This window comes from Patella vulgata, chromosome 9, assembly GCF_932274485.2.
Source record: "Patella vulgata chromosome 9, xgPatVulg1.2, whole genome shotgun sequence".
Lineage (NCBI taxonomy): Eukaryota > Metazoa > Mollusca > Gastropoda > Patellidae > Patella > Patella vulgata.
The window spans coordinates 33,994,153-34,235,121 of NC_065887.2; the positions used below are offsets into that span (position 1 = coordinate 33,994,153).

Genomic DNA, 240,969 nt, shown 5'->3' on the forward strand with positions numbered 1-240,969 from the left:
TTAACAAACAAAATTATTATGTCATTTATCAATAATTACAGTTTAAACAGAACGAATGGAAGGGGTTGCATTCGAAAGGTTGTTATACTGGATATAAATTGTTATACACAAGTTTGTACGAAACAACACGAGTTTCAGAAATTTCAACACAAGTTTCAGAAATTCAACACAAGTTTCAGAAATTTCAACACAAGTTTCAGAAATTTCAACACAAACAAGTTTCAGAAATTTCAACACAAATAATGTGTAGATTTTCACATAAGTTTTGTGTTGTTTCAACATTTAACACAAGTTTTGTGTTGTTTCAACATTTAACACAAGTTTTGTGTTGTTTCAACATTTAACACAAGTTTTGTGTTGTTTCAACATTTAACACAAGATTGTGTTGTTAAATAGAGACACCTAACTTGTGTTGAAAATAACACAAGTTTGTGTTGTTTCAACACAAGTTTTTTTTCAGTGTGTATACATTGGCGTGCACGTAAAAGATCTGTTGGAATTCGACATAAAAGTAGGCCGTAGTGCCGCTGTCTGGGCAATATTTTCCTCATAGCACACTGTATGGCGTAAGTCCGTCTTCAATATCCCATTTCATTTCATTCATTCCGATAAAAATATCGAGTGGTTAATGTGATAGCCTTGTAAAAAAAAAAGCCCTTTATAGGCGATTTTCATTTTTTGATACCTAATGGGTGTACTTTCCCTAGATAATGTTCAATACCCGTGTACTGTACTTTATTTATACCCTGCTGGCAACTCACCGGGGATGTGGGGTCCCCCGGTTTCCCCCCCACTGCTAAACACCCCTACTCGCAAGCGAATTATGGAAATAAAATTGAACCATATGTTAGTCCCGAAATGACCTGGTTTGTGTCGTGTGGACGTTAAACCCCATAAATAAATAAAAACAAATGCCAGTTGTCGAATATTTCGATTTTAAAGTCCCTAACTCAATATCAATGAAAACACAAAATATTTGTCAACATTGATGTTGTTATCTTACCGGAAAAAGATGGGCTTCTGATATCCAATATTTAAGATACAATAAATATTTTACCATTGGTACACGAACCGTGAACCATAATGCGTTTTAGTGCCATAGCGTTTACACTAAGAACATTTAACCGTGCAGAGACCACCTCACTTCAGTGGGCCAAATTTACACGGCACGCTTACGTTTGACCCGTTTACACTACAAAAAAGTAACCGTTCCGTGTCTGGCACGCTTAAATTTTGTAATGTTAGCCTAAGCGAGGTTTATTCCACGAGTCCTGTCAAGCGGTGGTGCCTTACTCTATCTGCTTCGTTCGTTCCTGAAGTTAAAATCTACTTTCACCGATAGGCAATTTCTTAACTGGAGAGCATGCGCAATGGTAAGTCTTATCTTGTTAAAATATGCCCCAGATATAGTTTGTTTATTGGATTTTTGTTCTGTGCGTGGACCATTCTGCAGGGGCGTGCTGGCCCCGAAGGGCCCGGGAGGACGGGCCCGGCCCGGCGACCAGCGCGCCGAATGCACTTCTGGGAGAAATCTAGGTATCATATTTTCCAAATTTATGCTGCTATTTTGACTATAAGACATACTACTGTACTACACAAGACACTCGTGACAGGTCTGCTTAATATAATGCTAATACAATGTATTTCTATCCAAATAATAAATTGCATCATATACATATCGAGGCATGAATACATGTATCAAAGACCATTTCACCTTAAGGTGACAGACATTTGCACGTCAGCATAATATATTTTACTAATCGTTGTGTATGTATGATTTTTCGCGTGCGCACTCTCAATTTTTTGAGGGGATTCCGCGTGAAAATTAGAGCTCTCAGGGGGGCCCACTTATACGGGTGGACTTATTGTTTAATGGGGGCCTGGGAGGACACCGTCCTCCTAAACTCCCTGCCAGCACGCCCCTGCTCTATCAGTGATAAAGCCTCTGCAAATTATGACAGACATGTCAGAAATAATATACAAAGTATGTAGGCCTAGCCTACTGTTATGAGTACAGGTATGTATGTGGCCTAGTATTTTTTAATAGGCTTATTATTTTAGTCTATTATTACCGTAGTAGGGGAGAGCGGGGCTGTTAAGAAGTGCTGTTAAGAAGTTAATAAATTGAAACCATTTTTGTGTAGATCATTGTAAAACCAAAAATTTTTTTGACCCAATGTGCCCCGTATGTGGGGTACACTGGGTCACACTATGGAACACAGTTGGTCATCAAGTATGTTTCTTTCAAAAAAATGTATAGTAAACACACCGAAACTCATAAGAACTGTAAAAAGTGAACTTTTAGTTCAAAATATGAATTTGTTGTAAGACTTGAACACAGATATACTGCTGAAATTTTTTTAAAAAAAGGTTAACATTAAATAAAAAATTCTTTAACTGGAGAAAAAAAATCTTTTATGTGAAAAACTCCTATGACTTGTAAGTCAGTAAGGATTTGTAACCTAGGACCAATATTTCCCTAAAACAGCTCAAATATCCAGATTCTGTCTAAAATGGACAGATGAGATATAGCTAAACTCGAAATGCTTATTCTCAGTGTGCCCCTCTGAAATGTGCCCACTGTGCCCCGTCATCAACCATGTCAGAAAATCGAAAATGGCAGGAAGACATGTGATAGTATTATGAAACAAAATATTTCTAATGAGAGTCAAATACTATCTCCTTCACTTGGGATTTCAAGTTTGTGGACTCTAACAAAATCTGGAGTAGCCAGGCAGTTTAACCAGTCCGCCAAAAATTCACTTTTGCGTCAGAAAAACATTTAATGGCCGATAAATATTAATCAGCTTACATGAATTTATTGAATTTAGGAGGACAAACGGGGGCCGTATAGGGGAATTCCCAAGTGATGTCACAATTGAATTTTCCCAAAACAGTCACACATATATATAGAGATGTGTCATGTAGGCTTCCTGAATTGCATGAAATGGGCGTGATACAATAAAATGATACAAAATCTCAACTTTGTTACAGTACTGAATGTCATTGTCAAATTGCAACAAAACGTTTTATGGTTGTTTCCTGTAGTATATGGTCTAGACCTGAAATTGAGCTACCGCAAAGGGTCTAAATATGACGTCAAACAAAATGGCCGCCATTTGACTAAATCCCTTTTTTTTCTGTTCATATTCTATGAATGCTGTTGTTGTGTAAAACAATGCTATTATAATACCAATATCTTAGTAATTCGTCACTCTAAGTGATGTGCAGCGTTTTCATGTAACGTCATGTCGTCATAAGGGGACGTCATGACGAAAACTGTTCCTTTGTCATTTGAGGTTGTAGATAGATGGATTGCTGCAATAGAAATGCCGACGACGATTTATGGTCGGTCTAGACCTATATTGTCACCAGAAAAAAGTCCAAGCCCGAAATCCTTGCTAAAATGGGTCAAATTGGCCAAAATTCAAAATGGCTGGTAAATTCAAATTTTCACCCAATTATCATAATGTGATCGAGTTTGGTATCAAAATATGTGTTTTCGGGGTAACTGAATCCATTCTCATACATACTTTTGTGATAAGTGTTACCGCTGAGTCAATATTGGGAGTCATTCAAGATGGCGAACAGTTTTGGCGGAAAAGTTCGAATTTTACATAAGGATCAGGTTTGGTGGCAAAATATACGTTTTCGAGGTAGCTGAATCCATTTTTTGTAGCCTACATATTTTAGTGATTAAGTGATTCCATGTGTCAATATAGGAGAAATTCCAATTAGGGATTTAGATTACAGATTAGGGAATGAAGGTTAATGATACTCCTACCTTAAAGCTAATACAATGACATTCATCGAGTATCAAATAAATTTCATTTGGAGTGTCGCCCAGTTCACTGCGGTAGCGGCGTATGGGTATGTCGACTGGGGACACACCTAGGTCACTGCGGAAGCTGATCATGCCTATTGAAGCACGTTGCTAATTTAATTCACAAACTGATTCAAACGTTGAGACACGGTGGATACAGTAGAGACTTTTGGCAAGCGGATTTTTCCCATCCGTATCCCGTATCGTATACGTGATACGTTGCGTCAATGTAGTTTTAGAGTTTTGGCAGATTTTAGCAATTTTTGGTTTCACTAATGTATCATTTCAGAAAGTTTAGTCCATAGATCAACCAGTATGCAGACAGGCGGGAAAAATATGAAAATTCCGAGAAAAACCCATCAAAAATAATGATTCAATTGCAGTCGTTATCACTGTTAAAATCACATCAAATATACACCTTCGTGTTCCAGGATACACATAGATTCATAAAAACGCTATGATGCAACATTTCAGCATCTAAAGGTAGCAAAAAAGACGACAGTGTTATACGGACCATTTCCGTATGAAAGCCGTTCCATACGTGCTGCCGTATCCGTGTGCCGTATCACGTATGAGAAATACACAGACATTGATGACGTCACACGCAAAATCCATACGGATACGCGATACGGACCAGGAAATTACGCTTGCCAAAAGTCTCTATTATCGCCTGTTTGTCACATTATGCAGTGAACCATTTTGATAATGATCTGCCAAACATTATTTCGGAAATAACGGGTATTGGGAGCGTCATTAAGGCGGCTAAGCTGATTTCAAGTTCTGTGAAAAATACTATGTAAAATGTCGCAACCTTCACTATTGCACAATGTTGTAACGCTATTGAAGTAGAGGAGCCTGTATCAAGGTCTAGACGGTCGAGGTGCCAAAATTAATTTTTGCGCACCTTTGTCTTTTACATGGTCTGTAAGAAAGACTAGCAGACGTCCATTACAACAGATATAACCGGTGACCGCTGCTACAACGCCTACTTTTTGGACATGTCAAGACCTGACATTTGACGACTGGACATTAATCTAGTGTCATCTGGTGTCTCTAAATAGATGACACTCATTAATTACTTGCACACCTAACATATTTATAAAGCATCTAGCATTGAAATTGTTCACCCCTCTGTGTAACCTAAGAAAAAAATCTCATTGCAGAGGCGTGCTCTCATAAATGCAAAAACAAAAGAAACTGGAAATGGTTGATAACCTTCGAATCCGATGAGATTTCCTACCAAGGTATAGTGGAGAGCGGAGGTGGCTATATGATCCCCCACCCCACCCCACCCCACCCCCACCCTTCCGAAAATGTGCCCTCGAATTCGACAAAGTTACCTTAAAAACTCAAGGAAAAGCCCACTCTAAATAAAACATTGTGGCCCCTTTGTCTGCTGCCGTTCCCATGTTCCAAGCACATAGCCTACAGATATACTAAAAACCAACCATACTCTATGTACGTACAGAATATGTCCGTTTTTCATGATTTCCACGGATGACTTCCAGAATAGATTTCACAGCCGGAATAATATTTCCATAATATTCAGAATCAATTAATTGGTCGTAGTTTTATTGATTTATCTAAATGAATACAGGGAAATTGCAACACGGGCGACAGGAAAGTGTTTTCCGGTTAGCACACTCAAGACCAATACGCTAACCGTCACCGTGAACTCTAATGTGTAACTAGTAACTTGATCGTCTTCTCGTTCTTGGGGTTGTCAGTCTACTTTCAATTCTACCCTCTACCCCTCCCCTCATTAGGGAACAGAATCTAATGAAACTTGGCAGGTACCCTTTGTAAGGAATGCCATTCCCTGTTGATACTTGTTTTTCTTTACTCATAGGTCGTTTAGTTCTTGATTGCAGCTAACTATGTTCACGTTCATATCTTTAGGACTTAATCATAATCCCGTAACCAAGTGTCAATGTATGATATGTCATGGCTCACATAGACACCAAATCGATTCTACCATGTGCCACAGAACTCAAATTTTCCCGATCCTGCCCCCTCTCCTAAAGTGCCCTAACTTTGGTCTGCCAACCCCCATCCTTGGTTCATTGTTGATTTTGTTTTCGTTTATAATAAATATAATCTAGATTTGGCCTAGAGCCAGCTCAAGTCGATAAAACTAAAGTTAAAAGTACGGTCTCTAGCCTACCCTACCTACAGCCCTGTTGAGGTTGAAGTTGAACATTATACCTGATCCCTGTAATATTATCATACCTATGGAAAGTTATTCCTTTTTTTAATTTATAAGATGTCACGATTAACACAGTTTATGGAAGAGCAAGACCTGACCATTTTAACGTATTATTTTTTAGCAGAAGACACAGCAACAAACTGCAGCCATATTGGTTTCTTCCCTGAACAGACGTCACAGCTTCTGTACCACGCAATTCTGGCGAATAGGAGGTCAATCTCTATCTGACGTCAATGCCCACATAGATCAGCAGTGAATATTCGCTAGGCCACTACAATTTTAGCAGTGAATATTCGCAAGGCCTCTACAATCACTGATAAGGATGATATCGATGCTACTTAATGAGTCACAGATATTAACCTTTTCCTCCGATAAATAGAGAATCTCCTACCAGTCTTTTTTGATTTAAAAAAATATCAACGAGTGTTGATATTTTTTGATATCAAAAAAGACGAGTAGGAGATTTTATTTATCACCCAATCCCTTCTTACATGCACAAATAGATAAATATAATTCTTTGCTGTAGATTTCACTTTTACTGAACATTACGGCGTAGTGATACATCATTTTTTGACAGCAATTCAACCATTGCAAAGTCCTTTATATTGACCCAGTGTTCCCATCAAGGTCAATTGAATAATAATAATTCATTTTTAATTAAAAAAAAGTTACTTTTAATAATAAATGAACTGTTCTTTGAAAATAAAAAAAAGTAGTTCCTTTTCAACTGACCAATCAAATTCATGTAAAGCGATATCTCCTAAGGAGATATCGCAGTAGATAATGAAATATATTACACAAGGGATATCTACTGTAGAATGTATTATTGGGTGATAAATTAAATTCTAAAACATTTTTTTTTTATGTATAAGACAAATAAATAAAGACGTTTGGCGTATTTGTAGGTAAAAATTAGTTTTCTATTAAGTGTAAATGGGTATTAAAATGAGTAAAAGACTCCATTCTGCCCGAACTAGTAAGGTCTCATGTAAACAATGCACGCGCCATTGAGCCAATGATTGACGCTGCGTGATGAGACGTCACGTGTTGAAGGTAGTCATCTTTTACAGACATATTAGAAGAATTTCGTAATCGTCTGTGAAACGCATTGGTCGATGCCCTTTATCTATCTATATACGGCTTTGGTCGGCTGCATAGAGTTATAAATAGATCAATGACATTAACTTCCCGGCAAATGGTCGATTCAGATGCATTTGAAATGTCCCCTATACACATATAAAATGTGCCACGAGCTAAAAAACGCAATCACATGCAAACAGACGGACTAATTGTGAGAGCGCCTGATCTTAAAATAGTTTGTGTTTGTGTTGTTTACTAATTGGCAAATAAATAAAATGGTTTCAGGGTAGAAGCGAAATTTTCTATAAATAGCATTCTTCTCGAGAATATGTTTTTAAAGGATTTTCTGTTTTTTAAAATTGACAATATTTAAGAACAAAGTTGTGCTTAAGTATTTTCTTGGAACACATAAGAGCGTGCTTGTGCTTACCCTGAAGTCTACTTACTATCTAAGCACAGGAATGTTCTTAAGAATTTTCTGGGAACACAAAATAAGTAAGTTTATTTAAATGCAAAGTCTACTTAAAATCTAGAGCGTGCTTAAGAATTTTCTAGGGATCGGGGCCAGGCGTACGCCATAAACTTTTACATTCTTGGTGGATGGAGTTGTCATGCTATCGCATTTAGTTTTGGCTCTTAAGAAGCCGCTTAAAGACACATTGGGTGTAAGATGCAAATTATCAATATTTCGTTTTATTGTTTCATTTAAAATGTCCAGTCTTAAATTTAGATGTAATCTTTAGTTCTACTCTTTAAGTAAATTGCTATGCTAATTTGAGTCTGGTTGACCGTGTCTTGAGAGGTCGCCATTGACGAAGCATGGCTGCTGCCATGAAGCTGTGCTATTATTACGGTTATTTTCATTGTGGGATGACATAAAATACGGTGAGCACACAAATTATTATATAACTGTTGAGTATAGTAATCAGGGAAAGTATTTATATTACTGTTTTTAGTTGTCACATTCATAATTACTGGTTTTGCAAGAGTTTAGAATTGTCACATTATAGCGTCTATTCGGCATGGTTGCTGGGTAAAGGCCCTATCATAAACTATGATGTTTGTTTATAATGGTGGCACTTGTTTAAGCCAAAACTTATTTTTGTGGTTATTTCACAATTCTTATGTACTTGGTATATTGTGTAGATAAATATGTATGTATGGTTGTACATTTTATCATGGAAATTTTAAGGTCACATAAGACAGTTAGGTTTATATTTGTACTGTGCTTATAAAGGCTGTCTCTGTATTTTCAGCCAATCACCACCACCACTACTGTCACCACTATCGCGATCACCACCATCATCGCAGTTGTAACAACCTTATTACTTTATGATGATAGAAATAAAATGGTGCATTGCCGTTCATTGTTAAACCTTTTGCTGTATTTATCGGGGCACAGGTGTAGCATGTAAGGCGCCGAGTGACATGATGGTAATGCTGCCAATAGCTTAGCTCCTTTAAGAACGGCTTCTGATCAGACCCTTTCCTTTTTGTTTATTAAATCAGCGATCATGCAACACCGGTACATTTTATCACAGCTTAAATTGTACACTAAGGTATTTAAACATAACGTAAACTATTTAAGCTTATCATATTGAATACCAACACCACTATATTTTGTTATCACAATTAAACTATCACAATAACCAACCTATTAAACAATCGTGTAAGCTAGAGGACAGTCTTTTTACGATCGATTTGCTCATGCTAAAGGACATCTTTGTTACGATTGATCCGGAACAAAGATTTGAAGAATTAGGAGGCGACACAAAAAATGGGAACACGAGTTATCCTTGCTATTGAAGTACAGATCGATAACAGATACACATTCTATTTCAACTTACTGATTATTCCATTGATGTTTTATTGTTGTTATAGGAAGCCCTGCATATAAACTCAAGTCATACTATTATTATTTTTGATGCATATTAATATTTCTACCTCCGCCACATAGATTACAAATCGCAATTTGGCATGTGTCCTAAAACGGAAACCAGGAGATCTTTATTTATTAAATACTGCAGTTCATTGAAAAATTGATCTCTTTAGATATTTGTGTATACTTCTGGTCAGATTTGCGCACAATAGGAATTTCGCTTGTATATGGGAACTACAAACCAGACAATCTGTTTTTATATACAAAAGTACAGTAAGAGTATAGACGTATCCTACCTTGTAAGTTGTACATAACACTTGTTACTACTTAGTTCTTTAATATAGATCTTTAACTTATCAAACTAAATCACAGTCACCAGCCAGCCGTGAACATAAATATTACCACCAGATCTAAATAATGTAATTGGTTTACACACATTTAAATGATATAAATATTCATGATCTTCAAATAGGAAGTTAAATTCGTGTACATTTAAAACAAAGTTACTTCTGCAGCAACCCCAAGGTGATCTTAACGAATAAGGTTCGAAACTTGTAGAAAGAGGAATGCAAATGATAATGTTTTTATTATTAATATTTAGTTGTATTTTGTCATTTGTCGCAGGTAAGATTTTTTTTAAAATAAATCTCTAACACTATGTCAACGCCAGAATGTCGATCTAAAACATAGGCCTACCGATTTAAAATATATAATTCTAATTTGTTTTCAGTTAATGCAACACTTTGTATTGTAAAGTTAAAGATTTAGGAAATATTAATTTTTCATTTTTTTAAAAACGTGTTCATTTTGATCTTAGATATTACAATTTTATTTTGACAAATAGTGTAATTATAGTTGATAACTATAATAGTCGTAATTTGGGTTACTGAAAAAAAAAAACATAACAGTATTGATGTCAAATGTTTATATATTTATGTCCCAAAGATCAGGGTTCCTTACGATATTGGCGCGTTTTAGACCGTAACTTTATGGATTATGACCCCCCTGGTTGTACGAAATGTCACGTTTTTAGATGGGTCCTTAAGAGATCACACTTTTTATCAAATTTTGAAAACTGTTCAAATATATCATCGTTACATCATATTTATGGTTGAGTCACTCCCCTTTACGTTAATATAGTATAATAAAAGCATCTAGAGGTCACAATTGTATACGATTATGATGAAAGTTTAAACGAGTACCACTAGTTCGTGGATGAGTTCAATTTTCGTGTGGATCTATCCCTGCCTTTTACACAAAATGTTAAATATGAATGAAGTTTGTGGACCTTTCACGATGAAACTTAAACTATGTATCAAGGATCAAAAGTTCTTGGATGAGTTCTTACATTCTAGAGCTATAGCCCCTACTTTTGACGCAAAATTTGAAATATGCATTGACTTTGTAGGGCCTCCAAAGGGACTACCATTGTTGTCCCATTCTAACGAAACTTACTGTCTGAGTCTTGGTAAATTTTAAACAGATTTCTTCGATTATGAACAAACTACTTAACTTTGGTTATTATAAACTTACCTGTGTGTTTGTAATCAACTCCCGTTCGATAAAATCCATTGCACAACTAATTATCACAACGATGAAAACAAGTTCTCTCTTGAAAAATTGAAATATCACAAACTTTTCCCAGAGAAAAATACCAATATGGAAGATGGTTACGTCACTCTGCGGAGGATATCATTTCGTATTAGGGGTGACAGCATAGGAAATTCAAGTACAATTACGACAAGAATCCATGACCACTCGGACCAAAGACCACCCGGTTCAAGACCAGTCGGACCAACTGATAGACCACTCAGCCCAAACAAATAGACTACTCGGACCATACAAAAAGACTATTCGGACCCAACAGAAAGACGACTCGGACCAATAATATAGTGTTGTTTTAATAAATTGATAATTGCGTTTGTTTTAATATGATTACTCGAACCAATAATAAAGTGTTATTTTAATAAAGTGATAATTGTGTTTATTTTAATATGACTACTCGAACCAATAATAAAGTGTTATTTGAATAAATTGCTAATTGTGTGTGTTTTAATATGACTACTCGAACTAATAATAACGTGTTGTTTGAATAAATTGATAATTGTATCCCAAATCGCAAAATATCGATAACCACACTTGTAGTCACGTTTAAAAAGGTGCATATTATAAACGTCCGGTCTTCGTATTATTATGGGCTGTTTATATTAACACATCAAGGGCGGATAACTTGAAAACGTGTCTCTCCCCCCCCCCCCCATATATTAACCCAGTGGTTAGTGGGGTAGAACGGAATGAAACCACTGGGGATACCGCGAATGTGGAAAAAGTAAAATTAGGCCATCAGATAAGAACAGTATACCCGTATATGTAGAAACTGTCAAAAGTCTGGACATACCGAGTCTCATTGCAAGAGTAAATAAGAAAAATTAGATCGATATTTTTTTTTGTCACCATTATTAATTAATTTTAAAACTAATCGTTGATTTATTTTCCGTACACAAAATTGAACTAAACAACTCTAAATATAAGAATTCCGTATAAGAATTATTTGCTTCTTTGTATTGTGATTTAATAATAAAAAAATAGCATATTGTCTAGCCTTATAATATAATTTAATTGGTCCGACTGGTCTTGTTTTGGTCCGACTGGTCTTAGCCCGAGTAGTCTTTGGTCCGAGTGGTCTGGATACCTACGACAATTGGCATTGAGTTTGAGCGTTCGCACACATAACTACCCGCATTCCTGTATTTTAGTTACCGTTTTTTACATTCTAGTAAAATCTCTGCAAATTTTATAGCTTTACTTTTTGAAATATTTTGTTCTAATTATTTGATTAGCAATTCGGATGGGATAATTTACTTTTGAACACGCATGCCGCACAAACACAACTATACATTCGTTTTACGGGCTTTATCACACTTCGGTCAAAACTGTCGAATCGAGAATTAATGTTCCGCTTCTTACGGGGTCATACGGGCTTAGTAGCATTATATACCCACCCGGGCACCCAATAGGCACGTTGAGGGCTGTCGCAACACGCTTAAAGATGTTACTGAAGCGGTTATTATTCGATCGAAAGAATGCGTATAAAATTAAAAATACACTCAGAGAATTCGGAGGTAAGCTTCATGATCCTTGTTAAATTATTTATAACAGAAAGAAGATAGGATATTTATAGTTTATATATGACTTTATTTTTACGAGTATCCGTGCAATCAGTGATAATTTAATTGTGAAGAAAATTTGATAGACTGGCGATCAATGGTTTCCATATAAATCTCCTATGTAATTGCCTTCAATTGATATTTTTCGTCGCCCAAACCCATATACGATCAAAATGATCGTGCCTTCAAACTATCTTACAATGTTAACCAACCCCCGCAACAGGTATATTGGATTCGACCAATACGTCACGAAGACATTGTTGACATCGACTCTGTCGAAATTACAAGTAAATTTTCAAATTTTTCAAGAGAGAACTTGTTTTCATCGTTGTGATAATTAGTTGTGCAATGGATTTTATCGAACGGGAGTTGATTACAAACACACAGGTAAGTTTATAATAACCAAAGTTAAGTAGTTTGTTCATAATCGAAGAAATCTGTTTAAAATTTACGATGGTTCACACAGTAACAAATATGTTAAAGATCAAATCAAAAGATCTTCAATGGGAGGATGAGCTCTGTTGATTTTACCTCTTCCCCACCCATTTCTTGCAAAATGTGGACGTATCTTTCATGGTAACCGCTTGCTTTACTTAGTGTTAACTGATAACAGTGAATTATTTGATGGATAAGGGACACAAGGAAAGAGTATAAATAAAACTGCATCCGGTCGTTTTTCTAATTACCTAATCTGTCATAGATACAACGGACGGGAGAGGGACTTGAAATAAAGATCGACACTGCTCATTTATCTAATCGCGACCCTTGCAGGGTTTTCTTCTGAAAGTCTACGTTCTAGAAGTCACGATGTCTATGTTAAAATTGGGCCTCTTTTTTTATCGAATAGTTACTTGGGTGCAATAACCTGGACAAACTAGACAAACCACCCCTCCCTCCCCTACTCCACCGGGCCTGAAAAGTTAACACATATCTGTAGATTCTATTACTGCAAATTACTAAAAACTACACTGGATTATATACAATGACCACACAATATATCAAATTGAAGATGATTCAACTATAAAAATACAGTCAAACTAAATAAACTGTTTCAATGGCATTTAGTAATTGAACTAGAGTATACAGGTCACAATTCTATGGAATACAATTACTGCTTTTTACTGAGCGACGTTTCGACTAGGCTTCTCTAGTCATTATCAAGCTATGATAAAAAATGAAAATATGACAGGACAATATATACATGTACACCACAATGCTAAGTTAATGATGACAAACCAGGGATGTAACTTAATTACGTGTACCTAATGGTAATCTGATTTAATTGTACGCTAATAAGTAATAATACCAATTAACCTAAAAAATTGACTAATTGATTAATGGATAAGTTGTTGTGGAGTATACACAATGATTAGTGGGTTTTAATAATACAAACGTTGCAAGAAAATGAAAATTGATGAAATGTTATCAACGACCCCTTTCACTGAAATAAATACAAATGGTAAAAGGATAGATTGTTGTGGAGTATTTACAACGATTTGATGAGGTTTTGATAATGACAACATCCCACGAAGATGAGATTTGATTTGTGTTACGACCAAAATAATTGATATGTGGATGTTGATGCGAGTGATTACACTGATATACGAAAAACCCTTAGAACAATGACTGCACAAATGATCAATAGTCCCCTGAAGGCTGACAATTTAAAATATTGAGTGGTACTTCACTGGATGTTATGGTGATGTAGAAAAGCAGGGTTAGAAATATTGAGTGCATTAAATTACAATAACCGCAGGCCTGAAAAGCAGAAATGCCTGAAAAGCAAAAATAGTTGGGAATTATTAGTTGTCATTTTTGCATATTATGATGGTTATTACAAACTTAAAGTTGTTACTGGAATATTGATAAGTATTAAATATGATAAAAAAGAAAAAAGTAGAATTATGCTTAGCCTTGATTATGTGATAAGAATATCATACGCCCTGGGAAGGAACAATCCTTGATCTCTGTTCATCGTTGGTTTGTGTCGTCGTATATGAATGGCTTGCGGTTATTGTAATTTAATGCACTCAATATTTCTAACCCTGCTTTTCTACATCACCATAACATCCAGTGAAGTACCACTCAATATTTTAAATTGTCAGCCTTCAGGGGACTATTGATCATTTGTGCAGTCATTGTTCTAAGGGTTTTTCGTATATCAGTGTAATCACTCGCATCAACATCCACATATCAATTATTTTGGTCGTAACACAAATCAAATCTCATCTTCGTGGGATGTTGTCATTATCAAAACCTCATCAAATCGTTGTAAATACTCCACAACAATCTATCCTTTTACCATTTGTATTTATTTCAGTGAAAGGGGTCGTTGATAACATTTCATCAATTTTCATTTTCTTGCAACGTTTGTATTATTAAAACCCACTAATCATTGTGTATACTCCACAACAACTTATCCATTAATCAATTAGTCAATTTTTTAGGTTAATTGGTATTATTACTTATTAGCGTACAATTAAATCAGATTACCATTAGGTACACGTAATTAAGTTACATCCCTGGTTTGTCATCATTAACTTAGCATTGTGGTGTACATGTATATATTGTCCTGTCATATTTTCATTTTTTATCATAGCTTGATAATGACTAGAGAAGCCTAGTCGAAACGTCGCTCAGTAAAAAGCAGTAATTGTATTCCATAGAATTGTGACCTGTATAAACTAAATAAACACTAAACTTATAAAGTACATTGAATGACCATGGTGATGACGTAACAAAAACTAAGAAATCTTCAGGTCAAATTTGAAATAAATTGCTAGTGCGCTAGCGGAGAGTACTGGAACTTACTGGATACCTTTAAGAAGAGTGTGTGTATAGAACAGAACAGTTTAAAGATGCAGTCACGTGTAACATATTATCTAAGATTTAATTAGAATTGCGACCATATTAAAATAAATAAAACCACTCTAATGTGCTGCTGTGATCTCAAAAAAGTAGACTGATGGATTACAGGTGATGACTATACACAACGACTATACACAGAATAAAATACCAAATACACAAATTTAAATTTCATTACATTACAGAAAACACCCAGTCCCACTATACCTATAAATGTATGCTACCGTTGACGAAAGCTGACTGACTTTTTGTGTCTAACCATGCATACTACGCGTATGGATTACGTATTTGCTTAAGGACTTGGAGTAAAACGGCAAAAAAAGTTATAGGAAAACTGTTTTCGGATAGACTAACGTATTTACGGGCGTGCAGATAAAGTTGCTGAACTTGTCCCTTGCATTGACAATCTTACCCGGCTACTGCATCTATTTCCTCAATTCTATCTTGTTTCATCTTCTACGCCAGCATGTATAGTGTTGGCTGCTTGCTCTACTCGGCGAGGTCTCCTGCATTAGCCCAAAAAGTTTTGCTGTTGAATCTTCTGAATTCGTTCTTACGCAGTGACATCTTTGAAATATATGTGATTGTGTGTACCACATTGCCATTGTATCAGCACTGCTTTGTTCTACTATTGTTGTTGTACTTTCGTTAATAGTACCGTTCCCATAATTATCTTCCAGTTACATCTCTATCAGCGCAGAACCATTTTTTACCTAAACCCTATTCGTCGATTTATTTTTATTAGCCTTTCCACCCCTCACTCGATCCCGATCCTGTGGCAAGATTTGCAGTTGAATCACCTCAATTCGTATTTCTCTAATTGTAATTTATCCTATTGTCGGTACATAAGCGTCCCTACCACCATTTTACTATTGTTTTATTTATACCATTAATCCACAAATCCGTATTCTATTCTCCACATAGAAGACATACTTTGTTTCAGGAGCACCACGTCTAGCAGCAGTACCACCTATTCTAGTTGAAGGTAACCCTGGGGTTATATCTTGTACTGATACTGAAGATACTGTTGTTTCTCTATCTAAAGATAGATTATCAATACCCGATTGTACCACCAACTCTAAATGTGAATACTACGCGTTGACGGAACAAACTCCACAAAAAATATTAGTTAATATAAGAAATGTTTCAAGAATAAGAGATGGTGGGACGTGGAAATGTGCTGGAACCAGATTTAATATTTCTTCCTATGTTAGAAGTAAGATTTAAAAGACACATAATGTCATGGTCTATGATCTATTGGGGATTTTATGTAATTGTTTTATATTAGATTAGGCAATAATTATTTTCATTATATTATACTTTTACTTCTGGGGGAGGGGGGATTAACACATGCGCGTAAGATTATAAGGTCTAACTGTACGTGGCAATTAGGTTGTCCGTTCCACCTGGACGCACAGGTATATTATATAATTGTACCATATTATGTTAATCCAGAAATGACGTTATAACGCAACCCATTTCTCTCTCTTTACACTGGGGCCAACAGCAATGGGAAACCACCTCCTTTTTCTAGGGTAAGAATATATCTACACAATTGTGAACACAATCTTTATAAACATGATATAAATCTTATCATTTAGGTTTATGACATGTGCCATTTAAAACCAGTCAGTCATGTCGATAGCATTTAATTGAATATGTAGCCTATAGAATAAATTGAGCACATATGTATTAAATTTAAATATGCCCAGATAACACCTCTCTATAGATGAATATCAGTACCTACACATCACTGCGTCTCCTATTAATTTCGGATAACTGACAAAATGACATACTTTTGTATATTACTGTATTGCAAAAAAACTTTACTCAGATTTATGTCACAGTATTAGACAACCCTGTCAAACGGATAATAAGCAAGCCTTTTTATCACTGGCAATATTAATATGCATACTAATGTGCACGTTTAAATGGTAACATTACCAAATTTAGACGAGCTCGACTATATATGTATAGAGGAAATCTTAGACCTTTCTGCATTTTAGTAACTAACTTTTCAGTATTTATATCTGGAACACATTGCCATTGTGTTAGGTCATAGTTAATTGTCATTGTGTTAGGTCATAGTTAATGTTCACGATTGGGAAATGGAACACGTTGGCAAAGTAAAAACATCACTCCCCAATGTCAATTTTCAGTACTAATTCCTCCGTATATGTCACCGAAACACGTATTTTGTTTTTTACTATTACAGTTGTTGCCAAAAGAGAATTTCTTCTTGGTGCCGAGGGACCACAGACTGCGATATTCGGATTAGATGTCATAACAAGAGAAATAAAAAAAATACCCATAACGCTAAATGCTAACCCGGTAGCCCTGTCCTTTGACCCAACAACAGACAAGGTCTACTGGAGTGATAACATCAACCATTTGATAAGAACGGCAGACTTAAATGGGAGCATGGCAGAAACTGTAACAGGATCAACTGGAAGTACGAATCTAATAAATTAATACTATCCTATCCTGTTTTGATCCATGTAAAATTGATGATTTGTTTAAATCTGATTTCATATTTTAAGTCGCCTCATAACAGCTTCTCGACAAAATTTACTACCTTTATTTTTTCTATTTTAGCTTCAGGTCTATGGAACTGACTTAACGCAAAATTATCATTGTTCTTTTAACTTAGGCTGAGGCAAGAATAAACTGTCGATCGTCAATAGAATTTGTTCAATCTAAATACGTTTCTCGTTCGATATAATGTTGTTAAAATTGACTCTACAGTACCGACTCCGAGAAGACTGTGTTTGATTCATCTAATACGGTTGCTCATGTAACTAATAACGAGATGCTTTTGCAGCGATAATAATGGCTCCAAGAAAATAGAGAAGAAAATAGGTCCTCAAGTTTACTGCTTAACTCAAATCATGCTGGTTCCTGATTTTGAGTTTTAATTAACTTAACTCAATTTATTTTTGTATTACCTTAGAGAATTATTCAAACTGTCCTTTTAATCAGCCATGAATCTCACTTAAAGGTGCATTGTCTTTTTTGTGTGTTGACTTAAAGGACAATATTGGTGTCAGTCTTTATCACGTATGTGATAGAACTGGTTAACACGTTCCAAATATAAGTTTATCACAGAGACCATTGCTACGATAGAGGCGTTATGATGAATTAAAAAAAAAACGGAAGTGACGAACTCAAAAGGAAAACACGAGTTATCCTTCTATAAACCTGACTGGAGTGACGAGTGATAACAGATACACGAGCGAATTTCTGCTCACTAATATTATTAATTCCTTCGAAGACCAAAAGTTGTTATGTAACGCTGTGAGGGGATATCTGATAATTCAAAAAAGTTATCGAATGTCACTAGATAAGGAAAAATGAGAAAAATAGAAATAGTCCGTGCATCCCCTTGTTTTTATTCATTCTATACTTAATAAAATCATGGTAATGCACGGACCTTTTCAATTTTTCTAGTTTTCTCTTATCTAGTGACAGTCAATTACTTTTAAATTATCAGATATCCTCCCACAGTCTCATATAACAACGTTATGACTGACACCAATATTGTCCTTTAAGCTCTATAGACAACTGTCTAATTCGCGGGATCTATGGGCACCAATAGCTTAGCGCAGATAAGTATTGCTTTGTAACGAACTCATGATTCTTCACTTACAACATGCTGTTACTCGTTTAAATATATGGAATTATTTTTAAAAGTTTTCAAAAACGAAATATCTAATTCCGTAACTCGTTTTAAAGAGTTAACCCGATAAATAAACTTTTTTATTTACAAGTAATTCGGTATTTTAGTTACAGTAACAGCAACAGCAGCTTGAGAAATAAGCTGTTTAACCTTTATGCCCATTATAAACTGACAATTACCGATATACTTCTGTAGTCTGAAAGGTGTATAATATTCTCATAATAGACAGATAACAAAGAAAATATGATTTTATTTCAGCTTCTACTATAGATGGTATGGCTGTAGATTATATAAATAGATTATTATACTATACAGATACAGGACCAGATACTATCAATGTTTTATCTTTAGATAATTACGATTATAGATTAACATTGATTGACACAGGATTAGATGAGCCTAGAGCCATTGCTCTTCTTCCTAATGATGGGTAAGAAAAAAAACTCTGATAGCTAGAAAATCTATTTATAACGTCATTTATGAACTGGTGGTTTTACATGGATAGAACCGAGTCTGTTTGCTGGTGACGCTACAGTAGGACCAATATCCTTCTTACATTTACATGTATTAACTCTTTCGACAGCAAGTTACTTCCTAAAGCGCTTAAACCCCATTAAAAGACTGTCGTATAATTACATTCATGATGTGACTGGATAGTCGAATGCTATTAAAACTTTATTGTTTTGTTGAAGCAAATAATCCTATATGAATCCTTTCAGAATATATTAATAACAATTTGATGACCCTTCTGATTTGAGTTTTATAATGGTCTTGTTGCTTACTTGTTTTCGGATGGTGACGTAAATATATTTCAGGATGGTGTATGTATTACACAAAAAACTGTTGCGCTCCTTGAAGCAGATGTTGGGGCTCTTTCTAACATTTAATAAGAGTTCAGGGGTAAAGGGAGGTAATCAGGCTTTACCTGTATCCTAGAGACCGGGATAGTAATTGTGTCGCGCTTTGAGCATAAACTTAGTTTGTGGATATACCGCATTATAAATATGCACATTATTATTATAACTATTATGGTCAGAGTTCATGGCTCTTTGAAGTTAATTCTTCTTCTCGCAATCGTCAAAACACAACACCATTGTGTAACATTATTGATTATTTGTCTCGGTTTATTATGGGCACCCCTGATGAATATCAGAGTTCGTTGGTCTCACATTCAGATTATACCGTGACTCCCATCATATATCTCCACTATTTACCTATACACCGCTCATACACCAAGCGGTTCCATACACTAATCTGAATGTTTGAACAGTCCGACCTTTGTAAATGTAATATGTTTAAAACATAACTAGAACCATTTTTTTAAAAATAATCTAGAATGATGTTTTGGACTGACTGGGGTGTCGATTCTAAAATAGAAATGGCTGACATGGATGGCTCGAACAGACATTTGTTTCTCTCGCTTCCAAATGGAACCTGGCCGAATGGTCTAGCTATAGACACAAAAGGTACTAGTCCGAATTATATTTATTGTATATGTTTTGGAATAAATCACCCATGATAACCAAACGGTCACAGAGATGACTCTCTGGTATTTCTACGCCTATATTTAATTAAGTCCAAGTCTACAGGGATTGTTCAGTGACCCACAAGGAAGAGTAGTACTATAGAAATAAACACGAGCAAGCTTTCAAATTTCTACTGCATTTTGTACAGTTATCTTTCCGGGGACATTCTGACATTTTAAGTTTGGGAACGCGATACAGGAAAAAGTTTTCAATAGAATTTGTACAACTTGGTAAGATTGTTCATTTAGGACTATGGAAGGACCTTTCACGATCAAATTCATGGAATCTGATGAACGCGGTATCATTCTCAACGGATTGTTTCAAAACTCGGTCTGATTGTTCCGAGTAGACATAATGAATTTAAATTCATTTTACTTTAAAATCTTGTGGCAGAACTCATAGTGAATGCTTAAAATGTAATCTTGATTATAAAGCTAGCACGGGTGACTTTATGGCTTCTAGAGATATTAGGGGCATTGCAATACGTGTAAACGAGAAACAGAACTGGAAAGAAAAACCTAAACGAAACAATACTTATCTCCCCCCGAAGCCTCTCTGTAACCCGTAAATAAAAGATTAGCCCGTTTATAAGTTAGTATCATTATCATTTTCAACATGTGTTATTACATTATACATTAATATTTTCAGCTAAAACGGTTTATTGGGCAGATGCAAAACTACACAGAATTGAATCTATAACAATGGATAAAAGTTCTAGAACTGTTATTTATCAATCACTAAGGGCTCACTATTTTAGTATTGTTCTGATGGGAAATCGCCTTTATTACAATGATTGGACTAAACAGTAGGTATTCGTGTATTTAAACATTTAACAGACAGAGAATGCTGGAGGGTAATACTATCAGATATTTGAAACTATAATTGATTTCAACTTCGTCGGTCAAATGGAAATAACAATATGTACCTTAGTACCTTAGAAACGACAATTTCTAGGTAGTCAATACTTTAAGTATGTAAATCAAATACAATTTTGATAAAGGAGGGGAATTCAATATATACTGATCATAGTGGCGGAGATATTAAGAAATAGAGAACAAGCCAAGCTTATATTGTTAGAAGAAATAATGTTTAAGAGATCCATAAATCTACATTATCGGAGATTAGATAAAGAGCTGACAGTTCTCGCTATAATAGTAAAAAACTAGATACTGTAAAGGGAACTTGCTGAAAATTTCAGTCAAATTGATCCACTATCGGGAGGATAAAAAACATAGTCTCGATTATCCATTTCATGATTAAATTATGAATGGAAGTCGAACAGCAAATCGGAACCTAATCCAATAAACATCGCAGGCTAACGATGCCATCGAGAGTTGATTATGTTCTGGATAAGTTAATTAATGTCTAAATATAATATTTTAGATAACATTTCAGGCCTAAAGAAAGACTTGCAATAGACAGATTTAGCTCTTGCATAATGTTTCACAGAGGTATTGTGAAAACCTTCTTATACCTCTGTATAGGATAACTGACCATTATAAGTTTAGATATGTGTTCTACATGTGACGTCACAACACGGTGCGTCCATCATTGGCTCTATGACTCGTGCATTGTTTACTTGAGACGTTGTTGCGTTAACTGTTCCGGGCGGGATGGTGCCTTTTACTGATTTTACCAACCCATTTACACTAAATAGGAAATATTTTCTTATCTTGGTTTACTCCCACAGCAAAAGACCGCTACGCGCAACTATGTTGCAACTATGCGAATTATTGAAATAAAATTGAACCATGTTAGTCCCGAAATGACCTAGTTTATGTAAGGTTTATGTTAAACCCTATTTTTTCTTTCTCTATCTTAATATACTTCAAATATCTTTATTTATATTTTTAATACTTCAAACAAATGTTTTAGAATTTAATTTGCAGATGAAAAAAAGTTAATATCTCGAGCTTATTAAGCCGCACCAATGTCATTCCACTCAATGATTGTAGTGGTCTACATTCACTGCTGATCAGTGCTAAAACATGGCTAGAGACAACAACAGGTGTATATTATTTTAGAAATGAGTCCGATACCAGTACATTTGATACTTGGATTGGTTAAAACTTATTTTTCGGTCAGAGGAGGACAAAAAAAGCAGAATAGTATAATTTGAAGTTGTCACTCTGTTGACGCTATAATAAATTTCATTTAGATTTTTCCTGATTAAAACGTAACATGCAAGCAATCGACACCTACCTATACATTTCATTTGACCACTCTTGGCTACAAAATTACACGTGAATAGTTTATTTTCCTATTTGCGTTGATTCTCCAAATGAGTAAATACCAAAGTATTCAAATCCAAATGCCTTTCTTCCTTTCCGAATACCTGACTAATAAATGAATCACATTTATACTTTCCACAGGTACATTAGTCGTATGACGAAAGCAGGTGAGCTTCTGGAACAGTTCGGACCATCTGTTTTGCAGAGATCGTATGGAATGTACGCCTACAATTACAGCGAGATAACACAAGGTATAACCACCATGTCTTCAATGAAAAATAACAATGCAAATATTTGGGCAATTAGTTGTGGGGCTCATATAAACCAGTTGAGTTCGTCGGCAATGCGTTGGGTATGTGCCGTATTAATCCATAACAGGGCCCCTTTTAACACTGCCAGTCAGCCTTTAAGATAATACGACACTGCGTTGAGTTCAAAAACCACGATTCTTCAATCCTGTGAAGAACTGGTCAACCTGAAAGTATGTTTCTAGCGGTAGTCCAGATTGAATATCATCCGCCACTCCATGTTATTGCTTTCTTCCAGCGCAAACGATCACCAAATTAATGACAAAAGGAATTTAGTTCGCTCATAGTGTGGCATGGTATTATCTTTTATCAAGTAGCTACGGCTTCTGAAATATAAGTCCAAAGTACGGACTTTGTTTTAACATTTAGGTTCCAGTGTGTGTGAAATTTCTGATTGCCAACAACTGTGTTTACCAAAACAGCTGGGACAACATACTTGTGGATGTAAAAATGGTTATAGTTTAAGCAGTGACAAAATCAGCTGTCAGATAGGTAATATACTTTTTACTATATATATATATGAACTAGATTATAAATTATAGGCCTAACGTTATCTTTGAGATGTGGCCTTCAAAGGACTCTTATTTCGACAAGCACGCACATATGTTTTTGTGCCTATAGGTGATTAGGTGATTACAGTAGATCAAATCATATTTCCACGAGAAAAGATAACTGGTAACGATTTTGAAATTTTAATGAGCATGAAAAAGTGATGCGTTAAACGCCTTTAACCCCCTAACTGTGGACCAAGTTTCATGGCCATGCAGGAGCAGAGTTAAGAATACGATCATCGAGTCTGTAGAAAACCCCAAGGACATCTAGTCACAAGATATTTGGGGCATTTCGTATACAATTTTTGCAACGACGTCTTCATGTCGGGACAGAACAGTAGGACGTTGAACCCCATTTCATTTGGTCTTTGTAGTGTCTCCATTCAGTCGCGCGAAAACAAGAAAATTTGATCATAATGGTCAATGAAATACGAAAAATCCCAGAACGAAATAAGACAACCAAAATACTATATTCTAAATATGATCAAGAATATCCCGAGTAGCGTCGCCTGTCCAACCTCGTGGGTTTTCTCCGGGTCCTCCGGTTTCCTCCCACTGCTAAAGACCCCTACGCGCAAGCGAATTATTGAAATAAAATTAAACCATAAGTTAGTCCCGAAATGACCTAGTTTGTGTCGAGTGGACGTTAAACCCCATTTCTCTCTCTCTCTCTCTCTCTCTCTCTCTCTCTCTCTCTCCCTCTATCAAAAGTATGTAAAAGACTTGGACCTGTTATAAGATCGCGAGAGAAAATAGTCAAGGATGTAAATTTTATTATATATAACATATTTCAGATAATAGTAAAATAATAATCAAACCTCTGACAGTTCCACATAATGTGACAGAAGGGAGACAACTTGAGATACAATGTGAATTTAATACAACCTCATCAACACCATCAAGTGGTTATACCTGGCGGAAGAACGGAATTAGGATTCCAGGTCAAAGTTCATCAATTTACAGACTCCAGAGAGTCCAGAGATCAGATGATGGAAATTATACCTGTGCCGTGGATATTGACGGCAGTACAATGACTGCTACAATAATTCTTAATGTCTTATGTAGGTTTCATTATTATAATTCAGTTAAACCAAAACTTAAGCCCCATATCCAGATTCACCGAGTTCAAGATATCACCGAATCAACAAGTTCTTACAATTTAGACAATAGAGTCTACGGGGTTTATTCAAAACATAGGCAGACTTGATTTCTGAATGAACATTGTAGACTCCGTTCTTCGGCTGGCTCAGTAAGTAATTCTCACTATACAGGAGATGTAACCGTGTTGGTCGTGAAAGTTCGCCTGGTCCCCGGGATTCTTTAGTTCCAGAGTCGTTTCCCCTTATCAGTGGTGCGTGACAGAGGGCTTAGGAAGAAACAGCGCCCATCTGTTGGTTATTCTGCACGTAAGTGAACAATTGACACTTGGTAGCCTATTGCATGGCGTATTCCCAGTTTTAATTATCCCAGTTGTTACAGAAAAGTAGGACATTAAACTCAATTTCATTCTCTCAAGTGTCCCATCCCTACGACTAGACGCTATGCTAGACTGAAAATCCTAAAGATCGTTCTCGGCTAACACGGACATCGAACTTGGTATCTTCTGGTTAGTGAGAACGAATCATTAAGGAATCAATAGTTATGAGGTCGATTTTATATCTAACTCTATAACGAACTCCAATGTTTGTGATCTAGTTAGACATGAAACAAGGATGTGAAATCAACCTTGCCATTAATTGACGATGGAGGTGATATAGTTGTAACCTTTTTATAACTATGGATATCATCTAAGTTTAACATTTTTTGTCTTTAATCGTTGTTTACAAAATTCAAGATTTCGAAAATGTATATTCTCATCTTCCTAGATCCACCGAATGTAACCGTACCACTGGAAATGAAAGTTATCGAGAGTACCACATTGTCTATAACTTGTACAGCAGTAGCTAATCCGAGTATTCTTAGCTTTAAATGGACTGGTCCCAATGGCCAAGATCTAACTAAATATGATTTCCAAGCAACAACACATACCACTTTAACGATGCCATATATAGACAGAACTAAATCTGGTGAATATTCGTGTACTGCTTCTAACACCATGATAGAATCGCCAGCTCCTACTCACCCAATAACTGCCAGATTATCAAAGATAACAATTGTTCACATTTTATGTAAGTGCGTCCTTAAAATTTCTAACACTATTCCTAATATTAAGTTTCGAGCAACGGGTCTTCGTTTAGTGATTCATCAAGTTGCAAAGATTTAAGACAAGTAGGTCGTAGATATAATGTAGATACAAAGTGTGTTGGTAGATATACTCCTTGCAGTGTTACTTTGATTAGAGTTAATCCCATTTAACACTGCTGTAAAGGAAGCAAATTTCTGTTCCAAATTATGACTGGTCAATAGTCCGATTAACAACCAATAGCTAACTGCGTAACAATATGATTACGCTTTAAACAGAGATCCAAATTGGACAAATATGTTTACATGACGATTTTATTATGCCCAATTAACCAGTGCGTAGCAGAATATTGCAGAAAAATTAATTGCGTGACAAACGAGGCTATCAACACAGATACAATGTAAACAATACTGTTTGGAGACGAACAATACTATCACCGTCTTTAATACCTTAAATCACTGTCCAAAGTTTTAGGGATTAAACGAAGGGCTGTCATGTTGCTGTACTTGGGATAGATTTGATTGAACAGGAAGAACAGACACACTCCCTCAAAAGCTCAAGTATAGGAAGCCAATCCAGCAATGGCCAAAGAGGGATTTCTCGGGCCATTGCTTCAGGAATATGGATTATCGCTGGGTTACGTTTTCGTATATCGGGATATTTGCATGTTATTTTAGTAACAGTGTTATATTGTCCTCGATATTTGATAGATAAATCATTGACAGACGGACTTTACCACAGGGTTAGTTGTCGGGAACATATTTCCCGTCCCGTGTAGGTACCATGGTAATGATGTATTAACATTAGTTTTGCTACTTATTTTTTCAAATTTCCAGATGGACCAAGTACTGAAACCTCACAAGAAACAATTAATGTTACCATGCAATCTGACCTAAAGTTAACATGTTCTGTCGACTCGAATCCAGAACCTTCAAATTACCAATGGTATAACCCCGATGGAAGTTACGCAGCTGTCACGAGATATCTGGATTTATCAAATATCAGTAAAAACCAAGGTGGTGACTATAAGTGTGAAACTATGACAAAGCTTGTACCAACAAATGGAGACCCAATTACAAAAATGCATAGTAAAATCTTTCATGTTAATGTTTTATGTAAGTTATAAGAAAATATTAGAATTCAACATTTACCATTAATATATTATTTGTATTTATTATTATATTAATAATTGTATAATGCAGTATTTAATTTGGGGACAAAAAGATGTGCTACAAATGTTGATATTACAGATAATCAGGTTGTCCATTGTATATAGCACATAATGCAAAATGGGTCCAGTTATCTCTAACATTTCTTTATAACTGTAATTTATCTTTTAGTGTGATGATTTTTCATTGGGATTGATGGTACAAGATCTTTATATTAATTATGGAATCGCATTATGTATGCTAAGATGCACATTGTGTAACTTATAAACTTGCTATGAACCCATTATTTGCAAATTTGTACAAATATATTGTAATAGTAATTTTACTATCAGTCTTTTATTGTTTTCACTGATATTTTTAGAGTAGAATATGTTTTGGTCGGTCAAATGTTATGCTGCAATTGTTGATAACTCAGACAGTCAGGCTGTTCACTGCTTGTAACCCACACTGTAACAAAAATTTCCGTGAAAAAACGTAAAAAATTCCGGAAAAAAAAATTAGGCCACACAAAATAAATGTCTTGTTTCTCGGGCAACTGACAGCTGAAACTGTAGGGAGGGAGGGCGGTTTCTTTTTTTTTTTTACTCATTGATGGTGCAAAATAAAATTTGGCTATTGCTGAAAATTGTTGGGGCGGGAGGGCGGTCTTTCTTTTTTTTTTTTTTTTAAATGAGAAAGTCATTACTTGTTTACGTTTTTGCTTTCCGTTATATTCAACTTTATTGTACATACTTAAAACATAAACCCAAAATCAAGTCTACTAAAACACTGAGACTGAACACTGACTGAAAGGAAAATAATTTTCCATATTTAATTCACATAATTGAAATTGGTTTAAAATAAAATTCCATACGACTATGTAATAGCCCTCCATAAAGACAACAATATTTTTAAAAACTAAGCCTCTTTCACCAGGTGTATCAAAAATAATAATCATGGTAAACAGTATTTAAAACTAAATCTAGTATCGCCGGTTTATTTATAATTATTTACCGAATTCCAACCAATGCATGTCACACCGTGTCATCGGTATTGGAGATTGCCGGAAATACTGTTTCTTGGGATATTCGGTGTGTTTCTCAGGATATTCGGTGTTCTATCCGGTGTTTATATTGAATGACTATTTAAATCTAACTAACAACTGGTCAGTAAAACCATCAAATCGGTAATCCAATTATTATTTTCCGGATTATCGAAACTACCGTAAATGTGCTAATAATGACCCAGATTCTAAGGTATGCATTATGACGACTATCGTCATCGTATCGTATTCTTAGCTATAATTAATTAACCTGTTCTACGGTTCATTATTTTATCAATAGGATTTTCCAAACAAGGACCGACTGAAATATTGTCGCCAATGACTTTTAACACGAATCAAATTCTAGTTTATCAGGGGAGGTAATTAATATCACGTGATACAAAATGGAGGTTCTTTCGATATCAATAAAAAAGGCAAATCTACCAAACTTCGCCATTGTTCGGATAAAAAAGACAGCATGTTCATCTGAATCAGTTTTAATACATTTAAATAGATATACATGTATGGCGGATGTAGGTACATGCGGGATATTTTTTTTACGACTTGCTTGTCGATGTGCGGGCGGGCGTTACATATTTATTTTTTTTCATCAAGACTAATAAATAGACTGCACGCGCAACCAATTTTGCGTGCGGGCGGTGCCCGAGAAACAAGTTATTTTATTTGTGTTGCCTTACCAGGAAAATTTTATCCGTATTTGTTTTTCCTGTAATTTACAGAAATTCCTTCAATTAACATAAATTCCATTTTCAAATACAGAAAAAAAAAATCCTGGTAAATTTTGTTTCCTGACCATGAAGGTGATAAAAATTTCATTGAATTAACCATTGACTTTATACGCGTGCGTGAAGTAGCTTTATTTAACGTCCGCTTCCACCGAAGTGATATCGCAAATAATTTTTAAACGTAACCTCTTTTCGCTATTATAAGAATCGAGAGCAAGGTATCACAAACCGCTACTCGTCAGTGGTTGGAGGCTTTCAGATGTAAGTTTGCGGTATTATCAATTCGCAGGTATGCAGACTCTGCCATAGAGACAACCCGACTTAACTGGCCATGGCCAACCGGTTGTACTATCCGGACTTTAGCGTGCTTGATTACCAGATATTACAACCTTAACACCCGCAGCCTTAAAACATACTTTTACATATTTATGAAAATACTTACAATCTGATTACCGTATGATGAATAACAATACACTTTATAGATCTTATAAATAATGGAAATTAGATATACATGTCAATTAACATACCAAACGTTACAAAATATGATTCTTCATATTATGGTTAATAAATTGAAATGAATACTATAACATGATGATTATTAGGAATGATTATATATGTATACGATTACTTATCGTTGCACCGTTTATCCCGTAAAACAACAGAATTAAGTCCATTACAGAACGGAATAAAACATTTTATCCCTAAATTTCACGTAACTTCCTTGTCATTCCACCGTTTATTCCGTAAAATAACAGAATTAAGTCCGTTATAGATGGGAATAAAACATTTTATCCCTAAATTTCACGGAAATTTCCTGTTTAATACTGAATATTCCACAGAAATACATAAAACACGTAATTTGAAGAAATAATTCAGACAATTTACACAATTTCTCCAAAAAATCCATCGATTAACAGAAAAAAGGTGTTAAATTACGGAATTCGGCCACATAAAAAATGGATATTTTTTACAGTGGGAAGAAAACAGGTATTCAAATTAATACAAAAGAATTAAAATGGGTCCGAGAAGTGAGCCCTGTGGTACACATTTATGGGATCAGACAAGGCACCACTAAAACATGATGGGAGCCCGTTGTTGGCATAGTGGAGGATGAAACGGTTTGAGATTAATTTTATTGTCACGATTATGCCGTTCCTCTATTCTAGTAGCCCAATTCTGTTGTCCTTTTTAGCTTCTTTAGGGCATGGTGAACAAGGAGTACGTGGCCAACCCAAGATTAATACGACCAACATGAAAACCGTTGGATTAGGTGTTGGAATATCAGCTGCCATCATTGTGATTATCGTGGTTGTAGTAATTGCAGCAGTATGTTACAGAAAACGTCATGTTAGAGGTAAATTGTTACAACACGACATTCTTTCATTAAACATACATTATGCAAGAGCTAACTCTGCCTATTGCAGGTCTTTCTTTAGGCCTGAAATGTTATCTAAATTATTAATTAGACATTAATTAACTTAACCAGACTATAATCAACTCTCGGTGCCAGCCTGTGATATTTAGCGGATTGGGATACATATTTTGAAAAATAATTAATGGTAAAAATGGATAATCGAGAATTTGTATTTTATCGTACCGACTTTAGTAATGATGATCGAGGCTAGCCTAAAATTCAAAAGCCAACATCTCGGTTCAGCGTGTAGCAATTCGACTGAAATTTTCAGCATATTCTATTTACGTTATCATTTCTTTTTAACTATAATAGCGATAACTGTAAACTCTTGATCTAATCTCTCATAATGTCCCTTTAATTTAACTTACCTGGAAAAAAAACAACCATGTATCCAATACAATAGTAAGATTTAAACCGCGGGGGTTTGGAGTGGGTGGGTGGGTGGGTGGGATGTAAAACATGTATCCTATGTTATAGCTTTAGATGTTTTTATAGGGAAAGAGAAAGATTATTTATGTACATAAAGATATGGCGATAAAAGTTATAAGTATATTTCCTGTATTTCTAAACAATCTGTTGAATTTCGTTAACAGGTCAGAATCGAGAATTAAACCGGTAAGTAATACTACATTATCTTTATAGTATTAATAGAGGGGCCGTGAAGACAAAATTAGACTAACCCAAAATGCCCTTTACTTGAACAGAAAATGTTGCATCATTCCGTCTTATTAGCACATATTTGTTGGTCAGCTTTTCGAAGAAGGCAGAAATTTGTTAAAGAACTGATACTTTATGTCCTGTTATAGCTCCAGTCCTGTTGGTAACTTTCTGTTCTGTTCTAGCATCTGTCCAACTGGTGGTTTCCTCCCTGTTCTTAGCCCTGTGTTGATGATTATTCTGGTTCTGTTTATAATCCCTTTCTCTCTGGTCATTCCTTCTCCTGGATGATTCCTGTTCTTATCCCGCGTCCTGTTGGCTATGGCTTCTACTCTGACGATTAATGTTCAACTGTTTGTTTCTATACGTGAGACACTTGTTATTGGTCCTGCCTTTCACAAAAACAAACATACGTACCGCCTCATCGTCCCTTGAGCTTCCGGCTAATTAAAATATTTGTAAGATTCGCAATAAATGTGTCTAATGTGTGGCTTTCATCGTGATCAATAAACTCACTTCTCACGTGTCTTGTTTATTTTCACATTATTTCGTTACTTTTCCTACCGCAAAAAAACATGTTTTGTGTATTTTGACAAAATTTTCGAGAAATGGACGAATTTTAAGAATAGTTATACATTTAACCAATTCAATGTTTGTTTGTGTTTTACAGATTTCATAACGCTTCAGGTATGTAATTTTAAGAGGATATGTATCCTGTGTATAATAAACCTATGATTGTTGTCCCATATAATATTGTCTTAGTGTAGATTTACGTACATGCACTATCTGTGTTATTTTGGTAAATTTACTTGACACTTTCGGACCATTGGATATCGTGGTCGTCAGTTTGACTGAGTTATTGAACCTTGTTACCTTTTTTTGCAAAATAATATATTAATAATTCAATCAAATAATACTAAGAATTCAATCAAATAATACTAAGAATTCAATCAAATAATACTAAGAATTCAATCAAATAATACTAAGAATTACCAAACAGTAATACTAAGAATCACAAAAAAATAATAGTAATAATTACAAAAAAAATATAATACTAAAGAATTACAAAAGAATAATAGTAATAATTGCAAAAAAAAATATTTCAGAATCGAAAATCTGAATAGTCTTCAGGGTGTAATATATTTCAATTCAATGTGGTTTAATTTATTTACAAATTTGGAGTAATTGAAATTGAAATAACTCTCTGATTGAGTACATGAAGGGTTTAAGGCCAATTGGCTTCTTTTCATATTCAGGTACCTTTAATATTTATGGGAAAAAGTGACCATGGTATGTTTGCATGTAACGTGGTATGCTAACATACTATACGACACACTATACTCAAGTAAATTTAATAATGTTATGTAAAAAATGAAATAAAAGTAAATAAATAATATCAAACCAGAGATTTATACTGATAATAGACAACCATGTTGTTGAAATGCACTCTAGCAGAGTATTTTCTACAATCATTGCAAAACCAGTAAAGCATTATGATAAACCAACACTCTGTTATTTTAAAGTAGGTAGGTTCTATATGAAAACTACGAATGCAATTGAAAAATAACTAATCGGGGTTTATTATGAAATTACGGAATTGAATGGTTTTATGACAGCCCATAGGCCACATAATTTAGATATTCCTTTTCAGATGCTAGGCCTTTTGCTGGTATGGAAGTCAGTACAATAGCAGGACAGTCGAGTGAAAGTCCCTATGCCGTCCTGTACGACAACAGACAGGATGGGAATACTGCTCGTGAAATCAGTGTTATAGAAACTCCAACAAGTGGTTCAGAGGAAGAACATCCTTATGACACCGTAACATGTAAGTAGGGATTTTATATATCTGGTATATTTAATGCATTAGAGGAATTTTGTGGCAGTTAAAGATAAATCGACTTTTCATTCCTATAGAAAATCATATGATGTTTACTATAAACTGGTGGCTTATATATCCCACACATATATTTTTATACCCAGTGAAACCGGGTGTGTATGGTGGCTGATTGGTATCATGTCGTGATGTCGTGGCAACCCGACATCACGACATTTTAACCCGACACCACGACAACTCGATGTCGTGATGTCGGGTTGTCGTGATGTTGGGTTGTCGTGGTGTCAGGTTATCGACCATATTCCTCAGAATACTATGATTATATACACTGATCCTGGTGTTGGTCAAGAAAGTTCCCTGGGATTTTGAGGGTGGTTTCTCCCTGCCGGTAGTGCAGGACAAGGGGTCAGGCAAAATGCAGTGTCTAGTTGTGTACATGAGACGAAAAACAAGCTCCTGTGTAGACATTGGCGTGTACATAAAAGAATCCTTGACAGTTGAATTTCGATGAAGAAATGCCACGGTCCATTGAAAATTTCCGTCATAACACTCTGCATATATTATAGCGTATGCCCATCTTCAATAGCCCGATTGGTGCAGAAAAGTAGGAAAATTGAATGTACACGGAACCTCGATTTTTTGTCCCATCCAAAAGACTATACGTTATCACCTGCCAGGAACTCCGCCTTGTATCACTGTAGCAGAACGAAATGTAATAAAATGGAGTATTACGTCCTACTGTTCTGCTCCGACTGGGATAATGAAGACGGGCTTACACCATTCAGTGTGTTATGAGGGACATTTTGCCAGGACAGCGGCGCTACGGCCTACTCTTATATCGAATTCTAATTGCCAAGGGATCTTTTACGCGCACGCCAATGTATACACGGGACCTCGGTCCTGGTCAGGGCCTCCTTCCTGCACCCATGAAAAGGGGACGCCACGCCGGAAAATATTGATGAACTTTCTCGGTCAACACTGTACATGTGGCTCCTGGAGCAAAACAGTCGGACATTAAACCCCATTTCATTTCATTTTCCTACTTTTCCGAACCAATGGGACTATTGAAGATAGGCATACGCTATCCAAAGTGGGCGACACCACGACATTACGACATGATACCAATCAGCCACCATAGGTGTGGGAATTTAAGTACTATAAAAGAATATATTCAATATTTCGACAATTCTATCGTATACACTATCAAGTGGGTAGATATTGCCTTGCTCTTTGACGAAAACTTTAAGAGATATTTCTACCGTACCGTACTATCTTCAATTCGAAAACTAAAATTAAAATATTGGTACTGAAGTAAATTACAAATATGAATGCTCTGTTCCAGGGATGGAACCTAGGGTGAGTGGGCAAGTCGATTTGATGAGTTAAATCTAAGGGTAAGTTACCTCGTAGTCATATGCACCAATTATATATTACCCTCGTATACTGCAATCCTGATAAGGTCATTGACAGGACCGTAGATAGCTGGGGGTGGGGGAGGGGTGCCGAACCGCGCCTATTCCATTGGACGCACTACGAAATGAACGACCAACGTGCCCTTATCAGTATGGGCGCCCCATAAAGCCAAGTGCCATTGGTTGGTCTGCCCCCCTCGCTAACTATGGGCCTGATTGGATGGGTTGGGTATTATTGGTTGTTAGGATTTAGCTTTACCAGTTACTGAATCTGATAACCGGACCCGAGTTTTTTAAGCTGGTATAAGATGCGCACAATTCAATTCTATGTAATCCAATAACTGTATATTATTGAGCTATGTTTCGACCAGGGTTCTCTGATTTGACATAAGAAATGATCGGACATTATATTCAGGTTAACAAGAAGTTAGTTAATTATGACCAATCAAACAAATGACATCAATTACCTCAAAAGTGATCGAATTTAAAAAAACTGTTAGGAAGATGATATTTGATGAGCAGGCCTCTGATACCACGACATCTCTGTATTGTATTAAGAATATAAGATTACTACTTGTATATTTAACCTCATTTTTGCACTTTTGATCGATGAGTGTCAAATATATAGAATGCAAATATTCTGTTGAATACAATTATTGATTATCACCGATCAATTAATTTAGTTACCCTTCCAAGTAATTACTAATAAATAGTAATTGTATTCCATAGAATTATATCCAGTGTAATTCCAGTTTAATTACGAAATGTCATTAAAACTGTCTATCGTAAGTTTCCCGCATTAACTAACTCGAAACAATAGTAAATTAATCGGTTTGAACAAGTTTAAGACAAAATGATCAATATAAGTGGTGGGGCGGGTTGGATTCGGTCGGCAAACAAATTTTATTAAAGACGTGTATCAGCTTGACGCCCATGTCATAACGTATTCAATGTGTCAGCCCCAGAAAAGATAACATAAGATAAGATTTTATTGTATCATTGCATCCACCCAGGGCAGCATGCACAGTTTAAACAAAAGTTGATCATACAGAACATGAAAGTATTAGTGTCTGTGGCCACTCCCCACACAGTCTACATTTCAGTTTTATCGGGGTGCTTGAACTATCGATTACTAGAACCGGTTCAGATGACATGGGTCCCTTACGTTATCTCTTCTGTACACTCAACAATGTGTGATTCCTAACTAAACAGTGACGCAATAGCTGTCTATAATTGAAAAAACAAAAGAGAACAAATATAAGTTGTATGTAATTACGCGCAGTGTAATTATTTTATTTAATACATTTTTTTCAGATTTTTTAAGATATATCTCCCCGTAATACTTGAAGACAAGAAGATTAACAACTACGACCATTAATATAACCACCATTTAAACAGACTGCTCTTCTACAAAATATATACATGTACACTGCTCATTCATAGTTTGAAGCGATCAGAATTTTTATTACAAAACTATAAATATAATTCTTTCAGTTGACGCGAGATTTTCGTTTGTCTGGATTATTATTTCAAATGCGAAATATACATGTATTTAACTGGTTCTGCTTAAGTCGATCTAATGACGAATCCGCATTAATTCCTGTTTGTAAATATATTCCTAAAAGCATATTTTCCGAACTACGTATACGTCATGTTCAATTATGCGCATTTTAATGATCATCGTTTGGGGATTGTGGGTGGGGGGAATCTTTTGCTTGTCGTAAGGATTAGATTGGTATTTTAGATCTAAATGTTACAGGATTGGATAAGATTTTAGCCCGACAAAGATACCACTATTGGTTACGTGTCATTATTTATTACGACAAGGATCAGAAATACTTCATCAAAAGTTAATTTTCACAAACATTAACACTTTATGTTACAGCCTAATAATCTTTTACCAGTAAATATATCTTTATAATAAGTTTTGTGTTTAGCCAGTTTATAAATTGCTTGTAAAACGTAGTTTTCATACTTTTCTAAGCCATGGCGCCTAGTCAAAAACTATACCTTCGCACACATTATTTAGTAATTCAGCCTGAGATGGACATTATTACCCAGACAATTATTATGTCCCACTCCACTTCCTAGGTAACACACCCATAAGCATGTGGTGTAAGACTATATTCCGACCACTTCCTATAGAAAATATCCTATTCCATGTGGAGTTATAGTGGAAGGTGATCGTTTATCAAAATTAGAAATCTTTTCGGGACGCTTCAATTGTGATTTGAAATTTTCAGACAAAGTAATTCTGCCCTTTCTCCACATTTTGACCTCTGTTTTGCAGACTTAAACTTTGTAATAGCAGGCACTATTACTTTAACGCTAATAAAAACTGCCAGAACTTACAGTCAGAGTTGCGAGTTTCATTGCTACATTTATTTTTACATCTGTGGTTTTAAATATATTAACAGTTTTATAATGTATTTACAATTGGCAGTTGTGTTGTGGTAAATACAATGTTTGGTGATAAGGACATACACTCTACAAAAAAAACCCTCTAGAACAAACTGTCGGTAAATGCTGAAAATCGACAGGAATCATCCTCTTCATGTCTGCAATCATCAGATCAAACAATTATTAAAATCTGTGTTAGAACAAAGATAAAGATAAAATAGATTTAATGGTTTAGTTTATCTAACTGAGACTAACACTTCACCGTTGCACAAAGAAAAAAAAGCAATTGAAAGTCGGCTTGGGGAGGAGCGGTGTTAATATTTTACAGCTTATATAATGTTTAGATTATATGCGGGGTAGTAGTAGTGGCAATTCTTCTGTGATATTACTTTCGAGGAAGAAGACGTTAAAGAACTATAAAGTAGTAATTATACTCTTCTTTGATATCATAAAAAACAAAATGTTGGACTAGTATTTATTGTAACCATGCCTGTGCCTATTTAGGGGTTGTGTTTATTTAAAAGTACGTTCGGTTTATTTATTGTCGTTTTTATTTGAAGCTAGAAGCGAACACAATAGAAAATTTTAACAATATAACTGTTATACGTATAATACAGATAATCCAGTCTCTTGCCACGTACTTGTATTGCGTATTATTTTCATGGGTAAGAAAAGAAACTCAAGCATATGAATGTTAATTTCAAGTTTATTCTGTGAACTGAAAAGCTCATTAGTAAATGAACAAGTTTTAACCTTTAAGGTGACTTTTGATTATTGACATTTTCAAATTCTTCCCAATCAGAGGCCGAACAAGTACAGGTTTGAGTTAAAATATGTATTTCTAAAAATATTTTAAATATTTTTTTATTATTGATTTTTTTTCTAAACAATATTTATTCACAGACACTGGATTGGAGATAAGGAAAAAGTTCAGATTTAAGTAACATAACCAGGAAAACATAGGTGTCCTTTTGTTATCGAGCGGTACTAGGAAGATCTATCGCAGTGGGCTAATTAAATAGTGTTAAAATACACGTTGAGAGGTGTATGTGACATATTTACAACAGACGTAATGATATCGCTTTTTTTTTTAAGAATTGGCCAAGAAAAAAAAATCACGTAGGCTAAATAAATATGCATGGACAGCAAGTGACTGACTGTTTTAACCTATATTACAATACGCCTATACAGAGCATACATTCTAACAACAGTTTGCAAAGCCAAATTTATTTGTGGAAACAACAGCTAATTCATGGGGTTTCTTATATCGATAAAAATGCTCATAGCATACTTATTATCTGTTTGACAGGCGTGCGTAATACTGTGACATACGTCTGAGTAAAAGTTGGTTTTTACATTAAGTTAATTTTCCAGTATCTAAAGTAGGAATATGCAATATGACAACATACAAAGGTGTGTCATTTTGTCAATTCTCTTAAATTTATAGATGGCGAAGCAGTGATGTGTAGGCATTGATATTCTTTAAAGGTGGATCGATTTAGATAATAAAGCCATGGGTTAGGTTATAGGTTTCTATGATCTACTTTGAAGATACGCCCACATCTTGCAAGAGATGGACAGAGAACAAGCTAAAGAAATAATAAGAGACCATGATCCAGGATGTTACCGAAAGGAACCAGATCTTTGGGATATAAACATGCTTTGGTATTACAGTCTATAACACTATTTGAGTAAATGGGAGCGGCCATTTTGACGGGAATTTTCACTACGCTTTTCAAAAAATTCACATTCAACCGTTCTTATGGTGTAACGATGATATAGATGAACGGTTTTTAACATGGGGCAAAATTGTGACCCTAGGAGGGTCAGCAAGCAAAAATTCCGATTTTTTGTACAATCTGGGACCATAATCCAGGAAGTTGGGGTCCGATATGCACAAATGTTTAAAGAAAACACGATCTGTGTCCTATAGACATCAGTTTTAAGTTTCATCAAAATCGGATAGAGCCAAGCTAAGACCGTGATTTTTCTTACAATCAGGGGCCATAATCCACGAAGTTACAGTCCGATACATACCAATATCAAAGTTTCGTCAATTTCGGGAAAAAATTGTGCTCTGTAGAGTGTCCACAAACAAAATGTGGACGGACGGACGGACCAAATGTAGCAATATAGTCGTGGCGACATTGTTTTTAAATTTATAGACAAAGAATAGAGAAATAAAATGACTTTATATTTCATTAATTAATATATTTGGCAAATTAATAGTTTCACAGATATTCACATATATACTATTCAAAAAAAGTAGGGGATATTTGATTTTGGGGGCATAATACTAAAATATGCAAATGACTACGAAAAAAGTCACTAAAGAACCTAACAGAAGAAACATTTCCAGTTACATGTGACGCCCAAACGCACCAATAGCTACCGCATGGAATGCAGGTGATGCTTGGGATCATCATGGGGGTCCAACCCAAGATTTGCACGACTCTGACTTTGAATGTTACAGTCATTGTGGCATTGAATTCCAGGGTGGAAACATCAGTTTAATTGTTTTAGTGACCAGAAAACAAATTTTGATATGCGTCGGCTTACCCAAAATGAAAGGTTACGTGCCCTTGGCATGCTACAGATCGGCACAACACAGGCGGTTGTGGCGCGGACGATGAATGTTTCTCAGTCTGTCATAAGCAGACTATGGTCCAGATACCGTGATACACAATCTGTACAGGACAGACCACGCTCAGGTCGACCAAGGGCGACAACTCAAGCCCAGGATCGATTTATCCGTACCTTGGCCTTGAGAAATCGTGTCATCACAGCAAATCAGATCAGCGCTCGTCTTCAAACAGACACTGGTGTGAGAGTGAGTGGCCAGACGATTCGGAATCGACTGCATAGGGGTCACCTTCGCGCCCGACGTCCTCGCGTGATCCCTTGTTTGAGAGATCATCACATTCAGGCAAGACGTCGTTGGTGTAGGGATCGTCAACACTGGGATAATCGACGCTGGAGCAATGTGATGTTTTCAGATGAGTCAAGGTTCACTGTTGATTTTTTGGACAGACGTAGGAGGGTGTGGCGTCGTCGAAACGAGCGCTTCCAAGACGTTAACGTCATCAGACATGATCGATTTGGGGGTGGTTCTGTTATGGTGTGGGGAGGCATCACTGTTGCTGGAAGAACGGCTTTACATGTTGTTGCAGGGCGTGTTACAGGCCAGTACTACCGGGACAACATCTTGGCAGTCCATGTTGTGCCGTTCGCACGACGTCATGGCCGCAGTTTCATCTTCCAGGGTGACAACGCAAGATATCACAGGGCCAGGATCGTTACAGGTTACCTCCAACAACAGAACATCACCACATTACCTTGGCCAGCACTGAGTCCCGACCTCTCCCCCATCGAGCATGTCTGGGACATGCTTGGACAGAGGTTACGTCAACGTCAACAACGTCCTGCCAATGTCCAAGAACTTGCTGCTGCGTTGCAACAGGAATGGGACAATCTGGACCAAAATGACCTTAGACGTCTCATTCGGAGTATGCCACGTCGGATCAATGCTTGTTTGGCAAACAGAGGAGGATTTACCCGTTACTGACTTGGTTGTGATGCTGTGGTAACTTTGCTGTTTGACCCCGGGTATCATTTTACCCTTATAATGGTCAGTCTGTGCCTTACTTAGTCTAACGATCATTTGGAATAAATCGATGAATGTGAACTTAATTTCATTTTGTCATTTGTTTCTTCGTCAGTTTCATTAGGTGACTTTAATAACACTTAAAAATCAAATATCCCCTACTTTTTTTGAATAGTATATATTATATATGGTGTGTACTAAATCAACTTAGGGTATAAATGACATATTGTTATATAAAAAAGAGTTATTAAGCTAAAACATGTGTCTATAAAATACCACAGAGAGCACGTGTGCAAGGAAAGTACTATTGCGTCATTGGGATTAATTTAACCAATCATTTTGTTGATTACACAAGTTCAGGGCCATGAACACGCTTTGTTATGCGTGATATACGTGAGTGCTATATAAGATATCTATTTGAAACTTTCAAGCAGACTTCCATTAGATTCCAGAGAGGTTCAATCTGAGTTCCTAGACAGCCGCTTGGCTGGCTAGGGTGGAGAATGACTAGTTAATATTGTAATATGTACTGTGCATTGTACCATTTGTAAGCAGCTATATGATATATAAAATGTAAAAAATAACTGTTGCATTGTTATAACAAACGTCTTAAGAAACCAGTAAGAAGCAACACACAGCGTGAAGCAGAAGTAAAGACAGCTAGAGGCAAATTCTAGACGATCACAAGGCTACATAAATATGTAGTAAGAAAAGATGCATGGGTCGTATGTAAGATGTGGCGACCGGTCTGCCATTACCCCGCTCTCCATGTGCTACACAGGGAGACGACAATATACGTTCGGATGAAAATGTGGGATTATAAAAGTAAATATTTAAAAGAAAAACCTTCGCTATAATATCAAACGACGCCACCATGTCATGTCAACACAGAATATCGAGTCATGTCACATCTTGTCACGTTAGTTCACGCCAACAGTTAAGATCCGCCATGCAGTATCGAGTATTGGTAGTCTAGTAAAGTGGCAAACACTTGCTATTTTGAACTCTTCATAAAACTGGAAAATAACTTCAAGATCGAATCTTTTGATATTCGTTGTTAGCGGAGGTCAGGGTCATTATGAAGTCACCAGCTAGTAGGTTAGTTAGATCTTCAGAAGTTAAAAGTTTCAAACTGAAACCGGAATTAAACAAAACAGAAAACCGGCTCCCTGATCATTGTTGCCATTTTGTCTAGTTTTAAAACAAAAACCCGACGAAGATTCGTTGAAATAACCGAGATATGAGTTATCTGAAATAAGTGTTTGTCCTATCCGTAAAACACTTTCGGTTTGTGAAAACTGACCTATTTATATATCTAATAAAAAATTCCGCGGATGCCAACAAACTCTGTGATGGCAGAATATTTGCAGGGTTTACAAATTTAGTTTTAATAAATAAATAAATAAAAACTTGCTTGAAAACGAAACAGCTAATAATAATGATAATAATAAGGAATTTGTTTGTGCATGGATGGAATCCGACAAGAAGTCTTTTGTACAACAAATAAAGATACAATGATATTAACCCTCAATATCGTACTTTGATATGATACAATATGAACATATTCTTTCTAGTTTATATACACTTAGACCGGAGGCTCAGTGCGGGGGGTTGGGCGCATCAAATGGACACAAAACCAGATCCAACTTTGCTAGAGTAAAATTTTGCGTAGAATACGATGTCGAGTGGTAATCAGTCCGCTGTTGGGGCGTTTTCGAGATATTCGAGGTCAAAGGTCAAATGAGGTCATTTGCACAGAAAGTGAATGTGCAGCCATTCTTGTGTCATGAAAAGATGCTGAAAATAGTCGAAAGTAATCCCTCTTTCATTAAAAATGTAAACTTGCTAAATTCACCTTTGTTCTTAGTGATCCCGGAGGTCAAAATGTCAAATTTTCCGTTTTCGCACTAGGAAGATTTAAAGCAATAAAATGTCAGCGTAAAATATAAAAACTAAATCAAAACCTGTTCTAATTAATAGAAGGAACATTTAAAACTTATCTTAAGGTGGTCTTAGCACCGTACATTTACTTTGGAACGTCAAAAAAGATCTTGAATAACAGAACCAAAACATTTAGAAACCTGTTTCAAAAATACGTAAAAACTGTCAAATCAAAATCACCTCGATTTAGTTTTTAACTAAATACAGACAGTAAATACTGACAGTGTATTCTAATTCTAATACCTTTCACTAGTAAATACAGACTGTGTAGCTAATTCTAATACCCTTTCCTGCTAAAAAAAACAACCTCTCGAAAGAAAACACTTTGAGAATCACGTTGTATTATATATAATATGTATATTATTCATAATCAAACGGTAATAATTTAATATATTTCGTATCTTTTGAAATCAATAAGGATATTTGTTTGGACATGGGTGGGTTCTGACAATCTCTTTTGTACAAATGCAAATAAAATGATATTAATCCTTAATATTGTCCTTGTCACAATATAAGCATACTTTGATATGATACAATATAAACATATTCTTTCTAGTTTATGTACACTAGTTTATGAAGGACGCGGCGTGTTCTAGAAAGTTGTAGTTGTCATTCGCTTTATGTATATTACTCAATAACCGAATAATAATATGCATTATATACTATTCAAAAAAAGTAGGGGATATTTGATTTTTAAGTGTTATTAAAGTCACCTAATGAAACTGACGAAGAAACAAATGACAAAATGAAATGAAGTTCACATTCATCGATTTATTCCAAATGATCGTTAGACTAAGTAAGGCACAGACTGACCATTATAAGGGTAAAATGATACCCGGGGTCAAACAGCAAAGTTACCACAGCATCACAACCAAGTCAGTAACGGGTAAATCCTCCTCTGTTTGCCAAACAAGCATTGATCCGACGTGGCATACTCTTAATGAGACGTCTAAGGTCATTTTGGTCCAGATTGTCCCATTCCTGTTGCAACGCAGCAGCAAGTTCTTGGACATTGGCAGGACGTTGTTGACGTTGACGTAACCTCTGTCCAAGCATGTCCCAGACATGCTCGATGGGGGAGAGGTCGGGACTCAGTGCTGGCCAAGGTAATGTGGTGATGGTCTGTTGTTGGAGGTAACCTGTAACGATCCTGGCCCTGTGACATCTGGCGTTGTCATCCTGGAAGATGAAACGGCGGCCATGACGTCGTGCGAACGGCACAACATGGACTGCCAAGATGTTGTCCCGGTAGTAATGGCCTGTAACACGCCCTGCAACAACATGTAAAGCCGTTCTTCCAGCAACAGTGATGCCGCCCCACACCATAACAGAACCACCCCCAAATCGATCATGTCTGATGACGTTAACGTCTTGGAAGCGCTCGTTTCGACGATGCCACACCCTCCTACGTCTGTCCAAAAAATCAACAGTGAACCTTGACTCATCTGAAAACATCACATTGCTCCAGCGTCGATTATCCCAGTGTTGACGATCCCTACACCAACGACGTCTTGCCTGAATGTGATGATCTCTCAAACAAGGGATCACGCGAGGACGTTGGGCGCGAAGGTGACCCCTATGCAGTCGATTCCAAATCGTCTGGCCACTCACTCTCACACCAGTGTCTGTTTGAAGACGAGCGCTGATCTGATTTGCTGTGATGACACGATTTCTCAAGGCCAGGGTACGGATAAATCGATCCTGGGCTTGAGTTGTCGCCCTTGGTCGACCTGAGCGTGGTCTGTCCTGTACAGATTGTGTATCACGGTATCTGGACCATAGCCTGCTTATGACAGACTGAGAAACATTCATCGTCCGCGCCACAACCGCCTGTGTTGTGCCGATCTGTAGCATGCCAAGGGCACGTAACCTTTCATTTTGGGTAAGCCGACGCATATCAAAATTTGTTTTCTGGTCACTAAAACAATTAAACTGATGTTTCCACCCTGGAATTCAATGCCACAATGACTGTAACATTCACAGTCAGAGTCGTGCAAATCTTGGGTTGGACCCCCATGATGATCCCAAGCATCACCTGCATTCCATGCGGTAGCTATTGGTGCGTTTGGGCGTCACATGTAACTGGAAATGTTTCTTCTGTTAGGTTCTATAGTGACTTTTTTCGTAGTCGTTTGCATATTTTAGTATTATGCCCCCAAAATCAAATATCCCCTACTTTTTTTGAATAGTATATATATATAATGTGTGTGTTATATTCGATGTACTATGCGTCACTGAATAGTATTATTATTATTATCATTATTATTACACTAGTATCTCTTCCCGCCATTATCAAAAAGTCACCCATTCGCGGAGCCATACCCGGTGAATGGAAGGTCAGCTGAGAAAAATAAAAACCCTACAAAAACAATAACAACGAAAAGCCACGGTAACTGTCAGAACTTTTAATCCAGATTATTATGGATAATTTTTAGTTATTTATATTTCACGAATCATATTTTTAAGAAATAGAGAGTGGTGCATTTTTTTCTGGATATTCACGTCAAGGTGATATAAGACGTGCCTTGGTACAGCGTTTGTGATTAAAACATCCAGATGTGGCAGATGTAAAATCTCGCTCTTTTCACGGGGATCACGTGGCTAAGTGGGTAAGACGCTAGCTCGCTAGCCTGGAGGTCGGGTGTTCGATCCCTGCACACTGTATGGCGTATGCCCGACATTATTAGCCCAGTTTAGGAGCAGAACAGTAGGACGTTAAACCCCATTTCATTTCATTTCATTTCAGTTTCCGTATTTATAGGGTAGTTTTATTTTCTATGGGCTGCGCACAAGACAAAATGTATTGGTATCCCTAAACAACAGGCTGTCAGTTTAGCTGTCTACTACTTTGAGTGATCTGAGCGCTCCATATGTTTTGATGTAGTGGCTAAGTTCGTTCGTAGGGTTTTAAGTCCGCAGACAAGATTTTCTTAAGAAACTTTAGAAAAGCTAAAAAGTAGGCCTACATTAATTAGGCCTGCAGCCAAAATTTCTAGCGTGAAGTTCCGCTACAAGGTCCTCCCTAATAAACAAACTATACATTTTTGGAAAGCTTATAACACCAGGAACACAAATCCAGAGAGTCAGATGAAAATTGTGATAATTGTCAAGTAAATATTTATACTAACAGTTGTAAAGTTGACATAAAATTATATATTGGTGAAAACACCCGATGCCTTCATCCTATGCAAAGAATATGCTATTGGTTCAATTTTGATTTAAAGCAAAATGCCGAAAACATAATGGACAGGGGAACATACAGAATTTCGGAAATCCATTTATGGTAAAAGGAGTTATCTCCCTTTATGGAAAATAGCAATAATTATTGATAACTATTTTATTTAAAGAATTTATTTGATAAACTGAATAGGATTTAACTACAGACATGGGCCTATATAAGTTCAACTTTTTTTCAGATATAATTTGAGGCTAAAGGTCTTACAAATATTTAACCTGAAATATAGCATTACAGATATTTAGTTTTCTCACTAAAATAGATATGGCCCAAACTAAATAATACTGTAATGGGAGTGACAATATTGTAATGAAGAGAAAAAAAAATCAAATGGAGTTTAATGTCTTACCGTTCTGCACGAACCCATATAATGAATATGAGCATACGTCATACATTATAGTTGGGTGGGGGAGGGGGCATTGTACGTGTACAGCTAGTATGCAAGTGTCATCATCAGTGTGCAAGGGAGCCGCGGTGACTCAGTAAAGGGCTGGCTCACTTACCGGGCGGCCCAGGGCTTAATCCTAGGCCGGCTCACTAATCAGAAGGTCCGAGATTTGATCCCCGTGTTGACCTAGACAGTTGTTTCCCCTTTTCAGTGGTGCAGAAAGTTGGGGGTGGGGGTGGGTAGCGTTTAGTTATTCGGATGGAATATAAAACCGAGGTCCCGTGAACACGTTAGCGTGCACGTAAAAGAACTTTAAATTCGAAATAAAGAGTAAACCGTAACGTCGCTGTTTGGACCAAATTCACCCTGTAGCATAATGTATGCCGGGCGTACATGTATGTTCATCTTCATTATCTCTTTGATACTGAACAGTTAGGTATTAAACTCCATGTAGCTCCTTTACCTGTTGTTCAATCCGATTCAGTTTGTTGAAACAAATATTGTTTAAACTATTGTTTTCCCTCCCATCCGAACGACTGTGCATTGTCCTTCCAGCCCATTCCCATCCCGTACCACTGACAGGGGGAAACGGCACCGGCGTTATCTTGTACGACGTACATGTACATATCTAATCTGTCTAAGTGTATTGTGAAAATGAAACAAAATGACTGTTAAAGAAACAGAATTTGATGTTTGTACATGTAGTGACAGTGATGATGATAACGATTAACTTTGATGATATTTAAAGTGAATAGTAACTGCGTAAATTTGATTTTCAATAATTGTTTTACTTCAATAAATAATTAGTTTTTGTCTTATATATATACGTGTGTTAGCAAATCGCACAATTATAGATACGGTTTCAGTTTAAATGTTTGTAATTTGGCCTTAAATATCTGAACTAGAGGTTTACAGCTACATGGAGTAAAAATAATGTAGGGTCTAATAGAAAGGGTATGTAAGTGTAAGTGTATGTTTTAGTGGAAAAAATCACGTGGTTTCAATGCGACAGTGGTCTCCATTACTTCATAGACATTGCTCAACCAATGTCAACCGCTCACCAACCGTTGCAATCCCCTGGGACCCCATTAACGATATAAATATTGGGCTTGCGTGCTCACACATGGTCTTGTTCGTCATACAGCAACAGCAGTCAACAGGCACCTGAAGTACTGTTATCGATTGCAGAAATTGACGGAAAGGGAGATAACTCTCTATTACCGTTAATGGATTTTCAAAATTCTGTATGTTCCCTTGTCCATTACGTTTTCTGCATTTTGGTTTAGGGTGAAGGCATTGGGTGTTTTCGCCAATATTTAATTTTATGTCAACTTCACAATTGTTAGTATAAATATAGCATTTGCTTGACAATTATCACAATTTTCATCTGGCCCTAAATCGAGTTAGTGCAAACATTTTGCTTGGAACTCTCTGGATTTGGGTTCCTGGCCTGGTGTTATAAGCTTTCCAAAAATGTATAGTTTGTTTATTAGGGAGGACCTTGTAACGGAATTGTTTTTCTAAGCAAGCTAGAAATTTTGGCCGCAGGCCTAAATGACTGAGACTGTGACAACCTTGATATAATTATATGTCCAGTAAACGATTAAACAGCGTAAAGAATTCGTCAGAGGTTTAGCCAAGAATTTACATAGGGTTAAATTTATGGTAGATGAAAAGCTGATAATGGATTCTCCCTCCTAAATCAGATCACGTGGTAAAAACACGGCAGATCACAAATAGATTAGACTAGTTTTCTACCGATTAAATTGTTTTGAGAGGGATTGGAAGCAAAGTTTTGATAGATATGATAAATAAGTTAGTTTGAATATGGTTTTAGTGTAAAAATATCATCAAATCACACAGTTTGTATGCGGTATCTTTAACATTTGGTGTTGAATCATCTCAATTCGACTATCTGTAATTGAACTTCAGCATAAGCCTTTATCCTATTGCCGGTACATAAGCGTCCCCATTATCATTTTGCCGTTGTTTCATTTACACCATAAATCCACATATCCGTATTCTATTCTCCACACAGAAGATATACTTTTGTTTCAGGAGCACCACGTCTAGCAGCAGTACCATCTATTCTAGTTGAAGGTAACTCTGGGGTTATATCTTGTACTGATACTGAAGATATTGTTGTTTCTCTATCTAAAGATGGATTATCAATACCTGATTGTACCAACAACTCTAAATGTGCATACTACACCTTGAAGGAGCAAACCCCAAACAAAATATCAGTTAATATAAGAAATGTGTCCAGAATAAGAGATACTGGGCTATGGACATGTTCTGGGACCAGTCTAAATATCTCGCTGAAAGTTAGAGGTAAGAATACAAATAAAACACACTTAGAAAGTCTATGATCTATTGGCAATTTTATGCAATATTTTAACTCAGGCGGATTAACCAAGCAGTCGTGTCGATGATGTATACATGTTCTGATGTAGCGCGACAGGGAGTTTGATATATGTTAAACATATATTATCTAATGCTAAATCTGCCTATTGCAGGTCGTTCTTTAGGCCTGAAATATTATCTAAAGTATAAATTAGACATTAATTAACTTATCCAGACCATAATCAACTCTCGAAGTCATCGCTAGTCTGGGATGTTTATTGGATTAGGTTCCGATTTGCTGTTCGATTTCCATTCATGATTTAATCATGAAATGGATAATCGAGACTATGTTTTTATCGTACCGAGGCTAGGTCAAAAATTCAATCGCTTAAATTTCAGTTCAGAGTGGATCAATTTGAATGAAATTTTCAGCAAATTCCCTTTACATTATCCAGTTTTTAACTATTATAGTGAGACTGCCAGGTCTTTATCTAATCTCCCATTATGTATCTTTAAGAGATTCACTTACAATTTATTTATTGAACGTAAATGTGATTAAAAATCAGGTGCACTTGCAGAACTGTGTAAAGAATATGAATGTCAACATATATATATAATAATCTTTCAATGATTACATGAACTTGTATGTAGAATGTATTCACAAAAATAGCCATGAACTTGTATGTAGAATGTATTCACAAAAATAGCCAGGCAAAGCGTCGAATACCCCTACACCGCAGATTTTAGCCTCAATAACGTTCACAAGCTATTGGGAAAAGGGCCACAACTCCAGAGAAGACGTCCTCTGAATGCTGAATATCGTAAGGTTCCGTTCTCTCATGCTCACATCAAATTTGAAAAAGATATGTAGTTTCTATCACATTCACAAGCTATTGGGAAAGGGGGTATAACTCTGTGAAAGAAGGGCGCTGGACGTTGAATATCGATATCGTTCGTTCTCTCATGACCAAAACCCTGGCCTCTATTGTGCTAACAAACATTACAAGCAGAGACAGCGTGAACAGGTTTATCAAGTTTCCTGCACGTTTAAAAAAAACTCTGATGACAACTCTGACATTACAAGCCTTGTGGACAGGTTTCAGCAAAGAAATTTGACGAAACAAAATAAGGATCCTCATTTTGTCCTCTACTGGTTTAAGAATTGGAAATTCAGTTTGCTGCCCCGAAGAAACTTTTCAAGGCTACATAAAGGTAATAACAAATGTAGCTATAAGAGATATTTGAAAAGCTTTTTAAGGTATCTGTTTCTGCTAAAAGTCCATGTTCGGATATCTGACATTGAAGAATACAGCAGAAGAATATACGAGTGTTATTTCATTTAATAGCCGCTTAATAAACATCCTATAGTTATATGATTTTAATTTTCCTGGTCTTTACAAATGAAATGAAATGAAATGGGGTTTAACTTAACGTCCTACTGTTCTGCTCCGAACTGGGCTAATGAAGACGGATGGTGTTTAGAAACATCATGTATGCAAAGGGTCAAATATGTGACTTATTTCACCTCCAGATCGGCATCATTTGGAATATTTTAATATCAAACTAGGAATACGGCAGTGCACTTTGATATTATAACATTAGACAATTATTTTTCTAAACAATATTTTTTCACAGAAACTGGATTGGAGAACAGGCAGAAGCCTATAGACCCCCTCTCCATAAGCATCTCGTTTTCTGTAATTGTTCAATATTTGTTATCATTGTTGGTCACGGTTAATGTTTATGATAGGGCAATGGAACTAGTTGGAAAGTTTACTACAGTCTGTAGGAACACCTTTAAAGCTGTGTGTCGACCCTTAATAGTTTCTTAATAAAGTGAATACACACATACAAAGAGTATTTCGGACCACATTGTATTTCCGACCACAGTAACAATATACACTGTATTTCACGCCCCTCTTGTTAGATAAACTTCACCACCCAAATCGTCCGGGTCAAATTTCAGTTGTTTCAGCAAATATTGGGAGAGGTTTTTCCTGATCTCATACGTGGGTAACGTATTATATTTCTTTTGTAACAATTGTTGCCAAAACGGAATTCATTCTTGGTGTCGAGGGACCATAGATTGGTATGTTCGGCGTAGATGTCACTACGAAAAATTAAATATGAATTAAGTTTAAGTTAAAAAACCCAAAAGTATTTCCGACCACATTGTAAGACAAATTCTACTGTTTAGCCCAAGAGTGTAGACAAATTGTGTCGTAATTTGTTTGCAAATGTCACTCCCCAAATGTCAAATGTTTAGTACTAACTCCTCTGTATATGTCACTGGAACACGTATTTTGTTTTTTTTACTATTACAGTTGTTGCTAAAAGAGAATTTCTTCTTGGTGCCGAGGGACCACAGACTGCGATATTCGGATTAGATGTCATAACAAGAGAAATAAAAAAAATACCCATAACGCTAAATGCTAGCCCGGTAGCCCTGTCCTTTGACCCAACAACAGACAAGGTCTACTGGAGTGATAACGTCAACCATTTGATAAGAACGGCAGACTTAAAGGGAAACATGGCAGAAACAGTGACAGGATCAACCGGAAGTACGAATCTAATAAATTAATACTATCCTGTTTTGATCCATGTAAAATTGCTGATTTCATATTTTAAGTCGCCAGATAGCAGCTTCTCGGCTAAATTTACTACCTTTGTTTTGTATTTTAGCTTCAGCTATAGGGAACCGTTAAATGCGAGGAGTTTGTTGACTTAACGCAGAGACATATTATCAGTGTTCTTTTAACTTAGGCTGTAACAAGAATAAGCTGTCGATCAACAATAGCATTTGTTCAATCTAAATACGTTTCTCTTTCGATATAATGTTGTTAAAATTGACTCTACAGTACCGACTCCGAGAAGACTATGTTTGATTCACCTGATACGGTTGCTCATGTAACTAATAACGAGATGCTTTCGCAGCAATTATAATGACTCCAAGTAATTTAATTATATTTTCAATATACTCATTTTGCACAATTACCTATTTTTGAAATAATATGACAAGAACGGCCAACTATTTATCTAGCAAATTTTCGTTATTTCTAGAACAAGTACATCATTTATACTACTGTTATGAATTGTATTCACGTAATAGACAGATAACAAAGAAAATATGATTTTATTTCAGCTTCTATTGTAGATGGTATGGCTGTAGATTATATAAATAGATTATTATACTATACAGATACAGGACCAGATACTATCAATGTTTTATCTTTAGATAATTACGATTATAGATTAACATTGATTGACACAGGATTAGATGAACCTAGAGCCATTGTGATCCTTCCTAATGATGGGTAAGAATAAAACTTCAATAGTACTACGTTGAAAACCAATTTTTGGTACGCAATTTCTGCACAAAATAAGGGGAATATAAACTAACATGTTAAAGGGGCTAAATCTCTAATCTTTGGCACCTAGAAATGGACACAGATGGGTCACAACGCATATAATAATGTAATATGAATGTATATAAACTGATTTACTTTCAATGGTTTTGTTTTTACTGTAATTTCTAATCAATTATGTTCGGCGAAATACCCAGTCTTTGGCATCTGATTATTCCAACCTACACCTGCAGTATTCTCCTGTAGGATATGTTTAAGCCTCATTCATAGAGTCGCTTCTTTACAAATGGCGCTTGAATGGATTCGCGTGCCAGTTTAAAAATATTTCATTTTGTCTTAAATATTGGATATAAGAAGCCCAACTTTTCACGATAAGATAACAACACCAATGTTGATTTAAATTGACCAATAAGTCGTGTTTGCAATAGATTTATTCGAATTCTGACTACTAATGACCAGTTTTGAATATATTGATCTTTAAGTCGTTGTAACAATTCATATGTCAGTTAACTGGATTTCGCGCCTGTTTGCAGTTCCATACATAACCGATTCGGCAAGAGTATTTTTGATAGTCATTAACCATTCATTAATATGATTTACATACCTTTTTAACAGAGACTTATATAACAGAAAAGAAGATATTTGTCGGTTTCACTGCTTATCATTTTAATCAAGAAGTTAACCATTCTGTGCTTAATATAATACTTAAAGAAAGGGTATATGCCAGTTTAACATATATAAAAGAGCACGGTAAATATTGTAGTTAGTATGGAAATTCCTACAGAACGTTTCCCACTATAGGTACTTAATCGACAATTATTACTAACGTTCTGAACTGTTACGTGTTGAAAACATAGATGCATGAAGCTTGTTAAAATATTAATTCAGTTTGCGTATGGCTTCTTAAGCCTACTTCCGACTCAAAGAAAAAATCTCACCTACCTACCCTAAATTAACCGTAAACACGGGTATATTTATTTAATCTGTTTAAAATATTACTATTAAAAATGACAATTTTGTACTAAATCGTCTTTTTTTATTATCTAGAATGATGTTTTGGACTGACTGGGGTGTCAAGTCTAAAATAGAAATGGCTGACATGGATGGTTCGAACAGACATTTGTTTCTCTCGCTTCCAAATGGAACCTGGCCGAATGGTCTAGCTATAGACACAAAAGGTACTAGTCCGAATTATATTTGTTTTATATGTTTTGGAATAAATCACCCATGATAACCCAACGGTCTTAGAGATGACTCTCTGGTATTTCTACGCCTATATTTAATTCAGTCCAAATCTACAGGGATTGTTAGGTGACCCATAAGGAAGAGTTCTATAGAAATAAACACAAGCAAGCTTTCAAATTTCACCTGCATTTTGTACAATTATCTTTCCGGGCATATTTTGACATTTTAGGTTTGGGAACGCGATACAGGAAAAAGTTTTCAATACAATTTGCACAACTTGGTAAAGATTGTTCATTTAGGATTATGGAAGGACCTTTCACGATCAAATTTATGGAATCTGGTGAACGCGGTAAAGGTATCAATCTCAACAGACTGTTTCAAAAACTCGATCGGATTGTTCAGATTAGGCATAATGAATTTAAATTCATTTTACTTTAAAAGCTTGCGACAGAGCTCATAGTGAATACTTAAAATGTAATCTTGATTATAAAGCTAGCACCAGTGACTTTATGGCTTCTAGGAATATTAGGGGCATTGCAAGCTCCTTCTCTGTGAAATACGTGTAAACGAGAAACAGAACTGAAAAGAAAAACCTGAATGAAACAATACTTATCACCCCCTCAAGCCTCTATGTAACCCGTAATGAAAAGCATTCCGACCTGGGTAAAGAGTACCCGTTTATAAGTTAGTATAATTATCATTTTCATCATGTGATATTACATTATACGTTAATATTTTCAGTTAAAACGGTTTATTGGGCAGATGCAAAACTACACAGAATTGAATCTATATCAATGGATAAAAGTTCTAGAGCTGTTATTTATCAATCACTAACGGCTCACTATTTTAGTATTGTTCTGATGGGAAATCACCTTTATTACAATGACTGGACTGAACCGTAGGTATTCGTGTATTTAAACGTAGAAAAGGGCAATCGTTATTTTTTTATATTTAGCAGACAGAGAATACTGGAGGGTAATACTATCTGATATCTGAAACTATAATTGATTTCAAGTTCGTGGAAATAACAATAATATGTATCCTAGTTTCAACATATGTAAACAGAATGAATTAATGTTAATCTGACACTAATTCAACTTTGAGCCTGTTTGAAAGAAACGACAATTTTATATATTATGCTTTACAACTCTCGCCATATTCAGAAAAAGGATCTTATTTGCTAACATGCAATAGTGTTCTTTATTATTTTTAAATAAAAAAAACACTATTACGTATTAGCACGCTTTTAAGTGATCTCGATGGAATCGAACATGTCAACCCATGATTACCATTATTCTGATGACAGTTATCCAGGTTTTCTAAAATTCAGTTTACGTCATTGTAAACAAACTTTTTTTTAAGTATGTAAATCAAATACCATTTTTGATAAAGGGAGAAAGAGAGAGAAATGGGGTTTAACGTGCACTCGACACAATCTAGGTCATTTCGGGAATAACATATGTTTTAATTTTTTATTTCAATAATTCGCTTGCGCGTAGGGGTCTTTAGCAGCGGGAGGGAACCGGAGAACCCAGAGAAAACCCACGAGGTTGGACAGGCAACCCATTCCTTGTCACGTACAACCGGGGAATCGAAACCACGCCAGTTGACTCAATGACAGGCCTTATGATACAGCGCGCACGTGCTAACCATTCGGCCATCCAATCCCCCTTTTGATAATATATATACTGAACATAGTGGCAGAGATATTAAGAAATAGATTAAGAAATAGAGACCAAGCCAAGCTTATATATTGTTAGTAGAAATAATGTTTAACAGATCAATAAAACATGGCAATCTGCTTCACAAAGGTATTGTGGAAGCTTTCTTATACCTATGTATAAGATGACTGACCATTATAAGTTTAAGTATGCGTTCTACAGGTGACGTCACACCACGGGTCTATGACGCGTGCATTGTTTACATAAGACGTTGTTGCGTTAACTGTTCTGGGCAGAATGGTGCCTTTTACTGATTTTACCAACCCATTTACACTAAATGGGAAATATTTTCTTATCTTGGTATACTGCCACTGAAAAAAACGGCTACGCGAAAGCGATTTATTTTTCTAATACTTCAAACAAATGTTTTAGAATTTAATTTGCAAATGAAAAAAAGTTAATATCGCGTGCTCATTAAGCCGCACCAATGTCATCCCTCTCAATGATTGTAGCGGTCTAGATTCACTACAGGTGTATATTTTTTAGAAATGAGAGTCCGATACCAGTACAGATGAAACTTGGATAAGTTAAAACTTATTTTTCGATCAGAAGTGGACATGGACATCTTCGATATACCGAACAAAAAAAGCAGAACAGTATAGTTTGAAGCTGTTACTCTGATGACTCTAATGTACAAATTGTATTTAGATTTTTCCTGATTAAAACGTAACATGCAAGCCAGCGACACTGCGACACCTACCTACACATTTCATTTTACCGCTCTTGGCTACAAAATTACACGCGAATAGTTTATTTTCCTATTTGCGTTGATTCTCTAAATGAGTAAATACAAAAGTATTTAAATCCAAATTAAGTTGTGAGCCTTTCGATCGGCGAGAATGCCTTTCTTCCTTTCCGAATACCTGACTAATAAATGAATCACATTTATACTTTCCACAGGTACATTAGTCGTATGACGAAAGCAGGTTCGCTTCTGGAACAGTTCGGGCCATCTGTTTTGCAGAGATCGTATGGAATGTACGCCTACAATTACACCGAGATAACACAAGGTATAACCACCATGTTTTCAATGAAAAATAACTATGCAAATATTTGGGCAATAGTTGGGGGGGGGGGGGCTCATATAACCCAACTGAGTTCGTCGGCACTGCGTTGAGTGTGCCGTATTATTCCACGACAGGGCCCCTTTTAACACTGCCAGCCAGTCTTTAGGATAATACGACACTGCACTAAGTTCAAAACCCACGATTCCTCAATCCTGTGAAGAACTGGTCAACCGGAAAGTATATGTTTCTGGCTGTAGTCCAAACTGACATGTGTAAATGTACATGTGCATGAAGTCAGACCATTTCTGTTTATATTCACTTTTACAAGAGTAAAGGATTTCATTTATACTTGGCACAAAGATGATGGGATATTGGAATTGAATATCATTCGCCACTCCGTGTTATTGACCAAATTAAGGACAACAAGGACTTTAGTTCAAAAGAATTTCATTATCATTATAGTCATAATCGCTCATGGTGTGGCATAGTATTATCATTTATCAAGTAGCTACGGCTTCTGAAATATAGGTCCAAAGTACGGTCTTTGTTTTAACATTTAGGTTCCAGTGTATGTGAAATTTCTGATTGCCAACAACTGTGTTTACCAAAACAGCTAGGACAACATACTTGTGGATGTAAAAATGGTTATAGTTTAAGCAGTGACAAGATCAGCTGTCAGATAGGTAATATACTTTTAACTAAACTGAACTACATTATAAATTATAGGCCTAACATTATCTTTGAGATGTTGGTGTTCAAAGGACTCTTATTTCGACAAACACGAACATACGTGTTTGTGCCTATAGGTGATGAGGTGATTACAGTAGATCAAATCATATTTCCACTAGAAGAGATAACTGGTAACGATTTTGAAATTTTAATGAGATTGAAAAAGTGATGCGTTAAACGCCTTTAACCCCCTAACTGTGGACCAAGTTTCATGGCCATGCAGGAACAGAGTTAAGAATACGATCTTCGAGTCTGTAGAAAACCCCAAGTACATCTAGTCACAAGAGATTTTGGGCATTTCGTATACGACTTTTGTAACGACGTCTTCATGTCGGGACAGAACAGTAGGACGTTGAACCCCATTTCATTTGGTCTTTGTAGTGTCTCCATTCAGTCGCGCGAAAACAAGAAAATTCGATCATAATGGTCAATGAAATACGAAAAATCCCAGAAAGAAATAAGACAACCAAAATATTTTATTCTTAATATGATTAAGAATATCCCGAACAAATATTTCCTCGAGATCCTGTCTCGTTTCGTTATCGTGGACTCATCAAAGATATGTAAAAAAAACTTGGACCAGTTATAAGATTGCGAGAGAAAATAGTCACGCAAGTAAATTTTATTATATGTAACATATTTCAGATAATAGTAAAATAATAATCAAACCTCTGACAGTTCCACATAATGTGACAGAAGGGAGACAACTTGAAATACAATGTGAATTTAACACAACCTCAGTAATACCATCAAGTGGTTATAGCTGGCGGAAGAACGGAATCAGGATTCCAGGTCAAAGTTCATCAATTTACAGACTCCAGAGAGTTCAGAGATCAGATGACGGAAATTATACCTGTGCCGTGGATATTGACGGCAGTACAATTACTGCTACAATAATTCTTAATGTCTTATGTAGGTTCCATTACTATAATTCAGTTAAACCAAAACTTAAAGCCCCATATCCAGATTCATCGAGTTCAAGATATCATCGAATCAACAAGTTCTTGAGTCTACGGGGTTTATTCAAAACATTGGCAGACTTCATTTCTGAATAAACATTGTAGACTAGATTGTCCTGGTTTCGATTCCCCAATACTCCGTTCTTCGGGTGGCTCAGTTAGTAAGACTCACTAAACAGCTGTAACCTTTTTATAACTATGGATATCATCTAAGTTTAACATGTTTTGTCTTTAATCGTTGTTGACAAAATTAAAGATTTCGAAAATGTATATTCTCATCTTCCTAGATCCACCGAATGTAACCGTACCACTGGAAATGAAAGTTATCGAGAGTACCACATTGTCTATAACTTGTACAGCAGTAGCTAATCCGAGTATTTTTAGCTTTAAATGGACTGGTCCCAATGGCCAAGACCTAACTAAATATGATTTTGAAGCAACAACACATACTACTTTAACGATGCCATATATAGGCAGAACTAAATCTGGTGAATATTCGTGTACTGCTTCCAGCACCATGATAGAATCGCCAGCTCCTACTCGCCCAATAACTGCCAGATCATCAAAGATAACAATCGTTCACATTTTATGTAAGTGTGTCCTTAAAATTCCTTATATTACGTATCGAGCAACGAGTCTTCGTTTGGTGATTCATCAAGTTGCAAAGATTTAAGACAAGTAGAACATAGATATAATGTAGATACAAAGTAACATAACATTAATGTTACGTGTTGGTAGATAAAACGTTGATATCGGGTTATCGCATACTCCTCGCAGTGTTTCGTTTGATTAGAGCTAATCCCACTTTAGTATGCCCAGTTAACCAGTGCATAGCAGAATATTGCAGAAAAACTAATTGCGTGACAAACGAGGCTATCAACACAGATACAATGTAAGCAATACTGTTTGGAGACGAACAATACTATCACCGTTTTTAATACCTTAAATCACTGTCCAAGGTTTTAGGGAAGACCCCAGATTAAATGAAGGGCTGCCATGTTGCTGTACTTGGGGTAGATTTAATTGAACGGGAAGAATAGTCGACACACTCCCTCAAGTATCAGAAGCCAATCCAGCATTGGCCAAAGAGTTATCGTGGCGTTACGTTTTCGTATATCGGGGTATTTGTATGTTATTTTAGTAACAGTGTTATATTGTCCTTGATGTTTGATAGATAAATCATTGATAGACGGACTTTTTCTCCTGCTTGGTTCCTATATTAAAACATTGTGTTTAAATCTAGGGTAGCTTCTCAGCAGCTGATCAATGAGATAACAAAAAGTACCTGGCCCATTTCCCGGGGGTCAGTCTATGACTCATTCACTTATCCTCCTTATAAAAAAGAAAGGGGTTTGAGTTTTTTAGACATCATTCAGACATCATAGGGCGGCCATAGAGAGAGTCTCGGCTTAGAGACCGGGATACCGACTTTATGCGTGGTTCTTAGAAGAAGGCACACCCACAGCCTCCTCGGCTTAGCGGCTTGGATAGAGATAACATGCATTGTTCCTAGAGGGACATACATTTAGTCTCCCCGGCTTAGAAACCGAGGAGATCGCCATGTAGACTTAAAAAGAAGAGCAGTACAAAACACAAGCTAAGGTATAGGGAACTTAGGTTTAGCTTATATTTAATGTCATAGCTGTGTGTGTAGGATCCTGTATATAACCTTTGTATTATGGATGTCATAAAAATATATAAACATAGTTATACAATACAAAGTGTTCCAGAGTTAATTGATCATTGAAGTTTTATAAACAAAGTGAAAGTCACTGGCAGTTTTCTAGAAGTTCTTATTAGATAGTGTCGCAATTTGACCGATGAGTGTGAGCGTCATATTTCCACACGGATGTCCGATAAAATGTGTCAATGAATTTTAACAATGAAACCGGAAACATATAGAATGCAATTATTCTATTGAATACAATTATTGATTATCACCGATTAATTAATTTAATTACCCTTCCAAGTAATTACTAATAAACAGTAATTATATTCCATGAAATTATATCCAGTGTATTTCCAGTTTAATTACTAATAAACAGTAATTGTATTTTATAGAATTATATCCAGTGTATTTCCAGTTTAATTACTAAATGTCATTAAAGCTGTCTATCATAAGTTTCCCGCATTAACTTACGTTAATACCTACTCGAATATTTAGTGCACAATAGTAAATTAATCGGGTTGAACACACGTTTAAGACAAAATGTATCAGAATGATCGATATAAGTGGTGGGACGAGTTGAATTCAGTCGCCACACAAGCGTTGTTAAAGGACAATATTGGTGCCAGTCAACAGAACGATCGGAAATGACGAACGAAAAAGGAAAACACGAGTTATCCCTCTATATAACTGATTGAAGTGACGGGTGATAACAGGTACATGGGCGAATTTCTGCCCACTAATAATTCCTTCGAAGACCAAAAGTTGTTATATGAGACTGTAAGAGTATATCTGACAATTCAAAAAAGTAATTGAATGTCATTAGATAAGAGGATACGAATACAATAGAAACAGTCCGTACATTCACGCGTGTTTATTCATTCTATCCTTATAAAAACATGGTAATGCACGGACTTTTTCTATTTTTCTTTCATGTTCTCTTATCTAGTAACAGTCAATTTTTTTTATGAATTGTCAGATATACTTTCACAGTCTAAGAAACCACAACTTTTGGTCTTCGAAGGAATTATTAGTAGGCAGAAATTCGCCCATGTACCTGTTGTCACCCGTCACTTCAATCAGTTATATAGAGGGATAACTCGTGTTTTCCTTTTGCGTTGGTCACTTCCGATTGTTGAAACATTGAATCCACAGCTATCGTAGAAATGATCTCTGTGATAAAATAATATTTGGAATGTGTTTAACCAGTTCTATCACATATGATAATGACTGGCACCAATATTGTCCTTTAATAAGGCGTCAGCTTAACGCCCATGTCATAACGTGTCAACCTCTTGAAAGTGTATATTATATTTAATTTGGGGACAAAAAGATGTGCTACAAATGTTGATATTACAGATAATCAGGTTGTCCATTGTATATAGCACAGAATGCAAAATGGGTCCAGTTATCTCTAACACTTCTTTATAACTGTAATTTATCTTTTAGTGTGGTGATTTTTCATTGGGATTGATGGTACAAGATCTTTATATTAATTATGGAATCGCATTATGTATGCTAAAATGCACATTGTGTAACTTATAAACGTCGTTAAAATACAGAATATTGTGTTCCACACTTGCTATGATCCCATGATTTGCAAATTTGTAAACAATACATTATAATAGTATTTTTGTTATCAGTCTTTTAGGGTTTTCACTGATATTTTTAGATGCACCAAAAGACGAATCCTCACATGAAATTGTAAATGTTACTGTGAACTCAAACGTGATGTTGAATTGTTCAGTCGACTCTAATCCACAGCCATCTAGTTACAAGTGGTATTCTCCTGGTGGAACTGTTAAATTATCTACGAGAGATCTACTGATATCAAACATTCAGAAAACTGAAGGTGGAGACTATAGATGTGAAGCTGTCATAGTATTAGTACCAACGGAGGGTGAACCTATAACAAAAATGTACACACATATCACCACCGTCAATATATTATGTGAGTAAAATCTAGAATTTGTTGTCTTTTGGTCGATATATTATGTGAGTAGAATATGTAGGTCGTAGATATAATGTAGATACAAAGTGTGTTGGTAGATATACTCCTTGCAGTGTTACTTTGATTAGAGTTAATCCCATTTAACACTGCTGTAAAGGAAGCAAATTTCTGTTCCAAATTATGACTGGTCAATAGTCCGATTAACAACCAATAGCTAACTGCGTAACAATATGATTACGCTTTAAACAGAGATCCAAATTGGACAAATATGATTACATGACGATTTTATTATGCCCAATTAACCAGTGCGTAGCAGAATATTGCAGAAAAATTAATTGCGTGACAAACGAGGCTATCAACACAGATACAATGTAAACAATACTGTTTGGAGACGAACAATACTATCACCGTCTTTAATACCTTAAATCACTGTCCAAAGTTTTAGGGATTAAACGAAGGGCTGTCATGTTGCTGTACTTGGGATAGATTTGATTGAACAGGAGGAACAGACACACTCCCTCAAAAGCTCAAGTATAGGAAGCCAATCCAGCAATGGCCAAAGAGGGATTTGTCGGGCCATTGCTTCAGGAATATGGGTTATCGCTGGGTTACGTTTTCGTATATCGGGATATTTGCATGTTATTTTAGTAACAGTGTTATATTGTCCTCGATATTTGATAGATAAATCATTGACAGACGGACTTTACCACAGGGTTAGTTGTCGGGAACATATTTCCCGTCCCGTGTAGGTACCATGGTAATGATGTATTAACATTAGTTTTGCTACTTATTTTTTCAAATTTCCAGATGGACCAAGTACTGAAACCTCACAAGAAACAATTAATGTTACCATGCAATCTGACCTAAAGTTAACATGTTCTGTCGACTCGAATCCAGAACCTTCAAATTACCAATGGTATAACCCCGATGGAAGTTACGCAGCTGTCACGAGATATCTGGATTTATCAAATATCAGTAAAAACCAAGGTGGTGACTATAAGTGTGAAACTATGACAAAGCTTGTACCAACAAATGGAGACCCAATTACAAAAATGCATAGTAAAATCTTTCATGTTAATGTTTTATGTAAGTTATAAGAAAATATTAGAATTCAACATTTACCATTAATATATTATTTGTATTTATTATTGTATTAATAATTGTATAATGCAGTATTTAATTTGGGGACAAAAAGATGTGCTACAAATGTTGATATTACAGATAATCAGGTTGTCCATTGTATATAGCACATAATGCAAAATGGGTCCAGTTATCTCTAACATTTCTTTATAACTGTAATTTATCTTTTAGTGTGATGATTTTTCATTGGGATTGATGGTACAAGATCTTTATATTAATTATGGAATCGCATTATGTATGCTAAGATGCACATTGTGTAACTTATAAACTTGCTATGAACCCATTATTTGCAAATTTGTACAAATATATTGTAATAGTAATTTTACTATCAGTCTTTTATTGTTTTCACTGATATTTTTTAGATGCACCAAAAGATGAATCCTTACATGAAATTGTAAATGTTACTGTGAACTCAAACGTGATGTTGAATTGTTCAGTCGACTCTAATCCACAGCCATCTAGTTACAAGTGGTATTCTCCTGGTGGAACTGTTAAATTATATACGAGAGATCTACTGATATCAAACATTAAGAAAACTGACGGCGGAGACTATAGATGTGAAGCTGTTATAGTATTAGTACCAACGGAGGGTGAACCTATAACAAAAATGTACACACATATCACCACCGTCAATATATTATGTGAGTAGAATATGTTTTGGTCGGTCAAATGTTATGCTGCAATTGTTGATAACTCAGACAATCAGGCTGTTCACTGCTTGTAACCCAGAAAGAAAACAGGTATTCAAATTAATACAAAAGAATTAAAATGGGTCCGAGAAGTGAGCCATGTGGTACACATTTATGGGATCAGACAAGGCACCACTAATACATGATGGGAGCCCGTTGTTGGCATAGTGGAGGATGAAACGGTTTGAGATTAATTTTATTGTCACGATTATGCCGTTCCTCTATTCTAGTAGCCCAATTCTGTTGTCCTTTTTAGCTTCTTTAGGGCATGGTGAACAAGGAGTACGTGGCCAACCCAAGATTAATACGACCAACATGAAAACCGTTGGATTGGGTGTTGGAATATCAGCTGCCATCATTGTGATTATCGTGGTTGTAGTAATTGCAGCAGTATGTTACAGAAAACGTCATGTTAGAGGTAAATTGTTACAACACGACATTTTTTCATTAACTTACCTGGAAAAAAAACAACCATGTATCCAATACAATAGTAAGATTTAAACCGCGGGGGTGGGGAGTGGGTGGGCGGGTGGGATGTAAAACATGTATCCTATGTTATAGCTTTAGGTGTTTTTATAGAGAAAGAAAAAGATTATTTATGTACATAAAGATATGGCGATAAAAGTTATAAGTATATTTCCTGTATTTCTAAACAATCTGTTGAATTTCGTTAACAGGTCAGAATCGAGAATTAAACAGGTAAGTAATACTACATTATCTTTATAGTATTAATAGAGGGGCCGTGAAGACAAAATTAGACTAACCCAAAATGCCCTTTACTTGAACAGAAAATGTTGCATCATTCCGTCTTATTAGCACATATTTGTTGGTCAGCTTTTCGAAGAAGGCAGAAATTTGTTAAAGAACTGATACTTTATGTCCTGTTATAGCTCCAGTCCTGTTGGTAACTTTCTGTTCTGTTCTAGCATCTGTCCAACTGGTGGTTTCCTCCCTGTTCTTAGCCCTGTGTTGATATTTATTCTGGTTCTGTTTATAATCCCTTTCTCTCTGGTCATTCCTTCTCCTGGATGATTCCTGTTTGTATCACACGTCCTGTTGGCTATGGCTTCTACTCTGACGATTAATGTTCAACTGTTTGTTTCTATACGTGAGACACTTGTTATTGGTCCTGCCTTTCACAAAAACAAACATACGTACCGCTCATCGTCCCTTGAGCTTCCGGTTGATTAAAAAAAACAAAACATGTTTTGTGTATTTTGACAAAATTTTAGAGAAATGGGCGAATTTAACCAATATTATGTTTGTGTTTTACAGATTTCATAACGCTCCAGGTATGTAATTTTGAGAGGATACTTATCTAAACGTCGTGCCTGTGTATAATAAACCAATGATTGTTGTCCCATATAATATTGTCTTAGTGTAGATTTCCATACATGTACTATCTGTGTTATTTTGGTAAATTTACTTGACACTTTCGGACCATTGGATATCGTGGTCGTCAGTTTGACTGAGTTATTGAACCTTGTGAACTTATTTTGCAAAAAAATATATTAATAATTCAATCAAATAATACTAAGAATTCAATAAAATAATACTAAGAATTACCAAACAGTAATACTAAGAATCACAAAAGAATAACAGTAATAATTACAAAAAAAAAATATAATACTAAAGAATTACAAAAGAATAATAGTAATAATTGCGAAAAAAATATTTCAGAATCGAAAATCTAAATAGTTTTCACGCTGGAAAATCAAAAACATTTCAATTCAATCAATTCAATGTGGTTTAATTTATTTGCACATTTGGAGTAATTGAAATTGAAATAACTCTCTGATTGAGTACATGAAGGGTTAAAGGCCAATTGCCTTCTTATCGTATACAGGTACCTTTAATATTTATGGGAAAAAGCGACCATGGTATGTTTGCAAGTAACGTGGTATGCTAACATATTATACAACACACTATACTCAAGTAAATTTAATAATGTTATGTGAAAAATGAAATAAATGTAAATAAATAATATCAAACCAGAGATTTATACTGATGATAGACAACCATGGTGTTGAAACTCACTCTAGCAGAGTATTTTCTACAATCTTTCCAAACCCAGTAAAGCAGTATGATAAACCAACACTCTGTTATTTTAAAGTAGGTTCTATATGAAAACTACGAATGCAATTGAAAAGTAACTAATTGGGGTTTATTATGAAAGTACGGAATGGAATGTTTTTATGACAGCCCATAGGCCACATAATTTAGATATTCCTTTTCAGATGCTAGGCCTTTTGCTGGTATAGAAGTCAGTACAATAGCAGGACAGTCGAGTGAAAATCCGTATGCCGTCCTGTACGACAACAGGCAGGATGGGAATACTGCTCGTGAAATCAGTGTTATAGAATCTCCAACCAATGGTTCAGAGGAAGAACATCCTTATGACACCGTAACATGTAAGTAGGGATTTTATATATCTGGTATATTTATTGCATTAGAGGAAATTTGTGGCAGATATGATATTCTGTACAACTTAAGTTAAATCGGCTTTTCATCCTCACAGGGGTCGGGAGTTATTGGTACACTATTAATGTTAATACCAGATGAATTTAAAATTATATGATATGTACTATAAACTCGTGGCTTATATATCCCACACATATATTTTTATACCTATGAAACCAGGTCTGGGAGTTTGAGAACTATAAAAGAATATATTTAATATTTCGACAATTCTGTCGTATACAATATCTAGTGGGTATATAGCAACCCGTGTCTCATTGCCTCGATCGTTCGTGAAACTTTAAGAGATATTTCTACGATAATATCCGAGAAAAACACCAAACAAAACAGTTAAAGCCGACACTTGATTAACAAAATGGCGACTTCCAAGATAAGCTCTCTCAATTAAAGCACAAAGATCATTGCGTTTTTGCGTTATCGTCTTCAACAATTTTACTTTGGACGTGTATTCATTAACATAATGATGATATTCAACATAAAAAAACTATCTTCTATTCGAAGACTAATATTAGACTATTGGTACTGAAGTAAATTACAAATACGTATGTTCTGTTCCAGGCAAAGAACCGAGGGTGAGTGAAATCTAAGGGTAAGTTACCTCGTAGTCATTCATGTGCACCATGGCCCGTAGCTAGCTCAAAATTGTTGGCTGGGGAGAGGGGGGGGGTGTAAAGGCTTCTGGGGGCGACCATGTACCTACACTTGACGGTCCACGGCGATCGGTACCGTGGACACGCCTCCCAGAAAATTTGGGAAAATAGGGTTTGCACCTGAGGAGCTGAACTATGAAAATAGGGTTTGCACCTGAAACTGACGGAAAATTCAATTTTGAGATTGAATTTGCGATATTGGCGTATTATGACTTTCGATATGAACATTATAAAAATTGAAGGTAGGAATACGACTTTAACGTACCTATAATAATTTATGAGAAAAACGAAAAGTTCGGAATCGGGTTCAAGTGCGATTTCTTTCAATTTTGAAGATTATCACATCGTATTAGGCGTCCAATTCATTCATGGGCGCCTAACCAATTTCACTCGGCATTATGGGCGCCGCGACAATTATATTATGGGCGCCCATGATCTCGTCGTGGGCGGTCCACCAATCTCGGGAATATGGGCGCCCCTCCGGGAAGAGGCGCCCCACCAATCATGCCGTTTTGGGCGCCCCATTGATCAAGTCGTGGGCGCCCAACCAATCTTACTCGGCATTATGCATTATGTGCGGTCCGACAATCATATATTGTCATTATAAGGTGCCCCACCAATCATGTCATTATGGGCGCCCCTCCTGGATAAGGCACTCCACAGATCAAGTCGTTATGGGCTTGACATGACATTAATTATCTTGAAGGTGATCGAATTTAATTAATAAAAAAACTGTTAGGAAGGTGATATTTGATGAGCAGGACTTTGATACCACGACATCTCTGTATCCCATTAAGAATATGAGATTACTACCTATAAGTTTATATTTAACCTCAGTTGTGCGCATTTGATCAATTAGTGTAAGCCTCACATTTCCTTACGGATGTCAGATAAAATGTTTTTAACAATGAAACCGGAAACATATAGAATGCAATTATTCTATTGAATACAATTATTGATTATCACCGATTAATTAATTTAGTTTCCCTTCAAAGTAATTACCAATAAACAGTAATTGTATTTTATAGAATTATATCCAGTGTATTTTCATTTTAATTACTCATTGTCATTAAAACATCATAAGCCCCGATGATCAGGTTTGCCGCATCACGGTCAGATTATGCCATTTTGGAGAGTTTAAGACATAATTTATCAAAATGATCGAGATAAGTGGGGGAAGGGGTTCAGTTAAGTCGCCGCACAAGCACCATTAATAGCAAAAGAAGTGCTGGCTTGGCACCCATGTCAAGATGTATATACAGTGTCAGCCCATAAAAGTCTATATTTAATTAGCCTCTACGGTCACTCCCCAGTCTACATTCGAATTTGTCGGGGTACTCGAAGTTTCGATTGCTAGAACCGATTCAGATAACCTGGGTCCCATACACCATAGTTTGTTGTACACTCGCTCATGTTTGATCCCTAAACAGTGAAGCAAGATAAAGTAAGGCAGAATCAGCTGTCTATAATTGAAAATACGACCCCCCCCCCCAAAAAAAAAAAACCCCACAAAAAAACAAAACAAACAAACAAACAAACATAAGGTGTTTGTATCGGTTTTTATTTACTTCACGTTTAGTGTAATTATTTTCATATTTTATATATTTTTTTTCAGAATAAAGAAGATTAACTAGCACCTATCAGCACTATTATATCACAATCATTTTAGTAGATGGCTCTTCTTGAAGATGTATACACTTTACGACATAGAATTTTAACACCGTGTTTAAAAGTTTTTTTTATGTTTTTACCCATTTTAGTTTATAACTCCCTCATATGTAAATAATCTTTATTAAACCACTTGTTATGTATATAATTTATTGGGCGTTAAATTTGTAATACACAACAACAACAGAAGATATCGCCTCATTAAATGATTTGTTTCTGGATATTTTACACCTAGTGGCAATGGACTGAGTAAAATTCGTAGCCCAAAAACCCAGCATATTTTACGTCGTCATACAAATGTACCAGTCTCGGATGTCTGTCGCCTTTTGTTACAAGTAACAGAAATACTTTAATGAAAACCGTCCACAAACATAAATGCTATCTGTTACAACCTAATAATCTTTATCAGTAAATAATAGATTTTGTACAGTCAGTTTATAAATTGCTTGTAAACGTAGTTATTAAAAATCTATACCTTCGTATACTTTTTTTTAGTATACCAGTCCAAGGTCGACATTATTACTAGATGATTATCCAGTCCAACTCCACTTCCTGGGGTAGCACGTCCACAATCATGTCGTAAAGGACTATATTATGCAGATTGTATCATGTGCATCCCAGCCCTGTTCATCGATCAGATTCCATGTGAAGTTAAATGCCGAGGTTTGAAATGTTGGAAACATGGAAATATTCCTAAATGTGTGAACATTATGTTTTATGTTATTTTGTTAGAGTGGAGTGATTAGCAACCTAATATGACATTTTCTTCATTTATCGATGTATATTTTAAAAAATGATTCACACGTATTGCAAATATTTAAGTTTACATGCAATATTATCTAGGGAAAAACACACCTATTGCCCAGACACACTTTAAATCAGATTTGTTTTGCAGAAATTGATGTGAAGCATTGGGGTCATGAGAGAACGAACCTTATCGGTCCGCAACCTTTCGGCCCAGAGCCCCCATCCCCACATAATCTCCACTCCGAAACCCTTGTGAACCCGATAGAAGCCATTGTTTTTAAGACATTTTTCTTTCCAAGCCGGGTGTTAACCATTGGGGTCATATGCGTTTGAGTCCTATTCAAATTCCGCGACATGCATCTTTAATTAAGTGTTACATAAACAGTCATAATGCATATTAGAAATTTGATATTTTAGCGGAAAATGCAAATGGCGTATCGTTACTTTAATGTTATTAATTTAAGCATATTAATATAGCAAAATTATGGATGATTGATATTTTGATAAAGCGGCGGCGTAATACTGGCGTGGTGGTGTGGAACAATAGCTAACACCGGATGAAATATTTATAAAACCATTCGACAAGATTAAACGTTCGCAAACTTTCCTTAAAACTTTCATTAAATTTCATTTTCTTAGATATATCAGGTATCTATTAGTCGTAGAGTTATTGCTCTAGCCACCGATAAATTGTAGTCGCTCTATTGTCATCACCCCTTTCACAGTCTATCGGTCCGTTGGTAATCATTTCAAACAAAGCTCATACTTATTGAGCTTATAAACTACCAATACACCTGAACCGTACAGAAATTCAATTTAGTCGAGCCAGTCTGCCCCGCAATGAAAGTGTACAGTGGGAAATTTCGGGTCTGCCGGGGAGCCGATAAATGAATCTCCGCACATCCGACCGCCATGAGCTGTGCCTAGCCCCGAGTTTCCCCTTTCCGGCTTCGCTGCATCGTGTCCATGGAGTCTTGGATCGTACAAAAATGCGCGGTGACTGGACGAGAGGTCAGACTAAACGGAGTAAGGGAGAAAGACTGTTACTAAGACCAGTAGTGCCTCTATATTGCTCCCTTTCTCCCTCTTCCCCACTTTTGCGTGGCAATTTGTGTTGACTTTTGCGTACCTAGGATCGAAGATTCAAGAAGAGTGTGTGCGAGAGTCAGTTGTATTTTACGTCTGCTTCCAACGAGGTGATATCGCAGACAAGAAGAATGTTTGGAATTCCATTTTCTGCCAGGTTTTGCTGAATACTTATGATTTTGAAGCGTAAGGAATAGGAACTTAACAGACATGAATTAGGGTGGTCACCTATTAAAATGACGCCACTGCCTATCTATTAGTGTGTTGGTTGGGACACGCTGTCTTTCTGTGGTTATAAAGATCAAGATCATCAGAACTGTCATGATTTTAACTCTGAGGTCAATGAGGAAGAGAATTACTAATCTAATTCCATAAATAGATATGGTGGTCGTAAATCGTGGCCTGCCTAAAATATGGTAGGTGATAAAATGGCAAAATAAGGACACAGTGGATGTAAAAAAAATGCATTTTATTCAAGAGGGTAATTCTTTCAATAAAAATCGCCATCTCTGCCACTTGTTCTCTTCACATTTAGTCAGTAAAAGATCAGGGTTCCCCCCAATCTTGGCCCGAAGACATAATCCACTAGCAGGATTCATAAGTGTCAGATTCTGAAAAATACAAATTAATGAGTGTAGCATTAATACAAATATTCATACTACATTCTGCTGCAGCAGGATTCTATTTACGTATAGATTTCGTCAGCCTTCCCAGGTAGAATACAAACCTATAGCAGACATGAGGCTTCCTGATATACAGTTTACCTTTACCCACTCCACCTCATTCTCTTTCAATCCCGTACTAAATCAAGAAATTTAATATAATGGTAATCTCCATATCTTAAAAGGTATCAAATAAATCAAACATTTCTTACATCTTGATACACCCATTCTGGATTTCCTGTACATCTTGCTGATATTCTCACACCTTGTTTATTATCACTACACAGATATACACGCTCTTTTTGTCTTATCTGACCACGTTCTGTTAACTGCCAAAACTACAAGAATACAAAATCGTAATACAAACGTCATATATTCCTATACATGTATTGCTCTGGTAAGGCCCGTTTTCACAGGCTTTTTACGAATTTTCAGACTCCACGAACCACTTAAAATATTATACATTAATCGGTTTACGGTTTGTACCCTTGCAGTTATGTCCAAATTGCATGATGGCGAGACATTCAGAGATACCAAGAAAATGAGATAGATAATGTTTTATTGTATCAATGATTAAGCTCTCCATCAGAAATATTGGTTATCTGAAAGAAAAGGAAAAATCAAGAAAGCCTTATCTTTCTGACTTTCCAATGGCCGTGGTAAGTGTCAGTCACGTGGGACTAAATATATTTTTGCGTCATTCAAGATCCCGTCGCAGCAATGGTAGTAAAGGACAACGTGGTCATTTCTGGGTCACATGGTGAATATCTATTACAATAATTCACTTATAAACCATTCTAACTTAATAGTCCGTTTCGTTTACCTCTTTTCATTTTTATGTAATAGTAAGTAGAACCAGATTGGCTGCGCACAGGAAGAAGGAAATCAAAGAAGTCCACGGGGTTAGGCAGAATACCCAACACTTTAATAATCTGTCTTTACATAACAGATTTTATTTTTGGTGACTTTAGTCTATTCAAACACCGTACTGCACAATTAATTTTCAGTATTTACACGTCAAATCTCATCAAAGGATTGCCAATTTTCTATAAAATTATGTGTTGCGTGTACAATATGCCTATTGTTATTTTCAGGTATCGTAAAGGTATCAGAATCTGGATCCCTTATAGAATGATATAAATTTCAATTATATTTGTAAGATGCTTACAATTATACTCGTTGTTCACTTTTAGACAAATCAGTTATCTATTCGCAAATGTCCAATCTAATTAAAACACAGGTCCTATTTCGTTTCGTTTATTATAGTTCAAAATATCGTTTTATTTGTCTGAGATCGGGGCCCGGTTCCTAGAAAATTCTTAAAGTAAGCACAAAGTCATGCGTCAAAAAAACAATTTTGGTATGCAAATTACGTCATAAATTGGTCGGCTGCTTCCCGGCAAATGGTCGATTTAGATGAATTAGACATGTCCCCTATACACATATAAAATGTGCCACAAGCTAAAAAAAAAGGTTGGTAAGCAAGCCGAATATCTTGCTTGGGACTTGTGTTTGGATTGACAATGTTTAAGAACGAAGTTGTGCTTAAGTTTTTTCTTGGAACACATAATAACGTGCTTGTGCTTACACTGAAGTCAAAATCTAAGCACAAGAACGTTCTTAAGAATTTTCTGGGAACGCAAGATAAGAAAAGTTTACTTAAATGCAATGTCTACTTAAAATCTAAGCAAAAGAACGTGCTTAAGAATTTTCTAGGAATCGGGCACTGGAAGAATTATTATATAACAGGCGTCCTGGATGGCGTGAGGAATTAGCCAATGAAACCATCTGTTACGGAACTGTGGGTAAACCACTAGAAACGTCAACGCTGGTTGATTAATCAATGTCTGACGTCATAAGGTCAAAAGCCGGTCGTAGACCCTAACGCGACCTTCCAGTACAACTGGTCAGATCTTCATCTAGTGTAGGCCATCGAAAGCATAAAAAACGAAACGAAATATAGATCTGTATTTTAATGAGATTGGCAATTGTCGATACCCCTCTAACTTACCTGGTTATTTCCTTGGTGATGACAGGGGTATAAAGCTGCTTGTCTTTTGTCTCCCATAGAATCAACACATCTGGGAATTCCTTCATTCACAAGCTAAATTATAATAATTTAAACTATATAGTATGAACGACCCACTCCTTTTCCCACCACGAAATGTTGGATATAAGTAATGAATTGGCTAGCTCTAATATATTATTTCGCTTAGGACTAGTGCAAATGATAATTTTCGGTTTCCTTTTTGACGTAAACTGTCGATTTTTGAAAACTGTCACCAAGCAAAAAGGTTGTATCCATTCTAATTAAAACCCAACAACTGTCGCTATTATTTTAGCTCAATAACTGTCGCTTTTATTTTAGCTCAGTAACTGTTGATTTTAATACAATGATTTAAAAATTGAAACTCCGCACAGAAGACCTACATATATTTGTTTCAGATTTATTGAATACTATTACATAAGATCTAATACCGATTTTCTATAGAGAAAGATTACGAATATGCTAGAATAAAAGGTAATCTTTTGACCATAATTAACCCTGCGAAACCCTCTTGTCTTATTAAAGAACCAATATTCTAGAATCAAAGGTAATCTATTGACTTTCAGACCATACTTCCACCAAAAATATTAAGATCAGTCAACCCTAACGTAAGTTATGGTCATCTAAAGTTAATATCACTTTCTATAGATTTTTCGCAGCTATTATTTTTGCACTTATACTGGCCAGTTGAAAGATAATCAATGGCGCATTTCTAACCTCTAACTAACTATCTAAACTTACTTTTTTCAAACCTTATGTGGTTGGACTTAAATAAGGAGACGAAATGGGGTTTATCGTTCTATTTTTTTCTGCACCGACTGAGCTAATACGTCATACAGTGTGCTATGGGGACAATTTTGCCCGGACAGCGACACTATTTTAATCAGGAATATGTATGCCCCCTGCCTTTAATGCTTTCAGGGGTCTGCACTATTTAAAGACGGTCGGTTAAGTACCGACTTTTATGTCGGTCCTTGATATGTTATGCGCCATCTATATGCAACTTTCTTGTAGGCTTCATTTGTGCTTGGCTTGGACGAAATCAGACCATTAAAAAATATTTATCAGATTTACCTCCCCTGTTTTTACAGCATCCCTTGGCACATTGAGTTCTGGGTAGACATTTTTAACATACCAATCAAATGATTTACAGTTGAGATCTTTTCGTAGTTTTTTCCTGTCGGAAACATCACCATAATCACCCTGTTGAAAAAAGAGGTCAGTGTGTATTACTAAACCAATATCAATTGTGTCATAAGTTAGATTATTGCTACTGTTATATAAAGCATTTTTATGTTGTACTCAATTCACATCTGACATGTCTAATTTGAGCTCACCGTTCAGATCACATGAATTTCTTGACTAATCAAAATGTACATATTTATTGGTGTATTGTCGTGAATTATTGGAAAATTAGTGGTTTAGTAGTCATACCCCGCTTTCCTTCTATTCAGTCCTAATAATATCTCCGAAGTTATGGAATGACCCTTCAGTCGGCACGATATTCGGGTATAAATTCATAAATGACTGAAATTATCGGAATTTATCGAGGAATACCGATTGAAACAAAATTGCCTTTGCCTAACTTTTCCCGTGACCGATAGAAAAAGAGTAACATTTTACCACGTCATTGTTGATTCTCTCGTAAAAATATTTTTTATACTCGTCCATCCACACTTCAGCTACCCTCACAGAATTCCTTTTGCCGACATTTGTTTTGGTACTGATCCATCGAATCGGATTTCTACTACGAAATACGTGACCCACATTTGAACAAGTGACTACTTCAATTGTTCCGTTACACATCCACACCTGTAAAATTGACACATGAATCAAAATTTAATAATCTTACAGATACTTTTGTTTTGGAGATAAGCTGTGGGAATTCGTAACGACGAATAGGTTGAGTCTATTTTATTAATTGCGATTGGTCGAGGCCGGACATGCGGGTATTAGAACAATTCACAGACAGTGTAATAAGACATGGCTCAACCGCTTTTCGTCAATTATCTAATTAAAATACAGATCAATATTTCCTTTCGTTGTTTATACTTTCGATGGCCTACACTACATGAAGATCTGATAGGTTGTACTGGAAGGTCACGTCAGGGGTCTACGAGCGGCCTTTGACCCTATGACGCCACTCACGCCGGACATTGATTAATCAATCAATGTGGTTTACCCACAGTTCCGTGCGTAAAAAGGCCAAGAACTCGCCGTAACCGACCGTTTCATTGGCTAATCCCTCACATCATCCAGAACACGTCAATGATAACAACTCTTCCAGATCCTAGTGTAGTAAAGACGAGTAAAACGAAATTTTGAATTATAAAAACAAAACGAAATAGGATCTGTGTTTTAATCAGATTGGCATTTCGCTTATTTATAACAAAGGCGCACTTTTAAAAATAGTGTCTTTATTGGTCAAGGCTATTGCATAAATTGTTTTATTTGTTGATTATACATCTTAATAGTCCTCAGTCGATATACATGATATAACCCTCGCGTTGTAAGATACAGTTTTTTTTAACAGTGATCATTATAAACACCGATATAAATTTGTTTGTTCTGTATTACAGGTGTATTTCCTAAATAATTCAATGTGAATTAAACAAACGCGGCTGTATTAAAAACAAGATGTTGAGTTTTGATGCCCATCAAAATTTAACCTATTTAAGATCTTTTGATCCTTAACATATTTGTTTAGTTTCATCTGAATCAGACAACATTGAACTCCTCTAAGAAAATTTGATACAGTTTAAGTTTCATCTAAATCGGACACAAATTGTGACATCTAGAGATTCCACAACCTTGGTAATGCATGTTGTAAAACAATTTGCGTAAAGGAGAGCCGCTTTTTTATCGGGGAGTTTCGGTCCGATTTTTATATTTGAGCGTGAGTTTTTGTACAACCAGGGGCACAATTCAGGAAGTTACGGTCCAATATGCACCAATATCGAAAGGAACCGAGATCGTTTGGTTATATATAAACTTACATTTTAGGTGTCATCAACACCGGGTACCAATTGTGACCTCTAGGGTATTCACAGACTGAAAATCGGGGGCATTAATCCCCCAAATTATGGCCAGATACGTGCCAATGTCGACAGGAACTGAGTTCTATATAAACCTATATTTCAAGTTTCATCAAAATCGAATAAAAATTGTGACCTGTAAAGTGTCCTCAAACAAAATGTGAACCGACAGGGGCGATGACATAATACGTCCACATGAATATGGTTGTCTCCTCTACAGCACAGTTTCTGTTCTTTATTAAAATTATAGGCGAAATCAAACGTCTTCTGTATTGAAAATCTAACCTATGACTTACCTTAAAAGATAGTTCCATATTCTCGCCACCCCAATAATCTAAACCGGGATCATATGCACCAATCTTTCTAAAATATGCCTTATCTATACTAAACAAGCCACCGGGCATAGTTGGGGACCTAAACACAGATGATAGAAGACAAACAGTGTAAAACGATTAATATAATTCCGTACACGGAGATTAATTAAGACTGTAGCTCATACATCTTTCTATTATATTTTATTCAAATAAATATTGTGTTTTTGTCGGTTTTTTTCTATATAAATGATTTGTTTGATTATAAATTTAAAAAACAAATGACCATTTTAAAATTGTTTTAAATAGTATAATTTACAGTTTGTGTACAAATAAATGTATAATTCCTTCATAAATTAAAATAAAACCCCAAACCAGAACGTAAAAGGGAGGACAGATTCGAAAATGATAAATCTAATGCAAATGATTATTAATCTTTGAATAAAACATAGATCTTATTCTATTCCAAAGATTAAATTTTACTGTACATGAGATATCATCTTGGGCATTAAAACGATACTTCGATCTGTATTTTATTAAGCTAAAAGAACGATGAAATAAACACAATGGGTGTAATACAGTACCGACCCCAGGGGTGGGGTGGGGGTGGAGAGAGCGATATTTTGGGATTCATTTGAAAGTGAACGGTATATTTATTTTCTGTGGAATATCAAATATTTGATGTGTGAGAGGATAAGGGATGGGTTTAGGTTGGAAGATAGATCTATATTATTATGTCGGTGTCGAATACCCATAAAATTGTTGATGTTAAATGTTCCCACCGATTTAATTTTGAGAGTGGTTACCCTGAGACTAATGCGCTGAATGAAATCAACTCTTGATTTAATACCACGTGAATAATGAACAATTAAAGCAAACATAATATCAAAAATTGCTAGAACAAAATTATCACTCTAATTCACTGAAATGTTCACATTAAAAATTAATATGTGGTTTTATAATTAACGCAAAATAGAAATAATATTATAGCCTTATAATTTGCAACATGTCAGTGAATTATAGTAGATTCGTTTTGAAACAGCATTATTTTAATTTTTGAACGGTAGTAGCATAACAAAAAAGAATAAATAAATTCGTCAGAACCACAGAATTTAAGAAAATTCAGTGAACAGGTCCATTTAGAATATCTGGGTATTTTATTTAACCATATAATAATAAAGGATTGTCTATACAATAAAACCAATAGGCGAGAAATTCCATGTGAAAAATATACCTTAAAGTACCAAAGCCACCAAACTAGCTACTGTTAAATATGCAAACCTAATGGGATCCGTTTCAGATTTACGGCGCCGTTTCTCTCGTGCTGGAATTGCTGACCAGGAAAATATCAGGTCGTTCAAACTGAACGTACCAATAGAACTCGTAGTACCCGCAACGCAAGCAAATGTGCTTGCTTTAATCATTTCTATAATTGGAAAAACCGCAGTTGTCCTATCCCGCAGAATTCTGTCCATAAGGGGTTCAAGCCAGCCTAAAATATAGATGAAGATATAGAAGTACGCAGTCGTATCCAATGCATAGAGCCGTTGAGACATTACTAGTAAATTCGTGTCCGTATAGAAGTGAACCCGTTGTTTATTTTGGACTGTTCACTGCTTTATATTGAGGTTTCGGTGTCACAATATTTCAACAACCATTCTTTTCAGTCGAGGGAAGGTAAAATAAAGGGTTACTACAATTATATGGATTTAGAATAAAAGCATGCAAGAAAGGATACTAATGAGCAGCATTAGGCATAAAACTGAAGACCCCGGGACCGACAAACTGATCAATAATCAATAGAATATAGATAAAGATTTTCAAGTTTGCATATCAAAAATAACAGCGATGATTTTATATCAATATTATGTGCGGTCCCTTCTTTTTAAATAGGTGTGTCTAAAACTAAAAAAAACCCTTCATTTCTGCATATATTTTCCAAGAACGATCTGGAGCTTAAACGACCAACTTTTCTAATAATATTTCCATTACTGTTTTATTTTCAATTGCAAATTTTGTGGACTAAAAGTCTATTTAATGTTTCATTTTATTTATTTAGCCGTATAGGATGTCCACTGAAAATCCCATGATCTAATTCTAAAAACCATTAATCAGTTTGTTCACATCTAAAAATTAGTACTACTTGATCGGTTCAGCCTTCGATTGTCTCTTGGCTTCTTGTTCTGGGGTTAAACCTTTCCAGTGGAAGATGAGATCATGTATAGTAAAAACGCCTCGGCTAACTTTCTTAGCTACTCTTGCTTTGAAGGTGCCTTCCTCAATGATATTTATTACAGGGAAAGGAACGTTATAGCTATTTTCTGTTATTCGATTTAGAAGTGGTTCTAACCAACCTAAAATATGAATATCTGATATGAGGGTTCAGAAAAGACAACGTAGGCCAATTAGCTGACAAACAATAAATAGAAAAACAGAAACAAAAGGGATATTTACGTAGTAAATCATATTTCTATGGGTTCACAAGTAAAGCAAATATGACGGTTTTATGAAAAAGCAATATCCGGAAGTTACTACAAAAATTTTATTACCCTATTTTACCCACTTAATTTATGCTATTTTTTTAATTTAATTAATTAATTCTGAAAGTAATATGCTCAAACCCTTTTCTGTTAACGCCCGTAACATTTTAAATTCAATTTAAGGCCAATAAAAAAGAACTGGGTCCGTATTCAAAGGTTTTCTTAAAGTTAAGTAAAAATACTCATTTTTTTCCACTTAACCAAGTGTCTTACCTTAAATCGGTATTCAAAGGCTCTATTTTACATATACTTGGCTATGTGAAAAACTTAACTGTACACTTAAAATATGGAATACCAACATTAGCCAAAAAGCATGATTTTCTAACTTATGGAATAACCTCCACTGCCAAATATCACCAATTACTCACGTCGCACGCAAGTTATGTCCCCTTAAGAGCACTGCACTATACTCTATTAAAGGACAATATTGGTACCAGGCATTATCATATATGTAATAGAACTGGTTAAACACGTTCCAAATATTATTTTATCACGGAGATCATTGCTACGATAGATGTGGAATCAATGTTTCAACGAACGCAAAAGGAAAACACGAGTTATCGCCCTATATAACTGATTGAAGTGACGGGTGATAACAGGTACATGGGCGAATTTCTGCCCACTAATAATTCCTTCGAAGACCAAAAGTTGTTGTGTGAGACTGTGAAAGGATATCTGACAATTCATAAAAAAATTGACTGTCACTTAAGGGAAAATTCGATACTGTAACACTGCCTTTGAATACCACTTACCCATAACTTACAGGAAGTTACGTATATTTAAGTGATATCTAGTAGTTAACTGACTATCTTAGACTTAAGATATCCTTTGAATACGGACCCAGACACACATCTATAAACAGAAAGTCAGGATCCAAAACTATTTATTCGTTCTAGATGACAATGCAGATAATGGATTAACCTGATGGGGTCTGTATCGGATTTACGACGTTTTCTTTCCAACCTTGGTTGAATCTTCCAGTAAAAGTTCAAATCTTGCATCGCTAGACCACCGACCATCCGCGACCTTCTAGAACGAATATTGAGTTCGAAGTTTCTTGCAACTATTACTTGTATGACAGGTAAAGGCACAATAAATCGACTCTTTGAAATTTCTGCTAAAAGAGGTTCTAACCAACCTAAACAAAAAAGGTCGTATGTATTACATGGATAACTGTTCATTAATAAGAAGTTTGGGGTTTAGGAATCAAGCATTATTTCGATTCCGTTTCTCGTTTCCATATTTGACATTTGACCATTTTATTTGTATTACAGGGAATGTAAACATAATCATTCATAAACTTTATTTTTAAAATTTGAACATTTTTGTTCGTCTCATTCATCAGCTGATTCCAAAAAAGGTATTTTAAAAGGCAACCAGACCTGCAATCATTAGCAAGGACAGGGGTGAAAACTCCACACCAACTAGGATACAGCTATAATTTATAATTTGGAAAAAAAAAGAACCAGACACCCAGGAACTAAAACAAGACCTTATAGGTTCGGCAGGCGATTTACGACGTTCTTTCTCTCTTTGTGGTATTGTAATCCAATAAAAGATCATTTCGTCAATTAGAAAACCACCGATCATTCGATATCGCTGACTACTCATTGATAAAGCAAAACTATAAGAACAGATGACTTGTATAACAGGTATTGGCACCGTGAATCGATTCTCTGCGATTGCTGCTAAAAGAGGTTCCAACCAACCTGTATTAAGATAAGAGTGTTTTGGTGATGTTTTTACAATTGATACGATTATCGCTCTACATGGATATTTAAGACACTTAAATTTGGCCAGTATTATAATTTGAACGTTAAAGGGCGACGATGAGATAGTTTCATACGGATTGTGTTCAAATATAGAAAAGCTGAATCCTGTTATAGGCATCTTAATCCTCGAGTTTAAAAATAAAAACACAAACAGATAATAGTGATTCTAGCTCAGTGTTTGAACATCCACCTCAGTTGCTGCCCTGCATAGATGCAGTAATAAATTCCGGATTTAATTTTGACTCTTTATTTTATTTTTGTAGGTGGATTCGTTTTGATCGATATTGAGGTCTTCGTTAAGTACAAACCTCATGTACATTCTGATTGACTGGAACGAAATTTATTCCGTCTACGTAATAATACAAGCGATGCAGTTTAGGCAAAAGTGGCTTTTAAGCTAAACAAGCCCCGATAATGGATCATATCTATATGAATTGTATTTGTGTTTGTGTGTGTGTATGTTCGCCCATCTCGCTTCGTCGCAGCGCTCCACACCCCACATTAGTGGTATCAAATTAACCAGCATGGCCCCGTGAATGTTTTAGGTCCTCGAATTTCGGCCTCACTGGACCTGGGCCCAGGGTGAATCACGCTTCGTCGCCGCGCTCCTGCTCCACCTACGCGGTATTATTTAAAACGTACGGATTGATCGGAATTCAACACATTACTGACAATTATATTTATCTTTTGCTATTAAGGGGATATGCCGGATATATATGAATCAATGAAACAGTATAGTTCAGGTTGAAAAACCTGCTCCTGTGCAACTATCTGAAGGTCGGTGATTCCTTTTCGAGGATCCATGAGCGGTTTGCCACAAGTCCCAAAATGTCATGTTGTCTAAGTAGCAATGTCTATACCCCTGCATAATTTAACTTAATGATTGTGACATATTAACATACTCTGGCACATTGTAGTGTTTCACAGTAGCTACGGAAACCAACCTGACAAAACTATAGTAAATGTTGTAAAAGCCGTTCTGCGCAATTAAAAAATGTATGTCATCCCTGCTCCATTCGTCGTTGTTTATAGAAATAGTTCGGGTTTGAAATTTAGAACTATGGTTTACTTGTACGATCCTAACAACTAAACAGAACGGAGTACTACGATAAAGAAGAAGAGGGTGCTATATGAACTAGGTACTGGGCATAGCATCATCGCATTTATCTTGGAATTATGACATCATATCGAAAATCAAAGTAGAAGATGTAACCGGTTGTACTAGAAGGTCGTGTCAGGGGTCGTACGAGCGGCTTTTGACCCTATGACATCAGTGTTGACGCTTCTAGTGGTTTACCCACAGTTCCGTGCATCAAACGCCAAGAAATCTCCGTATCATTGACTAATCCCTCACTTCAACCAGAACTGGGGGGTTGGATGGATGAATGGTTAGCACGTGCTCGCTGTATCATAAAGTCTTTCATTGAGTCAACTTGCGTGGTTTCGATTCCCCGGTTGTACGTGGCAAGGAGTAGGGTCGCCTGTTCAACCTCGTGGGTTTTCTCCGGGTACTCCGGTTTCCTCCCACTGCTAAAGACCCCTACGCGCAAGCGAATTATTGAAATAAAAATTGAACCATGTGTTAATCCCGAAATGACCTGGTTTGTGTCGAGTGGACGTTAAACCCATCTCTCTCTCTCTCTCTCTCTCTCTCTCTCTCTCTCAACCAGAACTCCGGTAATATAACAACTCTTCCAGATCCTAGTAGCCTAGTGTAGCAAAGACAAGTAAAACGAAATTTTGATCTATAAAATGCGAAACAAAATGGGATCTGTGTTATAAACATTTAGAACGGCATTTCAGACAGTGATTTGACGACAACTAAGTAATTCTAAGAGTTCGTATTATCACAGTTTGTTATTAGTCATTGACTCGGTTCACTCAATCGCCACCTGATCAAGAAGAAATTAAAACAAAAAGGAGGATTACCAAATATATACAACAATTTCCTAGTTCAAAAATTATTGTTTGTTTTTATTTATATAAACGAATATTGCTTAAACATACATTATGCAGTAGCTAAATATGCCTATTGCAGGTCTTTCTTTAGGCCTGAAATGTTATCTAAATTATTAATTAGACATTAATTAACTTATCCAGACCATAATCAACTCTCGATGGCATCGCTAGCCTGTGATGTTTATTGGGTTAGGTTCCGATTTGCTGTTCGACTTCCATTCATAATTAAATCGTGAAATGGATAACCGAGACTATGTTTTTTTATCCTACGGACTTTAGTAATGATGGTCGAGGCTAGACCGAAAATTCAATCGCTAAAATCTCGGTTCATGGTGGATCAATTTGACTTAAATTTTCAGCAAAGTCCCTTTACAGTATCTTGTTTTTAACTATTATTGTGAGAACTACCAGCTCTTTATCTAATCTCCCATAATGTTTCTTTAAATAAATAATAATGAAAATACAGACACGGCAACAAATATCTGGTGTTAATATATAGGATGTAAAGGGATATATCCATAGCCACGGGTATTAAATAAAATAGGCTGGGATGGGGTGGTGGTGAAATCCCAGGTAAGATCTTCCACATTAAGTGACTACATAATGAGACCTTATTGGATCGGCGTCTGATCTGCGGCGGTCCAACTCTCGTTGTGGAATAGAAGCCCAGTCAAAATTCAAAGTGTCCATTTGAAAACCGCCGATCATTCTAGATCTTTGTTTCCGCCAGGTCAAAGCAAATGTAAATTCACTAATGACTTGTAGTACCGGTATTGGCACTGTAAATCTATTATAGGCAATTTCTGATAGAAGGGGCTCCAACCAACCTGTATAAAAGTATATTTTAAAGCAAAAGTTGGTAGTTTTATTGCTTTCACCGTGTCATTAAGATCAAAAGTGGTTTTATCTCAATACAGACTACTTCTAATAATTAAACAAGGGGACATAAATACGTCGCCATATGATCGGTAATCATTTTCTTTATTTATATTTCACAAAAATATAACAGATTAAAACGAACAAAAAGACGGTTAATGTCATCTTCAGCTCGATGTAGATACAAATGTTTCAGAGAAAAACAAGACGGCAGCATGAGATCAATATATAGTAATAGGAACTTTAGATGACCATAATTTCCACAAGGATTGATCAATATTGAATAATATAGGCCAGTGTGACATTGCCGCCTATTATTGTGTGTGGTCGGAAAGTTTATATTTGCCTTTTAGTCAGGAATACCTTATGATTTCTAAATTTTGTCCACTAGAAGATGCATTATTCAACAGCTAAATCTGCCTAATGCATCTATTCGTTTGGACCCAAATGTTATATAAATCATTAATTAGACATTTATTTACATGCCAGCCCCATAATCAACTCTCTAGAACCTGGGATGGTTTTAATTTTCAACCGACTTAAATACAATTCCCAGTTAATGAATTAATTTAAAAATGGATAATCGAAACTTAGTTTATTATCATAACAGCGATAGAAGTGACAATCTAGATACACTGTGCTCAGAATGCAGTAATTTGAATGAAACTTTGACCATATTCCTTTTTCATTAACTATTGTTTAATTATTATAGCGAGAACTGTTAGATCTTTATCTACATCTTACACAATACATCTTAGAGAACTGTAGCCGTTTCGACAGATTGCCCTTTTCGTTTATTGTACTCAATTTAAGTAAGCATTACGTTTTATTTCCAAAACAGTTTCACAGTAATAATATCTATTCTTTTGTAATTTTCAAACATCTTTTAAAAGGCGGTAAGAGATATATTTTAGCGGGGAGCTGTGTGAAAGACTCTTAATAACATATGTTGATCCTGTCCCATGAAAATATATGAAGCTCAGTGATAATTATTCCGCCAGTTTACATATTATTCTACTTAGGCTACAAGTTTCGAAACTAGTAGCTGCAGCCTGGGCGAAAGAACACTTCAAATGCTGCGGAATAACCCCGATTGTCGCAATGTGTAGATATGTCGGTTTGTAGTTAAGCCAACTTTTCCGATGCCTTAATGTTCTAAGACCGTATTTTTCTAAATAGGCAAAAATGTTACATTCTATTCTTCTCTCGGCATAAAGTTTTATTTCATTTTAAATCTGTATTTTGTCGTCTTTGTAAAACACATTACGTTTAATTTTATTAATCATAATAACACGTCCTTACCTGGAAAACATTCACAGTGGGCGTCAAGGAATGTTAGAGTCTGTGCTTTAGCGGCTTCAAATCCAATGATTCTAGCACGAGTTAAGCCCTCCCTTTTAGATGCGCGGATTAACCGAACTTTAGGTAACTGAGCTACATACTTTTCTAGTGGTCTTTTCAAATGATCTGAAAAAAATCACTGTCCACGTTATTCTCGATGATATGTCCCCTAAAAGCATAATGATTATCTGTTCGACCCATTATACGTTTTTATTTGAAAGGATTTGTTATTAGAAAAAACATCGTTAAATAAGTTTACAATAAATTAAAGAAGTTGATGGATTTCAGTATCTCTTATCTGAACAATGGATATGTATTATTTCAGATAGATCTGATAATAACAATTATCACTGGTACGTACACAAGGTTCTGAAAAATAGTGAGCAAGGGTATTGACTCTTTCTTGTAGAAAGTAACGGAAATTATTTCACTCATCTGAACAATGCATATCAATTTGACATTTGATCTACAATAATATTATAAATTTCGGTGATAAATCATAAAAATAACCTCACGATGCACGGACGTAGGGGGAGGGAATATACGGCATTTAAGTGTTGACCTATAAAAAATGATTATAACGTATAATTGTTATATTTACCCATATCCGAGAAATCATCAACTAAAATTATTTCTCTTAATAAAGATGGTGGTGATCTATCTATAACACTATGTACTCCGCGAAGCAGAGTGGACCAAGCCTCATTATGAAAGACAATAATAACACTAGTATCTGGCAAGTTTTTGGGATATTGTTTATCTTTACACCTGAAATAAGAAATAATTTATTGATGAACCAACTGACTGGACGGTGTAACCTACAGAAGTGTCTGCTTCAAAATGGAATAAGTCCAGATTACACCCTCTGTGTGAAATGGACAATAGTACTAAAATGTAATCTGTATTCATAATCGCTTTCAATTGGTTCCACTTCAACCTTATAGTTAACTTTAGAAAAGTATAACAAATTTGTTGACTGTCGATTTATCTGTTACCCTTTAGCGTTCGGCGTGAGTCCAAGGTCGAATCTATTTAGCTATAAGCAGATGGGTTACTTTTTCTAGAACATATGATACCACATCCCATTTGAGTATTTTAATCGAGTGACACATATTTATAGTCCTGTTATATTTATAAGATGTGTCTCGTGTTATAGAAAGAATAGGCTTTAATACAAGTTTATACTAGAATTCTAGCGGCGGTGTGAATTGTTTTACTTACTCTTGTATTCTGGTATCATTAAGTGTTCGCCGTAAAGATATTTTATCACTTATAAACTGATTAAATGAGTTGCGTTTCCAACCTTCGTCCCACAAAAGTTTCTCTGTCTCGGTTAAATCATCTCTCTTCATAACAACAGCTTTACCCATTTCTCCTATTAAAAGATGAAAATAAATACCGATCACCTACAGCTTTATTATTGTACAACTATCTGAAACCCCGGGTAGTTTTTCGTAGAAATATAAATTATCAATTTCTATATGTGAATACCTAAAAGTTTCCAATTTCCACGTTCCGTGTGCCTGTACCAACATTATTGTAGATAGTGATCGTCGATGTTATATATTTAATTAAAAATGCAATTCCTTTAATGAGCCCACATTAGCTGTCGGAGAGAGAGAGAGAGAGAGAGAGAGAGAGAGAAATGGGGTTTAACGTCCACTCGACACAAACTAGATCATTTCGGGACTAACATATGGTTTCAATTTATTTCAATAATTCGCTTGCGAGTAGGGGTCTTTAGCAGTGAGAGGAAACCGGAGGACCTGGAGAAAACCCACGAGGTTGGACAGGCGACCCTACTATTACCTGTCTGGTTGTATTATATTTGTTTAGTACCACAGTTCTGTGGGTATATTAACATATCATAATATTGTATGGAATTCATTATATTTGTTTCTCGTTGAAGATAAGTTCTGGATAATCACTAATTAATATGTCATCAGCAAAGTATTCAATATTTAAAATTTATATTAATCATTCAAATGTTTTTGGTGTGACTTACCAGGGCCAGTTAGATCACCGGGGGCTTTTTTCTCGTCCTCTGGAATGAGATCACCCTGTTTAAATACCTCTACTACTTCCTCAACTTTATCATTGGCCCTCACAACCCCACCGCCATCATTGATTAACTTTTCCCGCGCCTTTTCGATGTCATTATTTTCATCGTCCTTTACTCTTTTTAGCAATATGTCAGCCGGTTGAATTAAATCTTTCAAATCAATATTTTTCTTTTCCTCTTTATGTATCTCATGTTCATTTTCATCAATGTCTTTATTTGGATTTTCAACATGTGCCACTAACTGCTCTTGTTCCTTTAATTTTTTAAAGTCTAATTCCTGTAAATCATTATTATTTTTTAAATTTATCAGATTTTTTTCTTTAATCTTTTTCCCGATGTGCAAATTATTCTCTCCGTTTAAGTCATTTTTAAATTTTGGGAAAAGGTCACCTGGGTCTCCGAACATCAAAGCTAGAGCTAAGTATATAAACCATATTAATGGTAATAATAATCCTAATTTAAAAATCAATTTAATAAATCGCAACCTCATAGTGTTTAGAAGAGGTTATCAGAAATATAGTTATTCTCTGAAACAAAATTTCTCTAACAAACACAGCGTAAAGCCATTATTTTGTGGGTTTGTTTAAGCTAATTCACGATGCACAAATACGTCTAAATGTTTTTCAGTTGAAGCTATGTTGATGATTTTCAATTCTTTAATCCTCTTTAGAATATAACAAGATACTGAACACTATTATATTTTTTCGTCTTTTTAGTTATATAAATATATAATATATATATCAAAGAATTTTCACTGTTTGTGTTTTTTTTATAAACGGTTAATCTGCCCTGGTTCTTTGATTCTGAAATAATAACAATAATTTATTTGTAATATACTGTGTCTGCCATCATTTTTTCCATAATCGTAAATAATCTGTGAATTTGTATACGGTAAACAAACCAAAAAACAAAACAACCCCCCCCCCCAAAAAAAACCAAAAAAAAACCCCAAAAAACCCACAAACCGATTTGTTGACTTCCGCGTTGCAGTTCTAATAATACAGTTAACATTTCTAGCTGGTGAACCGAGACAACATTTATACATTCATTGGGTGCTATTTTGTCCAGACAAATATTCGTGGCAGTCGAAGCGGAGATAATTTGGGTGGAGTGCTGGCGAATTCTTACCGATAGAGAGCACAGCACAATAGCTCCATTCAACAATTTAATTGGTAAAAATCAAAAAGGTCCCCTTCCAAAATCGTTGTCGAAAATATATAAATTAAAAACACGTACTATAATAGAACTAAAACACTTTGATTTGGATGAAAATAAAGCGTTGATTTTGGTGGATCTTATATATTACTTGGATTAACTTTAGTTTTCTTCATGTATGGCTTAGTTAAACTATTGACTATTGAGCATTAAATCAATTTTAGCACTGGCGCCATCTGTGAAATGAAATAGATTTCAATATCCCACTGTTCTGTTCCGGCTGGGCTAATGAAGCCTCAAATTAAATAATCAAATGATGATTTTATATATATTACCAAATTAAAAAATTCTAGACTTTTCAATATTATAGTAGTTACTTGATATTTGAATATAAAAAATCACTAATATAGTTTAACCTATATTAATCAGATTTTTAGTCTGTTTCTTGATGAACTATATAAATTCAACCTCTGAAATGAGTATTAATTATATCGACTGATTCATATGAATGGAAATTGCAAAGACCATTTTAACGTCAATTTGACTGATAACGACTAAATTGACACAGCATATTTTTTTTTAATTCTATTGTCCCCATTAACATTATTGACTTGATAACTTCACTAAATATATACCGTTCAATTAGGTATGTAATAGATAATATCATAAAATAAAAGTAAATGTAGATATACGGAGTTTGGCTACATTTCTAGAGGTCTGTCAGGAAGGGTTGGGTCTTTCATTGGGTCTATTTAATAAGTGATGAGGTAGTGGAAATATGAACACAAAAGTTGGTTCCGTTGCAGTGCATTAAAACAGAAAGACCTTTCACCATATGCCACTGGGTTAGCCGATTTTTATTTTATCCGTTGGCTATCAATTGCGATTTGTAGACTTCTACTAAATATACGGATGCCAAGTAATGTAGCAATATTGGTTTCAAACTCGTAAACAAGTTTTACTATATAGGACAAGGTGTAAGTTTACCGAAATAGATAATAGAAACTAAACGGTGGAAGGTAACCGACAGAGATGGAAGTATCTAGCTGTTCAAATTAGGAAATAATCCCAGCTCATTTGCATCTTTATATTAGGAAATTATTACTTTGACTACAGCCAGTATTAATCTGGAAAATAAGAGCATCCATTCACATGATATGGTAACCTGGTCTCTGACTGTATATGTAATTCACGAAATGGCGTGAAATGCGGATTAGTTGGTCACCAGTTAAAAATGGCAAATTAAGGCCAATTTTCTCTCAGCCAATCCTTAATTCGTTGTGGTTTACGTACTAAAGCAGCTAACTGCTTAAAACAGGGAATCGTTCAATTTGGATACAATTAATTAAGTATCATAATTGGCAAACATACTCCGACTACTCTTTTGAAAAAAAACCCCATTAGCCTCTCGAAAATCCAATATGGCCGCCATTTTCAAGATGGTCGACTTTAAGGAAACGAATTATTATATTTTTTGCAATTGCCCTGTTTGATTGATCCTTACCATGTATTCAAGTTTCATATAATTTGGGAAAAACTTGGGAGCTCTAGAGGGTTCACAAACTTTGCTCGAAAGGCACGAGCCATGAATCCGGAATGGAAGGTCTAATGCGCACCACAGACCTCTTTGACCTTAACGTATATGTTAAATTTCATCTAAGTCAGGGTCCACAGACGTTGTACATAATTTGCATTCTGTGTAAAAGCCAGGGCCATAATCTTCCAATATCTTTGGTCGTTAACATATATCGTAAGTTTCATCTGAGAGTTCACAACCATCGTACATATTTCATAATTATACAGACATGTTAGACATAAATGTATATTTAAAGTTTCATCCAAATCGGATAAAACTTGGGACCTCTGGATCGTCCACAAACAAAAAGTGAACGGACGTCCCGACGTTCAGAAGCCGGAAGGACGGAGATGGGCGACAACATTATACGTCCACATGAAATTGTGGATGCATAGAAATCCCCTCAATCGGTCCATGTGGTTACATTCTGTGACAGAAAAGCCGAGAATGGCAGTCATCTCGAAAAAAGGTGGTTATTTTAAAAATTCAAGTGGCTGACGGTCTATTCTTAATAGATGACACTAAACGGAAACCCATGCACATTTTAGTGCCTGTATCTAGATTTGAAAGATTTAGCTGCCCAACTAAAGGTGATGCAATAAAAGGGAGGCAATAACAGTTGGCTCAAGCTTGACTGGCGCCTATTACTCTGATTTTGATTCCAAGTTTTCTGGGATTATTGAAATACATTACTTGGTATTATCTTTAAGTCTTTGAACATCATTTGGTGAATTGTTAGTTCTTTGTAAACTACAATAATGTGAAAGTTTAATCTCTAAAAGGAATATATGTCCAAAATGGTTCTGTTCCGTTCAATATTTATAAAGATATCCTCGGCAAACGATACAACTTGATATGGTCAAAATATTTTGTTGAGTCAAAACGGTCAAATACGTTGTTAACATTTACGTAAATTACAACACAATCTGATTAAAATACAAATCTATATGTCGTTTCGTTTCTTATACTTTCGATGGCCTACACTACATGAAGATCTGACCGGTTGTACTGAAAGGTCGTGTCAGGGGTCTACGAGCGGCTTTTGACCTATGACGTCAGACATTTATCAATCAGCGTTGACCTTTCTAGTGGTTTACCCACAGTACCGTGCATGGCACGCCAAGAAGTCGCCGTAACAGACCGTTTTATTGGCTAATCCCTCAATTCAACCAAAACGTCGGTAATATAACAACTCTTCCAGATCCTAGTGTAGTAAAGACAAGTAAAAGGAAATTTTGAACTATAAAAAAACGAAACAAAAAAGGGTCTGTGTTTTAATGAGATTGATTACAACACTGGATTCTGATCAAAATTTATCCGGTTTAGTTTAAGGCCGTTTGGTCTATAAACCTTATAAACAGGCCCGCGACACTCACAATCTTTGTTGATAAATTCTGATCCCATTGAATCCACCCCGCAAGCTTATTTTCCGTTGATTTCGCTTTCTTAATTAAAAAATCATTGTGGATTATGTTGTGGAAATGTTTCCATAAAATGCAAATAGGCTTAAAGCCATTACAGTCCAAATCTTGTAAGAAGACAAGAAAGAACTCAAGCATTTTTGTCAATAATGGTAACAGCTGACTAGTATAGTTTAACTTGTCTCATTTATAATTGGAACGGGCCGTAATTCTTATATTGCCATCAGCATGCAGTCTTGACTCAATTATAATACCTCGTCATAGTGACGTATATCTTTATTTTAAACACGTGTTAAATATCTCTGTTCCATCGGATGCACCCTTACATATGGATATATAACTGAAGCTACAATAAATCTGACAAACAGCATTTTTTATTTAATTATGCTTATTGTCTTCTTTTAAAAAAAAATATTTTTCACAGTAAACTGTAAATATAATAAGCCAGACTATACAATTTCGATATTACTGAGACAGGGAATTACTAACATCGTATAGAGATTAGTCAAAACATGTTTATCAGGAAATTGTTGAGTAGTTCTAATATAGATTGTAGTATAATTTTAGCCCAGATATAAAATATTGTGAGTAAATATAAAATTGACAATTTTGAAATTGTTTGATTTTCAATGATAGATTGGCATTAAGAGTTTTTAATTTATGCAATATGGAGTCCCTTTATCCGATCAAGACTGTAGATTCACCTACAGCAATGACTATATTCTACATTTAAAAATTAATTCTTGTTTCTTGAAATAAATGCTAGAAAAATGTTTATCCTGAATAATAGGTTTTTTTTAATTATAAGAAGAAGCAGTAATACAAAACATAGTTTATTAATGATAACGCATAATAAAACTCCCTTTTCTCTTGTTGAGAAATACCCTAGAGTTATTTTCATCAGTTAAAATATACCACTAAGTCTTAGTATAAAGGAAGGGACAAATTGATATGTTTATGAAATTATAAAAAAATGCATAGCCTATTTTGTTATCATAAAAAAGTCATCTTACTTACTCCGAGTTATAATAAGGTTTGATACCAAATAACGAACACCGTGGCAAAATCCATTTTGAATTACTTATCCACGTAAATATTAAACTATCCAGGCGAATAAATATAAATAAAAAGAATTGACAAACTTTAGTAGTCTTTCTTATCCAGGGAGGTCTCGTGCATATGAATGTCCAGGAAGGTTCGTGTATAGACAGTAGTTTCTAAGCAATGCCTAGATACAATGTTATTGACTTAAGAATCGTATAACTGCCAATCAATATAAACTATGATACAGTTTTGCGTGCAGGCGTATACATGCGTGGAGAATTCAATTATTCGTTCGTGAACCGGTTCTTTAGAGGTAATTTCTACTGGGGTTATGCTAACGATAGGACTCCTTGCCACATACAAACATGTGAGCCATCTATAAAACAGACCTTACGATCTAGAGCACCCGGACACCTATCTGTATTGGTTGCCATATCTACCAAAATGTGTAATAATTTAACCCATCGGTGTGCTATTTTGTCATGTTATGCAGCTAACTGTTAAGTGGGTTGCAATTTCATAAAAACGCCTTAGACACAAACAGTATTGATTATATTTAAAAGACTTGTTGATGTTGACTGTTCTAGTCACCATCTGCTGTTAATTTGACACTCTTAGCACCAGGTGTTACACGGTTCAAAATAAAATTAAAAACACGGTTACCATTGATTTTGTGTTGGTATTGTGAAATTTATTTGGTTAGTAAGATCACGATAGTTCTTGTGCTTAGACGTTGTATGTGGTAGGCCATCATTTCACTACTTTCAGTAACACTGACAAGGAAAAGGCAAGCTGGAAATCACCGGGGAACTTTCTCTCCAAACACCTAGAACGATCCCGGACCTTCTGGTTAGCGATCCAGTGTCTTACTCACTGAGGCACCGTGGCTCTCGGAATGAAGCCAGGGTACCTGGAGAAAAGACACAATGTTAGATCGGCGACCTTATCATATCTAATGATCGACACCTAGCGCGTTAGAACCCCCCCCCCCCCCACTCTCAAATGTTTTACGATGGTACAAGCCAGATCGTTCACATATATTATAACAGTACAATATATGCAGTATTAAAGAAGTATTATGTAAGATTTAGATAAAGTACTGACCATTCTTGCTATAATTGTTCAAAAACAGATAACGACAATAATTGAATATAATGAAAATTTCAGTCAAATTACTTTATTCTGAGCGAAGTTATGAATGTTTGGTAAAATTTGGTATGAATGTTTTGTCAAATTTGGTATGAAGCATTATGCGAGCTTCCGTTCCGCAGTTATGCCCATCTTTAAGAAAATATTGTGAACGTGACAGCGGCTACATCTTTTAATGGATTTTTTTCTCTAAACTTTGTGGCATCAGTTATGCCTCCTTTTCCGAAAAACAATGTGAACGTGACAGAGGTTACAAAGTTTTCAAATTTTGTGTGAAGCTTTAGGGCTGTGAGAGGATGAATCCTATTGATTATTAAATTTGGTGTGAAGCATTGGGGTCGGGGAGGATGAACATTCTAGAACTTTCTGTTCCAGAGAGATATATATATATATATACTAGAGACAGAGATCATTTTATTTCTTAAAAGCAAAATGTATCCTTGTCATATTTGATCAAGTTTTCCATTCGGATAAGGGAGCCACGGTGGCTCAGTGAATCAGACGTTGGCTCGCTAGCCTGGGGATCCCGTGCTCGATCTCTGCGTTGACCGAGAAAGTTCATCGGGATTTTTCGACGTGGTTCGCGCTTGTCAAATGGGCAGGATGGCAAGGGACAACGTATAGTCGTTCAGATCGGACAAAACGTCGAGGTCCCATGTACACATTCGATTGGACGCAAAAGTTCCATTGGCGGGTGGAATTCGATAAAAGAGTAGGCTGCTGTCTGGTAAAATTCTATGGCGTATAGCCGTCGTCATTAGCCCAGTCGAGTAGGACGTTAAACATTTCATTTCCATTCGGATAAGCTGCTGTTTTAGGCTCTTATCGGGGATCACGGTGGCTAAATGGGTAAGACGCTGACTCGCTAGTCTGGAGGTCAGGTGTTCGATCCCTGCATTGACCGAGAAAGCTCATCGGGATTTTCCGACACGGTTCCCCCTTGTCATTGATGCACGACGGAGGGTCTGACAAGGAGAGCTATCTAGTTGTTCGGATGGGACGAAAAACCTAGATCCCGTGTACACATTGGTGTGCACGTAAAAGATCCCTTGACAGTTGGGATTCGATATAAGAGTAGGCCGTGGTGCCGCTGTCCGGGCAAAATTTCCCTGATAGCATACTGTATGGCGTATGCCCGTCTTCATTAGCCCAGTTCGGAGAAAAGAAAAACAGTAGGGCGTTAAACTCCATTTCATTTCATTTCATTTCATTTCATTACTAAGGCTCTTATTTTCTAGAGGCATAGTTGTTGTGTAGACGTCTTCTTTAAAGAGGGTTGAATTTATTCTAAAGTCTCTATTGACAAAGATTAAATGGAAGCCATAGTGGAATTTGTTTCCGGTTTCCGTACTTAGTTTTATTGCTTTTGGTCCTAATTCATATAAACCGTACAAATTGGGGTAACTGACATTTTCAAAATACGTTTAAGATCAAGCGTAGGAAATACTGAACGGGTTACTTGAACATATCTTTTTTTGTTCTGGATTGTAAAATATTAGCAGACAGGTTGAAATTGTTTGCTACCTGCATACTTTGTTCATTTGTTGCTAACAGCCACGGTAGCCCTGTGACTAAGATCCCGTGTTCGGTCCCTGCGTTGGGATATTCCAGTATGATAGAGAGAGATTTCAAAAATATCGTAAATGAAAATGAAATGGGGCTTAACGTTCTACTTTTATGCAACAGTCGATGTAATTTTTTTTAAGACGGATGTAAATGACTAGACATCTTTGATTCGGTTAAAAAAAACCCAAAAAAACCTGGCCCAATCTTTAATCGACACCAGATCAACAACCTTTAGCCACATCAGATCATTTCATTCTTGCAAAAAATGTACGCGTTACCATGCTCTGGGTTAGATAAGAGAATCTATTTTAAAAATTGAGGGGAGGGCGCGGGTGTAGATAATTTGAATGCAATCTGTAAGGTTGCTATATATATTGGCCCTTCTAGGTCAAAGATTAATCCATGAATATAGTGAATGTTTTTGCACAACTGTGGCATTGCAGAATTTTTCAAATTCCGAAAATCGGTCTCAACAACCCTCTTTGATATATTTCGGTATTCGCCCTTGGTTGTCAGTCACATGTTGTCCATCTGTCTAAGAAACTTCCACCCTCAATCTTTTTTGGTTCCTCTACATATGGACTCCATATTGTATTAACTGTTGACTCTCGGGGCTGATAAAACAGGTTAAAGAGAAATACAATACGCACAATAACATATAAGCTTTTTTCTGGCTTCTTTCATCTTTTCCCGGTAGTTACATAACTCAGCTTTTTCACATTTTACTCGTACCTTATCTTAAAAAATAAAATAATACAGCTTAGCATCTCATTTCACCAATACACACATTTTATTTACTTACCTACATTATTTTTGGACAAACACAATACAACACTTATTATAGTATGAGAGAGAGAGAGAGAGAGAGAGATTTAGAAGGGTCTTTAGCAGAGGGGGGGGGGGGTAACCGGAAAACAAGGAGAAGCGTCGTTAGGTTAGTCAGTGGACCCCACGACATAAGGTGCACACACCAAACCCTTTGGCCATCCAAAGCCCAGATATCGAGCTAGTTCTAAAATTTCAAATTCTACGGATTTCTTACGTGACCCGCAACTATTTTTGTTGTGTCGGAGGAAATGCACAAATTCCCTAAGGCTTCCGTCAGCTCACTTTCCTAAACAAATATTTTTTTTACAAAATCAGAAAAGGGGGTCTTAATATCGACGTTTTTAGATCCGTACCAAAAGAATCTGACATCACAAAAATGGAGTTATCTCCCTTTAGATAAACTCTAATAAAACAATTTCATAACCACAAAGTTTAACTGACTGCCAATCAGGTTACGGATTAATTACAAGGTTTCACAGACGACCTAGCAATTTCTACATATTCAATAAAAATCCTCTTGCCCAAATTAGTAATTGGAGCATAATCAAATAAAACACAATTAATGAAAAGTATATTTGTGTTGATTTGATTGATAACGACTTGTGAAATCTTGTTGAAACGTCGCAGTATAATAAACTGTAGTAATTACTATCCATAAATAGTGTTTTATTTGACCATACTTAGTAGTAATCTGTACATTGGGTGCCTAAACTGGGATCTTCAACTAGTAATCTTATCTAACTAGTAATCAATAGCGTAACGACCACGACCACGACCATCTGGGGTGGTATCTAAAATACATTTGACTTTTTATATCCAAATTATTTTAATAAATATTTGCTTGAAGGTCAGTAATCATTTTCCTTATTTGAATTTAACAAAAATACGGGTTAAACAGTGTCACGTCTTCATTACCTCGGTTGGCGTACAAAAATAATCCCGTCTGCGACATCACTGCCGTGGGAACACAATTTAAATATCAACGAAAAGAAGAAGAAAAGTAGGACGCTAAAAACCATTCCATTTCATATCCGTTTAGTGCTCATGGATAGAAATGAGTTATACACCAGTTTGTCCAAGACGATAAAGATGGCGCTATGAAATCAATGGAATGTAATACGCTATTTATTACACATCGGTCATAGTTGCAATAAGGGGAAATGTGACAGTTACCTCATTACTTGGGGAAATTTATCTAGTGGATAAAATTATCATACATGTTAGTCCAATAATGACCAAATGCGTTGACCGCCAAAAAACTGGGATTCTCTGGAAATCGGGGGAAAGTTGAGGGCTGCATTTGATAACAGTTCAGAACGTATAAAATTGTATTTTTATTCCTTTTTTGTCCCGAGTAGAAAAAGTTAGATATAAGTAGTGATTGCGCACTCTTTCTGGGACACCTGACATCACCTCTCAGTTGAAGAATTCACATCGTTAACACCGTTTTTATAGTTCATCTATATTCTGACTAATATACCATTTGACTGATGAATGGTTACAACGCCCAGGGTCGCACCGAGTTTTCTTGATCGCCTAACACAGCTACTACAAATATTTTTTTTTTTTCAGTGCGCATCATCATCATCTTCAACTTCACCATTTTCATCATCAAAACACTTGATTTGATTAAATTTCAATTTGAAGTCCATGTCGCCAGTGTGTTGTTCTCTTATAATAAAATCAAACGCAATTTGAAAAAAAGAAAACCAGGATGATTTTCAAAGCTGAAATTTATTCACGATCGTCAATTTCCTGCTGTCAAGACCTCGTATTAAGAAAAACCTGCTCTAATCACGTTTATACCAGATCATCAAACTAGTGTGAGAACGGTGATTATATTGATAATTTCCTGCTATTAAATACAAACTCGACCTGTCAGTTGATTCATTGTCAACAGAGAATGGACAGCTACAAAGGGAGTGTGATGATGTTGTTCCAATATCTTGCTTAGGCAAGAATAGAGAGAGAGGGTGTGAGAGAGAGAGGGGGGGGGGCGCGGTCGGATGGGGTAACTTTTCTGCACCAATCGGGATAATGAATACAGGCATATGTCATGCAGTGTGCTAAAGGGGAAATTTTTGCGGCGTTTCATCATCGAATTCCAATTGTCAATCGCTCCTTTATGTGCTGCACGCAAAAGAGAAAGCGAGGTGGTGATCTCTAAACAGAATCCCTACTCATTGCTACATGTGAAGTACACGCCTTGCCGAATGCCCGGCTACCCATACTACTCTTATGACAACGTTTATTTGAGAACAGAACGAATCGTATGTATGTTCGGTGAATACAAAAATACAGTATTATAGTTATGTGAACTCCTCAAATTGGGAATAGGCACAGGTGAGCTAGAAGGACAAGCATAATATCATGTCTCGTACACGACATCCATGTCTACTTATAACTAACTGGGGCAATATGACATTGTAGTTGAACCCGTCTTCATTAGCCCAGTCGGAGACGAAAAGTAGGAAGTTAAACTCGATTTCATTTCTGTAGTTGAACACAAAAATACAAGAAATATGTTAGCTGGGTGATTTTTTTCGAGAACAAAAATATTATATAAAATAAATAATGAGAAATCAAAAGGACTTATATAGTGATATTTTTGTTTTTAATTTTAGGATAGAGAATGCCCGTATATACAATGTTTACATTCTGTATATTTGTCACTTCTTTTTCCGCCGTTAATTTGCAGAGTCTTTTGTACGTTGACACCCCTCAATGTTCCAAAAACCGCCTAACCATTTGATCAAGAAATAACAACCGCTCCGTCAATTAAGCTGGCACACAATAAGCTGGCAGCTAACAGTCGGGTTGCCAGTTAGTGATACCCTGGCAATTTTGCCCAGTGCTTGCCCCATGGTCGTTTTTCGGATAATCCAGTATTTTTCTAGTAAGATTGGGTGTCTATGCTTCCCATATGTACCAAATCTGACATACTTTTATTGGAAATAACCACCCGAGAAATACATTTCTGGGAAAGTATATTTAACAATATCTAAAAATTGTCAAATCTACATTGTTTAAGTTTATATTTCCACTCAAAGTTAATGAATTCTTGAAATATCAGTATTATATAATCTGTTTTATTTATCATTGCAATCCACTTTTGCACGTGACTTCACTTTGTAAACCAAGACATTAAAGAATGGGATGGGGGGGGGGGGCTAAAATTTAAAAAAACAGATATGAAAGTAATATATCTGTAGACCTTTTTAAAGTTTGATTTTGCTGATAATTATGGATTTAGATTTATTTTCGTATTTAGCTCTTTAAGGATATCCCCACTTTAATGTAATCGGCAAAGCAATACAAAAATATTCCTTTAACTTTTTTTTCCTCATATTAGTTTAATAATATCAAGCCCGCTTATCTAAGTCATAAATTCAAATCAAATCATTTCCTCTTTAAATCGTCAGATTTATATTCAATAAAGTATATGGAGGGTGAATTTATTGGGGGTCACGCGAACGGAACCTGTCAATCAAACGATCAAAAGAAGATTGGTTTGTACCTCGTGCCCCGCCCCTTTTATCACATCGTCAAAAGCGGATTAAGAACTAGAGTAGCGGACGACTTATTGAAAATTAATTGACTGAAAATCTTTTTATTCATATCAAGAATCTGTTCTTGTAGGCCTCTTATAGTATCCCGCCCTATTCTCTCGGTTCACGACTGTTAAGCGCATTTAAGTTCAAATATGCCGTCTAAAATTGTGAGAGATTAATAAAATTGATTATTTATCACCAAGGTAACTCAGGGTCTAACAGACGCGAAACTATTTGAATTTTCACTAAACGAATCACTCAATCAGCATGATTTATATAGTTCAGAATCAACTTCAAAATGATTTTTATATTCTTTTAGATTTATTTCAAAAACAATTTTTAATGTTATTTCCAAAATATTTTATGACTTCCGGATGAACGTTGACGGTTATAATAAAAATGCAAACTGAAAGGCATCATTTATAAATATTTTATTCAAATGCACAATATAATGAAGACAGATTGCCTAATCATATACTTTAACATGTTGACTTTATGCATATATTACCATTCGTCAGTTTTCATATGTAAAGAAATAAATACTGAGGATGATATTTTATGAGTAACATTATACTAACAAGAGACTATGCTAACGGTTTATACTCCAATGTATATCGTCAACTATATAATATAGCAATAAGGAACGAATATCATTACATTTTCTTATGCATAAACGAACAAATGAAAACAATTTTGCCATCTTATTACAACAATAACTCGCCATTAACTAAAATCGAAAGGAGTTATCCATTTGTAATATTGAATAAAATATCCCATTTTATAACAAAAAAAATGGTTAAAAGTTAGTTATTTACTGAATTAAATATCAGTTTTTATTCAAAAACTCGTATAAAGCCAGCGTGAATTTATAAATGACATAAACAAAGCCCTTCGCTATTATAAACTGACTCACGGAACTAAAATGACTAACTGTACAATTATGTAAAAAATATAACATGATGATATAATACTTATCCTTATATTATGATAATTATGTTAATTATAACATGTTTAAAATTTACATGCAATTTAAATATGAAATTTATTATCATTTGTTAAAGGATTAATATAAGCTTTAAAGCTTGTTTCCAAATCCATTTAATTTATTATGCACTGCGTGCATATTGTGATTAATTATATGTTAATAAATACTATTTAAATCAAAATATATGTTTATTTCCATTTTAAATATTGTAAAATGACCTCTTGTTACAAAGAAACGTCGACTGTGTCTGAATGTAAACAAAAAAAAACTTTCAATATTTTAATTAATTTTTCTGTCTGCGATATCACCCTAGACGGAAGCAGACGTTAACCCCCATAAAGCAAGCAAACACTCTTAATACCACGGAATATCTTCAAATCAGTCATTACACAAAATGTTTACAATCTGATTAAGGTCCCACTAACACGACAAATTCACCCAATTTGCTTTATTTAAATACAAGTAACCAGAAACTCGTTCATATACTTTCGCTGTTGTATTTACTATTTAAAATATGAATGCATGTGAAATGAACCAAAACCACCGTTTTATTTATCCATTTATAGATTCCGCTTCTTGGTTATTAGATAATATTTGATTAGATATAATATTTTAACTGAATATGGACAATGACACTAATTATATTCCTGATAATATAGTCATTTATCGTATGTAAAATAACAAATTAATACGTCATGTAATTAATGCGGCCTGAATTTTAATTGGTAATGTGATAAAAATAAATTAGATTATTTATATATTGACAATACATAACACATGGACATATAATTTTAGAATTGTTTTTCTTTTCTTTTTTGTCTGGTTAAAATTTGTAATTTGAGCATGGTGATCAATAATTGATTTCAATAACACTATTAATAAAATGTGAAAAGAATATTATTTATGTGTTTTATTGCTCTACCAAAACTATTTTCTGTATTATTTATTTTTTCTTGCAATATTATTTGGTAAAATATCAAAAAATAATATAATGCTGTAATGTCACTAATAATGGTAATTCTATTTAGCTGAAGACAGTGATGTGTTACTCGTTCTAAAACATCTCATGACACTTCGTATGCCCAACAATTGTTGTAGGCCTACGTTTATACTAATGGTAAATACTCTACAAACAGCAAGTAACGTGGTAACGGTAAATATTCCAGACCTACAGGTAAAAATATACTTAGTAGTCCTCCTAAAATATATATTGGTTGAAATCACTAAAATCGATCCATCCTATGGTAAGTCGTGTCATTACGTACTTTCTATTGATATCACAGCGTAATTTGTATATTCTGGGTACGACTGTGGTAGAACTCATTTCTATCTATGAACATCGAGTTCAAAATATTATCTTACCCAGGTTTGGGTTTTTTAAAAATAGTTTGAATTAGTGCCTACTACTTATCAATACTTTCCAACTCTTATTTTTCTAAATACCGACAATGGTCATGTCTTCTGGAGCGTAGCGGCTTAAAAAAATAAAATAATATAAGACCACTTAGCATTCTAAATTTACTATCACCAATAAATATATCTCTTGATAAAGACCAGAAAATCCGTGTCTTAATGTCGCTCAGTAATAAGCAGTGTATGTAATCCATTGAATCATGACCAGTCCTGTGTATAAAAAAATGTAATCATAGACTTATCGAAATTCCTGATATGAAATGAAATGGGGTTTAACGTCCTACTTTTTCCATTGAAAATCCCTGGAAAAGTGTACAACTTCTACATTTACATCAATGGCTGACTTTTTTGTTTTAAACTCTGCATTCAATCCAATTTGATCACATATAGTCAAATAACGCCAGATCATCGAAAATTACTTTTCTTTACCAAACGACCAAGATCACTAATGAAAGTGTCGTTTAGTGCATTTTTCATTTTATATAATTTTCATTTTGGGTAATAAAACATTATTATGAAAACAAAAATCAACAAGCAGTAAAAAATATTACTATTCTGTTTCAATAAAGTTTAAAAGATCATATGTTTGAAGTCTATAAGATCAATATATGATTGATATTTGATCAGTTAAAGTTATTGATATGTTGGTTTAGATCAATGTTATGTGGTGTGTTAATAGGGTGAGTGGGGATTAAAGAAAAGCGATCACATTAATCTCATTCTGTCAGGAGTTATTGATCGGTTTTAATCGCCATATTTTACCTGTTAAGATCTATAAGGTGTGACTAGGTACAAATCTGTTACTTCTTTAATGCCTTAAACCTCCCCACCTTGACACATTCAATTGTACCCTGTCTCTTTAAATTAGATAAATCTGCTCTGATCCGCTCATAACACACGCTTTCCTTCACACCAATACCGCTTTTATTGTCGGTGTTCTTTCATATTTCAACCGTAACGGCTCATGTCGCTATGAAGTCACATGAGCGTGTGTAAATTTAAATGGCGTGTTGGCGGTTCCGGTTAAGTTCATAACTTTTATCCAAGCTTGTAGCGTGAAATCTCCAAGTGTTGCAATGATGTCAAATCAATTTAGAGGTTTAGGTTATGTCGTTCCGCTACATCGAGAGTATTTCAGCTAAAACAAATCTTATAAACCGAGTGAAAGACAAGTTCACTGGTGTTTTTAAATGCTTGATTTCATCCCGCTCAGACCAAGCCGTTTCAACTATTTTTATTTACCATCCTTTGGAAACATAAATATTCATTATTCTTAAAGTAAGTCTTGTATCAAGACAGTTTACTGTGTTCACTTGCTCTTTAAGTAGTTTAAAAAAAATTAACGATATTTCTGTAGGAGTAACCATGCTTACTTTTGGGTAGTAATCGATGACAGGGGGAAATAATGCAGCTGGAATTGTATGGATTAAGACTAATAATTGCGCTTATTTATAGAATTCCCTCTTTCTCCCTTTACGCTCAATTTGAATTGACTTTTAGGTCTAGAATCGAAGAAGAATGATTTAATCGACCTTTTCTGACAGGTTTTGGTGAATAGTCATGATTTTGAGGAGGAAGGAACCCGAAGAAAACAGACACGAATTAAGGACATCATGTAGAAAAGTGACACCAGAGCCTATAGATTCCTTTGAACCAAATATCGCGATGGTCAACCCCCTTCAGTTATCATCAGATGATTGCGACATGTTGGGCTCTTTATGTTAATAAAGATTAAGATCGTCGGAATATTCAAAAAATGATATAGGCCAGGAAATGGCAAAGATGTCACATTATTAGCCTGATACCGTATGTTTCACTTAAAATATATTAGACTTTGCATGTTGGGTATATTGGACATACAGGTCAACCCTTTTTATGAATGTTGACATATTGTGCATTTTCAAATTAAAGATGTTTGACCCCCACGAGGACGTAAGCTGTCCAGATCTCGACTGCTAAATAAAAGTTTATGTGGTTTCTAAATCAAATACTCTTTTTCAAATGATGTTTTGCGCTTTGCTTCCAGAACACGTGCACTCGATAGTAAAATTAAAAAAAAAAAACGTTGATGTCTGAAGTGAACGAATCACAAATATTAATCAGCAATTTATCAAAGCGATTGTCACTATCAAACATGAATTCGCATCATTAACTGTAACACGTTTTGTAACTTTAACTTTTTCACGTCATTCTGGATTTCTTCCCCATTTTTTCAATTTCACCCGAAAATTACCAGAGAACTAAATTAAGTTTGATTGTCAATTTTTTTTGAGAAATGACGTGGGTACTGGAACGTATCTAGGTCGCAGATTAATTCTTTTGAAGAAAGTGGATAAGCTAATTCTCGTGGGAATCAAACACGATTGGGAATATTTTTCTGTAGCGATGATACAGGAGGTTGTCAACATTGCTGCCTTTCTGGCAATGCAAGATTTACATCGTCAAATATGTTTAATTTAATGGTCAGAGAACGTCAAGTTACAATCTGTTGTATACAGTTCCATTTATACCTTTGATATGATAAGTTGTGAAATTTTTAGCTGTTTTAAAATGAACTAGGTGTAGACGTAAGCTATCTGGAAAAGGGTGGTCGTGAATATTATAATAATATAGACAAGCTGTTAATTGACGCGAGTAAAATGATATAGAACCACTGAATATTAAGAAAAAATGGAAATATGCAAATTAATAATAATAATAAAAATAAAATACGACATCAAACCAAAGATTTGAATAAGTGATGAAATGAAGCAACAAGATAAATCATTTCACGAGGCCAAACCGGGTACCAAATCAAACCGCGACACCAGTATTATCATCCAGTTTATTGGTGTCAATTCAGTGAACGTCTGACTATATATTCGTGCAATCCCTATGGGTGACTGCCTAAAATCGTCACCCTTATTGTCAACGAAGGCCTCTGCTATAAGATTTTAAACAAAATAAAAAAAAAAGAACAAAGAAAGCGAGGATGTTTATACCAATATACACGTACTTTTACTTTACGGTATCTACCTGTGCTTACAATATATCTTTCATCTTTTTAACAATGTGTTTATCGGATTACCGACCTTCTTTTACTTTCTTTTGTTAACCTTAAAATCCAATTTATCTGAACTGTTTGTTGTAAATCGTGTGTGTCACCTATCTGCTGGAAGTACAACAAACAAATTCGTTAGGTAACATTCACTGGTATAGAAAAGAATCAAATCGCATTGAGGATGGGAACTTTAGAAATTGGTTAACAGGTGGTGATTTGTCATTCATATTCCTTTGTATTTCAAATATTTCTATTTTGTACCATGACCGTATACGTTTTCTAGAACAAGGCGTATGTCCATCCCAATATATCGATATACAATAAATATAATATTAGTTATGTGAAGTTCCATAATGAATCACTGGAATAGAATTGGGTTTAATGCCTGTCAACACAACACTCCGGTCATCTTGAAACATATGTTTATTGATAGGTGTGCAATGGAAGAAGGTAAGCTTGGGTTAGTAAACATCAGCTGAGTATAAAAAATGTTAAAAGATGCATTATGTAAGAGCTTAATCTGCCCCTTGCAGTTCTTTTTTTTGGCTCTTCAAATGTAATATAAACTATTATGCAGACATTTAGTCACATGACAAGGGTTTAATCAACGCTCTAAATCACTGGATGACCAAAATGAAAAGACGGTCTCCATTTAATGATTTAATTTAAAAATGGCGAAGCAAGGCTAAGTCTCGAATAACAGGTACCGTTGTGAAGATAATAAACAATCTATGCCCTGTGTTGTCAAAACCACGAAGAGTGATAACCTCGCTCAGAATAAAGCAATTTGAATAAAATTTTCAAAATGTTTATTTTGCATTAACTATTTTTGAACTAGTATAGCAAGAACGACTAACTCTTTATCTAAATCTTACATAATGCATCTTTAAACAGAAATTACGCCACCTTCTGTTCATGTTTTAGATAACTGACATTTTCCGCCGTTAATTCCCATAAGAAATAACAAATCAACATTTTATTTTCTTATAATAAATTTACACCATTCCCTCAGAAACAACCACTGTTCCACCGTTCACCTAAATGACATCCAATCCAGTCTGCTATCCCAGTTCATATAATATGTATTATTATTAACACACCATTAGTAACGACGGGTGTCATGTACGAAGCAGGATGCACTTACATTATATCTACCGATAGCACTTCTCATTTGAGGTGTTCACATCGCTAACATACTTTGCTACATTTTTAGTGTACACCACCTAGATAATTATTGATCTCTATTTCGATGTTCCACCCCTCTGTTAAAACACCACCTTGTCCCAGCCTGCTGTATATCGGTTTATATTAGATCGTATTGGACTACATTCACAATAAGCACATCAAAGACTCAAGTTCTTCTTTCAACTTGATTTAAGTCGACCGACATGTTGAAGAAAACTGTTTGAAGTTTCAAGTCTCTAAACGAAGTAAAGTTATATTATAAGCCAGCTTTATTACTGATGTAAATAAACGCTCTCTTTACTTTAACTTCGCTTTATTTAAACACAAAATCTCTAAACGTGTCGGATATCAGAAGCGATTTATAACCCCAGACAGGCGGTTAGGTGAAAAATATCGTTGACGCTTTGTATCTTTTCAATCCTCTCAGGAAAAAATTGGGCGAGGAGCGAAACTCATTCCTATCATATCCTTATTTTTTGTGCAGAGAAAACGTTCTTCAAGTGCGAATGCGGTGTTTCTGTATCGCCGTAGTCGACCGTAGTCCCAACGTGGGCCCATAAGAGCCTTTTCAGGGGCGACGCAACGTGGGGCAGGCAAAAAGGTGTGCCTAGTGTTACGGATTGGACCAAACATCCAAGGTCTGTGCAGATTAATGACATTTATGGGGGGGGGGGGGTGTAACACGAAGGTCTGGCATTGAGTCAAGTAGCGTGGTTTCGATTCCAAGCCTGTACGTGACAAGGAATAGAGTCATCTGTCCAACCTCGTGGGTCTTCTCCGGGTCCTCCCACTGCTAAAGACCCCTACGCGCATGCGAATTGATGAAATAACATTGAACCATGTGTTATTACTGAAATGACCTAGTTTGTGTCGATTGGACGTTAAACCCCATTATCTCTCTCTCTCTCTCGCTCTCTCTAGACATTTGGAATAAGAAGAAGAATAGGGAACACCGTTGTCCGGGTACTTTTCTTCTACTTCGCAATTCACACCTAACCATAGAAATAGAAGAATACCATGCTTGTCTCAAATGACCGAAGCATTGTGATGACATTTTGTCACATTCTAATCTCTTACATGTAAGAAATACATGTAAGAGTCACGGTGGCCCAGTGAGAAAGGTGCAGGCTTACTAACCAGGTCGTCCCGGGTTTCACTTCCGCATATTTATAATACACGTGAATAGCAAATATAAACAAAATTCATTTTAAATTCAAACTCCCTTCTCAGCAGATATTCCCTGAATCCCAAGTACTGTAATTTTATTACTTACATTATGTATTCATTGACCTATAATAACCTCATTAATTAATAATTATGTCCTGCCTCTTTTCAGATTGATATTTCTGCTCTAATATTTATTCGGTACTATTATCAAATACTTTTCATTAATTATGAACTTAATTTACTTAGTAAAATGGGCCAAAATTAAATGACTGTCCGTGTGGAGATCCCAGAAGTGTATTTGCCTCCTTGCTACGCCACTGCTCCGAACCTGGAGTGATTCGACTCCAACATCCACAAAGGCTTATTTACTGGTACTCTTATTAAGGTGCATTAAATGAATACAGCCTCCTATAAAAAACACAAACTAATCAAATTTGTATCTAGATTTTATATTGTTTTAAAATATTTCATTCATAACAAAAAGCAAAAAATAACAATTCAGCACTTTGGAGATATCTATTCACTGAAGATACAATATTGAAATCTTTGTGAAAATTGTCCAGGCAATCAAACTGTCTCTCTTCGATTCGAATCACTGGTTCTATTACAAATTCCTTGTTATTAAACCATTTATCCATTTCAGTATAGTTTTCATGATTGTGTAAATCAGACTATTTAAAACCAGATTAATATTTCAGTATTTTTCAGTTGTTCTTTAAAGAGCGCGTCCAGTAACGAATAGATTGTGATTGGTCGACTGCAAATCAACCTACCAATCAAAACCCGTAATACAGAAAAGGCGTTCGTTATCTGACATCTGAATGGTTTGTCTCTTCATAGTATTATGCTGTATAGTGTATTCACTATTCGAGAAAGGCATAATACATGTACATGAAACGGAAATATCATCGTATTTTAATAACACGTTTTCGCTGTTATTTTCACTTTAAAATTCAGTTCTCTTCCTTGTACAAATTACTTAATACAAGTTCGAAATCAGCGTCATTTTCACGTTTCGAATTCCATTTAATTCTCCTCGTTGTCCAATTTTTCTAAATCAATATCATCTGAAATATCTGATTCGACATCAACATCGACATCTTCGTCGTCAGTCATGTGACCAGAATCGTCGTCACTCGCAGAGGATTTCACACTTGCAGCACGTTTTCCGTCGTGAGTTTTCACATGTTTACTTAAATGATCACTCCTCATGAACCGTTTACCGCATTCTTGACATGCGAATCGTTTTTCTCCTGTATGTGTCCGAAGATGTCTTTGAAGTTCATCAGAACGGGTGAAGCTTTTTCCACAAAATAACCAGTTGCACACAAACGGTCGTTCACCACTGTGCCAGCGAAGATGAGCCTTTAGATGGGACGTTTTCCCATAAACTTTGCCACAGCCGGGAATATGACAAATATGTTGCTTCCGTTTAGACGGATTACCAGAATTTGTTGCGTTCTGGCAATTTGGACAACGACATCTACGACATCGTCTCGTTGGGGCTATCGTAGATTTTAATCCGTGAATAACGCTTGCAAGATGAAGATCACCTGGGGAGTTCTGGTTAAAGACTAAATTTGTTGAAATCGGAAATCTATCTTGGGCCTGGTTTGGTGAATGGACACTCCACCAAGGTATATCTGCTTCCGAAGTGGGCGGGGGTGAAAGTTGCTTGGTCAGTGGCGTCATAGAAATGATACCTGACCCAGGAGATGTGGGTCCAACAGACATGGGGATGGAATTTGGTGGGAAACCTTGTCCTGCTGCGATAATGTTTTGCTGAATCATTCTGTTCTGGTACATCTCGTAATTAAATGCAGGGGATGTTCTTGGGGCAGGGATTCGCAGATTCATGTTATTGCTTGGGAGAGCAATTGGGTGCTGAATTGTTGATTTCTGGTTAACCATCTCATGGTATGGGCTTAAATGATGTTGAGGGTGGCCGTGCCAACTTCCATGCATAGGCAAAAATGGAAGTGGTTTCTGTATTTCTGGACCTTGAATGTTAACTCGTCCACAACCGGACGCCAGCATTGATAATGGAGATCTATGCATCATATCAATAGGCTCCTGAAAAATAAAAAAATGATCATTTGTTAAAAGAATGAAAGAATAATTAAAATTGTATCAAATACTATAAACAAAATATTATAACCCCAGGAAATCAGTGAAATATAGTGCACGGTCTAACCAGATTCCCACACCCCACATGTAATGCTAACTGTGGGCAAAGACGATAGCCAATTTATTTTCAATAGTAGCCGGTGCATAAAACATGACACAACTTTTCATTTGATGATTGCATGAATACGTATTTTCTGTAGTAACTCTTTATTCCAAAAATAAAAACCTGTCGCTTCAACGGAGACCTTGTCGGCGAGATCACTTTGGGGAAAGCGGTCGTTAAATAAAGCTATGTCACACACAAATGGGATTAAGGCTTATATTAATGAACAAATCCGGTTAATTACGTAATAAAAACTTTGAGTTCCTATAAACAGTTGGTTGGAAGTTCCAAAATTCCATACTAATAAATGCCTGAATAAGTGTGTCTTGAATTTGTGATCACGATCATCAATTCACTCATTCAAAATTTAAGTGAGCAATGAGATTATTTAAATGAGTTACATAACCCTATTAAGCAAATCTTGCGATCTTTTCCAGACGACTCATTATTTTGATTTCGTACAATGTACATGTAATTTGTATACAATTACATTTATTGTGGTCGTGGAAGGGGCAACGAGGAGTAGAATTCTACCCATAAAAATAGAGTATTCAATCTAAGAAAGGTGAAATTTAAGAATTGTTTCCCTAGCCGACACCACAGTACTTCAATCCGTATTTTGCTAGAAGTAAAAAGTAAAATAAAAGGAGAAATAGAAACACAATTGAAACAGGGGATCAGCAACACATGAACAACATATTTAAGTAGAAAAAAATTCTTCTTTGAAGATGCCAATTGAAAGAAAAGTTTAAAGACGACTGCATGTGTGAAAATAGTGTAATTATTTCCTTTAGTAAGTTTAGATAGAACTTCACTGACTCTTAGGTCACCTAACATATGATTAAATTCTCAGGTGTCTTACACCTGTGCTGAGAGTATTAACATGTACACCATCTAAACATAGAAACATATTGTTATGTAATATATCCTAACTTCATATAATATATTATGTTTCTCATTTTATTGCCTTGTACATGATTATTTCATATTATAATATAATGTTACATATTTTAAAAACTTTTTGGGGGGATAATATATATACGTTTTTTTCGAATTTGTTAATAGCATTCATTGTAATATGTATTTTTTACGCCTAAATATTAACTATCGAATTTCTAGTTCCATGGCACATCATCGTTTTCCATTTGTTTCATTTGAAATATTATATAACAGGGGTTTAATTTTTTTTAATTTTATGATATACAATAAAAGTATTCTAATGATATTAACTTTCTGATTTTATCAAATATATTTCAGTTTTTATAAAATACACCAGTTTTCATAGCATAATATTTTAACTTATTAAATTTAAGTTATGATATTTTTAATTTAGCATCCATTTTTCAGTGCAAGATAATTTTTTTAGCCTCCATATTTCAACGTAAGATAATGTTTTCTATTAGTATTATTCACACTTTAATAACATTCACTATAGTAGGCAATCACATAATATGACCACATGAACTGTGTTTTAAAACGAAATTCAAATTTATTTTTTTATTTAAAGAAGGATGATACTCCGTGTTTCATCCTAACTAATAAAAACACCGCAAGTCAGATCGTTCACAAGTTTGTCAAAAAAAAAAATGTGTACTATTTTAATGCAAAGACTGCTGTTATTATATGCTTAAGTGATTCTGATTACAATTATTTTATTTTCTTTGTTTTACACACATACAGATAACGGAAAGCTTTAACGGGGCTTTAGATATGGGTATATACACATTCCACAGTAGAATTATATATAATGCTACTTTAAAATTAATTATGTACATTATATTGCAACTATCCACAATCAATTGTGCATATTATGTACAATGCTACTAATTGTACATGTATAAAGTTATTATTTACAATTAATTGTGTATTTTGCTACTGTTCACAATTAATTATGTATAATGCTAATTATGTACATGTCTAATGCAACTCTCCGCAATTAGCAATGTATAATGCAACTATGTCGTATATAAAGATAAGATCTGGTCAATTTTATCATCAAGGACAACAAATATTTCATTAATTCACTGTTTTGTCCACGACGAACATTAATTACTGGATTTGCCAAGTTATGAACGTATTATGTAGTAATTATGGCCTGGGAGTGACCATTATTTCTCAGTTTATTTATTTCATGTTTAGATACACTTGCATATGAAAAATTGTTATAAATTAACCAGATGTTTTGTTTTTGGTCCGATGATGTAATTATATTATGTATACAGGACCTGTACTGCTTGTGTAACATCTTGTCGTATTGAGGCAATGTTAAATATGTGAGTATTATATAATACCATGTATTACATCCTCGTGTTGTGTATAAATTAATGTAATAACGCATTATTGTCCTAACATAATTCGATTCATTATACATTTTATTTAAGAACAATACATGAACATTTTCATAGAATACATTTATGTATTAATATATTACATGTTATTCTAAACAGGATGCATATTTCATTTTAAGAACCATTTAACATAATTGGATACGAGATAGATTTTATAAGAATTATTCAATATACATTGTTCTATCTAATATTATCAGTTATGAAATTAAATTATGCAGCATTTCAAATTAAAAACCTTCCAAGTTTTATTAATCACGTATCAATAAAATTATAGAATAAAAATGAGGAATATTTGCTTTCATATAATTCCACCGTTTATGTTTGTTATCTTTTACTGTTACATACAATTATGGACATATCTTTCGGATGTATATAGACTAGTGCCGAGATATGGTTTTCCTAACAGAATCGTCGAAACCTGTCTGAAGCAATTTTAAGGTGTGGTAGGAGTCGTAACGACTTTTAAGAGTTTTCTATTTTGGGGTTTATGACGTTTGCTTGCCCCCCCCCCTCACTCCCCCCTCACACACACACACACATTGATATAGCAGACAAACAAGAATACTGAATTGACAGTCACTGCATTAAATGCCAGTTATGCCGCGATTACCATTTTGGGGGTCGGTTATCTTACGAAGTATCCTGCATGTTCAGAACAAAATACATTCTGGATTACCACACCGTGGAAGTCAATTACACATCTAGTTCAGTAATTAAACAAATCTCATTGTGAATCGGCAGAATGATCCTTAATACCCTACATGGTTTATGCTGCCGTCTTCCAACCTCCATTATAATAATTAAAAAATAAAATCAACCAACCTGATAAATACTAAATCCATGTGGATATGCAACTGTTGCGGCCATCTTTAAGGATTTCTTAATAGGTATACTTTATAAGCTCATAGTTATGTAATAAGTTCCAATGTCAATACCCTCGGTGCACAATGTTTATAAGCTTGGATCCGTATTACGATTATGTTCTAGTGACAATTGGGTAGAGTATCCACTGTACTATAGGCGAGAGTAGTTACTATTGAGACGTGGTTGGTGTTCTGACTGATTCTCCTCGACGAGCCGAACTGTTATAAACTCTACGCTTCTAAACGTCGTCAACAACTGAAGAAAGAAAATTAAACGCGAGTATACGTTGCCTAAATTCTTAGTGAATAGGCTAAATACCTCTCCAATAAAATCTTGAATAACCCTACGGTGACGTCACGCTAGCACGCCCGTTATCTTCTAAAGTTCGCCGCCCACCAATCAGTTTGTCATTTTTCTCCTTTGATGTTCGCCGCCAGCCAATTATTAGCACAAGTCGGGTGGGTTAAAAGGAAATTAAATCCCCTCTTTCCATATGGTTCGACGCTCTACGATATTGACACTAACAATGGTGGAGATTATTTCTTGTTGTAAGAGAGGCAGTCGAGGGAGGGCAGCTAATCGCTTTTCACACAAACTTCATCAATCCGCATACATAAATAATTGGATTTTAGACATCAAAGGCGCCGACTACCCGGTGAGAGTAGCATGATTGGTGGATGTCGTCATGTGATGTGTGAATGTTGTAAATCAAAGCACTGTTGGTGTGTAAAAAGTTTGTTATTTTCTTCTACTTTCTTCATGCTTAGTTTGAGGTTAGCTCATTTTTATTTGAGAAGGTGATAAAGGCGTAGCGAGGACGACGTGAACTTGACAATGGATGATAGGAGACGAGCCGCGGGGCGAGAGCGGAAAGAAAAAATAAAACGACCTTTGGTAATAAGATTCCAAAACAAAACAATGTCCATTGAGAGATTGGGTCAGGGGTGTGAAATAACCGATAACACGTAGTCTTACATATTGTCACTTTATTCAACTTTCAATAGAACGTTCATTGATAAAATGCCACACATTGCTTGAATTCAAGCAACGCACAAAGAGAATTTCAGCGGTGAAGTCTTTGAAGACTAGTGTATACTTTCAGTTAATAAAATACATTATGGCAGCATATTGTCCTAGTAGCCGAATCTGGAAAGATTCTCGGTGTCAACATTTCCTCTAATCTCTAAAGCATGTCTTGGGAAAAGTTGAATCCACGGGCAAAATTCTCAGTGACATTTGGAATCTTCTAAAAAGGGTATAATGCATTCCTTTTAAATATACCACCATCATTTCGAAGAAAACATACAGTTTAATTCCTAGATTCTTTATTCTGGGGTTGTGACAAAGAGATTAGCAAATGTAGACGTGCTAAAAGACCCCTACGCGCAAGGGAATTATTGAAATTAAATTGAACCATATGTTAGTCCCGAAATGATCTAGTTTGGTTTCGTTTCCCCGGTTGAACGTGGCAACGAGTAAGGTCGCCTGCCCAACCTCGTGGGTTTTCTCCCGGTCCTCCGGTTTCCTCCCACTGCTAAAGACCCCTAGTAAAATATAAACGAAACCAGTTGTGATTTGACCCACAAAAAATGTCCAACAGTTAGTCATACAAATGAATTGAGTCCTCAAATATGTTGAGAAAAGAAACCAATATTTTAAGCGATTTCCAAAGAAGGAGGCACAGTTTTTCCCTTTTTTCAACTTAATTTATAAGTTAGTGCCAATATTTTGTAGTACATATGCAGCCGTATCAACCTCTACATGTGGTCTAGTTGTAACATCAACTGATTGCCTCAACCCTCCCTACATTGATTACTTGTTAACGTTTTGTTTAACACGTGCTAATGCCCCGGAGGTTTCATATACTTACAACAATCATTGAATCAAAGACAAATTCTCTCTCCACTAACAGGTGAATCAACATTTTACTTTGTTTTCTTTCTCCTTTATTTCTACACATCTTAGAAATTCATGGAATATTTGCTGGAATATCAATCTTTGGCTTCAGGCGAGATAATATCCCGTCTCTTGCATGTGTCAGTGCAATTTTCAATTTTTAAAACATGTGGATTACGTCTGCGGTTTAGAAAACCAAACGGCTGTATGTAAGGGAGGGTTTTTATTCACAAAATGCTGGTTCTATTACATGCATGTTAACATTTCAAATGGCCATGTTGTCAAATGAAATTGTCAATTTACGTGTAGTCTTTTTTTTTAGTTCTATTATAGAAATTGAAATTCGTTACATTACTGCTCATATATAAATCCAAATTCATAGCCATCAGTTTTACATCCATATTTCTGGTATAAGACAAGGTGAAGCTCTGTGTCTCGCATTATTATATTTGTGTATACATGGATTTTCAAAGACTAAGTATGCAAATATTCCAATTCCTCTGATGTACATTAAAAGGGAGCCCGTATGCAGCGTATATATATATATATACACACACATAAGAAGTCCAAATTATGCGACCTGAATATTGTAAAGTAACCCAACTTGTTTTAAGGCCTACAGAAAATTTTCTATGTCAAAACTTTCAGGTTAAAATTAAAGGTGAAAGCAGAAGAGTGACTTCTACGTTTTATTTATTCCCATGTTATTCATTGTTCAAAAATTCAAAAACGTACCAATATGACACTTTTTTTTTCGACAAAACTCCATTTTAAATGTTCTCCATACCTTTGTATTGAGATTTACTACAAATTTAAATTATCAAATCTTTTCAAATTGTATCACTCAATCTGGTTGTTAAATGTTTTAACACCCCTACTCTTGTCTTTTATAAGATCTTGTTAAATTCTTGAGTGTAAATGATTTATCACCCATTTCAATCTAATCGCAGCATTCCAAGTTAAATGGTGCCCCACCTTTCATAATAGGGCTTAGTTCGTATCTAATTATCAAATCTTGTTGTCAGTATGTTGTGCTAATTAAGTTGTAGAGAGGTGATATAAGTTACACAACTGTAGTCTACCGTAGCGTTACCTAATATTGTTTACCTGGCGCTCTCTTTGATCTTCAGATATATTACAACATTTTATCGAATGTTACCGATAAAAGGCCCGGATGCTTCTGTTGTTAACTTAGCGTGATGAGATTTACTTGATGTATTTTTACCGCACAGAAAAGTTAAACTAACATAAATAATTTCATCTGATTGCAAACAATTACCGAGAAAACGACGCAAATTAGTTTACGGTGTTTGAAGTTGCTGGCGTGACTGATTAATCCAATTCGCCAACGATCTACCGCAATCTGCTCACCACAGGGTGGTTTATTGCCAAACAAAAGGAAAACACGTTGAACATATTTAGGATAATAAACGCCATAACAAGCTGATTAAATAAGTGAATTTACTTTATTTTTTAAAAAAAATGGCAGTCTGAGGAATTAATTTATTTCAACATTTTAAAACATTGCTACATGTAATCAGCAATGTAAGATAACTGCATGGGGGGGGGGGGGGTACGCCTCCTTGACACAAACTAGGTCATTTCGGGACTAACAAATCGTTCATTGTTATTGCAGTAATTCGCTTGCGCGTAGGTGTCTTCATGCGTAGTTTTGATTCCCAGCTTGTATGTGAAAAGGAGTAGGTTCGCCTGTCCAACCTCGTGGGTTTTATCGGGGTCCTCTGGTTTCGCCCAATGACCCCTGCATGAAAGCGAATTATTGAAACAAAATTGAGCCCTTAGTCCCGAAGTGACCTAGGTTGTGTCGAATCGGCGATTAAACCCCATTTCTCCCTCTCTCTCCCTATCCCCTTTATTTCTCGAACCACAATGCTTGAACAAATAGTACCTTAAACAGTAAAGTCTAAAAAATTGTTAACTGGAACGACAGAACATTGCAAACAGTACGTCATCATCGGCAAGTTAACGCATTGTATTGTATCTTTTTTTGTGTGTTACTGGGTAATTTGGGTTATCTACAAGTATTATAAATAGATTGGAGAGTACAGATCGATGCATATCCCCAGAGCAGATGTAGCATCAAGAAAAAATAAATTATAAAGAACACACATTATGGATAACCATAAATACAATTGATGTATATTATACATTTTATAAATTAGGGTTGATTTCGTCGACTTATCGACTTGTCGCCTTTGACTTATTCACAACCGACAAGGCGACAAGTCGACGAAATACAATTATTTCGACTTGTCGTGCGGCGACTTGTCGCCTCGAAAGTTAATCTGTGCGCATGCAAGTTATCCAATCAGCAAATGCGCATGCTCGAGTTTGACAAGTCGCCGCACGACAAGTCGGCGAAATCAACCCGCCGACACGACAAAATGAAGGCGACGATCGTCGGGTTATTTTGTTGTGTCGGCGGGTTGGTTTCGTCGACTTGTCGCCTTCTTCACAAGGCGACAATTTAGATTCATTTGAATGGCCGCTAACAGCCACCATAATTGCCAGTACAATATTTAAAGGTCACCGGAAAAGGTTCATAAATTTTTTAAATAATGCAAGTAATTATGTCAACATATCCTTTCCATAAGTATAACACGAACCCGAATGTCAATATTACCTGCAACAGGTAAATTTCAACGTTAGCAATTTCCGCCATTCTCCGTGGGTAGTCGTAACTTTCCGTAAATTTGACGTCATTTTAGTCCTTCTGCTCATATTCTAGTCTATATTTCTATGTGCAGAAGGACTAAAATGACGTCACGGATTGCTTATTGACGGAAAGTTCCGACTACCGACGGAGAACGGCGGAAATTACTAATGTTGAAATTTACCTGTTGCAGGTATTATTGACGTTCGGGCTCGGGTTATACTTATGGAAAGGATATGTTGACATAATTACTTGCATTATTTAAAAAAAAAATTGATGCTTTTCCGGTGACCTTTAAGAAGTAAAACCAAAGCAAATTATCGAATTCTTTTTCTTAGAGCTAAAAAACATAGCAAACCGAAGTAAAATCACGAATCATTGCCGCAATTTCAGGAATTCGATATAGTTTGTTTTCATGGGAACAAACCAACAATCGCAGACTATTTTGAAAATAAATTTTACCTAAGTGCAATAATTTACCGTATAATTTACGCACACAGAATTAACCCACCCTGTCTTCATTATTATATATATTGACAAAGAAATTACAGTACGGGGTCAATACTAACTAGAAATATCACCAAATAAGTTTTAAAATGAATACAGATAGGAGGGATTTACTAAATATTTCGAACTAATTTTATGCTCGACTATGTAGTTTTGGTCGTAGGATTTTGTACCGTTACTAAAACTGCCGCAGATTAGAACTATTTCGTTATGGGAACGATTCCAGAAGGGGTATCCAATTGGCAATTATTTAAAGTCGAGTTAACATAGAAATAAAAGACACAACCAATACCCTTGCTTAGATTTTCTTTTCGAATTTGAACAAAACCTTAATGCGCAGCTGTATGTGAACAAGGTACGTATATTATAAACGTGACATTTCAGTTATTTGCAGCTAGATACCACAGTTAACTTGCATCTCTCATTTTACAATGCCTTTCTAGTACGTCTAACTTTTATCATCAAAGTGGTTCTGTAGGATATTTAATTGTCAGTCAGACTAAAATTCTATTTTAATACAAGAGGGTGTCATGTACGTGGCAATGCACCAATTTTCAAAACAGACCTTTCTTTATATTTTTCTTTACTTATTTAAGTGGTCCATTTTCGTAATTTTGTTTAAATTGTCCATATCAGGGTGTCCCACCATAAATAAACATCTCAAATATATCGACAATTATACCACAATATTTATATATATAACAAGCCTTAACTTAGTTACTCACATTTATAGTCACTAAATAAATGGTCATGTTGTATTTTACAAGTTATAACCATTTAAACATCTAGAAGAAAATATACCCAAAAGGAAAACCAAAGGCCAGTACATCCGGGCATTTTTGTGTTCAAAATAAGTTACGTGTCCTTGGTTTGGAGTTTGTCGCGCTAAACCAGTAGTCTCGCAAAAGTTCTCCGCCTGATTGACAGGCCTGGATAATCAAGAATATTTTCTACGAAACATTACAGAAAACTAGACCAAGAAACCTAAATTAGTAACTGGCAAGATAGGCAACTCAACAATTGTTTTGAGAACCTTGTAAAAGTAAAAGGAAAATACTACTAGTATTCTATTCTTGCCTAACCGCGAAGCTTCGTAGATATTAATTGTACTAAACCAGAATATGCCGCTGCTAACGGTATAGTTAATGATAAAGCAAATTAAAACAACAAAACGAACTGTTATTACTGTTATTCAGAATCGTTAACAATAGATTTTTTTGCGGGTTTGGGGGGTTGGATGGCCGAATGGTTAGCACGCGCGCGCTGTATCATACGGTCTGTCATTGAGTCAACTGGCGGGCGGGGTTTCAATTCCCCGTACGTGGCAAGGAGTAGGATCGCCTGTCCAACCTCGTGGTTTTTCTCCGAGTCCTCCGGTTTCCTCCCACTGCTAAAGACCCCTACGCGCAAGTGAATTATTGAAATAAAATTGAACATGTGTTAGTCCCGAAATGACCTAGTTTGTGTCGAGTGGACGTTAAACCCCATCTCTCTCCCTCTCTCTCTCTCACTCTCTCTCTCTCTCTCTCTTTTTTTACGGGTTTAATATTTGATATATGTGTAGAAAATGTGACGTGCGATGGCTTTTTATAACCCTATGAACATACTCCAGATTATGCACGTGGTCCGTGCCTACCCTGTAATCATTTGGGAAATTGTCATTTGAGCGTGAACAATCGCTGTGGAGAGTTCAACTTTTAATACAGTAAAATTTGACTCTGTGGGGCACAATACCAATGGGTACTATTATGAAATATTATACTTCTTTATTATCTAATTAACTGCATCAGTACCTTATGTCATGGTGACAACAGAAGGACGTTTAACATGGCGGTTTTCTCATATTTTCCCTTCAATTTGTCGAAACGCCAAAAGGCAAATTCTATGTTTAGTTGAAACGAGAACTTCAAACGAGGTAAACTCTCCAGCTAAACTCCTCACACATGTGTCGAATGTTATCAAACCGTAGAAAATCTCCACTAAAGATTACCACAAGCTTAAAACCTTTTCTTTTTACACAACTTCAGAGAGAAGCCCTCAAAGTCTCTTCAACTCAAAGGAGTACCAAGGGTTTGAAGTTCGTCTTTTCAGCTGTTTTATGTTCAAATGTTGTTTTCTTCACCAATTTTTTTCAAAAATGTATAACTCTCTTAGCACGAGTCAAGACCGCACAATAAACGTTTTCAACTTAATTATCACTGGAGTTAAAACGATTGTATTTTTTGTAATTTGTCATTTCAATGATATTATTTTCCAGGCAACGTTTTGAGGTTTTTCAATTCATGTCAGTCATTAATTTAATGCTCTATAATAAATTGTTTATTATTAAAGACAATTTGTGTACCGTTATGGTATTTTTATTTTTCGCCACTGCCCCGAAGTTATGTTCTACTTATGGCCGTTGGAATCTACATTTCCACTGAATGTTTACTCTTTAGGTCTTTAAATGGAAAAGAAAAGTTGTTCTTCCTTCGCTTGATAAACAAGAGACGCATTCCTTGACCACCCCCACCCCCGGTTTCATTTCCGCAACCCATTTTGCATTTTTGTCGGGCTAAAATTAAGGCTGGGATTTCAAAGATATTAAAATATTGAACAGAAAGTCGATCGCTACTCTGATTGTGTCAGTAAGCTTTTAAAGGTTATCGCGTTGTCTTTTGTATCCCTATGTCTTCCCAAATATTCCAGACCAACCTGAAGCTTACACCCATTCTTTTACTCACCCCCAGTGGGCAACCAGTCAATAAAATATACAATGTAACTTATACAAGTCTCACAGCCATCCTTGTTGTGTGTCAGCCAATATCTGTTTCTAGTTAAAGGTAACCCGAAGAATGTACAATGGATATTTGGCAATCCCGTATGATTAGTTGTCTTTGAACTAACTAATTCCTTTTAACTTAAAGACTGGAGTTAGAGCCTCCTCACGTCCCTATACATCAAAGACACAACTTTTACAAAGAAACCTAAATTAAGCCCTCAGGGAATATAGGGGAGGCAGGTTATAGAAGTATCATATTCTCGCCTCCAAATCTAAAAAAATGTTATTTATACGATGGTACAAAGAAGAGGGTGCAAGATGCACTCCTTGTGGTACATACTGGCAGCTCAACAAACCTATTAATTGCTTTTAACTCTAATAGAACTTATAGCCCAGAACTCGTTTTACCTCTCTTGAGAGTTAGACTCGACCACTAGCTAATGTGTTGCGCTCATCGACTTAGGGCGGGCAACTTCAAAAGGCTCTAACTAAACAAAGTGTAAGATCCACGCCTTGTCACCGCCTTTTTGATGGTTCACGACGTGAATACCTCAGCGCCAGTTTTATAAACATATCTTACGCTGTGTAGTCGCATTGCCTCGGGCAGATTTTCTCTTAAAGGGGTTCGGCAGCTATCTTAGATTTCATTCATTTCGCTTTACTCTAGGTTCAACCAAAGAGATACTATAGCCACTGCTTCAATATATTAATTAATTTGAATCATACTGAATGAAATAAAACCAATGTTAAGCCAATAATGGTCGCTATTGTTGCAGATGACTGACGTACTCGGAGATTGACATGGCGATGTCATGGGTAGTCGTTCAATTGTATATCAAACCTCTTGGAAAAACGTTTGTTTAAATATTAATTCTGGCGTAACACTTATAATAGTATTAAAATGAAAAGACTTGTAACGCCTTATAATAGTATTAATAATAGTATTAAATTAAACAAATTTAACAACTTGTATCAGCCACCCTTTAACTTTTATTTGAATAAATGACATATTTGTATCTACAATTAAGGTACATGTATTACGAGAATAATTGATTTTACCACGGCTGATATCAAAGCACTGAGTTTCATGGCAAAACAACTTCTAATGATTTTCCAAGACAAAACGAACTTCTACAAACACTGAAATTGATTATTAAATAACTCATCGGTTTTAACTTCTGTCTTAAAAAGCATCCTGGTAAATTATTACACCACGCCTACCATAAACAGTAAACGTTCACTTAATAAGCCTTGGCATATTCACTTGTCATAAGACGATTAAAGTATGGATGACCTATTCACCACCACGCACTAATTCAATATTCTTCGTAGGAACTAGAATTGAAATTTACGCCAAACTGTAAACTTCACGTGTACGATCTAGGAAGATTCAAATGTCCACTTGTCCAGTTCTAACAAAACCCTATGCAGTATCCCTTTGTTCAAATCAGAATGCGTTAGAAATTAAATTTAATCAGATACAGGACAAAAAGTAATTTAATGAATAAAAACGGTAAGTTCTTACTGCTAGTTATCACCATTTAAAGTTTACATTGCTTTCAAATAGTGCATGTTTTGTTTTTACTCTTGAGATATGTGGACATCCTGCCTCGTAGACCTTTAACTAGTTAATATATTAAACGGTGATCCATAGTTGGAATTTAGATCCATATGTTTAGAAGATCACTTACTCATTAACTTTACTCCTTCCTGTATGTCAAAATATCAAATAAATTTATTAGGGTGATCACATTTTACACTGGATTCATGCTTCAACCGCCAAATAGACCCATAATGCTCAACGCTTCAGTTCACTGGAAGTGGGAGATGGAATTCACAGAACAAGAGCGCCCCACCCCACCCACACACTCTCCCGGAGATTAGATATAGATACAAAATGAATACACCAATCTCAAACTTCCAGACCAAACTTCCAGACCAGTCCATTGGCCAGACCTGTCCCAAAGAAGGTCCGATAGTCAAAGACTGTTGGGAAGTATAAGGTTTTATAGTTCGGCTATACTGACTGATAGATTGAAAAAGAAATGTATCGAATGGGTTCGTAAGAATTTCGAAAAGTGTCGTGAACAGAATTTCTTCAAGTATTTTACTGTGTTGCACGTATCTTTGTAGCCTGACAATTTATCGTCGACAAAGCAATATAACTTTCAAAATGCTGTTGCCTCAAACTGGCGATTATTCACAAGTGTGCACTGGGCTTAGGTATCCATGCAGTGTAAGATAAATATGGTTGCATTGTATATTCTAGCTGTGGGTTGTTTTCCTATATTATTATAAAACACATACAACCACTGGATATTATACTTCAAAAAGCTTCATCTTAACCAGTTCAAACAATCTACTCAAAAAGATTATTTTCACAAGAATGTTCAAAACGATTTCTTTATAGATGGCTGTTTAAATTGGTTGGTTTGTTAACATTTAAAACTTTTAGAAGTCTGTTATTTGAAATGACAATCTTCAAACGATCTGAGGTCTTAGATAAAATGTTAAGCCCATAGCCGTGTATTTGTATATACATGTATACTGACACCAAAGTGTAACCACCTATATTTTCTAATAATGCTACATTTACATAGGGTCCTAATGTTTACATACAAAATTAGATTAGATTGTATCTTAATAAATGGACAAGAAAGCATGTTTGCCGTCTGCCATTGGAGCTGTATAGGCAAATAGATCATACCGAGAAATATTTAAATGTGTAAATCATAGTCCAATTTCATTAATATAGATCTGATTAATTCGCATACATTGATTAAACAAGAAATGATGAAATCTAATTCACCAATCCAGGTTAAATACATTATCAATTTATCAAATTAATATAAAGTAAGAATTTATCAAACCCGATTAATATAAATTAACAATTTATCAAACCAGAAATTAACAATTTATCAAACCATTTTATCAAACCCGATTAATATAAATTAACAATTTATCCAATCAGATTTATAGAAATTAATAATTTATTAAACCAGATGAATAGAAATTAATAATTTATTAAACCAGATTAATATAAATTAAAAATTCATCAGACCAGATTAATAGAAATTATTCATTTATTAAACCAGATTAATAGAAATTAACAATTAATCAAACGGGGTTGAATTTAAATGAACAAATTGATTAAATAAGTGTTTTGGGTAAATACCATAAAATTGTTTAAGCATTCACATGTCAATATAATTGTTTTAATTGCATGTGATCTGGCGAGATTGTGTACTAGCCAATGAAAGCCTACAACACAATAAGTTCAGTAAATATTGGACAGTAATAGCGAGGTTCCATAACACTGAATTTAAGTAGACCAAAGTAATTAGTGTATATTTTATAACTATAGCCTCGAGAAGATGGATGAATTATCTGCTATAGTCTGATTTTACGCAAAGACAAGTTGGTTTGTATTTTAGGGTTATTCATATATATTTCCGTTTAGCGTTTGCAAAGATTAGCACATCGAAAATCGATCGGCAATAACTTGTTATGGTCGATTATCTGTCGGGGCCAGGTGTTATGTGAGAGGGACGCATTTGCGTCATGGTTTTAAGCGTTTGCAACCTCTTGAGTTTTAGCCCCCCTCCTCGCAAATGGCAAAAAATCATGCGGTTTCAATGCGGTTTTCAACATTATAATCCATAATCAAAATGCCCAACCAGTGTCAAAGAGAGAGAGAGAGAGAAATGTGGTTTAACGTCCACTCGACACAGACTAGGTCATTTCGGGACTAACACATGGTTTAATTTTATTTCAATAGTTCGCTTGCGCATAGGGATCTTTAGCAGTGGGAGGAAACCGGAGGACCCGGAGAAAACCCACGAGGTTGGACAGGCGACCCTCCTCCTTGTCACGTACAACCGGGGATTCGAAACCACGCCAGTCGACTAAATGACAAACTTAATGACACAGCGCGCGCACGCTAACCATTCAGCCATCCAACCCCCCAACCAGTGTCAAACATATACAGTGGGTCAGATATGCTACAATTCGACCCTAGCATGTTCTATACAGCCCATTATTGTCCGGTGGCACTGGGAGGGACTGCCACCCTCCCGCCACCCCCCTCCCCCGCACACACGTATAAATATTGTTTTTTTGGGGACCCGGATGGGATCTTGTTCCTCATGCAAAATCATGGGTCACCACGCCCCTAGTCGGGGCGTACAGTTGCATGTAATGAAATGTTTTCTGTTGTCCCTAATTGTAAGCCCTTTATGATTTGTGAAGCTCGCGCCTGTTAATCATTTTGACAAATCTTATTTCTAACCATTTGCATCTTTGAAAGAAAAAAAAATACCGGAGATAACTAGTACTGAATATCCACAAGAATTGTAGGCAGAGCCAGCCAGATAGACCGGGAAATCTTGTCGAACTAGGGGCAAATGCCTAGTTGTTAGGTGTCGAGCCCGGGAAATAATATTGTTATAGATCAGAAATTATGTTAGCCATAGAATTTTGGATAATTTTGATGAGGATATTCGTGCATGACAGCATAAAGAATCAAGGGAGGTCACTCTATTTTGTATATGGATACACACCGCCAATCTTGACGTTCATGTAATTATTGTCATTTTGACCGAATCTACATTTTTCTAAAGTTTTTATAGGACTAAATGCCCACTTCCAAAGACGTAGCAGCGCATGGAACTGCAGTAGATGTGCGAGGGCCCAGTGTTCTAGTTAATAAGTCATGTTATCTAGGCAAGATGTAGTTCCCATGTAGAGACTGTGTCTCTAACGCCGAATTTTCACCGGGTACTCCAGTTAACGTTTGATTATAAAGAGAGGGAGAGAGAGCGAGAGAGAGAGAGATGGGGTTTAACGTCCACTCGACACAAACTAGGCCATTTCGGCACTAACACATGATTCAATTTTATTTCAATAATTCGCTTGCGCGTTGGCGTCTTTAGCAGTGGGAGGAAACCGGAGGACCCTGAGAAAACCTACGGGGTTGGACAGGCGACCCTACTCCTTGTCACGTACAACCGGGGAATCGAAACCCCGCCAGTTGACTCGATGGCAGACCGTATGATACAGCGCGCAAGTGCTAACCATTCGACCATCCACTCCCCCCCACCCAATCCTGATTATAAAGAGCCATTGCGTTTAATTATTGAAACAAAGAAAAGGTAGTCCCGAAATGACCCAGTTACCGTTGAATGGATGTTAAAGTGGAAACTGGGGCTGAGAACAGTACCAAGAAATATACCCATGATATTTAGAATTCTACACGTGGATTCCCATCAACATAACACTGGATCTGGCTTTCAAACCTCATCGCAGGATAAATGTAAATAAAAACAAACAAAAAACAATCATTAAATTTATGATAATAAAGTTGATAGTATTGACTATATCTCAGATAATACAAATATTGATTATATAATGTACGTATTAAATATCAATGTATATTTGCTGAAGTAATGTTACTTTATCCACTGCGATGTTATCATAAACTATACTATAAATACAATTTAATTATTGGAATATTTGAACTATTTAAAGAGAATATGGGATGGTTTTACACACACAGAAACAATATATATAGAAAATTCTGGTCAGTCAATACAGTTTGAATTTTAGTAAATTTATTTAAATTAATTAGACGTAATTATGTAATTAAAATCTCCGTTTGAAACCTGCTCAAGACTAAAATGTCGTTGTGAGAAAATTATGCTGTAAAGGAGCTAAATCGCTATTCTTTGGCACCTAGAACTGGACATAAATGGGTCACAAAGCATATAATAATGTAATATGAATGTATATTATTCAAAATAAGTAGGGGATATTTGATTTTGGGGGCATAATACTAAAATATGCAAATGACTACGAAAAAAGTCACTATAGAACCTAACAGAAGAAACATTTCCAGTTACATGTGACGCCCAAACGCACCAATAGCTACCGCATGGAATGCAGGTGATGCTTGGGATCATCATGGGGGTCCAACCCAAGATTTGCACGACTCTGACTTTGAATGTTACAGTCATTGTGGCATTGAATTCCAGGGTGGAAACATCAGTTTAATTGTTTTAGTGACCAGAAAACAAATTTTGATATGCGTCGGCTTACCCAAAATGAAAGGTTACGTGCCCTTGGCATGCTACAGATCGGCACAACACAGGCGGTTGTGGCGCGGACGATGAATGTTTCTCAGTCTGTCATAAGCAGGCTATGGTCCAGATACCGTGATACACAATCTGTACAGGACAGACCACGCTCAGGTCGACCAAGGGCGACAACTCAAGCCCAGGATCGATTTATCCGTACCTTTGCCTTGAGAAATCGTGTCATCACAGCAAATCAGATCAGCGCTCGTCTTCAAACAGACACTGGTGTGAGAGTGAGTGGCCAGACGATTCGGAATCGACTGCATAGGGGTCACCTTCGCGCCCGACGTCCTCGCGTGATCCCTTGTTTGAGAGATCATCACATTCAGGCAAGACGTCGTTGGTGTAGGGATCGTCAACACTGGGATAATCGACGCTGGAGCAATGTGATGTTTTCAGATGAGTCAAGGTTCACTGTTGATTTTTTGGACAGACGTAGGAGGGTGTGGCGTCGTCGAAACGAGCGCTTCCAAGACGTTAACGTCATCAGACATGATCGATTTGGGGGTGGTTCTGTTATGGTGTGGGGAGGCATCACTGTTGCTGGAAGAACGGCTTTACATGTTGTTGCAGGGCGTGTTACAGGCCAGTACTACCGGGACAACATCTTGGCAGTCCATGTTGTGCCGTTCGCACGGCGTCATGGCAGCCGTTTCATCTTCCAGGATGACAACGCAAGATGTCACAGGGCCAGGATCGTTACAGGTTACCTCCAACAACAGAACATCACCACATTACCTTGGCCAGCACTGAGTCCCGACCTCTCCCCCATCGAGCATGTCTGGGACATGCTTGGACAGAGGTTACGTCAACGTCAACAACGTCCTGCCAATGTCCAAGAACTTGCTGCTGCGTTGCAACAGGAATGGGACAATCTGGACCAAAATGACCTTAGACGTCTCATTAGGAGTATGCCACGTCGGATCAATGTTTGTTTGGCAAACAGAGGAGGATTTACCCGTTACTTTCTTGGTTGTGATGCTGTGGTAACTTTGCTGTTTGACCCCGGGTATCATTTTACCCTTATAATGGTCAGTCTGTGGCTTACTTAGTCTAACGATCATTTGGAATAAATCGATGAATGTGAACTTCATTTCATTTTGTCATTTGTTTCTTCGTCAGTTTCATTAGGTGACTTTAATAACACTTAAAAATCAAATATCCCCTACTTTTTTTGAATAGTATATATTAATTGGTGTACATTCAATCGTTTGTGTTTTTACTCTAATTTCTGATCAGTTATTTTCGGCGAAATACGCGAAAAGTTCAAATTGAAAGGCAGTCTTTGGTGTCTGGTTATTCCAGTCTACTCCGGTAGTATTCTCCCATGAATGTATATGAATGTATATAAATTGGTGTACATTCAATCGTTTGTGTTTTTACTCTAATTTCTAATCAGTTATTTTCGGCGAAATACGCGAAAAGTCCAAATTGAATGGCAGTCTTTGGCGTCTGGTTATTCCAGTCTACACCGGTAGTATTCTCCCATGAGGGATGTTCAGTCTCGTTCATCGTTTCGCTGCAGTACAGATGGCGCTCAAAAGTATTTCAAATTTAAAAATTTTCATTTTGTCTTAAATATTTGACATCATAAGGCCATCTTTTCTCGGTAAGATAACAACATCAATGTTGATTTAAATTGATCAATAAGTCCTGGTTGCAATATCGAAGACTGTGGATGATATGGAGTTAATTACAATGACAATTACCAGCTGAGTGATTTCCGAACATAAACGAGAAGAGCTATCAGGTTTTTAAGATAGTTTGTGCAAATCCTGTATGTTGCGCGACACATACACGGAGAATAGTGTCACTACATATCATTGGAATATTACCCGAAAATTAATTTATTATCATATTTTAGTTATATTTCTTTAACATATTAAATTAGATATCAGGAAACGTAAAAAATAAATATTGATGAAACTGAGGTTTACATCTGACAAAACACAATCATGGGTGTATAATAATATACTAGTAACTCACTTTAATCATACATGATGTTAAGTTTAATCTATGCAACCACGGAATAATTTTATACTTAAAGAATAACCTTCTCTTTTTGAATATAATATCGTTTTTCAGGCATCGAAAGGGACATAACAGTAGATAATTCAAAGAATAGCTTTCCCATTTTGAATATGATATACGTTTTCAAGGCATAACACACAGATACGACATACGAGTGCCGGACTTATTGACGGACTAGCGGGCGACAACAATACTATAGCCTTATCATGTCAAATTTCATCATGATAATTGAGTGTCAGTTACAACTAAAATGTATATTATTCGATATGAGAGTATCCCGTAGTGCCGCTGTCATTTCATTTCATTTTATTCACACACGACAAATGTACAATTTAGCAGAGAAAGATAACCCACGAACAATAGCCCACGACCAGTGTATGGGAGGTAACTCTTGTTTGAAAAATGGATGCAGACCCCCATTAATTTCTGTATTGACTTCAATGTTAATTCAGGTCACTTTACCCGGCCCAATTTTCTCCATAAATTTTTGTTGGGCTGAAATTTTTCAATACAGCCAGAGCAACAAATAAATGGCCACGCCGTTGCTTCAAAATTGCATGAGGCTGACCACTGAAGTTTTGAGATACACGCAGGGTCGAGAGAAGGGGTTTCTTATCTAGCCAGTGGCGTATTTGGTAGGCGGGAAGTTGCACATATCTTAAAACCGCGTTTTATATTCTTATTTATGAAACATTAAATTTTTTAGGCTTCACCCCTCAAAATGAACGAAGTACTGTTTTGGCGTGACTTGAAACTCTATTCTCTTCACTTCTAATCAATGATTCTATATCCCCTCCAATTATAGTTCCAGATATTATCAACTGTTGTTGACTTCTGATGAGTTGAAAACAGAACACTTCAGTTTATAGCTGACACGCGGTATGCTATTTCTATATTGGCACCGCAAAGACTACCAGAAACCTGCCATAAACCCTGTTTACTTCTAGCACGCGAGCACGTGACTAGCAGACGATAGAATCTATGAATTGGGAGCAGAAACAACTAACTGTATATAGACGCACTCGTATATATATTTATAGAACTATAATGCTGGCACTAGGACGCCATTGCAGTTTTTCTATTTTCTAGCTAAGTGGTTTCGTTTCGTTTTATGTACATACAAGTTGTCAATACTAAAAACATTTCTACTAGAATATTGAGACATCATCATGGGCAACCAAGAATCTTCCTACACACAGGTGAGTGAGCTATTGTCATAACTTTATAAAATATTATATGAATTATTAAAACCGTTTAACTTGATCGTTGCCAAGGTTATAGAGGTCTAAGGCATTCCAGTATACGATGAAAGACGATGCCATTCTGGGTTTTAACAAAATAAACAAATGTTCTTTAATTGCGCACAGCTTCTGTAGTTTTATTAATTTTCCAAATGTTCCAATAATCTTTATGTTTTTTGAAAGCGTGTTTTAGCCGTGGAACTTTGAATATCGACAATTATTAATACTATTTCTATTTGATAGTGTTTCAATATTTGGCCTTTTACCAACTTTGACACTTGGGTGCTTTTTGTGAATATAAATAAATATGGACGATATGTCGGTTACCCTGTTTAAACTTTATGTACTTTGTTTTTGGAATTGTAACTTAAACAAGTATTAGAGGGTAGATGGAAAAATTCTAGATGGTTCAAATTCTCAAACATGTACCGTTTCAACGGACACTATAAAAGGCAATACAATGTTTATTATTAAAAAGACTGAAGCGTACCTTGGCATAGATGTTAGCGGATTCAAATCAATATATTTAATTTGAAAAGATTGGATGTGCATAAATATAGGGGCACCAAGTCAATAGAATCTAATATACACTTCAAATGGCGAGCGATTTGAATAATTTTTAAACCAGTATGTTTGTGGAAAGAGAACCTCTGATTTTGTCTGTTATAGCGCACCGTGTTTGTCTTTTATTCTGATATTTGTCGCTTTAATATTTGATTAAAATGTGTAATGTGTAAGAACAAGAGTGAACTATTCGTACCTATAACCTGGTAGACTAATCAAGTACGGTTCATTAAGTAGAGGTACTACTTGATTACTTTATCTCGTTAACACATTACCAACAGCTATTTACACAGTAATTTAATCCTTACACTGGACAACAATTTACAATCTAATTGCTAAAGTCCCTTTAAAGAGTGGATTAATATTGTGTTCAAACGATAGATTAAATATCCTTACTTTAAACGTTTACACCGTTATGTTCAGTCCATGACCACCTTTAAGACAAGTTTAGTTGTCAGTCATTATTGAGCGCACGCAACCTATAGGTAAATAAATATTATAAACTGCAATTAAATTTAGAAAATTGATAAAGCTTGTGACGGTAGGGCCTCTGGAAGAAAGTATAGAAATAAAATGGGTTGTAACGTCGTACTTTTCTAAATCAACCGCGGAAATGAAGACGAGCAGATACCTTGGAAAATTTCACAATTATATACACGGGAACTTCGTTTTTTCGTCTCATTCGAACCACTATGCACTTTTCCTCGCCCCCACCCGAGAATATATAGGCCTTTAAGATTCGTCAAGGTACATTCTACTATACATATAGGCTAATAATAAACGTGGTGAGTACAGTGGTTTGGATTGTCATGTATTTCATGTGTTTTCTAGTGTTTTTATCAACATGTGCAAGTTATTTATATATCAGCGCGTGCTATAAACATCACATGAGTAAGAGAACGCGGCAGGAACCTCTACAAATATCTGATCGGCAGGTTTCGCCATTTAATTTAACACAAAAACAAAACCAAGATTCATTAAAATTAAATATGTGAAAGTTTAACAGTCAAACTTTTATCGCTGAATTGTTTATAGAGTTCATATCGGATGAGCCATGCCATGGAGACTAGTATGTAAAATACTACAAGAAAATATTAGTAAGAACATCGCATAGCATTCTGGCATTTTATTCCATTGTTACCGAGCTACCTCACGACCTTTGACCCAGAGACAACGTGTTCTGACCTTCATTGTGCTCATAACTCTGGTATAACGGAAATGACCTACGCGTACAGCATTGTTCTAATGTCTAGATGCGGAAGTTTAAAGAACCGAATTCAAAAGAGCAACGCTCATATCCACCAACTCTGCTTTAAAGGAGGCAAACCAGGACTTATTGGTCAGTTTAAATCAACATTGATGTTGTTATCTTACAGTGACAAGATGGGCTTCTGATATCCAATATTTAAGACAAAATGACAATTTTAAAATTGGCGCACGAATCGCGTGTCAGAATGCTTTCGAGCACCATTTGTAATGAAGCAACTTGATGAACGAGGCTAAACATACTTCAAACAGGAGACATAAGAATACTATCGTTACTTGCGTTACGTAACCTCCACATAAATCAAACATTTTAGGATACGTATCTTTTCATAATGCGCTTTGTGAAACGAGTCACTGATCTGTATTTATTTACAAGCTTATATCTAACTTAATACCAACCCAGTCTTCTATGTTTGTCAATAAATCATGTAACTCAAGTACAAAAGGTTATTCAGTTTCAAATACATTCTTATTGCAACATCTCAAAATATACTGGATACAATCCATATTTAATGAAACCAAAATAATTAACGTCATTGTAGATGTTATTGTTTTTTCTCGTTAGTCCATTTCATTTCCATATTTTGTGATCTGGCAAAGTATTAGTCACTGTACAACAGAAACAATATAACCCTTATTGCATGCCAGCACGTACACTGGCCCAGTTAAAACATATTACCTCTTTCTTAATTTACTAACAATAACCATTAGACCACGCCTATATGGAACTGATGATGTTATACACGCGTAGCTACCCATTTGAAATTTGATTATTCACATGGCAGTGTTACAAACAAACGATGTTGTATGCAAGACGTTAGATGGCATTTAAACGACTGCCCTATGGGTGCAAACAAGCGATAAAAGAAATGGGTGAACAAACGAGAAAAAAAACATTAAAATTTTTTTGTCTTTACATTTCAGTTCTACCTGTCACTAGGACCAACCAGGATGTCTGAAGCCTTGAAGATCCAGACCTCTAAAAATGAACCAGTTGGGAAGGACAATGCCATGATAGCCCTGTTGGTTATTTGGGCGTTGTTAATCATAATCTTTAACATTTTTCTATTAGTTTTAATACCGGCTTATTGGAAGCTTAGATCTTCTGTAAAACATCTTCTAATCTTCAGTGCCGCTATTGCGGATCTGGTCATGGGTATTGTTGTCTGCCCAATGATAGCCGACCTGGCAGTTAACAGGAAGTTCGTCCACGGTTGCAGTGCGCAGATGTCCCTTCAAGCCTTAAGTACGATTATTATACCCTCGGTCACTACCTGGGCAGTTTTTCTTATTAATATAAATTATATTTTAAGAATGACGTCGTATTTTTACTGTGAGCAGACTCAACGTATTGGTATAGCTCTATCGCTAGCTATAGCCCCATGGGTGCTGACCATCATTATCACCATACCGCAACTGGTTGCATCCGTTGATGAAAGGAAATGTTCGCTGTTTTTCACTAGTGAATCGGCTAGAATCGCAATCATCCTCACCAGCTTTGCTCCTCAGTGCATCGGCATCTTCGTCACATTTTTAGCTGCATTTATTATGTATATGATGCGGCGAGATGAGCTGTGTCTGGACATCGCTGGTGAACGTCTGCAAGCCCCTTCTGATATTTGCCTGGTTAGTTTCCTAACCGTACTGATGTACACCTCCCAGGAACTCTTATTACTTAACCGAGGAACTAATCTGTGTTCATCAAGGGTAGAATGCGAGGCTCTTTTTTGGATTAGCATTATCTCAACGTGGCAACACTTAGCTAAATCGTTTGCTGTACCCATGGCATGGACATTTTGTCATCAGCTTAGGGATGGTGTGAAATATTTGTGGGAATTGGCAACATGGAATCAAAAGTTCTAAAATATGGAAACAGTTTTTGATGTATATGACGCGCGAGTGCTTTATCCTGGAACAATAAAAAGATTTAATGGGAATGGAAAATGAAAATATAAACAGCGGACTGTTAATGGTTTTATAAAAGGCTTTGGGTTCAAGAACTCAACAATCATGGTGCAATTAAAACACTTTGAAACAGGACATGAGATCAAGTTGCTTTGATTGACTTAATTTCAACATTCTGGAATTGTATGAAGCTACTTTAGATTAGCGAGTGTATAGTTAGATCGGGTCTTATGGTTAAGTATTATTCATGTTCGAGTTCTGACGGAAGGGTAGTATGTCAAAGTAAGCAAGTCTACCTGTAACACATCAGAGGGTGGATTGACGGAATTGCGATCGAGTAACATATAATTGAGTCTTGTCACAGTTCTGACAATCCCGAAATCAGATGTGGTATGAGTTGAATTGTGACGCAATTAAACGTTACAGATATGGTGATTGGTCAAGATAGTATTATATTCATAATGCTCTAAGACTTGTTTCTGGGAAACGAAAGCAAAAGTAAAAATGGCATTTAGGAAATGAACTGGAAATACGCAGGATGCCATTCTATTGAAACATCTACTATTCATTACTGATCGACTTTTCGACTAGGATTTTCCAGTCATTAACGAACAACGTATGCGATTGTAAAAACGAGGGGGCATTACACTTATGCAAACATAAATAACTACAACTTAGTAACAACATACTATGATGATTAGGGAATTGTAGTCGAAACGTCTTCTGTATTTATAGTATAAACGCTACTTCTACCACTATAGGATAAATTACGAGAGAAATGTCGTAGAATGTCAAATGCTAAATAGAACTAGTATTTCATTTCAGATTGGGTATGATTCACAATTAGAAGATAAAAGTTCCTCTTATTTCACTCTAGATATTTAGATTCTAATGCTTGATTGCCATTGCTATATTCTCCCTGGTCTTGTATATCATGTAGAATGTGCCTGTATATCCTTGACTGGTCGAACAATGGTCAAGTAAATAGTATAATTTTGTTAGAGATTTTATTTGTTGTTTTAATTAATAGTTTAAGAACGATTTAGTTTTATGTATTTTGTCAGTTACCGATATATTCTTCGGATTGTGACATAGACTTATTTTTCAAATTGAATTACAAGATATATATTTTTAAAAAGACTAAGCGCCTCAATCAAATAAATTTTGTGTTGCATTGTAAATATTCCGGTCCTTGTAATTCTGATTTTAAATTTGTTTCAACTTTCAAGCTTAATAACATATTTTGTGGAATATTAAAAAATAGTATAGGTTTCGGGTGTGTATAAGTATTCAGGAGTTATTGCCCCTTAGTCTTAAAACCCGAAATTTTCTGCACACAGGGCTACACTAGAGCACAAGAGTCCTCTGTTTAAATAATTTAGAGATATTCTAATGAAATGGATTACATGATTTTGAGATATTCTAATGAAATGACTTACATGATAATGAGAAATTCTAATGAATGGCTTTCATGATTTTGAGATAGTCTAATGAAATCACTTACATGATTTAGATTATTCTATTGAAATGACTTGTATGATTTAGAAATAGTCTATTAAAATGTCTTAAATGATTTAGAGATAATTATTCTAACGAGATCATTCATTTCTATTGGAGCCATCTTAATCCTACATTTTGAATTTTATTTTCTTTGATTATTTGTTTTTATTTATTCATATCTGTTTATTATTTATGTTAATGTATATATATATATATATTATAATATTTATCTATAGTTTATTACTGGAAACATACATGAGGGGTGTGGAACTCAATTCTCAAGATCCTTAATTTAGTTTTAACAGCGGTTAATCTAAAAGCGTCATCAAAATGGGGAATTTGGAGAACAAAATCAATATTATAATGCTTGAAGATGCTTGAAAAATATGAAATAATGTCTGGCTGGAATATAATATAATTTAATACATATTTTTCAAGCAATTTTATAAGTGTTTTATTCATTGCAATTTTCAATCCCTTCATTTATACTTCCATATTAAAACGATTTATGTGTGTATTTTGTTGGTTATTAATATATTAATTATAATTAGTTATTTATATAGGGTAATATACACAATGTTGTATTAATTGTTATTAATTATGTATAATCATTTAGTTTATATTATAGTGTTATAAATAATGGAAATAAAAATATTCAGTCTATTCTAGATAACGTCAGAGGAAGATATTTCACACACAGTATATTATATCAACAACACCGCAAGCTCTCTTCTGAATCTAAGCATCCACAATCGATCCATCCCCACTATAACTTCTCCCACCCCCACTCCCACTCCCCTTGTAAGCTAAATCTTACATAATATATCTTGTTTAGAGAAGCAGTTTAAACGTCGCAGTAATGAAAGCAAAGTAATTGTTATTCCATATAGTTTTTTTTATAATTATTTAAATCTAACAAAATATAACTTAACCGTGATACTGACAGCAGTTTTAAAACAAGACAGATTGTATGTAAATGTATATCATGGATTAGTTATCTTTTTGGCTCATAAATCGCCCACCTGTTCCCAAACTAATGATTAGGCTTTACAGGCAAGATTTATTGCCACCCCCTGTCTGTCTGCTCAAGATATCACATTTATTTTTAAAATGTATATGTATTGTTTACATTAGAGAATATAAATTATTTCCTGTACCGTAATTAATTTCAGGGTTATTGCCCTTGATTACCTTGAATAATCTTAGAGCAATAACATAGTTGTATTGCTATTTTGAAATGCATTTTTGATTCAAGAAAACACTTTAATTCTGACAGTGTTACATTACGGCCCGGAAACAAATCTACTAGTAGTCGTATGTTTTGTTACTCGTGTTTTATTTCCATTATTACAGTTTAAAAGGCTTTATATTTCATCATATTTTATTGGGTATAGAATAATAAATCTGAGTTGCGCTCCAAATTGCAAAATTGTCTCAGGGGGTTTCACTCCTAAATCTGTAAAGCATACTTCTACTGACAGCTAGAAATAAAATTGAAAAACAATTTTAACATAAATCGGGTTTAAAAACGCAAGGTTTTTAGGGGACTTCCTTTGTCATTTATTCATCATCGTCCCAAGGCCCAGCCATGTTATTGTTGCCAAGGTAGTTGCACAGACGTAAAAATGCAAAGGTAACACAAACTCCCAGATTCAAATTTCCCAGAACAGCTGTGAATATCTATAAATAGAATCAGGACAGTGCACCGTGTTTTTTCCCATTCGCCATGCACGGGGTGGGGGGATGGAAAGGAAGTGATATATAAGGAATTTATTGGTGTACTATGTTTTTTTAGGGGTGAAACTTCATGTATCAGCAAAAAGGTCTTTATTATTTGCTTCCCATCTGTGCCCAGGCGATACGTTTCAAGTCAGTAGCTTGAAGCGTATATATGGTATTAGTGTCAGTGGCCTGTGGCACGAAGTAACAGTATATTGTCGCATACATAATATATTATGTCAACGCTTGGGCGATATAATATATTATGTCAACGCTTGGAACTAGGATGGAGGTGACTAGGCATGAACTTGCAACGATAGATTTAATTGGCGCTTTGATAACCAATGAATGCTTTGGAGACATATTTTGGCGGTATTTTCCATCATGGAATCGGTAAGTTTCGATTGTTTTTTTCTTTTCTGTTTTTTCTCTCTTTTCTGTGTCTGTGAGACATATAGATTTATTTTGCAATAAACGTACACATGAATACAAATACTAGGCTAAACATGAAAATAGAAAATAGCGAAGGAAACCCAAAGACAAAGTGTTTAAAATTTGCAAGTTGGTAACCCTAACCCTAACCCTAACCCTTAAGGGGGTGGACCGGTCCCCATGGTCCAACCCCTGGATCCGCTCTGATGACGCGTACATTCCACTGAGTCTACAGGTCTAATATGCTAACACGCTTGGAGCGTCAACACAATATATTATGTCGCCCAAGCGTTGACATAATATATTATGTATGCGACAATATACTGTTACTTCGTGCCACAAGCCACTGACACTAATACCATATATACGCTTCAAGCTACTGACTTGAAACGTGCAGGGTGCTGTGCCAGCAATCACAATCAAAAAATAACTGTAAAAATGGTGGCCTTTTTAGTATGCTGTTTTGTATCGGTCCATCTTATGTCCACGGACCTTTTGTTTTAAGATTTCAAAAATCTTTCTAATTAAAGCAATATTTGAGTACTGTGAAAACAATTGGGGACGATTAAAGTTGATGAATTAAGATTAAAAACAATGGGGAAATCAATGATGACCTGTGGCCATTATACTGGGAGTGTTACAAGGTTGTTTAACCATTTACATTCACATCTTTTCGATACTTATAAATTGAAATGAGTCCACCCACTTTGTGTCAGTCGTCTGCTACATGTCTACTGTTCGGACGGAAAAAATTGCCGCCCGAAAAAATCCCATCCGATCTACCACAGTACCCCATCACTAGCGGGAGAAATGTAACACCATGAGTCGTCTGTCAGACGTGGAGAGCGGACGCGGGAAAACCGGTCGCCCCATTCGGCGTATGACCCATACATCGTTTCGTACTACATATTCTGGAACAGCCCATGATCGTCTAGTATTGTCTCTGGCTGCATTTCTTTCTTATTTTCTTCTTGTAGGACACCACTTTAAATATTGTGCATTTATTCTGCCATTCAGTTTATGGTTACACACAGTAACAACAATACCACATTTCGTTTCTACATTTTATATTAAGCATTGCTACATAGGTTACCAAGTTACAAACATAATAAAGTCATTCCCTTTAACCCGCCCTCATGCAGACTCGGCGAGTTTGCTGATGAAATTTCCATTCATCTTCTCCCTACGAAAACTACATTTGCTGTCTACCCTAGAACGTTCGTTCGTTCGTTTGTTTCTGGTGTTTTACGTCCACTTCCACCTAAGGTGATATCGTAGACAACCCTAGAACGCACATTCTATTAATTATATATTCTCAGATTCACACCCATTAATTATTCTATTGGCTAATTATGATGTAATTAATCATGTGATTGGTCACTCTTGCCAAATATGAAATGGTAACTTTCCTACCACGTGTATTTCAAACAATAACAATTTATCCTTGAAAAATGCAAACGACCATCATATTTATTAAAGTATAGCTGAGTTAACGTATCTAAACAACAAGCATACATTCCCTATATTTGGTTATGAACTTAGAATCAATAATTTGTAGAGATAATACTATTGTTTCGGCCATCATATTTCTCCATCCTTGTCTATGAATTTGAAACCAATGGAGAAGACAAATAAAACATAAGTATTTATCAATTTATAAATCATGTCCTCTGGTGCACTTATATTCGCCTAATCTAATTTCGCATAAATTACCAAATAGTATTACAGAAAACTATAACGAGTTCTATCACATATGTGATAATGACCGACACCAATATTGTCCTTTAAAAGTGCATTATGTAAGATTTGGAAAAAGAGCTGGACGTTCATGCTATAATAATATATATCGAAAATTTCAGTCAAATTACTTTATTCTGAGCGAAGTTATGAATGTTTGAAGCTTTGTCAAGGAATATCCGATTGGCATGCCAATAAACGAAGTCTCGATTGCCAGTTGCTTTAGTCCACTCAATATCTCTGTCACCCGACGGCTATAGGCTTGTCTTGTCAATAAATTTTTAAATTATAATTTATATAACATTTGAAGCCAGAAATAACATCTGCATTAGGCAGCTTGAGCTTTTACATGATGCATCTTTAAATGGCTTTGAAACAATGTGACATGCCTAGTACAACGCATATTGTTGACAGTTTTCTGTTGATTTAATATTAGTTGTGACAAATCTTGTCAAGCGAATTTCATCATTGACCCGATTTAAATCACTGGTACATTTTTTTTATTCGTTTAAATTAGTAAAGACCTTTTTATGTTGAATCAGTGGTATTTTTAGATTATTAAATATTGCCAAACTTTCTTGTCACTCTGGCTTCCACAATTGTTTTTACTGGACTAGCAGGTTGAAATATCAAGGCGATTGGATCTTTAAATATCAAGGCGACTGGATCTTTAAGATATCAAGGCGGCTGTATCTGTAAAATATCAAGGCGACTGTATCTGTAAAATATCAATGCGGTTGTAACTGGAAATATCAAGGCGGCTCTGAAATATAAAGACGACTGTATCGGTGAAATATCCTATCCAAATATTATACGTTCGTCACTGCGTGAACTCCTCGGATTAGAAGTGGCCATTCTATATGTTGAAACTAGCACCGTGTTTTAACCATCTCGTGTTTCTTTAAACTGTACTTGAATGAAAGATTATATTCACAGTGCTAACAGCGCAAAGTCAGGTGATTCCCAGATGTATGTGAGCTAGCTTTAGGCAGTAAATGATTTCATTCTAGAATTTGTGTGGCTGCAAAGAAATACCGACATTTTGAGGTAAGCTGTACTCTTATATACTATAAGTTTTCATTTTTAGTGTACGTTCTACTACGTTGACCAACGATTCGCAGGGTAAATGGATACTTATATAGGCGCTAACTGGTTATGGTTCGAAACCCCTGTTAAATATTGTTTTGCATTTGAGTATATTAAAAAACAGCTAACACACTCAGGTATTCATAAATATTGAGGAAACTTTCAAAATGTGTTTGTTTCTATTGCCATTTTAATATTTACGTATAATTTATTGACAATGATTACCCGATAAATGGTGTTTATTAAGCGCCCCCTTTTCTGCACAAACCAGTGCCATATTTACTGAGACACTAATGAAGACATATTGAGTAGGAGAATCTATAAAATCTGGAACAAAGAGGAGAATATTTATTTTAAATACTATGCTTTTAATCAGTATAACAGCATGTACTGATTCTTTCTACATTTACGTTTAAAACGAAATTGTTTACGAAAGATTTAGATACAGAGCTGGTCGTTCTTACTATAATAGTTCAAAAGTTATCAATGTTTTTAGTTTTGACAAGATGTTTATAATATTATTCAAGACTAAGCCTACCTTCTCCAATTTTAAATCAAATCATTAAATAACCTGCCCGTTCGGCTAAGATACCGAGAGTTGATTATGGTCTTGTCGTGTTAATAAACGTCTAAATAATAATTTATATAACATTTAAGGTCCAAAGAAAGACCCACAGTAGGCAAATTTAGCTCTTGAATAACGTATCTTTAATATTGAGATATGTTATTAACTATTCCATATACTAACTTACCAAGATAAGCAGTTTAACTTGACTATAGCCAAAGGCATTCCATTTACATACCTATAAATTATGTGTATTTCTATCGTAAAACAGGTTTAATCAGCTGTTTGAACATCCAATTAAAGATAATCTACCATGGATTTATTTCTTGTAATCAAGGTGGAAAAGATACAAATAGCAACGATGTGTTCTTCATAGGAGAGCCCTCAATATGTCGAGTGGGAAGGGGGTTTTAGTGTCGATATATATAGTGTCGATATAAGTCTAAAGAACACCCGATAACATTATTTTGAAGTCCCATCCCGACTTGATATGGCGTATGTGTAAGGTCACAAGGTCTGTCGTATAAATGTTTTCAGTGGGTTCTTCCACTAGTTAATTAAAGATCATATGCGCAAGCGATATATTGACATAGCAATTTTACATTTTGATGTTATTTCCGAATTGAACTATTTTGGGAAAACTCGATCTTTTTCCCATTACACATTTCCTTGCAATTTTATGTATTCTTTGATCTAACAGGGGCTTGGTTCCTGTTACCGCAGCTGACCGTCAGAGACCATTTGAGACTAATTGCTCTTCTCTAATTCATTAACCCGGTTGTAGTAGAAAAGTGAGCCATCAAACCACATTTCATTCCAAGGCTCGTTTTAGTCAATATAGTTCATTTTTTTAATTTTTCATTGTTACTTTTTATGAATAAAAAAGGGCACTTGAATTATTTGGGGTGGCAAGCCTACTGCTCCACCCCTCCCAATGTGGTTACGGTTCCGACCAGATACAGTTTGTTTATTTTCAGCTAACATTCCAAGATGAGTGGAAAGGAACCCCTGACGTTTGGTAGCGGCGGCTGCAACAAAAACATTTACTGATTGGAGGAGTTATTGGTTTCGTTGTATTAGCTATAGTCACTGGATTAGCTGTTGGAATCCCACTTTCTAAACGAAGCATTGACGAAGAAAACATTGCACGTGCTAAAAGAGTCCTTAACGAAGTTCCACTCATTGATGGGTAAGTGTATTTATTTTGGCGATGGATGGGTTTCTCTCATAGATTCAGTATTCGGGGGTTGAAACCATGATATTACAGGCACGAATTCATTATCATACAAATTTTAGAATAAATTAAAAGGGTACATATATTATTATTGGTTCGTGCCTTGGAATTTGTCGTATGAGCTATAATCACAATATATAAAATCTCCATTATTTAATTTCATTTCTATTCAGACATAATGACCTGGCATGGCAGTACCGTGCACAGGCACAGAACCAGGTTCATCAAGTCAATTTAGCCGAGTCGTTGATAGGAGTATGGAATACAACACATACTGATATACCTAGAATAAAACAAGGACATCTAAAGGCACAGGTAATTATATACAATCTACTAGTATGGGTGCGCGTAATCATATAGGGTCCACTATATTATTATGTGTTTTCAAAATGATATTTTATCCGAAACTTTCGGTTCAGTATTACATGCATCTGTTTTCGTATACACCAATCGGATTACTATCCGAAACTAGTAGGGACATGTGTATTCGAAAGATCTGTGAAAAGTTCATGGTTCGAATCCTGGTGTAGCTTGTAGGCGTCTATAATTGCTGGAAGATATTCGGATTATACTTTATGGTTTCAGTTTTGGTCCCTGTTTGTAAAATGTGATTCCCAGTATAAAGATGCTGTTCGCCAGTCTCTTGATCAAATGGATACAATAAAGAAATTTGTAGCACGTTACCCAGACGTCTTCAGATTCGTGACAACTGCGGATGGTAAGTTGATTCCAATTCAAGTAGTAATATAGATATAGAGTTTCGGCTAGGATTTAAGAAGCCTACGCGCCTTCAGTCGGTGGTGGTTGAGGGAGTACACGGTCTAACGCGCGCTTTAGTTCACAAAGGCTGTCATTGAGTCAAGAGGCGGGGGCTTCCATCACTTACTTGCACGTGACAAGGTGTAGGATCGCTTGTCTAACTTCGGGAGTATTCTCTTGGTTCCCCGGTTTTCCCCGAATGCTAAAGACTACACGTAGGCGAATTATCGAAGTAGAATTGTACAGTATGTTAGTCCCGACATGGACATTAAACCGTATCTCTCTCCCTTTCTCTCCTTCAGTCGGGTTGATATATTTCAAATCATCGATTCGGTTTTACCTACCGACACCCATAGCGTTAGGAAAGCTGTTTGAGGATATAGCACGGAGAACGATGCACCGCTCTTATCGAACTTATCGCTTATTCTTCAGTTTGGCGTCATAGCTGAAAGTTGCATATTATGTTCCCCTGGTGTGGACCCTGAATTATTTGCACCCGCCTTCCACCCTTATGTTTATTTTAATGTTTCGAGGCCTTTAATTTAGGAATCAATAAATTGGTGTGGAAGAATTTTGATAGGACTGTAAAGTAAACTAAAAATTAATTAGTCAACATCTAACTGAAAAACAAGGCAAGCAAATAATCAAACAAAATGCTTCCATGTACAACACTACACTTGCCAAATGGAATTCGATAATGATTAGGGCATTAAACCTCAATTCATTTAATTTCCCTAATGGACCATAGCATCATTAGCTCATTAATCACCGCCATGCTTCATATATAAGTTTGAAAGATTGTGTTCATTGGTCGACTTTTGCTCATCCTCAGTATCTCCAGTGGTATCGTTCCGTTCTTCTCTACTAACCTCTTGGTCTATTCAATGGAGGCAGACCACCATTATATTTCACCATCTCGGTACCCAATTGTAGTTCGTCTATTTATAGCAATTCTCTCTCTGTCTCCTTTCTCTCCTTCTGCATGCCCATTTTTGTTGATTTTTTGGTCTAGAATGGACGAAGAGGGTTTGAATTAACATTTTCTGCCAGTTTTTGGTAAATATTTATGATTTTGAGGCGGAAGGATAACGGAGTTGTCAAGTTAGCTACGGTGATATGCACGGCAACTAGTTCCATGTTTTTAGTATGCTTCTTCAAGTTTGTATATCTCAAAATTTTGGTGGTTAACCTCATACAAATTTTATTGCAAAGACATGACCATTTGTTCCTCTGTCTGTAGTGAAAAGCATTCAGCCCAACGAAAATTTTGGGAAAAGTTGGAGGTGGGCAAAGAGGCCAGAATTAACATTGAAGTCAATGGGGGAAATTAATGGTGGTCTGCCTCCCAATGGGTTTGCAGGAATTCAAATTATCTGCCCTTGATCTAGGTTGATTCTAAGAACCAATCAAAAACAATTTTCATACTAGTTTTCACGCTGATCAGCTAAGTTTGCAACACCGATTCGGCTATCTGGACTAAGACTAGTAATTATTTGCGAGTTATAAATAGACAATTTTTCCCTTAATTTTTTTCTCCCCTCTTCCTGCATTTTTTGGTTGACTTTTTGGTCTAGAATTGGAGAAAAGGGATCAAATTTGCAATTTCATAGCAGTTTTGGGTAATACTGATGATATTACAGCGGAGGGATAGGGGGTGTAAAGTGTCTTTCTGCAGAGAAATCATTGTGTCGGAAGTGAGATTTTCACCCCAGTCAACTTCAAATCCGCGTAGCAAAAAATCTAAATGGTCAACCCCCTACAAAATTATAATGAGGAGATTGCCAAATGTTGTCCCCATTGTGCCTATAAATATTGGAACCAACGGAATGTTGAGCAAAAAGCTACAGCCTGTGATGTTACAACCATTAACATTGAAGTCAATGGGCAAATAATTGCTAGTCTTAGTCCATCTTAGTTGCAATAAAATGCGGGTTACTTCCCTTCGCCCACTCGATTGGACACAGCTCACCAAATAGTCCTACGCCGTCACCCACGAAACAAGAGTCAAAGCTATTTTTAGTCTTTCTCTCCCTTCCCCCCCCCCTTTTTGCATGGCGATTTTTGCTGACGTTTTGGCGTAAAATCGAAGAAAAGGGTTTGAAAATACATTTTCTGCCAAGTTTCGGTGAATATTCATCATTTTGAGGCGGAAGGATACAGAGTTGAGAGGTGGGTTAGGTTGAAATGTAGGGCCGAAAATTGCATGTTTATTTGTCTCTACTTCCAGCTTTAGAGGCAGTCTAAGAGACGAGAATTAACATTAAAGTCCATGGGGAAATCATTAGTGATCTGTGGCCCATTGGTCGAGAAAACTAAGGGGGGGGGGGGGGGTACTCGATTGAACGTTCCGGAATTGAATTCACTCAATCTCAAAATTTAGTGACAATCGAGTGCATAGGGGGATTTCGGGCTACAGCGCATGTGTCGACTGAATAAGTAAATCTCAAACAATTATGCAGCCGAAACATATTCGTTGTGTTTAAATACCCCACGGTTCTACTCATACTGCACGCAGCGACCCATCTACGTCATACTTCCCAGAAGGTGACACTGCACTGATTATCCGCCATTTAAAACGCTGATGTGATCACTTTGGGGCGGGACTTATCGACTCGAGACCGCTTTGTTTAGACAACAGAGTAAAAATAACCCACGCACGTGTGTTTTATGTAAACATGGCATGTCGCTGACACTCGCGTAAAAGCGATATATAATATGTGCTATGGGTAATATTGCAATAAATTCTTTACCATTGTAAACTGTCTTTAGAGTTTCAATCTGTTTATCTTTCAAAACAAGGTTAGATACTCCTAAATTTGTTTTCGCAAATAAAACCGCCTCTGTGAATTTATGTTTCATGGGCGCTGCCATATTGAATAATTAGAGGACTATTTTGTGATTCGGCTTTGATTAGTTTGACATTTTTCATACACACAGCGGCTAAATAAACATATTTAATTTCATTCAATATGACAATAGAAGAGAAATAAATACTTAAGTAAATCTCAAACAATTATGCAGCCGAAACATATTCGTTGTGTTTAAATACCCCACGGTTCTACTCATACTGCACGCAGCGACCCATCTACGTCATACTTCCCAGAAGGTGACACTGCACTGATTATCCGCCATTTAAAACGCTGATGTGATCATTTTGGGGCGGGACTTATCGACTCGAGACCGCTTTGTTTAGACAACAGAGTAAAAATAACCCACGCACGTGTCTTTTATGTAAACACGGCATGTCGCTGACACTCGCGTAAAAGCGATATATAATATGTGCTATGGGTAATATTGCAATAAATTCTTTACCATTGTAAACTGTCTTTAGAGTTTCAATCTGTTTATCTTTCAAAACAAGGTTAGATACTCCTAAATTTGTTTTCGCAAATAAAACCGCCTCTGTGAATTTATGTTTCATGGGCGCTGCCATATTGAATAATTAGAGGACTATTTTGTGATTCGGCTTTGATTAGTTTGACATCCTTCAAACACACAGCGGCTAAATAAACATATTTAATTTCATTCAATATGACAATAGAAGAGAAATAAATACTTTTAAAAATTTCTAAAAGCATACTCAGTGTTTTCGACTAAAATCGTCGATGTAGGAATTTAAATGTCGGTTAATTAGCTTAGGGCCTATTCTCAGCCGGAGCTAGCTGTAGATAGGCAGCCTAAGTTTGGGATGGGTTCTACTCACACCACCCCCGTAGTCGGGACTGACAGAACTGTGAAAGGGCTGAATTCCGTGTAAATCGATTGCAATTGTGTCAATGCGGGACGTTCTGGACTGTGAATTGAGCATCCCCTTTCACAAGTATCAAGGGCGTATAATTTGACTAAGTGTCTCCCTTGCGAATGGACCCATAGGCTAGTGGAGTAGAGCGGAACATTGTCTCTTGTTAAAAATTATAGCATAGTATCAAAGTTGTTATACCTGAAAAAAATAAACAGTTCTTTGTTTATCACGCAGGAATAATGGATGAATTTAAGGCTGGAAGGATCGCCAGTTTGGTTGGATTAGAAGGTGGACATTCCATAGATAGTAGTCTTGGTAATCTGCGCATGTTTTATGACCTTGGGGTCAGATACATGACACTTACTCACAACTGCAATACACCATGGTATGTGTTGATTTTTTTTGAAGCCCCAAACTCTCCAGTGTAAATAGGATTATCCCCTTTCAAATACAAGAAATTACAAAAGCTATATTACAAGATATAATATATATATATATTATAGTCTGAGTTCAACGAGCCTATAGCCCTAACTTATGAAAGGCGACAAGTCTTCCCTTATGATGTCCCCAAGACCACTGAATGGTGGCTTTCTAGAAAAGCAGAATGCTGTGTATGGCCTTTTCCTTATGTTGTCGATAAGACTTCCGGGTGGTGTCATGGTAATCAGAACCCGCTTCGCTCTTTTAAATACGAAGAAAACGCAGTACTATTTATTTGACTTCTCATTTGCAAAGGCTGTAATGTAGTGTACTTATATGAAAACCGCGTTTCAGTTTTCAAAGAATTGGTCAGGAGGTGAGGATTCTAGCGCGACAATTATGGGTACATTCGGCGTCACTGACTGCTAAAGACCCCTACGCGCAAGCCAACTATTGAAATAAAAAAATAAACCATATGTTAGTCCCGAAATGACCTAGTTTGTGTCGAGTTGACGTTAAAACCCATTTCCCTCCCTCCCTCCCTCGGCGTCACTGAATCAGTTAATAGGACACCAGATTAGCCCAAACTCTTACTTGCAATCCAGAGAGACATCCATGTGCATGACAACTTGCCCTGATTTTTGCTGACTTTTGCAAACCACAGGTGATATATTAGAATATCAAAAACAAAAGCTGCAAGGTAGGTGGCCCATACTCCTCGCAGTGTTCCGTTTGATTAGAGCTAATCCCACCACCAGAGAGGGATTTCTCGGGCCATTGCTTCAGGAATATGTAGATGACCATGCTTGGGAAATAGTGTTCGCACAGACTGACGACAAGAAAGATTAATCAATTATTATCCTTGTAATCGGGACACGTATTCATTCCAGGCAGAGAATGGCGGTGTAGTAATGGTCAACTTTTCTCCAGTTTACGTTAATTGTGCTCCAAAAAAATTACCACAAGCAACATTAGCTCAAGTTACCGGTAAGTCCTGCAAAGAACACATTCCCTTAGCAATGTCGACGAGCATTATAGTTTCATAAACCATTGCCACGCTTGACAGCAAATGTTAGCGATGGTGTCCATTGAAGAACGCAGTAGACTAGTCGATGCAATTTCGAATTTCTAAGTCCATAAAAACAAACATCGATTAAGGATTCTTGGCAATAAATAGTTCGTTTTAATCCGAGAGGCTTTAACAAATAAGAGGCGACTTTATCTAATGACATACACTGTATGTATGGACCTGGTAGCTACAGACAGGATGATAGCTCTATGTCAACGTGAGAGTCTACTACAGTAAGGGTAGCAACGGTTAATGAGCTGAAAGTACTCGCAACCATTGGTTCAAAAACATGTGAAACGACTCCCTGCACCCTTATTCCTGTGCTCTAATTGATAAGGAACATCACCAAGGCAATCGTCATAAATACAAATTATCCACGTCGTCACCATTATCGTCAACATAATAGTTAAATGCTCAAATGTTTTTATTGATGACCTTTACATGCCAAAAATTTAGTGTGGGTGTATTTTGTCAAGCTTGTGCGCGCAATAAAGACTACTATTCTTAACGGATCTTTTTCAAATTTGGTGTGAAGTACTGAGGTCATTAGAGGACGAACACTTTATGAACGTGGTAGAGGCTATAGTTTTGACTCATGTTTTTTTTTAAATTTCGTATGAAACATCGGGGTGATGAATGGACAAACCCTATCGATACTCAGTATTTCGCGGCATTCTATTCCGAACTTACCAGCTCTTTATCGCAAACCTTTCGAAGGCAACAGAGGCGATTGTTTACAACTGATTATTTTCCAGTTTGGTGTTATGTAGCATTAGGACTAGGGTGGGAAGAACATTATCAATATTAAGCGTTTCGCGACCTCCCCGTCCCAACCCCAAGTTGACAATAGGATAGAGGTCACTTTCTTTTAAAACATACATGCATTTTCTTTTCAAATTTGGCCTGAAGCATTAGGGTCATGAGAGGACGAACCCTATCGATATTCATTGTTCCGCGACCTCCAGGATTATGCCCTTTCCACAAACCTTTTACAGCCACGGTTTAAATGGATTTTTTAAGCTTTTGAGATCAGAATATTTTTTGAAAGCGTAAAGGATCCTTTTCAAACTCTTTCTCGAGGCAGCTTCTAAGTGGGCGGATTTCCACGCTTTGTGTATTTTGCCATCGTTCAATAATGGTGTGTCATTGCCATCACAGTCGTTGATGACAATTTAATATAATTAATCATTTTTTTCAGATCATATTGATTATATAAAAAACCTAACCGGTGTTGATCATGTGGGAATTGGTGCTGATTATGGTCCAAAAAGGTAAAATTTGACCTAGATTTCATTAGAAGGACAGGCTTTTCATGTTCAAGACCCACATGTTAATATCATCGTATTTTTTTGTCCGTTCACACATGCACAATTTACAAATCTGATACTTTTTCATGTTCAAGACCCACACGTGAATATCATCGTATTTTTTTGTCCATTCACACATGCACAATTTACAAATCTGATACTTTTGCAATGTCCATACGTATGATCAGCGGAGCTTCGAGGCGGGGGGGGGGGGGGTCAAAGGTGAAAACAGTGTCATTTTAGCGTGAAGTCTGGAAGATTACCACATAATATTATAAAATCAGAAGCTCTGAGACAATATTTCTGTTCATTTAGATTCATACATGGAATAAGTTAGAGTGGAGTGACAATGCTTTTTTGTCCGATATTATTTCGATAAATTTAGGAGAGAACAAAATATTCTTTACGCGAAGAAGGGAGTAGGGGTCCGGGCTCCCCTTTGGACCCGTGTGTGACTTGATATCTAGCACTGTATCAAAATAAACTACAATATCCCATGTATATTTTGTTATATTTAAACAGCACATCTGTTGGCTTAGAAGATGTATCCAAATATCCCGCACTATTTGCTGAGTTAGCTAGACGAGGATGGACTGATGGCGAACTTAAAAAATTAGCTGGTGAAAATCTTCTCCGAGTTTTTAAGAAAGCAGAAGAGGTAGGATAATATACAGAGGCATGAAGGACTCAGTAAATGGATATAAAATGTAATGTTTAATCCACTGACAACTGGCTTATTTTGTTTGATGTTGGCGTTCAGATCACGTGAAGGTTTTGTTTAATCAAATTCTCTAGTATACGGGACTGCCTATTATGGTGAATTATTATACTAAACAGCAAAAAAATAAAAAACGTTAGTACGATTTCAAAATCAGAGATGCATTTTAATCAAATCATTCTAGAAAACGACTTACTAAATGGATCAAAGCAATTTTTTGTGAACAGTATGTTGACACATTAGTGATTAATTCATCACAATTCCAAGACATTACGAGAAGGTGTAGAGTCTGTACACAGTCTATACATCAGTATCTGGTGTGTCCATCGCAGCGTCTGTACATGGAGTGGACAAGAGATTGATGAACGCCATTGCCACCTGGAACCACACTCTTAGAATAGCCTGGCACAATCCATCGGCTGTGTTTGGTCTCGGTACGACATTATTAATTCTCCTCTTAATTTTATCCCAAAGATGTTCAATCGGGTTTAAGTCCGGACTAATGGCTGAGTAACTCTGACGGTCTGGGTACGGACGTTGTCATGCTGGAAAACGTTTTTTCGATGATGTGCGAAATGTGGTATGACGTGGGGTCTGAGACTTTGATCGATGTAGCGCACTGCTGTGATGCCGCCTCCTCTCTCTGGACCAAGAATTTGGAACACCACTCACTCTCTGGTTCAGGCCGATTCCATCAAAAACCATTATACTTGAGTCTCGTTCCATGACAGATTGGTTCTAATAACGCTGCAGAATAACGTCAACGCCATATTCTAGTCCTGCCATCTGCAGTTGATACACAATACCGACTCTCTTCTGTGAACAGAACAGTACTCCATTTCCTGTTTCGCCAGTTCTGGTGTTGTTGGGAAAACTGTAGACGTTCACGTCGATGACGAGAGGTGAGGATCGGTACACGGTAATGGATGTCTCTGTGTTGAGACGTGGATTCTGCACAACATGGCGGCCTTGTCTCTTTGTGGTAACCCTTGGTCTACTTGTTCGGGGGCGATCATCCGTGGTGTTGGTGACCAGAAAGCGTTGCTGAAGTCTGTAGATGGTTCGAACATTTATCTTCATTAGCCCAGTTCGGAGCAAAACAGTAGGACGTTAAACCCCATTTCATTTCATTTCGAACATTTACCTGGAAGTGACTGGCAACGGCTTGGGCAGTGTGGTTAGCGGCGAGTATTCCAAGCGCGGTGTTCCTCTGAGCTATCGTGAGTCGTGGCATGCTGCTGACGTTGTAATGTGAATGATTCAACAAGGTATGGGGTGCATTTTATACGGCTGGTCCTGGTGAACAGCATGCGCAGCATGAGTTACATGAAAATCATGGAGAACATATTACCACCTCAGAAGTCAGGTTGCGTTTTTGAGAACATTTCCTGGGGTCAGTTCTGTGTTTGGGAAAGAGCCTTATTGCTCAGGTAAAGTTGGAGATGTGGTCACAAATATACAATAACATACCAACCTGACGTTTCTTTTTCTGCTTAGTATATGTAGAAATATATATGTGAATGATTCTAAGTGGAATAAAGTTGTCTCGCATAAATGTTAATCAACAGGCAGGACAACGCGATGATCATCCCACACTTAGGCTGCCTGTCTACAGCTAGCTCCGCTTTTACCGGATTGGCAGACGTTGACATTTTGCTAAAGACATGTGTTTACATAAAACACGTGCTTGATCGGGTTATTTTTACTCTGTTGTGTACACAAAGTTGTAGTCCAGTCGATAAGTCCCGCCCCAAAATGATCACGTGAGCATTTTAAATGGCGGCTAACTAGGGCAGTGATCATAATGACGTATGACGTAGATGGATTGCTGCGTGCAGTTTGCGCGATGATGTCAAGTTAGTTAGCTTAGAGTGAATTCTAAGAATCAGACTGAAAAACATACGAAACGAAATTGTCATCGAACAGTATGTTTTATGTATGTAAAGAGTTTAAAAAGTTTTATCAAAAGGGATTAATATAAATATAAATTTAAACGTTTTTCAGATTCGTGATCAAATGATAAAAGATGGAGTACCACCATATGAAGATCATATCGCTGATGGACAAATAAAAAACACAACATGTCGGAGCGGCCCATTTTAACTAACTGTTTAAATGCCCACTAGCCTTCAGCTTGACGATCGCGAATAAAAGCTGTTGACCAGTAACGTTCTATGATCATGGTTTGGGGTCTTTTTGTTAAGACTTGATTAACGGGATTTAAGTGCCGATAAATGAAGTTTCAGACAAGACATATTAAACCAACGTCATCCATCCAAATAAGCTGTTATGTACGGAAGAATGATTCATTAAAAGGAATAAAAGCATTGCACAGCTTTATAGACTATAGTCTACGCTTCACAAGTATTCTTTGTTTTACAAGCAAAATGTGTTACAATACAACACTGTAGGGTTTGTAAAGTTTAGTTTTGAGAGAATATATAATTCACCTTTTCTAATGCTAATTATACGTTTAGAATTAAATGCTTAATTTTTATTAGTCCCCACCCCCACCCACCACTAATCCGTAAATATACAAATAACTTTAAATATTTGTTTTTATACGCCCACCTTGAAATGTGGTCGTATATTGTCGGCGCCCCGTCCGTCCGTGGGTCCGTCCGGCGTTCACAATCGCTTGTGGACGCTCTAGAAGCTAAAGCTAATATCCGATTGACTTCAATTTTATGCACATTGTTTAAGGTCATTGATTTGATTTTCAGCGATTTCAATAGTAACTGCTGGAGTTATGGCCCTTGATCTCTTTGAAATATCTTGTTGACGCTCTAGTGGCTAAAGTTAATATCCGATTGACTTCAAATTATATACAGCGTTTTAGGTCATGAGACGCAGAAGCCCCGGAGGCTAAAGTTGGTGACAATCCACGAGAACAAAAAGTTGTATAATATTTTAAATATTTAATTCTTATCAAGATCAATTACTCAACTTTAAATTAATTACATTCGCAACATTAAATGTGGTTTCCTAGAAATAGAATCATAGATTTAGACCAAGTTAAGAAACTAAGAGGATTAAATATTTCTTAACACTGACGATAAAGGTTAGCGCTGTTAGGTTTGGGTGTGAGCTCCTGTAATAAATATCAGTCTAAATTATGTTACCTTTTAATTGTTTTGTATTGTCAGTGTATTATTTCATATTTCAGGGGCAAATAGAATTGTCTCAAATATGATTTCATGATTAATATCCATAAGCGTTTTGGATGATGTATAAACGATGTATAATTTTTGAAGTAGAACTTTATATCTCACCCAGCTCTAATGGATTATAGATTACATCTTGAAATTATATTTAATGTTATAATTGTGCAGATATGACACGCACACATGCATGATCCATATAAAGGACATTACATTTACATGAGGTCCGCGATATCACCTCGGTGGAAGTGGACGTAAAATACAACTAACTGACACATGAGGTCCGTATGGTATCCTTAAAGTTCACTTTATTACAGTTAGTACATTAGCTTTATTACATCTAGCAGGTGTATTTTGCATTTCTTATAACCATATTAATATGGATTTTATATTCCTTATCATACATTGAATATTATTATAAAACTCACTCACCCTGTATATACCAGCACCCGCAATAAATGTCAGTTGTTCTTAAAAATGTTCTTTTCCTTTAGTTTTTAGACCCACCAATCCACAACGTATCGTTATATACATACTCTTCAAACAAAGTAGGCTATATTCAGAAACAATACAAAACTGCGGAAATGCACTGCTGTTTTTATTAGAGGTAGCCAGTGTATGTTAATAACAGGCCAATTGCCTACACATGAACATAAACAGTTCATATGGGCGGCTTATCTGACGGCCCCATTTCACTCGCAAAGAGATACACTGTCGAAAGTGAAAATGGACGTTTTTGATTTGTGTCTTAATAATTAATAATTGCTCACCAATCCTCAGATATTCAGCAATTCGTCGTGGCATGCTCCTAATCAACCGTCCAATCACGATTTGGGGCAATCTGACCCACTCCTCTTGCATTGCCACGGCCAATTCTTGCAGTGTTGTCGGTTGACGTTGACGAACACGTCTCCCGATCAAATTAAACGTAGCACACTAAAGCAAAGATACAATAAACAGTAAATCTTCTGCAAGAACCGATAGGAAAGCAAGCATGGATAGGATAAATCAGCAAGCGGCAGTTTTCATCAACCCTTCCTTGAAGTGTCAAATTTGGCAATGAACTCCTCCCCCGTGTATGATGCTATTGCGTGTCGCACATGCAGCTCAGTGGCGATAAGTTCTTCATCTGTGAACATACTCTCAAAGCATGTCAAGTGTCCATGACTATTTATCATATCACAACCTGCATAGGTATTTGCATTTCAATATCCCCTACTTTTTGTGTGAAGAGTATATGAAGAGGACATGAAATAAAGCCGTTCACGTCGACATTATGTGTCTCACGTGCCCATAATTGTGGTCTGTTCATGTTGAGAAACACTCTCAACAAGCAGAAAAACATCAAAGCAGATGAAATAGCTGTCGCTTGAAAGCTGTCAAACAAACCACGTGATCTAAACAATTAGCGATGTGAATTTGGTCACAGCGTACTTACGATTTAAAAAAAAATATCTCGCTTGCAAAAACGTATTTGCTTGTAATACAGAGAGGATTATTTCTAAATATTTATTTAAGAATTATGAAAACCGTGTTGAAAATCGTTGGTCTTCCCCTTTAAGTTTTATTCACATATTCGTATTAAATCCATTATAATATAATTCTAAATAAACTACTTTCCTTAGTTTATGTTATTATTTCGGCAAAGTAATGCACAAGAAAATACATACTAGACGGCGTAGTCTCTCACTTTATTTATCGTGCAACCACGGGTCATTAGCGCTATACGATAAATAACTGCTCACCAGCCACCATTCAAAATGCTGGTGGTGCGGACTATTTGTTCCCTGGCAATCATATTTTATATTCGAAGCATACCATCTACATGCGTTGCTTTATGCAGTTTATATTTGAAATTGTTACACCCCCACCCGCATATTAGATGTTTTAATTTACCCCTCCCTCAATTATGTTTCAAATTCAAGTGAATGAAAGCAAAACTTTGCATTTAAATATTTTGCATGGTAAATGTACTTTGTATAATTATGGTTATGTGATGTTTATTTTGCATAGAACTGTGAACAATGAACGGGAGGGGGCGGGGGCGCAACCATAAACATACTATGCGTCAATTTGTTCACACTACGTCCTGTAAAATATTTTTATAAACAAAATTATCAGATAGAAAGGATGTGCACGAAATAATAAAACCGCTAAAAATAATAAATAGGCTTACTGCTTTATTTTCATTTTATCACAGGCATGCAATGTGTTATTGCTGATCATCAAAGTCTGTGCCGTGATTGGCGCATGCGCTGTGGGTTAGTCATCCTTTCGATAAATCGTAGATAATTATAAATGTCTTTAGCTATCATTACCATTTCACCAATAACCTATTTTGATATAATCAGTAGGTTTTTTTTCACAAAAAGAAGAACAAAATGTCAGTGTCACTTTAAATTATTATATTCCACTTTGACTTGTGGCCTATGTCCGTCTAGTGTTTGAATCGTGAATGAAACACACACATTTTAGCTCATCTGTATACACAGCAAATATTAACATTAGTACTATAGTGTTTCTTGGCTGTGATATCCTATTATAAAATGAACGTGTCTGCACACATATTAACATTACAGCTATTGTAAATAGTTAAAGGGACACAAAAACCTAAAGTAATTTAATCTAATTGTGGTATTTCGAAATGTGGTTTATATACAAGTCAAAGATATAGGTCTGAGTATATTGATATCAGTCTCAGTAACTGCTGACTAGGTCTTAAGGAGAATTGTCTAGCATTGTCTACTAACCAGATGTGTCGAAGTGCATCATACATGAATGTTAAATTATATATACCATTTTATATAGGATTCTGGTCTCTCGTTTGTATCAACACAACAAGTGTAGATAATTTAAGCCTGATTCCAAGAAAGATTTGCACCCAACGGTAGATAACTTAGTGGTAGATAACCTGAAATGATAGTGTTCGTAACCACCGTGTTTCCACATCTTATCTGCTACTGGCTAATAAATACATTAAATAATATCATCTAAAAAAGTTCATAATATATAAGCACTTAAACATTTCTATATGTTGAAATTAGCACCCTGTGTTTAACCGGGTCATGCCCCTTTAAACTGTGCTTTTTACGCAAGATCATATTTAGCTCCTTGATTCTGGGGTTTAAGTGGGTTGGCTTTAGGAGTTACTGCAGAGAAATACCGACATTTTGAGCTAAGCGGAAATGCCATATTATTTTAAATACATGGGGTAAATTCGACTGGTTAGATCGACGTTTCGAACGCCGAAGATACATCAGTGCTTACATGACATTCCTGCCAATAGGAGCTAACTGATTAGGGGTAGGGAAGGCACTGAAAATCGTGTGATTTGTTTTGCGCCATAGGGCTATAGTCAAAGCGGATTTAGTGAGAACATCTACAAAATCTATAATAAAGAAGAGGGCATATTTAAATTACGCAATGGTATTTTAGATATATATCTTTTTATAAGGTTTTACTGTTTTAGTTTAAAAATTCTGTTGATTTTTTTCAACATATTTAAAAATAATATGTTTACAGCTTTCCCAAAACCCTTCAAATTAAGTATTCAATTCAAAAAGAAAGAAAAAAGCTGTCAAAAGGTGTAGGTCGCCAACAGTCGGTTAAAAGAAAATTTACCGCAGATATTTTTCTTTTGGTGGAGGCGTAAAAGATACAACCAGCAACAATAAGTACTCTTCAGTTAGAGAGTTTCGATATATCGAGTTCAGACCCAGATTTCTGATGGAAAGGGATACTTAACCAATGATGATCTTAACACCACGAGAAATCTTAACCACTATATAAAGCTAAGACTGTAAACCTCGTTTTCGTTTCTAACCTAGCTTTATTAAATATTTTTATTTCGGATTTTCTTTTCGTTAAGTGGATTAAAAAGGGCACTTGGGGGTGTGTTTTGGTCAAACACACTACGCCACCTCCCCACAACGTGAATCTAACCCGACCTATTAGTTTACCTTCTGTTTATTTTCAGCTAACATTCCAAGATGAGTGGAAAGGAACCCCTGACGTTTGGTGGCGGCGGCTGTAACAAAAACCGTTTACTGATTGGAGGAGTTATCGGTTTCGTTGTATTCGCCATAATCACTGGATTAGCTGTTGGAATCCCACTTTCTAAACGAAGCACTGATGAAGAAAACCTTGCACGTGCTAAAAAGATCCTTAACGAAGTTCCACTCATTGATGGGTAAGTGTATTTATTTCGGAGATGGGTGGGTTTCGCTCACGGAGTAACCCGAGCCTAGATTCATTATTTCGGGGTTCTAGACATGAATTCATTGAAATGCAAATTTTAGAATATATTAAAAGATCACATAATTTTGAAAGGATTGTGTAACGTGGGGAGCTTTACTTTCTACTTTACTCCACAGGTTGTTTCAGAGTCGAAATCAAAACACATCGGGGTTAGTTTTATTGCCATGATCTAAACATGGCTGTCCAACAGGTCCCCTTCTGCAGATGAAATGTCTATTTGAATTTAAGAACGAGTCTGTATCCATTTTATTGTGACCTCTAAGTGAATGGCGCGAGAGGTCATGCATACAAATACTACGCCGTATCTTTTAACCTCTACGGCTGCATAACTGAATGAGCTGTTTCAAGTCGATCTTTTGGAAGTGAAGACATCTTTTGAACTCGTGTACTACCAATTAACTTCTTGCAAGTTACACACTTAGATATGATTCTGGAAATTACAAATCTTCCACCCACTATCCAATATCCCGGTGACCTTATCAGGTTATGAGTAATGTCACGACTTGGAGTCATAAGCTCTCACTATGAGTTCTGTCATATAACCTTGTTTTGGAATAATAACAGGGTGCTTGCAATCCAAAGGTAGATCTTCTGGGTGTGCCCGCCTACATCCAATTTGTACAAAGGACTAGAAGCCTTTAACGTGACACTATCTATCCTTTCTTATATTTCTATCCTTTACTCCCTCTTTCTTTTGTAGTTTCGTTAAAACCTTGAATTCTTCTGAAAAATATACATTTTGTACTTCCCTTAATATCATTACTTCTGAGGGTTTTAAATCTTCAACTACTGGCGATTAAATACACCATTCGTATACAGACTTTTATTTGCTTTCAAACAATGTTCACTATAACACCTGTGAACGCGTAATTTGTGACATTTCGAAAATTTCGACATCTTTTCAAGTAGTGATTTCTCTGGCATCTCTGTTGTTGTAGATGCAGAGGATGATCTTCTTACTTCATGGTCCCCTTCATCGAGTTCTCTAATTTCATCCTGATGATCAAATCGTAAGTCGGTGGTTCTCCATAAATTTTCAGGGCCATTCCACCACCTTCTACTGTCAACTAATTCCTTCACTTATAGACCACGAGAAGCATCATCGGCCGGGTTATTATTGAACTGTATATAATTCCATTGTTCAGAAGTAGAATAGGCTCTGATGTACACGATTAGCTACATACGTATGGAATCGCTTAACTTCAATTGAAACATACCCCCAAACCACTAGGCTATCTGTCTAAAAGTACTCCTTTAGACTGTCATAATCCAACCCCTTCTTCAACATAGCAGCTACATTAATCGAGACAGCGGTGGCTGTTAACTTAAGGCGAGGTATGGTTACAACTTTTGTAGGGGTAACTTTAGACTGGGATAAAACTAATGATGCGGGGGTCTATCAACCTCAAATAAGTACATTACTGAACGCCAAGTGGATCGAAAACAGAGTTTACTTACGGTTGACAATATATCTTGTTTTGTAAGTGGACATTGCAAACAAGACTTATTGGTCAATTTAAATCAACATTGATGTTGTTATTTTACCGTGAAAAGTTGGGCTTTTGATATCCAATATTTAAGACAAAATGAACAATTTTAAAATTGGCATACAAAAGAGACTAAACATATCTCACGTAGGAGAATACTACCGGTGTAGACTGGAATATCCAGACGCCTTAGACGGCCATTCAATTCAGACTCATCGCGTATTTCGTCGAACATAACTGATTAGATATTACAGTAAAAACAGAAACGATTGAATGTAAATCAGTTTATATACATATCATATTACATTATTCTATGCGATGCGACCCAATTGTGTCCATTTCTAGGTGTTAAAGAATAACGATTTAGCTTCTTTAATTATTATTGTTAGGTCTACTTACTTGGTTCGACTGAAAACAAAAGATTTAACGGAAATACATGTGGTTTTAAGAGTTGCTTTATGTGTCTTAGACGATTTCTTAGATCTGTGCCCGAAAATTCCAATGTATTTCATAATTTATTTGAGCTGCTGTAAAGTTATTTTAGCTACATTCTGAATTGAACTCATGTCATTTCCGGATACGACTGTGTAGGTAGCCTTTTCAACCACCAAGGTGTCGACCCTGTTGGTGAATATATTAACAAAAATGTATAGTTTTCCCTCTTATTTATGACTGCTTCATATGTAGATAATCTAAATTTAAATCAACCTGTGTATTGGGCGTTAAAACTGCAATAAACAACAAAAACAACCACTGTTATGAATTAGACTGGTGTTGATGATAGGTTAGGTTGTACAAGGCTGAATATACTCAACAATAATTGTAAATTAACATTGGTTTTTGTAGTGTAAGAAAGTAAAGGTGGATGCCTGGATAAACATCATTGACCCCTTTTATAAACTTTTTATTGAAAAATAATGGTCACTATAAAAGAGATAATAAATTCTAGTATGGAGTAGAAATGAAGCACCCTTGTAAAACGGTTACTCAAATATTGACAGTTTGGGGGATAACAATGTCCAATTGCCATCTTAAATTGTTTAAAACGTTAGAAGCAAGGTTGAGTAAACTCAACGACCACCATGCTATGTTTTGTTTGACGTCTATTTGAGCAGACATTACACTGGATTTTCAGAAATCAGCATATTGATTGTAGAGTAACAATGGACATAAGTAGTTGTTTGAAACTTCTTGTCTTTAAAGGGACCCATACTCCCCCACCCCTCACACCACCACCACCACCACGCCAAACTGGCAGATATAAAGCATGCAAAATCAAGAAAAGTACTCTCGCCTAAGCAAAATATAAACATTGAACAGGGATAAAATCTTCATTGTTTCATTCTTTCTTTTCAGACATAATGATCTGGCATGGCAGTATCGTGCGCAAGCACAGAATCAGGTTCATCAAGTCAATTTAGCCGAGTCGTTGATAGGAATATGGAATACAACACATACTGATATACCTAGAATAGAACAAGGACAATTAAGGGCACAGGTAATTTCATAATGTGTGTGTACATGTAGGGGCAAACTCCTCGCAGTGTTTCGTTTGATTAGAGCTAATCCCACTTAACACTGCTGCAATGGAAGCAAATTTCTGTTCAAAATTATGACTGGCCAATAGTCCGATTAACAACCAATAGCTAATTGCGTAAAACTATCATTACGCTTTCAACAGAGCTCCAAATCTGACCAAATACGTTTACATAAGGTTACGTCATGACCTACAATTTTATTACGCCCAATTAACCAGTGCATATCAGAATATAGCAGAAGAACTAATTGCGTGACACACGAGGCTAATAAAACTGATACAATGTAAGCAATACTGTTTGGAGACGAACAATACTTTCTCCGTTTTTAATACCTTAAATCATTGTCCAAAGTTTTAGGGAAGACCCCAGATTAAACGAAGGCCTGTCATGTTGCTGTACTTGGGATAGATTTGATTGAACGGGAAGAATAGACACACTCCCTCAGACGCTCAAGTATCAGAAGCCTCTCCAGCAATGGTCATCGAGGGATTTCTCGGGCCATTGCTTCAAGATTATGATGCAGGGGCGGATACAGGAATTTTGAAAATTAATGGGGATATTATTATAAACAGTGTTTTTATTGTAGTGAAGGTATATTTTTAAAAAAGTATTTGCCGATAAAAAAAAATGAGTTAGTCCATTTGTGACGCTGCTCTAGGAATCCTTTTGAAGGGCGTCTTTTTTATAGGTGCATTATGTAAGTGCAAAATCTACCTACTAAAGTTCTATATTTTGACTTCAAATGTTATATAAACTATTATTTAGACATTTCCCAACATGGTAAGCCTATTATCAACTCTCTAGGCCATCGGATGGTTGAGAATTAAAAGGACTGAATCACGATCGCTATTTAATACTTCGATTTAAAATGGTGAATCAAGACTTAGCTATTTCTCTTACTCTTACACAATGCATTTTTAATTGCAATTTTGAAAAGAAGCAACATGGAAATATCCGGTCTGTGGTGTTTCAACAAACAATTGTAGGCGGGCGGACCCTATACGACAATATTGGCACGTAGAAATATAAGATTGCCAGAATAAATATTCTGATTTTTTATGGTTTTAGTTTTGGGCCTTGTATGTACCATGTGATTCCCAGTATATAGACGCTGTTCGCCAGTCTTTTGATCAAATGGACACAATAAAGAAATTTGTAGCACGTTACCCAGACGTCTTTAGATTCGTGACAACTGCGGACGGTAAGTAATTGCTTTCGATACCCAAAGCACGGTTAAAAGATTTATGAACACATAAATCTATGGTGTAAAATATCAACTGGGCCCTGTTTCACAAAAACTTAAACTAAAATCACTAAAATAGATTTTAACTAAAATCAAACTGAAATTTTAAATTTTATGCGTTTCACGAAGATCGATTGTAACTTAAAATGCAATTTTAATAGATTTTAGTTAAAATTGCTTGCGCTCGCGCAGTGCACAATTCCGGCGAGGGCACTTACGGAGTAAGCATACACGCTTCGGAACTGAAAACTGTTGCCAGAGTGAACTAACCGTTACAATACCAATGATGAGAGTTTCATACGTTGTAACAATTCCTACACATGGTCAGACAGTCGTAAAGAGATGAAATAAATAAGTTTATTGCGTGTTATTTGTTTTGAAATGTATCAGTTGGTTGGCCTTGAACTTGCATGTCGCTTTCGTGACCTTGGCATTGGATTTACTCGCAGGCTTCAATGGAAATAATGCGTATCGATAAACTAAATCGCTTGAATTTCGTAGCTTTGTGGTATTTTGGATAAGAGAAACTATTTAGAAATTGTAACAAACATGTGATATTTCTGAATCAAACGATTAATCTAGACTAAAGTATTGTCGAATTTTAAAAGTATTTAATTACTTTTAAACTAATACACGAAATAACCAATGTTCTGATGCCTAGATTTAAAATGTCAGTCCCATGGACCCCTTCAATAGTAATTTGAAAATGCCAAAGTGCCACACTCCTTATTGGATAATGCCTATCTATCTTATTAAATTAAAATGATTTTTTCACACTACAAATACCCTTGGCTCCTATGTAAATCATCATAATCCAAAACCATAAATACTTTGCATATGGCGTATCTAGTATTATAGGACTGACGGGGTTTCGATTCCACGGTTGTACGTGACAGGGAGTAGGGTCGCCCGCCCAACCTCGTGGGTTGCCTCCGGTTCCTACCACTACTAAAGATCCCTACGCGCAAGCGAATTATTCAAATAAATTGAACCATGTGTTAGTCCCGAAATGACCTAGTGTGTGTCTAGTGGACGTTAAAAACTCTCTCCTTCTCCCTCTCCCCTCCCCCTCTCTCCCCCTCTCTCTCTCTCTCCCAAATATTTTTTTATAAACATTAGGAATGAAGTGGGTTTAGATTTTTTTTTAGAGGTTTTTTTTTTGGGGGGGGGGGGGGTCTATTAATTATTTGAAAATAGTATAATTTATACTTGAATCATTTGGTAGTATATAAAATAGTAACAAAGAGTTTTGTTTACTGGGGTTTTGAGTGGTTTTTTGTTCTTGGGGTTTTAATTTGGGGCGTCATCTAATTGCTTATATTGACTTACAATAAAATAAACGGGTGGGCCGCAGCTATATTTCCCATGCAATGAAAGGAAATTGAATGAAAATTATTTTTGTGAATGATAGTATGTTTAAATTATATAACCCGGGCCATTGGCAATATTAACATTATTCCAAATATATCTATATGTCGCAATAGATCTCACAACGTAGCTCTAATTATTGTTTGTTAATGTCGTGATTTTAAGTTAGGAGAGGGTGGCGGCTGTCCTAAGTTACAATAGATTTTAGTTAAAATTGTCCCTAAAATAGTTTTGTGAAACGCCACTATTGTAAGTTAAGATACAATTTTAACTTACAATATTATTTTAGTGGATTTTACCTATTATGCTTAAAATCGTTTTGTGAAACGCATCTATCTTAAGTTAGACGATTTTAAGGAGATTTAAATTTTTGTGAAACAGGGCCCCGTTTAATAACCAGACATTAGGAGAGCATTGGCGCGAAGAAACTAGAAAGTGAACTTAAATACTATAGCGTCACAGATGTCGTTACGTCCTTTTATTGAAGTAGCATAATATTTCCTTTTCTTAAAACTATCCAATATTTTATATACAAATCTTACTTCCTCGAGCCGAGAGAATTTAAAATGGGCATAATTGACCGCTTGTGGACACTCTCTGAAAGTGCTTCTGGGATCCCGTATACACGCTAGGCTAGCGTGCACCTGAAAGAAGCCTTGGTAATCGAATTCGACAAAAGTTAGACAAAAAACGCCGTTGTCATGGCAAAATTTTCATCATATTGAAATTTATCTGTCGATGGCATCATTACATCATTAACCATTTCTATACTTCATACAGAATGAACCATTGTGTTCATTGGTCTACAATTGGGTTTGATATTTGATAAGAAATTATCATTTATCCCCCACATCAAAACCCTCAAAAAGAAATGTCTGAAAGCCCTCAACATATTGAGAGTCTTATCAAACACTGACTGGGGAGCAGACCGTAAGGTCCTGCTCAGATTATATCGAGCATTAATAAGATCTAAACTCGATTATGGGTGTATTGTGTATGGGTCAGCCCGCGAGTCTTATCTCAAAGAGCTTGACACCATTCACAACCAAGGACTTAGAATCAGTCTAGGAGCATTCCGAACATCTCCAGTGCAGAGTTTATACGTCGAGGCGCACGAGCCCTCATTGCACGACAGACGTGATAAACTTGCACTGCAGTATGCTACAAAAATTGCATCTCTGCCTCATCATATTTCATTTAACACCATATTTAGACCCTATTATGAACATCTATATTTACTGAAAACCAATGTTATTCCATCCTTCGGTATTCGCATTCAACCCCTTTTGTCTCAGGCTGGTATCAGTCAAGACAGTATTGCGAATACCCCTTTCTTCGAGACACCACCATGGTCTATATCTCCCCCCAAGATCGATCTCGATCTTACAAAAAACAAAAAGAAAGATACTAGTTCCACAGTGTTTCAATCTCTCTTCAGAGAGAAAAGGTCTAAATATGGTGATTATGCTCCAATTTATACAGATGGTTCCAAAGATGGCGATCGGGTAGCATCGGCTACTGTCACGCCATCTGAGACCATTTCTGTTCGTCTTCCTCCTGCTGCTTCCATATTTACTGCTGAACTCCAGGCCATCTTTCAGGCTTTGGAGTATATCAAATCCTCTTCATCCTTAAAACACATTATATTTACAGATTCTTTGTCCTCTTTACAGGCAATAAACAATAAGCAGCTTGTACACCCTTTAGTAGCAGACATTTATCGTCTGCTACTATCACACGAGTTTAACGGCAAGGACACTGTCCTTTGCTGGCTCCCCAGTCATGTTGATATTAAAGGGAATGATCAAGCAGACTTAGCTGCCAAGTCTGCTTTAGATCTTCCCATATCACAATTTCTTTTACCTTTCACCGATTTTAAATCGTCCATTAAATTATTTGTATATGACCGCTGGCAACGGTCTTGGGATCTTGCAGACACAAACAAACTTCATCACATTAAGCCTCTCTTAGGAGACTGGCCAAGCTCCTATAGAACCAGCAGGAGAGATGAAGTGGTTTTGTGTCGCTCTCGCATTGGTCATACTTTTTTAACACACATTTTCATCTTAAAGCGAGAGCCTCAACCACAATGTGTTCACTGTCATGTTCCTTTGACAGTGAAACACATCTTGATTGAGTGCAATCATCTCAAACATATTAGATCTAAATATTACCGTTGCCAGTCAGTACGTCAGCTATTTGCTCAACCGGAGCTTTATGATGAATTGCTAGCATTTTTAAAAGAGACAAACTTTTATTCAAAATTTTAATTGTATATATTTATCATATATTGTTTTTTAAATATTTATATATGTAAAGGAATTGATATATTTATTTTTAAGTATATTTTCTGTGATATTTGTTTTTATTTACATATATGAATACATTCCTGTGATATTGTTTTAATTTGTCCCGTTAAATTCACCATATGTTTGGCGCAATATAGCCCGGTTGGAGCTGACGTGCCATTAAACAACATTTCATTTCATTTCATTGGTCTACAAGGTTCAACAAGACACTAATAAAAATAGTGAGTTAACAGGATGGTATTGTCTCTTGTTGAAATAACGCCATAGTATCAAACTTGTTATCGTTGAAACCCTAAAACAAAAATGATCGATTTATGTCGTAGAAAATAAACTAAATTTTCCATTTACCACACAGGAATAATGAATGAATTTAACGCTGGAAGATTCGCGAGTTTGGTTGGATTAGAAGGTGGACATTCTATAGATAGCAGTCTTGGTAATCTGCGCATGTTTTATGACCTTGGGGTCAGATACATGGCAATTACTCACAGTTGCAATACACAGGGGCGTAAATGTGGGGTGGGGGTGGGGGGTGGTACCCCCCCCCCCCCCAGGAAAAAAAATAGTCGGTCGCAAAATCAGTGCAGTCGGTCGCAAAATCAGTGCAGTCGGTCGCAAAATAAGAGCAGTCGGTATCAAAATAAGTGCTGACTGCACACGTCACGCTACTCACGCAAAACTTTAGTATAAAATAACCTTGTCAACTTAATGTGTTTCACTTTTATTCTGTTGTGAGTATGTAGGTCTAAGAACAAAATTTCCCCCAGGGAGAAAATAGTCGGTCTCAAAATAAGTGCAGTCACTGCAGTCGGTCTCAAAATTATGCATCGCCGTCTTAATGAATTAATGAGGTAAACAAATAATGCCAGAATAGATCCCAAATACTAGTCGGTCGCAAAATCAGTGCAGTCGGCCCTAAGATATGAGCAGTCGGTATCAAAATAAGTGCTCACTGCACACGTCACTCCACTCACGCAAAACTTTAGTATAAAATAACCTTGTCGACTTATCATGTTTAAAAAAAAGGTTTTTCATCCCATGGCAAAAAAATAGTCGGTCCCCAAAAAAAAGCGCTCACCGCAGTCGGTCTCAGAATAAATGAATTAATGGGTTGTTTTCTGACCATCAGAATTCTGCAAAATCTCTCCCCAAAGTCCAGGGCATTTCAGAGACCAAGTAAGCGCCCCATTGAGGTAAAGTGCCCTCAGGCCCAGTCCTCAAAAATTAAAAGCTCAGTTACATATCGGCGCTCAATTCCATTATGCCATCATTCTTCAACTCCTTCTCTGACTTTTACTATCTCATCACTATCATATTCACAGTTACAGTGAATCGCCCAGTTAGTAGTACCACTAGTGAGTGAGTCGTGGGTCAAAAGACTGTAGAATTGTTAGTTCTACTCTCACAAAACAGGCGACATTGACAGATAGGCCTCAAGATTCTGTCCCATTTCTTATCCTCTCGTTAACGAGAATTTGGATCCATTTGCCATGACATTGACTAAAATTGTCAGGCCCAGTCCCAAAAATTAAAAGCTCGGTTACACATCTCAAATTTTTTCGCGCCATTATAACATCATTCTTCCACTCCTCTGTTGTCTTATACTGTCTCAGCACTATCATATTCACGGTTATACTGAAAATTCAAACACCACTCTTCTTCGATTCAAGACTAAAACGTCAACTAAAATCGTCATGTAGAAAAGAGGGTTACTATTAATAGACGAGTAATTACCATAAGCAAGTGCTATCACAATCTGCTAGTAAACCCACCATTATACATATTTCAAACATAACGTGACGGTCATTTTTGTCTTAACCAATTGTTAGACATACGAATATATTTTTTTATGTTTTAGTTGGAGTCATTGAGAGTATTTATTATAGTAAGCATAATGCTGTTATCTTTTAGACCAGCGATCAGGCGATGTCCGATAATAAAGATATTTGATAGGCAGCCATGGATAATATCGATGATTTAGTTAACACGTTGTATTTCAAATTTGTAAATGGTTATCTTTAATATCTTTTTAGAAAAGAAACATTTTGGATAATCTGCACTTTAATGGGGCGTTAATAATATAAATCGAAAGATAGAATAAAATCCATATAAACCATGGTGGGCGGGGTAAGGGGGGGGGGATCCAATAGACGAGAGATTAATTGATTTTTATACGCACACATTTTAATATGGACGTATATTGCCGTCGCCCCTGTCCGTCCGTCCACAGTTTGTTTGTGGACACTTTACAGGTCACAATAATTCTTATCCGATTTTGACGAAATATAGGTCTATCTCCAAAAGATCTCGGCTCCTTGCGATATTGGCATGTATCGGATTATGGCCGCTGATTGTACGACAAATCGCGTATTTAGCTTGTGGTCCCCCAAGAGGTCACAATTTTTATCCGATTTAAAAAAAAACACGTTCAAATATATCACCGTTTCACCATAATGATGATTGAGTTCGAATTTCGTGAAAATCGGACCGAAACTGCCGGACAAAATGGCCGCTCTATGTATGCAATTAGTGTTAAAGTGTGTAATATCAAGGTTGTGGATCCTCTAGAGGTCACAATTTTGATCCAATTTTGATGAAACTTAAAACATGTGTTTATGTCCCGCAGATCCGGTTCCTGTCGTTATTCGCTCATATCGGAGTGTAAGTGCCTGGATTATGGCCCCTGATTGAAAAAATTGCGATTTTAGCTTGTGGATCCTCTAGAGGTCACAGTTTTTATCCGATTTTAAAAATCGTTTTAATATATCAGTGTGACAATGTAATGACGGTTGAGTTCGAATATCGTGAAGATTAGACCAAAACTGTTCGACAAGATGGCCGCTCCTTGTACGCAAATAGTGTAAAGTATGTAATACCAAAGTTGCGGATCCTCTAGAGATCAGGATTTTATTTGATTTTGATGAAACTTAAAATATATGTTTATATCCTAGAGATTTCGATTCCTTTTGATATTCGCGCATATCGGACAAATAACTTCTTGTTTTCTGTCCATCTCTTGCAAAATGTGATCGTATCTTGCATGGCAATCACTTGTTGAATGAAACAATGAATCAATTCATTGAATACTCATTCCAGGGCTGATAACTGGAAGATGGATAATGCTGATAATACAATTACACCACTTAATGGTCTTACAGATTTTGGCAAGGTAATAATACATTATTTACATAAAGTGATATGAAGTGACCTAGAAAAGTGTAAGCATACCCCACGTTTTGCACTACACCTAACACTACTTAAAGAAGAATAGTCTACATAACGACCATGATTCATAATGCCTCGTCAGTATCTAAACTTTATAACCTATTCAATGAGATAAGATATATATAAAATAGTGTTGACCATCCTGCCAGAGGTTATATAGATATATTATGAAGTCTTGCTATCAATCAATAAAACAGTAGATATCACCTCTTCCTTGTTTGGTGTGCTCGACTGAATTTAAACTCACATAAGTAAGAAGGCGTGTCTTAACATAAATCGGCGACCCCCGGGAAAAACGAATTAAAGCAGCTGATCGTCTTGTGTGTTAATGATTTGAACTAATATTTTATTTTTGTATTTTAGTTAGTTATAAAGGAGATGAATAGATTAGGAATGTTAGTAGATTTATCCCATGTATCTGAGAAGACAATGTTAGATTCTCTAGAAGTATCGACAGCTCCTGTTATATTCAGTCATTCTTCAGTCTGGGCTATATGTAATCATAACCGCAATGTCAGGGACAACGTACTCTTAAAAACAGTAAGTTATTTATTTATTTCTTAGTTGAAACCAAAATCGTTAGCTCTGTGTGCACATATCGGATGTTAGTAAGCATACCCCGTCTCTTGCAAGACACAATACTTAGGATATCAGAAACTAAGAAAATAATTAATCAATTAATATCCTTGTAATCGATACAGTTACTTACAGACACTTACTTCATATTCATTCCAGGAAAGGGGAGCCACGGTGGCTAGGTGGGCAAGGCGCTGGCTCGCTAGCCTGGAGGTCGGGTGTTCGATCCCTGCATTGGCCGAGAAAGTTCATCCCGATTTTCCGACTTGGTTTCCCCTTGTCAGTGATGCAGGACGGACAGCTGTCTAGTCCTTCGGATGAGACGAAAAACCGAGGTCCCGTGTAAGTATTGGAATGCACGTAAAAGATCCCTTGGCAGTTGGAATAGGCGATAGTGCCGCTGCCCGGGCAAAATTTCCCTCATAGCACACTGTATGGAGTATGCCCGTCTTCATTAGCCCAGTATAGGAGCAGAACAGTAGGACGTTAAACCCCATTTCATTTCATTTCATTTCATTCCAGAAAGAAAATGGTGGTGTAGTAATGGTCAACTTCTATCCAGGTTACATTAATTGTGCTCCAAATGAATTACCGCAAGCAACATTAGCTCAAGTTGCCAGTAAGTTTTACAATGAACATATTCACTAAGCAGTGGCGACGAAAATTATCGTTTCAGGAACTATTGCCTCACTTGATAAACCAGTGCACCACTATGTGCCACTATCCTGCACCGCCTGCTTATAAAGATTTAGTGTGTGACTATCTTGCAATTCTTTCTTGAATTTCAATGTGGACTTCTATATTTTGACTGCACTTCACGTTGTGTACTTTTAATATAATGAAACTCTGCAATAGCGCATTTTTTGTAAAACCTTGTGTTTTATAACATTAATACAAGACACTATAAGTAGCACTATAGCATCACCCTACCAAGTTCAACCTTATGTGGGTACAGATCCCAACATTTAAAAAGAACAACGTATTCCTATACTTGAAACACTTATAGTATTACATCAGTACATTCGTCGACACAACTTAGTATTTCTATTAAACCTATCACTGTTATACCCATCGATTACGTTTTTCGGCAAGTTATAGTTCCTTTCGATCCGAGCGGCATTATCATATAAGATGCGACTGCATTAAGTCGTAATAACATACGCTGTGTCCAGGGGACGGCTCCCAGAGAGAGTCTGTTTGTTCCATGTCGACATAGGAATTTACTATAGTATGTGTAGTTGTGGTTAATGACTCAATAATAAAGGCAGCCACTGCCGAGAAAACATTATATCAGTTTCAGAAATGATTTAGAAACGAATGACGCATCGAATTGGAAGCATTAACTGAACTCACTAAACTGACCTATCACTTATTAGTACGTCACATTAATTATCACCATTGTCGACATAATATTTATCACTGTTGTGTCATTGCCATAACTGTCGATGATGACAATTTAATATAATTAATCATTTTTTTCAGATCATATTGATTATATTAAAAACTTAACTGGTGTTGATCATGTGGGAATTGGTGCTGATTATGATGGCGTGCCAAGGTAAAATTAGTCTCAGAAGTTTTATTTTGAGGAGAGAGATAGGACTCGACGCAAACTAGGTCATTTCGGGACTAAGATATGGTTCGATTTTTTTTAATAATTAGCTTGGGCGTAGGGGCCTTCAGCAGTGGAAGGAAGTGGCGGGTCCCCGGAGAAAACCCACAAAGTTGGACAGGCGACCCTACAGCGGGGAATCGACACCACGCCTCTCAATCACAGACCTTTGATTTCAAACCACTACACCATCGAACCCCCCAGTTTTCTTTGGAAGGACGGGCTTTTTATTTTCATGGCCAGCTCTTTAATGTGATTGTAGTCCATTTACATTTGCTCAGTATTACGATCGGAGTTTTTGGCCTGCAAATCTTAGTTTTTATAAATATCCCATGTATATTGATCCCATGTAATATATTGTGTTATATTTGAACAGAGTAACTGTTGGCTTAGAAGATGTATCCACATATCCCGCGCTATTCGCTGAGTTAGCTAGACGAGGCTGGACTGATGCTGAACTTAAAAAATTAGCTGGTGAAAATCTTCTCCCAGTTTTAAAGAACGCAGAAGAGGTGGGATATAGATGAACAAAAACGAGATAAATTTCATTTCGATTTTTTAAAAAAAAAACACCAAATGGACGTAAAATGTAATGTTTGATCGAATGACTAAAGTGGGTGGGGTGCGGTAGTGAATCATCAGTTTGGGCAGGTTGCGACTAAAACGGATACACCTTTCTTTCCGCTTAAACGCAATATTAAATTAGCAATCGCACTGACACCGTGAAAAGCCGGAACGCCCCATCAAAACGTAGCTTGAACCAATCTGACTAATTTCGGAATTATTATTCCGTCTCGTTTTATTATTATTATTTTTACCATTGCTTGATGTCGGCATTCAGATTTCACTCGCAAAGAGATACACTGTCAAAAGTGAAAATGGACGTTTTTGATTTTTGTCTTAATAATGAGTAATTGCTCCACCAATCCTCAGACATTCAGCAATTCGCCGAGACATGCTCTTAATCAACCGTCCAATCACGATTTGGGGCAATATGACCCACTCCTCTTGCAGTGTCACGGCCAATTCTTGCAGTGTTGTCGGTTGACGTTGACAAACACGTCTCCCGATCAAATTACACGCAACACACTAAAGCAAAGATACGCTAAACAGTAAATCTTATGCAAGAACCGATAGGAAAGCAAACACGGATAGGATAAACCAGCAAGCGGCAGTTTTCAGCAACCCTTCCTTGAAGTGTCAAATTTGACAATGAATCCCTCCTGTGTGTATGGCGTTATTGCGTGTCGCACATGCAGCTCAGTGCTTCTGTTGGGGCGATAAGTTCTTCATCTGTGAACATACTCTCAAAGCATGTCAAGTGTCCAGGACTATTTATCATATCACAACCTGCATAGGTATTTGCATTTCAATATCCCCTACTTTTTTGGAAGACTATCTAATATAAACATGGCACCTACATGCAGGTAGATTACATTGTAAGAATCAGAAAATGAAAGAAAGAGTATGGTCATCAAATTTGGATTAGATTGCGTTCGGAGAGTATACCTAAGGTATTATGGATGTAAAATGTAATGTTTAATCAATGCAGAGTAAAATTAATATAAATTTAAACGTTTTTCAGGTTCGTGATCAAATGATGAAAGATGAAGTACCACCATATGAAGACCATATCCCGAATAAACAAATCAAAAACACAACATGTCGTAGCGGCCCCTTTTAATTACCTGTCTATCTTCTAGTTTCATTTTGATTAACTTTTATCAATTCATTTAAACCAACGTAGCCTAAATCAATAACATAAAATCTGTTTTCTATGCACGCGTTTTCAGGGGCATACTGTTCAGAATTCTATTTTATATCCTAAATAAACTATTTTTCTTTCTTTTTAACTTTATTTCTATTTCTTCACAGTATTGCACCCAAATCTTGACAACCACAATTCTAATGCAGGTTCAGGTGGGCGTCTATTTGTTGACCTTCAACTCTGTGTTACATCTAAAGCATGCCGTATTCAACGGTGACTGTTTATTTCATAAAACCCAGTAGATTGACCAGTCTGTTAGCAGTAGGGGGTGGGTGTAGCTCATGGAAAGTAATAACATTATAGGATACTAGCTTATTTTCCAGGCGATCCATGGGTGAAAAATCTCTATTTTATTAACAGCCATAATAATGTAATCAACTTGTCAATATTTTCATTAAATACCGCACTAGATACAAAAGTGATAGGAACACTAAATGTTCTGCAAAAATACTGATGATCATAAAGCTGTTTTAAAATATTTTGGTTTCGTATTGCCAGACTATAAACAACCCTTCTCTTCTATATTAAAGATAAACATATTTCTTTACCTACGATTAAATATTATACTTTTAGTTTTAATGTTGCACTAGATGGCCTAGTTAATTGATCTCGAAGGAACGTATGTTAAGTGAGGAATTAAACCACGTTAGAACATTCGGCCAACCAAGATCCCACTGAAATGTATTTGACTATTCATCAAGCAGTTGCCATACGCCCACCGTTTTGCAAAAGATGGATGGAAAACAGGGAAATCAATAGGAATCATCCTCCATTTTCATCTGTATCGGACAAACATGGAGAGTCCACTAACTTTGTACATATTTACATTTTGGGTAAAAGCAGATCCCACAACTCTAGAAAAGAGGGTCTGATGCACATCAAAATGAAGTTCGTTTGATCCTTAACATTCATGTTCAATTTCATCTGAATCGGACAAAAACTGCGACCTCTGGTAATAGGCCATAATATTTCGAGATACTTTTGTTGTGGACACCGCCACCACCCAAACAAGTGTTCTTATAGAACGTTAAATTAGATTTGTCTAATGTTTTTCGTGTAGATGCAGTTAGGAAGGATACAGAGTTACAGTTGTATATTAAAAAGTATCCAGTAGTTTAAATATAGAACAATTCCTTGTGTTCTAACCGGTCTTGTAGACAATGAATTAAATCGCCTTGGAATTAATGTTGTGATTTAAAAAGTGGCATACTCAAAATAGGAAACATCTATATTTTTACGGTTCCTAAGTCTGATACCCGGGCCCTGTTTCACAAAAACTTAAATGTCCTTAAAAATCGTCTTAAACTAAAATTTCATCCTAACTTAAGATAGATGCGTTTCAAAAAACGATTTGTGAATACGTGTTTAGAGGAGCAAGAGTATGCACTTCCGAATGCCAAGAATATTTTTGCAACCTTAGCTGGAGGAACCCAGCTCTTTATTTGGTGTTCTTAATTCTTAGTTCTTAATTTATTGTCCTTAATTGCTATTTCTTCATTTGTTATCACATTTCGACATTTGTACACTAAGTTAACTAGATGAGGTTGGACTGATGACGAACTTAAAAAAATTAGCCGGTGAAAATCTTCTCCGATTTTTTTTTTAAGAAAACACAATTTGTTTTACAAGCAAAATGTGTTACAATACAACATTGTAGGGTTTGTAAAGTTAAGTATTGAAAGAATATATAAATATATATACAAATAAATTTAAATAATATTTACACTTTTTACTTCGATACGACATAAGTGGGTTTTAAACCACCTATTGTTATTATCGATTAGTAGGTAATAAGACTGATAGAGGTTAACGAAAGGTTAGGTTTTTAGCCAGATTACATAATTAATATAAGGACATTCATTTCATTTCATTACTCCTGTATTGTACTGGTATCAACAATGTAAATTAATGTCATATTATGTATTTATATTATACTTTATAACCTTTGGTTAAGACAAGACAGACAGCTAGCTTATGATTTGATGTATATGACAATAAAGTAAAGTGGTTGATTTTATTTTTAACTAGGCGTATTTTTTTACTTATTGATATTTAGAAACTTTCAAAATGGGATTTATTTGTATACTTTGTTGCCTGTGTACACGAATGCGTGTTCGTAGCAGCGCCGGATTAACCATGGTGGGGGCCTGGACCTTGAGCATGTGCCCCCCCCCCCCCACACACAGACCCCAACCTAATACAAGTGACCAGAACTTAGGTAGTACTATTCCACACAAATGAATGTAACTATAACCTAAAAACAGTCTACCCTAGAATTTCTTAAAAAGGATCAGTGGCCACTGCAGCCCCAGGAAAAGGTTTATAAAGGACGCGCGAAACCATTGACGGAAAATGAACTGAAGGATACAATTCTGACAAAATGAGCAGAAAAAGCTATAAGAAGAAACAAAAAATTCGATTTCTTGATGAGAAAGTCGCTTATTAACCATTTGTTGATGTAAACCGTTGTAAGTTTTGTTACGGTATATAAATATTACGTTCCTATGTTGAGTCATACTTAAGTAAGTATACATGCCTTATCACACCTCCTCGAAAAGCCTTATCATGCACAATAACAAAAGGTTGTATAATTATTCAAACACACAATTCTTATCAAGATCAATTACTCAACTTTAAATTAATTACATTCGCAAACACTGAATGTGGTTTCCTATAATGTATATGTTAGTAAGTCACGTGGTATCCTACATTTGCATTTGAAAGTTGTTGCTGTGCGAAAGATGATATGTAGAAAGCGTGAAGGACAAATGAGATGTGGCAGAGCACAGATGTAAAATGTAATGTGAGAGATGTACAATGTATACACGTCAATAAAAGCATTTTCTTACAAAACATTTGTCATTTGACACTTAATATTTGACGTTTTACATTTAACTCTTGCCTTTGAGGTATTTTGACTATATCATTATCGGTATTAGGACTTTGTGCATTGTACTTTTTACATATTATCAATGAAAACGACATTGTCGCAGAGCATTTAATATTGGCAGCGATACTCTTCCATATTGTATTAACATACTATACATCAATTTGTTCACACGCGAATTCAGATGTGCCATACAACCTGTACCCCCGTCTGGGTCCTGTAAAATATGTTTATTGACATAATTATTAGATAGAAAGGATGTGCACGAAATAATAAACCGCTAAAAATAATAAATAGGCTTACTGCCTTACTTTATTATTATCAACGGCATGCGGACCGAAACTGAAAGTCGTCCAAACAGTAGTTCAAATATAATATTTACAAAGCACTGACAGTCGTCCAAACAGTCGTCCAAATATAACATTTACAAAGCACTGGTAGTCCAAACAGTAGTTCAAATATAATATTTACAAAGCACTGAAAGTCGTCCAAACAGTAGTCCAAATATAACATTTACAAAGCACTGAAAGTCGTCCAAACAGTCGTCCAAATATAATATTTACAAAGCACTGGTAGTCCAAACAGTAGTTCAAATATAATATTTACAAAGCACTGGTATTCCAAACGGTAGTTCAAATATAATATTTACAAAGCACTGGTAGTCCAAACAGTAGTCCAGATGTCACCATTTTTTATCCTATTTTCAAACCCGTTCAAATACATCACCGTTGCATAATAATTATGGTCGAGCCCGAATTTCGTGAAAATCCAAACGACACTGTCAGTCAAATGGCCGCCCCCTTCACCCAAATAGTATAAAAGCATGTCATGACCAGGTTGTGGACCATCTAGAGGTCCCAATTTTTATCTGATCTAGATGAAACTTAAACCGAGTATGACTAGTTCATGGATGAGTTCAATTTTGGTGCGCATTGGTCCCCTGCCTTTTACGCAAAATGTGAAATTAGAATGAAGTTTGTGGACCTTCCAGAGGCGACAACTTTTGTCCGATTCATGAGTAACTCAATATCATCCAAAGTCTTAGACATTGAAAACACGAATTATTTGTCAATTTAAATCAACATTGATGTTGGGCTTCTGATATCAAATATTCAAGACAAAATAAACATTTTACCATTGGTACACGAATCGTGTACCATTATGCGTTTCAGCGCCATTTGTAACAAGGGACTTGAAGAAAGAGGCAAGACATATACAACAAGTCATGCCAAACGGCGACGTCATATACTTATCTGGAGAGCATGCGCAATAAATACTGTCGGTGTAGACTGTAATAACCAGGCGCTAGAGATTGTTATTCGATTGAGACTTCTGGCGTATTTCGCTGAACATAACTGATTTGAAATTAGAGTAAAAACGGAAACGATTGAATGTAAATCAGTTTTTATACATTCATATTACACATTATTATATCCGTTGTGACGCATTTGTGTCAATTTCTAGGTCCCAAATATTAGCGATTTAGCTCCTTTGGACTATCTATGTGTTAAGGATCAAAAGTTCTTGGATGTGCTCGACTTTGGTACGAATCAGACCTTACATTGTAGAGCTATAACCCTTGCTTTTTACACAAAATCAATGTGAAATATGTATGAATTTTGTAGGCCCTCCAGAGGGGATACAATTGTTGTCACATTCTAAGGAAACTTGAATGAGAGGATGAGCCCTATTGATGTTACCTCTTCCCCATAGCAGTGAATTATTTGATGGATAAAGGACACAAGGAAAGAGAGTGAAAAAAACTATACCTCTTCGTTTTTTAATTACCTAATCTGTGATAGATACAATGGGAGTGAGATTGGGTTGAAATAAAGATCGACTGTTCAGTTAACTAATCGCGACCCTCCCAACTAGGGGTCTCTCAACCAAAAGATAAGTATAGAGCATAGCAGGGTTTTCTTCTGAAAGTCTACGTACTATATAGATCGATGTTAAATTCAGGCCTCGTATCTAACCGCATAATTACTTGCGTGCAATAACCTGGAGATAGGAGTACTTGCGGCCAAACTATTGGGTAAAGCCCCCCCTCCCCTGCCCACAAGCGCCTTCCCCACTCCGCCGGGCCTGTAATAACCTATTTTGACTTAATCAGTAGGTTTTTTTTTTCACAAAATGAAGAACACAATTTTAGTGTCACTTTAAATTAATATATTCCACTTTGACTTGTGGTCTATTTCCGTCTGGATGAAACGCACACATTTCAGGTCATCTGTATACATAGCAAATATTAACATTAGTATTATACTGTTTTTAGTAGGTAAAAGAGAGAAGCTGAAGCGAACTTGGCTGTGATATTACAATGAACGTGTTTGCACATATATATATTATCAACATTACAGCTACAGTAAAATAGTTAAAGGGACACGGTGAGGTTTTCACAAAAACTTTAGTGTTCATAATAATTTAAGCTAATTGCGATATTTAGAAATTTTGTTTATATACAATTCAAAGATATACGTCTGAGTATATTTATATAAGCCCTAGTAACCACTGAGATGTCTTAAGGACAACTGTCTCACATGTTAGTGTCTACTAACCAGATGTGTCGAAGTGTATCATATATCAAGGTTATATTATATATATACCATTTTATATAGGATTCTCGTCTCTCGATTGAATCAACACAACAGCGCACGAAGTGTAGATAATTTAAGGTCTGATGCCAAGAAAGATTTGCACTCAGCGGTAGATAACTTAGTGGTAGATAACTTGAAATGATAGTGTTCGTAACCACCGTGTTTCCACATCTTATCAGCTACTGGCTAATTAATACATTAAATAATATTATCTAAAAATATCTATAATAAATAAGCACTTAAACATTTCTATATGTTGAAATTAACACACTGTTTTTAACCGTGTCATGCCACTTTAAAAAGTACTTTCAACGCAAGATCATATTTAGCTCCCTACGTACAGTGCGTCGACAGTTGATTCTGAGAGTTAAGTGGATTGTGTTCATACTAGAAGCTGTGTTACTGCAGAGAAATACCGACATTTTGAGGTAAGCCGTACTAATATATATTTTAAATACATGGGGTAAATTCTACAGGGTAGATCGACGTTTCAAACACAGCGTTTACATCGGTGCTTACATGATATTGCTGCTAATAGGAACTAACTGATTAGGGGTAGGGCGCTGTGACTGAAACGCGCGTATTTACGGTCTACTGGTTAAGATAAGATACAAATATTATTGCATATAAGCGCCCACGGGGAGCTGCATACAGTTGCATAAATGACATTAGTACAGTCTATACATGTAACAAACAAACGAACGTATACATGGAAAAATTTTAAAGTACAAGGCGACGTGTTTGTATTTTTTAAGGCCCTAACACACTATGGTATTTACAAAAATTGAAGAAATTGAGGAAAAGATTTTAATATTTTCATAGTAATTTATTGACGTTGACTGCAGTAAAAGATGAGGTTTGATGTGTGATATGTTTTGCGTCAGGGCTATAGTGAAAACGGATTTAGTTAGAGAATCTACAAAATCTATAATAAAGTAGAGAGCATATTTAAATTACGCAATGCTATTTGAGATATATGTCTTTTTTTAAAGATTTTCTTGTTTTAGTTTAATAATTCTGTTGATCCTTTCCACATTTTCAACTGCAATTCGGGGGTGTATTTACGTTTAAAAATACAACTTTCCCAAAAGTCTTCAAATTAAGTATTTAATTCAAGAAGAAAAGAAAGAAGCTGTCACAAGGTGTAGATCGCGAACATTCAGTTAAAAGAAAAATTTGATCAAGGCGTAAAAGATACAACCAGTTATTCTTCAGTTAGAGAGTATCGACATGTCGAGTTCAGACCCATATGTCTGGTGTAAATGGGTATTTAACCAATGATCCTAACACTACGAGGAGTCTTAATTACTGTAGAAAGCTAACACTGTAAACCCATTTTTCATTTCTAACTTAACTTTAGTAAATATTTTATTTCGGTTTCTTATTTTGTTAAGTGGATGAAAATGGGCACTTGGTATGTGTTTTGGTCAACATACTACGCCATCGCCTTGCAACGTAGATCTGACGCGACCTATTACAGTTTTCCTTCTGTTTATTTTCAGCTAACATTCCAAGATGAGTGGAAAGGAACCCCTGACGTTTGGTGGCGGCGGCGGCTGCAACAAAAACCGTTTACTGATTGGAGGAGTTATTGGTTTCGTTGTATTAGCTATAGTCATTGGATTAGCTGTTGGAATCCCACTTTCTAAACGAAGCACTGACGAGGAAAACCTTGCACGTGCTAAAAGAGTCCTTGACGACGTTCCACTCATTGATGGGTAAGTGTATTTATTTCGGGGCGGGTGGGTTTCGCTCACGGAGTAACCAGAGCCTAGATTCAGTATTTCGGGTATTGAATCCATATAGAATTCTAGACATTCCTTAAAATACAGGTTTTTCGAATAAATTAAAAGGTTACAAGATGGATTCCTTTTAAGGCGTGTTAATAAATTATACATCGTGAACGAGTTTTCACGTCACTAAAACATACAAAATATACTCTTCAAAAAAAGTAGGGGATATTCAAAAACAATACAAAACTGCAGAAATGCACTGCTGTTTTTATTAGAAGTAACCAGTGCATGTTAATAACAGGCCAATTGCCTACACATGAACATAAAAAGTTCATATGGGCGGCTTATCTAACGACCCCATTTCACCCGCAATGAGATACACCGTCAAAAGTGGAAATGGACGTTTTTGATTTTTGTCTTAATAATGAGTAATTGCTCCACCAATCCTCAGACACTCAGCAATTCGCCGTGACATGCTCCTAATCAACCGTCCAATCACGATTTGGGGCAATCTGACCCACTCCTCTTGCAGTGCCACGGTCAATTCTTGCAGTGTTGTCGGTTGACGTTGACGTCGACGAACACGTCTCCCGATCGAATTAAACGTAACACACTAAAGCAAAGATACGCTAAACAGTAAATCTTATGCAATAACCGATAGGAAATCAAACATGGAGAGGATAAACCAGCAAGCGACAGTTTTCATCAACTCTTCCTTGATGTATCAAATTTGACAATGAACCCCTCCCACGTGTATGGCGCTATTGCGTGTCGCATGTGCAGCTCAGTGGTTCTGTTGGGGCGATAAGTTCTTCATCTGTGAACATACTCTCAAAGCATGTCAAGTGTCCATGACTATTTATCATATCACAACCTGCATAATATAGGTATTTGCATTTCAATATACCCTACTTTTTTTGAAGAGTATATATTCCCACAGATCAAGTTTCCTTGTTACCACAAATGGTTGCTGTACTTTCCCAACCGTTGATTTGTAATCATTTTCGTTTTTATTTTTATCGAACTTTAATTTAGTTGTAGTTAATTCCAACATTATAAGTCATTATATATGGATTAAGATTATTGAATTGTGTTGTAATAAATGTAATAAACTGGGACTGGAAAAGCCCGAGGCTCCTTATTGTCAATAAATTAATGTACACAAACTGGCTAACTGTATGGTGTATTTTTATAGGACAATTTTATAATTGTTCAGTTTTGGTTAAAATTAAACTAACAATTGAACAATGTCCGAAATCGTTAAGTGTTCAACTGTTTGAGTTAATATCCTACTTAAACATACATTATGCAAGAGCTAAATCTGCCTATTGCAGGTCTTTCTTTAGGCCTGAAATGTTTTCTAAAGTATTAATTAGACATTAATTAACTGACCCAGGCCTTAATCAACTCTCGATGGCATCAGATTTCTCCGATATTAAATAGATTAGAATGGTTCAGCGATACTTTGATTTAATCAAATTTGGAGGACCGAGACTTAGCTTCGATCAACCAGTACGGTGGTTGAAATTATTGCACACGTCTGTCAAACCTTCAAAGGCTTTGTCAAAGGCTAATATCTTCGCTTGCAATAGAGTAATTTGAATGAAATTTTCAAATTATTCATTTTACATCATCTACTTTCGGACTATTATAACAAGAATGGCTAGTTCTTTATCTAAATCTTACATAATGTATCTTTAACTTAACAACATAATTTATGTAATTATAGTCAACAGACGCTTTTGAAGTGTTCTATATTTAAACATATTATGTTTCAAATCTGTTTTACAGCCCTAATGTGAAAACCGTCTTTTATATCTGTAGAAGATGACTGCATTATAGGTCTACGTATGACCTCACATCACACGGCCTTGATAGCACGTGTTTTGTTTACATCTGGTGAAAGTAGCGACCAACGGAATATACTGTTGATCAATCTGATGTAATATGTTTCATGTATGCAATTTAACATTGTTTATTGTATAATCATTTGAATCCTTAGCTTGTATATGGCCACGGATCACCAATGCTTTTCCCAGTGACTTTAATGTTAATTCTCGTTTCTTAGACCTGGTCTAATTTTTCCCAAAATTTTCGTTGGGTAGAACGCTTTCTGCCACATGGGACAACCTCTTGTTCAAAATTACGTATGAGGTTCATCATGGAAAACTTGAGATACACAAACTGAAGTGGATACCACATAACAGTCAATTTTTCGCCATACATTTCAACCTAATCAACCTCTTAACTCTCCTATCCTTCCGCCTCAAAATCATGAATATTCACTAAAACCTGGCAGAACATGTATATTCAAACCCCTTTCTTCGATTCTACACCAATAAGTCAACAAAGATTGCCATGCAAAAGGGTGAAAAGGGAAAGCGTGAGAAAGACTAAAAATAACTTTCGCCCTTATTCACCTGTGGATAAAATTACACGGTTGAGTCTCCAGACAACACTAGTGTGTTAGCCGAAACAAATTCAAACATGGTCTCAGCTTATCTTGTTTTGATAATTTCTTAGCTTACTTCTATAGAATTGACCTCAACAAATATCAGCTTTTGTGTGTTTTGTATACATACGAGGGTCGCTACTATCGCGCACTTTTATCGCGCACTTTTATCGCGGTGTGTTTTTTTCCCCTATTTTCGAGTCAAACATTAAAGCCTCCATGTTAGCAAAGTTACTTCTCACTGTCATTTTGATCTAACTTTTTGGTCAAACGAAATGTGGTCGAAACATATTATTTCTAAAATTCATTTTAAAAAAGCCTGCAATAGACTCAACGTACTACGCCAATTAAATTCCGAAATAAAAAGAGCTGCATTGTGTAAAATATGTGCGCCATTTATACGTCATATTAGTGAAAATGGAGATACTAATATGCGATAATAATTGTAGTTGTAAAGATTCGGATTACTAGAAGCGGGAAGAATAATAACCTATCTGAGCCGAAATTAGCTTAATATATACATGTATTCACTTTAAGAAAAGTAAACAATTTCTATGGACAACAACAAAAACAAGACATTGTTCACATTATGTTATTATTGTTATTCAGATTATTGTTGTGATATGTATTCATTTGTGGGCTTTATATCACATTATAAAGACTTATGGTTTTACCTACATGCTATCATATCGAGTCGATTTCGGCTTGTATAGCGGGCTGTCGCCTCACATTTTGCCGCAACATTTTTCTACTTTTTGACTTTTCGACTTTCGCGTTCTGAAGGGGCGAAAAGTAGAAATTACGAATGGTAGTTATAGGCTTACATACTGGGGAACCCCGGATTCAACTATTATTGTATATTTTTATAGTGCATAACTTCCACGACTAAGTTATCATTGAACACTCTGCTATAGAGCTAGTATTTGATTTGGTGTTTTATTTCTTACTTGTTTGTATTTTGGTTTACTTAATTATTATTGTTAGGTCTACTTACTTGGGTCGATTGGAAACAGTTTATTTAACGGAAATACGTGTGTGTTAAGTGTGGCTTTAAAAAAAACCCCAAAAGCAACCTGTCCATACTGTTTAAATGGCAGAATTTATTACACAAATATGCACCTTTTTGTATAAAACTGTTAAATATATTACCGATATGCATAAATCTAAATGCTAGAGAACAAATAATAAACATTATATTTACATGGAATACAGGATCAGGACTAGGCGTTGTAATAGATAGTCCCGTAACATACTTACCAAAACATATTTGCACGACCTCACCTTTGTATACCTCAAACAATATGTACCAATGTGTACCTAGACCCGATTAACATGTTTCTAAGGGGGAAAAAAGAAGAAATCTTTTAAATATAACTATACTGGATGTTACTTTACATACAGAAATAATAGGCATATTTTATTCAGGCCAAAATAAAGGTTAAAGATACATTATGGGAGATTAGATAAATAGTTGACTGTTCTCGCTATAATAGTTAAAAAAAAGATTACGTAAATAGAAGATGTTGAAAAGTGCAGTCAAATTGATCCACTATGAACCGAGATATTAGCTTTGAATTTTAAGCCTAGCCTCGTTGATTATACATTACTAAAGTCGGTACGATAACATAATCTCGATAATCCATATTAGGATTTAATCATCAAAGAGCGTTGAGCAGAGGACCAGATTCAAATCCAGTGAAAATCCGACACATAAGATGACATCGAGAGTTGATTATGGTTTGGATAAGTTAGTTAATAGTTTATATTTCAGGCCTAAAGAAAGACCTGCAATAGACTGATTTAGCTCTTGCATAATGTATGTTTAAGCACGGACCGTCTATATGGTCAATGGTTTAAGTAATATAGTTTAAGATCATACACGATTAAAAAAGAACCTTTGTTTAAAAACTTTTTAGTATTTTTCGACTCTACCATTTATAGTCATTCAAAGATTACAATGGCTTTTATCGGGCTCCGACTACCGCCTTTATGTATCTTAGACGATTCCTTCGATCTTTGCCCTTAAATTCTAATGAATTTTAAAATTTATTTGAACTGTTGTAAAAATTTTAGCTTCGTTCGAACTTGGCGCAATTATGTTAACACTGCTAAAGAAAACATGTCACCATCTATTCGGTTTGAATTCAGGTCTCTTCCGGATGCAACTGTGTGGGTAGCTTATTCAAGGGGGTCGATCCTGATTAGAATTTTGTGAAATATAGTTACTAGGGTCACAGACATCCAGAAAATAAAGAGTTTTACCTTTTATGTCTGCTTCATATGTAAATAATCGTAATTAAAATCTACCTGTCCATAATATCATAAATAATGTATAAATAACAAAAACAACCACTGATATTTATTAGACTGGTGTTGAAGATTTTACAAGGTTGAATATACTCAACAAAAAATATAAATTAACATTGGTTTTATAGTGTAAGACATGTGGATGCCTGGATAAACATCATTGATCCCTTTTATAAACTTTTTATTGAAAAATAATAGTCACTATAAAAGAGACAAATTCTAGTATGGAGTGTAGAAATAAAGCACCGTTGTAAAGCAGTTACGCAAATATTGATTTTGGGGAATAAGAATGTCAAATTGCCATCTCATATTTTTCAAAACGTTGGGTTGATATGACTCTAAATCGAGAAGTGGGCTCTCTCTGAAGAAATAACGGTCTTAGTTCAATGTTTTCTCCCAGACTTCGATTAGAGCGCATATATACACTGGAATTTAAGTAGTCATCATATTGGTTGAAGACCAAGTAGTTGTTTCTCTCGAAAGCAAAATATAAACATTGAATAGGCATAAAATCTTCATTGTTTCAGTTTTTCTTTTCAGACATAATGATCTGGCATGGCAGTACCGTAAGCAGGCACAAAATCAGATTTATCAAGTTAATCTAGCCGAGTCGTTGATAGGAGTATGGAATATAACACATACTGATATACCTAGAATAAAACAAGGACAATTAAGGGCACAGGTAATTTCATAATGTGTGTGTACATGTAGGGGCGGACCCAAGTGTCTGTGTGGGGAGGGGGGTGTGCAAACGAGGTTGTTGCCGGGCGAAGCGATGCAAATATGCAAATAAATAAAATTGGACATGGTCCTTAACAATTTCCCAGAATAAATTCGACCAAGTGAACTGAAAGTGCAATTTGTTACATGTTACATTTAAACAGTTTGTAACATTCTTATTTCCGACGGGGGATTGGATGGCCGAATGGTTAACGCCTGTGCTTTGTATCATAAGGTCAGTCACTGTGTCAAATGGCGTGGTTTCGATTCTCTGGTTGTACCTGACAAGGAATAGGGTCTCCTGTCCAGCCTCGTGAGTTTTCTCCAGGTTCCCCCCCCCCTGCTAAAGACCACCACCCCCACACGTGCAAGCGAATTATTGAAATAAAATTAAACCCCATTTGTCTCTATCTCTTATTCCCGACAAAGAGATATAAAAAAAGAAAGAACCCCGAGCGGCCTAGCCAAATAAATTCATTCTAGCTCTTTAAAGCTCGAGATATGCAAATATAATTTTACGTTTTTATGTTGATTGTGCCATTTCAGATTTTATAACATTTTATATGATATAATATATTGACAAATCAGTAGTAAGTTAACTGCATATTTATATGTCCCAACAGGTCAAGCAAACTAGATTGTACGTTTGTGAATCGTACTTAAAATCTCTTAAACCCGAAAAAAAACCCCACTGTTCCGACAAGTGTAGACTAAGTGTAGAATATAATAATACCACTGTAGGTTTATAGAGAATCATATTCCTGAAGCAATGACCCGAGAAATCCCTCTCTGGCCATTGCTGGATTAGCTTCTGATACTTGCGCTTTTGAGGGAGTGTGTCTATTCTTCCCGTTCAATCAAATCTATCCCCAAGCACAGCAACATGACAGCCCTTCGTTTAATCTGGGGTCTTCCCTTAAACTTTGGACTGTGGTTTAAGGTATTAAAAATTATATCCGTGATGATAGCCTCGTTTGTCACACAATTAGTTTTTCTGCAATATTCTGCTATGCACTGGTTAATTGGGCATAATAAAATCGTGAGTCATGGCGTAACGTTATGTAAACATAATTATTTGGTCCAATTTGGAGCTCTGTTTTTAAAAAGCGTAATGATATTGTTACGCAGTTAGCTATTGGTTGTTAATCGGAATATTGACCAGTCATAATTTGGAACAAGAATTTGCTTTCTTGACAGCAGTGAGTAGTGGGGTTAGCTCTAATCAAACGAAACACTGCGAGGAGTATGATAGAGAATTGACAAATAAATTAATGAGTATACTGTATTATCATAAACAGTGTTAATCTCGAGAAACGTTTTTATTGTAGTGAAGACATATTTTTAAAAAAATATTTGCCGATAAAAAAATGAGTTAGTCCGTTTGTGACGTTGCTTTAGGAATCCGTTTGAAGGGCGTCTTATTTAAAGGTGCATTATGTAAGTGTAAAATCTACCTATTACAGGTCTGTATTGTAGCTTCAAATGTTATATAAACTATTATTTAGACAAATTCACATGCTAAGTCTACAAATCAACTCTCTATATCATCGGATGACCGAGATTTAAATGGATTGAAACACGATCGCCATTTAATAATTAATTTAAACTGGTGAATCAAGACTTAGTCTCGATTGTTAAGTACTGTTGCTGCGATCATAAACAATACATGCTACATCTTGTCAAAACATCAAAAACTGGTAACTCCGCTCAGAATAGATTAATTTGAAATTAATTTTTAATATATTCATTTTTCATTATTGAACTATCATAGAAAATATGGCCAGCTCTTTCTCTAAATCTTACATCTTTAATTGCAATTTTCAAAAACATGGAAATCTCCGGCCTGTAGTGTTTCAACAAACAATTGTGGGCTAGCGGAACCTATACGACCATATTGGCACGTAGGAATATAAAATTGCCAGAATTTATATTCTGATTATACGTTATGGTTTCAGTTTTGGGCCTTGTATGTACCATGTGATTCCCAGTATATAGACGCTGTTCGCCAGTCTCTTGATCAAATGGATACAATAAAGAAATTTGTAGCACGTTACCCAGACGTCTTCAGATTCGTGACAACTGCGGATGGTAAGTTATTGCTTCCGATACTCAAAGCACGGGTAAAAGATTCATGAACACACATGGTGGCTGATAGTGGCCATGTAAAATATCAATCGTTTAATAACGGAGCATTAGGAGAGCATTAAGGCGAAGACACTATAAAGGAAACTTACGATACCATAGCGTTGCTGATGTCGTAACGTCGTTTTATTGAAGTAGCATATTTCTGTTTCGTAAAACTATCCATTATTTTATATACAAATGTTACTTCCTTAAGCCGAGAGAATTTAAAACGGGCATAGTCTAACATTGGCCGTTTGTGAACACTCTCTCAAAGTGGTGTTGTGGAGTCCCGTATACACGCTAGGCTAGCGTGCACCTGAAAGAAGCCTTGGCAGTTTGAATTCGATAAAGAGTAGGCTGAAACGCTGTTGTCAGGGAAATAGTTCCATCATAGTAAAATTTATCTATTGTCATTGATAGCATCATTAGACCATTAACCATTGCAAAACTATATACAGAATGAGTGATTGTTTTCATTGGTCTACAAGGTTAAACAAGAGACTAATAAAAATAGTAAGTTAACAGGATGGTATTGTCTCTTGTTGAAATAACGCCATAGTACCAAACTTGTCATCGTTGAAAACCTTAAACAAAAAAATGATCGATTTATGTCTTTGAAAATAAATTAACTTTTTCATTTATCAAACAGGAATAATGAATGAATTCAAATTTAAAAGATTCGCTAGTTTGGTTGGATTAGAAGGTGGACATTCTATAGATAGCAGTCTTGGTAATCTGCGCATGTTTTATGACCTTGGGGTCAGATACATGACAATTACTCACAGTTGCAATACACCATGGTATGTGTTGATTTTTCTGAAGACTCAATCGCTCCAGCCTAATAGTCTCACCGTCTTCGATTACAATGAATATTAGTCGGTTGCGTTGGTGGTAACTTTTTCGTGTATATAGTGCAAGCAATGAACACAATATGACACAATTGTCTGATAACGTTTTTACTCCCGGTACAAGGTAACTCTAGGCTGTGACGTCATTTTCGTACGTGATTTCACTCATTTGTCTTCGTATCCCCGTCCCCTCCCTCCTGAAAATCATATAATATTCACTAAAGCGTGGCGGGGAATGCAAATAGACAACGCTTCTTCGATTCTATACCAAAAAGTGAACAACAAAAATCGCCATGCAGAAGGGGAGGGGGAGGGTACTATCAATAGATGAGCTACCGGGGAGTAATTTCCTTAAGGAAGTGCTGTCTCAATCCTCCAGTAAACCACCATTATGCATATTTCAATCACATTTTTGTCTCAACCAATTGTTAGACATAATAAAAAAATTTGTATGTGGTTTATGCGTAGAGTAGGCCCTATTATTCGTTGACGTCGAACGGGAGGCAGTTGTGTTAGAGTCTATGACTGTGGACGCCGATGTCCGATAAAAAAGATGTTTGATGGGCAGTCATGGATCATATTGATGATTTAAATAACGTAAATGGCTCTCTTTAATTTCTTTTTAAGAAACATTATAGAATATGTTGGATAATCTGTGTTTTAAAGAGGTAAAATTTTCAACGAAAACTTATTGTCAAAATAAACAAATAAAGAAATAATATTAAATGACATCGATATCAAGGAGGTCTGCATTTAAAAGGGGCCTTGGTGCAGTCGATGGAGAGAGGGCGGGGTCCAAAGACGAGAGATTAGTTGATTTTTGAATAAAGAAAGGAATAAATTCATTGAATACTCATTCCAGGGCTGATAACTGGAAGATGGATAATGCTGATAATACAATTACACCACTTAATGGTCTTACAGATTTTGGCAAGGTAATAATAACCTATATAACGATCAAAATTCATATTGATTCATCAGTATCTAAACGTTATAACCCAATAAGATTAGATTGTTCTCAAGTCAAGATAAGATTGTTCTCTAGTCATGATAAGATTGTTCTCAGTCATGAACGTGTTGACCATCATGTCAGAGGTGATATAGATATACGAATTCTTGCTCTCAATCAATAAAACAAAAGTAGATGCCATCTGTTCCTGGATATTGTTTGGTGTGCTAATGATGAATGCAGGGGTACATAAATGAAGGTGTGTCTGAACAAAAAGCCGCAGTCCTATGACAAAACGAGTTAAGCAGCTGAGTGGGGTTTTTTTTTGGTTTTTTTTCAGTTTGTTAATGATTTTAAGTACTATTTTTGTATTTTAGTTAGTTATAAAGGAGATGAATAGATTAGGAATGTTAGTAGATTTATCCCATGTATCTGAGAAGACAATGTTAGATTCTCTAGAAGTATCGACAGCTCCTGTTATATTCAGTCATTCTTCAGCCTGGGCGATATGTAATCATAACCGCAATGTCAGAGACAACGTACTCTTAAAAACAGTAAGTTATTCATTTATTTCTTATTTGTGTATAGATACGAACATAATGAAGTAAATATATAAGACCTTGGTGTGCTATTTATGAGACCTAAACATCACCCTGCATTGGTGACATTCAATAAATCATACATGAAAAGTATGTTATTTATGTATTTCTTAGTTATGTATAGATACTAACATACATCAAGTAAATACATAAGACGTCAGTGGAGTGTCAGTGAGACCTAAACACCATTCCGCATGGATGACTTTCAACAAAACGTACATGAAAAGTATGAACTTACTTACATAGTGTTGATGATACCGAAAAAATCGTTTCATCTCAAATACTTGCCTAAAACGTCGAATACTATAATATACATAAATACTATAAAATATAGCGACACGAGGTCAATATAAACCAAAAATCGTTAGCTCAGTGTGCACATATCAGATGTTAGTAAGCATATCTTGCCTCATGCAAGGCACGATAGTTGTTTTATCAGAAACCAGAGCTTCAAGGTAGATGGTTAAGTCTAATAGTGTTTGCAAGGATTGACGACAAGAAATGATTAATCGATTATAGTATCCTTGTAATCGATACAGTTACGTACAAGACACTTACTTCATATTCATTCCAGAAAGAAAATGGTGGTGTAGTAATGGTCAACTTTTATTCAGATTACGTTAATTGTGCTCCAAATAATTTAACGGAAGCAACATTAGCTCAAGTTGCCGGTAAGTTTTACAATGAACATATTCCCTAAGTAGTGGCGACGAAGAGTATCGTTTCAGGAACTATTGCCACACTTGATAAACCTGTACCAGTGCACCATTATTGGTCCTGCGCATGACACTAAATACAAAATTTATATTTTGACTGCACTATGGATGGACTCATTATTCATTCTTCACGTTGTGTACTTTTAATATAGTGAAACTCTGCAACAGCATATTGTTGTAAAACCTTGTTTATATAATATTAATACAAGAAACTACAAGTAGCACATATATTAAGTTCAACCTTACGTGGGTAATGATCCCAACAACTAAATAGAACGATGTATTCCTAAACTTGAATCCGTTATAGTATTATACCAGTACATTCTTCGATACAACTTAATATGTCTTTTAATCCTATAACTGTTATACCCATCGATTAAGTTTTTCGATAATTTATAGTGTGTTTCGATCCGAGCGGAATTAACAGATAATGGGCGACTGAATTAAGTCCTAATAACATACGCTGTGTACATGATCACGGCTCCTAGAGAGAATCTGATTGTTCTATGTCGACGTGGGAATGTAATATAGTATGTGTGGCTCTGGTAATTGACCCGACAATAATTGGAACCATTGTGGTTATTTTGACCCTTGCCGAGAAACCGCTATATCGGTTTCAGATTAATTTAGAAACGAATGAAGCATCGAATAGGAAGCATCAACCCAAATCACTAAACGTATACTGTTCCACCACTTATCGGCCCGTCGCCCTAATAATCACCATTGTCGTCGACATAATATTTATGTATTTTTCCATCGTACACCTCACTGTTGTGTCATTACTGTCGATGATGACAATTTAATATAATTAATCATTTTTTTCAGATCATATTGATTATATTAAAAACTTAACTGGTGTTGATCATGTGGGAATTGGTGCTGATTATGATGGCGTGGAAAGGTAAAATTAGTCATAGAAATCTTCTTTGGGCAGGTTTTTTATTTTCATGGCCAACGCTTTAATGTGATATTATATTCTAGTCCGTTAACATTTACTCAATTTACCGAGCGGGGGTATTGTTTGGTGTTTTACTTCAGTACAGTGCAAATACAAATATTAGTCTTCATAAATATCCTATACAATATTTTGTTATATTTCAACAGAGTACCTGTTGGTCTAGAAGATGTATCCACATATCCCGCACTGTTCGCTGAATTAGCTAGACGAGGCTGGACTGATGTTGAACTTAAAAAATTAGCTGGTGAAAATCTTCTCCGAGTTTTTAAGAAAGCAGAAGAGGTGAGATATACATGAAAGAAAAAGAGAAAAAAAGTCCTGGCGGTTTCAAGAACTCACTAAATGAATATAAAATGTAAAATCAAATGACTAAAGTGAGAGAGGGTGTGGTATTGACCCGTCAATTTATGGCATGGCGTTTATCGTTCATAAAGTTAATCAGCATTGATGTCGCATTTCTCATGATAGATACATATTACCACAGGAACGAATGAAAAGGAGAAGACATCGACATGTTGCGGTTTAAACAGATACACCTTTTTTTCCGCTTAAATTAGCAATCTCGCCGACATCGTCAAGATAACGGAACGCGCCATTACAACGTCGCTTGAACCAATCTGATCAAAGTCAGAATAAGTATTTAGTCTCTTTTTTATTTTTTTTATTTACTACATTAAATTTGTTTGATGTCGGCGTTCAGATCACGTGAGAGTTTTATCTAATCAACTTCATTGGTATGCATGACTATGTATTGTGGTGAATTATGGGAATGGGTATATGGGACTTATTCTGAGGCTATCACTATTTGGAGTACAGTTATCTAATATAAATGTTACACCTACCTGCAGGTAGGTTACAATGTAAGAATCAGAAAATTAAAGAAAGAATATGGTCATCAAATTTAGATAAGATTGCGTTCGGAGAGTATAACCAATGTTCTATGGATGTACAATGTAATGTTTTATCAATGAAGAGTAAAATTAATATAAATTTAAACGTTTTTTTCAGGTTCGTGATCAAATGATGAAAGATGGAGTACCACCATATGAAGATCATATCGCAGATGGACAACTCAAAAACACAACATGTCGTAGCGGCCCGTTTTAATTAACTGTTTATTTTCTAGTTTCATTTTACATTATATATATATAGTGGACTTTCATCCATTACCTTTTTAGTGGAGAGAATCTTTGGACGAAAGTTTAAACCAACATAGCCTAAATCAATCACGTACGGCCCATTTTCCATGTACGCGTTTTCGCCGGCAAAAATTTCGGCTTGTAATGGGACCGAGTCCATGTAACCGGTGAAAAGGCGTATATGGAAAATGTGCCTTAGACTGGGTCGGTGGATCTTTAGAGGAAAGTCAACCATATGAGCTGTTTTGTGTGGAAGAAGCCATGAGAAAATATTGATTGTGGTATAGTTAATGTTACACGCAAGTTGTGTTACTTTACAACGCTGTAGTTTAGTTCAGATAGAATTTACACGTATTACGTTGTTGCTTTTTCCTTCATTTTAAACAGTATGGCTAAATGTGTAGCTTGTTCAAATCGATTATAGATATTATGTCATTACGCATGTACTTGACGAAGTGCTTGCCAATCTCACATATAAGAAGGGTGATTCTGGACTTACACATCGTATTTCTTTTAATATCGAGGGTTTTTTTTTCAAATGCATAATATGTTCAGAAATGACCAACTAATCTATTATTATATATCCTAAATAAACTATTTTTCTTACTTTTTAACTTTATTTTTATTTCTTCACAATATTACATACTACCCTTCACCCAAATTTTGACAACCACCATTTAAATGCAGCTTCTGGTGGGCGTCTATTTGTTGACTGTAAACTCTGTGTTATATCTAAAGCATGCCATATTCAACGGTGACTGTTTATTTAATAAAACCCAGTAGATTGACCAGTCTGTAAGCAGTAGGGGTGTGGGTGTAGCTCAATTAAAGCAATAACATTATTCGATACTAGCTTATCTTCCAGGCGTTCCACAGGTGAAAAATCTCTAATTTTCTAACAGCCATTATAATGTAATCATCCTAACATGACGGGCCCGTAGCCAGCTCGTAAAATTTGGTGGGGCTATAGAATCTTTTGGAGGGGCTGAGGATGTGAAGCCGGCCACCGCGAAGCGCCGAATTTTGAAAATTTGGTGCTCTCTCCTCGCATCTGAGTGCATTCCTAGGCCTCAAATTGAAGTGCCTCAGGCAGGGTTTTATGGCCGAATTTTCGACGCCTCCCGCCGATATCATCTTGAGAGTAGCAGAGAGTCTCTTTTGATTTATGCGGAGAACTCTAGGCCGGGCAATACGGCTGTAGTATCAAAATTCAAGTGAACTATAGGTATTCTATTATTCTATTCATAGAATTACAGTATAGGCTGCACAATAGGCACCTACATTTTAGTCGAACCGTAGGCAGCCTACATCAGGTGTAGGCAAATGGCTGAATTTTCGACGCCTCCCGCCGATATCATCTTGAGGGTAGTAGAGAGTGTCTTTTGATTTATGCGGAGAACTCTAGGCCGGGCAATACGGCTGTAGTATCAAAATTCAAGTGAACTATAGGCATAGGCGTACGAACTGGGGGGGGGGGGGGGGGCTGGGGGGTGGCCGCCCCCCCCCCCCCCCCATTTTGGGCACCAAATGCTGGGAAAATGTGGCCACACAATTGTACTTTGTAAAAGTTGTATAAAAAAATATTGCGTTCTTGAATGTTTCCAATTTAACAGCGAATTTATTATTATTATGTAACATACTAAAAACCAACCACCACCGCCCCCCCCCCCCCCCAGTCAAAAATTTCCCCGTACGTCTTAAACTATAGGTATTCTATTATTCTATTCATAGAATTACAGTATAGGCTGCACGATAGGCACCTTATGTTAGACACAATAGGCACCTACATTTTAGTCGCCCGAAGGAACCCTACATCGGGTGAAGGCAAATGCAAACATTTGAACCGGCGCCTTGTAGGGGAACAAATAAACCAGGGCCTCTTTTATGGGTTTAAAGGGACATGTCCCAGGAAAATGGCGATAAATTTTGCAGTCTCAAGAGCTCGAGCTAATTTTGAGCTATTTTTTCTTCCTATAGCGTAATGAGGTGGACAACCCCTTCCTTAGTGCTGATCTTGCTGCCGGTGTGGTAGACGTTGTAGTCACGTCATCAGAAGACGATGGTCTCTTTCAAATCACAAATGCATCCATTGTCTTGTCTTCGTCGCTATCGAATTCTCAATCTCAAAACGTTCAAAAATGTTTTGCCAGTTCCGCCAGTGCAAATGGCAACACTGGACACGAGTCGGATGCTAGGCCGGTAGGACTACGCGAGACGAGCCGAGCCTCGAGTACGTGAGTGTGATGAGTACACGTGTTCACTCTGTTCAGTGGCAGTAGACCAAAACGCCTCACAGTAGTTATGTACAACGCACGTATGGTATCAAGACAAAAGGACCAGGAGGTGATGATGACAGGCAGGCCTCGGTGGACCATGCTATGAGCCTACGAGTCGCCTACCAATTTGAACACTCCTAAAAATATCATTATTGTCGGCGAAATATTTGGGGGAAGGGGGCTAATTCGAGTTTTTTGGGGGGCTTAGCCATCCCATAGCCACACCGTGGCTACGGGCCCGATGACCTACCTAATTAATCTCGAAGGAACGTGAGGAATTAAACCACTTTAGTCCAATCGGCCAGCAAGCTAAAACACGACTTTTCGTCCAAACAGGGTCATAATCCATGAAATTACAGTCGGATACATGCCAACATCTAAAGGAAACGAAATCGTTGGGATATAACCATATATTTTAAATTTCGTCGAAATCAGATAAAAACTGACCTGTAGAGTGTTCACAAACAACTGTGAACGGACAGACCGCATAATACGTCCAAATCAACATGTAGGCGTATAAAAACTATTTCTACGTCAAATTTGTACATTGCCCTTTAGAAAACACCAGTAACAATACCTTTTCAGTCTTCGGTTTTATTTAGGTTTATATACATTTATATACATGCACATTATGTTACATCAATACTGAGTTAATAGTGGCAGATACATTAATACAACAAATAAACAGATAAATAAACAGACCTATATAACAATTGTTACTTATACAAATGGAAAAGGCAGTATTCATCTTCACAATATCATGGTTCTTTGTCTTATACTACACATGTATACTCGCATTAGACTATCTAAAAGTTAAAAATTGTGTGTAAAACAAACATACACACACCAGTAGCATACTGTAATATGCACAATCGAAAGGAACCGAGATATGTGGGATATAAACATATATTTTAAGTTTCATCAAGATCTTTGGGATATAACCCCATCTTTCAAGTTTCGTCAAAATCGGATAAAAATTCTGACCTGTAGAATGTCCACAAACAAAATGTGAACAGATGGTCAGGGGCAACGACAATCTACATCCACGTGAAAATGTGAGCGTATAAAAAATATGCTAGCAGTTGCCCTTATATTGGTTGACTGATTCCACCTGTAAAATAGCAACCAATCAACCCATTAGCCTTTGTTTTGATTTTGAAAGACATGGTAATAAGTGCATATGCATACATGTAAGTCACGCCCTAAAAACATGAATATTGGAAAACAAATACAAATTTGAAACCCAGACTAAAAAGGTTCTGCATAACTGCAGTGTTTTGATCGTTGAAATTAACGGGGTTTCTGCTTCATTAACAGTCTACATGCATTAAGATAACGTTTCTTTAAACAATAGAGTTGTCTAATACAATCAACGTTACAGCTGATTTCCTTGAACCTTTGACATTGTGAAGATGGGCAAGATTAGAATCATGACTAAGTTGATCCAGTATTAGGAATCATGGAAAGGTTGATTCAGAGACAGATTTAACTCTTGGTATTTTCCTATTAATTTTATGTTTACAGCTATGAACATGCAATGAATGATTCATTGTTTGTGTTTATGGTGGGGTGGCGGTTGGGGAAGGTAATTTTTCTGAACTTTTAATAATTCATATATAACTGAATTATATAGGTAACATTAAGGATTTGAATTCATGCCTTATTATAATTCTATAAACATTAAATCAAACTGATGTTTTTTTTACTCAATCAAATTGATATATATTTATTTTAATATAGATCAATTTAATTTAGGATAAAATAGAAAGTTACATTTAAAATATGTAAATTCATGTAATCTATTAAATTACATAAATCTGATCAGTGGTATATACAATAATAATTTGTATCTGACCATTGTGATTCATTTTATTCCTTGCAATAATTCTAAAAATAATTATTAATTTACATCCTATATTACATTTTCAAATTACATTACATTATACATTACATAGTAATGACATAGGTATAGAAGTTTGGTTTTATTAATCATAATGAATACCTCGAACAACAATATGAACATAATCAAAGATTTGATAACACATTAGCCTTGATTGATCCAGTCCAAATTGTCACTGCTTTGACTTTAACAAATATTTGTTGCAGTAAACAATATGAGAGCATGGCCAATTGGTTCTTGATTAGAAATTATACAAGTACATGTACATGATATCTACATTGTTACCTAACAATTGAAAAGAAATTGGGTATGATCATCTAGTAATAACACAATTGAAGCTCTATCCTTGCCAAGGGTAGACAACTCAGTAGTGGACTGAGAAGAAGGCAATAATAAACAGTTAACTTGGAAAACCACAAAGTTGGTAGTTTTCGTCCTAAACATGATGAGGCAGTGATAGTGATGTAATATTCAAGCTATATTTGCTTACTGAGCATGAAAAGGTATAAATATATTGTAATGTGATTTCTTTTTCTTTCAGGGCCTGCCCTGAGTTACACACATTGAAAAATACTGCAGCTTAGGCTGAAAAATGATGAATGTTTCTTGTAATCTTATGCAGAAGTGAATATTATTTTAAACAGACAACACAATTATTTCTATGCCAGGATAAACTTTAAAAATATCACAGCCTATCAGATTGGGTTACATTATTTCAGAATAAGGCACAGGTTGTTTTAAATTGTAATACAAGAAATCAATGTTCAGGTTAACACAAGAGTGAAGTTAATATGACTTCATTTAACCTTTTGACGTCTTATTTTACAGTAACTAATATAATTTATTAATTAATATTATGGATGATAGCATGGAGATCTTGTGTCAACAAACATTAATATACATTAACAAACATTTTAATTTACTATTTACAAATGACATATTTTTGCAGAAATCCTGCCACTAAATATATTAACGTTTCAGAAACTGTACTAAAAAATTGTAAATAATGTCAAATTACTGAAGCTTCTTTACTATGGTGTCATAATATCACATATATGTTTAAGAGCTCATAACATTTCACATACTGCACATCAGATGTAGGGTTTTTTTTGTAGAAAACTGAAAGATCTTTCATATGAAAAAGACATGCGATTTCCAGCGTAAATTTTCTTCCAAACATTAACACTTGAGAATGTTTTCGTAAGACATGTAACTTACCGTATCGCTATTCCTACAACCACTATTACAGCCACTTGGTGTCGATAAACATGAGTCATGTCGCTAGCTGGCGATCAAGATGATTTGGTAATGACGCCAAAAATAGTAGGAGATTTGGTACCTAATGGGTTCAAATACAATGTACAACTCTTAGTCCGTTTGACCAGAAATTCAAATAATGAGTTCGAATCTCACCAAAAATGGTTTAAGATTAACAGCTTGTATTTTATAGATGTGTAGCCCAGGATTTATTTAATAATCAAGTAACCATCCATATCACAATAACAAATCATTGTCATGGTTACAGTAACAAACTTTGACTATTTAATTCCTCAAACTATAACAACATCTATATAAACAGAGATATGGTTCCTATCTTTGGTTTTCCATTTTCATATTCAGTTACTTCCTCTTAATCATTTAAGATTTAGCCTTCAGACTGGTAAAATCACAATTCCAGGAACGTGGAATGAGGTAATCCAAGAAATTATCCTGAAAATGGAGAGGAAAACTAAAGTTTAATATTTTAAAACTTAATGGTATAGACCTTGTTCCATCACTAATCAAAGTAATACATCAGAACAACCCAGTTTCAATACTTTATTCTGATCTTCATCAAAGAGGGTTAGCTCCTTTAAATTATACCAAAGTTTATAATATTTACACAGTAAAACAAATAAAATAGAGGCTAGTGATGACAATTGATACAAATCAAATATATGTTAAAATATTACAGGCCTGGCGGAGTGGGGGGGGGCTAGGGGGGGCTTTAGCCCCCCCCAATAATTTGGCCGTACGTACTCTTTTCTCCAGGTTATTGCGGCCCCTGGACCCACGCCTATAAGGACCTAGGATGGAAGCCCCCCTCCCAATCAAGAATTGCTTCCGCCGGCCCTGTATTAACAATATGTAAATATGTGTGCATTACAACAATAGAACATAATGTAATCTTCAACCATTGATCAATCTAATGTTCAAATATCAACAATATGTAAATATATCTTCATTACAACAATAGAACCTAATGGAACCTTCAAACATGTTAGAATTTATTCTTTGATTAACTATCTTAATCTGGCTTATTGTTATTATTAAAGGTACTTACAGTAGAATTAGGACAATTAGCTCTGGCATACCATTCCATACTGTATAAACACATTAATAATCCAGTCCCAATAAACAATGCTACCCACATAAATACATTTAATCCTCTCGCGGTTCCTTTATCAGTTAAAAATATAAAACCAACTGCAAATAAACAAAATAATAATATTGCTGTATATGTATTACTAATTTACGAAAAGACATGTTAATGCAGAAATCAAAACATTAAATTTATGTATATCAGTTTATTGTAAACATTTTGCTACTTTCACAATTTAACTCAATTTTTGGTGGGTATAATTCAACCACTGAGTTAGTTTTTCACAATAATAAGGTAGTATGTGATGGTATATGGTAGAATTTGTCAGTATTGTGGGGTATTGGGTAGATGTGATTGTGTGACATATACATATATTTAAGAGACTTACATGTAAGATATGCATGTAACGTGATATATAAATGTAAAAGTTAGACATATGTATATATATATATACATATATATATATATATATATATATATATATATATATATATATATATATATATATATATATATATGTAATTGTGAGACTAGATGTAATTGTGAGATATGTGTAAGGCCTAGTTGAATTATCCCATCAAGTTTTAAAATTGATTCTCAGAAACTCTGGCGACAGTGACATATATCTTTGGATACAACTGATGATGTGGAACAGACTGACTGATGTGAAGACAATGGACTTCCACATAAAAAGTGGGTATATAAAAAAAATAGATCTATACTTACAGCCAGCTCCAGCAAACATAACAAACAAAACAGGATAGAAGAAACCAAAAGTAGCAATTAGAATATACTCGTGAAATATAGCAGAAAATATGAATACGACTCCCATTGATCCAGCTCGCCCACCAACTAACTGAAAAATGAAAAAAAAAATCATACACTCTTAGTCAAAAAAAAAGAAGAAAATTTTGTGTCATGAAAAACATATATCAAATGTAGACAATTTACTCTCATTCAAAATAGATATTGTGAACTCAAGTTCTATATAATGAACAAATCTGGGAAATCTAAGAGTTATTGTAAAAAAAACTCCTGTGAATCATTTGCCGATCATAGCCGGATCACTGAAATACCCATGCTTTATTTTATAGATGTTTAAAATCATGTAGGTAATAAAAGACTTACATAATATACATCTTTATATACATAGGTATATAACCAATCATGTACAACAACATTCCAGGTTCTATAGTAATTAGCAAACGTAGTAGAATTCCACCAATCCTAGAAAATAACAACAGCACACCAACATATTACAAACTAGTAATTTATAAATCTAAAGATACAAATCAAAATCTGGATTAACAGACCTTTAATTGGTATTTGTCATATATGTTTATCTAAGAAAATGATTGAGATATTTAGCTTTGAAGTTGGTATACACCATTAGATACATTTTAAAAAAAAAAAAAAAACCAAAACACGAAGTGTTTGACTAAGATAGTTGGAGAATAAAAACCCATTTGTTGCAATTTTTGTCATTTAGTCAGAGCTGGTCACATATACCTCTAATTTTCAAATATGACATCTATTAATATATTTATTATCGTATCCACTAAAATTATTAAAATTGTTCAACATATTGGTATTTAAATTTCAAGAGTCATTCACCTTATAAAATAATCTGTCTCCAAAACTTAACATTTCAGCAAAAGCATTCAACCATGAATGTAGAATAGCAAAGAAACCTGAAAAATAAAATACATGTATAACAAATAAAAAAACAACCCCTACGAAATGTTTAATGAGGCATAAAACAGATTGTTGCCCATATCAACAATTTATCTACCAAATAGCAACATTAATGCATATTCCTGAAGCAATGGCCCGAGAAATCCCTCTCTGGCCATTGCTGGATTGACTTATGATACTTGAGCTTTTGAGGGAGTGTGTCTATTCTTCCCGTTTAATCAAATCTATCCCAAGTACAGCAGCATGACAGCCCTTCGTTTAATCTGGGGTCTTCTCTAAAACTTTGGACAGTGGTTTAAGGTATTAAAAACGATGAAAGTACTTTGTTCGACTCCAATCTGTATTGTTTACATTGTAACTGTTGATATTTCTGCAATATTCTTCTATGCACTGGTTAATTGTGCGTAAATATTTTGTGAGTCATAACGTAACGTTATGTAAACAATGTGGAGCTCTGTTTAAACCCGAATGACATTGTTCCACAGTTAGGTATTGGTTGTTAATCGGACTATTGACCAGTCATAATTTGGAACAGAAATTTGCTTTCATTACGGTAGTGCTTGAATGGGATTAGGTCTAATCAAACGAAACACTGCCAGGAGTATGCATTAATGTAACTCCAGAACATCTTATGTATCAACAGACAACACCAATATACCAAATTCAATTGTTTTATTGACCAAAATGTAACATTCACTGTTTTATCTACCAAAATGTAAGCTGAATGTCTTACCTATAAATAGAACTAGTGTTCCAGGTAACATACATCCAAATACTGACAACATAAAACCTTTCAGTGTCACATGTTCTCGGTTAAAATTCTGGAACACTGGTACGCAGAATCGTTCAAAGATATAATAAATGTAGAACATACACGCCAAAACTTGACCAAAATTACTGACAACATATCTCCATGAGATTGATGGTGTCCTGTAATAAATAAAACAATATTTCTTTTTAACATCAATGGATTTCTTATGAAATACGAGTTATATTAGCTGTATTAAAGTAGCAATGATTCTATGTAATAAGATGGAATAATTTGCCTTTAATATCTACTTGGAACTTACTATACATACTAATTTAGAAATTCTAACAGTTTAAGCGCCAGTACTTTTTGGAGTTCTCAAGATAACAACACTTTTAAATAAAGGTTATTTTGGTAGTTGACTAAGTTAGGAAGTCGAGTTTTCAAACATTTTATTTGAGAATTCAGGAGGTTGCAAGATTCAACAAATTGATTGATGGTCATAGTATAGTATTTTATTTTTAGCTCCATGCAGAATACTAGACATGATTTGTTTTTATAAATTTTAATAATAACATTGCTACTTTAAAAACCTAATCTATATGTTGTTCTTTATTTTATAATATTTTACACAGTGATGACAAAATCTCATATTATCATGCCAGTGCAGTACTTTGTGCAATTTGCTATAGGCAGAAAAACAAATAGCCAATGTGGGAAATGTGCACAGCAAAACACAGACAAGAACATAATGATACATTTCATAGTGAATCCAAAGCTGTTACCAATATAAAAGCACCACAGTACAAAATCTGAGGCCTCTATAGTTAATGCCAATGGCAAGCATTTTGTCACAATTTGTAGAAATGAGACCACAACTGGCTCGAGTTTACAGAGGTGACAAATGTTATGCAGATTATAGATTGCACAGCAACAGACATATATAATATGATGTGCAGACACGAAGATAGGCAGGCACCAATGATATGTACATAAAAACATGTAACTGATAATTTGTTGGTTTATGAATATAAGTGTGGGTAACTCTCTTGACATGTTTCCTGGTCACATGACCTAAAGTTGTGTAAAATGTTATGCAACTTGGAAATTTAACTAACATTCAGTCAAATGTCAGGACGAGAATATGTAGCACAAAAATTAGGCATATACAAGTGTTAAAATGTACAATTTTTATGTCATTTTACTGAAGAAATATACTGTTAGGTATCATTTTGATATTCTATTATATCACAATAATGTGAATTTAATTAGAATTGGGATTTTAAAGACGTACTTTTGTAAGAATTAGACAAAGAGCTGACATTTCTTACTATAATAGTTTAAAAATAAATAATTAAAAATGAATATATTGAACATATAAGTCAAACTTCTATTATTCTGCAAAGTTATTACTGTTTGAAGTTTTGATAAGAATAGCGTATTGCTATTTACTGCTACCATTAATATGCTGTTGAGAGTTTATTATTGACTTGTCATGTGAATAAATGTCTAATTAATAGTTTATATAACATTTACAGCCAAAACAAAGGCCTCCAATAGGCAGATTTAGCTCTGACATAATGCATCTTTAATCATATTCAATGAATATTACATTTAATAATATACAGTAATGAGTAGTACCAATTTCATAAATACATTATTGCAAATCTCGTTTAAGAGATACACTTTAATCTTGTAATTCTGAATGTAACAACATCAGATCATGATGAGAATCATGTTTTCACAATTGCGAAAATTATCCACAGATCAATTCTTTCAAACACAAAATCTTTTAAAAATCATAATTCTATGGTGCATAGATAGGGTATGAAATGTGGCCTTAAAAATCTTGGGTCAGTATAAATCCTGCAGGATTGCATGTTGCCGGCTGCTACTGTGAGGAGCCCACATGTTTTTTTTTTCAGTGGTGTCACTGTTAGCCAATGACTACAGTTCTGCAGGACTTTGTGCGTGATGGCCCTATTGGACCAATTTTTACTCCTTGTTATCAAGATCTGTACACGTTTCAGCATGACAATGCTCCACGAATACAGCACATATTTCCATGGACTTTTTGAACCAAAACAATATAGCAGATCCACATGACCAGCTCTCATCTTTTAATAAAGAATGATTTATGAACATAAACATGTATGTTATTTGAATAACATTGTAATATACAAAATGTAATTTGAATAATCTTGTAATATACAAAATGTAATTTGAATAATCTTGTAATATACAAAATGTAATTTGAATAATCTTGTAATATACAAAATGTAATTTGAATAACGTTGTAATATACAAAATGTAATTTGAATAACGTTGTAATATACAAAATGTAATTTGAATAACGTTGTAATATACAAAATGTAATTTGAATAATCTTGTAATATACAATGAACATGAAATTTGAATGATTTTTTCGGGTTTGATATATGTAAATTCAGTTTGAAAAAAAATCAACTGAGCTCACCTTAAATCAATTTTAATACCATTGTATGAATAATGAAAAATATTGGAAGACAAACTCTGCCTTTAGTAATAAAAGAAAATAATAATAAATGTTTTATCTAAATATTTTTCAAATTTTAAAACCCGGTTTGAATCATGTGTGAGATAGGTTCGATTATATTTGATTTGTTTGTGATTTGGCGTGCAATATTTTTAAAACAAAATTTGATTCCTGAAAAATCTTGGATCATGTTTCCACTTTGTTAATCAAGAAATTCAAGATTCTGACAAACAGTTCATGCCAGTGTTAGAAAACTTTCAGAGCTAAAACATCATCATAACATAATGATATTGATTTCCCAAAGATTTGTTGTTTTTTTCAGTAAAAATGACTGTAAAATGACTAACCGTGGGTAGGAATCCTGATAAACCAAAGTTGGTGCAAACAGAAAATATAAATATTTTGAAAAGTCAGGAATAACTGCTCTCTCTTCACCATCTGAAACGAACATAGTAAAATTTGACATTAATAATTACTGTGTGCTATAGCAGTTCAAGCTATGTAAATGAAAGTCTGTCAACATCCTGTCAGTTTGACCTCAAGTCATATCAGAAAGGCAATCAGGGGTAGGTTACTTATTTCTCTGTTGTTGCTTATTTGTCACAAAAAAACACAAATTTTCTCCCGTCATACGGATGTCAGTCAAAATGAAGGTGAAATATTGAAGTTAAGGGCACACAATCTTAAAACACTTCTGTCCAAAAATGATTCAAATCGATCAATACTAGCCTAAGTTACGGCCATTCTATATTCCTTATCTATGACCATTTTACATTGGTTTGTATTGATTTCACTCTGCCATCTTTATATCACTTATCCCAAAAAAGTAATAATAATCGTGCTATTTTTTTCGTACAATCCAGTCGATTTTCATGAAGGATTTTTTTATACTTGGATGTTTTTAATCAGATGATAACAATAGTCCTTACATTAAAATAGTACATTTTTTTTACTTTAAAGATAACAGTATTTGCAAACGCTCTGGCTTGCCGTGCCTTTAATGATAGTTTGTTAACATTATTATTCTAGATTTAAATTTTACGTGACCCAGAGGTTTGATGTCATAACGTCATAAAATCTCATGTGATAATGGTCAATATAGTGTTAAAATAAAATATAATATAGATATACATTTTAAAGTCATCTCATTAAAAAAACAACTGTAGATTATAGACCTTTCATAAAAATATTTTCATAAATATGAATTTTATGCCAGAAATTACTATGGCAAATACTCTAATTTAGATATTTCATGCAAATTGTATGCTGTAAACTAAAAATTAATTGTTGTGAATCCCTTTTAATTATTCAGACTAGAACTACATCAAATAATGTGTTGATTAGGCCTAATTCTATTACAAAACTATCAAAATCTACACCAACGACCTAATCTGAATCAGTGTCATTCAATATGGACGGTAAACTGTCATTAGCTGAACATTTTCATACTGACATATCACCATTTTACTCTAATTTTTCAAGAAACAGTACAAGGGAAGTAACTCTCATTACGCTAGAAACGTTGCATTCAGCTAACCGGATTTGCCAACAGTTATCAACACTGGTACTTATGGCAACATTAAAACATGTTAAAACAAATTAACAATTAATAATATTAATATTTCAATAGACCTATAGAATACAGTAAACTTACCATCATTTTTTTTGTAGTTTATAACACGAGGTATATTAGATCTAATAAAGGCATGAGTCTTCATCAATAAACGAAGCTAAAAATATAAACATAAAATAATATTTCACATTATATTAAACCATTATTTTACTAGAACTTCAAATGCTAGAGGTGGTCTGGTGTTGCACTTCGAGCTCTAGCTTGCAGGTTATTCTGGTTTGCAGTCATGGTTTGAGCGTACGTGACTTGGAGATAGGGGCACCTTCTCAAACTTCTGGGTTTACTCCAGGTACTCAGGATTCCTTCCACAGGAAATACCTCTGTGCATGCGCTAAGATAATAGAAATAAGACAACATGTCTGCGATATCACTCCTGGTGAAAGCAGATGTTAAACAATAATAAAAGAAGCACATCAAAGTGTACAAGTTTTTCATTCCATTAGAACAATGAGACATGGTTACTTGCCTGACTCACAGACTCAACACAATTCTTAGATTGAATTGATATAACATGTACTATAATACACATACCTGTTCACAAGTTATAATAATAGATGAGGCCGGTGCAAATTTATTATCAAATAAATACACCAGAGGTATGACCAAATAACACATCTGATAGATTATATAAATACCAAGCCATATATAATCATATAATCCTAGGAAAAAAAATAAAAATCATTAAAATAAATATTACTATAAACAAACAAGGTGCTTAGTTAAAAATTCGGTCATTTGGACATTTCTAAGTGTATAATTGTCACAGATACAAGATCTAAATTTCTATTTAGAAGCCAAATATTTTGCAGAATAAAAGTAAATATTATAGGCATTCTACCTTACACAATAGAAAGTACCAAAATAAGAATTGTCCAAAATGATTCAAATTGAACAATTTTTAAATTTAAATAAGGAAAATGTTTATTGGCTGCACTGCATTTTTACCAGAAAATGCCATAAATTATAGTGTTTTTTTTTTTTACTGTTTTGACAGAAATATTCGAGAAATTATATTGTACATGTATGCTTTACTATTTTCGGTGTAATAAATTGAGTCAATTGTGCCAAAATTACTTCTGCTTATTTAAAATAAAATTTGAATTATCAAAATCTGTTTTAATCTTATAATTCTAACTTACTGGCCCTGCCTGGTTTTCTATTGTTGGCGTAGAAGTGAAAAACAGGATAGACGATGACCAGAGTACTGGATTTCATACATAACCACAGTGCTATCACTCTTGGAAATTGCCCAAAATTCCACTGAATCAAACCGAAATCTAAAACTGGCCTGAAAATATTTTCAAAGTAAAATAATCATAACAATGAATTGCAATTATATTCTTCTTAAGCTTGGGAAATGAAGAACATATTGGACTATCATACAAAAAATTCTTCATTTCACTTTATTATGGGGTTAGGCTGCACTAGCTATAGCAACCTCACTTTAACCCACATATCCAACAGTAAAATCGATCCCATAAATGATGAACTAAATTCCAAATTGGTTTAACTTAATGACAGAAGAATAAAATTAATTAAAATCACTATTTAAATAATTCACTGTAGAAGTTAATGTGTAATATGTCAAATGTTGTATTATTTATCTTATGTATATTTAAAAAACCCTGAAACAACAGCATTACAAAAAGATATTGAAATGACAGGCTTTTTTATTCATCTTCATAACGTTTTGGGTTAATCATGGACCTTATGTATTATAAGGTCCATGGGTTAATAGACCCTTTAGCAAATGATTTATTTAATGAGTTTTAATGTATCTAAATATAGATATTAATATAAGTACTCAATGACTTTAATACTGATCAATTAAATATAATAATATACATGTACGGTACAAATAAATTATTCTCTTGTAAATATAATTAAATGACAGATGTTCGTCAATCCTTATCATTTATTACGTACCATCCTCCTTTCAAAATCCCTTAAATGTGAACAATTTATATCTAATGATTTATTTAAGTCATGCATGTGTAGTTGCATTGATACATGTACAAAAGAGATTGCAACTGCATAGGATCACTGGGTCCCTCACCTAAACTGATACAAGTATTCTTTCAAATTAAACATTTTATAGAATGACAACAAGCTGATGTCCCACGCCTCCATCCCAAAATGGACACTTATTAATAGCACATTTACCTTTTTATAAAACATTCTGCTTAACGTAATGAAATTACGCATCAAGTTTCATCAATTTGACTAAATGTTATCATGTTTCAAAGCATCAACAAATCATATTGCTAGCCAAAACGCAAACTGGTCCTAATGTTTTGACCAATCAAATTGCACATTTCTGCAGAAAATGAAACAAAGATAAAATGAAATTAATAACTAACCGAGAACTGTTATATTAATCATTAGTGTAATTGGACCTTTAACAATGAGTTGTTAACAGTCCTAGCTGGTGGAGAAGGAAGTGATACTGTGATTAATTTCCTACTACTCCCTCATTAACACCTAAAACAATTACAATGTAACCTTACCCTCCAGTATGAATCCAGTCATGTATAAAAGTATTCAGTGAAAATACAATCAGAATAGCCACAAAAATGTGATATATTGTTCGAATATGATTGACTTCAAATAATTCACTGAAAATAAATTTCAAATTTTTTAATTATACATTCATTGCAGAAGAGATCAAACTGATATCAAATTTGTATAGTACTACAGACACACAAACATCAATAATAGTTTGATATACGGATGATTTCTAGTAATAGAAAGTTGTTTCCATGTTAAACTTAGCACAAAGTCAAATAAATTTCAAACAATCTAAAAGTGAAAATTGTTTAACTCCCTCCTGCTTTTATTTCAAGTATAAATCTATCAACCTGCTGTAATCATAGTTTCTACTTGATAAGGTTTTAAAATCAAGAAATGCTTTGATAGAATTTTGGGACCAAGAGACAAGTTACAATTTAGTAGTCACCCACCTGAGAACAGATCTCCTATTGACAAATACTTTATCTGGTAATGAGCCATCTGAACGCTTTTTACTGAAATTAAATGAACATAAAAACATGTAACCATGTAAAATCAAAATATACAACAAAATTTTTTCAAAAACCACCAAAAACCCTGTGGTTACTAAAACAGTACAATCAATATTGTAAGTTATGCATCAGGCATTATATAAAAGTAAGCATACTCGGTCCTGTGCAATGACCAGTCAATACATAGTATAAAGAAGCCTCACAATAACTGATAAAAAAGAAAACCCAGATGTATATATAGAAAAAGAATATTAATAATAGCAGTACATGTAATAATAAAAATCTATTACTATCTGTTAATCCTTTCACTAATCTGCACTTACACATTTTAAGATCAGAAAACCTAGAAAATGATATTTTAATATTAGCAGCTTTCTTGTATTTCATCACAGATTGGTTTGTTTTAATTACATGGGGATACCATAATCTCTTCAGTGCTTAGGCCATCTAAAGGCCCTGATCAAGCACTGAACTACATGTACGATACATTTTGTCTTATAATGATAAAAGATTTGTATAGCTGGGTTTATTTTGTAGTTCATGAAGAAATAAAATAAAAATTATGTATACTACTATGAAATAACCTAGGAAACAAAGTATAAGCATGAAGACTCAAACAATTGATATTTAGTTTTAACTATCTCAAAAGTTTTCCAATTTCTCAATACCTACATAAAGCTTGAAACTGTACATGTATTTATCAGATTCTCTGCATTGTTTTAGACTGTTTTTTTGTGAGAAACCAGTCAAGCTAAGACATCACTTATAGAAAAAGGCATTATGGCTGAGTAAACTTAATATATTCAAGCAATTTCTGAAAACGGAGCTATGAATATAGTTCTTTAGAAGAGATTATCAAGTACTTTAAAAGCAGTATTGATGATCTTAGTCTAGATTGTTTGGTTATTTTGTCTTGTCTCTGAATAGAAATCTTTGATCTTCTAATTTCTGTTCATCATTCAAATGATGAATATTTTCATTGACCTTCTGTAACGTCAGTTTTAGTAAGGCAGCAAGATGCTTGATCAAATGTTGACTGCATTAGGATCATTAAATGTCTAACTAGAACTAATAATAATGTTATGTGACAGCTGGTAAATTTACAAGGGATCACACTCACGCGCACAAACACCTGTCAGACGTCACTATCAAAAACAAGACAAAATGAAACTACTAAATGAACTGTCTCCCAAAACCTTTAGTATAAACATTTGTGCATGAAATTACAAAACAATTGCAACCACAACCAATTTATGTCTAGGTTTATACAATGGGGCTTGACTATAACATTGATGTCTGGATTCGCTTACACATGTGGCCTGGATTCACTTACACATGTGGCCCTATAGTGAGTCCTCTATATTATACTGAAGGACTTCACTCGAACACTTCCACCTTTAATGAAACATGCCTTATGACTACCCTATATATATATTACATGTATGTAATATAAGTCAATAAGTATTACTTTAAAATTAGCTGAAATGAAATGATTTGTCAAGAATTAACAAGTGCATAAAGAAGTAGTCCCAGACATATTTCCGATAAATAAAATTAGCTCATTCTGTGTTAAAGCTCTTATAATTGTGGAAATTAACATGGTTACCTGATGAAAGTCTCATTTATCAAGTAAAATAATAAAAAACAACCCCTTATACAAATTTCATAACCATGTTAAGCATTTTATACAATCTAATAATCTGAGATTGTTCCTTTAAAACTATACTGAGGTAATTCTTTTATTTTATGCAGAGTTTTCAAGAGGCATTATCACTCATCATGAAAATAAATGTAGTCTCTCCTAATTACTGAAAATACCAGGACAGGATTCATTAAATTCCTTGAAAATCTCTAAACAATTAATTGTAATACTAAACAAACTGACAGTTAAATGTTTTAGGCCTAAACCCATGATAAATTGATAATCATTTGTTTTAATCAACTGGCCACGAAGTGCTAATGCCTCTTTTAAACATGTCCACAGCCACACCTCAAAGACTAAACGAGAATGCACCTTTTTTTGCATGCCTCATAGATTTACGTCAGCCAAGGGAAATGAACACCCTTAAATATACCCAAAAAGTTTTCTTCAACCAAGATTTAAGCAAAGAAGAGTTCAGTCATGATTCAACATTTTAATATTATGCCAGAATATCAAGAAATAAAGGTTTTATCTTATAGATTGTAAAATATGATATCAGGACTTTAGTTTAATTATAATAATTATTGCAATACATGATTATTTTTTTTTTAGTTGTTTACTCCAGTATATCTTGGTCTTTATATACATGTACCTTGTTCAGTAATGTACAGAATGTGATTTGAATAATGATTTTAACAGGCAGTTTGATTTAGTATTTCTTTGTCAAGTTATGTTCTTTATATGTTATATTTCTTTGTAAATTTATTCACTACAGATGGCATGGTTTCTTATAGTTCTTGTTTCATACCAGATTTGAACCTTGCAAACATATACGGATATCAGATTCAGAGTTAGTATACTTCAGTTAGCTCTAACATGTAATATGAATTAGAGTTAGTATATTTCACTTAGCTTTCGACCTCATTCAAATCTGATAAACAGCTCTAACATGTACATGTAATTGAATTTAAATAGCAAAAGCAGTGTATAAAGCAAGATGTAAAGAACATTTAAATAAAATACAATCACTGGTTTACATTATACATAGAAAACTGTGATTGTATTCTAATTCCACATAAATGGTATTTGTTTTCTTAAATACTACTCCAGGATTAACATATGATCAATTTATAAAGACTGAATTAGTGGAAGTTTTGTGTCATAAGCATTCTGGCTTACCAAAAATGTTGAAACATTTATAGGTTCAATATCAACCTATGATTCACTTAATTATGAATCAAAATTTTTGACCTGTGGTTGTAACATTTTAAATGGAAAAAGACATCATACACCCTTTCGTAAAGCCTAAACACAAATCAAAATAGATTCAATGATTCTTCCCTAGAACAAAGGTATATTGAAGCTATCAGTTATTTAATTCCTCATTTAATCAAATATTAAACCCATGGTAAAGGGATGAAACAGGGTGAACTAAACGGAACATAAACAAGTGAAGAGGTGCACCCAAAAAATAATGATTAAAAACCCTTGGGTAGTATAAAATCAACAGTTGGATGGGTGAACATATACCTACGTTAGGTTTTCTGTAATTAAACATTCTGCCCTTAAAAAACATACATAAAAACATTCTAGCCTTAAAAAAATTATACATAAAAATATTCTATCCTTAAAATACACAAATCAAACATTCTAGTCTTCTAATACATCATATAGGCATTCTAGCTCTAAAATACAAAAAACTTGAAAATGTTGGGTTTTTTTTTTTTAGAAAATCAAACAATTCGAACAGATTTCTCTTTTAAAGGAACAACATCATCAAACCGTGTTAGGCATTAGGGTTGGCATACAAACTTATCATTATACATGTACATACAATTGTGTGTATTATCAGTGCTTGAAATAAAAGTACAAATTCATTTATCTACAAGCAACAAAGGTGCTAATTCTTTTTGATTTTGGTCAAATTCCATTGAAATCTACAATTGTATTTCTGATTTTAAACATTTTTATTAAATTAAAACAAAAATGAAATTTACCTTTTATTAGCGCTCTCAAAGGCCTTGTAGTTTTTATCAACTTGAGGTTCTTGTTCGATTCGTTCAACTTCCGTTACAAAGGATTCAAATAATTCATCAAGCTGATGTCCTAGATTACTCATCATATCAGACTTCAGAATCTACAAAATATATTACATATAAATAAAATATTCAAATACATGTATCTGTCTTGCCAAAAAAAAAGATGGAGAGGTGGCGGGGGTGTATGTGCAGATCTGCGTATGTGTATTACATACATACAAGAAACATTGAATATTTTAAGTGTAGGTGTATATTTCGAACTCAATGCTGCTTTCAAAAATCAATTGTACCATATTGTATTTTAGATTTTTTATTTGATGGACTGGGCTTGTAAGAATTTTACAGTGGCTGGTATATATAATTATATATAATTGCTTGCAAATACCTGAGCTTGGTCTCGAATCCGTTGTAAATTGGGAGAGAAAGTTTTCTTGATATCTGGCATATTTCCTCCTGAAATAAGTAAATATTTTATACAAATAGATCATGTGTAAATACATCAACAGTATTGTATCACAGCATAATTCAAAATAAGTCCAATAATATTTGTTACCGGTAACAAAAGAATTATAAAATGTAAAGCCAATTGAATGACAACAAATCAAATATATGGTAGCAGTACCAGTGGAAAGTTGAAAGCCAAGTTAAAGATGACAACAGATGAGCTGTATTATATCTTATACATGCTAACAACAATTTGTTTTATTCTTTAACACACAATTACTTGTTCAATTAAAAGATAACGAAATGTACTTTGATTTATAAAGACAAGTTCTCATCAGCATATAACATAGTTACTAAATAAAGCCATCACCCATCCATTCATTTCTAATACAAAATAGCAGCTATCTTACAATTCATTGGATATGTTTTTCAATCTATTTTTATCTAGTAAATATATCTTTAAAGCTCTTGATCAACATTTGTGGGATTTTAAATACCTTGCAATCTACATGTATAATGCTCAAAGGCATGGTACAATGGTGAGAGAGAGAGAAATGGGGTTTAACGTCTACTTGGCATAAACTAGGTCATTTCGGGCCTAACATATGTTTTCTTTAATTTTTATTTCAATAATTCGGTTGCGCGTAGGGGTCTTTAGCAGTGGAAGAAAACTGGAATGGTACCAGGTGATTTGGTATAATCTGCAGGTAATTTTAACAAGCCAGTACCACATATAAATGTTTGGTTAAATCTTTTGATGGGCCATGTTATAATCTGGTTGAAAACAACATCCCAATTCATAATATATATCAGTCAAGTGTTTACATTGTACAAATCAGATAATATCCTGCTTATCACAACACGTACATGTCTCAGTCTGTGCTATATTGTAGATAATAAATATCACATACATGTATCTAGTACAAATAAAATGACTTATCTTACAACCGTTTATTACTACAAATAGTACACATATGTAGGTTACGTTATAGTTAAAGTTTTTTTTAACTAGATTTAAAAGCACAGTCCATGTCACATATTTCTCATAAGTCAAAAATATGTACTACATGTATTTTATATATTTTAAAGACTGTTATTATTGTGTAATTAAGCAGCAAATCCAAGCATTAAAAAGATTGGTTGCCAGGCTAATAAACATATGCACACAGCTGCTAAATTGTTGCTGTCACATATTTAATCTTTTGGAGGTAATAAGTGCATTACAAGCCAGTAATATCAATTTCATGCAGATCGAATGATAAATTTTGTTGTTAGAGCATTCACATGTTTCTACAAAGTGAAACAAGGGCCATAACTGGACTACATGTAGTAATTAACAGAAACTACTGAATATGTTTCTTTGTCTCATGAGTGTAAATAACATATGTAAATTTCACAAAGATTGGATAATGAATGTCTTTAGTAGTAATTGCAGGGGAACCACACTCTTGTCTCTAGAATTTATAAGTAGTTTTGAGAAATTGTGAATGACAGACAGACCATACAACAATATACGACCACATTTCCATGTGGGCGTATAAAAACCAGACATGAAAACGGGATTAATATTATATGTGTATAGATGAAGGTATGGAATGGAAATCAACATAAACTTTAGACCAAATTATAATGGACCAATATCAATAATCTTTCAACAAAAATGCAAATTTGGATGAGTTAAAAAATAATCTGTACATATTCTGTTTAGGTTATCTGATTATTGAAGATAATATCAACCTACTTATACATGTATAAGGAAAATGAACCTAGGCCATGATGATTCATGCCTCAAGAACATAAACATATTATATAATTTATCAAGATAACCTCTTCCACTATTATAAATAATATTATCTATCTCATTGATAACTGCATTTTATTGTTCCTTCTAATCTAGAATGTAACCTAGGTCAAAATCATTCAATTTACATGTACATGTACTATTTCTCAAATTAAATCAGACACAATAATTCAAACAGGGTCAGAGACAATTCTAAATTCCAATTCCTCATAACTTATGTGTACTGACATACATTTTTTTATTTTTTGCACCACAAGATTAAATGTGCAAAGCATGTGTACAGCGGTTTAAAGTGCTACTTTTCTGCAGCAACTGGACTACCATTTTCTGGTCAAATACAAAAGCCTATTAACTTTTGTTTTTCATGATTTGATCTGAGTCACGAGACACTGTGAGTTTGTGAAACTTTCTTCAAAAAGCCCCCTGCATGTCTCATTTTAACTATTTTTAAGATGCAATTTGAATAAAATTTTAGTATGTTGAATAGGAAATTATGCAATTACCATATTAATTTCAGAGTGAATTTGTGTTTTGCAATGGGTATGATTGTTATGTAGCCATAGTTTCAAGTTTGTGAGTAGTTGTTCAATTTTATTAAGAAACAGGATCACGTCACGAGGATGTACATGCACTCGAATACAATATATTATAGTCATAGGCACAAGAGTATCTTATCATCAATTATTTCCCTCATTCATGCTTGTAAGCATATAAATGGTGTGAACTTTAAACTTTAGTCGATCCTTCATATGAATCACTCACAAGCAGGACACGATTTCAATAGTTCAACGTAAACAGTCTAAAATGAGTTGACCTCTTTTTCATTAATAAAGAGACAACATATTAAATTTGCTGGTACTCTCTTGTCCTGGGTCTAGTCACAGCCGAACTTTAGACAAATATTCATTCGACGATACTTCGTTTTTCTTAGATATAAATATCAATAAAAACTCACCATTACTTAAATTACCATTGCTAAACCGATGCCTCGGTTGATTTTCGTTAACTTCTTCAGCCATTTTGTCTGCAATTTATCACGTGATTAAAACCATTCGTAACTTTATTTAAGAGAGTAGTTCATTCGGTTCTATTTTGGACAAGCAGGACTACACTGACACGTTTATCAAGGGGAGTAGCTCTGATTTAACGACAACCAATTTCGCATTGTTGGCGTGCGTCTACACATTTCCAAGAAAAGCAGAACAATTTTAGCATAAATTGGAGATTTATTGGACGTAAAAAGGACAAAAAAAAAAAAAAAAAAAAAAATTAAAAAAAAGAAAGAAAGAAAATAATTTACTTTTCTATTAAAGTCACTTGCATTTGAAAACTATTGGGAAAGTTGGACCTTTAAAAGAGTAGGAGTCCAAAATGGTTCCACTTCGTTTAGTATTTAGACATATGGTGAAGTGACAATTAGTCATCATTGGGTATCCGCTATAAACGGGATATGACCAGAAGTAGGTGCTACCTGCTGTAATCTTCAATAGCCTGCATTCTTTCGATGGGCCACTTTTTAATCCGAATGAACCCAGGACGGGAGATATCCCCCCCGGTGGAAGCGGGCGGTAACCAGCACATAATCTAATGGTTGAAACTAGTAGATACTCTAATATTGATAGAGCTGTAAGATTTTGTACCCTGTGTAACATGCATGATGTAGGGACATAGGCGTACGGGCTCGATGACTGTTAGGGGGGGGGGGGGGGCAGAACTCGAAATATCCGAAAAAATTCGGGTTAGCCCCCCCCCCCCCAAAAAAAAAAAAATAATTTGGAAAATTTGACGACCACAAACACGTTTTTCTACCACTCCAGCACGTGAATACAACAACTTCAAAGTATTCTAACAAGCCTAGCTGGCTGACTCGAATTCCAATCAACCAATCAATGGTTTACAGTTCACGGAGGCGGTGGATCGTCGGGAGAAAATTTTGAATATTGAATACAGCAACTTCGATGTGGTCCGATATAGCTTGCCTTGTCCGATATGGCTGACCCGAATAACAAACAAACAACCAATCGTCGCGGGATATGAGGGCAAATGCGTTTTTCTGCTATTCGAGTCCGTGAGTTAAGCAACTCCAAAGTTGTCCAATCGTTTTGTAACCTAAATCCCACTCAATGCCGACCTGAATTCCAACCATCCTATCAGAGTGTTGCAGCTGCATTCACAAATAATAATCGATGCCCGAAAATGCCGCGCAAAGTAGAGTGACCCCAGACAAAATGTTTTAATTCATAGTCAATTCAGTACAAATTCAATTAAAATAAAAGTAAAACTGGTGTTTTATTAGATTTCGGGCACCTTATTTTGCCAAATAGATGAAATAATAATATTTCATTTCACTTTACCTGTCTGCGCGAAAAGTCAGATTGCCCCCCCCCCCCGACCCCGGCTCGTACGCCTATGAAGAGGATGAGCACCATTTCATTCTAGTATGTCCTGTCTATACGGAATATCGAGAAAAGTATATAAAAGATCAGTACAGAAACAAACCATCAGTATATAAATTATCGATCTTACTTAGCTCAACAAATAGCAATACACTGAAAAAATCTTGGAATATTTATATTAGCCTACGAAGAAACGATACACCCTAGTAACCAGTATATAACAACTTTATAGTAACCGTTTTATTTAATTTAATAAGCAAATTGTTGGTATATGGTTGACTGATATTCTAATATATGTATGCATGAACAATATTTATTGCCCCGTGTTAAACTGTATCCGCCATATTGTATGCTATGTAATAAAATAATGTAATACCTATATGCATACGCATTTGGAATAAACAATTGCAAACAACTATAAAAAACGAATGAAGCCTGGATTTTATCTACCGTTGATATCTTGATTTTTTCTTAATTAAATGTTAAGTACCGTAATCAATTTGATGAAATGCAAACGAAGCACAGAAACTTTAATGGTTTATTATCTTCTCAAGGTTACTTAACATATCATTAATAAGTATTTACACACCAATCTATTTGTTCACTTTTCAAGGTTAGTATTCGTACACTTATTTCTGTAGGCTACCTTTCGGGGGTTTGATTACCTTATTATGCACAATACGCACTGTTTTATATCTTTTGTTTTATTCTTAAATAACGGGGACTGAGAGAGAGAGAGAGAGAGAGAGAGAGAGCGAGAGGTCATTTCGGGACTAACATAATATGGTTCTATTTTATTTCAATACTTCGCTTGCGCGTAGTTGCCTTTAATAGTTGGAGGAAACCGGAGTACCCGGAGAAAACCCACCAGGTTGTACAACGACCTTACTTTGTCACGTACAACCGGGGAATCGAAACAACGCCAGATGACTCAATCACAGACCTTAGGATAAAACGCGCAGGCGCTAACCATTCGGCCATCCAACCTGTCTAACTGAGTAGGATTTTGGATCGCTAACCTGGAGGTCCCGTGTTCGATCCCTGGGTTGACCTAGAAAGTTCATCGGATAGTCGTTCGGATGGTACGAAATCCCGAGGTCAGAATGGTTTTCCAATATAAATTGATTGGTCCGAGTGGTCTTTTAGGTTGGTCTGAGTGGTCTTTTAGGTTGGTCCGAGTGGTCTCTATTTTGGTCCGACTGGTCTTTTTTTTTTGGTCCGACTGGTCTTTTTTTTTTTGGGTCCGACTGGTCTTGGTCCGAGTGATCCTTGGTCCGAGTGGCCCGGGTACCGGTAAACATTTCATTTCATTTCTTAAATGAAGTAGAGATAGATTGAAAGAGCTATAACCTGGTCTCCCACAATTGATTGATCTCTAAATTCACTGAAACGAAAACTACTCCAATTCCCAGCTTTTGTATCGGTTGATACAGCTTGGGTTCATGCTAAAAACACGGTTTGTGAAGTTAGTAGAATCATCTATTATATCCAGATACACATTTTGAGAGGCGTAAACCACGAGTGTCTGGTTAATAGAGAGGTAAGGTGTCGTGAGTAAATTTCACTCTGTATTGTTTCAATGCCAACTGTCATTTCATTTTCAAATCAGCCGACCAACAGAAAGGATCTTTTCGCACTAATGTCTTCCCACGACAGGGGAGAACTTTAATTATGTTACCATTAATTCGAGATTACTTTATGGCATTATATTTATATATTTAATATAAAAAAAAGGCTCTTGTGGAGATTCTCTGTTTGATTGGTTGAAATTAAAATTGACCAGTTTCAGCCCCTAAACTCGGCTCAACTGAAATCAGTTTTTGGAGTGTTACTTTTATCGAAAGCCTTACTGTATCTGATTAGTTTACACATTCAAATATAACCAACTCTTGTGAACCCCATATTATTTTCTCTTTTAATTTATTAGACATATTCCAATCCACTCAAATGGTGTCCCAACTTCACACTATGTCCTAGAACTGGTCAAATGGTGCGACGACCATTTTATGCTTTCCATAAAGACATACCCTGAACCCAGCCTGACGGATGATGATGTGTGACTATTGTGGTGTAAGTGAATATCGTTCATTATTTTTATTCAATATAAATAAACGTCACCTTTTCCATGCTCATCATTGGTGCAGGACAGAAGACCTAACATGAGACAACATATTGTCGTTCGCATGGGACGAAAACCCGACACCCCGTGTACACCATGGCGTGCACATAAAACAATCGTTGACAGTTGGAATTTTAAATAAGAGTAGGCCGTTCGCAACTGTCAGGGCAAAATGAATAAGCACACTGTATGTTGTTCGCCCTTCTTCATTAGTTCAATCGGAGTAGAACAGTAGGACCCTAAAGCCCATTTCATTTTCCATGTGAATGTCAATATAGTGTGACACAAGTCTGGAAACTGAAGACCGTCAAAATACCTTGATATGGTGAAAATGAATACACGTGAGATCTGATTGACCACAGGGTTATCTTCGAATGACCAGTCTTCAGCATCTGAAATACAGGTAAACATTGCTCTGTGTAGCTATAAGTAGTGATGCGTGTTATGTAAGAGATAGGGTATATTTGCATTTTCTTGAACATCAGATACCACTCTTCAGAGTTGACATGCTTTCATTTTGAACATATTATACAATACCCTGTTCCTAATGCTCTCTTTAAATATTTTTTCAGATGGTGTGTGACCCTCACATGTACTAATGGTTTGTTACCCTTATATCTTAATGCTGTACCCAGTCAAATGGCGTGTTACACCCGGTTATGATCGGCGACGACCACTTTACCAATAGACCTTGCATCCTACCAAATGGTAAGTCACGATGTTTGTTTCCTTTAGATAAGACAAGATGTATTTTGTCTGGACAGCGGCGTTTCCACCTACTCTTAGTTGAATTCCAAGGGATCTTTTACGTGTACACCAACATCTATACGAAACCGCAGACTTTCTCGCCACCCACACAACTAGACGCTGATCCTTGGGGGGTCCTCCGTCTTGCAACATTGACAAGGGGAAACTACGCTGGAAAATCCCGGGTAACTTGCTCGGCCAAAACCGGGTTAAAACCCTGGACCTACTGGTTAGTGACCTATCGCGGCTTTATATGGACCATTAAACGGCCAAAATATTCCTTTACCTATCAGAGAAGTGTAGTTGGAATGTTTGTTGAAGATAGTGTTATTTGAGAAACATGTGGTGATTTCATCAAATGTTGGAGACATTCTATCCATTCGCCTACTGTAACAACTTAATAAACATAGGTTTTTTACAGTGGCACTATGCATCATACTATTATATTTTTCAGGTATGAGTTTGGATCGACAATGTAGTGAGATTTAAGTGCCTGTGATTCCTGCTATTGTTTGGAAATATTTACCACCTGATTAAGGAAATGACAATACGAGGTGATATTTATTTTAATTCCTACTCCTTAGTTTCAGTGATTGGTTTAGGAAGGAACTGCCACGGTTTTTAAAAGTTATATTCATTGGGAGAGAGACTTCCGGATTCCAATCATCGCATATGTTGAGAAGAACCCTCGGGGGTTTTCAAATAGGTTTCTCGCTCATCATGGTTAACGCCTGTGGGGCTGAGGAGGAAAGTGTGCCTAATCTTTTGGATGGGGTGGAGAATTGGGGCCCAATCGTGTGCACACTGGCCTGTACGTAAGGGAACCTTTGGTCGTTTGAATTCGGAGAAGAGTAAGCATAAACGCTAACGCTTGGGTCATAGTCCACTCCCTCACATTTCACGCGTAAACCATTGGTAAATAAAAAAAACAACAACCGTGCTAGTCTCAAAATGTCCACGAGAGTAAAATGTCACCAAGACGTTAACCCCCATTCCATTTAATACACTATGCGGTATTTGATTGATAGATGGAACTTTAGTGACGATTTCTGCTCAGGTCACATGACTAAGCGGCTCTAAATGTTTTCTGTTTTGTGCGAGGGTAGAGATAGCAGACGGTATGAATATTATAGGAATCATCTGGTTGCATAATTGACACCAAACATATTGAAACTGATGCCAAACTTGAAGAATAGACGACAATATTAGCTCTCTCTTAGATGTGCGCACATCGTTCATATTTTGTTGTCCTGTTTTTTTTCCTACAATTTCTATGATACCTGATAATAGATGTATATATCTTTCTGGTCACTAGCTATCTCAAAGAAGGCAAGTTTTAGTTTTCTTGTTGACAATTATGATAACTCCATCGGCCAAGCTATGGCATCATATTACCAGAGTGAAGACAGATACAGATGATCTGAATGAACCTTGAAGACTTGTAATGCCTGATTCACACATACCTAGCAAGATGGGAAGAGACAGCATTGTCTAATATCTACTAACCTTATACACAAAAGAAAATATATAGAACTGCCTCGTCTTGTGGTCCGAGTAGAAATCTTTGTTTAAAGTCAATTTATATCTGAAATATCTTTCGTATTTAGTGGAATGGGGTTGACGTCTTGACGACACTTTATTCCCGTGATTTTGAGACTAACATTTGTTTGTTTTATTCACTATGGTTACATGTGCAATGCGAGTGTGGGGAATTTCTCCCGGGCAGCGGCGTTGTCACCTATTCTTTATTGATTCCAATTGTTAACAGATATTCTATGTGACGTGCACGCAAGTGAGTATACGTTTGGGCCACGATTTGTGTCTCACCCGAGTGATTAGACTAAATCTCTGTCATCCTTGCAGACATTAGCCCTGGCATGTTGGGCAGAGGGTTAAGAAACCGCTCCGGCTATTCTCGGGTCTTACTGGGATTGAAGTCCGGGACGTCCTATTAAAATTCATAAACTTTTTAACCGTTAATTTATCATGGCCACAATATATCTAAAAAAATTATTATTACCGAATTATCATTTTACTGTAGACGAATCACTGCCCATGCCAAATTCCACCCAACCTGTACAACATCAATCGCTAGAAAACAAAATGTATAAAGAGCCGTAGGTACCATACCAGCCCCCCCCCTCCCTCCAATGTAATATATTTTAAATGGAACGATAGGTCATATAGGATTAAAATAAATCTATGATGTAATTTTTCTACATGCATGATATACGATAGGTTATATGGATCTATAATAAATCTATGATGTAATATTTTAACATGATACGATGGGTGATATGGATCTATAATAAATCTATGATGTGATATTTTTACACGCATGATGGATAGGTTATATGGGATAAGAATATATGTATGAATAATATTTTTACATGATATATAATAAATGTATGTAATTAGATCAGGACCTGTCAATATGGCGCCCTCTTATCCCTGTAAACATATACTATTCTGACTTCTCTCTCTCTCTCTCACTATTTCCTATTTACACACTAACTGGGCCCATCACCTTTCTAACAATAACTACATTGATTTTGTCTTCACATTTTGTTGTAGGAAAGGGGTGCCATATTTGATATATTTTGATTTATATTAAGAGTATTATAATTCAGTTGTAATCCAAATTTCTTCCAAAACCAGCCAAGATAATAATTATAAAGTATATCAATCATACTATTAGACAAGATTCTATAGAGAGGTAGGATTACTTATAATGAGAACAAATATATTTTATTGAGACAATTGTGGTGCGAATGTTCAAAATTTCAGAAGGCACTATTTTGCATAGGGTATTGTTTTTCTTGTGTTTGTTTACTTTCAGTAATATTTTTGGAAGTGATAATTGGTGTCGTACACTAGGTGGTATGTGCTTTCCCTCTTCAAAACGTATAAAGGTACTTATCATTACAAAAGTTTACACTTCCAGTTTTTTTTCTGATATCTTTGTATTTATTAAAGCCACTGGGCTGGTGACACATGTGGTGAACTTTGACCCCAAGGTTGCCTTAGATAAATTACTCTCAAATTCGAAACTGTTGTCCAATTTACAAACTTCCGGGAACATCGTTTAACACGTATCATTTAAAGAATGCATATATAGCTTATTTTTGCTGTAGCCTACTTCTGTATCCACAGTTAAGATTGACTGTTATGGTAATGGTAGTGCTATCGATGAGAGACGACAATAACGAAATGGTGGGAGATATCGATGGGTGATGAGGATACCGATGGGTAACGACGATAATTAAACGATGGACGATGATGATGTAATAATGACACAGACCAAGCCAAACTATTATGTGTATGTTTTAATTCATAGTAATTTAAACTTTAATTATATTTATGGTGTATGCGATGTTCTTTAAAGACGACCACCGACTCTAGTTGTGTTGGTAAGCAACACAGAAATGTCTACCCCAGTTTATCCCCAAATAAAACTTTTTAAAATTTTGAAAACTAAGGGGCTATTACAAAATTAAATCGTTATTTTCTCTATTAATTTAAAAACAAGAAAGACACGGACTTAGCTATAACGCCTTTCAAGACAGTTCCCAATATAATAAGTCTTGTCTGTGTCCACTGCTATTGAGAAAAGGACTTAGCTATAACACCTTTCAAGACAGTTTCTGAAAAATCTTATCTGTATCTGTGTCCACTGCTATTGATTGACAGTACTGCTAGTGAGCGTATAGATAGGTCTAGCCGTACAATTCTTGATATTTACATCATTTCAGGTACTGTGTGGTAGATAGACGATTCTGCAGTCCGACAGAGAGGGATATATCTTCTAAGTGCCCATGGTTAATGGAATCCTGGAATAATTTTGAAATAACCACCTCCTGAGTAGGGTAATAATAGTTCAACAATGACAGGTTATTTTTTTAAAACCCTATGCCTCTTTGCTACATTATAGCGGGTGAGAGATATTGCTTTTATTCATGAAACATTGAACAAATTCTATACCCGGGGTCAAGTTGAGGGAACTGGACTCGCCATTACAGTGTCCCAGATTTGAATCTTTGCGGGGGCTGAGAGGAACCTTCTGGCTTTATCAATCCCGGTGTCCACTTGTCAGGGGAAACGCCTCCGGGACTGACGAGGAAAATGATAGGACGGAGAACCGAGATCCACCGCAACACATTGACGTGTACGTAAGAGAACTCTTGCCAGATGGAATGCGGAGAAAAGTATTCGGAAAAACCACCGTTAGAATAAATGTTTGATGTAATATTTTTACATATGGCACCCCCTTACCATCACCTTTCTAACAATAACTACATTGATTTTTTCTTCATTTTATTGTAGGTAAGGGGGTGCCATATTTGATATATTCGGATATTTTGATTTATATTAGAGTATTATAATTCAGTTGTAATCCAAATTTCTTCCAAAACCAGCCAAGATATTATAAAGTATATCAATCATACTATTAGACATTTTGTTGATAGTGAACGCCAAAGATTCTATAGAGAGGTAGGATTACTATGATGGGAATAAATATATTTTATTGATTTACATGTACAGAAAAAAGTTTTGTTGGAATATTTTCTTGAGACAATTGTGGTGCAAATGTTCACCCTAATTTGTGTAGGGTATTGTTTTTCTTGTGTTGGTTTACTTACAGTACTCTTTATGGAAGTAATAATATTGATGTCGTACAAAAGGTGGTATGCGCCTTTCCTCTTCAAAACGTATAAAGGTACTTCTCATTACAAACGTTTACACTTCCATTTTTTTCTAATATCTTTTCATTGATTGAAGCCAGTGAGCTGGTGACACATGTGGTGAACTTTGACCCCAGGGTTGCCTTATATAAATTACTCTCAAAATCGAAACTGTCGTCCAATTTACAAACTTCCGGGAACATCGTTTACCGCTTATCATTTAAGGAATTCATATATAGCTTATTTTTGCTGTAGCCTACTTCTGTATCCACAGTTAAGATTGGCTGTTATGGTAATGGTAGTGGTATCGATGAGAGACGACAATAACGAAATGTTGGTGATGGCGATATCGATGGATACGACGATAATGAAACATGGACGATGATGTTGTTTTAATGATACAGTCCAAGCCAGGCGATTATGTGTACTTTTTAATTCATAGTACTTTAAACTTTAATAATATTTATGGTGTATGCGGTGTTCTTTAAAGTTCGAATTTCGTGAAAATCGGCCCAAATAGTTGTGTTGGTAAGCAACACCAGAAATGTCTACCTCAATTTACCCCAAATAAACCTTTTATAATTTTCAAAACCATGGAGCAATTACAACATTAAATCTTTATTTTCTTTTTATCCGCTCACAATTTTATGTGGACGTATTATGCCGTCGCCCCTGTCCGTCCGCCAGTCCACAATTTGTTTTTGGACCCTCTACAGGTCACAATTTTTATCCGATTTTGACGAAACTTGAAATATAGGTCTATCTCCCAAAAGATATTGGTTCCTTTCGATATTGGCATGTATCGGACCATAACTTCATGGATTATGACCCTGATTGTATGAAAAATCACGTTTTTAGCTTGTACACCCTCGAGAGATCACAATTATCTATTTTAAATAAAAAAAAGTTTAAATTTATCACGGTTGTACGCAAATTGTGAAAAAGTGTGTAATGCGAAGGTTGTGGACCCTCCAGAGTTCACAATTTTCGCCCAGAAGAGATGTAGTCGACGTCATGGTTGGTGATAATGTTGATTTGTGAGGGTTTGTGCTTTGTATTACTTCTGAGAGATTTCTAGAGACATCTGTCCTATCTCTTATACAGCTGCGTCTATAGCGTGTACGGCCGGTGTTCCTTCATTCTTCATATACTCGTCATTATTTGCCTCTAGTGTATCTCTTGAAGGTCTGGAGATCAACATGTCAAAAATGGTCCTTTGGATAATTGAGTTAGACTTAAAACCAATAATCAATATCCCAAGGGAAAAGGTACTACAGAATAAATGGTTGGTGACAATGTTGATCTATTAGGTTTGTGATTTGGTTTTACTTCTGAGAGATTTTCTGGAGACCAAGTCTATCCTTTCTCTGTACAACCGTTTGTTCGGGATCCGCAATAACGCTTTTATCTCCATTCACGTTACACTAACAACCTTTGTCTCCAAATATCTTAAAGAAGGATAGTTGTAGGTTTTGAAGATCAACATTTGTTAAGATGTATTCAACTGTTTTAGTACAGAACAAGAAAACATAAGGGCGATAACTCTCTGAAGCAAAGTGGAATGATACAAGAATACGGTTGACAATTAATGCCAATTAATACACAGATGGTTTTCACCAGGAAAGTTGATTCAAACACAGAACAAGCTATCTGGGAAGTGGCAATAAAGTCTTACATCGCTTTTACCAATATACATATTAGAAACATATAGAACTGTTCCGTCTTGTGGCCAAAGTAGAAATCTCTGTTAAAAGTGAATTTATATCTGAATCAAATCCCACTTCTTGTATTACGTAGAATGAATGGGGTTTTACGTCTTAACATTACTCGGGTCATTTTGAAATTAACATTCGGTTATCTATATTTACTATGGTTACATGTGGAATCCGAGATGGGGGAATTTTGCCTGGGAGGCGGTTTTCCTACTACTCTTCTTCAAATTCCAACTGTCGAGGGCTCTCCTGCTGGCACGTCAATGTGTACACGCGTGGGTCACGATTTTTTGTCTCATTCGAATGACTAGACACACACCTCTTCAGTTCCGTAGACATCACCCCCAACAAATGGAGACCAAGCTTGAAGGAGCCCAAAGGTTACTCTCGGAGATTCGAATCCAAGGCATTCTAATAACGAGTACAGTTCTCTAACTGTTGGACCCCTATATTATTCTAATTTCTCTAAGATATGTTATTATACATTTATCTAGATTTTTTTTTATCCTGATCAAATTATTTATAACAACCTTGTTATTGCCGAAATATCATGTTTTTTTAATGCAGTGGTAGATAATTTTGTCCATTTAAGATCTACGTTGTTATTGTACTTTTAATATTTACACGTAAACTCGTTGTCTCTGATATTAGTTGAATGTTGGGTGCCACACGGACGTTAGTAGAAGCATGACCATTTTCATTGTCGGATACCATGAATTTGTTTAATAAAATCGACAATTTTACTTTCCTAAATGAAAGATCTGGTCGTTAATGAAATAATTTGAGAAATGTTGTGGATTTAGGAATTTTCCCCATCTCTAATACTTATTTGTTTGTAAGAGGTGTCAGCAGTATTCGTCACATTTCTATATAGATCTAAAAGCATTTATTATAAATATAAACCTAAGTATTGGCAAAGAAAATTCTTCAATTAACTTATTAGTAAAATTAACACATGTTTTGAGTATTTTAACAAAAGAGCTTCTGTGTAGGTTTGGTAATTAGATAATATCCAAGTATAATATAACCATTTTTAAATGTTTATATTATTTTCGGGCATTCATTACAATCATTTTATATAAATGTTTTTATTCGTGTAACTTAAACATACATTATGCAAGAGCTAAATCTGCCTATTGCAGGTCTTTCTTTTGGCCTTAAATGTTTTCTAAATTATTAATTAGACATTAACTTCAAAGGCTAATTTCAAATTATTCATTTTACACTATTTTCGAACTATTATAGCAAGTATGGCTAGCTCTTTATCTAAATCTTACATAATGTATCTTTAATTAAAAGATTTTATTCATTAAAAAATAAAACTCAATCTTCCAAATTAACAAATTGAATACCAATTTAAATATAATTTTTCATTCTAATTGAAATTCCATTATTATTTATTTAGTTTTTTCACCTTACTTTAACGCTGCACTGAAGTTCTTCAGACAAAAACCGAAACGTAATTGATAATAGATTTTGATCAGACTGTTTACTTGTCAGATTTAAAATCATGTTTAACACTCAATTACAAACATATTTTTTTAAAAACTCCTGCATGTTACTGTGGGGTATAAAGGGGGGTTGGATGGCCGAATGTTAGCGCGTACGCGTTATATCATAAGGTCTGTCATTGAGTCAACTGGCGTGGTTTCGATTCCCCTGTTGTACGTGACAATGTGTAGGTTCGCCTGTCCAACCTCGTGGGTTTTCTCCGGGTCCTCCGGTTTCCTCCCACTGCTAAAGACCCCTACGCGCAAGCGAATTATTGAAATAAAATTGAACCAAAATAACCTAGTTAGTGTCGAGTAGACGTTAAACACCATTTCTCTCTCTGGTGTATATTGTTGTCACCATGCCATCAGTCCGTCCGTCAGTGGTTCATAATATTACCATTCGATCTTTTTTCAATGTTTACATGTATTTTGATTTTAATAGAACGATGTCAATATTTTTTCAGGGAATTGATCTCATAACATTGTAAACTAAACAAAGCGAATTTGGACAAGTTGCGCCTCGAATTGCCGCTGGTGGGCAAATACTTAGATGTCCAGTTTGTATATTTTGTCGCCTGGAAAACGTATATTTATATTTAAGATAGATGGCTATTCGTCAAATATACGATTATTCTGTGGTTGTATGCATGAACCTAACAAACACCGTGTATGATTAATATGAGATACTAGTATATTAAACACACATGATTGTATTTTGTTTGATTAATATTTATTTTCACTTTCCCTAACATTTAAAATCTGAAAGAAATATCAGTAAAATATAAATATTAGTCAACATGTGATAATAATAAAGTCTGACAATTATTTTCGACAGATATTCAGGGCATATTATTGAAACTATAAAGCGTGGGGTTTGTCGTCCATGAGGCAGGACATGGTTATTGGTCCAGTCATACCCCTTCATTTCTTTGGGGATTACATCTAACAATTATGATGGTACAATTTTTATGTTCCAAAAATCCAAATTAAAGCGTAATTTTTAAAGACATTATGATCTCTAGCAGGTTCATGCACTCAAAAATAGATTATTTTATTTATACCTGAGAGCCCCACCCCCCCCACCCCAACATTCTTTATAAATATTCTATTATTTAACTATCATTTACGTTAATTTCAAACAAAGTTCAATGTGTATAATGCATCTATATTGGCTATATTATTAGCAAACTGACATCCATATTTGATACTTTACAAGCTCATTATTTATATTGTTTTAGATATAATTACCTTTATATTGTAATGTTTTTTTTTATTTGTTATAAATATAAAAATAAAATTATTTTCTAGTTTGTTTTTATTTATAGTTCGAAGGCCACACCCAAAGTTATTTCTTGGTCCCATTTTTAGCACCAATTTCTACTCGTCGGGTGAAACATGCACGGACTACGGAGGGAGAAAAATGCGGTTTAATATCCACCCAATAGTAACTAGGCCATTACCAGACAACAAAACATTCGCTTGTCACTTAAAAACGTGGAATTGGACCAATGTGTTTCATTAATAAGTTCGGTGATCCACAGTGCATGCCCGAGAGCCCCCAAAACACCCACTCCCAACCCCCAACCACCGTGGGCTGGAAGAGGTTAATGCACGCATTTAATATCCACCCAATAGTAACTAGGCCATTACCAGACAACAAAACATTCGCTTGTCACTTAAAAACGTGGAATTGGACCAATGTGTTTCATTAATAAGTTCGGTGATCCACAGTGCATGCCCGAGAGCCCCCAAAACACCCACTCCCAACCCCCAACCACCGTGGGCTGGAAGAGGTTAATGCACGCATTTAAATGAAGCTAACAAGTGCTACAAAGGGACAGGCCCATATTTTGTAGTAGAAACAGATTGTCATGTCCGCCCATCCACTATCGTGACAGACTGTTTTTGGAGTAAAATAACTATTGCAAATGCTCTATATAGTTTAGTTAAAAATAGGTATGTGGCATTTGTTATGAAAAGAGACCCGGGGATTAAGTGGGTAAGCCGCTGACTCGCTAGCCTGGAGGTCGGGTGTACGATCCCTGCATTGGCCGAGAAAGTTCATCCAGATTTTCCGTCGTGGTTTCCCCTTGTCAGTGATGCAGGATGGAGGGCCTGACAAGGACAGCTGTCTAGTCGTTCGGATGGGACGAAAAACTGAGGTCCCGTGTACATATTGGCGTGCATGTAAAACCATGTGGTTCATCCAAAATATTCTGTTTCCAGACACAAATAATTAATGTTTGTTGTCGAGTGTGGCTAGTTGGGGAAGGGCAGGTGTATCGTTAACAATGGCGCGTCGTATATTACGTAAAAATCTATCTACCATACTGTTGCCATTAACCAGGTGAACGAATGACTTCAAACTCTGAAATTATTTTTGTATTGATAGGAATATTCTCCATAATATCACCCTTTGTGCTGGTAACTAGTTCCGATCTCGGAGATATTATGTAATTGCTTATGCACGGTGGTCAAAGACAATTTACCGAACACGGACACACGCCTCGCAGGGTGCTATGAGGGAAACGGGGGCGTACATAAAGATTTTGTTGGGGGGGGGGGTGTTTAGCAAAATGTCCCTAATAAGAGTGACGCAGTCAGGGGCCGAACACCACAGATGATAGTTTTCTAGGGACTAGTAGCTGATCTGGAAGCTGGGGATGGGGTGGGGCTGTTCCAAATTTAGGGCGCCATCCACAATCACAACCTGCAATGAATGTCAACAAAATACTGACTGTACCACTGGGCGTCCCGGTAGAACATAGATCGTATTGCCTATAGTTGTTCGCCGATCGTTATCTCGTCGGAAAGCAGTTGTATTCAAGTTGACATAAAGTTTGTCATATAATATGAGGATTGTTATTGATTTTGTTATTAAATCTATGTGAACCTTATGAGCAACCTGAGAAATTGTTTAAAAATTGAACCAATATCCTGGCATTTGAGGTCATTTCTGGGAGCAAATTCGTGTGAACAAAGAACCAGAAATTAGGAGTCAATGGGACAGAATCTCGAAATCTGCCCCTGTCAATTCCGCCCGTTTTGCAAGAGTTGTCAGAACATTTGTACAGGCTGACGTACCACGCACCAGCGGTACTACTTTCTGGCCAGTTCACTTATCACTATACCCGTGAATATGATAGTGCTGAGGCAGTATAAGACCACAGGGGAGTGGAAGAATGGTGCCATAATGGAATCTACCGGCGCAGACGCGAAAAAATTTCAGATATGTAATATTGTAACTGACCTTTTAATTTTGGGGGACTGGGCCTGCAAAATTTTAGTCAATGTCATGACAAATGGGATCAAATTCTCCTTAACGAGAGGATAAGAAATGGGACAGAATCTTGAGGCCCGTCAATCAATTTCGCCTGTTTTGTGAGATTAGAAATAACAATTCTACAGTCTGTCGCCCAACCCACTAGTGGTACTACTAACAGGGCGATTCACTGTAACTGAGAGGACTTTGTCTCACGGGGACGCTTACATGGTCTCTGCAATGCCATTTACTGGACTTTGGGGTCTGGGGAAAGGTTTTGCAGAATTCCGATGGCCAGAAAATACTTACAACATGAGTAAAATACGTTTTAATTTCTACTGGGATTAAATATGCAACAAGTAAAAATTCTTAAGTTCAATAAATCGCCTTAACATTTCATAATTTAAAGATTTTTTTACGTATTTCTGAAACAAACTTTGCTTCCGATAACTTCTTACCAACTGTTCGACTAATGTTATTCGTATGACAATCAATAATATAATTTAAGCTATCAAAATCTTCGTAACAAGCTCTCTCAATTTCTTAGACCAACATACTCATAACAGGGAATTTTTTTTTCAAACATGACAAGTTGACTAGGTTATTTTATACTATACCGTTGCAATTTAGGTGCACGGATTCACACAAAATTTTTCCCTTCTTTTTTGGCATTTTTTACCTCATTAATTTATTGAGTCTGAGACCGACTGCAGTGTCCACTTAATTTGAGACCGACTATGTGACGTAAGAAATTAAATGCACGTATATGCGATTTTTCCATTCTATTCTGGCATTGTTTGTTTACCTCATTAATTCATTTCGTCAGTCGCCGATGTATAATTTTGTGACCGACTGCAGTGACTGCACTTATTTTGAGACCGACTATTTTTTTTTCTTAGACCAACTCACAACAGAATAAGGGTAAAAAACATTTTTTCAAACATGATAAGTTGACACGGTTATTTTATACTAAAGTTTTGGGTGAGTAGCGTGACGTATGCAATTTAGGTGCACGGATTCACGCAAATACATAAAATTTGGGATTTTTCCTTCTATTTTGGCATTGTTTGTTTACCTCATTAATTCAGTGAGCACTTATTTGGAAATCGACTGCACTTATTTTACGACCGACTGCATTTATTTTGCGACTGACTATTTTTTTTTTCGCTCCCACATTTACGCCCCTGGAGGGAAAGTTTCCCCGAACAGCGGCGCCAAAGCCTACTTTTATTTTAATTCCAACAGTCAAGGGTTCTTCTATGTGCACTCCAATGTGTACACATGACATTGGTTTTTGTCCCATACACACCATTATGCTTTTCATTTTGCCAGGCCATCCGTCCTGCACAAGTGACAAGGATGACCCACGCCGGAAAATCCCAATGAACATTGTCGGCCAACACCGGGATCGAACATGGGACCACCAGGTTAGCGAGCCAACTTCTTACATTTTGGAACCTTCTAGAGACACTGACAATATATGTCATCAAATTCATACTCAGACCAGGGAAATTCAGACTAATGCTTGAAACAACACATTTCTTTTTCAATGTGCGTTTAAGCGTAAGTAATCTTCTATTATTATTTTCTTTACACAAAATTTCATGAAACGCTGATCATTTTTATCGCCAACTTCTTACATTTTGGAACCTTCTAGAGACACTGACAATATATGTCATCAAATTCATACTCAGACCAGGGAAATTCAGACTAATGCTTGAAACAACACATTTCTTTTTCAATGTGCGTTTAAGCGTAAGTAATCTTCTATTATTATTTTCTTTACACAGAATTTCATGAAACGCTGATCATTTTTATCGCCATGTTTTTTATAAGTTAAAGCAATAAGCAGGTGGACATTAATTACATGTTAATGATAAACGGTCATTTTGATCGGTTTTAATTACGTTTAGTTTATCTGTTTTGTCCACTATGCCCACGATACCCATTAATAAAGATACACATTGGATACAATTTTAATAACTGTTAATAATTTCAAGAGACAAATATTCACAACTGTCAAGCCAAAATAGAGATTAAATATGCCCATTTAGACAGACGTAAAGGTTACGTATACCTGATTTTGACAATCTTTGAAACATTTATTAAAACAACGCAGTCTGATGAAATATGTAACGTGTTTTAAAGGGAATAATTGTTTTAGCGCTGCTCGCGTTCACTCTTCTCTTGTTGACTTTTCCTTTGATGTCTCACTTCTCTGGTGTGAAATCTTGATTTTAGACCTTGGCAGAAAACGACAAAAATGGAGCGAAATCGACAGTTTATGACCGCAAATTGATGAAGCTTGCCGGAAAGCACGGGGTTGTTCTAGCTAGACAGAGACGAACTTTTAAAAAACAATAATCACATAGTTGGAATGGCATTCGCTTCTGTAAGCGTATTGTCCCATAAATTCATACCATACTGGTAGATATTGATGACCATAAACACAGATTTGCCATAATATAAAAATATATATATATATATAAAGTATCCTTAATGACATACACTTAATAAATCACATGCAATAATTTTTGAGAACCGAGTAAAACATATATTAACGGATTGGGCATTGGATTAAAACAATAGCCTTTTTGTTGAAATCCACTGTCAATGGTTGTCAAACTGACAAAAGAGATATTTTATTAATGAATTATGGAAAACAATACACGTACAGGGAATCCCTATATAAAGAGGAACAATTATTTTAATATCTTGGTCTTGATATATTCGGATCCAAGGTGTCGTCGGGTAACACAACCGCAATCTTGAAAGTAAAATGTACATTTTTGTTCATATTTCTTTTTCGCAATTCGTTATGTCTGTGCTAAGATTATTTAGAAGTATTCGTTTTTCTTTTGTTCAATTAAGAACGTACATATAACGGTATTGATAACTTCAATATGAACGAACGGTGTATATGTTCACAAAGAAATTTTGTTAGCACTTCTGTATTACGAGTTTTTGAATTTATTATATCTTACAGATGATGTATATAAGACGTATATTGTTTATAGTAGTTGTATTTGGATCTTATACTACATTTTCACAACAGGTAGGTCGGGTGATATATTAAATTTTTCGGTGATTCTGTATACAGTACAATAACAACGCTTTATTCCAGCAATTGAAATATCTGGGACTTGCATATAAGACAAGAAAGCGAGGTATCGTCCATTAACGTTTCCGTCACAGAAACATCGCTGTTCGGGAAATAAAAACCTACCCGCTATTGTCCACGTAACCATAGAACTAAGATTACCGTATGGTATTCTGCTATATCGATTTAAAGGACTAATCTAAATAGCTTTTAATAGTACATGTATTATTTTGAAATTTATCCTTTTCCCGTAGACTCCCGAATTAACCACAATTTCTGATGTCGCAGTAGAGTCAACCCCAACACCAGACATTATAGAAGCTTCTATTTTTGAAGCTGAAAATGAAGGCCATGGAGAGGTTAATGCTGTAGCTATTGGTGGTGGTTTAGATTTTAACCAGAACAATGAACGTGTAAGTATTATGATTATATAATCACTCTACTGTAACGAATCTTCTCGAATAACAGTCCCGATTCCTATCCAGTAAATCCATACAGGACTAACATCCTATTGAACAAATTAGGCATCTATATCGAGAAATTTCCATCTAATATACACCATGAAGTTTTGATGACGTGTCTCTGATTTCAACCGAACATTTTACAGTTAGTATATTCAGACATTATAAGAAACGAGTCTATTGCCTAATAAAAATACTATTTTAGGATGCCTCTGATGCAGAATCCAACACTGGTGAAGCCATAGCAGCATTACAGGCATCATTACAAGGATCGGAGAATGGCACACTACTGGAGGTATTACAATTTTCATTAATATACTGTTGTGTTACTACCCAGAAAGAATTTATGTACAGTGATCTAAACATAAATCTTTCGGTAATTCAGATGTTAAGATTTCCCCCCCCCCCCCAAAACAAAGCATATATTGCATGGAGAGTGAACTTTTCTTTAAACGCACACGGTATATTTTTAACACGTTTTCTTTTGTCTATTTCTGATTAGGAACATTATTCTTTAAGTCATTTTTATATGTAATATTTAATAGAGATTACGTCGTGACAGTGAAACTGTAGTGATTGGAGAACCTGTTCAGAATATTGAAAATACCGTCACAGCAGCGAGCGCCAATGACGTCACATCAGAGAGTAACAACATCTTACCAGCAACTACAACTCCTAATCCTGTTACAACCAACAACAACGATCCACAAGCTACGCCCAACATAACGCCAACCCCGGAAGTAGGGGTACGTAAGAACGTTCTAGCGTTAAAATCCAATGTACGACTATCTTAAATGGTCTAATAATATATTCTAAGCCAAGTTAGAAGTTTTGACATGATAGTCTCGATTGTGCATTTTAACATTAAATTATTAAATGCCACAGGCCTTCTAATCCATACAATATACCGGCCGTCTATTGCATAACGCATCTTCTAATATTGCCTATGCTTCACCGGTTGCCCACGCTCTACTTGACTAAGCCATAACAACGACGACGGACAATACCCAAGTCTTATTACAGCTCCTGGTAGTTGATTTAGTTCTAAGTATTTTTCTACATAATCTAACGGAAAACAAGCCGTAATTACATTATATATTATGTTGTCTATCCCAGGTTGATGGATCAGAATTTTCTGGTGTTAGTTGGGTCAGTAATGACGATATTTCAGTTGAAACCGCGACACAGGTTAGCTTTTACATTTCACTTTGCTTTAATCCCTGATATGTATTTTATATTAGCCCTAATAAACATCCATGGCCCAGATATAATCAAATCTAATCTGCAAAATAAGTTTTAGTTACTGAACACAAAATTTGGACACTGTATTTTATCTTGCATTTGCACTTATTTCATAATTCTTTTGACTGGCACACTTTATTGAACACAACTGAAAACAATGTTATGACTAAATCTCCAAGAAAATTACTATTATGCTTTTAGCGGTACAACCAGAATTACCAGTTATCCAAAAGGCTGTCGTATTGGAACAACCTTTACTCCAATTCAAATCATTTGGGAGATAAACACCTCCTGTTTCGCATTTAGAGGGTGATATTGTCCAATAAACATGTCCTGAGATCATTAGGACCCAAGACGTAATGATAACGTCGTGACGTAACAGGATAACGGGCTACTCTCGTTAGATTTGGCTCGCTTATCTTTTGGTTGCTATAGTAGCAGTATGAGTATAGACACACAAAAAAAACCCTAAAATTCTCACTCCATTTTTTTAAAAATATTTTTTAAAATAAACTTTATGTTTTTGTAATAGATCATTGTATATTTTGTTGTTTGTAGCTGTTACCTGACAAGGGAGTTGGTGTTTTAAGTTCATGTGCGGACATAACTCCAAATATTTTGTCTAATGTACCGAGATCAAAATTGATTGTCTCCATTGTGGTTATCTCCATTAAGGTAGTACGCATAATACTAATACGCAGTAATGTTTTTAATTTAGAGGGGTGTTATTGTCCAATAGACAATGTCTAATCGACCAATCAAAACGCAAGATTCGCCCTTAAGCATGTTACAATATGGAACAACGATACTGTGAAAAATATCCACACTTCTCACAAATTTAACCACAGGTTGGATCTTCGCATCTGCCAGATTGATAGTCCATACTGTTACAATTGTATCGTTCTAGGCATCCGGCAACACAAGAAGACGAAGGAAACGTTTCATAACCAGACCTGAGAGCACTAGGTGGGATAAGGGAATCGTTCCATATCAGTTTCATGATGGCATCAGTAAGTAAAGAAAGTTTAATTTATTACACACATCAAGCTGGTTGTTTTAAATAGCAGCATAGGTACAATATGAAGGGAAAATGGTCTGATTCAAGAATTTCAAAAATTACTTCCAAAGGTGTATTGATCATATTCTTGTCTCATTTTGATCCAACACATTCTCGTGAATTTATATTGTCATGCCAGACATGTAAAATGTACTAATTTCGATTTGATATCAGTTAATAATGATTATCCTTTCAGCCGAAGACTACAGATACACGATAAAAGCGGCCATGTTGAGATATATGACCTTGACCTGCATCAGATTTGTACCGAACGAAGCTGATACTAAAACAAAATATGGTATTGACCATAATGGTGTCGTAGAATTTGTTAAAGCCAATGGGTGTGTTTTTTTCTGTTTTTGTTTATAAAAAAATGATAAGTACCATTGCGATAAAATAAATCGAATACATATCGTATCACTCATAACAGCGGACATATAATACAGGGTTATTTGACAACATAGAAGCTCAGATATGATGCGAACAATCTTAGAGACATAAACTCGAAGAATGTATAATGACTATACTCCATTTTTAGCAAAGAAAAAAAAACAAAAAAAAAACTCATTAAAGCAATCGTCATTATTACTATAAACTAAATACCATTGCTTCGGAAATATAACATGGATGGCACGAAAAACCTAGTTTCCAGTGGCAAAAGATGTAGAATGCAAATTTTCTGGAACTTTTTTCGCTATTCCGCGTACGTTAAACGTTTGATAACAGGCGCGAAGCCTAAAACAAATGTCTATATAGTTCCACGTTTTGCTTTGTTGCATTGTCTTCTTTTTACATTTCAGCTGCTGGGCTACAGCTGGTAATTCGAGAAATAAACAACACAATAGCTGCTGTGGAAAGGTATATAAACTGTTTATCTTTTAACAACTGACCTCAACTATTTTACAAAGATTGTGGTAAAGTGAACCCAGTTTATCTAAGGTATACATTGAACGCCATAAACATTTTCAAAAATTAAGAAAATACGAGATGATCACTAATTTGTTTGTATTCTGCAGGATACTTGTGTACATGAACTGGGCCATACCTTAGGCCTCATACACGAACATCAAAGTCCGGTTAGAAGCGGAAAAATCAGAATCAACTGGGAAAATATCATGCCAAGTTAGTACATATCATAATTCAAGTATTTCAACTAAGATCCCAAACAACTAACCAATAGACACATAATTTATTAATATATTAAAAAATGTCTTACCCATTGTACAGGTAGCATACATAAGCCATGTCATCACGCTATTGATACCTGTAAATAGATTTATCATCAGGTGATAATGCTCCAGTTTAAAAATTGTAGCAAACTGCGATTGGTCATCGTTGATATTTTCTAGATTTGAAGATGTGGTTCAGTGAAGGCGATAGTGATTATAGTGAATCTTTGGTGAAATATGACATTACATCCAGGATGCATTATTCTTTCCACGTAAGTTTTATTTACAGAATCATAAATTGTACAATTAATAAACTGTAAAAGTAAGTAATTACTACACAGAAACCAATAAACAGAAAATAAACTATACAATTAACCAATTAGTGCACAACAGCTAACAAACAGCCAATAAACTGAAACTGTATAAGTAACTTACAAACAACCAACAGACAGTACATCCAACTGACTTTTCAACCACCAACTGTTACATCAATCAGCTCCTTTTTAAATTGCAGCTGTCAACATTTACCTTCACTGTCAATGTGTACCATGTGAACCTAACTTACCTACCATTCTAACAGGCTCCACTACAGACAATTACGAACAGAGAACGAAAAATCCCGAAGATTTTTCTTGGCCCGTCTCGAATTCGAACAACCCCTAAGCAACCCTACCCCCACAACCGTGCTGTGCTCGAAAATTTATTTATTTTGTTGTTTATGTTATCAAAATCTTCGCGAATTAGATGGTTAATAATTGTAATTAACTTTATTTCCAGTCTTTTACAACTAATGGTAAACCAGTAATTACAGAATTATACCGTGGACCAGCTTATAGATCAGGTGAAGGTGACTTCTATGCAAGAAAAGAAATATCTCTAGGCCATGATTGTCGTGGTAAGTGTAATGTACAACATCAAACGCTCTGTTTCGATTTATATGATTTATATGATGTATATGATATGCTAAAACATATTGTGATATGCTAATACAAGACACAAACTTCCTAAATGGAACCCCTTTGACTTAGGGGAGGATCCGATGTGGAACCAATGTGGAACCAAAACCTCGAAAACATCAATTATATGTTATTGACATATACGAACTAAACGGTAATATTAATATTGTAATAAAAACACTGGGTGAAATTTAGGCAAAAAGACAAAATCTAACATCTAAACTGTATTACAGCATTTTACAATTATGCAATTATATTTTAGAATAATGGGTTGGATATGGTTTCGAGGTAATGTCCAATGGCGTAGAGTAATCCTTTTATCTGCAATTTACAGGTCTATTTTGTTCATCTGAATCATTACAATGTGCAAATGATGGATATATGACGTTAGTTAGAGGCCAGTGCAGTTGTATGTGCCCAGATGGACTAGAGCCCAATTCAGGATGCACCCAAGTCAAAGAGAAAGGTAAAGTACTAAAGTATTTAAATCACCTTTTGAAAGGCTACTAAAGACTAAACTATCACTCCAGTGATCTTTAAGTCACGATAGGTGGATGGTTACTCTTTCCAGAATAACTGGTACCACTTTTTATTTAATTAGTTCATATAGCTAAGAAATGGCTGCTGTACTTTTGTATTTGGAACCGTCGCAGATTGTTAACATTTAATTTTCCATTTGGCAGTGATTATACACATAATTTGCTCCGACAATAGGATATGTCTAACTCCGGTCACTATTATGAACTGTATGTGAAGTGCTCGTGTTCAAGCTTTTGTACATAGGCCGAAGAGAAATAGATCTGAACAATTTGTTTGAATTTAGTTCCAATAATTTCCCCAATTCTTTTTTGCTGACTTAGCTTCTTTGTGTGCGATTTACATTTTCTAGCGTAGGTACCCTCTTTTACCCCAAACAGAAACTATGACAACCTGGCCAACGGGAACTTACTCTCTTCTCAAACCTGTATCTGGCTGTCCAGCTGGTTTCAAAGAAGGCTCCATCACAATCCATGGTGTACGAACCGGTAAATCGGTCTTGTTTCATCTTGGTAATGGTTACACTGGAACGAACCTCGACATGACCATGTGTACCCAAGAACAAGACAACGGGAGTGACGTACCGTGGGAAGCTGGTGATTACTGCATATTCCGAAAAGGTGGGAGTTGTCCTATAGGTAAGAATGTCAAACTAAGGTAATTTATTCTTTGTTTGCCGAATGTATCGAACAACAAATATATTTATTTATTTTATATTAAGACACATAACGATGGCTTTGTGAAATCAATAGAAATCAATGTATATTTTGAATTGATCTATATGAATCAATTTTGAATAAAAAGATTTTTTTTATAATAGAAGATCGATTGATTGAAGATGGTCTTTATATAACCGTTATAGTACCGTGCATAACCATGTATAACCGTTATTATGGTATTTTATAAATCCAAGAAATACACTTTAGACAATTACTGAATTACTAATATCCCAATTTTAAATAGTTGTATTTTGAGATCAGGTAGTGTTAATATTAAGAAATTTAGTTTAATTAAGAGCGATGAGTTTGTAACTAATAAAATTAAACTGGGTTATCCATTCCAACCCCTAACATAATAACTCTGCATTGATATACTTTTTTAACTTAGGATTTCTTGAAAGTTTTGTACAATTTGGTGAATCTACGCCACCTATTACGGCCGGTGTGTTACCGGATGGTACCTATGACCCATACACCAGGTTTAGATTCTGTTGTCGCAGTGATGGTTATTCTGATGTTCCTATTCGACTACCTAACACCGATCCATTTGTTTTATTTAAATACCAGGGCGAATGTCAGCAGGTAGAAGGTTAGTAAATTAATACTGATATAAATGGTAACTTGTACGCTCCAAATAAAACAAAGTAATCAGTGCAATAGGTCATTGTACTCAAATCTGTGGAAGGTTCAGATTGTCCAAGCATTATACAGATTGGTTGGTTTTCATTTATTCCATAGTCATATCTAAAAGATGCTTTTAATATGTATTTCAATTGAATAATCGGTTAAAGCGGTATTGTACGTCAATTCAACCCAGAATAATTCGTCGTCATACTTACATTCTTCTGGAATGATGCCGATTGTTAATTTTTCTATAATGTTGCTTACTGTAAACCATGAAAACACGTTGCATCCATTTTTCAATCTTCTCGATGTCTGGCTTCATTACGTTTGAAAATCCTCGCCTTCTCCATTTCTGGCTCACGATTGCTCAACCTCTACCTGTGAGAAGTCACGGTTATAAAGTGGTCATAATAGGCTTCCATAGTATCAACGTAAACAAATATTACAAATGTTGTACTTGAGAAATGAGCAAAGGTTGGCGGTGTTGGGATTTTTTTAAAAAAAATAATAACAATATATCTTCTTTAAATTTGTAAATAAATCATGTGTATAATTTTTGATAATTTAGGTATGGCTCACATCCAAGAAGATTTTAACGTTTGGTCTGGAACTGCGGATTCATTAGCGGTACCAGAGTATGGATTCTCTGCTAATTCACCAGCACAACTAGCTATACCACGATATAACCTGCTCGGATTTTACGTCTGTTATTATGCTCCATTGAACTATGGTAGGTGTCACCTTCAGTACAATTGTTGTGTCGACAAAGGTCGGTGTTAGAACTCGGCTAACATATAGGGCATCGTGAAAGAACTTTAACATTATAGAAGCCAAGTCGTTATCCAGAACGGCCGCAATATTATCGTTACTCTTTGTTTCTTGAGGCGTCAACCTAGAAATAATATCAATATGCATGGAAGGGATAATGGTGCGAAAATGGTGTCTATCCACAATTTATGAAATTTCCTAAATATCGAATTTGCAAAGAAAACATATCTAAAACTATGGTAATGATAAGATTTTGGGTTGTCGATATCATTTAATTATGAGCATTACTTGAGAAGGTGTTAAAGCTTTTTAGTTCATTTCAGCGAGATATATATAAAATTTATTGTTTTTTATGTTGCTTCATTTTATATCCAAGATAAACGAAATTGCGAGGGTTAATAAAGTCATCCAGTCACTCCTTAAAAACGATAGACGACGTCCTTTAATTCGTCTGGGGCACCTACAACAAAATTCCACGGAAAATTAGATTATTGTCCATGACAGGTTATATCGGAAACGACAACATGTACTCCACGTTAATCTTGGGTTTAATTATGCTTAGATCAGGACATAGATATCACTTCTAGATGGTACATCTATTCCTGGAATACTATTTTCAATATTATAATGTAGGCTGTGGAAAGGTCATTGATCTTAGTCGTGAACACCCAGAGGAAGAATTTAATAGTCCTGGTTTCCCAGGGAACTACGGCGATTTAACTGAATGTAACTGGCTAATCAAGGTAAGAATTATCCATTTCATAGACGTCTTCGTGGCTCTTAGATATGCCCCTAAAGATAAAACAAATATTTGATTTTGTCGATTTCAAGATTCCGGCATATCTGTCTTGGAAAATGCCTTTTTATTTTCCAAATGCTTATTGGGGAAAAAGTATCAGAAATTCGCGAAATTTGTAGATTTTGATGAATATGGAGTCTTTTGCTTTGTTCGTTTCAATATTATTAATCACCCTTTATGTGAAAAGCTAAATATCTCTGGAAGTTTTAAAGATTAAAGCATCACACCAATTTAAAGGTATGTAAATACAGAAATTAAATTTATTATTGTATATTAGTCTAAAAGTCTATAGTCTTGTTTTAGCCTTGAATATTGCATGTGTGACTGTTTATATTATTTTCATATCACTAGGCACCAGAAAACATGGCCATTAAGTTACATTTCTCGA

The 240,969-nt window shown here is 35.6% G+C and overlaps 11 protein-coding genes and 3 long non-coding RNA genes across 23 annotated transcripts; 10 read left to right on the top strand and 4 right to left on the bottom strand.

Annotated features, from left to right (window-relative positions):
- Positions 1-7,896: 7,896 nt before the first annotated feature.
- Positions 7,897-8,471, top strand: LOC126832514 (uncharacterized). Its single transcript, XR_007684739.2, has 2 exons — positions 7,897-7,994; positions 8,366-8,471. It is a non-coding gene; the product is annotated as an uncharacterized LOC126832514 (long non-coding RNA).
- A 1,019-nt stretch (positions 8,472-9,490) lies between these two features.
- Positions 9,491-36,100, top strand: LOC126832503 (B-cell receptor CD22). 4 transcript variants are annotated; one of them, XM_050563302.2, is made up of 17 exons: positions 9,491-9,612; positions 15,964-16,236; positions 17,236-17,472; positions 18,955-19,126; positions 20,032-20,162; positions 20,871-21,027; positions 22,595-22,704; positions 23,131-23,253; positions 24,107-24,373; positions 25,178-25,480; positions 26,331-26,609; positions 29,623-29,784; positions 30,438-30,459; positions 31,172-31,188; positions 32,153-32,326; positions 33,678-33,729; positions 35,062-36,100. In XM_050563302.2, the coding sequence occupies exons 1-16, from the start codon at positions 9,555-9,557 to the stop codon at positions 33,719-33,721; spliced, it is 2,529 nt and encodes an 842-aa protein (XP_050419259.1). In that variant the 5' UTR covers positions 9,491-9,554; the 3' UTR covers positions 33,722-33,729; positions 35,062-36,100. The 4 variants fall into 4 exon arrangements, with proteins under 4 accessions (XP_050419259.1, XP_055959374.1, XP_055959376.1 ...); XM_056103399.1 differs by having other exon boundaries at positions 15,964-16,005; XM_056103401.1 differs by lacking the exon at positions 9,491-9,612 and adding an exon at positions 12,346-12,542 and having other exon boundaries at positions 15,964-16,005.
- Positions 36,101-52,075: 15,975 nt separating this feature from the next.
- On the top strand, positions 52,076-60,249 carry LOC130014286 (sialoadhesin-like). Its single transcript, XM_056103288.1, has 7 exons — positions 52,076-52,201; positions 52,950-53,106; positions 54,830-54,939; positions 55,497-55,619; positions 56,311-56,577; positions 56,912-57,214; positions 59,963-60,249. Exons 1-7 carry the CDS (start codon positions 52,114-52,116, stop codon positions 60,247-60,249), a joined length of 1,335 nt encoding a protein of 444 aa, XP_055959263.1. The 5' UTR covers positions 52,076-52,113.
- Positions 60,250-61,054: 805 nt separating this feature from the next.
- On the top strand, positions 61,055-67,350 carry LOC130010465 (B-cell receptor CD22-like). 2 transcript variants are annotated; one of them, XM_056103403.1, is made up of 8 exons: positions 61,055-61,327; positions 61,744-62,022; positions 62,327-62,488; positions 62,748-62,769; positions 63,346-63,362; positions 64,308-64,485; positions 65,107-65,137; positions 66,814-67,350. In XM_056103403.1, the coding sequence occupies exons 1-7, from the start codon at positions 61,093-61,095 to the stop codon at positions 65,126-65,128; spliced, it is 915 nt and encodes a 304-aa protein (XP_055959378.1). In that variant the 5' UTR covers positions 61,055-61,092; the 3' UTR covers positions 65,129-65,137; positions 66,814-67,350. The 2 variants fall into 2 exon arrangements, with proteins under 2 accessions (XP_055959378.1, XP_055959377.1); XM_056103402.1 differs by having other exon boundaries at positions 64,308-64,481.
- A 1,801-nt stretch (positions 67,351-69,151) lies between these two features.
- LOC126832507 (polypeptide N-acetylgalactosaminyltransferase 5) lies at positions 69,152-90,613 on the bottom strand. 4 transcript variants are annotated; one of them, XM_050563312.2, is made up of 12 exons: positions 90,474-90,613; positions 85,248-86,107; positions 84,464-84,617; positions 83,844-84,010; positions 83,204-83,368; positions 81,636-81,852; positions 74,740-74,857; positions 73,032-73,220; positions 72,483-72,611; positions 71,373-71,465; positions 69,574-69,699; positions 69,152-69,310 (listed from the first exon to the last, which is right to left on the bottom strand). In XM_050563312.2, exons 2-12 carry the CDS (start codon positions 85,792-85,794, stop codon positions 69,173-69,175), a joined length of 2,043 nt encoding a protein of 680 aa, XP_050419269.1. In that variant the 5' UTR covers positions 85,795-86,107; positions 90,474-90,613; the 3' UTR covers positions 69,152-69,172. The 4 variants fall into 4 exon arrangements, with proteins under 4 accessions (XP_050419269.1, XP_050419272.1, XP_050419273.1 ...); XM_050563315.2 differs by lacking the exons at positions 81,636-81,852; positions 90,474-90,613 and adding an exon at positions 76,036-76,246; XM_050563316.2 differs by lacking the exons at positions 81,636-81,852; positions 90,474-90,613 and adding an exon at positions 76,898-77,108.
- Positions 90,614-102,966: 12,353 nt separating this feature from the next.
- LOC126832512 (uncharacterized) lies at positions 102,967-104,447 on the bottom strand. The gene is made up of 2 exons (XR_007684738.1): positions 104,177-104,447; positions 102,967-103,507 (listed from the first exon to the last, which is right to left on the bottom strand). It is a non-coding gene; the product is annotated as an uncharacterized LOC126832512 (long non-coding RNA).
- A 1,392-nt stretch (positions 104,448-105,839) lies between these two features.
- On the bottom strand, positions 105,840-111,437 carry LOC126832509 (transcription factor Sp5). Its single transcript, XM_050563318.2, has 2 exons — positions 110,785-111,437; positions 105,840-107,457 (listed from the first exon to the last, which is right to left on the bottom strand). Exons 1-2 carry the CDS (start codon positions 110,827-110,829, stop codon positions 106,411-106,413), a joined length of 1,092 nt encoding a protein of 363 aa, XP_050419275.1. The 5' UTR covers positions 110,830-111,437; the 3' UTR covers positions 105,840-106,410.
- A 16,375-nt stretch (positions 111,438-127,812) lies between these two features.
- Positions 127,813-134,776, top strand: LOC126832510 (uncharacterized). Its single transcript, XM_050563319.2, has 2 exons — positions 127,813-128,025; positions 130,822-134,776. Exons 1-2 carry the CDS (start codon positions 127,996-127,998, stop codon positions 131,758-131,760), a joined length of 969 nt encoding a protein of 322 aa, XP_050419276.1. The 5' UTR covers positions 127,813-127,995; the 3' UTR covers positions 131,761-134,776.
- Positions 134,777-139,887: 5,111 nt separating this feature from the next.
- Positions 139,888-151,691, top strand: LOC130014287 (dipeptidase 1-like; the record flags this gene model as incomplete). The annotated part of the gene is made up of 8 exons (XM_056103289.1): positions 139,888-140,030; positions 140,249-140,390; positions 140,661-140,793; positions 144,811-144,961; positions 145,886-145,983; positions 147,264-147,336; positions 147,895-148,030; positions 150,095-151,691. Coding segments are annotated over 8 exons (975 nt in total), but the record flags the coding sequence as incomplete, so codon positions are not given.
- Positions 151,692-155,240: 3,549 nt separating this feature from the next.
- Positions 155,241-170,846, top strand: LOC126832511 (dipeptidase 1). The gene is made up of 10 exons (XM_056103290.1): positions 155,241-155,440; positions 158,352-158,493; positions 159,602-159,734; positions 163,809-163,959; positions 166,550-166,622; positions 167,042-167,218; positions 167,777-167,873; positions 168,737-168,812; positions 169,243-169,378; positions 170,452-170,846. Exons 1-10 carry the CDS (start codon positions 155,241-155,243, stop codon positions 170,548-170,550), a joined length of 1,284 nt encoding a protein of 427 aa, XP_055959265.1. The 3' UTR covers positions 170,551-170,846.
- Positions 170,847-176,387: 5,541 nt separating this feature from the next.
- Positions 176,388-191,277, top strand: LOC130014328 (dipeptidase 1-like). Of its 2 annotated transcripts, none has more exons than XM_056103374.1 (11): positions 176,388-176,546; positions 177,621-177,836; positions 183,151-183,292; positions 185,286-185,418; positions 186,104-186,254; positions 187,165-187,237; positions 187,629-187,805; positions 188,425-188,521; positions 189,392-189,467; positions 189,671-189,806; positions 190,533-191,277. In XM_056103374.1, the coding sequence occupies exons 2-11, from the start codon at positions 177,634-177,636 to the stop codon at positions 190,629-190,631; spliced, it is 1,287 nt and encodes a 428-aa protein (XP_055959349.1). In that variant the 5' UTR covers positions 176,388-176,546; positions 177,621-177,633; the 3' UTR covers positions 190,632-191,277. The 2 variants fall into 2 exon arrangements, with proteins under 2 accessions (XP_055959349.1, XP_055959350.1); XM_056103375.1 differs by lacking the exon at positions 176,388-176,546 and adding an exon at positions 176,825-176,974.
- A 2,240-nt stretch (positions 191,278-193,517) lies between these two features.
- On the bottom strand, positions 193,518-213,812 carry LOC126807715 (sterol O-acyltransferase 1). Of its 2 annotated transcripts, none has more exons than XM_056103371.1 (15): positions 213,694-213,812; positions 210,879-210,946; positions 210,452-210,591; positions 206,753-206,815; positions 206,300-206,407; positions 204,932-205,080; positions 204,324-204,451; positions 203,814-203,889; positions 202,510-202,597; positions 199,630-199,829; positions 198,816-198,892; positions 198,330-198,428; positions 197,928-198,057; positions 197,163-197,305; positions 193,518-196,549 (listed from the first exon to the last, which is right to left on the bottom strand). In XM_056103371.1, exons 1-15 carry the CDS (start codon positions 213,755-213,757, stop codon positions 196,478-196,480), a joined length of 1,605 nt encoding a protein of 534 aa, XP_055959346.1. In that variant the 5' UTR covers positions 213,758-213,812; the 3' UTR covers positions 193,518-196,477. The 2 variants fall into 2 exon arrangements, with proteins under 2 accessions (XP_055959346.1, XP_055959345.1); XM_056103370.1 differs by having other exon boundaries at positions 199,630-199,826; positions 202,507-202,597.
- A 6,998-nt stretch (positions 213,813-220,810) lies between these two features.
- On the top strand, positions 220,811-225,242 carry LOC126832418 (uncharacterized). The gene is made up of 5 exons (XR_007684705.2): positions 220,811-220,912; positions 221,154-221,319; positions 221,753-221,890; positions 222,643-222,717; positions 222,957-225,242. It is a non-coding gene; the product is annotated as an uncharacterized LOC126832418 (long non-coding RNA).
- Positions 225,243-238,056: 12,814 nt separating this feature from the next.
- LOC126807716 (uncharacterized) lies at positions 238,057-238,984 on the top strand. The gene is made up of 2 exons (XM_050532485.1): positions 238,057-238,159; positions 238,779-238,984. Exons 1-2 carry the CDS (start codon positions 238,057-238,059, stop codon positions 238,982-238,984), a joined length of 309 nt encoding a protein of 102 aa, XP_050388442.1.
- The last annotated feature ends 1,985 nt before the right edge of the window (positions 238,985-240,969 follow it).

Coding starts and splice junctions, on each gene's coding strand:
- LOC126832503 (XM_050563302.2), top strand. CDS start 9,555: ATGCAAATGATAATGTTTTTATTATTAATATTTAGTTGTATTTTGTCA. Junction 17,473..18,954: donor TGTAACAGGATCAACTGGAA/GTACGAATCTAA, acceptor ATTTTATTTCAG/CTTCTACTATAGATGGTATG. Junction 19,127..20,031: donor GCTCTTCTTCCTAATGATGG/GTAAGAAAAAAA, acceptor AAAATAATCTAG/AATGATGTTTTGGACTGACT.
- LOC130014286 (XM_056103288.1), top strand. CDS start 52,114: ATGGCTGACATGGATGGTTCGAACAGACATTTGTTTCTCTCGCTTCCA. Junction 54,940..55,496: donor TTACACCGAGATAACACAAG/GTATAACCACCA, acceptor TTTAACATTTAG/GTTCCAGTGTATGTGAAATT. Junction 57,215..59,962: donor AACAATCGTTCACATTTTAT/GTAAGTGTGTCC, acceptor TGATATTTTTAG/ATGCACCAAAAGACGAATCC.
- LOC130010465 (XM_056103402.1), top strand. CDS start 61,093: ATGCAATCTGACCTAAAGTTAACATGTTCTGTCGACTCGAATCCAGAA. Junction 62,023..62,326: donor CACCACCGTCAATATATTAT/GTGAGTAGAATA, acceptor TGTCCTTTTTAG/CTTCTTTAGGGCATGGTGAA. Junction 64,482..65,106: donor TCCTTATGACACCGTAACAT/GTAAGTAGGGAT, acceptor GTTCTGTTCCAG/GCAAAGAACCGAGGGTGAGT.
- LOC126832507 (XM_050563312.2), bottom strand. CDS start 85,794: ATGAGGTTGCGATTTATTAAATTGATTTTTAAATTAGGATTATTATTA. Junction 83,369..83,843: donor TGATGATTTCTCGGATATGG/GTAAATATAACA, acceptor GATTTTTTTCAG/ATCATTTGAAAAGACCACTA. Junction 74,858..81,635: donor TCAGACGCCGATCCAATAAG/GTCTCATTATGT, acceptor ATCTGTGTTTAG/GTCCCCAACTATGCCCGGTG.
- LOC126832509 (XM_050563318.2), bottom strand. CDS start 110,829: ATGGCCGCAACAGTTGCATATCCACATGGATTTAGTATTTATCAG. Junction 107,458..110,784: donor ATGGATTTAGTATTTATCAG/GTTGGTTGATTT, acceptor TTTATTTTTCAG/GAGCCTATTGATATGATGCA.
- LOC126832510 (XM_050563319.2), top strand. CDS start 127,996: ATGGGCAACCAAGAATCTTCCTACACACAG. Junction 128,026..130,821: donor AAGAATCTTCCTACACACAG/GTGAGTGAGCTA, acceptor TTTACATTTCAG/TTCTACCTGTCACTAGGACC.
- LOC126832511 (XM_056103290.1), top strand. CDS start 155,241: ATGAGTGGAAAGGAACCCCTGACGTTTGGTGGCGGCGGCTGTAACAAA. Junction 159,735..163,808: donor ATTCGTGACAACTGCGGACG/GTAAGTAATTGC, acceptor TTTACCACACAG/GAATAATGAATGAATTTAAC. Junction 167,219..167,776: donor ACAACGTACTCTTAAAAACA/GTAAGTTATTTA, acceptor ATTTCATTCCAG/AAAGAAAATGGTGGTGTAGT.
- LOC130014328 (XM_056103374.1), top strand. CDS start 177,634: ATGAGTGGAAAGGAACCCCTGACGTTTGGTGGCGGCGGCGGCTGCAAC. Junction 189,468..189,670: donor GATTATGATGGCGTGGAAAG/GTAAAATTAGTC, acceptor ATATTTCAACAG/AGTACCTGTTGGTCTAGAAG. Junction 189,807..190,532: donor TTTTTAAGAAAGCAGAAGAG/GTGAGATATACA, acceptor CGTTTTTTTCAG/GTTCGTGATCAAATGATGAA.
- LOC126807715 (XM_056103371.1), bottom strand. CDS start 213,757: ATGGCTGAAGAAGTTAACGAAAATCAACCGAGGCATCGGTTTAGCAAT. Junction 206,816..210,451: donor TTTGAGAGCGCTAATAAAAG/GTAAATTTCATT, acceptor ATTTAATTTCAG/TAAAAAGCGTTCAGATGGCT. Junction 199,830..202,509: donor GTTTATCAGGATTCCTACCC/ACGGTTAGTCAT, acceptor TTTTATTTATTA/CAGGACACCATCAATCTCAT.
- LOC126807716 (XM_050532485.1), top strand. CDS start 238,057: ATGACAACCTGGCCAACGGGAACTTACTCTCTTCTCAAACCTGTATCT. Junction 238,160..238,778: donor AATCCATGGTGTACGAACCG/GTAAATCGGTCT, acceptor TTTTTAACTTAG/GATTTCTTGAAAGTTTTGTA.